Raw genomic sequence first — 262,357 nt, forward strand, 5'->3', positions numbered from 1 at the left:
ATGCCTTAATGCTGCGGCTTTGAGAACTTGTCTGACTAGAGGGTGTGAGCTTAGGTTTCCTTCTTCGGGGCTACTGAAAGTTGTTACTACCGATTTATGGAGTCGAATTGTGCTGGGAGAGAAATTGTCTTCTAAACTAAGATCTGTTAAAAATCTTGCCAGGTTACTTCCTGTAGGGACATTCGGGTTTACCCCGTGATTTAATGCCCACTTTTGCCACCTAAGCCATGCCGGTTTATATGTTTTAAGTGTGGATTCTCTCCAACCTGACTTTAAAAATTCTTTCTGTTTGTCCGACCAATCTGTTAATGACTGACTCCACCCCGGCACTTCCACACCTCCAAAATAAAATCCTCTACTTGTGGAGGGGGTTTCAAGGTTCTGGTGTCTATCAGCACTTCTGTCAGGTTCATTATGGTGAAAGGAGGGCTCGTCGCTCGACTTTTCAAGTCTGGTCTCCAGAATACTTTCTTCCATCTCGGGGCTACAATCAGGTATAGGCCCTTGGCCCGGTTGAGGTGTGCGAGAACTCTCGGCATGAGGCATGGAGGGGGGAACACCCAAGCTAGAGGGAAATCCCACTCTCGAGTCCAAGCGTTGACAAAACTTGCCTCTTTGTCGAATACATTTAGGGACACATAATCTTCTACAACGTGAGCTGTCTCCGATGCAAACAGGTCTATAGTTGGTCTCCCCCATTTTGCAAAAATCAATTTTGTTGCTGCTGGTAAAAGATGCCACTCCGGAGGTTCGCGTTTTCTGGAGAGTTGATCTGCCACCTCGTTGAACCTTCCTGGTAGGTAGTGGGCAGACAGTGAAATGCGATACGTGTCTGTCATCTGAAGGACTTGACGAGTCGCTTCGAGCAATGTCTTGGATCGTGTGCCGCCTTCGTTGCGAAGGTACGCGACCACCGATTTGTTGTCTGACTGGATCAGGAGACCCGAGTCTGACAGCTCTGGCCCGTGAGGAGTAAGTGCTGCCAGCACGGCGAGCGTTTCCTTGACATTGCTGTGGAGAGGTTGCTGTGTTTGGGACCAAGCTCCACTCAATCTGAGGTCGTCTAGCTGCGCACCCCATCCCCAGTCCGAGGCGTCGGTCGTGAGGGTGTGACGAATCACTGCTTGATGCATTGGTGACCACGTCTGCAGGGACCTGCTCCACCATCTCAGCTCCTCTATCGCTGTTCGAGGAATGGGATGGAGTCGTCTCGGTTTGAATGCAGGCAGCTTGCGACTGGCACACTGTAACATGCGAAGGTTAAGCCTGCCTCTATGAATGGCGAAACTAGCAAAATTGAGGGTACCCAAGAGGCTCTGGGCCTGCTCAAGTGACCACCTTCCTAGATTAATGTATTGTTTCAGTAAATTTGTTATTTTCTAGGCTAGTCCAAAAGGCAAACATGTCATTTGAAGCAGTTCTCCATTAAAAATCAGTCTCAAAAAACGGCGATGATTCTCATGAATTGGAAGATGAAAGTATGCTTGAGAAAGGTCCACTTTAACCATTCAGTCGCCTGGTTGATTCAACCTTATTAACATTAATAAGTCTGAATTTGCTAATAGCTAAGAAATTGTTCAAACGACGAAGGTTGAAGACCGGCCTAAATGACCCGTCTTGCTTCGGTATGAGAAACATCCGTGACAGAAAGGAAGGCGATATTGAAGCTGATTCCAATATCTTTTCCTTTTTCATTTTGTCTATTTGTCGTGTCATTTTGTCTGTTATTTGGGTTTTATAAGTTGAGCTTACCGTGTCTGCCACTATACTTAGAGGGGGTTTCTGCCGAAAGGGTAGCTTGTACCCTCGCAACATGGTTAGCAGTGTTGGTGGTGCTTCTAATTCTTCCCATTTGCTTATAAAGTGCTGCAATTGCCCCCCCTGAAACGCCTTCTCCGGATAGTCATAGCCTATCCTTGTTGCCAAAATTCCTTCTTGGTTTGGCTGGTCCCCTCTTGTCCGCACCTCTTGCATCTTGATAAGATCGCCCTCCGCGGGGGGCTTTGTTGTCTCGGAAGGGCTTGTTGTCCCGAAACGTCCTGCTTTCCCGAAAGGGCCTTGTACTGGACACCTACGCCAGTGACATCGACTGTAAATGCCGGTTTCCTCTCGGGGGTACCTTAGGTAAGGATTTTCAAAGAAACACAACTTGCGAATGTCGTCGGACAACTGACTGGCTGTGCCAGTTGTTTGCATATTTATTGAGTTCAAATCCAACACGTGTTAATGTACAGCAATTATATTACTTATCTCTAAACAGGATGCATGAGAGCATTAAGGAGTCGTTAAATGCATGATAACAGTAAATATCCATTTCCTTAATTATTTTAATAATTATTTGGTACATCCATCTGCTGTCCGGTACAGGCCTGCTCTCACGAAAAGGCTTCCTCACTGGCACTTTCTTGGGCATCTGCGAGCTGGTTGATGGCTGAGGGTCGAAGCTCGAATGTGGGAAGCATTTATCAAGTCCTCCCATCCGCTGAATCTGGGATTCTAGCTTCATTGGTTCAAAAAGATAACCCGCTGCTGGAGGAATATTTTTGACTGCCTCCCGTACGTAGCGGCTCTTTATCTCGTTAAGGATTGCGTCCCTACGATGCTGGATCGCATTTGCTCTCCTTCCACAGACCATCTGCAGGACATCTTTGGTCACTGTCTGATATTGCGCATCCGGGGCAAATAGCGACTCCACTTTCTTGAAGAGGGAACCTGCTGACAATTCCTTGCCTTCCTCTGCACTCCAGTTTACCAGTTCCTGAAGAGATTTCTTGAGGCACTCATTTTGCTGCAACAGGGCATGGCTTAGTGACCCGCAAAATTTGTCAAGTGACCCCGCGTATTGCTCTGCCTTATTCAAATGCAGAAACTCTCCATTAACCTCCAGCTGGTTGAACATGGGGTTGGCCAGGTATTTTCTTACGACCTCCCCATACCTTACTTCGTTCCATTCAGGCGAACCGAAGTGTTGTAAATCTTCGATTTTCTTTACGCGGTTTGCGTCAGCCTTAGGAACTGTAGGTTCCTTACACGTGGTTTCCGCCATCGATAGGTTTAATTCCTTGAATTCATGATTAGGATTTACTAATCCCATCCCTAGCGAAGATGGTGAATTTCTCTCCACGTGTATCTCTTGATCTTCCGATGATGCGTCCTCGTCGGAATCCAAGTTTCTCCTATCTTCGTATGTTTTAGCCGCCATAAAATCCTGAATAAACGAGCTAATGTGCTCCACTTGAGCCGTGGGTTTATCAATGCGATGTTTTTTCGTAGATTTGGTCGATTTCGGCAACTTTCGTTTCGGCTCATTTTGTTTTGGCAAAATGATCTTGTTAACTTCTTCTACCGTCATCTCTACCGAATCGGATGATGACATCTCGGAGCCACTCATTGTTAAATTGGACAAGAAACCAAAACACAAAACACAAGGTACACAAAACACAATGTAAATAAACAAACAACACAAAATGGCCGACGAACTTTTCCGTCGTGTTCACCACGTGTTTTATCTTTTTAAACAGTTAAAAATTATTTCTGTTTTAAAAATACTTCGAACAGCCTCGCTGTTATAATATAATGTATTATCTTGAAATAATTATACACTTAAAATAATTATATACGGGAAAAATCGTTATAAATTCGGAGCTACTTCGCAACGACAACGCCAGCGACGGAATTTAAAACGCTAATGAGAAAGAATGCCGTAAACAAAAGTCGCATAGGGGACGCTTTACTTTTGTGTAGCATCTGGTGACCACTTGTCCAACATAAGGTGCTGAAAAAGAGCGGGAAAGTGCCACGCGAAAGGGAATTTGAGAATGCTTCTCTCAATAAAGGTTTTAAATGACGGTTCAGGCTACATAATATAAGTTTTATTGATTTTTAGGAACTTTTTGGTCGCAGGTTGACAAAATATGTGCATACACTTAAAAATAAGTATACTGCTTCCGCATGCATGTGTCCTCTGATCTAGACCACACGCGCACATAATTTTTGCAATTGTATCCGCTTTTTCAAAAGCTAAAGGGGTGGAAAATACCTCTGAACATTGCACAGGAGGTGACGCTACATTTGACTTGCCTATACTCTACACTGCCAAACGAGGTGTTAGTAATCAGGCCAATCGGCCGGTTACAAAGACCGCTGAATCCCATGTAGAATGCACAACCTAAAACGATTACCGCGTAATTTTTCCAATTTAACTTACATTATTATTAGCGTGGTGATGCAGAACCTAGCAGTGTCACAATCAGCCTATGTTGGGAGATTATGTTATATTTTTCCGATGATACCTCATATTGGAGGTTGTTTTTTTAGCATTTAACGTTAAGATCAGCAATGATTGCACGTCCTCAAATGATTACTGTGTGTTTTTGAACCAATTTGACTACCCTATTTTATTATCTATTGGTGGCCTAATCATTGAATGTTGCCCACCATTTAAGGAATCAGATGGTTTCTGCCTTCACCGTATACGTCAAGACTCTAATGTTTTTTTAATAAAGGAAGCTGCTTTTATAAAAATGACTCTAGACCCCAAATGTCCAGGCATAAAGTCTTGGTAGGCAGTATGCTAGTGCGTACATGTTGTTAGTTACATAACTGGATTACATCACATCTTCGCCAATTGGTGTTGCTGCTAAAAATGTATTAAGATAAATTGAAAAAGTTACAATAACTATAAGAGAAATATTTAGATGACATTGTGACTTGATCAAGGCAGCTAAGTTGCAGTCGTCTGGCAGTCCTGCCGCGAAAAAGCGCAGCGACTGGACTAGCTACAAACGAGACTTGGCGTCCGCGCCCCTTAACAGGCTTCCTAAGAATGCCCTCGAGGAATGTATTGGGATTGAAGGGGAAAGAACCCCAAGACCCTTGGGATAAAAGTGAGCATCGGGTCACCAGAGGCAGGGCGGAAGGGCTCCGGTTCCCCACAGTCAACCCTCAGGCCCGCTGTTCATGGCCATTGGGTAGGCGGGGTTTTGCAGCAGCCGCTTTGGGAGTTATCTACTCAGTTGACACCGGGACTGGGTCTAGTCCTCCTCCTTGATAGAGTGAAGAACAATACAAAATACTAAGATAAGTTCAGTTCCAGCTCCTTGTGATAAAGTAATTTCAAATACAGCAAAACTGAATTGGTGGCCTGATCAGTCACCAGCGCATGTCGGGAAGTTGTGATTTATTTTTGTCAAGGTTTATTTAACTGCAGTCAATTCTCCAGAAGTAAGGCAGGGAAAACTCTGAGGTGACTTGCAGCGGACATTATTCTGCGGTGAATAATACCCTCATCAAGAACCTCAGACCTGTCCTTGCTTTACTACTGGAGAATTAGCCTCCCAGAAGCTATGCATATCTAACAGAAGCTTTTAGATTCTTTGATAGTACAGAACTGCTAAAACTGTTTAAATCGCTAGTGCGCTATACTGTTAAATTACGCCATCACCCTTGATTAACCACAAAATACCTGAAAAAGTACTTGAATCTGTTAAGGCTCCGTAGTAAGCGTTCGAATATGGTTTGAAAGAGAGATATTTAAATACGAATGTTAAAGGGAGCGCGATAATATTAAAAAAACGATAGTAATTAAGCGAAAATGGTGAAAATATTTAATAAAACACGACTCGTTAGAGATAGAACGAAAATTTCTCCTCAAATGCTTTAGTTGCATATAAAGATTCACTGTGAATTTTTTCATGACTAGAACATAATAGCAGAACAAAACGCGTGTTAAATAATTTTCGGAGCTTACTATGCGATTTTTTTCTGACGGAATTTCATATAATTAACGATTACGCAAAATCCCCGAATGTATGCGCGATGAATACTCCTGTGTGAAGCTAATAAAAAAAAATGCTTTTAGAAAACTATAAGTAGAAATTTTGCTTGGGAAAATTCGTTCATTAAAGTCCACGTTTGTTGCTCTCTTAAATTTATTATTATTTGAGCTGTAGAAAATACCTCGCAAAAGCTCCCCTCTCCATTAAGTGTACCTAAAGCCAGGGGAACTATATCGCCTCCCTGTTGAGCATTGTGAGGCGGGTTAAGAAGGGTGGCGTAGGAAGGGATTTGTTAATATGGGGTCTGAGCAGGCCCGGATTAATCAGATTGCCAAAGGACGAATGCCGTCATTTCGTTCCGTATTTGCACTGTTTTAAAACACAACAAACAGAGGAAATACCGAATCGTTCTTTACCAGCTGACATCAATAATTATTTTGAAATATTTTAGATTTTTTCCACCGGATTATTGCTATTTTGAGTTTTTATATATCAATAGTAAACATTATACAGCACATATTTATTATACTTAACTAAACTGCCTCAGAAACAATCTTTTGTATTTGTTAAGTGATAAATTGAAGATTCCCACTCGCTCGGTATAATCTTCTTCTTTCGTATGGTGGGGGGTCAGAGGGGGACATCTAGATCTGCGAGCCATTTTAGGGCCTCAGGCGTCGCCATGTGAACCTCATCAATCCCGCCGGGGAATTAATGGAGCGGGCATTCGTTGACCACATATTCGGTAGTCTGCACCGCACCACATTCACACATCGCCGACTCTTTAAGGCCCCATCTGTGCATCATGTGGGCACAGCGGCTATGGGAGCACCTTAACCTATTGATGGCGGACCAGGTTTTGCGAGGCAGTGAGAACCCAGGCTGTCTCTCGGTGGGGTCCTGTATGAGATGGGCATTTCCCACGTTGGCCGTTTGCCACTCAAGTTTCCACCTATCTTCTGGGGTGAGAGGTAGTCGGAGGAGCCTCTCTCCTTCCGCCCAGAAGGGCTTTCGGGTCTTCAAGCAGCATGCCGGGTGGGAGACGACATCTTCGTGCAAAGGTGTTGCGCTTTTTTGCAGCGCCCTCTTGTATCCCTCAGTGTTGCAATTTCTCGCCTGATGTTTGGCGGAGTTATTTTTGCAAGTACGGGGAGCCAAGGGAGAGGAGTAGATTTTAAAGTCCCTGATGGTTCACATTGTGGCATTAAGCTGAACGTCTACCATGTAAGTGTGGGCGCTTCTAGCCCACACTGGAGCACAGTATTCAGCCGTTGAGAAAACCAGGGCAATGGATGCTGTTCTGAGCGTGTTGGCGTCACATCCCCAGCTAGTTCCAGCTAGATTATTAACATAGTTAAGCCTTATCCTAGTTTTTTTTACCCACTGTTTCCATGTGTTGTCGGTAGTTCAAGCTCCTGTCCAAAGTAACTCCAAGATAGCGGGGGTGGGGGTCAAGGTAAATATTTTTTCCATCAAACTGAACACAGAGTTTGTCATTCGCTTGTGAATTGGTAAGATGGAAAGCTGTCGCAACTGTTTTCGACCCATTTGGCTTTAGTCGCGAATTGAGGAAATATTCTTCCTTAGCCTTTAGTTCAGAATTTAGGATATCTTCTGCTGCTTTAAGGGTTTTGGCTTGAGCTGTGACTTGATATTTCTGCCCACAGTGTGAGGGAGATCTCGAGTGTAGATGTTAAAAATCGATGGGGCTAGCACTGAGCCCTGGGCAAGGCCATTATTGAGGGGTATTTTTTTGCTTTTTCGCCCGCCTAGAAAAACCCTGAAGGTACGGCCAGTTAGCAGTTGCCATAAATGAACCACTCACGCAGTTGCTCAATGAGTCGTACTGTGTTGCCATCCTCTATGGTGTCGTAGAGTTTAACGAGGAGGCCTTTGTGAAGGCCTCCAAAAATAAAACAAATAACAATAATAGAATATATATGACTGTGATTAATTATCATGTGATGAAAAATCACGTGATGAAAAGTTTATCGAGTTTTGTCGAGTTATCCGTTCACCGATATTCTGGTATTATAAGAAACTAGGTACGGTGTATGTTTTCGACAAGCTTGAATAGCCATTAAATAGAATGCAATTTTTGACGCGTGTCTATTGATAAAAGTGATTACCGTGTAATGAAAATGTGCTATTCTGAGTTTGCATTGTTCTGAATCTGTGCTATGATGAGTTATATTATCATGTGAGGAATTATCACGTGATGAATAAATTTTCTCAGATAATTTATGTCATGAGTTCTCATGTTATGAATTATCATGGAACCCTTTATGAACCACAAGCCGTGCTGTAGATTTGGCGGGAACAAACATTTTAAAGTAAAGAAACCAAGACGTAAGAAGAATAATCCAGCCTCAATAGAAATTATGAGTAAATTTAAAAGTGAAGGCAGTAAATACACATTATTTATTTTCAAAGAACAATGTAAAAATCAAATTATAATTTGATATTTTATACTGGTTCAAAAATAATTTTCTGTGAGGCTTTTTAGAATAGCAAACAAAATCAACTCGGCCGACCTTTCAAAAATATAAAATTAATGAGTACCTACCTAAAGAGATTTTTTTTACCATTGTTTGTATAGAGGCAAGGTTTGTTTAAAACGTGTTTGGGTAATTCCGTCGTTTCTTCCAAATCTAATTTCCCTTCAATAAAATGGTATGAAAGTAAATGCTATTGTAGAAAGCAATCACTTTGTGGTTTGACATATTTAATAAAATAAAATACTTTTTTGTTTTAAAACCACGATATTTATTAATTTAAGAACCGACCGGTTTCGCTTTACTTAAGCATCATCAGGGTACAAATTAATACTAAACAAGAAGTACATAATGTGTGTATATATATAACAAAATATAGAGGGAGACAACATGATACAAATATAAGCAACACAAAGACGGTCATAAAATACATTAACATTAGTGCACAAGTAATGGAAAAACCGCTAGATAATTATGTAGACTAATGGGTTACATCAATAAATCGGGAGAAACAAAGCATCAACTGGCATGGTGGTAAGGAGGTAAGGAGAACTGGGATTTTTTTATGGGTTTATTGGAAACAGACCTAATATTGGACTACTTGATATGTCTAATTGATTATTAAGTATCTGACTTTTGGTTTTTACAGCTTTTTTAATTTCTAGTGCCTCTAAGTTGTTTAGTCTGTTACCATGCCCGTTTTTATGTAAGATGTTAGCACCGGTGCTATGACAGAATGTATGATCTTTATCGATCAAATGATTTGCGAATTCGGAAAACCCGTTATTATTGAGGCAACGAAGATGCTCCTTTATCCTAATATTAACATTACGTGATGTCTTACCGATATAGAAAGCCGAACAATTATTGCAATTTAATTTATAAATCCCCGAATGACTTAATTTATCGTCCTTATCTTTAGAATTAATTAGAAATTTACCTATATTGTTATTAGTATAAAAGGCCGGTTTGACTTCAGAAGGAAGGTTTTTTACACTTAAGGTAGAAAAGTGATTAATAAATAAAATTCGCCGCCATTGATAATTAATATTATTATCATTGATTTGAGGACAAGGACTAGCAAAGAGGAAGCGATTAATGGCTATTTGTTTTAGCTTTTTATTTAAGATTAAATCTATAAAATTTGATTCATAGCCATTATTTACTGCTATGTTTTTAATTAGTTTTAGTTCACTATCAAAATTACTATCGGACATTGGAATTGTGACTAAACGATGGACCATTGAATGGAATGCGGAGTGCTTATGTGAAATAGGGTGATTGGAGGTGCTGTGTATGACAACGTCAGTATAGGAGGGTTTACGAAAAATGTTAAAATTAATTCTGTTATTAACGATCGATAAGGTAAGGTCTAAAAAATTTAAGGTTGAATTTATGCCTATTTCTAATGTGAATTTAATCTTATTATGAAAAGAGTTTATAAGTTTGAGGAAGGAATTCAGTTGACGCTTAGTCCCTGTCCATATACACAAAACATCATCAACGTATCTTTTCCAGTACAAGACATTTTTAATAAGATGTGAGGTACTAGATAAAATTTTATTTTCTAAGTTATCCATGAATATATCAGCAATCAGAGGACTGGTAGGGCTCCCCATAGCTAGGCCGTCACGTTGCTGATATATAACATTATTAAATTGAAAATAATTTTGATTCAGGCATATATTAAACAAGGAAGTTAAATCTTTTATAAAATCTATAGAGAGATCGGAACTATTTAATAAATCAGAAATTAAACATTTACTCTCTTCTATGGGAACATTGGGGAACAAATTTACAACGTCAAAAGAAATTAGTGTAGAATTACTAGGGATAATCATATCTTTCAATTCTTCTACTAATGAAAAAGAGTTTTTAAGGGTATGTTTAGGGGAAAAAACATTGGTATTTTGAAACAAATTAGTAATAACGGATGATATTTTAAAATTTGGGGCGTTACAACATGAAACTACTGGCCTGACGGGGCAATTATTCTTGTGTATTTTAAGGAACCCATATAATTTAGGAGTTTTGGGATTTTTAGTTAAAAATTTAACTTTGTGATATGATTCATCTTTGAATATTTTAGTTTTACATGCTTGAAGTGTTTGTTTCACATTTTCTTGGAACTTATTGGTTGGGTCTTTCGCAAGTATTGCGAAATTGTCACTGTCAATGAAGTCCGCAAAAATACGAAAAAATTCTGTTACAAAAGTGCTGAAACTTTACAAAAAATAATACCTAAATTTAAACCTAACCCAAATCCTGAGTTGACTATAGTGAAGAATATTCGTGCCAAACTAACGGATGAAGATTTGATCCTCACGAAAGCGGACAAGGGGAATACAGTGATCATACTCCCTCGAAATGAATATAATTCTAAAGTGGCGGACTTCATTGACAGTGACAATTTCGCAATACTTGCGAAAGACCCAACCAATAAGTTCCAAGAAAATGTGAAACAAACACTTCAAGCATGTAAAACTAAAATATTCAAAGATGAATCATATCACAAAGTTAAATTTTTAACTAAAAATCCCAAAACTCCTAAATTATATGGGTTCCTTAAAATACACAAGAATAATTGCCCCGTCAGGCCAGTAGTTTCATGTTGTAACGCCCCAAATTTTAAAATATCATCCGTTATTACTAATTTGTTTCAAAATACCAATGTTTTTTCCCCTAAACATACCCTTAAAAACTCTTTTTCATTAGTAGAAGAATTGAAAGATATGATTATCCCTAGTAATTCTACACTAATTTCTTTTGACGTTGTAAATTTGTTCCCCAATGTTCCCATAGAAGAGAGTAAATGTTTAATTTCTGATTTATTAAATAGTTCCGATCTCTCTATAGATTTTATAAAAGATTTAACTTCCTTGTTTAATATATGCCTGAATCAAAATTATTTTCAATTTAATAATGTTATATATCAGCAACGTGACGGCCTAGCTATGGGGAGCCCTACCAGTCCTCTGATTGCTGATATATTCATGGATAACTTAGAAAATAAAATTTTATCTAGTACCTCACATCTTATTAAAAATGTCTTGTACTGGAAAAGATACGTTGATGATGTTTTGTGTATATGGACAGGGACTAAGCGTCAACTGAATTCCTTCCTCAAACTTATAAACTCTTTTCATAATAAGATTAAATTCACATTAGAAATAGGCATAAATTCAACCTTAAATTTTTTAGACCTTACCTTATCGATCGTTAATAACAGAATTAATTTTAACATTTTTCGTAAACCCTCCTATACTGACGTTGTCATACACAGCACCTCCAATCACCCTATTTCACATAAGCACTCCGCATTCCATTCAATGGTCCATCGTTTAGTCACAATTCCAATGTCCGATAGTAATTTTGATAGTGAACTAAAACTAATTAAAAACATAGCAGTAAATAATGGCTATGAATCAAATTTTATAGATTTAATCTTAAATAAAAAGCTAAAACAAATAGCCATTAATCGCTTCCTCTTTGCTAGTCCTTGTCCTCAAATCAATGATAATAATATTAATTATCAATGGCGGCGAATTTTATTTATTAATCACTTTTCTACCTTAAGTGTAAAAAACCTTCCTTCTGAAGTCAAACCGGCCTTTTATACTAATAACAATATAGGTAAATTTCTAATTAATTCTAAAGATAAGGACGATAAATTAAGTCATTCGGGGATTTATAAATTAAATTGCAATAATTGTTCGGCTTTCTATATCGGTAAGACATCACGTAATGTTAATATTAGGATAAAGGAGCATCTTCGTTGCCTCAATAATAACGGGTTTTCCGAATTCGCAAATCATTTGATCGATAAAGATCATACATTCTGTCATAGCACCGGTGCTAACATCTTACATAAAAACGGGCATGGTAACAGACTAAACAACTTAGAGGCACTAGAAATTAAAAAAGCTGTAAAAACCAAAAGTCAGATACTTAATAATCAATTAGACATATCAAGTAGTCCAATATTAGGTCTGTTTCCAATAAACCCATAAAAAAATCCCAGTTCTCCTTACCTCCTTACCACCATGCCAGTTGATGCTTTGTTTCTCCCGATTTATTGATATAACCCATTAGTCTACATAATTATCTAGCGGTTTTTCCATTACTTGTGCACTTATGTCGCCTGAGGAACAAGACATGATCAGAATGATGGGTTTCGGCGGATTTGACTCTACCAAAGGTAAGAAAGTGGAGAACAACGACGTCGGGGAGGTTCAAGTTGTCCTTAAAAGGAAATACCGTCAGTACATGAACAGAAAAGGAGGCTTCAACAGACCCCTTGATTTTGTTGCGTGATTCATCATGATATTAAGCTCTGTTATTTATTCATATCCCACTATGTTTGTTTTGTGGTGCAGTCAATTTTGATACTCAACCATATTGCTTCAAACCCGAATTGGTATGGAAAAAATTCCCCGTGTCCTCAACGCATAAATTATTATTACACCTGTCAAATTTCCACGAGTTAACACGATTGTATCACGCATCCTTTGTTATGATATTATATTTACAGGGTATTTAAGGAAACTTTTATCTGTGAGTTATCAATGTTATTTTTGTTGTTGCCAGATTATGTTGTATTGAACAGCTCTCCCCGCAGAAAATGAATATAATTCTACACAAGACAAAACATTCTGGTTATAAACTCCACTTGATTATTTTTATATTTATAATGTAATTCGAAAAACATTTTGACTTAAATTATTTTAAAATTCCAAATTTTATTCCAGTAAAGTTTCATGTCTTGTGTGGACTGTCAACTGAATATCATTAATACTGCCTTGCCTTAATTGAATTTTAAATCTGTGAATTAGAATAGTTTTATACAGTTTACATATAGTTCTAAGACAATACGTCATTTACAATTTCACCACAATGAAAATTATGGACGCTGATCACACAAATGAAACCTTCAATATTGAACTTACCCGAAGGCTTTTTCAATGGACAATGTGTTTGAATTTGTGTTTTTGCCAGCGTTTTCACTTGTTTCATTTTCAACAAAACGTTTAGCACTTAATTATTTTGGAATATGCAAGTTTGTTGTTATAATATAAAATTAAGATTAAGTGACTGTTTTATGATCATCTATCCGGCTTCCATGTGTCCATAATTTTCTTACAGATATCTCAGTGTTTCTAAAATTTGTTTGGTAAAAAGTATATTTCAAAATTTCCTGACTTGCTGTAATGTAAATCTGAATGTGTCTTGAACAATGTTATCCAAACAAGTATGGCTTTTTTCCATGACATTAAATACTCGCAAAATGAATTTACTCCAGATTTATAGTTTAAAATACCATTTAATATCACAACAATATTTGATTAACTCAAATTTAGCCTAGAATAATACATCAAATATTACAGTTTTTAAATGTATTATGATCATAAATATACAATGATGTACATAAGCATGGCTACATTGTTTATTACCATAAAAATAGTGAGAGACTCCATTCTATCTTTATTTCTCCATCTCAAGCTTCATAGTATCTGAAAATCTAAGTCTTTGAATTTTTTTGTAGCCATGTTTTTCTCCCAGAAGTATCATTTTCACAAACAATTCGAAAGCCTTTTTTGTTAATGAAATGTTTGTGAAAATGTTATCACTGAATATGTACATTTGCTAGTAGTTTTAAGCCCGTTAATACAGTGGTCGTGACGCGCTCTTTTGCCCGCACGGCTTTCGGATATGTTATTTATTAACAAACTAAGAAGCAGCGCTCAATATGACCCGTCGCATTTGTCTAAAAGTAATATTAAAATTGCATTTTTCATTTACCTGCACTCAGTGAAAGTTAAAATATTCATTGCATCTCAAATACACTGGCCTTTTATTTATTTTTAACATCTTTTTTGGTCTCATTTCAAATGTGACAGTTGATATGAAGCGCTGCTTGTCAAACCAATCGCACCTCATTATGAATCAGGATTTATTAGTTTAGTAATTATACAAGACATTTTATACTATACATTTCAAGATGTTACATATATTATGAAGAAATATATCTAATTTTTATACAGCCATAATGAATAATGACAATTTTTAGACGAACATTTGGAAACAAGAACTTTTAGTCTGAGAATGGGCATTTTCTTTGTTCGTCTAAATCTTGGTTGAACTGATTACCTCAAAGCAAATATTTATACACATATTTTAAACTGAAATAATGTTCAGTTTCCGGCGAATTATTATGGATGGCAACATTTCTAATAATCTGTACACCCACCTTTACCTGGGTTAGTTAAGAAATGTAAAACTTTCGTTCTTTCGTAATATCATTTTAATTATTTACTGTATCAATAACTCCCATATGTATATCATGATTTTTTTATTTGCATTTTGGAAGGCAAGAAAACATAAAACTATTAAGAATATGAATACATACTACTTACTATACATAATATTTCTGACTCAATTGTTTTGACCATTTAAATGTATCCAGTTACAAATTAATTTTATTCCCAATTTCAAATTTTATCTCATGATTATACGATATATATTTTTTTAATAAATCCCCAATATGTGATTTATATACTAAGCTGCAAAATGCAGCCAAAACAAATCACAAAAGTGATTCATACCATTTGTACATACCACAAGCTAATTTATTTAGGTAATTTAGTTATTTTATGACTTGCGGGAGTTTGAGGCCCTTTTCACCAAGATTACTTTGCACTATTAACAGTTTATTAATTCATTCTGATTGGATTCAAAACAATGATAGTGGATTAGTTAATGTCTAATTAGTATTGGTGAAAACAGTCCCTATAACGTATTTCTTTATAAGAAAAGAAAAACTCCTTTTAATCTTTATCTCTTTTTGTCATAGACACACTAAAACAATAACTTTATTAACAAACATAATAAGTAGGGGTACGTAAATTTCGTTTTTACGAAATAGATGCGATAAAAGCGAAATCTGCATTTTATTTGCGATAAAAGCGAAATTTGAAAATTAAATACTTTCGCACCTTTTTATACGTTACGTGCTTTCAAATGTTGATCAGACGCGCTAACAATTATTACAACTCTGTTCAAAACAGACAGAGACGGCTATTTTATCAAACGAAAATTCTATCGATCACAGCATGATGTTGAAGACAGCAGCTCAAAAGAGCTTGGATAAATTGTTGGTACACATGGGGCCGAATCAAACAAATGAGTGCTACAAGCACATGCACATTGGCAGATTATTTTGTCCATCGGAAGCAGCAAATGTGCCCTCTTCTGTCAATTCAAATTCCATAGTGGAAAGCTTTGCAAAAATTCCGTTTTTTTAAAGTGTACCCCAAGAAGAACTAATTGACGAGTACTCTCATTTTCACAGACAATTACTTCTATTTTTGTTGTTTGTTTTTGGGGTGTTATGCCGTGTTGCGCTAACTCCTTCTTTAGCCGACGTTTCGGACAGCGTTGCAGTGTCCATCATCAGGGCAGATCAGGATGATGGACACTGCAACGCTGTCCGAAACGTCGGCTAAAGAAGGAGTTAGCGCAACACGGCATAACACCCCAAAAACAAACAACAAAAATGCTTTTGGCCGTGAGAATCTAAAAACTTACCCAATTACTTCTATTGGTCGGTCAAGAAGCTCCTGTGGATGTAATGCAAGTTTTAGTTACATCAAAATCTTGCTACCCTGGATTTGCAATAGCAGCTATTCAATGTCTCAATTGCCCTGTCAATAGTGTTGATGCCGAGAGGTACTTTAGTATCTACAACATTGTCGTAACTGATCGCAGGCAAACAATAAAAGATGAAAATGTAGAAAGTACAACAATGCTAGTGTTTAAAATTGAATAATATAATTTATTATCTAGGACTCACACCTCTTAAGTAGGTAAAAATTGCATTATAAATGCAGACAAGATAATTAGTTATAGAAATCATTCATAGATGTCGGTAGATCCAAGCTCTCAAAACAGATTATAAAAGGGCTTGAATCTCATTATACTTCCTCTTTCTTCGCTAACTCTTAAATATTAAATACAAGCCCTCCTTGGTCTGTCTTGGGTAGTTTGGGTCTCCGGAATATTCACAATGTAATTGGGGATAGAGCAATAAAACACCAAGAGTCCTTTAAAGTTTCTTCTGCGTTATCAATTCAAGTTCCTTCCCTTCAAAACTCAACATATGATCCTACGAGTCGGAAGATTTAACGCGAGTGATTAAATCAATAAAAATGAACCAGCATTGAAGAAGGAACATCCAGCCAACATGCAGCTTCCAGCATCCAGCAAGCAGCAGAAGACATCAGCAATAAAAATGGGCGAGTGACCAATCCATATACCTTACCTACCTTACAATTAAAATCCTTAAAAAAAGAAGCAAAATTAATGACATCAATATTGTGCTTACTCATAAAAAAATTGTTGCAAGCCTGTATGATCAAGTCTAACAAAAAATAATTCGACATTGCAGTTATGTAGGTAATAAGATTATTGCGAAAAAACTACAGTAATATTATTAGTTCCGAGATTAAAATAATGTTTATTTGAATTACCCGCGAAGCCGGTAAGGCAGTTTTTTAAAGAAATACCCTATGGGCGAACTTATCAAACCGCTTAGTCATTGTCATTGTGCATAACTGTCAAATTGTAACGGGTTTGAAAGTCAATAACGATCGTTTTTTGGGAGGTTATCAGTGTTTTTTAAGTGTATTTATAGTGAATGTGATAATTGGATAACTCAGTGAACTGTAACAAGTAAACGCCTGATTGAATCAAAATGGATTTAAAATCGCTGATCGCTCAACGGGGAATTTGTAAAGGAAAAATAACTAGATTCAATGATTTTTTAGCCAAAGATTCTTCGACGCAAAGCGAACTAGAATTGCGTATAAAGCGTTTCGAACCTTTGCTAGATGACTTTGAAGGAATTCAGGATAAAATAGAAGCACTATCTCCCGAAGATGACCAAAATGACCGGGCGAGCTTTGAAAACGATTATTTTAATACATTGGCCAACGCGAAAGACAGATTATATAAAAAAGAATCATCAATCCGGACAAATAATAATATTAAGTTACCGATAATCGAATTGCCGAAATTTAAAGGGGATTATTGTGAGTGGATGGAGTTTCGAGACGCGTTTATATCTTTAGTGGACAGCAATACTAACTTAGATGCCATCCAGAAATTTTATTACTTGAAGAGTTGTCTCAGAGGAGAACCATTTAAGCTAATCACTGCATTACCTATGCATATGGACAATTATATTACAGCTTGGGAAATGCTCACAGACAGATACGAAAACTCAAAAATAATTATAAATAATCATGTAAACGCGTTGTTTAAATTACCGGACGTAAAGACAGAAAATCACGTCGCAATAAGAAGCTTATTGAACGAAGCGCAATTGCATTTAAAATCGCTAAATAATTTAAATATAGCTACTAAAAATTGGGATGTAATTTTAATTTATTTATTATCAAATAAACTAGACTCAAACACAAGAGCTCATTGGGAACAATACCAAACAAAAAATAATCTGCCTACCTACGAAGAATTTATTAAATGTTTGTATGCAAGGGCCCAAGTACTAGAAGCATCGGCGAATAATGATAAAAAATTTAATCCGGGAAAAGCGAATCCGCATAATTATAAAAAAGAAACTATGGTGTCACTATCCGCACAAAAATTAAAATGTTTACATTGCAACGATAATCATAAGATTTATTATTGCCGCAAATTTTTGGAATTAAAACCGAAAGAACGAATTGATAAAATACATAAATTAGGCGCTTGTTTAAAATGTTTAAACCTCGGTCATAAATTAAAGGATTGCAAATCTAAATTCATTTGCCGTAAATGCGATGGTGAAAATCACAATACACTACTTCATTTTAAGAAGGAAGAAGCTTCAAAACACGAAAGGGCATCAACATCTTCCACTACGGAAGCGCCTTTAGTATCAAATCATGCCGCGAAGGTAGAACCAAATTTCGTGTTATTGTCCACTGCCATCATCAACATAAAAAACAATGCTGGAAAGTCAATTCAAGCCAGAGTTTTACTAGATTCTGGGGCGCAATCGAACTTTATAAGTGAGAAATTTGCAAATAAATTAAAATTGAAAGCGAAAAGGGCAAATATTCCAGTCACCGGAATTCACAATAAGGTTTTAAATATAAGATCTAAAGTTGAATTAAATATAACTTCAAACTATTCCGAATACGAAAAGAAGATAGAATGCCTGATAATATCTGAAGTGACCAGTAATCTGCCGCAAATTTCCTTTCAGAAAAAAGACACTGGGATCCCCAGCGGTCTCAAATTAGCTGATCCAAACTTCAACATTACCAGCCCGATAGATATGCTGTTGGGAGCGGAGGTATTTTGGGAAGTCTTGCATGCCGATCGAATGAGAATTGGAGAAGCAGGACTCACACTACAAAGGACCGAATTAGGGTGGCTGGTATCCGGACCTATCGCCACTCCGAAACCAAAAAGGCCAGTAAATTACTGTCATTTATCTTTAAATTTATTACATAAGCAATTAGAAAGCTTTTGGAAAATAGAGGAACTAGCTCCTGTAAAACATAGAAGCCATGAAGAAAGAGCATGTGAGGAGAGCTTCTTACACACGCATCAAAGAGATGAGAAAGGACGTTTTGCGGTAAGATTACCGCTGCGACCTAATATTAATCAAATGGGTGAAACCCTAAAGGTGGCTGAAAAAAGATTCTATAATATGGAGAAGAAATTCCTTGCCAATAAAGACCTGATGCTAGATTATAAAAATTTCATGAAAGAGTATCAGGAATTGGGGCATATGACGCTGTGCGAAGCACCGCCAAAAGATAAAATTTGTTATTATTTGCCACACCATGCAGTGATAAAGGAGTCTAGCACGACAACCAAAACCAGGGTCGTGTTTGACGGATCAGCCAAGTCATCAACTGGTATATCATTAAACGACGCCCTCATGGTAGGACCAGTTTTGCAAAAGGAGTTATGTGCACAACTATTGTTTTTCAGAAAGCACCAGTATGCATTAACTGCCGACATCGAGAAGATGTATCGTCAAATATTGGTGCAGCCGGAGGATAGAGATTATCAGCACATAGTCTGGAGGGACTCTCCGGAAAAGGAAATCCAGCACTATCAACTCAATACTGTCACCTACGGTTTGGGACCATCATCCTTTCTGGCTACCAGATGCTTGGAGCAGTTAGGAACAGAAAATCAGGAAGCATACAAAAAGGTCAGTCGAATCCTAAAATACAACTTTTATATGGATGATCTAATAACTGGCAACGAAAATGAGGCGGACTGTCTCACTATTAAACATCAATTAAGCAGAATTTTGGCATCTGCTGGCATGAATTTACGAAAATGGAGATCAAATTTACCCTCTATAAGTTCGAAACCAGAGAGTAATGCAGATATGATTATTACTGATAACCCCAAGGAAAAGAAAATTTTAGGGTTGTCATGGAATAACCAGCAAGACCATTTTCAGTACATTGTAGAGCCCTTAGAAACGTGCGTTAAAAGCAAACGACAAATGTTATCATGTATCGCTTCTACTTTCGACCCCCTGGGGCTGATAGCACCTGTAACTTTAATCGCAAAATTGATAATGCAAGGTTTGTGGCAAACTAAGATTCAGTGGTACGAAGATGTTCCATCTGACCAGATGAATGCATGGAATTTGTGCCAGACAGAAGTGTATGACACACAAGACTGTAAATAGGGCCGGTGATCCCAATCCGTGGAGGCAGAAGGCGTCGTCCTTCAGTGGCGTCGGGGAGTAGAGCGGGGCGTCTCTGTAGCCGTTGTAGCTGGTCCGATGCTAGTACTCGTCCTTGCTGTAGAGTCCGGGTCTTTCGTAGGGGCAGAGAGGTCCGGGGTGAGGCGAGGGTCAGAAGAAGAAGAGAAGGCGAGTAGAGTCAGAAGTCGGAGCGAGGTAGAAGGCAGAGCAGAGAGAAGTGTAGAGCTGGTGGAGGTTGCTGGATATCTAACTTTTCAAGGGACTGTTGCCCGTTTTATAGGACCCCGGCGGCCTTCGCTGGCCGAGCGACGCTCACACGGGCCCGCTTTCTCTTTGATTCCTGGAATCGAAGCCCGTGTTTGTGACGCGCCCGCGGCCCGCCGCCGGGTTGGCTACCGCCTCTCGGCCGGCAATTTCGGGCTCGTGGTCGAACGCGACCACGGCCTCTCTTTGTTCAGACACGATCCTCAGAATCGCGCTTGGGGAACGTTCTGACGGCGAATCACCTCGCACGCCACGACGGCGCACGGCCCCTTGCTTCGGGCCGGGGCCGAACGTTCCCTCTCGTATGAGCACGACTCTAATAATCGTGCCCGAATTAAATGCTCTCATGATTGTACCAGCTCTAACAATACCTCTCTGCCCGTATACCTCTATCCCAGCTCCGACGTTTCATTTATTGATAACTAGGGTCCGGCAACGCGGTGGCTTTACCAGTGCTGTACTCAAGGGAAAAATAATTACCTACATATGAAACACTTATTTATAGACCGCTTTCCGGTTTTAGTATGCCAGGAGTCAAGTATGTTGTCAACAATAACACTCTATTGACTTAATAAAAATAATTACATATTGAAAAGTTTTCTCGGAGAAGCCTATTAGAAATAACTTTCACACCTCTTATTAATATAACTAACTAACTAACTAACCATCACGCCGTTTCCCCGCAGGGGTAGGCAGAGAGGACGGACCGCCAAACAACTCGGTCTTGGCACACACTCCTTGCCTCATTCACATTCATACATCGTCTATAGACTCTTATTAATATATCTTTATTTAATTCTTACCTGTTGTGAATTCGAACAGAATGTACATTGTACATGATGCAGGATCAATTCATTTTGACGTCAACATTATTTTTATAATACAGTATAAGAATCCGTTCCATATTTTCTGGTGATAAATTATACCTATTTTCAAAACTCCACTTATATATAAAAAAATGATCGTTCAACATCGGTCAGCGGAGAAAATTTATAGAGTTGTGTTGAACCGATGGTAACATTTAAATTTTCACTAATGCTCCGTAATTTATCGTAGCCAGGGTTTCTATATAATATGGCGTCGATTCTTTTTTCTGCCCACTCTTCATTGCTTCACGATAAAAGAGTCCTTATTTCATCTATAATTTCGAACGATTCGACTATAGAAGCATTTGGAATTGTTCCGAAATATTCCATTATAAAAATTAAGTCACCCTTAATACTCGCATCTTCAAACAATAATTTAGCTTTGGCTATTGCGACAGCGTCCTTTTCATTTAAAATTGAAACTACACTTTTTATTTTTTCGAAATGTTGATCATAGTAAACAGCAGCTTTGAGCCAAATTCCCCAACGCGTTAATATCGGCTATGGTGGTAGTGCAATATCTGGAAGATCCATGTCGAACATTTACAACACAAATATTTCGAAAAAAAAAGACGGAAATTAAAATTGTCTAGTTTTGTCCATGGAATATTACAAAGATATTAAAAACATAGCTAAATCAAAATAGAAATCTGTTTTAGACTTATCATTTGTCTTCATTATCAAATGATTTCGCTTGAAACGTGCTTAGTTACTGTATATTTTTTTAATTGTTTTAAAGAAATATCACACACGTCACAATAAATCACCCCACGATCAAATTGTATGGGGTTTTATCCACTTATTTATTAGATTAATTGAAGGTACTATAAACGCGGCCATGGTGATGATGATGAATACTAATTCGTAACTAATTTCTAAAAAATGAAATATTTCCTATCAGCTTGTCCTTTAAAAATATTTGTTTTAAAGTAAGACATACCAATACTATTGTCTCCTTTCTTCCTCATATTTTGTTCATTGAATAGAAAAAGACGAAATTATTATTACATATCGATTGCCTACGTGATATGATAAACAAAAGTATCAGATTTCATCTTTTCTGTGTCGAGCTTCAGTTAACAAGTCAAGTAAAGTCATTTTTACCACAAAGAGTACAGTACGCCATATAATATTATTTTAGTGTGATTGATATAAACCTTTCCACATAAACTCAAATTTTGTATACCGTAGTTGATCACAGTAGCTGATGGTGATGATGATGAATACTAATTCGTAACTAATTTCTAAAAAATGAAATATTTCCTATCAGCTTGTCCTTTAAAAATATTTGTTTTAAAGTAAGACATACCAATACTATTGTCTCCTTTCTTCCTCATATTTTGTTCATTGAATAGAAAAAGACGAAATTATTATTACATATCGATTGCCTACGTGATATGATAAACAAAAGTATCAGATTTCATCTTTTCTGTGTCGAGCTTCAGTTAACAAGTCAAGTAAAGTCATTTTTACCACAAAGAGTACAGTACGCCATATAATATTATTTTAGTGTGATTGATATAAACCTTTCCACATAAACTCAAATTTTGTATACCGTAGTTGATCACAGTAGCTGATGGTGATGATGATGAATACTAATTCGTAACTAATTTCTAAAAAATGAAATATTTCCTATCAGCTTGTCCTTTAAAAATATTTGTTTTAAAGTAAGACATACCAATACTATTGTCTCCTTTCTTCCTCATATTTTGTTCATTGAATAGAAAAAGACGAAATTATTATTATCGATTGCCTACGTGATATGATAAACAAAAGTATCAGATTTCATCTTTTCTGTGTCGAGCTTCAGTTAACAAGTCAAGTAAAGTCATTTTTACCACAAAAAGGACAAAGAGTACAGTACGCCATATAATATTATTTTAGTGTGATTGATATAAACCTTTCCACATAAACTCAAATTTTGTATACCGTAGTTGATCACAGTAGCTGATGGTGATGATGATGAATACTAATTCGTAACTAATTTCTAAAAAATGAAATATTTCCTATCAGCTTGTCCTTTAAAAATATTTGTTTTAAAGTAAGACATACCAATACTATTGTCTCCTTTCTTCCTCATATTTTGTTCATTGAATAGAAAAAGACGAAATTATTATTATCGATTGCCTACGTGATATGATAAACAAAAGTATCAGATTTCATCTTTTCTGTGTCGAGCTTCAGTTAACAAGTCAAGTAAAGTCATTTTTACCACAAAAAGGACAAAGAGTACAGTACGCCATATAATATTATTTTAGTGTGATTGATATAAACCTTTCCACATAAACTCAAATTTTGTATACCGTAGTTGATCACAGTAGCTGACCTACATAGTGATACTGGCTTATATAGTAATACCAACAACGAAACTAGATTGTCTTATTAATATTTTTTTAATTTAATTTTAACCTCGATTTCATATTTTCTATATATATATATATATAAATCAATGTATGTTTGGATGTCTGAACTTTGGCGATTTGTTGTTCACACACCTAAAAAGGTTTCTATGTACCTAAAAGTGAGTTCTGGCAACATAAAATTTGTTCATAAAATCCATTGTTTCCTATCCGATTGCAAAGAAACTTTGGTGAGTTATTGTGTGGATGCAAGAGAAGGATTCTATATAAAATGGTGAGCTCTGGTGTTTTGAAATTTGTATAAAATTCCCTCATTTCATATACTATTCATCTGATTGCGATGAAACTTTGGCGAGTTGTTGTGCAAGTTGTTGTACACACGCCTGGGAAGGTTTCTATGCATAAAAGTGAGCTCTGGCGTTATTAAGTGTGTATAAATTTTTTTACTATACCATTCTTCCTATAGCAATGAAACATTGGCCAGTTGTGTGGATGCTAGGAAAGGTTTCTGTAAATAATGGTGAGCTCTGCGTTATGAAATTTTAATAAAAATTCCCTTTTTTCTATATCATTCATCCTATTGTGAAGAAACTTTGTTAAATTTTAGTGTTGCGCGCGATTAGTGTCAAAACAAGCAGGGCGAGAAGGGGAGGGGTAACAAGGGAAAGGGAATAAAAATAATAACATGACATTTATTTTTTTATATTTTTATTTATTTTATAAAATACAGTATAATGTTTAAATTTACATAGTAAGAACATATTTCAATAAAAATTAACATGTTTACCTTTACAAGAGTCTAAAACTCGTGTGTAAAGGGAAAATAATAAAAACTTAACATACATATGTAAATAGAAGAAAAAAAGAATCATAAAAACATATAAAGTGAAGAGATTTTAGTTTTTTTTATATAATAATTTATAAAATAATTTAGTGAGATATCATCGTCATTCTAATTCGTTAAATTATTTATTGTAGTGAAGTTAATTTTATTTTTAAATTTATTAAAATCCGGTTCTAATCTCATCTCAGTCGTTAATTTATATAGCGCACTTTTGTGTTATTTCACTTCAAGTGGAACAGGGACGCGTGGGTAAGGACACGTAGGGATTATCACTCTTTCTTTGAATGGTATAGCAACGCATGCAGGGCAGGCGCTAGTATTTCATAAAAAAAATACAATCGATATCACAAAACATTCAGACTGAAAATCCAATATATATTTAGGCACAAAAATGTGGTTATTCCCCGTATGAAAATTAATTTCTTTAAAAAATAATGTGAAATTGAGAATTTGTTCAGACCAAACCTCTAGTATGTATACTATATGCAGCTGCAAAAGGACAGTATCGTCGACGGCAATCCATCACTGCGTAAATCATATTTGGCCACTTTTCAGGAGAGACATAAAACCACTTTTCTTAATATATTTACATCGAAATCGCGGCAAATCATTTTATTTTTCATGTTCAATTGTCTTTACAATTATTTATTTAAACACGTATACGTTTTTAACCGAAAATAAAATAATAAATGACTTAAGCGGTGATGTTCAGTAAAATACGGCAAAAGTTTAGACTTACGCGGAAATTTATTCTTGTTGGGAGTTGGGTATATAATATCATTATAGTTTTAAAACACGGGAACGTGGAAACAAATGTTATTTTTTTTATTTTTAATAATAATAATATTTTACAACAAAGTAAAATTATGTTACATGACATTATTTAGACAAATAAAATAGTAGATAGGTACCTTATCATAAAAATACACAAAATTATTAGTTACTCAATGACACCGACAATCATCAACGTAAAAATTTAGCTCATCAATTTTTTTATTTAAAAAAAATAAACTTACACTGTAGGTACCTCGTGTAATGTTAAAAATATAAAAAATAAAGTTATTGATATAGTAATGAATCATAATAGCTATGAAAATCTTGCGGTATTACAGATTTCAGTTCCTGTAAATGTTTCCACTTGGATTTGTCACGTCCGATGTCATCCTGATGAGCGTCTGATGAGCGTCTGATGAGCGTCTGATGAGCATGGACCCTTGTCAATCACCAGGGTTATTATGGGGCTAAGGCAAGAAGACATAATGTGTAAAAGCATTAAAGAACCTTGATCATGTTGTCACGTCTGAAGGTGTTTTGAGAGTCCGCCAGCGGTGAGCAGGTTGCGCCGGGTAGAGATTCGTCTGATGGAGTGCGCGAGGCCATCCTCAATTAAACAGCATCCATTGAACGTTTAACGGAACAATGATGATTCATCTTGGTGTCACCTCGACAGCATGCTTGGTAATCCAGTGTAGTCTCCAAGGAATTACGCTTCACAAATAAAACCATTTTTTAATCCAAATAACCGATTGTATATTTTCATCTCTTCAAGCCACAACACTCGAACAAGCACAGGCCGATCTCACACAGGAGTCGAAACGTTGGTTATGTGTTTTGTAAATTTAAACGGAAAGTCTCCAAAGGATAAGTTCAAGGTATCCGCGCGATCTTTTTCTCAAAACTTCAATCTCCATTTTTTCTCGCCTAACGCCACGCGCACCGCGGAATCGTCCTCCCGCGTATTGTTCCCAATCTCCCTACCCGCGTAATTTTTGCTCGCCCCTCAAACCGATCGCAGGGCAGCCACCCGAAAAACTCTCAACAAAACAATAATCAGGCACTACCGTGGCAATCCAAACTTGCACAATTCTTTGACGTTACAATTCCCCGCAACCCCCGGAAATTTTACGCCGCGAAGTGAAGTAAAATTACCAAAACAAAAAAAATCACGCAAATACCTTTCTTTCCCGGACATGTACATAAAAGACAAAGCTAGTAGAAATAAATAAGTTTTTACAGAAAACCATAAAACTAAACAAGTTATAAACCAAGAAAACGAAAAGAGAAAACCAATTCGCAGATTGGTGTTGCACAACCGATATTATTATCAATATTTACATGGGGATTGTACCTTCACTTTTATATCTCTAATATGAGATTCGCAAACACTTACTCACTTATCGAGAGACAATCTCTCTGAGACACCAGTGAGTATGGAGAACTCAAGCTCCCACTTTATTCTTTGAAGAAGAAAACAAAAACACATATATATTTTTAACAGAAAATAAATAAAGTAACTACATAAACTCTCTTTCTCTCCCTATGTTTATATAAAACAAATTTACCATTCTAAGATAAAAATTGAAACAATAGAACTTAACAAAATAAAAAAATCCACCAAATCTCTAAGAGATCTTCACTAAATCAATTACAAAATAGATGTAAAAAAAAATGTTCAGAGCAGGGTTTAAATAACTTAATGCCAAGAATTTTAGATGAGGTTTTACAATCAGAAGATAAACCTGTCTATCGTGGTTGAATCAGGGTTTACATATAAAAAATACCTAGCATATTCTCTTCGAATGAACATTGCTTGCTCAAGAAGTATGACTAAGGAAGTAACCTAGATGGCATTCTAACAAAAAATTTCACTTACCATGTAAGCAAAGAGTTGAAATTTATTGGTCAAACAAAATATAATTGGTGTTCAACTATGTGCTTTCGATAATTGACACAGGTTACGAGGTGTACGAGCACAATTCAAGAGATCGACACTTGTACTACAAAATTTACAGCATAACACTGGTACTAGCAATGAAATACTTATGCATATATTACTTATAACTAACCAAATTGTACTTATGACTAACGAAACTGTACAAAGACACACTCTTACGTAGCAGAGGTATAGAGATAATATCCAGACGGAATTATTTAATAGGTAAGTACGCCAAAGCAGTATGTACTTCCCTTTGTTTGAAACAACACAATTTGAGAATTTCCTTAAGAAACTAAGACTTAAAAATATATATATTAAACTAAATATATTTAACCACAAAACTAGTACATTGAACAACTAAAATAGAAATTACATAATCTTGTGTATGAAAAATTGCTCAATTCTTTCACACACAAAAAAATAAGAATCCTTCTTTCCAAGTCCCCTGAAGACTCTTTGGATACTAATAAAACTTCGATACTTGACAAAAGTATAAGAAAACTCCAATGAACTTGTGAAAGAAGGGTTCAGACCAAAGGATAATGACAACCAAAATTTATGTCCATTATGCTGACGGAACGTACCAATGTGTGTGTGTGCCCGTGTGCGTCGCACTACTAAGCTCACAACAGTAAGAAGACGAATCTTGTCATTTAAAATGAAAATTACTCAAAACGTAAATAAGAATAAATCTCAGTAAAGTTTAAGTGATAATAAAGAATTAAGACCTAAACTAAATTAATGGGCGCCACTGATCACTAGGATCAGAGAAACATCTTTTGGTTCCTATTCTAGTCCAACGAGGATAAAAAAAATGAAATCTATCATCAGTACACTAGAATGTTGCGTTTATTCCAAGCACAAGTCCTGAAGGTACCAAACTCCAGAACACGTGACCGGAACAAACACATAAAGAAGGGAATGAAGCAGCATGAAGGGTTGGTAGTCCTTTACACTATTTCATTGTCTTCCTATGATATACTAAACTAAACCTAATCTAAACGAACTATGTCCTTAACATGAAAATTTCCTACTACCTTGCCTTGCATGTCTGCAAGGGTATACACTAAATTAGAAACTTTGTTTTTGATAACGTTTCGCACAAACCTCGGAGCCAATTTGTGCGAAAAGAAATTGGGTCCACTCGATTGGACAAAATTTTTCCTCCACACCACATCTCCAACTTCATAATTTACCGACTTCCTACGTAAATTATAATGTTGAGCATTTTTCCTATAAGCCTGCAACAAGGCCTCCGAAACTTTATTGTAAATCGGAGCCAAGTCCTCTAATTTCTTAGCAAAACTATCTCTTGATTCCTCTAAATTCGAATCCGCACCGCTAGAGATCAAATTTTTATGAAAATTGCCATCAATTATTTGTTCACGCCCGTGCATTAAAAAAAAAGGTGTGTAACCTGTCGCGAAGTTAACCGTATTGTTAAGTGCTGACTGTATTTGTGGCAGAAACCTAGACCAATTACGTTGGTCGGACTCGGTCAAAATAGACAGTGTAGTACCTATCGTTTGGTTATAACGTTCTACGACGTTATTTTGTGGCGTGTAGTAAGCATTATAGAAAGGTGCCGGAACATTATAGTAAGAGAGTAATTTTTTAAATTCATTAGATATAAATTGTTTGCCATTGTCGCAAACAAATGTTTGTGGGACCCCATGAATGAGAAAAATGTACTGCTCTACATTTTTAACAATGCTTTTTGTTGTAGCGTTCCTAAGTGGGAAAATCCATGTGTATTTTGAAAACACGTCTACGACTGACAAAATATATGTGAATCCGGAATAACTTCTTGGCAGTGGACCGACAAGGTCAATGGACAACATTTTCATTGGTCTGTTGACTATTTTTGGATTAACAGAAATCCCCGCCGGTGCAGCTGTATTAATCTTATGAGCTTTGCATGTTTTGCACTGATTTACGAAGTTTTTCACATCCTTATACATTCCAGGCCAATAATAATGTAGATGAACCTTTTTGTAAGTCCTAAATATTCCCGGATGACATGAAAGGTCTGATTCGTGTTCTTTCCTCAAGATATCTATACGTTTCTCTGCAGGTACTACTAATTTCCACGCCGTATCTTCGCAAAGGGCGAAACGGGTCTTACAGTGTCTAAATAGTTCGTTACCCAGAATTCTGAAATTAATAAATCTTTGAGGTGCATTAAGACAATTAGAGAACAAGTTATTGTACCACGTATCAGTACTTGTGGGAACTGGAGCAGGCGCATCCCCTGTCGACAATAATGAGACTTCCATACGGGATAGTGCGTCAGGTACCGTATGTAATTTGCCTTTTCTATGTATGACATCAAAAGAAAATTGCGACAATCGCGTAGACCATCTAGCCAACCGACCGGTAGGGTTCGAAAGAGACACCAACCATTGCAAACTTGAGTGATCTGTAATCACAGTGAAATGAGTCCCCTCTATATATGGTCTGAAGTGATTAACCGAGTCCAAAACTGCAAGAAGCTCGCGCTCTGTGACACCATAATTTTTTTCATGAACATTTAAGCAACGCGAAAAGTAACACACCGGGTGTTCCTCACCGTTAAAGTTCTGCGTTAAAACTCCACCGATTCCGACTGCGCTGGCATCGCAATGTATAATGAAAGGTAACTTGAAGTCTGGACAATTCATTACGGGAGCTGTTGTAAGGGCTTCTTTTAATTTGTTGAATGCGTCCTCTGCTTCTTGAGACCATTTAAAATTACTTACTCCTTTTCTTGAGCCAGTAAGTTTAGTTAACGGTGCTGCTACAGTGGAAAAGTCTTTAATAAACCTGCGGTAATAACCGCACAATCCAATGAAAGCTTTAATTTGCTTTGAGTTTTTCGGGATTGGATATTGTTTGATACAATCAACTTTAACCGGATCTGTCCGTAGTCCTTCTGAATCTACCACGTAACCTAAGTATTTTAGTTCTTTCTTGCAAAACTCACTCTTTTTTAAATTTATTGTTAGACCAGCTTCTTTTAATCGTTCGAAAACCTTTCGTAGTAGTTTTAAGTGAGATTCAAAATCAACCGATATTAATATTAAGTCGTCTACATATCCAAACACATTTTCATCAAATTCAGGGCCAAATAGCTTATCAATTAGACGTTGTAATTCGCTGGGTGCATTTTTTAGGCCAAAGGGCATACGCGTAAACTCGTAAAGACCATAACCAGGTACAACAAATGCTGTGACAGGAGCCGAGGACTCATCTAGAGCAATCTGCCAAAAAGCTTTCGAGAGGTCCACAGACGAAATAAAACGCGCGCCACGAAGCTTGTCCAAAATGCGTGACACGTATGGTAGTGGATATGAATCTCGCCTCATAATTGCGTTGATTTTTCGACTGTCAAGACAGAATCTTGCGGAACCATCTTTTTTTGTTACTAGAAGCACTGGACTAGACCAAGCCGATCGTGAAGGGCGAACAACACCTAAAGCTAACATTTCCTTTAATTCAGCTTCTAATAAGCGTTGACGCGCTGGAGACAAAGGATAGTAACGTTGCTTTATCGGTGGTCCCGTGGTTTCTATATGATGTTGCACAAGATGGGTGAGTCCTAACCCACATTTTTCAAATGAAATTGTTTCAAATTTTTTGATGATTTCTTTTAACTTCCAATTATCTTTTGGAGAGAGAAAAGAAGCTGCAGTAATTTTTCTAATTTCATTAATGCCCCACGTTGGGCGCCAATGTCACGTCCGATGTCATCCTGATGAGCGTCTGATGAGCGTCTGATGAGCATGGACCCTTGTCAATCACCAGGGTTATTATGGGGCTAAGGCAAGAAGACATAATGTGTAAAAGCATTAAAGAACCTTGATCATGTTGTCACGTCTGAAGGTGTTTTGAGAGTCCGCCAGCGGTGAGCAGGTTGCGCCGGGTAGAGATTCGTCTGATGGAGTGCGCGAGGCCATCCTCAATTAAACAGCATCCATTGAACGTTTAACGGAACAATGATGATTCATCTTGGTGTCACCTCGACAGCATGCTTGGTAATCCAGTGTAGTCTCCAAGGAATTACGCTTCACAAATAAAACCATTTTTTAATCCAAATAACCGATTGTATATTTTCATCTCTTCAAGCCACAACACTCGAACAAGCACAGGCCGATCTCACACAGGAGTCGAAACGTTGGTTATGTGTTTTGTAAATTTAAACGGAAAGTCTCCAAAGGATAAGTTCAAGGTATCCGCGCGATCTTTTTCTCAAAATTTCAATCTCCATTTTTTCTCGCCTAACGCCACGCGCACCGCGGAATCGTCCTCCCGCGTATTGTTCCCAATCTCCCTACCCGCGTAATTTTTGCTCGCCCCTCAAACCGATCGCAGGGCAGCCACCCGAAAAACTCTCAACAAAACAATAATCAGGCACTACCGTGGCAATCCAAACTTGCACAATTCTTTGACGTTACAGATTCTTTTATTTTAATTCTATCTTTGTAAATTTTGGAATCTATATTATCTTTAACTTTTTCTTCATGTTCCTTATTTTTACGTACGATGTGTCTTTTCCAAACCTCATCGCTAATATTCCCAACGTCGTGACCACAACATGTGTCACACCGATCTTTTTTGGGCATAAAAATACTCATGTTTTCTTTTTTAAACACATTTTCCAAAGTTCTGCAACTCATGGGACTTCCTACATTTTCCTTACAATAATCTAAATAAATTTCATACAGTTGAGCCAAGCTTTTGATTATTGGTTCTAAGTACAGCTTTTTTGTAGATTTACGACAATAGTGCGATTCGAGTTTTGGAAGATCGTGAAAAAACTCCAGTAATAACATTTTTTTAGAATTTTCTCCTGTTGTTCGTCGCCTGTTCTGATTCGTCATGGATGACATTGGAATCATTGCAGATTCTGATTTTTCTGCCCAATACCTCACGGTCCATTCCTTAATCCCCAGGGTATTCAAAAACGACATTTTGCAAATTTGGGCTGTAATATTTTCAATGGGCAAAAAATACAACAACGTGCCTTGTCTACGAGAAGCACTTGTTTCCGATCTTCTTTGTTTGGGTTCTTTTTTCATTACATTAGATGCAACAAATTGTTTTCTCTGATCCCAATTTAGTTTTGACCAAAACATTTGGAAAATAGATTCTCTAGAACCTTGGTTAAGTTTGGGACAGTTTCGTAGTTTTGACCGAATGCACATTTTGGATTTGCAAGCTGGACCCATTTGACGAGCTTCTTTAGGCACATCGTGTACCGTGTTGAATTTCCCATCTTGCAGTAAAATTCTTCTGTAGCCTAAATAATCTTTCTCTTGCATCCTCAATTTCTTGTTTAATAATCTTGATGAATCTGCGTGTATGTCGCCATCACTCGGCCGATTTGATGGGGATGCTATTATTTCCGAAGGAGATAATATAGTACCTGGTGTAGGAGTACTGTAATCCACCACCTGCATTTCAATTGAAGTTGAATCAACTATAATCTTTTCATTATTTATTATAACAAAAGATGTTGAATTATTATTAATGCTATGAATATCTTGGCATATGTATTCAGGAGATACCATCGAGATCAACTCAGCACTGTCTTCTGTTGTTGGTGGCTGATTTTGGGAATAATCAAGAAAATTCCAAATTATTTATATCAATGTTTTCTATATTTTCATTTGTAGAACATTCACCAACTTTTTTTCCACTGCCCTGTTTGTCAGAAAATTTATTTATTCCGAGTTCTTTGCACATGGCATCAACAAATAACTCATCATCCCTAGAATCGAACATTTTGTTACTGAAATAAAAAAATAATTAATATATTTGTTTCGCTATATACTATTAGTAAAGAATAGTAAAGTATAATATATAATTATTAATAAAGTCACAAAAATTAAAAAGGACAAATCAAAAAAGAATGAATCAGCGCATATCTCACGTTTTCCGATACAATGAAACGAATCATTGCGAAATGTATCAACGCGTAAGTTCATAAGGATTAATAATAACGTCTACCGTGTGCACAAACCAATGTTTGCAATATATAATTACTTAGTCTCATAATACATACCTTTTGTAAGACATCCGATGAACAGAAAACACATAAATTTAAAAAAAAACAGATGTAATCAGCGAAATAACGTGTTGCGTCAATGACGGTTGGTCAACGACTGAGATAGGCGATGATTTTACCCAAACGGAAGGCAAATGAGATGCGCGGTGATACTATTTTCGTTGTAGGACTATTTCCTTACATTGAAAAAATCCTATAATAATCCCAACGATGTAGGTTTATGACCGCCGTCGAATGGCATTTCAGGATGACTTACGCGGTGATGTTACATACGCGGTGATGGATTGCCGTCGACGGTATGTTTAAAACGAATTTAACCCGTTGAATAACGATAATTTAATTGTTTTGCCTTTAATAATGAGCGGCCCTGGAATTCTTCAAAAAGCCACCGCGATTCCCGATCCTATTGATAACTTTTACATTTTCATACATAGTTACATTTACATACATTTTATACATTTAGGATTTATTTCATTCTATAATTCTATATTTATCTTATAATCCTAACGTGGGTGACTGCGGCCGAGCCCGGAGCAGTGCGTCCGTCACACTCCCCCCGTGGAGCTCGGCTACACCCATTTTAGCGGGAGGCGTGCTGCGACTTGGTGCGGCGTGGTCCCCGGCGGCCGGTCCCCCTGAGGTGGCGAGTTCGTTGGGGCGGCGTCTGGACAGGTCCTTTGTGTGTGCCCTTAGGGGCGGGATCAGAGGCCGGCAGGAGGACCGCGATCTTAACTGCTGGTCTGACGTAGGTCCCCGTGCTGGTTTTGACCTTCACGGTCCTGACCTGTCCGTCCGGGGCTGGAGTGGCCTCGAGGATCCGTCCTCGTGGCCAGCTGTTGCGGGGCAGTGCCGGGTCCGCAATCAGCACCAGGTCGTCCTTTTTTAGGGGCTGCACTGGCTGCTGTAGGCAGATACTCGCGGACCCAACGCCGCCAAAACATGTCCGCGAGCTGTTGGCCGATCCTCCACTGCTTCCTGAGGCAGACCTCTTCCTCGGCCGCCCCGTACATGGCCAGGTGGGGCCGCCTCCCCGTTGAGCCCATGAGGAAGTGATTGGGCGTCAGCGGTTCCTCGTCTCTGGGGTCGACCGATAGGTGGGTGAGCGGTCGGGAGTTTACGGTGTACTCCGCTTCAGCCAGCGCCGTTAGGAGGGTCTCCTCTCTTGGCGCTCTCGCCTTGAGCGTAGCTGAGAGCGCCCGCTTAACAGAGCGTACGAGCCGCTCCCAAGCTCCCCCCATGTGGGGACTGCGGGGCGGGATGAAGCTCCACTCCATCCCTTGCGTGGTCGCATAATTTTGGACCCTTGGGTCCCGACAGATGTCTTCCACGGCGTCCCTCAGTTCCTTGTCTGCGCCGTGGATGTTGGTTCCGTTGTCGGACATCAGGGTCGCTGGCTGACCTCGCCTTGCCGACATCCTTTGAATTGCCATTATGGCAGAGTCGGCACTCAGGGTGGTGGCCAACTCCAGATGCACCGCCCTCGTCGATAGGCATGTGAAGAGGGCGACGTATCGTTTTTCCTTCCGGCGCCCGATGGTTACCTCCAGGGGCCCGAAGTAGTCCATCCCACAGTTGGTGAAGGGCCGCACATGCCGTGCAAGCCGTGATGCTGGTAGGGGTGCCATCATCGGGGGAGACGGCTTGCCCCGCCGCATTTTACAAGCGGGGCACATGTGCTTAATGTGGCGGAGAACTGAGCGCAGCTTTAAGATGTGGAAGCTGGTGCGCAGTTCGGCCATCGTCGTCTCCACACTCGCATGATCGGCTCGGGTGTGGTATTGGTGCACAAGCAGCCGGGTGTAGCTGTCACCACCGTCTAGGATGATGGGTGACTCGGGTACCCCCTTCACTCCCTTGACTCTCGAGCCCATTCTGAGCACCCCGTTGTGGATGTGGGGTGCGAGGGAGATGAGGCGACTGCTGCTGGACACGGCCTGCCCCGAGTGGAGCTGGCGTAGCTCTGCTCCAAAGGCTGCTTCCTGGGAGTGCCTTATCCACCGCCATTCTGCGGCCCGGAGCTCCTGCAGGACTAGGGGGCCCTCGGCTGGCCTAGCGGGTCCCTGGCGGCATCGCCGGATGAACCGCAGCATCCATGCTGTGGCCCGGATCAATCGGTTCCAGGACGAGAACCGTAGGATGGAGGGGAGCCCGCCCTCCACGGCGAGAGTAAGGCCCACAAAATTTGGCCGCCTTTCCGAAATCTCGTCACTCGGCTGTTGGCTCTGCCGTTCCTGGGGCCACTGGTTACTCGGCGCCGTCAGGAAGGAAGGGCCGGTGAACCACCTTCCACTCTGGGTGAGGTCCGGTTCCTCCAGGTCCCGGGTTCCGATGTCGGCTGGGTTCAGCTTGGTTGGGACCCAGCGCCAGCTGGCGATGTCGCACAGCTCGTCAATCTCCCCCAACCTGTTTGCCACAAAGGTTGAGTAGCTGCGGGGGTCCGTACGGAGCCAGCACAGCACCGTGGTGGAGTCAGTCCAGTATGAGGTGGAGGTGATGGGAGCCTGGCATTCCTTTCGAAGAGTGTCAGCCAAGCGGGCAGCCATGAGCGCAGCCTGCAGCTTGAGGCGGGGAATGGAGAGCGGTTTCAGCGGTGCCACCTTGCACTTGCCGGACAAAAATGTGGCGGTGCTGCTTCCCTCTCCCGTAGTCTCCACTAGTACAGCAGGCTGCCTCAGACGCATCGCAGAAGGATGGACCTCCAGACATCCTGCAGGAGAATTTTTGACCGCACCGTGAGGCAGGCCACGAAGCCCACGGGGTCAAATACCCTCATGACCGTGCTCAGCAGCTGCCTCTTGGTTGGGTGCCGGATGAGCTCGGCCTTCTCCGTCTCCTTGAACTCATACATGAATGAATCGTTGACGGGATCCCACGACAGGCCGAGCACCTTCTCGGTTTCACAGGCGCCGCTGCTGATGGCTATGGCCGCCTTGGCCCTCTTCTCTGCCGGCACGCTTTGGATTGCAGCGGGTGCGTTGGAGGCCCAGCTTGCCAGGTGGAAGCCTCCCCGGGATAGGAGGGTGCTGACGCCTCGTACCAGCGCCGCAGCCTCGCTCACGGAATCGGCGGCGTCCAGATAGTCGTCCATGTAGAACTTAGAACGCACGGCTGCGGCGGCGGCGGGGAATTCTGCGGCGCCTTGGTCGGCCACCCTGTTGCGGACATATTGCGCGCTGCTGGGAGAGCAAGTGGCCCCAAACATCATTGAGGACAGCTTGTATGTGGTCGCTGCCTCTAGTGGACCGGCTCGCCATAAGAAGTATTGCGCTATTTGGTCCTCCGCTTTTATTTTGATGCGGAGGAACATCTCCTCTATGTCGGCGGCTATGGCGATCTTGCCCTCCCGGAACCCCAACAGGGATGACAGCAGGTCAGGCCCGGTTAACAGCCGGTCGTTCAAGGAGGTTCCCCGGCAGCGGCTGGCGGCGTCAAAAACAACTCGCAATTTCCCGGGGCTGTTCGGGTTGGTGACCGCGAAGTGGGGCAGGTACCATTTCCGCCGTGACGGTACGCTAGCCTCGGCGTCGGGTACCTTTACTGCGTACCCGCGCTCTATCAGGTGCGAAATTTTGGCCGCGTACGCTGCCGCCAGTTCGGGGTCGCTTTTCAAGCGCTTCTCGAGGGCGTTGAGGCGGTTTACGGCGCACTGCCGGTTGTCGGGCAGCCACACGTCGTCCTCTCTCCACAGCAGCCCGGTCTCCCATCGACCCGAGTCCAGCGGGCGCGTTGTTTGTTCCATGATGCGCTCGGCGCGGCGTATGTCGGCGGACACCCGGCTCACTGCGGTCACGCCCAGCGAGTCAACGGAAAAGTGCCTTCGTATGAGCTCGCTGATTTCGCCCATTTCAGCCGTCTCGCCGATCACGTTTAGCGTGGTACCGCTATCCACGTCCCGCCGGGTGCCCCCATGTTGAATCCAGCCGAGCGCCGTCCGTGACGTCATGCGGCCGCCATCCTCTTCTTGGACCTCCCGTGACACGATCAAATGAACATTGTCCTGGCCGATTAATAGCCGTGGTTTCACTTGCCGGCGGCCGGCCACTGTTTGTCGCGGGAGGTCTAGGTCGGACACTGTGTGAGCCACCATCGCGTATTCACAGCCGTCACCGCGCACTGACAACTTGACCCGCTGCGACTTGGCATCCGACGAACACATGCCGTTGGCGCCGTGAATGCGCAGGCCGCGGATCGGCCCCGCGGCCCCAACAATGTCTGCCACTTCGGCGTCAACGAGGGTCACCGTCGAGCCCTCGTCAAGCAGCGCGTGCACGGTCACTTGGCCCCCGGGGCCGCACAATGTCACAGGTAACACTTTAAGCAGCACCTTTCCCGATTGGTCCCAGGTGTTTGTCACTGTCTGCGCCTCGGGGCCGCGAGCGTAAGCGGCGTCGTGCAGTAGGCGATGGTGGGGAACCCGACACGTTCCCACCCCACAGCTGACACGGTATTTACACGCTTTAGTTTGATGCACGCCGTCTAAGCACTTAAAACATATCCGGGCCCCTTGTAACGGAGAAAACTACAAACCCCGGACTGAGATCGATTCTTCAAGATATCGATCGATGAGACATCTTTATTGCTACCCGTGAGCTGCGCAGTAGATTGCGCAGAGAGTAGGAGAATCATTAATTTCTCCAGCCAGTCAGATTTTGGGAGCGGAGCAGACCACTTGTGACTTGCGGAATCATCGGCGACCAGTACCACAACATGGCGGGTTGGAAGAAACTTTCACGTAAATCATCATTTAACTTTAGATAGTTTTACGGGTTATCTTTATCCTTTTAAATCTTTTTATTTCTAGAAGAAATAAATGGCGCCCTTTATATAATTAACCTCTTAACTTTTATGATGACTTTCATTTATAAAATTCAACATGCAGATGCTCTTCGAGTCCTGCACACGGCCCTGAGAATCCTTTAGTTTAAAAAAATAGAGTCTCCTCTGCTACTTCATTTATTTAATTAACCTAACATTGTACTAGCTTCCATTTTGAATAAACGATTATTTGTTAAACTCATCCTTCTTTAATTTACAGTTGATTGAATATGTTTTTATTTCAGAATACACACAATCCATATTTGATTAACATTTTTATTAGTGTTGCTTTGGGCATAACTAAATAACTAATCATACATCTCTCATTAAAATCGTTACAATGGCGCCTGCAACGTGTGTATATCGGTTGAATTTTTTTTGTAAATTTTTCATTTTGAATGTCATCTTTTTCACCCTAGTAGGTAGAATTTTTTTTTAGACACGTGTGGTCAATATCATTTTGGTCGTGTTTAAAGTTTTTTTTCAACGTTGTGGTTTGGTTCACCGATGATTTCGTAAGTTCACACTTTTTTTCTTCTTCTTAGTTTAAAATTTATTTTATTTTGGTTCCCGCTTTCAAGTCTGAACTCATCTTTTGTGTGCCTCTAGCTATATCTTGAGTATTTACTCATTATTTACCACGTTTTATACGTAGCTTTTTAAAATCCTAACGAGATAATGGTTATTGTGTGCTAATTTGTTTTATTTTGTCCTAACAGAGTATTTAGGTACATATTACATCGTTCACGAATGGCGCTAGAAATGATCATGATGCGGACAGTAGTTCTTCGCATCTCATTTAAAAAAAAAATACGGAGTAAGTTATTTATTTAACCTCTACTATAACTTTAACATCATGCGATTGTTAATTTTTCTTTGAATTTCAGTGAATGAAACTATATTATAGGTTCCTTAATTTCTGTAATTGTATTATTTCGAAATATTATAGCAACCTTATTGATCCGTAATTTCCTTTCAATAATAACCTTTTTTTTTCACCTTATAAAGTTAATATTACGTTTTAAGTCAGGTGGATGATTGTTACATAAAAGTGTTCAACTCTTAGTAAACCATTTACACATATTATTGTGTTCTTAAATTATAAAAATATAGTTACAAAGATTTATGATTTTTAAATTTTGAATTTTATTGTCACTTTCAATATACTTTAACATAATATATTTTTTCTAATTCCTGTATTTTAAAATTAAAATGTTGCATTTGTTTTTACTCAATAATGAAATACACAAAACATGCTTTTCAGAGTAAATGCTGTTTCAACATTGGATAAATGCTTCAGGACTAGGAGCGAGACGTCACACCTGCCTGATCTGCGTTTTCCTTTGCTGTCGGCAAATTGCTTTTTGAAGGTTTTCTTTTATAATTTATTTAGTTTTTTAACTTTTAATATACAAGATAGGACCATTAATATTCAATGCTCATATTTTGTTTATTATGGGAAAAGGGTTTTCAACAAACAGGGAATGTTTTAAATCTTTTTTCAACGAGCTCAGTTGGAACTAAATTTTTTATAGGTTAATTTTTATTTGTCGGCAATTGTTTTCAAGTAATTCTGAATTTCCATTCTTTCAATTCATACAAGGTTCTGTTTTTTAATTAATTATTAAACAAAACATAATTTTCACGTACGACCATACTTTTTTAGTTTTTGTATGCTTGTCCAGGAAAATAGTTTTTACAGGTTAATAGTCATTGTGTCAAGGCGTATAATACAATTTTTATGACCTTAATTAATTTAAAATATCAAATCTATAAGTTCTACAGGAATTTCCATTCTAAACATTCATTAAACAAGATATTTTACAGAAGGTTTTACCCCTTTTTACCTTTTTCTTTGTAATTTGGGTTTTGGATTTTTTTATACTCAATATTGTTTATACGATATACTTTGCAATCGTTTTAATCTTTACATTTAGCTTAAAGGTTATTGCCGTGTAATTTGTTCTTATTCAATAGATACTATATGAAAAGAATTTATTTCAATAACTTCCACATGACTATAATTATCATAAATTTCGTTTTAACGTTATCCGTAAATATCGTTTTAAATGTAGAAAATTACTACAAATTTGATCATTTTAAGAAACAATAATTTCTTTGATATTATTCTTATAATTGGCACAGAGTACCTTATTCTCAGGCACTATTGAGGACATTATCTTGTCACCTTTTTTCAAACGAATCATGCTAATACGCATGAGGTCACTTGCAACACATGGTTGTTGGGTGCAAAATTTTCATGTCATTGTTGCATGAAAAGTTTCTTTTTATCTTTAAATTCACTTTATGTTTTGGTGGACGACATTTCTATTTGCCGCCATGAATGGGAACTGTCCATCCTCCATTTGTGTTTGTTTTGTGATGTCATGTTAATGTCATGTACTGTCATGTTAATGTCATGTACTGTCATGTTTTGTCAATCTAGTGGAAACAGTTACAAGTTGTTACAACCGCTGAGAACTGTTATTATCCCACATATACACGAGTCTTGTGATAGGCTTTGTTTTGCATGCATTGTTGATATGCGATAGTACGATATTGTACTTTCAGGTTTGATTCCTGTCTTTTTTATCATTAGTCCATGGGGACCCTGTCACTGAAGAGTTTTGAGGTTACGGGGAGGCCATGTACTATTTGATATTGTTTTTGATACTATTTGATATTGTTTTTGATACTATTTGATAGTGTGAAATCTTGATAGAAGTTTATTTACGTTCATATGCGCGTACTAAATACGAACGTCACGTTGTATTTTTTTATATTGATTAGGTTTACCTTCTCTTTATGAGGATCTGAGGTACAAAACCATCAATACTAAATTAATCAGACTTTCTGAGTAATTTTCTGATTACCAAAAAGTAATTTTCTTTTTCGTATTAACTGTTAACCTTCGGAGATCTGTTTTTAACAAGTTGGCGAAATAAACGGTACTGAGTTTTTTGTATTAATTTTGCATCGCAAATTAATAATCTTGTACCTGAGTAAATTAATGTTTTTGTTGAATGTTATATGTTGTGCGTTCATTTAACTCCTTCTGCAAATATCCTTACAATTCTGATATTTGCATAATGAATTAGTTTGTTGTTTTATGGGGGGTTTTTTTTTTTCGCATTGAATTTTGTTTTGGATATCTACACAAATATCTTAAATTCTTAAAATAGTTTATTCTATTTGAACTTTTGTTTGGTTTTAAAACACAAGTACTAGTAATATTTTATTAAATTCTTCCGAATTTTTACAGAGTTGACATCTATCAGATGTTTTTAAAAGTTGTTATTTAATATCGATTTTATTTTTCAATTGGTTTGGTCTTAGATCTATTGATTGGGTTTGGGTCCTTGATATCAATATGCTTGCAGGATAATTCACTAGATGGTGTTAATTCTAACAAAACATTTTAATAAATAAACTTTCTTTTGAATTTCATTTTAAATAATTATTTTCTTAAAAATATTGTTTCTCCAGGTTTACATTCTGTTACTAGAATTTTTGTCATTTTGCTACATTATAGTAAAAGGGCTGCTGTGTTTTCCTTTTGAAAGGCTTTACCGTTTTCAACATTTTATGAAAAAAAAATTTCTGTATAATCTTGTTTTTTGTTGGTTAACCCGTTAGGTAGATAATTATTTAGGGAAAAGAAATTGACTCGCTCACCCTGAAGAAGCGGAACTGGCTGCTCAAAAATATCTGCTAACACCGATGCCTGATGAATGCTGCCATCGGCGTAAAAAAAGAATGCTGGATAAGATGACGTCCCCATCACAAAAAAAGGCCTCGGGAATGATTTCTCCAGTGGTTGAAGATGAGGAATCTGACGGAGCATCGGACTATTCCGACGTGTCTGAAAATGATAGTGAAATCCCAGTGTCCTCAGTACAGATACTGAACGACACTGAAGCAAGTCTAAGAGCACTCCAAGATGTCCTTGCTGAAAAGCAGTCAAGAGTCTCAAAGGATCAACAACTGCGGATAAGCGCATATGTATCCGCTGTATTCAGATCAGTTTCACAGCTGTTATTGGAACGAGAGGGTTTCAAAGCTGATCTGGCAACAGTTAATGCCAAATTAATAGTGGCAAAGGGAGAGATCGCGATTGAAAAAGCAGAAAACCAACACAGGTTAGAAAAAATATTGCAGTTGGAGTCAGATCTAGGACCAGTGATGCGTAGAGTAGCCGATGCCACGGAAGCAAGCCTATCGTTTGCCGATATTGTGAAAAATGGCCCACAGAAGATGATACCATCAATCAACCGCTCAGGACTTAACGTTGGGACCCCCAAACCTGCTGTATGCATCTTCCCAAAGCTGGATTCTACAAAAGATAGCGACGATACGAAACAGCTACTAAAAGATACATTACGACCATCAGAACTTGGAATCCGTGTGACGGGTATTAGGAGAATCAGAAACAAAGGCGTTGTAATCCATACTGCAACACAAGAAGATCAGGATAAAATACTGAAAACCCCATGTCTAGCAAACTCGGACACTCTAAGCGCTCGATTACCAACAAAACGGCTTCCAAGGGTGATTTTCTTCAATGTTCCTCGTGACCTAACGGACGAGTGCTTCCTAAAAAATGCCTTAGCAGGAGCCCAGGACAAAGCAGGCCTAGATTTCGCAGTAAAAAGTTGCAAGCTAAGTCACCTTGCTGGCGCTCGAACTGGATCAACTTGCCACCGGGTCTTCGAGGTTCCTGCCCACATTCGTCACGTGCTGGTGGAGCAGGGGAAAGTCTTTGTGGACTGGAATGTGTGCCGTGTTCGTGACTTCATTGGACTTACAGTGTGCTCCAAGTGCCAAATGATCGGACATTCCTTCAAGTTTTGCAAGGACCAGCAAAGATGTGGACACTGCGCAGGCGAAGGTCACGCCCGGATAAACTGCCCAAAAGCCGCCGCCGAGCCTGTCTGCGCCACCTGTACAAGATTTGGGAAGCCCGCTGCACATCCGACTGGAGACAAGGACTCCTGCCCGGCCTACAAGGCTGCCCTTGCCAAGGACTTTGCAACTATTGATTATGGCGTCTAATTACATTGAAGAAGATGACGAGGTAGATTACGAAAATACTCATAATTTCTGTGATTGGCTAAAGTTTCATAGCAACTACAATATGGAAAATATTAATATTGTTCAGTTGAATGTTAGATCGATTTATAAATACTGGGATACTTTGAATGTCTACTTAAATACTTGTTGGAAGCATATTCATGTGTTAATGTTATGTGAAACGGCTATAACACCGAATCTTGTCTGTCTGTATAATATTCCTGGATTTAATTGCTACAACTATTGCCGAACTAAAAAATCTGGAGGAGGTATATTGCTATATGTTCGAAATGAATTCACATTTCAACAGAAAACAATAGAAACAAATCATTTTGAATGTGTGCTTGGCTCTATGACACTTCCAAACAAGAGTATTTTAAACATCATAGCAATATACCGCCCCCCCAACTCTAGCCAACCACAATTTCTTAATGAAATATCTGCCATTCTGCATACTATAAGCCCCAAAGAAAATGTTTTACTTATAGGAGATATTAATCTAGACTTGTTAAATTGTCAAAACCCTATTATTATGGCATATGAAAATATAATGTCGGATAATTATTTAATCAAATGTATTTGTGACGTAACTAGAGAAGCAGTTTTAGCAGGAAAAGTTACTCGTACTTGTTTAGACCACATATTTGTCCGATTTAACAGTGGATGTAAACAAAGCGATTCTCTTTCCTCATGTGTATGTAATAATATTACTATAGCGGATCACTTTTTAACTGCAGTTAATATTAAATATAGTGGAAGGAAAGAAGCCCCAGAACACGGGGAAAGAATTTCGTTTTTATCGCAAAACAAAATCGACAAAAACATTCATAATTTTAAGTGGTACTCCTTGCTTGAGGAACAAGATTGCAATATACTATATAGTAAAATTAAAAACAACTTTAAGAATTTGTATGAACAGAGTAAAATCGTTATGAATTATAAACCCAAAAAAAGACCTCTGTCAATAAAACCTTGGATAACTTCTAATATCTTAGAAAACATTAAAAAAAAAGATTCATTGTACAGAAGGTGGAAGAATTTTCCTAGCAATCAATTCTTTGAATTGGAATATAAAACTTTCAGAAATAAGGTGACAAAAGAAATTATTAAATGTAAGTCTACCTTTTTTAACAATAAATTCAAAAATTATTTTGGAAATACAAAAAAAACTTGGGATGAAATAAATAAATTATTAGGACGCAAGTCCAAAAGTAGTTGTGACGAAATAATCTCGAAATATATGTTAAATACGAATAATGAAGAAACCGTAGCAGATAAGTTTGTTGAATATTTTACAAATAGTGTTAACTCTATGATACATAAATGTGATTATTTAGCATCGACCGTCAGGCCGAATGAAGTGCAACATAGTATGTACCTACCCAGAGCTACCTGCCAAGAAATCAATATTATTGTTAGCAAATTAAACAATTCAAAGTCACCAGGGATTGACAACATTCGAATGTTTGACATTAAGACACATATTAATATTTTAGGGCCTGTTATAACACACTTTATCAATTTAATTTTATCGCAAGCAGTAATACCAGATGAACTAAAAAGTAGCATCATTAGGCCAATTTACAAAGGGGGCAAACATACAGATATTCAAAATTATAGGCCAATAAGCATATTGCCAGCCCTAGAAAAAATACTTGAAAAATACATTTCCATAAAACTTAATAAATATCTAGAATCTTTCTCTTTGTTGGATCCCAACCAATATGGATTTCAAAAGAAAAAAAGTACGGAAATGCTGCTTCAGGAATTTTCAAATCACATAAATTATGAATTAAATCTAAAAAAACAAGTTTTGGTTTTATTCATAGATAACTCTAAGGCATTTGATACCATTGATACAAATAAACTATTAGAAACACTGGAGGCAATAGGAATTAGAGGAAAGCTGCTAGTTTTATTAAAAAATTTACTAACTGATCGACAAATAAGAGTAAAAATTCTTAAAAAATTTAGCAAAAGAAAATATATCTCAACAGGTGTTGCACAGGGGTCAATTCTAGGGCCAACCCTTTATATTATTTATGTCTCAATTATGAGAAAATTGTTTTCATTTGTTAAACATTTTGTATATGCAGACGATACGGCGCTCGTAATATCGCACGAAGATCTGGTTACTGCAATGAACCTTATGCAACATGATTTTATTGCCCTACTGAAATGGTCGCATGATGCAGGCCTCTTTATAAACGCCAAAAAAACTAAAATTATGCACATCAGATCTCCACACGCCAGATGTAATGTAATTCCTTCATTATATACACACACATTTGACTGCATACATAAAAATGTTGCACAGCCCTGTTCATGTGAAACCATTGATTTTGTCAAAAGTTATGTATATTTGGGTGTTACTATTGACTGCTACATGAAATGGGATGTACAAATTGCTAATGTTTGTAAACGTCTACGAGCTATTGTGGGTAGGATTTATAAAATAAAATATTTCGTGCCTATAAGTACTTTAAAGTTAATCTACTTATCTCTGGCTGAATCCACTATACGTTATGGAATTACTTCTTGGGGACATTCTTGTAAAACTAATATAAGCTATATACAAACATTACAAAACTCCATTATAAAATTGTTAATCCATAAATATGACAATCAACACAGAAGTAACATTAAATTAATATACAAGTCTCTGAATATTTTACCTGTCAGAGGATTATTGTTTTATAATATTGTAAGTCAACATGTTATATTGTCTGATTCATTGTATAGGGAAAGAGTTTGCCATAAACATAACACAAGATTCACTCAAAATGAAGGACTGGTAGTTCCGAAATGTACTAATAAATATGGTGAAAGAACTTTAAACTATATATTACCCAAAATGTTTAACTTATTACCAATGACAATTAAAAATAATAACATGTATACTGCCAATGTTAAATATAATCTAAGGAAATGGTTATTGGATAATAATGATCTATACTGATGCCCCTGAAATGGAATTCATATTCTTAGAAAATGGAAAAACAATTATTTTATAATACCTGACTACCTACCTCTATTTATGAAACTATTGATGTACTTGTTGATAATACTAATTTGTTCATACATTTATTTTTACTTGCTTATTTTATAAGGCTTTTATGTTTTATGTTGATAATACTAATTTGTTCATACATTTATTTTTACTTGCTTATTATATAAGGCTTTTATGCTGCTATTTAAACTTTTCTGCAATGTAACCAATTTATGTAATTATGTACCGTTCAAATTGTATCTTATGAGTGTATAAATGTTGTCTCTATGTCCCTGCTGACAAACTACACAAGTAGTTTAGCGGGTTTAAATATGAATAAATAAAAAAAAAAAAAAAGACAAGATTTTTATATTTTCACCCTCATCTTTGGAAGTCTTCATGGTTTGGGACTGCTGCTGCTGCTTACAGAAGAATTTCAAGCTAATATTCCCTGTTTTCATCGTAGATGCTCTACTAGTTTAACTGCTTCAATTTGGAGGATGGAAATCTCAACATTTGTAATTATACACATCTATTGAAGCAAAACTATGACGCCTGAGGGTTCCTCTACACCACCAACACCAGGAAGAAATCTAATGCAGTCATGTGCTTCGGAGCCAGGTGGTCCGTTCTTTTCTTTGGTGGAGGGGTAATGTAACGGAGAAAACTACAAACCCCGGACTGAGATCGATTCTTCAAGATATCGATCGATGAGACATCTTTATTGCTACCCGTGAGCTGCGCAGTAGATTGCGCAGAGAGTAGGAGAATCATTAATTTCTCCAGCCAGTCAGATTTTGGGAGCGGAGCAGACCACTTGTGACTTGCGGAATCATCGGCGACCAGTACCACAACATGGCGGGTTGGAAGAAACTTTCACGTAAATCATCATTTAACTTTAGATAGTTTTACGGGTTATCTTTATCCTTTTAAATCTTTTTATTTCTAGAAGAAATAAATGGCGCCCTTTATATAATTAACCTCTTAACTTTTATGATGACTTTCATTTATAAAATTCAACATGCAGATGCTCTTCGAGTCCTGCACACGGCCCTGAGAATCCTTTAGTTTAAAAAAATAGAGTCTCCTCTGCTACTTCATTTATTTAATTAACCTAACATTGTACTAGCTTCCATTTTGAATAAACGATTATTTGTTAAACTCATCCTTCTTTAATTTACAGTTGATTGAATATGTTTTTATTTCAGAATACACACAATCCATATTTGATTAACATTTTTATTAGTGTTGCTTTGGGCATAACTAAATAACTAATCATACATCTCTCATTAAAATCGTTACACCCTTTCACCAACTCCCATCGCGCACCCACTGTTTCACTCGCGAATTTGGGGCACCGGAATAACTTGTGCGTAGCGTCTTTGCACAGTGTGCACTTCACTTCACTGCGGGGTTACTTCACTCAGATTTCCCAGTGAAGCGACCACGTTCTGTACAGCCCCGGAAAACTCTACCAGAGCTTCGGTAGACGCATCCTCCGGCAGCCGAGTGAGCCGCCTTATTTTGTCAAACATGACAGTGGCGATGGAGTGCGCGCCCCCAAAGGGGTGCTCCAGGACGTCCATGATTTCCGGCACCTGCGCCGGGTCCAGGAGGAGAGGGCTGACGGCTTCGCGCGCCTTTCCCTTCAAGGCACGCTGCAGCCGCATCAAATTCTCGGCCGCCGTCATCCCGCAGGTAGCCGTCGACTGCAGGAACTGTGCCTTCCAGGCCTGCCACTCTATGGCGTCGCCAGCGTAAGGCGGCAGGTCCTTGGCGCTGGACTGCCGGGCGATGAGCGACGCCATCCGCTCATCCTCGGGGTGGGAGCGGGGTGTACCGCCGGCCTGGGACTGCCGGAGGGCGTCGGCAAACATGGCCGTCACCTGGGCGAGAGGGACACTCCCCTGGTTCACCCAGTCCCGCGTCTGCCTTGCTGCCTCGTCTGCGCGGTTGAACGCCCCGTATCCGTCCATGTGGGGCTGCGGTGGCGAGTCTGCACTCGGGGGAAATGCTGGGAACTGGGCGGGCCCGCGGGTCACACCGGGATAGCCATACTGCGGCTCCGGCCCACCTCGCAGCGTCGCGACGCCTGGGGAAGCGCCGTCCGTGAGTGGATGCGCCGCCTGGTTGTCCGTCCCGGTTTGAGCCCTCACTGCATGGCCAGTGGTTTGCGCCTCCGCTGAGTAGCCAGGACGCGGCGCAGTGGTGTGCGTCTCCGCTGAGTAGCCAGGACGCGGCGCAGCGGTGTGTGTCTCCGCTGAGTAGCCAGGGCGCGGCGCAGTGGTGTGTGTCTCCGCTGAGTAGCCAGGGCGCGGCGCAGTGGTGTGCGCCTCCGCTGAGTAGCCAGGACGCGGCGCAGTGGTGTGCGTCTCCGCTGAGTAGCCAGGACGCGGCGCAGCGGTGTGTGTCTCCGCTGAGTAGCCAGGACGCGGCGCAGCGGTGTGTGTCTCCGCTGAGTAGCCAGGGCGCGGCGCAGTGGTGTGTGTCTCCGCTGAGTAGCCAGGGCGCGGCGCAGTGGTGTGCGCCTCCGCTGAGTAGCCAGGACGCGGCGCAGTGGTGTGCGTCTCCGCTGAGTAGCCAGGACGCGGCGCAGCGGTGTGTGTCTCCGCTGAGTAGCCCAGGTTCCGCCCGAGGCCGCTAGATGGCGCCGCCGTCGGTGGGTACTCTGCCCGTGGAGCTGTGGCGCGCGTCCCCGCTGCGTGGTCATTCATGGCATTTTTATTTTATTTTTACGTTGACAAATAAATTTTCTATAATAATTTAACCCCTCCGACATTTCGCGAACTTGAAGCTAAGATGTCTTAACCGAAATGTCAATTTCACGAAAACGTTGTCTTATTACCGCCTCACAATCAAAGCTCTATAAATGAAACATTACTGAACGGAGCCGAATAGTAAAAACTGTTTTAGAAAGGTTACAAAATAGGCTTTCAAATTGTTGTATCATAAATAAATATTAACATTTGTAAATATTTAAATTTAGAATGGAAACATGAAAAATAGGTTAAAAATGACTCACGTCATGTTTTTAGGTGAAAATGGTACTAAAATCACAGATTATGTAAACAAAAATATTTATTCTATTGTATATATGTGTAATAAACACTTTTATCACCTCATTTTTTTATCATTTCATATAAAAATATTTTATAAAAATTTAATATGTGAAGCGCGCGGCGCTACCGGCAGACATTTTGCGCGGATAAAAATTTTGTGTCAATTATGCGACTGTCAGCAGATTCCTGTTTTGTATTTCCATAGACAACTTGGTAGTGATGTGTAGCTTGATCTATAATCGACCTTTTAGTTTTTGTTTGAGGGATGTAACTAAAATAATAACGGAGTAAGAACGATTTCTATGGAGAGACACGCGTTGAAGTGTAAACACGCTTATTGTACTTGACTGCTGTCGTATTTTTAACGCATATATCTGCTTACGTTGCTGAGGGGTTAAAATCTGCCATATTTGGTTTCCGCCAAATCGGCATGTTTGTTGTTGTTGTGAATATGCCGTTGGTGACAGTAGTCTCACCAGCCAGTAGCATCATCTACATCAGTGTTCCGCAAAGTGTGCTCCGCGGCACACTGGTGTGCCGTGGCCATTTGTAAGTGTGCCGCGAGTCCCGCGTCACTTCTCACAAAGTGCTCTGTAAATCGGTCTTTACTTTTCTGTGCGGCGCGGCGGCCGGAGGTGGCGTGGGTGGGATTCGATCGCTGCGAAGTGGCCGTGTGCTACGCCGCTACGCTACATTATCACGTGTGCTACACTACATAAGTGGAGTGCTATTGCTACATTATCACGTGATTGCGCACGAGCTATCGGGGTGCATGCGCGTGACAACATAACATTACGAATTACGACGGCGACGTTGCGCCCGCTTGTTTAGAAGTCATTCGTTAATGCTAGTGTTTGGTTGTGTCGTCGCGAACTTAATAGACTTTTTTAATTGCAAAAAAATATCCCATATTACGTGTATACACGGTGTCCGGAAACTCGTAGTACAAGCGGGAAACTGGAGAATCTACACCACATGGGGAACCCAAAAAAACATAAAGTTTTTTGATTTGAGCATTTTCAAAAAAAAAAAAACAAAAAAAAATATTTTTCGGCTATTTTAGGGTTAAAGTTTTTTCTGGTGTTTAGGGTTGAATAACAGATGTTTTAACCCTGCAGAGCAGAAATATTTTATGATTACACCGGGTTAAATGAAGGGTGATTTCAAAATAGTGCTTCAAATCCGAGTTTCTTCATTTGTTTTACTTTCAAATAGTTTTAATTAGTTGGGTACTTTGATCTTCAGTAATAATTTATAAGAATTTGATTAAAAAAAAAAAAAAAAAAAAAAAACAAATGAACTTCAAACTCGATTTACTCGATAACGAAAGCTCAAATAAAAAAAAAAATATACTACAAAATCGACTCTAAATGTGATGTAGATTCACCAGTTTCCCGCTTGTACTACGAGTTTCCGGACACCCTGTATAATGGAAAAAAAACTTTAGATATGCCGTAATTACTATAAAAGGAAACTTTTTGGCTTGGTGGCGGCGGAAAAAGATGCATTTTAATTATCAATTGCGTAAAATTAAAATTCACTTCTTGAACCGATTCGGTGACAGTTCGCGGTCATTCTGTCACTGTTATGTGATAAATATCAATCATAATTACACAAACCCGGCTAGACAAACCCTGCTTTGCCAAACAAACCATTCAAAACCTGGGATGTTTTTTTTAAATTATGATGACATGCAGCTTTCGTAGTTTAACCTCAAAGTTCGCCGTTATTCGTAATAAGCCTAGCCAATCCTATCCAAAATTTACCTTGTTTTTTTTTTCTTTGGTGTACCGTTAAAATTTCTTGATTAGTTTGGTGTACCGTGAACATAAAAAGTTTGCGGAACACTGATCTACATCATAATGACATTATAGACAGATTGAACCATTTAGAAATGTGCTGTTTTAGATCGATTATGAATGAAAATATTAAAATTAGACATTTTTAGTTTGTTGATTCTAATTCTAATCAGAATATTTTTAACGGTATCCATAGTTTATGAAATTAGCCTATTCTCGCAGCTATCTATTTGTCTCTTCACAAAGTTGTTAGGTCTTACACAAATCACAAAGTTTCCATTTGTGCACTCTCTTGAATTTGATAACTATTGATACAGATAGCTATTGCGATGGGCATAATCAAAACATCTGGAAAACTGATATGTTTTCAATCAAATGATGTTTAAAATTAAATAATTAATCCCTTAAGGCCGAGTGTAGTTTTTTATTAATTTAAAATAATGATTATATTATTAAGCAAATCGATTATGATAGTGTTTTCAACAAGTAAATTTTTTTTTATATATTTTTTAAATTAACATAGGCTTAGTAATTATTAAAATCAAATCGAAAATTTGACCTTTTTCAGACCGTAATATGTGCGTTTTAAAAAATACTATTAAAGGCTGAATATCGTCAAAAAATACCTGAAGGGGTTTTCTTTAAATGTACGAAAAAAAAAACTAAAAAATAAATAAAATAGGTTCGTAGTTTAATTTTTTCATAAACACTAATTGTACTTGTTTTTAAAATGCAGATTATAAAACTTTGGATACGTTTATTTAACAAAACTAAACGAAAAATTATTGGTATTATATTTTTCCATTTTTTAAAGTTAATTTAATATTTTTTATACTACAATTTAAGAAAGAACACTAAGATTTTTAATTTACTTTTAAAATAGGCCGTCTGCTGGCGCCTATTTGAAATTTTAAATACGGTAGAACATCGAACTAAAAGCTTCTTTTAAATATCCCAACAGATGGCGCTATCATGGTTCGCTATCGACTCTTCCCATGTCCGCCAATATTCAATGTATAAATCGGTTTCAGTTATTCAAGCCAAACGGCCACTGGCTTAGGTTATGCTATTCTGTACACTATGCTGGAGCGGTTGAGACTCTTGTGCGGTATATAAAAAATATGTTTTATTTTTTTGACATCCAGAAACACATCAGACCTGACAACAAACTGTCTATTGAAAGTGAGAAGTTTGAATGAATATCTTGTTGCATCTTGTATACAAACGTACCTACTGGGCGCAGGCGTGCGACAATTTTTTTACACCGATATCCTTAGTAAAAATGTATCATTTCATAACGCGCCAGTTCGCTCCATTGCAGAGGGCGGTCGGACATTTTTAGGTCGGGATATCAATTTACCGTCCACTGTAAAACAACTTACAAAAATGTCCACCCGCGCAAGGCGCTTTTTAGTTCTGAGTGCTGAGTAAATGAACTGAATGTTGCCAAATCTGGCGTTTTGCTTCACAAAGGACTGTTGAATACAAGCGAATTTTGGGCCCGATGGCGTTTCTGTGGGCCTTAGAAAACAATAATGTTATTTATAACGGTTTTTGTTGACCGAGGTAGAACGAACACAGGTACTCTGTTTTTTGACCAGATGTAGGCATATTTTTTACAATGCGTGCATCTGACGGCCGGCGTAGTCCGGGGTGAGGCTTTGGACTCCCATTCCGAAGGTCGCGGGTTCGAACCCGGTGTACGCAAATAAAGAAGTATTAGCATTTATATCTGAACCTAGATATTTATTCTGGACCACAGAATCAATAAAATTTTATTTTGTTAAAAGTATTTTGGTATTTAAAATTTTAAGTACTTAAAATATTATTTATTTATATTATTTCATTTAATTCATTGTTATCTATTGAATTTAATGTGTTAATTATTGTGCATAAAACTATGTAAAACCAAATGCCAAAATGTTTTTAATAGAGATATACATAATTAAGAAATTGGCACATACATCATCATACATGTCATAATATGGAAAATCAGGACTAAAGATATATGAAGAAATAATAATAATATAAGCGATTAGTCATAATAGACCCGATATAGTTTTACATGAAAAAATTAAAAAAATTAACTTATATCATTGATGTCGCTATACCAAATTTCTGTAATATTCAAAAATCTGTTAGCGAAAAAATAAGAAAATACACAGATTTAGGAAATGAAATAAAAAGAATTTGGCATTCTCAGACTATAAAAATATTACCATTCGTTATTTCGGCTACTGGCATTATACCTAGCTCTCTAATTAAAAATTTAGGCGTATTAGATCTTTCAAAAAAATTATATATAAAGATGCAAAAGTCGGTCATTTTGAATACATGTAGGATAACAAAAGATTTTTTAAATATTTATGTTGAGGGATCAGTAGGATTTATAGGCCCTGTTAGAAGTTCTACCGAGCCGAACCCTCTGATATGAAAATATCTGGAGTCGGTGAATTATTTTCCCATTTGATCTTTTGTGAGTTGAAGTGTTGTTCTTGTATTGTTTTGTATTTATTTTGCTTATATAATGCACTTGCATAGTTTTGATTGACTAGATGATCATTTGTGGAAAAGTGAGTGGAAGGGTTTAGTTTTTCCTATGGGGAAGATTTAACCCATTACAACATTACCAACAAGTCTAGTGTTGACGTATTTCTATATCTACATAAAATTATTAAAAATTACCTAACAAAACTACAAATACAATATTGGATTGAATCATCGGTAAAATATTGTATTTGTGTGCCTTTCTCGAAAGAATTAAGTCTCTAAACGAACAAAACTATTGATTCATATTCATATTGCGTATATGAGGGCGCAAACAAATAATTTGTCTTAATACTGTAAAGCAATACCTTGCAAAAGCGTATTTAAACAAAATTAATTAATTAACGCCATCTATGAACACGTAGAATACAACGAGCGTTGCGTTTAACCTTAAAGAGCTGACTGATTTCAAAACATCCATTATGAAATTCGTGGAAGACAAATTTGATTCATATGTACGCAAATATGAAGCTCTCATCTCACAAAATAACGAAATAATAAAATCTATCCAATTTATGTCAGATCAGCAAGATGACCTAAGAAAACGTATAAATGTTATCGAAAAAACTCAAGAAATAGCCAATGAGGAATTAATTACACAAAAAAATCATAATAATATGCTACTAAGTACTATCTCTAAACAAGATGAAAAAATCGATAAATTGGAGTATTTAAGCCAAATCTGTAATATCGAGATAAGAGGTGTTCCGGAGTCCGACATTGAAAATAATGCAGAAGTACTCAAAAAAATTTCTAAAATTATCAACTACGAAAATACCGGCGTGCATTCTGTATTTACAAAAATCTACAGGATGGGACCGAAGTTCTCCGACAAAAATCCAAGACCTATCGTAGCGACGTTCAACACCACAACATCGCGGGATGACTTCCTATCCAAATTCAAAACTTACAAAAAATCCACAACCACTATGACAAATGTGATGGACTCGCCCTGGGATAAATTTTTTTTATTGTTGATTTATTATGGTGGGAAAGAAATTTTCAGTTGGTCTCACGACATAGGAGATTACCAGATGTTGGACAACTGATTTTAAAACAAGTGTTTAGATTTATTAGGGTAGAGAAAAAAAAATAGGAACATGCACTGTATCGGCAGAGACCTCCGTGATGGTGGTTGATAATAGTAAGCCGAGCTAAAATGCTGGTGGGCCAACACGCCACTGGACTGGGGGTAGTCAAGTTTCATCCTTTGAACGAAGAATTAGACATTTTACTGGAGAAGTAACAATTTATTGGTTTTGAAACGATTTAAAATTAATGTGACAGGTTCTAGGGCCATAATTGATGTGTTCCTTTAGTGCATTTCTGTCTTTTGAAAACAAAAAGCATTCAGAATTCAAAAGAACATAAATTAGAAATCGCATATGGTGATTTGGGGGGTTGGTTTGAGAAGGGGGAGTCTGGATTTGAAAGCGCGGGGAGACGGTCAAGACAGTCAGCGTTGAAGGTCGGAAGAAGCAAGTCGATAGTCGTGGTTAAGGAGCGCGGGCGAATAGACAGTCAGCGTTGAAGATCGGAAGGAGGAAGTCGATAGTCGTGATTAAGGAGCGCGGGCGAATAGACAGTTAGCGTTGAAGGTCGGAAGAAGCAAGTCGATAGTCGGTGGTTAGAAAAAGCGGTTCAAGATAGTCAGTTTGAAAACGTTGGGAGGCGGGAAATAAAGTCAAGGGGGTCAGAGTTTCAAGGTCTGGGAGACGGTCAGGAATAATCAGGATCGGTCAGCGTTTTAAGATAGTCGAGTTAGTAAAAAACTAGGAAGCGCGTCAACAAGAATTAATCGTCGGGACGCGAACACGGCTAAAATCATTTAGTGTAGAAGGTGCGGTTTTCTAACAGCATGAGTTTTCTGCATGTGACTGTGTTTGTTTTTTTTATAATTATTTGGATTGTTGACACTAAGATGTATCGGTAAGTCTATTATAATCTAATTATTAACACTTATTTCCTTAATGTAAACCAAATAATCCAATTGTATTTTGAAGTAAGGGTATTCAACTTGAGCACTATAGGTACCCGTTAGCGAAGGAGGTCATAAATTACGAGACCTGGCCATTAAAAAAAAGGGACGAAGAACGGTTACCCTGAAACCGCTTTAGATCATCCAACAATAGACATTGTTTATGAGTTTAAAATGATTTAATAATTCTCTAGTAGTTATATTTAGCGCCAAAATTTAAAGAACACAAACCATTGTATTTATGCAGTGTTTTTATAGTAACGGATAGAACGGTTAATTAAATGCTTCAATGCCTGTTATTTGAAAATGAGTTGTCGTATCCTCCTTGGGAATTCAACTTATTCTTCACGGAATTCATAGAATATATTTAATTAAATATAACTTATTCGACCATCACTCTCACTTAGCCATGTACAGCGAGTGCACCATTACTTCAAATATTAGAGCCACGTGCGTATACCTACGTACCACTAATATCTACTTCCAAGTCCGTTTTACGAACTTTGTGAAGGCTGCGGTCTATTGTAGTTATTACAGGGGTTTCTCTGTTAGCATATAATTTTAATTCATTTTTGAATCGGAATAACGCAGCGGATCGAGGCTAGCCGCCGAGAGAATGCATCTGTCTGGCATTCCTATTCTGTCAAGTGAGATTTTAATTTTTCATGGGTTTGACGGGGACGAAGTATACGAATTTTCCGTAGGCTGTCCTATCTTACCAAAGCGACAAAAGCGAAGGGAACGAAATTTGTAATTTGGCTTGCCTAATAGGGACTCTTGTGTTAGCAAAGTCGATAACCCTGGATACCGAGAGAATACATCTATCTGGCTTCTTTCCTTTGGTTTTGACCAAGAGACGGGAAAACATTACAGTGATGCCGTTGGACCAGGAGGTGGGGTTTTAAAATGTTTTACATTCTGTTTGGTTCAAGACAATGAAAAAAAAATATATAAAAAAGCCAGGGCTAACAGTTCAGTATTTTAAATACAACACTGCGGAAGGTAGTGAATTTCTACAATAACAGTTGAGCTATACGTGAATTTATCAGTAGGGTAAAAATCAGTTTATTTAAATTCCAAATAAAAATATACGACCGAAATTTTATGATGTTATCCAACCTCCGATAGGACATAGTGAGTAAAGGTATTACATTGTGGAGGGAGAAAATAGTTCCTTCAGTAGTAGACCTAACACCAGCGCATTAGTTTATTTGCTTTAAATGCTAAATATCCGAAATAAAAATATTCGTGAATTATAAGCCGAGAATAAATTAGGTTATTTAAACTTCAAATAAAATTGTATCCGTAATAAAAATATCCGTGGATTTACCAGTAGGGAATAAATTAGATTATTTAAATTTTAAATAAAATTGTAAAACAAAATTTTGTATTGTCATCCAACCTCCGATAAGACATAGTTATTAAAGGTATTACATTGTGGAGGGAGAAACTAGTTTCTTCAAGTAGTAGACCTAACACCAGCGCATTAGTTTATTTATTTGCTTTAAATGCTAAATATCCGTAATAAAAATATCCGTGAATTTATCAGCAGGGAATAAATTAGATTATTTACGTTTTAAATAAAATTGTAAAAGCAAAATTTTGTATTGTCACCCAACCTCCGATAAGACATAGTTATTAAAGGTATTACATTGTGGAGGGAGAAAATAGTTTCTTCAAGTAGTAGACACAAACCCAGCTCATTCTAGAGGCTGATGTCCAACCTCCGATAAGGACTGAATTAACAGATAAAACTTTTTTTTATGTTTCCTTATTCATTGAAATTATTTATTAAATGCATTTAGTATTTTTTCGACCACTATGCTAGGCACATACCCGTGTTACTTTGGGGGTAGAAAACCAGGGACAACAAAGAAAAAAAATCTCTTATGATAACAGTTTTTTTCAAGTTCAACTTTGAAATGAGACGGAAGGGAGAGTGCAATTTAAACAAAACATTTTAAAGTCAATAATAGACGTACGGTGAGGAAGACCCTAGGGCCAAGACGGTTGTTAAATCATAACAAAGATGTATTGTACTACTAGACCGGAGCCTCTTCCCCGGGGACAAAAATAAATAATAGCTTATTACGACACTTATTACGAACTTGACCGTTATAAGTGGGTCAACGGACAGGATGCTGGTATTTGAATGTTTACAATGTTTTAAAATAAGTCAGTTTCAGAATCCCAATTACGGAAGTAGAATCGATTAAATAAAATAAAAAATATATAAAAATAAATTGAAAGTGAAAAAAAAATATAATAATAATAAGAAAAAAATATAAAATCCCAAAATAGAAATCTAACATAGTGTGTTCTTTGTGGATTTAAAGTGTCAACTAGTGTCAGTAACGGTTAAAGATGGAAGGGTCAGCACGTAAGACCAAAGGACGTGGGCGGCCTTCAGCGAGGGAGGAAGTCGCTGCCGCAGTGGAGACGGTTGGAGAGATGCCGATACCGGTGAATTTGAGCCAGGTGACGAGGATTATCCAGGACGCGCTAGGGCCGTTAGTAGAAAAGGTGCAAACTATTGAAAGACAAATAGAAACACGAGTGTTAAGATTCTAATAAAATTTGAGTATTGAATAAAGAGTTCGTGAAAAAAAAAATATGTATACGTTTAAACATATTTATACGTAGGGTTTCCCTGATACTTTTTCAGACTCCCCATCGATTCAACATTAATTACCTCGGTAGTGTCATCAACATTACTAAACCTTTCCCTGTCCCGATTTTCGACCAACGGTTAAACTTCATAATTGGAGAATTAGATAGTTTCGCTGTAATAATATCACACAAATATTAGCAAGCCGAAATGGGTTTTTTTTCCTGCGCTATCATGAGGACGGGGGCTCCAACATAAACTGGGCAGTTCAGCGCGGCGTACTGAAAGCTTCACCCTTTCGCGGTTTTATGCAATGAAAAAGGGAATGACAGACAGGGTGAGAAGACATGAGTGACTCTGGGATGAAAAGAGCGTAATTCGCTGTTGAAGGCGTCTAGCTGAAGGTAACCTGCGAGGTTCCTGCAAGGTTATGTGGAAGAGATGTTCGCGCGATATTCCGTAGGAATAAACCCGCTAAAGTTCTATCAAATACTCCAATGGCGTCGACCTGGAACCTGATGTAAGCCAACGCAATCTTGGCTTAATTACAACAGATTCTAAGAGGTGAAGTGTAGGTCTGACAGCACGTGGAAGGAGGGCTTCATCAGACGAAACTTACATGACACATTTTCGCGTAAGCATCGTGATATGGGATGAAATTACTTTCCCCATTTAGAGACAGTAAAGTAGGTTCACAGAAGTGAATACGCTGGAACAGTATCTGGAAGTGTTGGGAAGTCTCAATTCGTTTTCCTTCAGGCGTGGTGGGTTCTGGTAGGTCACGGTACCTTTAAGAAGTGGGTCGCCAGCTATTAGAGTATAGCCTAAGACACGCTGAGGTCAATATTTGAGTTCTGATCACCATTCACCGTTATTGTTTGGCTAATGTAAGACAGTGTAGTTTGAAAGAGATTCCATTTGTATAGTTTACCCCTTTTTCCTTCCCCTCCCCCTCCACACTTCTTTTTCCTATAATACGACATAGTTGTTCAACAAAACTCTTATCAAAATATTAGTAGCTACTACAATATTAGGTTCCTTGAGTTAGCTTTTCACGAAAACGGCGCTATATAAATTATTCAATAATAATAATTATTATTATCAGGCGTCCTGTAAGGAGGAATAGGAAATAAGGCACACGGTTTTACGAGAAATAATTTATCAATTAAATTGGTAAAGAGATTATCCACTCTAATTAGACGGAACTGAATTACCGCAAAACATATAGGTACACTAATAGATTGATCATATAGAAGGAGTCCTATTCACATGAATTAAAAAAATCTAAACAAATTACCCAACGCTTAAAAATGCGAAATAACTCTCAAGATCTCGGTTACTGTATGCTCAGTCATAAAACAATTAACAACGGCAGGAACACACAAAAAGTTAACAAAAGGGCTCCATAACGGACAAACCAGAGGTTTAACTGATAGCGTTTGGCCAAGGGGGAAAGATGAGAACGTCAAGTGAGACAGGGGCGGATTGGGAAATCTTTCGTAGAAAAAAAAAAATATATATAAAAAAAAAAAAAAAAAAAAGTAAAAGGTAAAAGGGATTAGGAGTTTTAACAATTTTAACAACAAGAACAGAGCAGTGGGGAGCAAGTGAAACCTAGGAAGGTTTGAAAAAAAATGTATTATTGGCGAGTTCAAACGTGTTCTGCTGCTAAGTTGATGGAACAATAATAGCTGACAATAGCTTATCTCCGTATCTACTCCCACTATTATTTTTCCAGAAGGGAGCTGTGATGGACTCGCCCTGGGATAAATTTTTTTTATTGTTGATTTATTATGGTGGGAAAGAAATTTTCAGTTGGTCTCACGACATAGGAGATTACCAGATGTTGGACAACTGATTTTAAAACAAGTGTTTAGATTTATTAGGGTAGAGAAAAAAAAATAGGAACATGCACTGTATCGGCAGAGACCTCCGTGATGGTGGTTGATAATAGTAAGCCGAGCTAAAATGCTGGTGGGCCAACACGCCACTGGACTGGGGGTAGTCAAGTTTCATCCTTTGAACGAAGAATTAGACATTTTACTGGAGAAGTAACAATTTATTGGTTTTGAAACGATTTAAAATTAATGTGACAGGTTCTAGGGCCATAATTGATGTGTTCCTTTAGTGCATTTCTGTCTTTTGAAAACAAAAAGCATTCAGAATTCAAAAGAACATAAATTAGAAATCGCATATGGTGATTTGGGGGGTTGGTTTGAGAAGGGGGAGTCTGGATTTGAAAGCGCGGGGAGACGGTCAAGACAGTCAGCGTTGAAGGTCGGAAGAAGCAAGTCGATAGTCGTGGTTAAGGAGCGCGGGCGAATAGACAGTCAGCGTTGAAGATCGGAAGGAGGAAGTCGATAGTCGTGATTAAGGAGCGCGGGCGAATAGACAGTTAGCGTTGAAGGTCGGAAGAAGCAAGTCGATAGTCGGTGGTTAGAAAAAGCGGTTCAAGATAGTCAGTTTGAAAACGTTGGGAGGCGGGAAATAAAGTCAAGGGGGTCAGAGTTTCAAGGTCTGGGAGACGGTCAGGAATAATCAGGATCGGTCAGCGTTTTAAGATAGTCGAGTTAGTAAAAAACTAGGAAGCGCGTCAACAAGAATTAATCGTCGGGACGCGAACACGGCTAAAATCATTTAGTGTAGAAGGTGCGGTTTTCTAACAGCATGAGTTTTCTGCATGTGACTGTGTTTGTTTTTTTTATAATTATTTGGATTGTTGACACTAAGATGTATCGGTAAGTCTATTATAATCTAATTATTAACACTTATTTCCTTAATGTAAACCAAATAATCCAATTGTATTTTGAAGTAAGGGTATTCAACTTGAGCACTATAGGTACCCGTTAGCGAAGGAGGTCATAAATTACGAGACCTGGCCATTAAAAAAAAGGGACGAAGAACGGTTACCCTGAAACCGCTTTAGATCATCCAACAATAGACATTGTTTATGAGTTTAAAATGATTTAATAATTCTCTAGTAGTTATATTTAGCGCCAAAATTTAAAGAACACAAACCATTGTATTTATGCAGTGTTTTTATAGTAACGGATAGAACGGTTAATTAAATGCTTCAATGCCTGTTATTTGAAAATGAGTTGTCGTATCCTCCTTGGGAATTCAACTTATTCTTCACGGAATTCATAGAATATATTTAATTAAATATAACTTATTCGACCATCACTCTCACTTAGCCATGTACAGCGAGTGCACCATTACTTCAAATATTAGAGCCACGTGCGTATACCTACGTACCACTAATATCTACTTCCAAGTCCGTTTTACGAACTTTGTGAAGGCTGCGGTCTATTGTAGTTATTACAGGGGTTTCTCTGTTAGCATATAATTTTAATTCATTTTTGAATCGGAATAACGCAGCGGATCGAGGCTAGCCGCCGAGAGAATGCATCTGTCTGGCATTCCTATTCTGTCAAGTGAGATTTTCATCTTTCATGAGTTTGGCGGGGACGAAGTATACGAATTTTCCGTAGGCTGTCCTATCTTACCAAAGCGACAAAAGCGAAGGGAACGAAATTTGTAATTGGCTTGCCTAATAGGGACTCTTGTGTTAGCAAAGTCGATAACCCTGGATACCGAGATAACGTCTATTTTTGTATAGCAGCGCCGGCTTTTTCCCCTGCTATTGGTGTGGTTGAGTTATTCCCGTAAAAGCACCGGTTTCTGTCGAAGGTGTTGGCGGACCAGCCTTAGATAGTCACCCGGAATAGGCCTCTGTTTCGAGTATTTTCAGCTGGTGAGAGGACGCTTTCACTGAGTTCAGATCGAAGGGAACGAAAATTGCTAATGGGCTTTCCTACTTGAGTTAGCTGGTAGACGAAGGAACAAAGCGGATAAGGGCTATGCTATTCTTGGCTGGCGTGTGAGGAGGATTTTCTCGCTGACAGAACGAAGGGATCGTGACGAATATGAAGTTGTTTCGGCGCTTTCTGACGTCCTTCCTGTCAAATTCAATAAGTACTTACCCCACTATAGGAGGAGAAGTCATCCAGAATTAGGTTGGAAATTGACTCCGACTGAAACCGTTTGAGCTGACGGAGATCGGATGATTTCAGATTCACGACCTGATGATTCCAGTATCCCTGATCCTTAGCGCCGGAAGTCGAGGATATCAATTTCTACCATTCTTTGATATTTGAAGCGAACGGAGGGTAACAAACGATAGAGCGAGTGACCATGACTTTGAAGTGGGGTAAAATCTCCCGTCTAGGAAACATTCGTTATGTCGGATGGACGCCCTCATCCAAATTAAATATTGACATGACTATTTTGAGTGTGGACGAAAGACTTGAAGTATGTTCTGTATTGTACATATGATAAATATGTGTCATTACCTCTACTGGAACGAGAAGCTGTATAGACTGGAGCCAGGAGCTATTTGGAGTAGCGTGACTGCAGAGGCGAAGTCGAACAAACTGAAGCTGAATTCATCATTATCCTTACGAGCGTAAACCAGAGGGGTGTTCACGGGACTCCCGAACTCCTGACGTTGCTGATGCAAACCACTTCAGTATATGTTTATGTTTGAGGTTAGTAGAGTGGACTCCTAATTTTCGGCATGCTGGCGAAGCTCAACTCATCATCGATTTGGGGGAGGTTGACGCGACCTAAACCTCGCGCTACCCACGTGGCCCAAATGGTTCCTGACACCAGGCTATCATGCCACCGGACCGGAGCAGCCCCTTGTACCTAACGGTATAAGATGAATCTTCATCATTCATCATCAACATCAACATCAACAGTTACCACCAAGGACCCACATTCCACCTTCATCACCCTCCGGCAGGAGGCAAAACATGTCATTATCTCATCTGTCGCTGAGCGATATTCAATTCATTTCTGGAGGTGTTGGGATTGGACCATCAACTTGGCTGCTCTCGAGCTGGTCACGTTGATGGGTGGGATTTGGACGGAGACCAATCGAAAGCAACACATGTTTTGTCTCTAGCTATTCCCGAAAATACCTACTCATAGAAATAACTCACAAAACTAACAATCCATAGTCAAATCATTAACTTAGAATCTTGTGCATCTTGAATTGAATTGTCTATAGTGAATTTTATGTACTTAATTTGTAATTAATTGTCTCATTATATTAGCACATTATCAACTGCAGCAACCGGAAACGTTTGGGCGAGCAAACAAGGTAGGAAAAGGTAGTTAAAATCAGGGTAGTCGGTCATTGTCTTATTTTCAAACCATACAGAATGTAACACGCCTCATCTAAAAAGAACCAAAGTTACCACAACCAATTAAAAGGATCCTTCAATGAATTAATCCCTGTCGAAACAAAAAAATTGACACAACGTGACATATTAATTCGTTAAGATTGAAGGGTTGATAAACCGCGGGAAGTTGTAAATCAAACGTATAACAAAAGATTAATCCGTTAACGAGAACGATGAGGGAGGGGGAAAACATTACACAAATAAAATAAATACAAGGGATCTAGGATTATCACAAGCCGCCAAACACATCTATGTATCCGATCAATTAACTCAAAAAGGAAAATTTTTGCTATCTCAAACAAAAAATTTTGCCAGAGACAATAATTACAAACACTCTTGGTCCACTGGAGGGCGCATTCTTTTGAGACAAACGGATACTTCCAAGATAATTTCTATAAATAATATTGCTGATCTGGACCGTGTTAAACGTCAATTACTGTGACTGACGATACAAGGTACTATGCTGCTATATCACTCCATTATACCAGACATTCATGATTGTATTATAAAATGCTTCTACCCGATATTCTATTATACTCAATGTGTATTCTTACTTTCCCTAATGGCTATTGGTATGTCTTCTAATATTATATCACATTGCTTTCAAACATATATATATCTCATCTATTGCGAAAATACATAAAGACATTCCAATAGCATTTAAAACTCATAAACAATCTTATTGCAAAATCATATGCATCTTTTCATTCGCATTGTGGTATGTTTCGCTTGTTAATTTAGTTGCATCCTCGATGATAAATTATTTTCCTCACCAAACTAGGTCCAACTAAAACAAAAATATTTACCTTACTATTATTCAGTATATTGTTTATATATATTTTAATATTGTTAATTCTGTAAACATAACTTTTTTCTCTGATTCTTCCATGAGCCATACCACGAATTTCGACAAACTAACACATTCTCAAAATAGTGTACTCTCCTTCTTCTTAGTATTATTATTATTTAAATCGATTGTTTTTTGTTTTTGTTTTATGAATCACATCACCACCAGGATACCCTACATGAGATATAATGTATTTTTCTTTAATCTATCAAGCTCATCCATTTTTAACACAATTAGTGAGTTTAAATTATGTAATCCCATTCTTACAGAAAAACTATATCTAACCAATATAAAACATATTTTCATCCAGCTTACTTATGTTGTAATTAGTATATATAACATCACTAGTGCTCTACTTATCACCAACAATTTTTTTTTTTTTTTTGTAACTTTTAACTAAAAGAAATTGAAGTATATTTACTTTAAATATTTCCATCAATATACTAACTATTCTAATTATTGCTCTCCTAGCTGTATCATAAAAACAACTAAAATATGTATTAAATATCTTATCTTACAGCTAAACCATTCTGAAACACACACAATTACTTATTCCAATCTCAAGTATTTTAATATCTTTTGAGAATCAAGTATATAATCTAATTATCACTACTTTCCTGGCAACTTGAGTCATAGCAATAATAATTATATGTGTACTCAATATAAATTCTTACACTCCGAACTAGATTCCTCTGCTTCTATCACAATAACCTTAAAAAATTTCTTATTTCATATTGTATTGCTCAATATTATCACCATACAAAAAAATAAGAAAACAATTTTTGTCATAAAAAATGAGTGATATAGTGAATAAACAACTACAGTCAAACTTGGTTATAACGAGCACGAGGGGACCGACTAAATTTGCTCCTTATAGCCATTACTCGTTATATCCAAAATAGGTTTATAAGAATTTATATACATAAACCTACATAGTATAAAGCTCTCACAAAACATACATATGCATTATAAATCAAACGCGTTAATTTTTTGTAAATATATGTAATATAGGTACTTACCCTAATATACAACGATTAAACTTACAACTACACTAATTATTATATGTAATAAATTGTACAAACACTTAACATTAAACAAAAGTTTTTATTTTACTCTAAATCGTACTAAAAAAATTCACTATCGAGGATTGTTTTAATGTTTTCACTTTAATGTTTCTTATTTTCCCCCTCAAAACACTTAACGCATTAAAAGTTTCATCATCTGGTTCACTGCTACCGAAAAAACTCACTAATTTATCCATCATATCACTAGCTTCCCCTATTGTAATTTGTTCCGGTTCTGTACTCATATTATCATCGTCGCTGCTTTCATCACCTTCATTGTCTTTATGCAACACAGACTCTACGATATCACTATCCGTTGGAAGTCCACATGTCGATAAACCCTCATCAACACGCACAAAGTCTGCGATATTGTCATTATTAAAATCATTAATATTATTCGTTCTTAGCCACTCTGATAATGGCATGTTGTCTTCTTCGTCGTATTCTTCATGCACATCATCAATTCTAGTTTTCAATGAAGATTTTATAAAGCAATTGGCAACTGTACTCAGTGATACATTAGTCCACGCATCATTTAAAAGAATGATCGCATCCAATATTGTTAAATTCTCATTCAACCCTTTCTCCCTCTGGCCAATAAGATGAAGTACCGCAAACCTCTGATAAAATTTTTTTAGACTGTTTATTACACCCATGTCCATTGGCTGTAATATGGATGTTGTATTCGGCGGCAGAAAAACAAGTTTTATATTGGATAAATTTTCTATTTTTGGATGCGCAGGACAGTTATCCACTACAAGAAGAATGCTTCTCTTCTTCTTAAAAAGCTCCCTGTTCCAGTCGGAAATATATTTGCGGAAAATCTCAGAAGTCATCCATGCTTTGTTATTAGCTGTGTACTCAACAGGCAATTTTTTGTTCTTAAAACATCGCGGTTTTAGTGATTTCCCAATAACAAACAGTTTTCGTTTATCCGTTCCGGTCATATTGGCGCACACAAGCACTGTCAAACGAACTTTTGACTTTTTCCCGCCAATGCATTTATCACCTTTAAATTTAAAGGTGTTAGTGGGTGTTAAGTTATAAAAAAATCCTGTCTCATCCGCATTATAAATGTCCTGGTCACGGAAACCCTTTCTCAACTCTGGCCAAACACTCTGAACCCACGCACTTGATATTACAGGATCCACAGATGCAGCTTCACCGTTAATTTTTGAATAAACAATGTTATGCCGATTTTTAAAACGATCAAGCCAACCGTTATTACATTTAAAATTGTCATTTCCGAATTGGTTCGCGAATTTTTCCGCTTGCGCCTTCAAAATCGGCCCATCAATAGCAAATCCAGCACTTCTTTGCACACTAAACCACTTTAGTAACGCTTCGTCAACGTCAGGAACCACGCACTTTCTAAATTTTTTAGTTTCTGTGATGTTATTCTCCAACGCAGATAAATAAACATCCTTATTTTTCCACAATGTTGAAACCGTTGAAGATGACAAAGAAAATTTTTTACACACTTCGACATTTTTTGCGCCGCGTTCCAATTCCCGAATAATATGGACTTTATCGCGAATTGAGAGACATTTCCTCTTGTTAGACATGGTTGTAATCGAAGGGTTTACTTCTGACTGACAAATCACTAAAGATATGATTTTAATAAACTGTGTACGTAGGTACCTACTCATCCTACATAACATTAAATTTATTGATTTTCGAACGAAATTGGGAAAACCGGACACAAATTTAAAATGAGTAGCAAAACGAAAGAAGTTGTAAAAAGGGAACCAAATTGGAAGCCCCAATATTCGTATGACTTAGGTTTTATATGACCCTTTTTACATAGTTCGCGATAGTACCTACCGAATAGAAATGTTTCGTAGAGCGGCAACTCAGGCTAAATGTCATAAAAGCTTGGGATAATCCGTCCCTAATGGTATTTTAAGGGAAGTCCGAGCCGCCGGGCGGCATCCTTTTGTCTTGTTTATGACTGGTTTCGAGAATCGGGTTTTTTTTTCAAACTCAATTATGTATTTACCTATTTAGAAATCGTGTTGACAAAAATATTTGGACGTTACATCAATTATGAAAGCTCGTTATAACAGCATACGATTGTATGAAAACAAGCACGAATTAAAATATCATTTTATAATTGCTCATTATAACCATGACCTCGCTATTTCCGTGATCGTTATAACCAAGTTTGACTGTATGTACAAGTAGGCATGTGTATATGTGTGTATGTATGTATGCATACATATATATATGTGTATGTATGTATGTATACATATATATTTGTATATCTTTGTATGAATATGTATGCATCTATAAATATGAATAAGTGTGTGTGTGGATGTATGCGTGTACACGCGTATTTACGCGCTCATACATGCATGTACACTTACACAACCAGAAAACAGAGTTATGTATTTGATCTTTTCCTGCATAATAGCATGTCTTAGACTTCTAAATTTTTTATTTTTTTGTTTTTCTTTTATTTTTATTTCTTCTTTATTCTTTTTATTTTCCTTTTTTTTGTCTTCTGCTTTCTACTTTAACATCTTCATATTTTCTATTTCCATTATAATTCATTCTAATATAATCTTTCATACTTTAAACATGTATAAATATTTAATTCATATGTTAACACTAGACCTCACATACTAACTATATACCATTGGTCGCCACGAGACAGGCAGTCGCCTAGTGTGGTGATTTAATGTATCACATGTAAGAAAATGTATTATTGTATTATCATGTATTCTATAAATAAATAAAAAAATAAATAAAAAACCCGGACAACAAAATCGGAAGCATAAAAAAAAGAAATATCAAGCTTTCTGTAAAAATATTAAAATACATACAATTAAATTAAATGTTACCTTGTATATATTCGTTTACATTCTCATTAAATAAATAATACAAAAAAATAGTGCCATCTGGTAACTGAAATTCATAACTTTTATAACGAAGATTTACATTACCGCCATCTTACTGTTTTCAGGCAAACGTTTTTAAAATAAATTCTAGTTAGAAAAAAATATTGTTTTGGAAATGAACAACAGAGTTCGTGTGTGTCGAAAATAGTTGATTTTGTTAGGTATACAATCACTCTTAAACACACAGGTGTTAGTGTCGTTTTTAATTTGCAAAAAATAAATAAATTGACGATGTTCTTAAGTTTAATAACTTCAAAATATTTGAATTTGTTTTCTTAAACTTCCATTTATTTGTTTCGACAATTTAGTTAGTTTGATTATCTTTAAAATTGAAATTTTTCTATTATATTTTTAGAGATCGTACCGCATCTTCTATAATGAAAATATTTTGCATGCGGCCGTGTTATTTAAACTAACACTCCACTGGCTTAAACCTAGATAATAGAAGAAAAGGAGATAATATGGGACTGTTGCCGAACTGTAACCGAACTGCACAAATTAAAGTTATGCCATTTGCAGTAGTATGGGTGAACAGTGTTGGCAGCAGTGTTCATGCTAATAATAGTTTGTGGCCCTTGTTTCTATTATCTATGGGTTTGAATTCAAAATCACAAGCATTATGCTGTTACAGAATGTCACCTCTGCTGATTTAATTTTAATGTACACAGCACTAACCAGAAAGGTTTATATAAATGGTGTCCGCAAACTAGTAAAAGCATCTGAAGATTCCGTATTCCATTTCTAGATTCTTCGTGGTACGGTTTACTGGTTTTAGAACACCTAGTATAACTAAATATATCTTCAAAATCGGTGTGGAATAACAAAATGCTCAATTCTGTACATCTATTTATTGAATTTCTGTTATCCTGCCCAGTACAATGTAGTTGTGGAAACGGATGATTTCAATTACCCTCTCTGTATTCTCTCTTTCGGTAAACAAAATTACATATCATTGTTTTATTTTTACGTTTTTCAGTGTTAATACAAAATTGAAAGTTATCAGAAATATTCTTTTATTTATGTATGCCTGTTCACCCTTCCTTAAATATCTGTGGTTCCCAATTTATAATTTGTTTTATACCCAAATGCACCCTGAAAAAATGTTGACGTCATGCAACCCCCATCCAAAACATAAACAAAATCTATCATGCTAAGTATAAAGTCAAAAAAATTTAATTTTAGATTATTTAATTTTTTCTATCTCTGAGATAATATTTTCACGTGCAGAGATGTGCAAAACAGTGTTGCCAATTCAGCTCCTTTAGAGCTAGATCTGGCTCTAAATCGACGTCGTCAGCTCCAAAAAAAGTAATTTACCTTCTTAGCTCGTTTTTCAGATTTTTCAGCTCTTATTCACGTGAAATAATATTTAAAAAAATATATATTTGCAGTAATATTCCAAAATAACGAGGACTTCCCAAAAAAAGAGATTCCCCGAACTCCTGCACAAGTAAACAGTTACTAAAAATAGCGCCGTTTACATGCACACTTCGGAGCGACCGAGTCCCGCGACCATAAATGAACCACTCACACACGACACTTCAGGCCGCCGCGCAAGTGTCACAGTGAACTGCGCTGTAAACCTATCGATCTTTACTTTTCTGCGAAAGCATCGCACCTCTGATGAACGGAATGGGCATTTCTGCAGACATCATTGCAAAAGCCGAAGTCCAATGGTTCAAGATCTCTCTAATACCCTGGAGAAGCACAGTCAAGTTTTGGGCTGAGGTTCTAAAGTATTGTGATGCCGCTGATGAAAATCCTTTCCACTAAATCAGCTCTTTCGCAGTTTCGGTACTTGCTCTGCCGTGGTCAAACGGAGAAGTGGAACGAGTTTTTAGCCAGTTAAATATAGTCAAAAATAAAACTACAAATAGACTTGGCAATGACATGGTTAATTCGATTTTAACAATTCGATCGGGGCTCAGGCGACATAACAAATGTTGCGAGGATTATGAACTTTTTTTATAGGACTAGTCGCTGCCTAACAAAAAAAAAATTATAAAAAAAAACAATAATAATATCTTGAAGACTTCGATATTATCAAAAATAATTGTGTTTTGAAAATTATAAAAACAAACAAGTGTATTGTTGAGTGTTTGATGGTTTTTAGAAAAGCATTTCAAATGCAAAATGCAAAATACCTATTTTCAAAATGCATTGAAAATGCAAAATGGTTTCTCAGGTCACACAATTAAAATAATTATAGAATTTTTAAACAATTTTGTCATTTAATAATGGACATCAATGTAGAACAAACATAATATTACATGATGGTAAATCCAAAACACCACGACTACAGATTATGAAACTACAAAAATATGCGCGGGACTAATGTTGCCAACGTAAAAACATAGAAACTGCTATCTAACATTTAATATTACAGCGTCATGGCCCCATGTTCAGTATTTGAATCAGTATTTTTTGTAATGGTATCGCTCAATTGCCAGGGCTCCTACCAGGGATCAACTTAATAAATATAAATTATCTCTCATAGCGAGGTTGAGGACCGACTGATATTTGGGGCTTATGAAAAAAAGATGAGTGGAGATAGTAGGAAGAATGTTGCAAAAAAGCATTTAAAATGGAAAATGCATTGAGAAAAGCATTTAAAATCACGTTCACGTGGTATCAAAATAGGAAATCACAAAAATATATTTCAATCAAAAATAGGCATTTGTTATTTAATCACCCAATAAAATTAATCACAGTTTATAAATTTGAAATCGCTCCCCTGAAAGGTTGTTGTTTTTGACTTGTACTCATGCTTAGCATGATAGAAATATATTTTCAGATTGTTAACAACTTCAAAAGAGCCCTTCCACACCACTGTTTAGGAACCGCTGAGGGGCATTCAATAAATTTAAAGCAAAGCCTATGAACAATGTGAAATGATTCACAAGTAAATTCTGTTTGAAGAAGTTCTCCAATTGTTAGAATTTTCCAAGTGAACAAGACCTAACCCACAGTGAAATGTATCCATTACACACAGTGGCGGTTCGTGGTTTTTTTAACAGGGGGTTCAGAAATTCAAGAGAAGATAAACATATCTAATTAAAATTTACTTACTGTTGTCCTTCGTCAAATAGTCGAATACGGCAGCAGTCACACAACTTAAATAAAGTTAGTGGGAGGGGTACCTACATATTATTGTTTTTAAATCACTTTACCTAGACACAATTATTAGATAATGAGAAAAGTTTTATAGGAATTAAATTGTTTAATGTTTTTATAGCACTCAATGTAGGTACGTTGCTAATTATTATTGTTTTTTAGAGAAGAATAATTTCGTAGAATACATAATAGATATTTTAAAACATCAAAAAAACAAATAAAGGTGGCACGAAATAAATTTAAAAATAGGTAGTAGATTTACAAATGCCATAAGCAAACGGTTGGAGAAATGCAGAAACAAGAAAACAAAAATATGTACAAAAATGACTACAAAGTTAAATACCATAATATAACATAAAAAAATAACACTTAACTTGCATCCCTATGGTTCAAAGGTTAAACGTCGGCCGCGAAGTTCTCGGGTTTCTTCGGTTACATTCGTCAATGTTCGGAGGTCACGTGATATCACAACGCGTGTTCGGCGCACACAATTTGTCTTATTTTTGCAAAGAAAGACCAAATTTTGTATATATCACCGTCATAGGGTCTGTACCGGCTAAGATTATTTTGTATGGAGAGTTTGGCGCGGATTTTAACTCGCACAAATTTGGAATAGGCATCGTATTTTTCGGTGGCGCGGGTTTTGAAGGCGAAATTTTAATAGCGTGCTATCTATAATGTGCTTATATTATTATAAAACAAGGATGTTTTATTTTCTCATATTTTTAATGGGGGTTCGCCGCACAAACGCACTTTAGAGAAAACCGCCACTGATTACACAACAAATTTCTTATAGTTCATTTCTGGATAGGTGTCTAATAATGAACTTTCTAATACCGGAGGACAGGTATTAGAAATTTATACCAAAACTAAACAACGTGTACAAGACTGTACATTTAGGCACCGGTCCCAAACAGTGTCTTCAACCGATGAGAATGTTGATTTATGATGATGATGATGTTTATTGACTATGGGCTGCCTCCCGCATCCAGAGCTCGGTAGGTAGTGGGGACTGGATGTGCTTTGCTTGCTTCTGGCACTTAGCGGTCACCTAACAGGACCGGCTGGTCTAGATGAGGTAAGCACCAGAAGGTTCCAAGCAGAGACGGGGCGAGGTGAGGCAGCTGATGGTCAGGAGTTACTTTGTAGGTAAGCAAAAGTCTTTGTTGATTGGTTAAAGTTGAAATGATTTATTTTATAAAAAAGTGTGGTGGTATTCGGTTGATGCGATAGCAACATTTGCATATCAGTCGAAAAGGAAAGGGGGAATCTGCCCCCGCTTGAGTGATAAGACAAGCTGACCAGAGTACTCGACAAAGGCAGTTGCTTGAAAATGGGTTTACAAGAATAATATATAGGTACTGTGTTTAGAAGTATGACTTGACAACTAGATTTTGAGATATAGCTACGTAAATCGCTGTCTGGCTTGTGTTTTACACAGCCAGGCCACGCTACTTACCGAACCGGCCGGGGGAGACATGCCGGCCCCCTGCATAGGCGCACTCAATTTTTCGCATTTACGATTATGGAGAATAGTGATAATTTAATATTTTTATAATTTATTAATACACGCGTAAAATCCCTAATCCCTATTTACAACATTACGGAAGCTGATCGATGAGATGAGATTGATGAATTTTTATAACATCAAACCTCTCATCAAAATGATTGAAATTATATTATCTTAAAGCCGGTTGTGATTTTTAGATTGGCATTGGCAGTACCTACCTATAGAACCTCACATAGATCAGCTTCCACAATGTTTTTGTAATATAAGGCTTTACGCGTATTATGCAAATAGTCGCATATTTTTGTCATTATGTTGAATTGAAAGAGATTTTTTTTAAGAGCGTTAAAAACGGTAGTTGTACGTAAAAGTTTACCCACTTACGTAGTATAGGCGGAAGGAAGAAGTAAATACGGGCGCAGTGACATTACAAGCCAAAACCGCGCCAAATAACGCGTTTCGGTCGTAATTTGAAATGTGAATATTCAAAAAGTTGTTGAAAGACTATTCCTCTAGTAAAATTTTTTTGTTTGTGTATTCCAGTTTGTAATTTTGGTAAAAATAAAAAAAATTTGATTGTACCCTATTTACACAATAGATTTCTATGTAGTTATCATAAATAAGTAGTTATGTACCTATTGTCAGAGTGGTTTATTTATGATATTGTCTATCGAGTCCATAGAGAATAGGTACATAGAAATGTATCCTGGAATATTATTGTCATTGGAAAAAATAAAACATTAATTATATATATGCGCCGACTAAAGCTGGAAACGTATGTTATATGTTGTAGATCAGTTACCGAATAAATTAGTTGCGCTATCGTTAATTTATTTTTATATTTGTTTTTAAATTATAACCTAATATTGTTTGAAATTTATGTTCTCCGTGCCAAGTTGAAAATCCTACTGTGCGATTGGTTAAAATATATCGCAGGTTTGAATGGGCCAATCAGACGCCTAGAATTTGTGAGCGCGCAGCACATATTCTATCAATGATGGCGGGTTGGTATTTTTTCAAGCCCGCCGCCCGGACCCGAAACAGAAATGAGTAGTTATATGAGACGCTGTGAACGTATACTCGACCTTAAATTGAAGGAATTTTACGCTCGCCATTTTGTACAAATTGTCAGTTATTCTGTTAGATAACTGTTGAAATGCAAACTTATCCGAAAATTTGAGCTATCGCCAGTGTCTGTCGTAAAAGCGTACAAATAGAATATTGTCGAGTGCAATTTTTTAGGTTTTGTGTATGATAGGTTACGCAAATTTATGTGCGTCGTATTCGGGATAATTTGCTGTATAAATGTGTCATGTAATTTCTCAGTGACAAACCATGATACAAAACTTACGAGTGATAATATTAACGTATTCAGGAAGACAATATTTACATTTTTGTAATATTTTGACAGCACACACCTAGTATGGCAGAAAAAGCTAGTGCAGGCCTAAGAGCCTCTAAAAAGAATGAGCTTGCGAAGCCCTTGCATATCCAGAGGCTGGAAGCCGCCCTGGATATCGGGCCCTTCATGTCCTACATGAATAAGGTTCTTGGGAAGGATAACTCCAGTGACAGCGATACCGGCTCTGAGAGCCACCTGACAGAAGAAGAGATGTGTCAAGGTGATAAAATTATCCACGGAGTGGTCACTACTAAAGAAGGTATGTTTTATTCTTATTGAAGCTTTTCAAAATAATATGATATAATATTGTTTACATTATCAAAACCTATTTGGAATCGAACTGTTAGCACTGATAAGAGATTACTGGTCCTATTACCAACAGAATGCAAACAATATTATATTATTCTAAAATTATCTAGTAATTTTTGTGTAAAATTAAGTGCGGTGTAACCTAATGTAACAATTAGTCAATTATTTTATTTTAAAAAATAGTTATGGGGTAGCGTGAGATTATAATATGTTTTCATTTTTGATATTCACTACCGGCAACTTAAAAAAAGGGTAAAGGTTACGAATTCCGCTTCACTCTTAATACGCAATATTTTACTTTCAAATAAATGGATTTAGCTTTATTAATTCAAAACATGATTTATTATGTCGGGGGAGACGGAAAAATAAGCACTTTTAATTTTAATTTCGTTTATTAAGTCACTTACGCGATATGTCACACGAGATTTCAAAGAAACAAAATAATGTGACATTTGCCGGAAATACCACAACTAGTTATTTACCTAGCCAGTGCGCGGGTTAGGTACAGTACCTACCTACTAACTAATTCAGTTAAAGAAAATAAAATCTTGAAAATATTAAATTAATATATATATATAACCTAACCTAATCTAACTGTGATTTTCTATAGCAAAAAATGCCCCTTTAATAACGCCTGCTCGCGTCCCCTTTAGAGTTACATCCCAGTTTTCAAATAGTATGTGGGCTACGCTAGGTTTGTATAGACTGGTTTGTGATTTAATTCTAATACCTATTTTCCATGTTCTAACCTAACCTAACCTAAACGGAATACGTTTAATCACATTTTATTCTATTTGTTTGTTATTCGGGTTATTTTATTTAATTATCTGTTGATTATTTGTTATAAATAATACATTGACTTACATATTAATATGGATTAATTATACACGATGATATTATTTATTTAATATGGCAATACTATTTTTTTTGGTTGGCAGCAATATCTATGAAATATTTTGTAGGTATGAATTACGATATTATGAATATAATCCAACTCTTGATATGAACATAGTCGCTTTCGGCGGCGCCGCATACTAATTGACATATCGCGTAAGTGACTTAATAAACGAAATTAAAATTAAAAGTGCGTACATTACCGTCTCCCCCGACATAATAAATCATGTTTTGAATTAATAAAGCTAAATCCATTTATTTGAAAGTGAAATATTGCGTATTAAGAGTGAAGCGGAATAGGAGAAAATTAATGGTACTTTATTTCCCTAAATACCATAAAATCGAGGCAAATGCGGTGACAAAAAGTGTGACTTGTGTGCAGATTTGACTGTATTTCTTGTATTGTACCTGTCATACTAAGATGAAGTATCTTCTATGAAACATTAGCTTTTGTGTTTTTTTTAAACATTTTCTTAACCCAAAAGCTCGGTCCAGACATGTTCTTTTGTCCGTACCGTACCTCCGTTTCGTACCAGCGTCGCGATCAAGAACGCTAGTTTGGACGCCCGTTCGGTACGGTACGGTGGTACGGCATCTCGATACGGATAGAGGTACGCTCCGATCCATCGCGAGTCGGTTTTTCGGCCCGTTCAAAGGCGATACGGTACGGGTCTGCGCCAGTCTGGACGTGTTCGCGGCGTCTTACATCTTTCTCTGTTTTTGAACAATTCTAACTCCCACCAACGTCGCCTTTTTTGTTTTTTTTTCGTTATATTATTGTGAATAACAATGAAGGACGCGCAAGCAATCGTCAAATTCTCAAACACTTCCGCAGTCGACGACATGGTGGGAGGAAATGGACACGCGATGATCGCAGCGACGTTACGGAGATACGGGCTCTTGATCGCGACGCGGATACGAAACGGAGGTACGGTACGGACAAAAGATGATGCGTCCAGAGTTTTTGGATCGCGACGCTGGTACGAAACGGAGGTACGGTACGGACAAAAGAACATGTCTGGACCCAGCTTTAGAAAACGGGTAATATTTTGTAAATATCTCAAAGCCAAATAATTGACAGGCTTCTACAATATCAACGTTTTACTTAGGAATTTTCATTGACAGTATTGAATATGTTAAAAACTTCTAAAACCTAGCTGTACACACTGCTCATTTGCAGTGCACCCGAAGGTAGTCATGATTTCACTGAACTGCTATTGTTGTTCCTGAGGGTTAATTGAAGGAATAATAACTGTGGCTACTTTGCAGATACTGCACAGAACTGTTTGACTACCTCTCCCTTTCGGCCATCATCGACGGCAAGATTTTCTGTGTGCACGGAGGCCTGAGCCCCTCCATCCAGACCCTGGACCAGATCCGCACCATTGACAGGAAGCAGGAGGTGCCACACGACGGGCCCATGTGCGACCTGCTCTGGAGTGACCCTGAAGGTACTTGTAACATCTCACCAGTTTCAGCAGCCTGTTTTACTCTGTCAAAGTGTACACAGGATAGTTGCACACACAAAATAACTTAGACACAGACCTGCCCACAAGGGCGAGGGGAACAAACCAAGTTCGTAGAGCGGGGATGTGGCGTGCGTGTGTCCCTTTCAGTGATTTGTCAATTAATGAATCTGACAGTCTGTAGGTAACTTACATTGTAGTATCACTATTTCTTAGGCTTGCACCATAAGTCAAATTTGATTTAAATATAATTTTAAACACATTATTTGATTTAAGTCGACTTGGCGTCTTGCACCACAAAATTTAAGTCGTTAAATGCGTTTAAAGAACTGTCAAAGTTAAATACCCAAAAGCGGCTGTTTAACTGAGTTAAACGTGTTTAGCCCTACTCGTAAAGCAGTACTGTCAAAAAAAATAGGTTATCTCGTCGATTTCTGATTGTGTTTAAAATCTATCTCATTTTAATTTGTATTCACAATGAACATTTGGGATTTGTATTCTGACGATCATGAAGAAATTACTTTACGTTATTGGTGCAAGCCGCCCTAAAAGAAAGTCTGCTAAGGAATAAGGAATAAGTATTCCTTTTTCTATGGCGCAGGAATTCCTTGCTGAGTAATAACTGTAACTGCGTATCCCAAATGGAGAGAAAAAAGTTCAGCTTGTTTTCCAAAATCGTATATTTTGTTATTGTTTAGTATTGAAACAGTTTTTAGAATTACCTACCATTTTTTTCTTACTATCCATCTCCTTCCCTAAAAACAGTTCTACCCACATTGGACATTATGAACATTTATGTTGCACTAATTGTCGCAAATACCAGTCGAATTCGTGTCGTTCAACAAGAAGGTGCCACCTTAGTTTTTGTCGTCGTCGTTCACATACAAATACCAAAATAAATTCGTTGTTCGTTCGTCTCGTTGTGGAGGAAAATTCACCAGTGCAAGTTCATCGAGAGCCAGTATTTTTGCCCGGATTCATGGGAGTTCAAGTAGGCTGTTTTCCTTCTTCCACTTATTCCCGTGATATTCAGAACCAATTGAATGAGCTTATAATTATCGTTTTTTACAATTCACTCAAAGTGTAATAGAACACGCTTCATTGTTTGGTCCTCTCCCCGGATATCGATCTGGTTGGATATTGAACATCGGTTCAATTAGCCATTCAATTGTTTTTTTGAATATCACAACCTTGTCATCCATTCTCCTGTCTAAAATCTGTTTCAATAATTTAGAATCAACATTAAATAATAGAAGCATAAATTTAGTACCTCGAATATTGTCAATATTGTTTGCAAATTCGGTGGGTAATCTTAAATTTGTTACCTTCAAATTTGAAGTAGGTAGGTGCAATTATTTTTGAACATTGTCGTGTCGGTAAAACAGATTGTTTCGATAATCAGAAAGTGGCTGGTTTTTAAGTTGGTACTACTGAGTAGTCAGCTGTCAATTGGACGGCCATATTGGAATACATTGTTTACAAATTATCTAGCTGTCAAATAGTCTGTTGTTGTTTTTCGGAATTTTGTTTACTAAAATACTTTTCTTAAATCTGCAAATATGGCATCGAATGCAATTAAATATAAATTGGCAATTTTAGATCTAGAAAGTATTCGCGCGTCGGCGATTAAGGCTTTAAAAACATCGGATTTATCAGATAAGAAGATTTTTAAAGCACGTTTTTCGGATTTAACAACAGTTAGAGATAATATCGTACAGTGTCATATGCTTTTGGAATCTTCGAAAAAGGAGGAATCTGAAATTGCAACTTTGCAAACAAAATATTCTGAATTTCAAGATATTTATTACGAAATACAGTCACATCACAGTGAATTGTTTCCGGAAAACTTCGAAAATGATTTCTTCATATGAAGCGGTTACTTTGTGATGTGACATTATAATTTAAAATTAAACAGTAACTTTGTAAACATCACTTGTTTACAAAGTTACTGTTTAATTTTAAATTCGAAAATGATTTTGAAAATAAAAATGTTACTAAGAATTCAAATATTTCACTACCGAAAATTAAATTGATATTTTTTTCTGGAATTTCAACAGAATGGGTAAATTACATAAATACTTTTGATTTTTTTTTTTTTTTATTTATTCACATTTAAACCCGCTAAACTACTTATGTAGTTTGTCAGCAGGGACATAGAGACAACATTTATACACTCATAAGATACAATTTGAACGGTTCATAATTACATAAATTGGTTACATTGCAGAAAAGTTTAAATAGCAGCATAAAAGCCTTATATAATAAGCAAGTAAAAAATAAATGTATGAACAAATTAGTATTATCAATATAAAACATAAAAGCCTTATAAAATAAGCAAGTAAAAATAAATGTATGAACAAATTAGTATTATCAACAAGTACATCAATAGTTTCATAAATAGAGGTAGGTAGTCAGGTATTACAAAATAATTGTTTTTCCATTTTCTAAGAATATGAATTCCATTTCAGGGGCATCAGTATAGATCATTATTATCCAATAACCATTTCCTTAGATTATATTTAACATTAGCAGTATACATGTTATTATTTTTAATTGTCATTGGTAATAAGTTAAACATTTTGGGTACTATATAATTTAAAGTTCTTTCACCATATTTATTAGTACATTTCGGAACTACCAGTCCTTCATTTTGAGTGAATCTTGTGTTATGTTTATGGCAAACTCTTTCCCTATACAATGAATCAGACAATATAACATGTTGACTTACAATATTATAAAACAATAATCCTCTGACAGGTAAAATATTCAGAGACTTGTATATTAATTTAATGTTACTTCTGTGTTGATTGTCATATTTATGGATTAACAATTTTATAATGGAGTTTTGTAATGTTTGTATATAGCTTATATTAGTTTTACAAGAATGTCCCCAAGAAGTAATTCCATAACGTATAGTGGATTCAGCCAGAGATAAGTAGATTAACTTTAAAGTACTTATAGGCACGAAATATTTTATTTTATAAATCCTACCCACAATAGCTCGTAGACGTTTACAAACATTAGCAATTTGTACATCCCATTTCATGTAGCAGTCAATAGTAACACCCAAATATACATAACTTTTGACAAAATCAATGGTTTCACATGAACAGGGCTGTGCAACATTTTTATGTATGCAGTCAAATGTGTGTGTATATAATGAAGGAATTACATTACATCTGGCGTGTGGAGATCTGATGTGCATAATTTTAGTTTTTTTGGCGTTTATAAAGAGGCCTGCATCATGCGACCATTTCAGTAGGGCAATAAAATCATGTTGCATAAGGTTCATTGCAGTAACCAGATCTTCGTCCAGCGATATTACGAGCGCCGTATCGTCTGCATATACAAAATGTTTAACAAATGAAAACAATTTTCTCATAATTGAGACATAAATAATATAAAGGGTTGGCCCTAGAATTGACCCCTGTGCAACACCTGTTGAGATATATTTTCTTTTGCTAAATTTTTTAAGAATTTTTACTCTTATTTGTCGATCAGTTAGTAAATTTTTTAATAAAACTAGCAGCTTTCCTCTAATTCCTATTGCCTCCAGTGTTTCTAATAGTTTATTTGTATCAATGGTATCAAATGCCTTAGAGTTATCTATGAATAAAACCAAAACTTGTTTTTTTAGATTTAATTCATAATTTATGTGATTTGAAAATTCCTGAAGCAGCATTTCCGTACTTTTTTTCTTTTGAAATCCATATTGGTTGGGATCCAACAAAGAGAAAGATTCTAGATATTTATTAAGTTTTATGGAAATGTATTTTTCAAGTATTTTTTCTAGGGCTGGCAATATGCTTATTGGCCTATAATTTTGAATATCTGTATGTTTGCCCCCTTTGTAAATTGGCCTAATGATGCTACTTTTTAGTTCATCTGGTATTACTGCTTGCGATAAAATTAAATTGATAAAGTGTGTTATAACAGGCCCTAAAATATTAATATGTGTCTTAATGTCAAACATTCGAATGTTGTCAATCCCTGGTGACTTTGAATTGTTTAATTTGCTAACAATAATATTGATTTCTTGGCAGGTAGCTCTGGGTAGGTACATACTATGTTGCACTTCATTCGGCCTGACGGTCGATGCTAAATAATCACATTTATGTATCATAGAGCTAACACTATTTGTAAAATATTCAACAAACTTATCTGCTACGGTTTCTTCATTATTCGTATTTAACATATATTTCGAGATTATTTCGTCACAACTACTTTTGGACTTGCGTCCTAATAATTTATTTATTTCATCCCAAGTTTTTTTTGTATTTCCAAAATAATTTTTGAATTTATTGTTAAAAAAGGTAGACTTACATTTAATAATTTCTTTTGTCACCTTATTTCTGAAAGTTTTATATTCCAATTCAAAGAATTGATTGCTAGGAAAATTCTTCCACCTTCTGTACAATGAATCTTTTTTTTTATGTTTTCTAAGATATTAGAAGTTATCCAAGGTTTTATTGACAGAGGTCTTTTTTTGGGTTTATAATTCATAACGATTTTACTCTGTTCATACAAATTCTTAAAGTTGTTTTTAATTTTACTATATAGTATATTGCAATCTTGTTCTTCAAGCAAGGAGTGCCACTTAAAATTATGAATGTTTTTGTCGATTTTGTTTTGCGATAAAAACGAAATTCTTTCTCCGTGTTCTGGGGCTTCTTTCCTTGCACTATATTTAATATTAACTGCAGTTAAAAAGTGATCCGCTATAGTAATATTATTACATACACATGAGGAAAGAGAATCGCTTTGTTTACATCCACTGTTAAATCGGACAAATATGTGGTCTAAACAAGTACGAGTAACTTTTCCTGCTAAAACTGCTTCTCTAGTTACGTCACAAATACATTTGATTAAATAATTATCCGACATTATATTTTCATATGCCATAATAATAGGGTTTTGACAATTTAACAAGTCTAGATTAATATCTCCTATAAGTAAAACATTTTCTTTGGGGCTTATAGTATGCAGAATGGCAGATATTTCATTAAGAAATTGTGGTTGGCTAGAGTTGGGGGGGCGGTATATTGCTATGATGTTTAAAATACTCTTGTTTGGAAGTGTCATAGAGCCATTCATTAATACATTCAAATAATGCGTTAAATCCTGTACAAAAAATGCATTATTTAATTAGTAGTTTATCTGGAGAAGCATTTATTTGTGTTAAACATCTTCCGATTTCGGAAGAAAATTATATTGTTGCCTACAATTTGTTAAAGGCAAGATTCGAAAACATTCGGTTAATAGCAGATACCCATATAGAGTTAATCTTATCATCTCAAATTGTCAAAGCCAATGATAACTTGAGGAAATTTATTTCAATATTGAAGGAAAACGTAGCGGCTTTAATGGCATTACATTTTCCAGTACATGAATGGAGTTTCCTATTATTACATATTGTTTTACGTAAATTACCAAAAGAATTACGTATTGAATTTGAGATTCAAAATAAATTGGAAAAAATACCTACATTTGACCAATTATTAAATTTTTTGGAACAACAATGTCTAGCTAAAGAGACCGCTTTAGGCATTTTTCCGGAAAATCTGTCGCAAAAGGAAAGCTTCAATAAAAACCTCTCGAAATCATATAACACTAAAAATCGTTCGAATAATAATAATAATATTAATTCTTTTGTATCAAATGTCGAAAATAAATGCCTTGTTTGTAAATCGTCACATTATCTGATAGTATTAAGAGAGTGGTATATTTATGGTATTAATACTTCAGCGTCTGGACGGTGTAGGCCCTCTGATTGGTCAAATTTAAATTGTCTGTTTCGGTTAAATTCCGCCAACTTGAAAATGACACGATTTCATACTAAAATAGGATCGCCTCATAATAATACGAGATTTCTTCAAAAGCATCGTTTCTCCTCATATAATTTTTGGATAATATCAAAGAAAATATGTTTTAGAAAGTTCATAATCCATTGGATTAATTACATTACAGTGAAAATTATCCACAGTTACGTAATTATGTTTGACGTTTATAAAAAAATCACGCGATCCTTCAATGGCCGATACGCACGGCTTTAGATTAGATCGTCGACAGAGCGCACCTCTGGCGGTCTAAAATCGAACCAAATGAATGGCGCGAATATTTAAATATGCAGCTCACAATATTTGAGTACTTACGATTAACAAGCAGATTTCTTCTGGAAGTTTATCACTTTGTAATGGCATTTTTCATTATTATTTATATTTTTTTTGTTTATTAATTATATCTGATTTTATATTGACATGTTTTCTAATTTCAAAATTATTTATTTGCGATGCTTTATATCCTGAGTGAAGTATTTTAAGACCTGAATTTTTTATCGAAAGTGTGATCATTATTCAAAAGATGATTTGCAAACTCAGATTCACTATTTCCATTTAGAGCCGTGCGATATTCTTTAGTTCTGACTTCAAAATTTCTATTGGTTCTACCTTTGTAAAAGAAATTACAATCATCCCAGTTGAGTTTTTAAACTCCTGATTTTTTTTGTTCAACTGTCATTCTTATTAAGAATATATTTCTTCATTGTTATTAGTGTAAAACGCCAGTTGAATAGTATCAGGATTGTTTTTATATATAATTTTAGAAGTATTGTTATCCACAAACAGAATTCTACGCCATTGTTTATTTCTATCTTTAGAAAGACCGTTTGAAGAGAATATGTTTAATTTTTTTATTTAGTATTTCAACTATCAATTTATTAGAATAACCGTTATTAAATGCTATTTGTCTTATGGAATATTGTTTTAAGGTTGTATGCTATTTGTTTTTTTCAGGTCTTAACCCGGAGGCTGCCGTGCGCATCTATGTTTGATTCAAGATTCCGGGCCCTCGCTGCCGCGCGCAATCATTCGTGATTTTAATTTTATCTTGCGATATCTCGGAACTTTCTGTATAGATGGCGCAAAACTCAGGCTTAAAAAATAATTTGAACCTTTATCTAGCGACATCTCTACACAGATGTGACAAATGATTTTGTTTATATTATGAAAGACCTCGTCAAACTGGAGACTACAATATTTCCCCTCTCAGTGTTTGAATTCCCCGCGCGCGCGTAGTTGTGTTAGTGTATCACGTGGTTCCTTCTTATCTCGACGGTTCGCGAATACTTAGAATCTGCAACGAATCGTGGTTCTAACGTTATTATTTTAACAAATTGTTTTTATTAAGTGGTCATATTTTTAGTGCAAATAAGTTTTGCGGTAATCAACATGTTTTGTTTTTTTAAATGAAATAAGTTGTTATATCCGCCTTTCGAGTGAAAAAGTAATAATATACATTTTATTTTAATTATCTGTGTTTAGAAACTAATTATTGTGTTAATTTGTCGTTTTTCCTAATATTTTTTTTTGTGTAACCCTCCATCATGGCTCGACGCGACTTGTCTGATGACCAAATAAGAGAATATTGTCTCGATTTTATATCTGTTAAATTCTTTTACTGTACACAACACAATAAAAAATTCAGGTATGAGCTTCCCCGATTATCAGTTATGTGTGATAAGACAAGTAATCGCAAAACACCACAAAAAACTCAACTCTACTCAACTCCTCATTCGTCTCATCATGACACACCATTACGTCTGCTTTCAAAAGAGGTTGTAAACATCAAAACAATCCAAGCCATACAGAGCCTGCCATGTTTGTGCGAATACAAAACTTAAACAAAGCCGCAGAAAAATGGCTCGATATGTGTTCCCAGTGTAATGTGGCATTGTGTATTCATTCTTGTTTTAAAGTCTACCATTCGAATAAAAACTATTAACATAAATAATACGATAAGAAACTGTAAATAAAAGTTTAATAAATAATGAAGTTTAAAACAATAATATTATCACAATTGTATCGTGAGAAATTTAATGGTGAGCCGTTGCAGAGGTCCCGCTTCGGAGACGTGAATACTGATATTACTATAGTATGTCTGTATGTGTTGGTGAGATTACTGATTTGATAATGGCGGCGGGTCGAAGTTTGTTGATGTTTCATAGATAGTTTTTATTCGTCAAATAATGCATCAATTCATAAAGATATCTTGCTTAGACTTTTATAAAGTGTAACGTAAACAAGTTTTTTTTGTTTTGGTAATAATTTAGTATCTCTAAGTGCTGAGGATAATAAATAATGAGGCGATGTAAAATATTCTAAAAATCCTTGGCGTGGGAGTATCTACCTTGTCTTTACTTTCGGGCAGGAAAAGGGTTAAAATACTTCACTATAAATAATATATAAATTTTGGAAACGAGGAAACATGTTAATATAAAAGCAGATATAATTAACAAGAATTTTTTTATAATCTCTCTTTTAAATATTTTCCCACTCAACTGGTCTTTCCCGTCTAACGATATTGTAATTCCTAATTATTATAAACCCAGCCTACTCTTACCCCTCCCCCCTCCCTCCTTCCACTTCTTCTTTCCCAATTGCAATCTATATTTAATTTTTGACTTCGGTGTATACACAATAAAATGTAAACATTATATTTATTTATTTATTGGACAATTTGCATAGCGCCGCTTTTGTGAGATATCACCTCAGGGGCGCTATATTGTAATAATCTACCTTTATATATAGATTTTTACTCTCCTGATGATGTTGTATATATAATCTAACTTTAAACTTTATTAGATACAGTAACAGTTGTAGGTAAAGAATTACCACCAGTTGGAGTAAAATTAACACCTTTTAATTAAACCGACTTCTAATCTCATCGCACAATTACCCTCCTTTTATTCATAAACACGGGTACAATAATCAATATGTAATAATCTATTATTTAAGTCAACTTTGTTATAACTATCTTTAATTGTGACAAACTAAACGATATTGATTCAACTTATAGACATTGACGGTTGTAACACATATTTAAGCACTGCAAGTCTCCTATGAGCTAATTATATTAGGTACCTAAGATAACAGTTAATATCAGTTGTAGACATGTAGTCAATAGGGTATTTTCACAAACTAGGTTTACCGTTAAAAATATGTGGAAGATTTAAAGTTTAATTTTCTGATTATGATTATCGCACTAAAAACGTCCAATTTTAATATTTTCATTCATAATTAATGATTTTAAAAGCAGCCTAAAATTGGGCAAATCCGAACGGACCATGATTGGTTGACCGAATCATGACGTCACGCCCGCCGACTGTCAACATCATTCATTTCTATGAACGCCGAGTCGCTGTCAGAAGGCAAAACATTATTTGTAGTTTTTACCGGATATATTGATTTATTCAAGACGCTTGTGTTATTTTCTTATAGTAATTTAATAATATTGTGTAGTTATAATGACTGACAGCGGTTTTTTACGTGCTCAGTCGGACAATTTGCCTAAAATAGACGCTATAATGATGGCATCTTTTATAGCTGGGAATAGTGATTTTTTAAGTGCTGAATTCAGAGGTTTTAAAGCGACAAGGTAAGAATAACATATTGTATACACACTAATCCTATATGTATTTCAATATTTCAAAAACATGCTAACAAATAGTGTTTATTTTGGCCCCTTTTCATGAAATTGAAACAAGACAGCAAGCCTCCTAACCTCCGTGACAGAAGATGCTCTGTAGAACATTGAACATTACAACCGCATACAAAGGTTGTAGATTAATAAATTTGTTCTCATTGTAATGTTAAATGTCAAATCTGCAAAAAAACATTCCCTCCTGCCTGCTGATAATGCTATGGTTTGGTAGATTAATGTTTTGATAAACAATATTATGTATATTACAAATCAGCACGGGAAAATTATGGAGACAGTGCAGTGGGATATGTCCAAGTGAAACGAATTGACAATATTTGCACTGTGAAAGCTCGAGTCACTCCGGAGCACAAAATCAGAACAAAGGCTTACACAGTAACACTGATTTGCAATGAAGTACTGGAGGTTGTAGATTCATGCAAGTGTGAAGATTGTCCTGCATCCCAAGGTTAGTTCCTAATTTGTGTATTCTATTCTACTCTCATTTTTATATCTACTAGTCTCCTTCAATGGAAGCAATCTTCCCGATATTATTTCCATTGATATGCTCGGTGTAACTCGGTGTGACCAGCCCAGGTACTGGGGCGCCATCGAAGACAGAGTCAAGTTAGCCTCTCAGAAGCTGTGCGTACGGTACAGGACCCATAGATACTGCAGATAGTACACAACTGCTGACCCTGTTATATTGCAATCTTTAGAGCACATGTGTTAGGTGGGAATGCTATCCTTGTTCTACTGTTATTTTAATGAAAGATAGTCCGATGGACCTAGTGTTACTGATCCCTTCGGCATTGGTTCATAGTCGAGAAACATGCCAAACAGGCGCCCCACATTTTTACACGGTTAACATTTGTCACAAGAGAAGGGGTCGTTTCTAAAACTCATTCTTAAGTTCAACAGCTCGGCTGAAGAATGATTTGCCGGTTTCTATGTTTCTTCCCTCCGACAACATGGATCCAAGTATGCAGTTAATGTTTAAAAATGTCTGATCCTCAATCTGCAATGGCGCCAAATAAGCATACATTCAAAATAAAAGTAACTTAATTTTTGCATCTTCTCATTGTTCCAGGTGGCTGTAAGCACGCACTTGCCTTCTTATCATGGCTCCACAGACGCAGTGAGGAACCTCCAAAAACTTCAATCCAATGTTATTGGAAACGCTCCAAGATGGCGGGAATAGGTACAAGCCTGAAGTTTATAAAAGCAAAAGACATGGGGACCATGGGACATATGGATTTGCCAGAGGATGATGGGAGTTTCGCAAGAGAGCTGATAGATGCTAGCATTCACATAAATACACAGTTAACTAAGTTTTATGCAAACCCAACACCTCTTGAAAATCTGTCAATCCACATCATGGAATGTAATTTTTTTGGAAATAATATGGGCTCCACACCCGGGGACTTTATTGAATATTGTAAACAGGCAATGACTGTTGAGGCCTGTCAGAAGGCAGCCTATAAAACCATCGGCCAGTCTGACAATATACTATGGCATAACTTACGTTACGGTAGGGTGACGGCATCAAAGTTTTATGAAGCGGCTCACTGCTGCACACTAGACGGGTCACTAGTTGAAAGTATTCTCGGTGCTAAAGTCTTTGAGACTAAAGCTATTCAGCGTGGTAGAATCCTCGAAGAACAAGTCTTAAAAGTAATTGAGGCTACTAATAAAATTAAATTAAAAAAGTGTGGTCTCATTTTGAGTAAGGAGTATCCAATTTTTGGTGCTTCTCCAGATGCTTTGGGAGAAGATTTCATTGTTGAAGTGAAATGCCCAGCGAAGGAGTCGACAATGAAAAACTACCTAACCGATTCCATGGAACCTACTCCCAAAGTCATGGCACAGATGCAACTACAAATGCATTTTGCCCGGAAGCCAGCTGCACTTTATTGTGTTGCTAACTATGACTTTGAGACTTCTAAGAAAGTCATACAGTGTAATGTGATGTATGATGAAGCATTATGCAAAGAACTTATTATTAAATGTACCCAATTTTGGTCCAATGCTATATTTAAAAAACTTAAATATAAATGGGTAGATGTGTGACATGTACATATAAAGTGTTTTTATTACCTTCCTTGGATTCCTTCTCATTACTGATATAACCTTTCAATTGAATATAGTGGAACATTTTTCAACGTATAGTATGTGGATATACTATATGTATAGTAATAATCTAAGTACTTTTATTTAGGTGAGTAAAAGAAAAACTATATTTCAGTAGAAAACATTATTTTAATACTTAATACAGTAACGTAGGTTGTATTATTTATTACACAATGTTGATACATAATAAATTAAAAGTAATTATTTACTAAAAAATATAATGTATATACATATTATGCGTTCAAACACCACAATCATCATTTATTCCTATCATACTATGACACAAATATAATTATAATGGTTCCATGGCAACATGGAAAAGTGAAATTTCAGAAACCCTTTGAAGTCTTTAAAAGTGATGAAAAATAAAAATAAATAAACCATAATCCTAACTTAACCTATATAAGCTAGTTTTTTTTTAATTTTTAATAACTTTTAGAAGGGAGTCTAAAATGCCACTTGTCTGAGTTATCTGGTCAACATTTATAATACACATACTTTCTACACTTTAATTAACACATCTTGTAGATTAATTAGAGCGCAAACTATTCTTACGATCTGATCCATGATGGGGATATGATTGTGGTGTGTAGAAGCGTGCATTTTGCACATATCGAATTCCCGTATCCTGCTGATGACACGTTCTACGTGGATTCTTAATGCAGCTATCCTCTTTGCTTGCTTTACTTCTTCCGCAGTACAGAGCACATTAGTAAATACGCTAGGGGGACGTATTAGCTCGCACTGTCGAATTTGAAGAAGATTACTTATATTCTTAAATCCCCTGTCAGCCATTATGGACATGCCCGGCCGCAGAGCATCCAGGTATCCGCAATCCTCGACTATGGTAGCGTCTGAAGCGCGTCCACCATAACCACAAGAAATGTAATTCACCAATCCGTCCGGAGTACAAGACACGAGGTACTTAAGCGTGTTACAACTCTTGTATTCTGACCAGGTTAGTGATTGGATTATTGGGTTTGTTAATTTGAATTTCCAAACAGTCAATAATAGATTGTACCTTGGAATATCTTGATCTAAAACTTATGGGTAAATTATACCTAATTGTGCTTGCAGATGGCCATATAATAAGGCTTTTTAAAAATCTGTCCATTAACAAGACCGTTTTCATAAAAATCCGGCTTACAGATGGTATAGAAATTCCAAACTGCAGAGACAGTATGGCAAATGAGTCATCCAAGCGGATTTTCTTTAAACTTACTAAAATATTTGTTACCGGTGTGGGTATTTTGTTTGCCAAAATGGATATCAGATGGTACATGTTTTTTGGGATTCCTAGGCATAACCTAGGACTCCGTTCAAGGGCCATCAGGCTTGACTTGCGCATCTGAGCATTGAAAATTTGACTCTCAAAGTCGTCACCTGCAAAGTCTGGTGAAGTTGGACGATACGTAATATCCTCCAGTATGATATCTGAATCCGATGAGCCTGTTTCCTGAGGTTCCAGTGGTTTATTTATGGGTTCAACATGTGTCGCACCAGCTCGTGTAGGTCGTATCCTCTCCGCCGTCAAACTGACATCAAACTTCATTGGTGAGCAAGCTATATCGGTTTGTCGCCTTGATGTGGATGTTGCTTTACTACGAACATGACATTTGACGTTAGCTTGAACAGCCTTGTCCTGTGTTGCAAGTGACCAAGTTTGGGTAGCAACATGAAGAGGTCCTGCTTCAGCTACAGCTTGCTCTTCTGGCAGTGCCGAGGTGGAAGGCTGTGGCTCTGGCTCTTCTGGTTGGTTGTTGGTTGCTTGTAGAGCGCTTTTGATAACTTCCATGTGCAAACGCTTCAATCCCGTCTGCCGAGAAGTGGCTATTTTTTTTTTTTGGCACTCGAATTCATGTGGAATAACATTCTTTTTCAAGTGCATGATACCACCCATTAATCTGCATCTCATATAATTTTCAATGTCTTCTTCAAGCTAAAATATAAATAAATTAACATTAAATGTATGTATGTACATTATAAATGCCATTAAGTACCTATATAAACCTCAATGACTACAGCAGAGATGTTCAGTAGTTTGCAAAACAATCGTAAGATTTGAAAAAAAACATGCTTATGCTCGCAAAATTAGAATATCGTTGTTATACTGAATTTATCTTAAATTATGATAAATAAATATAGAATATTTTCAACCCATAGGAACTTACATTAAAATGGTGTTCGCAACAATGAAGATGACTTTTCAAAGAAATGCTTGGATTTCTTCTTTGATCCCGTTTCATTGCATTACACCATTTTTTCCTCATTTTCTCGTTCTTGGGAAAGCTTAAAAACACCTTATTTGGCGTTTTTACTGTAGTATTTCCACACATAGGAACCAAACAATACTTGTATCGCAAGTGAGAAGACATCGGAAAAAATATAACGATATAAATCAAACAAACTGGAAGACAACAAACAACACCAACTGTGACTTACGAATCATTTACAAACTGACAGATATCACCTATGGCGGGAATCAGTGTTACCATGTCCCAAAAACAAAAAACCATGTTTTACCAAATTTTGAAGAAAAAAAAAACATGTCTTTTTTAAAGTTTTTTTTATTGAGAATTTAAATACGAAAAAAACAGTAACGGATTTTCAATAATAGGACAATAACAAAAGTTTATATTTAATTTTTTGCTGTTGTCAAGAAAAATTTTTAGAACTTTATTAAATAATAATGAAAATTAAATAACTTTTTCAGGTCCATGAGACGAGGGAGAAAAAATTCTCCCAGAACTCCAATAATTTTTTTCCTACATTTTACAGTACCTAGTTAGCAGTGGCGTGCAGTGATTTTTTTGTGAGCTAGAGTGCTAAGATTGAAAAATACGACATTAATGATGTTGTTGTAGCTGAAAATGATTTTTTTGTTTTCGAAATATCAATTTATTGTGTGAAGATTTTTTAGCCATGGTAGTATAATTAAAAATTGCCTACCTTTGTTAAAAAATCGTCATACAAAAAAAAATTTCAGCTATAATAACATCATTAATGTCGTATTTTTCAATCTTAGCAATCTGCTCACTGAAAATTCACTGCACTCCACTGCCAGTTAGTTTTGGTACCTACATAAAGTCATGATATATAATATTTCTTTTAATATGTATTCATATTATTTATTGACAAAGACAATAAGTAGATAAATATACATTGTTATCATGTGAACCCATAGGTACCTATTGAAGTTTGAACTACATTCCTAAAGTTTGGGATTTTCCCCACGCGACCCATGCTGAAAATTCGTATCTCATTCGAAAGTACAGGTTTTTGGTGTATTGTTCGACATTGTTTTATTGAAAGAACCATGGAGTTAGAAATTACCCAAAATACCATGAAAACATGGTAAAAACCATGCACATGGTAACACTGGCGGGAATCGACAAAGCTGACCTTATAGAGCTATTCGGAGCGAAAACGTCGCTTTGGCGGCTTTTTAAAAATAGCACATTTTAAAGTGTTATAAAAATTTTATTCATCGTCGTAAAAATAAAATAAAAATTACATTACTTTCGTAATTATTTACTTAATTTTTTTAGACAATAAAAAAAACTGTAAAAAGACCCTATTGTAACTTACGGACCATTTACTAACTAAAACCTATCACTTATGACCAGAATCGACGGCGCTGACGTCACAGAGCTATTCGGCGCGAAATGATCGTTTCGGCGGCATTTTAAAAATAGCACATTTTAAAGTGTTATAAAAAATTTATTCATCGTCGTAAAAATAAAATAAAAATTCCATTATTATCGTAATTTTTTACTTATTTTTTTTAGACAATAAAAAAAAACTGTGAAAAGACCCTATAATAGTGTTTCATTTGAAATAATCCATCACAAATACGTAAAATTTAATTTATTCAAACAACTGTCATTCTTATTATGCGTAAATTTAGCATGTTATTATTAATTAACTCCTTTCTGTTCCGTGTTTTAACAATATATATACTCACCCTCTCTCTGTGAACGTCCTAATATCTATCTATTAAATGTAACTGTTGTTAATATCACTTAAAATGGGCGAAGCCCAACGAAGAGCCGCCCGCAGGGCCTAGCAGAAAAAAACCTGCGGAGCGGGTTTTTAACTGCTAGTCTGAATTAATGTGACAAATTCTTACGCCTGTCACCAAAAGACAGGTTTTCATTCGCCAAGGAGCACAAGCTCTGTCTCAACTGTTTACAAAATAAACATAATGCAAAAAATTGTCAGTCTCGTTTCTCTTGTAAGGAGTGTCAAGCTAGACATCATACCCTTTTGCATTTTCCAAAGAAAATGTTTGAAAATTCTGAAAATCAGGAAAATTCTGAAAATCAAGAAAATTCGGAACCACTTGCTTTAACAACGTTATACAATAAAAATAGTAAATCGGTACTGTTGTCTGTTGGTGTTATCAGTATAATGTTATCTATGGCCATTTCCTAATATATTGTCTGTGCTACACAAACCCTAGCTGCAGGGGCATTTAACTAAGCTTTGGCCATGAAACTCATTTGAAACCGCCACGCCCACCTCAAAATTCTTATAGAAAACGAATAATATGGCTAAAAGCTCAGATCTCAATGGTGAGAACAGAAGGATTGGTTTGATCTCTCGCTCTCTACCATAATGACTCGTGTAACAGAAAGAGATGACGGAATTATGCCGTTTGACAGTTTTCAAATCATTCAAACAAAATGACAGTGGTTTATTTATACACGCGGGTTGTCATTTGCTGCCGAAATACTATCATTTCCGTCGAAAATATTGCGTGTTAAAGTTGTTCGTGATAAAAATACAATATAAGCCAGTATAGTGTTAGCGAGTTATAAACATATTATATTCAACCTACCTACGTAAGTTCAAGTTTAAAGTGAATTAACAGTTTTAGGTTATTCGTTCGGTTTTTTGAACAATGCTTGATACTTGACATATGTCTTCCTCCACAACGTATAAATGTTATTTATTATATCGATAAACTTATTCATGTTATTGATTAGTGTTATCCTGTATTATCTTATTGTTTTGGTGAAATTAAAGATTTTTAAACATATGTAACCATGAGTTCATGAGGCTGAAAAATGTCGGAATTTTTCGTCGTACTGTCGGACAATCATGTTTTGGAAATTTTCTTCAGTGTTTTTGCAAATTTCTTGTCATTTTGGGTGTCTTCTTCTCAGATTAACAAGTTTCATCTTAAGGAAATGCACTGTAAAAGTTTATTTTCTTAGTCAGATGAACCTTGCCCTTGGAAAACATTTCGACATTTTTCTGCTTCAAGGACATTTTTATTTTTATAATAGTTTTTTTGGGCTAGTGAGTGAATAGAGTAGGTTGAGAGCAATTATGTTGTCTATGGTCGCATCTTTTTTTAAATGGCCTTGAGTTTCCTCTACCTTGTCTACTGCTCTGCTCCGCACGGTAGGTACTGCTTGTATATCTGTGGTTAAGTACTGTATAATTCTGTTGGATACAAAAAGCCGGAAGATATCGATCTAGAGAGTGGTATATTTATGCCTAGCTGTCACCACTTGTCAACAGATCGCCAGCTGGGCTGGTTTAATAAATAACATATCAAATACAAACGTGTTATAATATTCGTTCACCACAATACAACATGGTGTCAGGTGTGTCTTAATAAATATATTGTGAGTGAAGTCAAGTCAAGTCACATCAAGAGTCAATAATTTGTATCCAAAACAAATTGTCAAAAGAAATAAAATGTCGAGTCATATTGTGCCTATGGTGATTGTTCCAAATATGGCGGGTGAGTGGAAGAAATTTAAGCAATCATTCCTTATTTATATGATGGCTAATAATTTTAATGAAGAAAAGGAAATTCAAAAAGTGGCCAGGCTTCTACACACGATTGGCCCGAAAGGGGTAGAAATTTTTAACTCATTTGGCCTCACAATTGAGAAAAGTACGCTCGACGGTATTTTACTCCTTTACGATAAACACTTCATACCCACAATAAATGTGACAGTGGAACGATTTAAATTCTTCACGAGGAAACAAGGCGACAGTGAAACAGTCGAAGATTTTATTGCTTCGCTACAAAATCTAAGTCAAACTTGTGATTTCGGCAATCTACAAACATCCTTAATAAAGGACATATTCATATGTAACCTAAATCGAAATCTTTACTACTTGAAAGAAAGACTTTTACAAGAAACGTCGTTAAACTTGGAAAAAGCGATTAATTTGTCAAGAGCGATTGTTGTATCGAAGGAAAACACAAGAAGTCTTGAGGGGAATATTATACAACAAGTTCTACGAAGCCCTTCTTCATCTTCACTATCAGCCAGAAGCCATTCCAGAAGTCAATCCGGAAGTCCGAGCAATCATTCCAGAAGTCCATCGGGAAGTCCGAGCAGTCTATCCAGAGGTCAATCCGGAAGTCAGGGCGGAGTCTGTACCAAATGTGGACAAATTCACCGCACAAACTGCCCGGCATCATTAGCTAAATGCTTTAATTGTCTCAAGATTGGGCATTATTCGAAATTTTGTTTTAATAGGAAATTGAAAGGTAGGAAAATTAATGTTAATACATTGTCACAAAGTAAAATACCCAACCACGACTATACAATTGATACATTAAATTGTAACAATATTAATTCAACATTGAATTCATGGCACATTAATTTAAGAATAAATAATGTTATAATTTCATGTCTTATAGATACCGGTGCCAATGTAAATGTTATGTCTTTTACAAATTTTAATAAACTTGGTTTATCAGAAAAAATTATCACAGAAACAGCATTTAAAATAAATTCATTCGGTGGTACTAACATTCCTACAAAAGGAATTTGTAAGTTAAATTGTTTTTATAATAATGATAAAAATATGTCCATTCCCTTTGTCATCACTGAGTTGAAATCATGTCAAACTATATTAGGGCTAGCTACTTGCAATGCAATGGGAATAATAAAACGTGTGTATTCTAACACGAATAATTCTGAAAATATTCCCAACAATGATTTGTCAATGTATAATTCGAACAATTTAATAAAGAAATTTAACGATGTTTTTCAGGGTCTCGGATGCTTACCTCACGAATGTCATCTAACAGTTCGATCTGATGTTCATCCTAAAATCGATGCACCAAGAAAGATTCCATTCAAGCTGCACGATAAATTAAAAGAAGAATTAGATAGAATGGAGGAAATGAAGGTCATTGTCAAGGTTACAAAACCAACACCGTGGGTGAGTTCCATAGTTGTCGTAGAAAAAAAAAATTCACAGTTACGCATTTGTCTAGATCCACGAAATTTAAATAGGGCTATTTGCAGAACGCATTATCCAACACCTTCAATGGACGAAATTAGGTTTAAAATTAAAGGAGCGAAGTTTTTTTCAAATCTAGACGCATTTTCAGGTTTTTGGATGATACGCTTAGATAGTGAAAGTTCAGATTTATGCACTTTCCAAACACCTTTCGGCAGGTATCAATTTTTAAGACTTCCGTATGGAATTAATTCAGCTCCCGAATTCTTCTCTAGAATAATGACGGAAATATTTGCTGATCTAGAAGGGGTGATAGTTTTCGTTGACGATATTTTAGTATGGGGAGAGAATCTTGAATCTCATGAAAGGAGATTAGAAAATGTTTTTAAAAGAGCCAGAGAAGTAAATTTAAAATTCAATCTAAATAAATGTCACTTTGGCTTACAGGAAGTTACTTTTCTAGGTCATATCTTTAGCAGTCAAGGGATCAGGCCAGATGAGTCAAAGATTAGAGCTATTCGAGAATTACCTACTCCCACTTGTAAGAAAGACTTACAACGGTTTTTAGGTATGATTAATTACTTGGGATCTTTTATCAAAGATTTGTCAAAAGAAACAGAACTTTTAAGGACTTTGCTAAAGAAAGACGTCAGCTGGCAATGGGATGCCAATCACGATCAGTCCTTTGTCAATTTAAAGAAAATTATAAGTTCATCTCCAGTACTTATTAATTTTGACATTAAAAAACCGTTAAAATTATCAGTAGATTCTTCGCAGAGCGCAGTGGGCGCAGTTATTTTGCAGGAAAGTAGACCGATTGCTTATGCGTCAAAAACACTAACGTCCAGTCAGCAAAATTATGCACAGATAGAGAAGGAATTATATGCAATTTTATTTGGTTGTCAAAAATTCCATCAGTATATTTATGGCCACGTAGTAAATGTTGAAACAGATCATAAACCACTAGTCACACTTTTTAAGAAATCACTTTCTGAAGTTCCCGCAAGGTTACAACGAATGATGATGTCTCTACAATGCTACCATTTAGACGTCAGATATGTACCTGGTAAATTTATGTATATTGCCGATACATTATCTAGAGCGCCGTTACCTGATACAGAAATAACAGATGCGGAAAAAGAAATTGACATACATATCAATTTACTGATGTCAAGTCTGGCAGTTTCAGAAGAAAAACTGAAATTAATCACTGAGGCGACGAAACAAGATCAGTCTTTATTAACTTTAATGAAATATTATAAAACCGGTTGGCCGTCAAATAAAAATGTAATTGAACCCTGCGTTAAACCATACTGGAATTTTCAAGCAGAAATTCATGTTGTCAATGATCTGGTATTTAAGGGACCTAGTTTAATTATACCGTCAATTTTACGTCCTGAAATTTTAAAAGATGTACATAAAGGTCACTTAGGTATGTCAAAAGCAAAAAGTCTAGTCAGAAATATGATTTTTTGGCCGAATATTAACTCTGATATTAAAAACATTGTCGATCAATGTCAGATTTGTACTAAATTTAAACCTAATAACCCGTCACAGCCTCTTTTGCCCCATGGTATCACTAATTTTCCCTGGGAAAAGGTAGGTGTAGATTTAATGCATTTCAACAACTCAAATTATCTCATTGTTACTGATTATTATTCAAAATACATCGAAAATTCAATGTTACACAATTATAACGCGGAAACTGTAGTCACACACTTAAAATCTATATTTTCACGTCATGGGATACCGTTAACGCTTGTTAGTGATAATGGACCACCATTTCAATCAGCCATTTTTAAAAACTTTTTATATGAGTGGGATATTGAACATATCACCACTAGTCCAAACTATCCTCAGTCAAATGGTCAAGCTGAGAGTTCAGTAAAAATAGTAAAGAATATTTTAAGAAAATGCCTTGAATCCAAAACTGATCCGTATCTTGCTATGTTACATTACAGAAATAGTCCAAAAAATAATTTTCCATCCCCTGCAAGCCTCTTAATGTCACGTCAACTTAGATGTAATTTACCCGTAACATCCAGTCAACTTAGACCAAAAGTCGTGCGATTTAAAGAATATGAAGATAAATTTAAGGGTCGTCAAAACAAAATGAAAAAATATTTTGACAAAAAGGTTCGGAACTTGTCTGAGTTGAAGATAGGCGATAAAGTAGTTTTTAAAAAAGATGTGTCAAGTTCATGGTCACCAGCTACTGTAGTAGAAATTGTTAAAGGATGCCCAAGGTCATATATTGTTGAAACTCCCGATGGTTCAAGATATCGCAGGAATAGGAAACACTTAAATTTAGACAGATCACGTCAGGAATCATCATCACCGCTGAATGGAAATAGTTCATCGGAGAAAGGTGTACGTTTTGACAATGATTTTCATTCCATTCCGTTCTATCCAGGTCCTACAACTTCTGATGAGCTGACAAACAATGAGGCAAGCATTCGAACTCGTTCGGGCAGAATTGTTAATAAACCTGATAGATATAATCCATCTGATTATAATTAAATTTGGTAATTGTATTTCACTTACAGTTTATTACTATGTCATGAATTATGTTTATTTGAAAAGAAAAATTTATATTTGTAATGTTCATCTTGTCTTGACTTGTTTTTCTTTATTAGGAAAAGAGGGATGTTGGTGTTATCAGTATAATGTTATCTATGGCCATTTCCTAATATATTGTCTGTGCTACACAAACCCTAGCTGTCACCACTTGTCAACAGATCGCCAGCTGGGCTGGTTTAATAAATAACATATCAAATACAAACGTGTTATAATATTCGTTCACCACAATACAGCCTACGTGGAAATATTAGGAAAAAATGGCGTTTTTCAAAAAGCAAGGATTCTTTTGGACTCGGCGAGTCAGGCTAATTTCATTTCGGAGGAGTGTGTTAAAAATTGGGGGTGATCCTTTTTGAATAAAAACTGATTTTCTTAACACAACTTTACATTTATTTCAAACTATTGAAACAGGTATAATATTTTATAAAGAACTGTGCGAATAACACTGCTACGATCGCTCTGACTTATGAGCTTGTTTATTATCGAGTTATTGTTGAGAAAGTAACGAAAAAACACATAATGCGAGCCTTTTTAAAGACTTCAAAACCACCACATGTAAATAAAACACTTGTCATCGTGATGTCTAGCAGTAAAAATGAAACCTGCTATACCGACCAAATTGACACTATTTTCTAAGCAAGGACTCACACCATTTTGGTTAAACATAGTAACTTCACATTTCTAGACTACAGATGTCGGTAGCCTGCAAAATTGAACATATTGCCAGGGGGCGGGATTCAAAAATTGCACTAAATTTTTGAATGATAATCTATTTAAAAATAAACTATAAAACAAACAGAATAAACTAAAAATCCTTAATCTAAATATACCACAAAAATACTAACAAAATAATTCAAAATAGCAGAAATTAACAAAATAAAACCCCCTTTTTTTTATGCCCTACTGGTAAACTTATAAATTTAACTGTATAAATGCTGTTGAATTACTCTATTAATAAACTAAAAATAACTAGAAAATTATTAATCCTATTAAATAACCAAAAAAATTCAAAAAATTACTAAATTACACACGTCTGCATACTAATTTTTACTATTTAAATAGTTCAATAACACAAATAATATAGTTCACATTGAACACAACACAATTATTGTTCCTTTTTTTTTTTCTTTCTTCTCAGGTCTTCTGCTTGATCCATCCAAGGTGGAGTCGAGAAGATAAGCATCATAGTGTAATGTACATAATCAATCCTTGGTAAGGTCCGGGACGTCAATTACAGGTTTAGTGTCTGAATCCAGGGGCATCAGACATATCTTTGTGATGGGCCTCACAAAGACTCCTTGAGGTGTTTTTAGGGTAACAACTCGTATTACTCCATCCGCTCCAGGGTGTGTATGCAGAATTCGGGCCATTTTCCATAAAGGTGGAGGTAAATGATCTTCCTTTAAAATCACCAGATCGTCTTTTTGCAGTGCCCGTTGAGTGCTGGTCTGCCATTTAGTCCTCTTTTGTAGTTCCATCAGGTAATCTTGCTTCCATCTAGACCAAAAAGATTGAATTAGCGAACTGATCCTCTGATATTGAGTTAGTCTGTTGTCCGGTATCGCCCGGACGTCTCTCTCAGGAATGATACAGGATTCAGTGCCTATAAGGAAATGGTTTGGGGTAAGAGGTTGGTAATCATGGATGTCGTCGGATAAGGAAGTTAATGGACGGGAGTTCAAACAGGCCTCAATCTGACAAATTAAGGTATACAAGAGTTCAAATGTTAATGAAGAATTGTTAGTGATTCTATACAAATGGAATTTTGCTGATTTTACTGCTGCTTCCCACAAACCTCCCTGATTAGGGGCTCGAGGGGTTATGAACTTCCACTCAATACCTCTGTTCACTAAATAATTTTGAATATTGTCGTTGTTTTCCCTCAAGCTGGTGTACAGCTCTTTGAGTCTGCTGCTAGCTCCTTTAAAATTACTAGCATTGTCGGAAAAGATCTTTTCAGGTTGTCCCCTACGGGATATAAACCTTTTTAAACTGTTCAAAAAAGCATTGCTAGATAAATCCGAAACTAATTCCAAGTGAACAGCCTTGGTTGAGAAGCAAATAAAGATACATAAATACGATTTTACGAGGGAAGCCTTCCTCAGCGTCCCACTTTTAATCAGAATTGGTCCGGCGTAATCTATTCCGGTGATAGCGAAAGGACGACTCGGCGTAATTCTTTCGGGTGGCAAATTTCCCATGATTTGATGACCGGTTCGGGGACGACATCTAAAACATACAACACATTTATGTAATATCTTTTTAATAGTATTTTTACCAAAGATGGGCCAAAATTTTAATCGTATTTCAGCTACTCGGTTTGCAACGAAAGTAGCCCATCTCGTAGGTTGACCTTTCAGCCAGCACAACGTTATCATGGAGTCACACCAATAATGTGTGTCGATCTCCACTATATTTAACGCTTGTTTTACGTTTTTAATTAATTTAGCCAGTAGCACAGCACTACAAAGCTCCAACTTGGGCAGGGAAATACACTTCAATGGCGCCACTCTTGATTTGGACGTTATTAAATGTGAATGCCGCTTACCGACATGGTCCACTGACACCATGTAAACGCAGGCTCCGTAAGCTTTCTCAGATGAGTCGCAAAAACCGTGTAGTTGTAGATATGTAGATTGCCTGCAAATAATTTTTCTTGGTATTTTCAACACATTTAGTTGAATTAATTCTTGAAGGTAGGACCTCCAGGGTGCTAATATTTCATTAGGCAATGGATCATCCCACGCTGCTTTAGACTGCCATAACTTCTGCATTATCAATTTGGCTACAATTATAATCGGTCCTAGAAGACCTAATGGATCGAAGGTTGATGCGATGCAAGATAATATCTGTCTTTTACTCTCGGTTCGACTCGATGGTTTCATTATTACATAAGAAAAATAATCAGATTCATTATTCCATATTAATCCTAATATTTTCTCAGTCTTTGGATTGTCAGTAATAATTTTTTCAGAATTGCCTGATTCGGCAATCTTAGCTTGGCCCGACTCGGCTGACAACTCCAAGACATTGGACCTCCATTTCCTCAAGGTCATCCCTGCAGACAAAAAGATGTTGATTAATTGCTCTTTTAACTCTCTACAGGATTCCATGTCATCTCCTCCGGTTAACAAGTCATCCATATAGAAGTCATTTTCTATGACCTGACTAGCTCTAGGAAAATTTATATTGTTATCCATACCAATTTGCCGTAGACTTCTAGTGGCTAAGAAAGAGGAAGGCCCCAGACCATATGTGACTGTCTTCAGACGGTAATGCTTGAGCACCTCCTGCGGCGACTCGCGCCACACTATCTTCTGCAGGTCACGGTCCGCTTCACACACGTTAATCTGGCGGTACATCTTCTCGATGTCAGCCGTCAGTACTACTTGATGTTTCCTGAAATGCAGTAGTTGGGTGTATAAGTCCTTTTGTATAACAGGTCCTGTCATCAAGGCGTCATTGAGAGAAACTCCATTTGAAGTTTTGGCGGAGCCGTCAAAAACGACCCTCACTTTAGTAGTAGTGCTTGATTCTTTTATTACAGCGTGATGAGGTAAAAAATAGGATTCACGATCCCCCTTTGACTGGTCACACACCTCCATATGACCTAATTCCTCATATTCACGCATGAATTGTATATATTGTGTCTTCAATTCGGGATTTGACACAAATTTTCTTTCTAAATTTTTAAATCTTTTTTCAGCAGTGAGCAATGAACTTCCCAGCTGATTAATGCATGCTCGACGCGGTAAACTTACTACGTATCTACCGTCGTCTTGTCTAGTATGAGTACTAGCAAAACTGGCTTCACAAGCCTTTTCTTCATGATTTAGAATCTTAGTGGGATTAATCTCCTCCAATTTCCAAAATTTTTCTATTTGATGACTTATTTTATTTATAGATAAATTACAACAATCTGATACAGGCCTTTGCTTTGGGTACATGTGGATTGGTCCTGATATGATCCATCCCAGTTGCGTACGTTGAAGTGTTGGTCCCGATTCGAGTTTCAATCTATCGTTGGTTAGGATTTCCCAAAAGCTCTCCGCGCCCAACAGGATGTCGATGGGTGCAGCTATATTGAAGTTCGGGTCAGCTAGCTCCAATCCTCGTGGTAACTTGAAGTCTTTTTTCGCCATTGTCACTTGTGGTAAATTTGTTGTAATCTCCTGTAAAATCAGACATGATATTTCACTTTTATAATCAGTATGAAGCGAATTCATCTCCACTGAAATTCTCTTTTTTATGTGAGTGATGTTATTATGGATCCCAGAAACGGGTTTGTTTATCAATTCACATGGTAAATTTAATTTATTAGCAAATTCTGCTCTCATAAAATTTGACTGGGCCCCTGAATCAATCAGAATGCGGGCTTTAAAAATTTTATTGTTACTACCCACAACTCCTATGTTGGCAGTTGACAATAATATTATTTTTTCTGCTTTATCCGATGCAGAAAAATTCGATACTGAAACCTCGTTATCAGCATCCATATTGGAGGCCTCCCGCAGAGGTACCTCATTGTGTAGCAAGGTGTTGTGATTATCTTTGCCACAACGCCTGCAAGAAAAGGTTGCCTTGCAACTCTGTGCCTGGTGACCCACCTTTAAACATTTAAAACAAGCTTGGATTGATTTCGTAGCATCAATCCTCTCATGTAATTTTAATTTTAGAAATTTTTTACAATAATAAATATGGTGACCTTTCTCGTTACAATAAATGCAGTTGTTAGCCTTTACTGCTAAAAATACTGATGAATCTTTTTTGCAATTATTGTTGCCTAGTTGTGTTTTTGCGGTCGGGCTCTCGGAGCAGCCTGACGCGTTTTGGTCGGTCTCGTCTTTCTTCGACAATTACAAGGGAAATTTCATAAAAAAAAGTGTCAATAAATGTTCCTTACTGTATTTAAGTTGCTTAAGTGTACTAAAAACTAATTTTACTGTGACCAGTGTGGACGTATAACGACTTTAAGAAAAGGTGACAAATAATATTGTTAATCCTAAGATGTGTGAATTCCTGTGCCTATAATACGAGATCAGTGCTTTGAACATTCACCAGATGTGATCATCCCTTCGGCCCTTGCCCCTTGCCCCTCGTCCACCCGCACCAATACTGCAAACCCCGCTGTCCGACGCATACAGTGCTTATACAGTGCCGTTATAAAATGTGGGCCATGTGTGTGGGCCATATGACATTGCTTAGGCCACAGAATCATCGTTTCTCGGAATCTACCCTGAACCCGCACAAGAAAAGAGTCATTTGGCGACTCATGCAACCCCTACCGCAACCTCCGCTCCCCACCGCTCGTGCCCTTCCGCGCGTGGAATAATGACATCGGAAATGAAGGATGAAATCGGACTCAACCCGCGCTCTTTGGTTTGCTGTCTACATGGAGTGTTTTAAAACAATTATATAGTGATAAAATAACTATTTTTAGTGGTAGTTTATTTGTTAAGTTAAATGTTATATTAAGCGTATAAATATGTATTATTTGTTTTATGTGTGTAACGATATGATAAGTTGTATAAGTAAGATGTTTAAGTAGTACTTGGAAGGGAATGGCCGACAAAGATGTCGATGAGGTTCGCTATCCATCACATCGCCAACCCTTCGGTGGCGCAAAGAGGAGGACGGAACGTGATCAATGTCGAATTGGTACATGGAACATTAGAGGAGGAATAGAAAGAAAGATGAACGAACTGTGTGATACTATGGTGAGCAAATGTTTGGACGTACTTTGTATAACAGAGAGTATGAAAAAAGGTAGCGGTACAATGCAGCATAATGATAGGCTCGTCATTTGGTCTGGGAGACCAGATACGGAGAGGGCTTGTCAAGGTGTTGCAGCGCTACTGTCTCCCAGAATGATTGAATGTATGTTGCAGTATGAATGTGTAAGTCCGAGAATAATGTGGATCAGATTTAAAATCGGTTTGACAAGGGTGTTTCTTGTTATTTGCTACGCCCCTGTTAATTCTGAAAGCGATGAAGTGAAAGATGATTTTTGGACTGGTGTGAATGTTGTAATGAGACTAAAAAATATGAACGAAAGGATTATAATGGCAGGCGATTTGAATGGGTGGGTGGGAATTAGACGTGACGGATTTGATTCGGTCTTAGGTATGTTTGGGGATAAAAGAACGAATGACAACGGGAACAGAATGCTTGAAGTATGTTTAGAGTGGAACCTGTTTGTGTCGAATACTTTCTTCGATCATAAAGGTACCCACCAATATACGTGGGAAAGAGGAAATGAGAGGTCAATTATTGATTTTGTAGTAATTGACTCTAGGTTGAGAGCTGTTACCGAGGACACAAGAGTTTTCAGAGGGGCTGAGGTCGAAACTGACCACTTTCTTGTAGTGTCGAGAGTAAACCTCTTTCGCGGTTGGCGCTCTAAAGTGAAAACGGTACCAACTCCGACAAGAGTCAAAATAGAAAAACTGCAAAACGATAATGTGAGAAGTAAGTATGTGAATTGTGCAGAGATAAGATTGAATGCGAAGGAAATGGATGGTCTAAGCATAGACGAAACATGGAACCACATAAAAGTGTGTCTTTGTGAATCTGCTAGGGAGGTTTGTGGAATAAGTACGCAAGGTAGGAAGAAAGGTGATGCATGGTGGGATGATGAGATTAAAGCACTGGTCTCAGAAAAGAAGAAAGCATGGTTGTGTCTGATTGCGGCTGGCAGTGCTTCCAGCGAAGAGAAGTATCGAGCGAAAGAAGTATATAAGGAATGTAAGAAAAAAGTAAGAGTTGGAGTGAAAGAACGAAAGAAACGCCTGGAAGAGGAAGAAGGAATGAAAATGACAAACCATTTCCAAGAAAACATTAAGTTGTTTTGGAAAGAAGTCAAAAGGTCCCGGAGTGGCCCAGAAAACGGAAGCATGAAAGTGATAAAATCAAAAGATGGAAAAATGTTGACGAATGAGGAAAAAATAAAAGAGAGATGGATGAATTATTTCGAGGAAGTCTTCGAAAGCGAAGTGAGTGACAGTGATTCCAGCGGCGAATCAGATATGAATGACGATGGAGTGAATGTTACCGAAATTAGCATGGATGAGATAGAAAGCTCGATTAAATGTATGAAGAATGGTAAGGCTGTTGGGTTTGACAATATTGCTGCTGAATATTTTAAAGGAGGTAGCCGTGTAATTCTCACATGGTTGTGCAATCTTTTTAACCAATGTTTAAAGGAAGGTTACACGCCTTTAGATTGGAGAAGGGCTGTGATCATGCCATTATACAAAGGTAAAGGGTCACGTATGGAATGTGGGAATCATAGGGCTATTAGCCTGCTTAGTTCAGTTGGCAAGCTGTATGGTAGAATTTTGATTGAAAGAGTAAGAAAGGAAACAAAGGATAAAATATGGGATGTGCAAGGTGCTTTTATGAGTGGAAGGGGGTGCATGGACCAGATCTTCTCATTGCGTATGCTCACTGAGAAGTTTCTGGCAAAAAACCAGAAACTTTTCTGTGCCTTTGTAGATTTACAAAAAGCATACGACCGAGTCGACAGGAAAAAGCTATGGAAGGTGTTGTCCAAGTATGGAGTGAATACGAATCTGACTCAGGCAATTGCGTCTCTGTATGAGGGAAGCGTTGCATGTGTTAGGGTAAACGGTGGTTTTACGGGGTGGTTTGATATCACAAAAGGTGTTAAACAAGGCTGCGTAATGTCGCCGTGGTTATTCAATCTATACATGGATAATTGTATGCAAGAATTGAAAGAGGTGGGATTGGGCGCGAATTTGAATAATTTGAAAGTATGTTGCCTGTTGTATGCTGATGATGCGGTGCTGATTGCTAATAGTATAGATGATCTACAGTCTCTCGTGTCTAAGATGAACGAAGTATGCATGAAGAATGAGTTAATGATGAATGTAAGTAAGTCTAAAGTAATGGTGTTTGAAAGAGAGAGTACGAAAACAGTGTGCAATATAATTGTGAATGGGGAATACTTGGAGCAGGTGGATGAGTTTGTGTATTTAGGAAGTATGTTTACGAGAGATGGGAAGGCTGACAGAGATATCGAAAGAAGGGTAAATGCAGGTAATTCCGTTAATGGAGGACTAAACGCCGTAGGCGCTAACAAAAAATTGTCCAAAAAAGCGAAGTTAGCAGTCCACAACGGAGTGCTGGTACCTACCTTGATGTATGGAAGTGAGGCATGGAACTGGCAAAGAAAGGATGAAAGTAGATTAAATGCTGTTGAAATGAAATCCCTGAGGCGTATGTGTGGTAAAACCATGTTTGATCGTGTGAGGAATGTGGAGATCCGCAAAGAGTGCAAGGCTGATGTAAGCGTAATGAGTAAGATTAAGAAAGGGACGCTTAGATGGTTTGGGCATGTAGAGCGAATGAGCGAAGATAGGAGTGTAAGGAGGATATATGATGCAAATGTGAATGGTAGCAGAAGTCGGGGACGCCCGAGGAAGACATGGCACGATCAAGTGAATCAGATACTCGAGTCGGGCCATGTCAAGAGTCAGAATAATAGAAGAGTATGTATGAGACGATGTATGAATGTGAATGAGGCAAGGAGTGTGTGCCAAGACCGAGTTGTTTGGCGGTCCGTCCTCTCTGCCTACCCCTGCGGGGAAACGGCGTGATGGTTAGTTAGTTAGTTAGTTAGTTAGTTGTGTTTTATGTAAGCTAGAAAATTTTTTCTCAGAAGCGTTCATCAGTTCCAATACTTGGGCTCTAGCAGATAAACATTTTAAGAATTCCTTTAACGTCGGTAATTCGTCTTGTAATATATATTGTTCCCAATTTTTTCGGGTAGCTGCGTCTAATTTATTTGATATTATATAAATAACCAATGGATCCCATTGATCTACCTTGACCCCGATATTTTGTAATGCCTTTAAACTAACGTTTGTTTCATCAATTAGATACCTCAATGCTACAGGCTCTTCTTGTTTCATGTCTTTTAATGAAAATAGAGCTTGGATGTGTTTATGAACGGTAGTTCTTAAATTTGCATAACGTTCATTTAATAATTCCCAAGCGGAAATGTAATTTAATTCAGAAATTTCTAGATTAGCAATTATCTTTAATGCGTTTCCCTTTAAAGTTGATTGCAAATAAAAGAATTTTTGTACGTTGCTTAAATTACTATTGCTATGGACTAAAGTCTTGAAGGTTTCGACGAAATTAACCCAATTTTTCTGATCGCCATGAAATTCCCGTAATTGGAGGTTGGGTAGTTTAATTTCCACCTTACTTTGATCGACGGATTCGATCGCACCTTTGGCCGTTGCCAAAACTGAGAAATATTGGTTTTCGAAAGCTTCTCGTTGACTATAATTTTCAATTTCGTCTGAATCCGGTAACATTTCAATTTTCTGTTGAACTGCTTCGAATTCATCTAACAATGATTTCACCCGCTCATATCTTAATTTAATTTCATTTACCGACAATGCATTTAAGGAATCCGCGAATCGGGTTAGTTTTCCTTTGATTACGCCGCGTTTGTTTATTAATGACTTCATATTTTCCATTTTTAATTATATTTTGTTAATATCGGTTGACAATTATTTTATTTTAGCAAACACCCGTTTGAAAGAATACCACGACAATCTTGACAATACTATTTGAGAACACTATTCAATAATATTATATTCTTATTTTCAAGTGGGTAGTGATTTTATTTATAATATTGACTCTATTTAAGATTAATCTCGTTTAAATTACATGAGACCTGAATAAACATAAAATGGATGATAGGAAGGAAAGCACTGAATACTTATCTCAGATTTGCGATGTGGTCCACTTTCCTTAATGATTTCCAGTTTCAATCAATTTTGTATCCTTTTGGCTGCTGGTTCTTTGTTTTTTTTTTATACAATCTCCTGATCGTAATCCGGTTGAAGGATCAAATGTTAAAAATTGGGGGTGATCCTTTTTGAATAAAAACTGGTTTTCTTAACACAACTTTACATTTATTTCAAACTATTGAAACAGGTATAATATTTATAAAGAAACTGTGCGAATAACACTGCTACGATCGCTCTGACTTATGAGCTTGTTTATTATCGAATTATTGTTGAGAAAGTAACGAAAAAACACATAATGCGAGCCTTTTTAAAGACTTCAAAACCACCACATGTAAATAAAACACTTGTCATCGTGATGTCTAGCAGTAAAAATGAAACCTGCTATACCGACCAAATTGACACTATTTTCTAAGCAAGGACTCACACCATTTTGGTTAAACATAGTAACTTCACATTTCTAGACTACAGATGTCGGTAGCCTGCAAAATTGAACAGAGTGTGCAAAACGCCTTGGCTTTTCTCGTTCAAGTAAACATTCATTTTCTATCATCGGTATTGGTGGCACTCGCACAATTGGATCAAATGGATTGGTAAAAACAAATTTTCGTCCTGTCGCCTCGAAGGAGTCTGGTATTACAACAGATTTCCTTATTATCAATAACATTTCATCATACTTGCCGTCGTCTCATATCGTTGAACATGACTGGCAACATATTAGAGGACTTAAATTAGGAGACCCAAGCTTCTATTTGCCATCAGCAATTGACATTTTACTCGGAAGTAATATTTTTGCATCATTATTAGGCCCAGGTAAATTGGTCGGCAAAGAAAATGAACCTATTGCCATCGAAACAACATTAGGATGGGTTTTAATGGGAAATGTCGGATCGTCAAATGATTCGATAAATTCATTTTTTACTTCAATGGATGACTCAATTGAGGATAAACTTAAATGTTTTTGGGAGATCGAAAATGTCCCCTCTTTGAAAGAAATTCGATCCCCTGATGAAATTCGTTGTGAAAAGTTGTATATTGAAAATACCTACCGTAACAAAGACGGGAGGTATGTAGTAGCTTTACCATTTAAGGAAAGCCCAGAAAAATTGGGAAAGTCATATGACACCGCATTGTCGCGCTTCATGCATTTAGAAAGGAAGCTGGATGCAAATCCTGATCTCAAATCCCAATATATTTCTTTTATGAGAGAGTATTTAACTTTGGAACACATGATTGAAATACCATCTAAGTCACCAGTTGGAAACTATTTCATACCACATCACGGCGTAATCAAGGAGACAAGTTCTACAACTCGTTTGAGAGTCGTTTTTGATGCAAGTACCAAAACATCATCGGGTATTTCATTGAATGATATACTTTTGGTGGGTCCAAAATTACAAAAGGACATAGTCGAATTGATGTGTAATTTTCGTACACACAAAGTCGTTTTTACAGCTGACATACGTCAAATGTATCGACAAATCCTCATGGATTCAAACTCGTGTAACTATCAACATATATTATGGCGGGAGTCGCGCAATCATCCCGTAAAAGAATTTGAATTACAAACGGTCACATATGGGACAGCAAGTGCCCCTTTCTTAGCTATTCGAACATTGCATCAATTGTTCATGATATCTATTCCACGGCTTGAACTGCTTGGAGCAGTTTTGTTGTCAAAGCTGTTAACCTATTGTAAAGAAGTATATAAAGATTGACTTCAAATAGAAAACATTATAGCTTTCACCGATTCCACTATTGTTTTGGCGTGGTTAAAAACACCTACGTTTCGTTTGCAAACTTTCGTTGCAAATCGTATTGAAACCATCATTCAAAGTCTACCTTATGAACATTGGTTTCACATTTCGTCGCAAGAAAATCCTGCAGATTTGGGGTCACGAGGAGTTTTTCCAAGTGAAATTGCCGAATCTTCCTTATGGTGGTATGGTCCACGCTTTATATCGTCACCCGTAGAGGAGTGGTCCTTCGTTAAACCTCAAGATATTCCGGTAGAACAAATACCAGAGTATAAATCGAAGAATCTAATTTCATTATCAACTAATGTGTCAACTCGTGACCAAGAGTTTCTATTGAAATTTTCATCACTATCGAAATTATTACGAGTTATAGCTTGGTGTCGTCGATTTATTAATAGATTAAGTTTGAAATCAAAGATAAGTTGCAACACACTCTCGTTGAAAGAAATTAATTTATCTTTGACCTGTTGCATTAAATTCGTTCAAAATATTTATTTTAAACAAGATATACATAATATAATCTCGCATAATGTGTGTTCACCGCAACTGCAAAGGCTTGCTCCCTTTATCGATGAATTTGGAATATTAAGGGTGGGCGGACGTCTTCGCTTTGCACAAGTAGTGTCGGAAACCTCTAGACATCCTATTATTTTACCAAAGCAATGTCATTTAACAACTGTAATAATAGATTATTACCATTGTTTGTACCTTCATCCTGGTCCGCGTGCATTGCAATCTATACTATCATTAAAACAAAATGTTAATTTCGGCTCGTAACGTAATTCGACATCGTTTGAGCAAATGTATCTCGTGTTTTAAAAACAACCCGCGTGGTATTTACCCTTGATGGGTAACTTGCCCGCTTCCCGTTTTCGAGAAGGTCGTCCATTTTTAAATGTAGGAAACGATTATGGAGGTCCGTTTGTAGTGCGCGAAAGTAGGCGTCGCGGCGCTAAAACCTATAAAGCCTATTTATGTCTTTTCGTTTGTTTATCGACCAAAGCCGTTCATTTGGAATTAGTGTCAGATCTATCCACTGAAGCATTTATTGCAGCATTAGATCGATTCATTTCTCGTCGTGGACTTTGCCAAAACATTTATAGCGATTGTGGTACCAACTTTGTCGGTGCCAATAGATATCATATAGGTCTTTCTAAATTTTTAAGATTACCTGAAAACAATAACACACTTATAGACGCTACTGCCACTCGTTCAATTATCTGGCACTTTAATCCTCCCTCCGCCCCACACTTTAACGGAGTATCGGAGGCTGGAATTAAATCAACTAAACATCATTTGAAAAGGGTGGTGGGAAATCAAGTACTCACTTTTGAAGAGCTAGCCACTGTTTTGACTCGTATCGAGGCAATCTTAATTTCTCGTCCTATCGGCGCGATGTCAACGGATCCGTCTGAAATGGACGCCCTGACTCCAGCGCATTTTTTTATTGGAGCCCCTCTACTTTCTGTTGTTGAAGAAGATTTTGTGGACGTACCAATGAACCGTCTATCGCGCTGGCAATTATTGAAACAAATGTCTCAACATTTTTGGAATCGTTGGCGAAAAGAATATTTACACACTCTTCAACAACGGAAAAAGTGGTCGTCATCATCACCCAATCTGAAAGTCGACGATCTAGTAATGATTGACGACTCACATTCTGCGCCCATGCGTTGGCCCGTTGGGCGAGTTATTGAATTATTTCCTGGCGCTGATAAAATTGTTCGAGTCGTTTCAGTTCGTACGCCACAGGGTGTTTTTAAACGTCCCGTAGTGAAACTATATCGATTACCTATCGAATAAATTTTGTGCTATTTAGTCTCTAAGTTTTTTGATTTGAGCATTTTCACAAAAAAAAAAAAAAAACAAAAAAAAATATTTTTCGGCTATTTCAGGGTTAAAATTTTTTCGTCATTCGATCTGAGACGCCGACGCAACGGATAGGAATTATTATTAGCATAGGTAGGTACTCACAATATAATCTTCAGTAATAATTTATAAGAATTTGATACAAAAAAAAATCAACTTCTCACTCGATTTACTCGAAAACGAAAGCTCAAATCAAAAAAAATTATACTACAAAATCGACTCCAAATGTGATGTAGATTCACCAGTTTCCCGCTTGTACTACGAGTTTCCGGACACCCTGTATATATTTTGTTGATCTTCTTTTTTTCGTGTCGATTGTTGAGAAAATTTGTACATTTCCTCAAGGCGGGCGGAATGTTTAGTATTGAAACAGTTTTTAGAATTACCTACCATTTTTTTCTTACTGTTTCTGCTATCGTGGTACGAGAACACGCCGTCAGATGGAATGCAGGAAAACACTTTTTCTTCTTGACATATAAATTTATTAATTCACAATATAATTGCAGAGGATCTTATTTTCCTCTGCTAAAACTTAAACTGAAAGAAATAAAGGTCTAGTTTCCTTTATTCTTCAGTTTTCCCTAGGTTTACATAAACCTAGTAATTATCTCACGACTGACTGCCTAGGTACGCATGTACCTACCAGTTATAGCAACACTCTAATACTGTGTCCTGCGTAGGTACGTCTGTACCTACCAGTTATAGCAACACTCTAATACTGTCTTTTTTTCTGGGAGGTATCTGTATTTAAGCTAAATTCTGAAGGACATTTTACCAAAATAAAGATGTTCCACCCGCTCGTTGGCAAACAACATTCTTAACATAAAATAAAATGCACTAAACTATTCTTAATGATACAAACGTGACTTAAACAATACAAATATTTTAAAGGGATTATTTTAAGGGACATGAAACTTTATTTGGGGTTTTTATTACTATGGGACAGGGGTGGGAAAGGTATTGGCAAATATTTTTAGGCATAATGGTTTAACTAGGGTCATCATAAAATAGAAAGCGAACAGCTCTATTTGAAAACTGCCGCTGCTTGCAGTAAAATGTCACTAATTCTTAAATCATAAATGATACACAAACAAGACAATATCTTTATAAAAATACCAGGCCAATGAATTGTTTTATTGTAGGGTCGAATCTGCAAATGTGGGAAACTACACTAAACTTGAAAATATGAACTGTGGGAACTGGCTTGATGCTGCTGTTCCCGATGCGGCTCGAAGGACCATATGTTTCTGTTATCGTGGTACGAGAACACGCCGTCAGATGGAATGCAGGAAAACACTTTTTCTTCTTGACATATAAATTTATTAATTCACAATATAATTGCAGAGGATCTTATTTTCCTCTGCTAAAACTTAAACTGAAAGAAATAAAGGTCTAGTTTCCTTTATTCTTCAGTTTTCCCTAGGTTTACATAAACCTAGTAATTATCTCACGACTGACTGCCTAGGTACGCATGTACCTACCAGTTATAGCAACACTCTAATACTGTGTCCTGCGTAGGTACGTCTGTACCTACCAGTTATAGCAACACTCTAATACTGTCTTTTTTTCTGGGAGGTATCTGTATTTAAGCTAAATTCTGAAGGACATTTTACCAAAATAAAGATGTTCCACCCGCTCGTTGGCAAACAACATTCTTAACATAAAATAAAATGCACTAAACTATTATTAATGATACAAACGTGACTTAAACAATACAAATATTTTAAAGGGATTATTTTAAGGGACATGAAACTTTATTTGGGGTTTTTATTACTATGGGACAGGGGTGGGAAAGGTATTGGCAAATATTTTTAGGCATAATGGTTTAACTAGGGTCATCATAAAATAGAAAGCGAACAGCTCTATTTGAAAACTGCCGCTGCTTGCAGTAAAATGTCACTAATTCTTAAATCATAAATGATACACAAACAAGACAATATCTTTATAAAAATACCAGGCCAATGAATTGTTTTATTGTAGGGTCGAATCTGCAAATGTGGGAAACTACACTAAACTTGAAAATACGAACTGTGGGAACTGGCTTGAAGGTTAAATTTTACTGAGCAATATGTAATAGTCGCATTCTGGAAGATACACTTACTATCCATCTCCTTCCCTAAAAACAGTTCTACCCACATTGGACATTATGAACATTTATGTTGCACTAATTGTCGCAAATACCAGTCGAATTCGTGTCGTTCAACAAGAAGGTGCCACCTTAGTTTTTGTCGTCGTCGTTCACATACAAATACCAAAATAAATTCGTTGTTCGTTCGTCTCGTTGTGGAGGAAAATTCACCAGTGCAAGTTCATCGAGAGCCAGTATTTTTGCCCGGATTCATGGGAGTTCAAGTAGGCTGTTTTCCTTCTTCCACTTATTCCCGTGATATTCAGAACCAATTGAATGAGCTTATAATTATCGTTTTTTACAATTCACTCAAAGTGTAATAGAACACGCTTCAGTTATGGTGTTTTAGTTTGACACTTGGATCGTCTTAAACCATATAGAAAGAACTAAGTAAAAAAAATTACTTCTTCAAATTTTTCAAATTCACTTTGTGGCACCATTTTATTAATAAAATAATTAAAACACTTTGTTTTTACCACGATAATCTTTATTTTTTATATAAAGTCAACATGTTTCAAGAACGATGTTCTCTTCATCAGGACAATTAATGTACTAAAAACTAAATTGTCAAGTATATAGAGACAGGTGTGGGTAGAAAAGGAAGTAGTGTGGGGTTAGGGGAGGGGTGAGAGGTGGAAAGGGGAGGTGAATTTTATTTAAAAAAATTACATTCGAGAAAACTAGAGTTTTGTTTATGGTTTTGTTGTGTAAAGACAACAATCACTATGAAACTAAATTTTGACCTACGTTTAAGATATAGGTTTAGCTTGAGCTTTTAAGATTTATTTAATTACTCCAGCACATTTCACAGACCAATTAAAAAATATTTTTTAAAGTTAGTACACTCTGGCTGGTTGGTTATATTATGTGTCAATTTGTTCCATTGAATTAGTAAAGTGAACTAAATGCATTCTTTGAAGAAATTTCGCCTGAGAAAGTTCTATGCCATCAACTGTTTTAACCTAACTAAGAATGACAAGTTTGCCCCGGAATCGCTTATTAATTTAGCTTAGAGTCCACTTCATATAAGTCAACTGCAGTGGCGGCTCAAGCACATTTTTGGTGGTGGGGACCGTCATTTTTTATGTGTAGATACTGACATTTCATTGCCAGAAAATGGGAGTACGAGATCCAATATAAATATATACACGAATAGGTTTTTTACTGCAACAAAAACACTAGCACATAACCAAGATTTTTAAAAAAACCACTCTGGATTAAAATTTAACTTTTTACGAGTTTTAACAACATGAAACTCGATTACAATGTCTCTAGGTTGGTGAGCACCTAGGCGTTTCACTTCTACTTTTTCGTCAAATGTTAACGTACTGAATTTATTTTTCAGTAAAAAGTCGACTTCATTCATTTTTTCGAATAATTTCTAACAAAAATTATTATTAGATAAGAAGATAAGTCACGCACCTAACCAGAAACACCAAATATTCATAAATATTACGTTTAATAAAAAATAACACAAGTTAATCGTAGATACTTCAGTTTAAAGCGTTTTTACCACGAGAACGGCGCTATAGAAATAAGAAATGATCCGATCAATCGATTATATCAATACTATTATTTTACTTAAACGTCACAAACGATTATAACACGACTAACGCATATTCTGACCCGTGCATAACTGACCTACTTCAATAATTAGAACTAAAACAAACCATCACAAGGGGATTTTCAAGTCTGTCCCCTGAGATTTCGTTAGAAGATTCAAATACGCATGCGCAAATTCATAACATTTCATACAAGAGTATTCTGTCCAAGTAGAATAATCACTTTAGTGGGAATAAATCCCTGGGGTTGTCCCCCAACTGCGCAGAACGTTCTGCGCATAACTGGACGCTAGCTAGTTCGGGCTCGTCGGTCCCGTTGGTATTTAGTATGCTGCAAGGAACGGAGGAGGCCAGTCGCACGTTCGTCGGAAGAAACTTTTCAAATTTCGAGCTTAAAAATTACCCTAATGAATTTTTAGTTGAAATTTCTGCAACTGTTAATTACTTTCATGTAAAGAATGCATTCATTATTTTTTGCGAACTGAAAGAATTGTCATTTTTTTCTTGGTAGATTTCTGGAATATCTGTAGTGGGGACTGTCCCCACGGTCCCCTTGTGAAGAACCGCCACTGGCTTAAAGCACATGTTTGCTCACCAGTTCCACTTTCAAGTCTCTCCCACCTATCTTCACACTCTGAGGAGTCTCTTTCACAACGTTTCCTGTCATAGCTACTCTTTGCCCGGGTCTTGCAAACCCTAGTAAGTACATCAGTTTTATTTCTACAGGACAACAAGGGTGATCGACAATGTCAGATCAAATTCTTCTACAATCTCCTTCATCAACTCCAAGCGTCACTTAACGATCATCTCTGACACGACTACTCCCGGTCAGTGTAGATCTCACCCAGCACAAAACCGTCGCCGAATCTGTAATGATCTCCAGAGTTTGAAGATTTCACTTGAGAGTCAGATTTAATCCCTTAAGGAAGGAAAAGTACCAGCATTTACAAGACTTAAAACAGACATTAGAAAAGGATTACCACTCCTTTAACGATAACCTTCCGCATCATTAAAATCATTAAAATGCATCTAAATAGACTGCCTCGACATACACATACATTGTTGTGTTTTATTTTGTAAATGTAAAATTCCTATCTCCCAAATTTTCCGCTAGGTTGTTCATAAAACTGTTCGCAGAAAAGTATGTATCTTTTGTAAAATGCGTATCTCCATTCTCGGTTTTTACGTAAACTTCCTAACTCCGATTTGAAATAGAAAGCCTTAACTTACAAAAGTTTAATGATTGAAAATAAATTTCCAAATATATTATATGTTCGAAACATAAATAAAAAGAATAAGCCGTCTTTCATTTTTTTTCACTACGAGGTATTTTGTGCCTCCTGTAAAATTTTACATTTGGGAGTTACGCATTCTACGAATTAATGCGACGACATGCATATTTTTGTTTATGAATTAAAAATCCACTTACTTCTGTGTACTTGGAACTAGCGGGGATGTTAAATCCAGGAAAATCCAGTATTTTCTTTACATCGTATTTATCTTTCGACCCTTCAGTTCCTATTTCACCATCTTCATCTTCCGGATCTGCAACGGCTTTTCCCTGGGTTAATTAAAAACAATGGTTTGAAAAGAGGCTTATAAGTTGGGCATAGCACAAATGTAATTTTTATTGTGTGAAGACGGTCAACAGTGTAAATTAACAAATTCCCCAGAAACAGTCACAAATGATAAGTTTGAAAGCAGAGCTTGGTTTTTAAACCCCAACCCTAGATAAATTAGCCTGTGACAGGTGGTGTGCATTTGAAAATAGCCATTTTATTAATCAAATTTTGCTGATTGCTGTGATCACCTGAATGAATGAACAATGAACAAGTTCCTTACCAAATTCATGGAAAAAAATTATTTTAATTTGAAATTTGTTACATTATATACATATATTTTTTTTTTTATCAGTCTGTGGCGTGCCTAATAGGTTTAAAATCATGGATAATAATAACGAGGGAGATAGGCCATGAACCATTATTAATATGAAATCACACGCACAAAATTGTGCAAACATTGTTCACTCATGCTATTGTAAATCGCATTAAGGTAAAGCGGCGCCCCACCTTCGTTTCTACCTGCACACCAAAAGCATGACTTTTATGGGCTCCACCACTTTTACAGTCTCTGGAGCCCCAAGGCGCGCCGAAGGGCCCCCGAGATCCTGCCCGCCACCCTTGGCTCCCTACAGGTCCTCCGTGTGGTACCTCCTACAAGTTACAGTCCGTGCAGTTTGGTCATTCGGTGACAGTGACATGCCATATCTCCCTATGTTTAAAACTGACCTCTGAATCGAACATGGCAATGCCGGAATGTGTGATCTTGGCATTGTGCAGCCAGCCCGGGGGGTACCCCAGCTGCCTCATGCGGTAGATATGCTGAGGCAGCTGGTGCCTCTGGAGCCCCAAGGCGCGCCGAAGGGCCCCCGAGATCCTGCCCGCCACAAAGTCTATCTCCTTGGTTCCCGACAGGTCCTCCGTGTGGTACCTCCTACAAGTTACAAACAAACCGGTTAGCAAGCTGAATTTATTTAACAGCAATTTTTAGTGTTTATTTTTTTCAATGAGGTTGTTTCCTAAGTGAAATTTCATGTTATTTACAAATGTATCATATTAATTAGAGCATGCGGAGGACAAAACTTTTTGAATATTTTTAATATAACCAATATGTAGTACTTGAGATGTAAACCGTCAAAACGATGATATTTACAGCCAGCCAAAAAGAATGTGAAATCCCGGTACATGCGCGGCAGTAGGTACTGTCATTCGAATTATTAATTGCACTGCGTGTGACAATTGCAAACATTTTACCAATGTTTATCATTTTAACTTCATTCTTCTTTTTGTAGATATAGGAAAACTAATTTTACTGTTGTTATTAACTCTTTAGTATACATGGAATACATTTTCTTCAAAGTAAAAAATTAGGAGACCACCATAATATCACAAACTCCGCTGCCTATCTGTTGTCGAGCGGTTAAGCTCCTCGACTATGAATCTACGATGTTGTGGGTTCAAATGACGGCATAAGCAAATTGATATACCTACATAATTTTTTAAAGAAAGACAAATATTCCAGGTGTATGAATAACCTGACAATATTTGAAAATCTTCTAGTACCATCACACAATTCTGAAATTTTGCATGTGTCGTGATGGATTTAATTCATGTATAGTATTCACATTCGGTGACTCTTTTTAGAAGGGATGCTGGACAGTAAGTATATTCCCACTATCAAATATACAAATCTATAGAATAGCCCACAAACAAGATGCAATTACTGACTAACACAGTACAACAAATTAGCTTTATAAATCCTTTATGCTCTGCAATTTCAATTACAGATTTAAAATTAAATTCATTAAATAGGTTATCGAGGAATATTCAAAGGGCGCCTTTAAAATTCCTACGGCAACGGCACAAATAAAGCATAAAAGTACATTATTTATCACAATAAGGCTGCAGCTCTTTCTTACACACTTAATAATAGTGAGACAAACAATGTAAGTATATCTGCTTCCTTCAAAGGTAAAATGCAATCATTATCATACATCTCTCTTATATTAAAGAATTGAAACACCGTTGCCATTGCTGTTGCCGTGCCGTTACTGTGAGACTTTTAAAAGCTCCCATTGTTTCAATAATCATCAATTATTCAAACCAACTGTCAAAATGTGCAACACAAACATATTCCTAATTGCACTAAAAATAATCCACTCGATTCATAACATGTACGCTATTCGGTGAATTATATTATACCAAATACCCTAGAATCAGTGGCGGCTCGTGACTTTTGGGTGTACTAGAGTATTAATATTATAAAAAATGGCATTCCTGATGTTGTTATAGCTGAAAACGATTTTTTTTTATTTTTTCAAAAAACGATTTTTTTTATGAAGATTTTCAGGAAATTTCAGTATAGCCGTGCGCCGCACGGAATTCCTGAAAATTTTCATACAAAAATAAATTTAAAATCGTTTTCAGCTGCAACACTATCAATTAAGCCATTTTTGTAATATTATAACTCTAGTAACCCAAAAGTCACGAGCCGCCACTGCCTAGAATACAACCCCAGTAAAATATTGGCAGTAATTACTTGGCAACTCTGGCCACTAGAGGCCACTAATTTAAAACGAAGCTGCACAATTTGCACTGCTAGAAGGCACTAGTGTAGCATATTGCAATCAGAATGTTTGGGAAATGTCAGAAGTTGGAGGTATTATAACTATTCTGCAGTATTTCTGTATTAAAGTAGTTTTTTATATGTTGGATGTTGTTGACATCCATATAAAGCATTTAATTACGGACAAAAAGTCCACTACCCATCGGCATACCCGCCACCAAGATTGGGCGGCTGCATTTCTTTCGCAGCGGGACATCGAGGCGCTAAAACTCACCTTGGGTAGATTATAATAAAATCACAATTTTTATGAAATCTATATAAAAGTAGGAAAAGTGTTTCGTTTGAAGTGCAAATAGAATCAGTAATCATTCAGTAAGAAGCAGTAATCAATGCACAGTAAGAATCCATTTTTTCAGGGTGAAATGCCTAAAACCAAAAAAAAAAAAATGAATCCATCTGAAGTATGCACAGATGTAACAAATAAAAAGAATCAGTAAGCATTCAGTAAGAAGCAGTAATCAATGCACAGTAGAAATCCATCTGAAGTATGCACAGATGTAACAAATAAAAATTAGTATGCTGATGGGTTAGCAATATAATATTATGTCATTAAATTGCAGTAGTGCTATTTACAGCTAGAAAAAATAAGTCAAAAGCTTTTAATTCGGAATAAATTAATAATAGCCAAGTTCTTCCCATCTCCTTTCTTTCCCCACTACCTTCAGCCTTACAACATACCGCAACTGGGGATACCATAGTCACACTGGTTCCAGACAATCGGGACTCTTGTGCGGTACTAACACTTAAAAAAAAAAACTTGAAAATAAATAATACTTATTATTCATATTTTTTTTCTCTAGAGCGCAAAGGGATGCGAAGCATCAAAAGCATGTGTGAAGGGACCGCACCTGATTTCATTCTAAAAGGTGCGTAGATTCACTGTGTGTCCAAAAATACAACAAAAGCCATTTTATATTTATTATATTTAAAATGGCTTTTGCAGTGTTTTATATTTGAACAGCCGTATTTGTGGCATGTACCAGAGTGGCATTTTATACTAGTAGTAGTTTAGAATCGTTTGAAATAGCTTTAACCATGTTTGGTAACCATATCTGAATAGCCAGGTACTTCACAACCTTCGTCTACCCCGTCCCTTCCCCAATCATTTCAACCTAACGTCTTAATTGAAAACATCGTGAATAGATAAACAAGGTCAATGACCTCACCATATTACATGATGTTACTAGTGTGCAAAAGTGTGTGACGGGGATCGCTAAAACAGAGAGCTTCAGCATATGACAATTGTTTAGGATCGCTGGCCACGCTTATTTTTTTAAATAACTCTTTGATTCAACATAATTACTATAAAAGCCAACTATTTACATCCGGGGGAATGGAAATTACAGCATTAAAGTTCAATTTTTTTTGCATAAAAATTTCATTTGTTTTGACAGTTCGGCCATGTTTTTTTTTTCTTGTTTCACATTTATATATATATATTGAGCGTGGCCAGCCATTCTAAAAGTTTACCCATCATTTTTATGATAAATATCCGAGTTGACTCGTTCAATTGACTCACCCTGGCCTAGTCATGGCTTTCCGCTTTTCGTTAATCCTATTGAAGTTTCTCGGGAGAGTGCAATCTCGAAGCGTGTGTTTCCCGTCACAGTTAAAGCATTCCTGGGCTCGCAAAGACATTCGTTTCGCCGGTTTCTTTTCCGGAGGGTCTTTACTATCCAGAATTTCAAAGTTCTAAAACAATATAAAAAATTAATATTCATTATTCAAAAAGAGCAGACATAAATTTTAATTTGACATCGCCGTGGTCTGCTTTTTTCTATTCAAATATGTTCTTAATGATCATCTTGTAGTCAGTGGTCATGAAACTGTTTTTATTTTAAAATTTTATAATAATTACCTTGCTATAAGCTGGCACGTCCATGTCAGCATAGATTGGTACGTTTGAAGGATTGGTGTCCATAACAAATAGATTTGAATCATCCAGGGTATCATCTTTAACAGTTGAATCGACTGTCCAAAAGTTTAATTCCTCGTCCGAGTCATCATCCCTTTCCATATTAGTAGTAAATAGGTCTAATAACGCTTCTTTTAGCAAGGGTTTAAACTTTTTGGCGGTAAGTTTATTCCGAAAGCGTATGGTAAATAGTGGGGTTTCATCTTCATCAGTGTTTTCAGGCGAAAGTAAGGAGATTTCAGGTGAAAGTAAGGCGATTTCAGGCGAAAGTACAGGATTCACAGAGCGAGCATTGCTGTTCTCACATCCTGCGAAAGATGTGGCTGAAGGACTGTCACAAACTTCTGCATCGTCATTATAAACGGGTAAAGAGAAAGGTTCACTAGATTGACTCGGCTCACTGTCGATCATCGGTGTAATATCAAAAGTAGAATCTCCAGTTGCAGCATCAACATTTGGCGAAGCTTCGTCACTCGAGGAACTTGATTCGATTTCACCATTTTCCAACTCAAAAATCATGTCGTTAACCCCTTTTCTTCTAGATTTCGGCATTTTAGATTAATTGGAGGACAATAAATTATAAATCTTAACTATCTAATAACAACTAGTCATAAGCCACAACATAGATACACCACTCACAGCCACAACCTCGTAAAAACGCAAGTGGACGCAAGGAACGCAAGCAGGTTGAAAATTAACATTACCATAAATAAACCACTCTCAACATTACTGAGAGAACCATAAATAAACCACTCACAAAGTGACGTTTCTCCGGCGATGCCAACGTGAAAGGATAAGAACTATTTTTATTTTTATTGTCTATGGTTCTTAGTTCTTACTAGCCATGTGACTACTCACGGACTGGTTGGTAGAAAATGTATGATACGTTTATTACGAACTTTAGCCATGGACCTAATAACGCTTTTGTAAATTCATGTAATGATAATTACATGAACTTAAACTTCACTTGACGCCATCTTGATTGACAAAATCGGTTCGAGTTAAATCGAAACGTCTGAACGACATCTTGTTCAATTTTTGTCGTTCAATAAAATTCGTTCAGCTAAAAACGCTCTGTCAGAACAGGGCATACCGGCTAAGCCATAAATAAACCAATCAGGCTAAGCTACTGCAATTAGCTTGTCAGCGGGAACATGCAACAAATAATAATAATATTAATGTTGCTAGTAAAAAATTAATCATTGCCGGTATACATAAATATTATATATATGTGAAAAGGTGGTATATATATACCGGTCGGTGGCTGAGTTGACATCGCGCTTGGGTCCCACCCAGGCGTAGTGTGTTCAATTCCTCGGCTGGCTAAGTCCTCCATCACAACACAAGCAACATTTTCCGCTTACTGTGGTGGAAGTAGGAGATTTTCAAATGTTGTCAGGTTATTCGTAACCCGGGAATGTTTGTCTTTCTTTAAGAAAAAAAACACATATATAGTATAAAAAATAGAGATAATAGTACTAGGTCTTTCAGCGAGTCAAGTTTTTAACATAATATTTTTTCATTTCTGTAGGTGACAGTAGGTGGTGAAGTCCAACGTTCTTTGTCCATATTTTTTTAAATGCTTAGGTACGATTAGTCTTTCATTTGACGTAAAACGAGTATTGTCAATGTGATTCAGTCTAATTTATGTATATAGGGCTTTTCATATGCTGAAATAAATTTTTATACCACAGAATTACTATTACTGAGAAATTTTTAGATTCTGATAAAAGTATGGAAAATTACACCTTTGTTCGAAAAAACTTTTATTAGCTGATAAATTAACTAATGAATGTTCAACTGATTGTACATGATTAATTCCATATTATGCTGTCTCAGTAGAGGTAAAGTCACAAGGAGGAAATCCATAATTGGTTTTATTTTGGCTTTATAATACTTATGTACAAACTGATTAAATGTAACTGTCGATTTCCCGAAAATGAATAAATAAATAATCATTCGATTCTTTTGATGTTTCGATTAAAATATTTCGATCATGCGCATCACTAGTTTTTACCTTTCCCATGAAGATAGTTGATTATGATAGTTGATTTATGCCCATGAATTCCATGGATATTTTCTTTTTTGACGTTTCTCGCATATTTGTATTATTTTTTTAGTATTTACTAAACATTTATTATAGGTTATTTAAAAAGTGGTTTTATTCAATGCTTCGATATTATTATTATTTTTTAAACTATTATCACGTGTCTTCCTGTTTTTAAAATGACAGATGTAACAAAAAAAATTAAATTAATAATTCCATCTATTAAAACAAAACACTTATTTGGAGTGGAACCCGCGGTTCTTTTTGTCATCAAGTCATGTTGTCAACATTTTAAATCTTCCTGTAGTATCCCTCCAAAATTAGTATTTTTGATACAAAGTTCCCTTGATAGAATGCATGAGCGATTGAATATGGGACATTGGAAAAATGTGCCTTTGAATGATCGTCGTAGCATAACTGTCTTATGTTTCTTTAAGGTATATCCAATTCTTTCCAAAGCAACTGCTAATATTTTGTAGCTTGCCTGCTTTATAACCTTTTTATCCATTTCAGGTACTTGCCTTTCTAGAAAACAATGACAGCTCCTTGGATAATGTTATCGACGGAGCATTTCAAATAATTGATAATGGACTACTATTTGGGGCGCCATTAGCACAAGTGCAAGGGGACTTACTTCATCAATGTGCTAATTTGCTATCTTTGTGGAAATTACAGTAAGGTTTATTCATATTGAGTAGGCTATATTACTATATTGTAGAGATTTCAATTTTCCCGAGGACAATGCACACTTGCATAACTAAAGAATAGGTACCTATTTTTAATAGTAATTAAATATTTTTCTAGGAAAAACGGTTCAGATAATATAGCCGATTGTTCGTCATCCAAGGTAAATGAGAAGCACACAGATGTTCTCAATAAACATAGCACCCACACTCTGGCGTCAGTCTGCTGCGCTTCAGAAGCTGACTGGGAAGATATGACTTCCATTTCTTCAAATTCCAAAGATGGGAACGGCTCGCATCAGTTTAATTTTGGCATCACCTTAAAGAAAGATATTTGTCCGTCAATGGAAACATTTAACTGGCGATATTTTGCTAGCAAAACACCCATAGTTTTACTTGATTGTATAACTCATTGGCCAGCCATGAAGTTGTGGCCGGATATGAACTATATATTAAATAAAGCTGGCCACAGAACAGTCCCCGTTGAACTCGGTACCAAGTACACTGACAAAGATTGGACGCAAAAACTGATGACTGTTAAGGATTTTATCCAAACACAAATTCTCAGCAAGCAACCGACCATCGGTTACTTGGCTCAGCATCAACTCTTCAATCAAATATCTGAATTAGCCGCTGATATTAAAGAGCCTGAATATTGCTGCTTGCGCGAAGATGACTCTTTAGCAGAGGAAGAGACTGATGTAAATGCTTGGTTTGGTCCTTGTGGAACAATATCGCCACTACATTTTGACCCCAAACACAATTTGTTGGCCCAGGTAATATGAAATAAATAATCATGCTGTCAAATCAATATATCCCAGTGAAATTCATCATAATCATTGGTCGGTGTTTGTTTGTTTTATCCACAGGTAGTGGGAAAGAAGTTGATTATCTTATTTAGTCCCGAGGACAGCCCCTACTTGTATTGCCACCCTGATAACTTGCTCCGGAACACGGCCCAGGTTGACCCCACGCAGCCAGACTTGGAACTGTTTCCTGAATTTAAGAATGCCACTCCGTATTCGTGCATTTTAAAGCCTGGGGAAATGTTATACATTCCTCCTAATTGGTGGCACTATGTGAAATCTCTGTCTATAAGTTTTTCAGTTAGTTTTTGGTGGAAATAAAGCATTGTAATTGTTCCTAACTAACCATCAAAACGTTACTCAAACATCAGATTGATTAATCTAGGATTTGGGTTTCTTAAAATAAAATACTTTATTTACTCACTTGTATTTTTATTATGAAAAATAATGTAAAGGTGTGAAACACGTTTTATTGATTTTTCAGTTATTTGTGGAAAGGCAAGCTTAACAGACCAATAAAACTTTTATTATACTGGAATAATGTATTGACAAAGTGGTATTATAGCTTGTTGAGTGGTGGTAACCACGGTACATCATTGTTTAAGGCATTGCATCTCGGTAGCTGCAGATTAATAATTAATATTAACTTAGGATTTAGTCGAATCAAAATGCAAATACATATTCTAATGTTTTTACAACACAGTTACAGTCAGCATCTTACAGTTACAGACATTCAACAAATACAGTCACTAGTCAACCAAACAATCACACACAAGTAACATTATAAGAATCACCATTACAATTCAAAACATTCAATACTTTGTACAATTTCCATTACATAATAAATAGTATATCAATATTTATACTATCCATATATCCAGGACCACACCGGGTGGGAATAGTGACCATAATAGCATAGATATTTTTATATTAGTCTACATTATATATTAAGGAAAGAAATGTGAGTTGTGTCCTACAATAAGTAAAGCTTTCATAAAAATAAATACTATTCGTGTTAATAAAATGAATAATTCATTTTGCCGAAACCACGGAAGACGACATATGTAAAATTTAAAGAAAAGGGTTCTGGATGGACCACCTGCACACCGATGAGTTAATTTTAAATAAAGGTAATGACCTAACCCTTTCATACAAGATAGTTTACTACATACAGAGTTCATTGTTCAATTGGCATTTTCTGGTCATTCTAGATTCTCTTCCCATTGGGATTGGAGAATAACGTGTCTTCTGTGAACATTTAATTTCGAAAGTCACATAGTAAAGTGATCATGCGCAATATGGAAAGGGGTGTTTAATTGCCAATGATAAAAGAAATTGCAAGCTAACAACCAGTGCCTGAGAAATATTCACAAATCAAAGGAACAAAGATTATAATAGACTAATTTAATTATTCATGTTTTTGTATCAATTTTATTAAATTTTTACAAGTAAAAATCAAGTTATTTTGGAAAAACATATAAAATTAGGTTACGGCATTACATTATTTTCAGATTATATAGTGGTTAAAAGTTTTTTTTTAAAGAAAGACAAACATCCCAGGTTATGAATAACCTGAAAATATTTAAAAGCCTCCTACTAACACAACAGTAACTGGAAAATGTTGCTTGTGTTGTGATGGAGGACTTAGCCAGTTGAGGAATTGAACACACGACGCCTGGGTGGGACCCAAACGCGATGTCAACTCAGCCACCGACCTGCAGATATTCACAGGTAAAACGGGATAATGCAAGTATTAATTTTCTTATTCAATAATTAATTCCTTATGATCCAATGTTAAAAGTTTAGTTAACTAAGAGACAAATTCGAAAGATGATTGTATTGATAAATCAAGTATATAACTATAAAAGATTGTTAATATACTTTATCACAAGTGATACATAAAAATCTTTAGAAATTATAAATCTTTATAACAGATAACAAAATAATAATTATAAAACTATAAAGGTAAATATTTTGTAAAACTGGCGTTATCATTTGAAGTGTGATAACTTGATATTATCAATGAGTATTTTTAAAAGTAGATAATCATACATACATATTTACAAAATATCAACTGATAATGAAAATTATAATACTGTTTTGTGAATAAAATAATATTAAATGTTTCTCCTCTCTATATACATGGTGTCCGGAAACTCAATAGTACAAGCGGGGAAACCAGTGAATGTACATCACATTTGGAGTCGATTTTGTGGTAACTTTTTTGATGCGAGTTTTCATTTTTGAGAAAATGTACTCCAAGTACGAATTTTTAGGTCAAATTTGAAACAAATATGTCGCTAGAGGGTTAATATCAGCTGTTTAACTTATTTTAAAATGCGTTGAATCGTAGAACCGACTCCAAAAATTGTTTTAACCCACCGAAAAAAAATGGAAACTTAAAAATTCAACATGTTCAGATTGAAAAAAATTATGTTTATTTAGTTCTCTATGTAATGTAGATTCATCAGTTTCCCGCTTGTACTACAAATTTTCGGATACCATGTAAAGAAGAGTGTCTGTTGTTTTTATGCAAATCTACAGTTTTATCCCAAGATTGGTGGAATTTTGCACGCTTGACCTTCAAAACAAGAAAAAGATAACTGTCTACATGAAATTTCGAAAAACCATCCCATCCCCTTTAGCAGGATAAAGCCCGGGCAACGCCGGGGATTGAGAATACATATTAGAAGTTAGAAGGTCAAGCACTCTGATAAATCTAAAAAGGCCAGTGTACTATTGATATTTGCAATTTGCCAATGAGAATACCTTAATAAAAATGAGAAGTAACAAACACGGCAGGGTCCTATAGTAATACTACCACGGATCTGCAACATTGCTGCAAAGGCACGTTACTAATAGATATTCTCCATATTACTAATAAAGAAACCTTGAGTCATAGGAAAACCAAATGAAGACCCTCAAACTTGAGCCCGCTATTTGTGGCATGTGAGTTCACCTGAGCAGGCTCAAATGAGGGGCTGATTTAAAACCCCCAATCCCCAATTGTGCACTCACACTATTTGTAAGCAATACATTTTCGTTTACAATGAGAGCATGAATATAATATGCATATGGCGCCGGAGGTGTGCATCACACTATACGATTAGCAGGGTGTAGGCTAAAGACAAAAGACACTGCCGTATTTCTTTATGTACCCGGTATATTGCATCACCAGTAAAGTAGATAAAATCAAAAGTGTTTTTATATGCAAATAGCATTTTGAGAATGATAATGTAAGAATGGTCAATGGATAATACCAAATGCTGTAACAATTGAGCTGCCTTAGATAGAGCAGCTGAGGGCGACATTTAAGAAGTCTTCGAAGCCAATACTGATGATGCCCTGCTGCTGGGAGTCGCGGGAGCGGAAGGCCTCAGTGAAGCGCTGGATCTGCACGCACAGCACAATGAACTGGTCCACCGACACCTCCTTCTTGTTCACCACATCGCTCTTGTTCACCAGCACCTTGATGAAGTCCGGTGAGAAGCGGAATCCCATCTGGCTCAGGGCTGAACAAACAAAATATCCAATCAGCCTAATGCTTTCAGTTACCCTTCCTCCTCTTTTCAGTGCTTCAAGCCGATATATCTCAGTTGGTGTAAGTCATTGCAATTCTATTTTAAACATTAGTCTGGATCCTAGATTTCAAGTTTAAACATTAGTCTGGTTTACAGTACAGAGTTGTATAGAGCGTGAATGAAGACCATTGTGCTAAAACTTCTCTGAAATATGAGCAGCGCTCATCGGAACTCTTCAGTAAGGCGGAAACACCCCAAGCCCCAATACATTTATTTATGCCGAATAGAGATGGTGCCACTTTCAGTGGGCTCGAGGATAATTCCAGCAGGTAGAAGCTTCAAAATTGCTAGTATGCTTTACCAGGTGTCTGGTGATGAAGACAGACAGATTTTTAGCACACAACTCATTTTAGTGACGATCAACCACTACTGATCTGGATATCGCTAATCCGAGACAAATCTAGTTAAAAATTGAATATTTTTGGTATGAGAATTTTGAAACACCACAAAAACAAAATTGTGACAGTAATAATAGCTGCATGAAATGGCTAAATTACAACTATAAAATTTGGATAATATCATACCTTGCAAAATTTTGGATCATATCATACCTTGCGATAACTCAGGTTCCTCTATGTGGCCTGATTGGTCTCGATCATAGGTGTGGAATACTCCCAGCCACTGGTTGATATAGGCATACAGCTTGGAGAACTCTTCCACGTTGATGGTGCCGGAGCGGTCTCCATCAAACATCCCTATAAAGCGATTACAGGTGAATTACCAGTATTTAGCCTAGTCTGCCAAGTACAATGTTAATGGGATTTTCAGTAAGTGTTTGGATGCCAGAATAGTTACCTATCATGAGACGGCAGGCGGTATCCGAGAAGTGCTTCCCTTGGGCGTTGACCAAAGCTCCCTGCAGCTCCTGGGCGGAGATGTGTCCGGAGCGATCTCTGTCCACGGCAGAGAACCACTGCATGATCTCCGGAGCCACACCTCCCATATTATATCCTGGCTGCTTCACAAGCCGTACAAAACAATTAGGAACTACATCATTTATTATTATTATTAAATGTACAATATTTACACATTATGTATAAGCTCTTTATACAAAAACTTATGAGCTAAATCAGTCTTAAACAGCCCACAGACCGGCAAGTGTCACTTATGCAATAGGAAGGTCATGGGGCACAATTAGAAAACACTCGCGATTGCAAATAAGGTCCTATCACTATGAATAGGGAAATGTTCTGTTGGAATCTTCTCTGTGAGAATCGTTCCCCTGCCCCGATGTGGTGAAATTCACTATACAATCGGGATCACCCTGGTAATAGTACAGGGCTCCTCCGTGTCCGTCCATGGCGGATAGCAGACGGTGACCCTCGTCTGGGGGCACTCTAACCGCTTCCGAATACACGGGAACTCCGTTAATCTCCACAATACTAGGATACTCGTCCCCGGGGAGAGCTTCTAGACTGCTTCTTTTAGCGGAGTCTCCAGTTCCGCTGTCTTTGCAAGAAGATCTTTCTGATATATTGTCGGTAAATATGTGGGTTCCAGGACGGTCTGCTTCCATGGATAAAGGGCCCAGCTGTAATGAGTCCGTAGTGAATTGAGGAATCGGGGTATTCATACGCTTTCTTGTGTAATAAATAACAACAACCCAGACTATGGAAGTTCCAACCGCACAGCAAACAACCGTTATAATTATTATGCCTTTCATGTCTTCTTCATTCACCACGGATGTTACTGGAGGTAAAACTCTTAGTTTTGTGGAGTCCTTCATCGTTCCCAGGGAATTGGTTATTTCACATTCGTATAATCCTTCATCACTTGGTACAGCCCCGACTATAATCAAAAGCTGATCTTCAGCAGTGAAGAAATGTCGTTCAGTTCTAGCAATAGCCGAGCCGTCTTTCAACCAGGTGAGTAAAGGTTTGGGTGATCCAGAGATCATGCACTCCAAGACTACAGACTTGCCGGCAGATACTTCTTTATTGACCATAGCGTTGACAAAGGACGGGGCTTCCAGTACAGTTAAAGTGGCGTTCGAAATGATAGCTCCTGCGGGATTCTGTGCCGTGCAGCTGTACACGCCCATATCTGATATGTTAGAGTTGATGATGAAGAATGCATAGTCTTTAGGCATAACATGCATTCTCCTCTCTCTGGCAGCCGGGAAGTTATTCCCTCCGTCCTTTTGCCAGGCAATCTGCGGGGCGGGCTCCCCGCTGGCCGCACACTCCAACTTGGCAGTCTCTCCCGCTTTCACTGTGATATTGCTGGGTCTTTTTATAAACTTGGGAAGTATAACAATGGTTATTCGAGCCTTGTGCGAATACGTCGTGTCAAAACTATTGGATACAACGCATTGGTATTTACCAGAATCAGAATTAGTGATATTTGGAATAAACAATTCTGAATGGGCCTTCAGAGTGTTTTCATCAGAAACCAACTCCTCCCTAACAATTGGGTTGGTAATATTTACATTGTTTCGCTTCCACAAGAATACCATACGAACGTTGCTAGTGGACACAGCCTTGCAGTGTAGGTGGGAAGTGCCTCCCTTGATAGCCAGCTGCGTTTTAGGATGTTCCAAGATCTTAGGCTTGGGAGAATCATTGCAGGTGAAGTTCTCTCGGTTCAAGTGAAGGAGGGGCTTATTCCTCAGCCATGTGGGATATGCACAGACTGCTTTGACTGAGTTAGGCAGTGGGAGACGTCGCACCCAAAGAGTTAACCATTGCAGATTACAATCACACAACAAGCTGCTCGTATTCATGTGTAGATCCTTGAGGTTCTGCAAAGGATCGAAGGCGTGATCTTGTAATGACGTTATGTTGTTTTCATTCAGGTCTAACGAGGTGAGCATGGTCAGACCAAGAAAGGCTTTATTACTGATGGACTTGATGTGGTTGTTAGCCAGTGAGAACTTGTGTAGATTGACTAATCGCTGAAAAGGTCCATTCATATCCTCAACGGTCCACGATATCTGATTATGGGATAACTCTAATACTTCCAGGTTTGGAGTATGACTGAAGGCATTTTCTGCAATAGTGGAAATTTTATTATTGTCTAATTTCAAGCGTCTCAGGCTGGAGAGGTGTTGGAGAGAATGACCCTTGATGCCTTCTAGGTGGTTTTTGGACAGATCAAGTTCCTCTAGCAACCCGTTGAACTCCCAGCAGCCTTGCTCCATGTCCACCAGCATGTTTGAGGAGAGAGAGAAGTAGGTCATGGTGGCCAGCCCATACATCCAACCCTTGGCAATGACAGAGATAGAATTGCGATCCAACTGTAGAGATTTTATGGATTTCAGGCCAAAAAACACAGCATCACTCAAGTGGCCTATCTTATTACCTCGGATCCTCAGTGTGTCCAAGTTTTCTAAGCCCTGGAAAATTAGTTGCTCCATTTTTTGAAACTGATTTTCGTTGAGTTCCAAAACATTGAGCCCTTTCTGATTTTGAAATAAATGTTTGGGTAAAGAGGAAAGGCGATTCTTGTTGATTTTCAGCTTGAGGAGGTTTGTTAAATTATCGAAAGCGCCACTTTGAATGATCTCGATTCGGTTATTGGTCAAGTGAAGCGTCCGAAGGGAACTGTTCTTGGGGAAGACGAATGGAGTGAGCTTCTCGATATTATTATTGTTCAGGTTCAAGTCCTCCAAGGCGGGTAATGCCGCAAGGGAGACCGTGCTAACACTTCGAATCTCATTATGAGACAAGCTCAGTTTGCGCAAAGTCTTCAGAATACCTACATTTGGTATTGACGTAAACGAATTCTTACTGAGTTTAAGATCTGATAGGTTTTCAAGGTGAGACAAATTGCAGATAAAATCATCTTTAAGTTTATTCGAGCCGAGGTCTAAGGTTTCCACCCAGGAAGGTAATTGATCGAAGAGCCCAGAGATGTTTCCTTGGGAACACGACACGAGAGTAGATAAACACGAACATTCTTGCGGACAATCATTTAATCCAAACACAAGATTAATGTTCCAGAGCGGTAGCGTCAAAAACCACAATAGACAATGGTAACCCATTTTAACACTTGTTAGCACGTATGTTCACTGTACTTCGTAGAAGTAACTGTGCAATCATTTTCACAGCCCATTATTAATTTTCTGCCATCCTTTTTTCAAATATCTTGGAATACGAAGTATCAATGCTGAATTACGCTATGAAACCAATATTTTATTTTCAGGTGCAAAACAACCCACAGAATCAGCGGACGGCCATTTTATTTTGACAATAGCTGGGTTCCGAAATACCAACCTGCCAACATGAAATGCACAATGAAAAATGTAAACTGTCTTATGTCTGACTGAAGTAGGAACTACAAGTAGGTTTACAAGTTTAGTTGTTTGTTTACCTAAAGGTAAAATCCGAGATAGTCTAGTAATCACAAAATCACGAATGATAAATGATAAAAATATAATTTATCCCAAAAAACGTTGAATGTTATCATAACATGTATTTAAAAAAAATAAAAGGTACGACACACCAATAAAAAAAATATAATATTTACCGACAAAACAATAGGTACACAAAAAACTCTAGATAAATATTTACTTCAGGAAAGTCATAAATAATAATATCTTCGCCAAACGCATCACCAAAATATTTATTTATTATTTATTTAACGCCCAGAGGGCTTTTACATGGTTGGTAGTATAATTTTAATTTGACAGATACTTTGAAACATAAAAAATAATAATAAAATTACATTTGATAAAAGCCATGCAACAAGTCATACAAACACAAGAAACAAAAACAGAAAATTACAGCTATTTGTAGGTTTACATGATGTGTTTAGGAGTATTGTTTATTTATTTATTTATTTATTTAATACATGTTACATTATTATGAAATTTACATAGAGTAGATATAATGAATCACCATACTAGGCGGCTGCCTGTTTCATGGTGACCAATTGACGGGGTATTTCACCATCCTGCTCATAAACTGTCAGAAGCACTATGCATAGGATAAAGTATTATTTCGATTTCACCAACGCTCAAAAACGCCTATATGTAAGATAAAGTCCCTCTTCACTATAGGGTACTTGAAGCAGCTAATAGTGGTTATATGTCGGATATATTAGCCGAGTTTTCTACCTATTGCCTTTCAGTACGTTTTGACTTGACACTTGATACTTTTGACAGCTGTGAAGTTTACATTATTTTACTTAAATGTGGATTTAATTGAGGATTTTGCCAGAATTGAAGATGCAGAAGCATATGACGGGTCGCGGGCGTCAGTAATGCGAATACCAAGAGTGAACAGTAAGTGACAATATAAGCTTATGAAAAAAATTTGGAAGTCTTCAATGATGTAGATTTCATTTCGCGCTTTCGACTGATGAAACATGCTGTTATGTAATCCATAACCGAATCATCGACAAAATGTCTCGGAGAACCACCACCAGGTATGTTATTTTAATACAAATACATAACGAAATAGCTGTACTCAAATAATAACAGTGTATGTACACAGTGACGTTAGTTACTGTGTGTAATGTTATTTTGTGTGCCAAAATAATATATTATTATATCCTGCTACAAGCATTGTACATAGATACACCATAATATAATTGTTTTCAGGATTAACGCTGCACCAAAAAGAAGTGCTAAGAGGCTATTGTACACCTCCGTCCAGTGTACGTTCACTTCCCTTAGGACCTGGCTCCCAAAAGAGGTTTATTTATAATTTGGATCAGTTCCTAAAGGCTATCCTGCAAACATGTTGCAAATCGCAATGTCACCAAGTAAGAATCTTTGCTACTTCAATAACATACTACAGTAGTACATACTATAGTGATAAATAGTCATTAGAATCAATGAAGACTATTAAAATGATGAAAGCGCAAGCCAACTTCATTCACAAGACTCATCGGGCAAGTGACAAGCACAGTGTTGTCGCCTGATGGCATTGCCATTGCACTGAAATAATAATGTTGATTACTGAAATTACTTTCTCTTATTTCAGGTGAAAAAATGCTGAAGTACGCCTAAACAGAAATGGTGTGTTCTGCATGAACACGCAAGTAACTGCTATGTTATATACATAGTTATATGTTATATACTATACTGCACATCTTCGGATCTACCGGATCTGCCCTGATGATGGACACTGCAACGCTGTCCGAAACGTCGGCTAAAGAAGGAGTTAGCGCAACACGGCATAACACCCCAAAAACAAACAACAAAAATGCTTTTGGCCGTGAGAATCTAAAAAACTTACCTAACTGCTATGCCAATTTAATTATTAGATACAACTGCTTCCAGGAGAGGTAGCTTGGATCCAGTCACGAGATCATTGAATAATGTTTATTGTTTAATAATCTATTATAATTTAAGTTCTATATTTGTAAATAATTATGTATTAAAAATATATATTTGTTAAAAGGGAATGGAATTAAAAAAACATTAATTTATTATTGCAATTTTTAATTGTGCTTTTCAGTTTCAATTGCCTCTTATCATCTCCCTCCTATTTCCTCAATTGTCTTCAAGTATCAGGACCCTCTGGAGTCTGGGGGATTCTGTTTAACGAGACGGCGGCTTATTTGAGGCAGTGGCCGCCTCACAGCAGACACCGGCTGCGGCTGCTTGATCATCGAGGCGTGCGAAGCAGGGGGATGGTCCAACTATCCCACGACATAAGGTCTGAGGCGGGGGCTTCTGGATCGGAGACTGCGTATCCAAAAATAGCCCTGGAAGTGGACGGTTATCGAGGAATGCATCGTCTTCATCTTCTTCTATGGAGAACACCTCCATGAGTACCTCTTCTGCAATGGCATTCGGGTTATCTGGAAGTATAAGAGAGAATAGTGCGTTTTTAGTAATTTACTATAAACGCTCCCGAAAGAATTCAAATAATTCTATGAAAAAACATTTAGCGTTTGATAAATATTTGTCGAGGTTTGCAAATTTTCATATTAAATTAAAAAAAGTTAAGGGACAATAACTTTTATAACATCTTTGTCTAATTAAATACATTTTTGTTTCGTGTAAAGTAGTAATTACAGTTTTCATGATGAAAAAACCATTTGTAAGTGACTTTATCAATGTTTGAGTTCAAAAATTTTATATTTTTAAGTGCATAAGTCGATTTGTACTGCACAAAACTGAGAGTCTTTAATCCACATTCAAGAACAGTATTTTATTTTGAAATATATTAAAAAATAGCGAATTTATATGGAATCTGAATTCTGACAGTTCGAGATGCACGTTGCAAGGCTTTAGGGATTTACAGGAAGAACAATAATTCAAAAGAATTAGTGCGTGACATTGTGTGACTTTGAACATCCTCATTTGTAATATTATAATACCTGATGCCGTTATCTCCTAAGGACATCACCGCGTCGCTATATTCAAGTAGTTTGTTTACACTGTCACTCGTCTTTCGTAAAATTAATGCTTCGATCTCGTTTATTCATCCTGAAAAATAAGACAAATCTTTTAATTCGACTCAAATCTCTAGTAAGATCGCATAATAATTAACAATACCAAAAACTATTGTACTTACCAAGAATGAATTGGGCAGAAATGTCGTCTGCATAAATAAACCACGTCTGTTTACCGTTTTGACGTTTGCAATTCCATAGAAACAATCGCATTTTAAAGACAGGCGTTGCATTAGACATTATAAAAGCGCTGTTGCCAGAGAGATTCGTCTAATAGCTGCGTGGGACCTTGTTTTCTGTGGTGAAACGCACCTAGGTTTATGAGCAACTTTATCGTATGCATAATTTTATGTGACATATAGTTATGATAAACTTTATAAGGGTTTGGTGAAAAAGCCCGTGAGTGTAATTAATTTGTATGAAATATGAAATCTAGTGTAAACATATGAAATTAGTAACTATAGATGAAGCTAAAATTTTGGAAAAATTGTAATAAAAAGTAGAAGATAGAAATTAGAAAGGAGAAAGAAGTAAATTAGCATTAGATTGTAAAAATGTACATAATTATGTATATAATTTTTAATATGTGTGCATGCAAGCACACATGTGTATATAGCAGCAGACATACCTATATACATATAACAGCACATGTATACATACACCCATATGACGCATCCTCACGCATATAAACAATATATACACCTCTATCTGAGTACTTGGAATAGGCTACTAACACTATAACAATCACACATCAAAAAATCCCCGAGCGCTTTCCTGAAACTGTCGTATTTGGCTATTGATTTTATTTCTAACGTTAAATTATTGAATATTTTTGGAGCAAGAAAGTTAAATTGTCTTTGTGCCATTGAGGTTTTTATTGGGGGAATAGTATAATTCGATTTGTTGGAATATCTTGTATTATGGGTCGATTCAAAAATATTTTTTTTCGTATGTTTGAATTTATAGTAGGAGGATATGTTTTTGACGTATAAGGATTTTATGTTGAGTACTTTGAAGTCGTTAAATAAGTCCTTCGTGGGGTGAATATAGTGTACTTTGTAAATAGTCCGCATTATCAATTTTTGAGCTTTAATTAATGGATCTAATATCGTGTTAGAGCATCCTCCCCAGACTATTATACCGTAAGATATAATTGATTGGCATAAAGAAAAGTATACCGTTTTTAGTGTATTTTTATTAAGAATATTTCGTAATGACCTGAAGATATATGCCAGTTTCCGTGTACGGTTTGTAACATTTATTACGTGATCTTCCCATCGTAGTTTATTGTCAATTATTACACCCAAATATTTAATGGAATCTACTCGTTCTAGTGGATTGCACAGACAACTAGAGTTATCTCTACAAGAATGTATTTTTAGTGTATGATTGATTGAAGGCTGACTCGGAATATTAAGACTAAACGTTATATATTTCGTTTTAGTTATGTTTAAGGTGAGTAGATTATCATCCAACCACTGTTTAATAATTTGCAATGTTAGATCCGCTCTGTGAAATGTTTCTTCCCATGTCTTACTTTTTAGTACTAGGGCAGTGTCATCGGCGAAAGTGATTATATTGCCATCAATAATAGATAGTTTACATAAGTCATTGATATAAATGAGAAAAAGTGTGGGACCGAGTACACTGCCCTGTGGCACACCAAAGTTAATGCTAGTTGAATGGGATGGTTCATGCGATGGTAGCTTAACACATTGCTTTCTGTCTGTGAGGTACGATTTGAACCAATCAAATGCCTTATTCTTTATTCCGATTTTTTTGAGCTTGGCTAGAAGGATTGGATGAGATACTGTATCAAATGCCTTAGCTAAATCCAGAAATATTGCCAGACATTTATCACCTTTGTCTAAGGCTTGTGTTATATGTGATGTTAGTTCTAAAATAGCTGAATCTGTATTGAGTCCTTCTCTAAAGCCATACTGGTTTGACGAGAGTATGTTATATTTTGTAAGATGGTCGATAAGTCTTTTTTTTACTATTTTTTCAATAATTTTTGATAGTGATGATAATATAGAAATTGGTCTGTAGTTTGTTATGTCAGTAGGATTTCCGGACTTAAAAATTGGTTGGACTAGGGCAAGTTTGAGTTTGTTTGGGAATTCACCTTTAGTGAGACTGAGGTTTATGATATGTACTAATGGATGGATTATAAAGGGTTCAACTGTTTTTAGTATAGTTGAGGAAATTTTGTCATGATTGCACGAATGAGAGGGCTTTAACTGTCTAATGGTTTGAGAAATTTCATCGTAGTTGGTCGGGTTTAAGGTGAGTATATTATCTGTTTCACTGGCACATTGATTGATAATGTCGGCAAGGGCATTTTCATCGGTTGATGTCTTATTTAAAATCTTTGATGCTAGATTTTTACCGATATTGCAAAAGTATTCATTTATGTGATTGGTCACAGTGTCTGGATGGTCATTTAGGGAGGTGTCTTGGCCGTTGATGTTTAATTTATTGATTGGTTGTACTGGGTGATCAGTGTTAGATATTTCTTTGACGATATTCCAAATTTGTTTGTTATTATTACCGACTCTGGACAGTTTTTCTTTGTAGTAGTTTTCTTTTGTGGTTTTAATGATATTATTACATATATTTCTGTACTTTTTATAAAATATTTGGGCTTGAATGTCTGGATTATTGAGTAAGTTTTTGTGAAGCTTGTCCCGTTTTTTAATACAAAAAATTAGGCCATCTGTTATCCATGGTTTCAGTTTTTTATTTTTTGAATTATTCACAAGGGATTCTTCAGTGACATCCTCAATATGTTGCAAGAGAGTTTCAGAGAAGGTATTAAAAGCAATGTCTACGTCTGTGGAGTTTAGAGTGGAGAGCCAATTTTCTAAAATAATTTTAGAAGTTAGTTTCTCGAGATTAATGTGTTTCTTTTTTATATTACTACGTGACGTTCCGGTAGTGGGTTTATTATGCATAAGACCAATTGCTATTGAGAAATGGTCCGTTATGGTTGATTGATATATAATTCCCTTTGCATTTTTTTTTGTTCGTAGAAATATGTGATCAATACATGAGTTACTAGTATCAGTTACTCTAGTAGGGGCATTAATATAAGAAATAAGCCCGTGTTGAGTCATGAGATTTTTATAGTCGAGAGTTTGTGATGCTTTTGGTTTAAGTAAATCTATGTTAATGTCACCAATCACCATTAGCTCTTCATTTGGTGTACAGTTAAATAAGGCCAAGTCTAAGGATTTAAGGAAGGATGAAATATTTTGGTGTTTAGGTGACCTGTATAGTGCAAGAATTGTGGTTTGGATGGTTTTTATTTTAAGGCAGTTGGCATTATCAATGATTAATTCAGAGATAATCGGGTCCAGCTCAGATTTTACATAGACAATTACTCCATCTGACTGTGTCTTATTATTTTGTGTATTGAAAACTGTAAATCCTGTAATGTTTTTGTGAGTGTAATTTGATTTGATCCAACATTCAGTTAAAATTATTATGTCAAAAATATTATTCAAATCGGCAAGTGTTACAAGAAGGTCATTATAGTTCTTATCAACGCTTCGAATGTTTGTTGAGAATATTTTTAATCGTTTATAGGATTTTAGAATATTTATGCACTTTGAGGCATCATTGGTTTCAGGAGAAATCACGTTACCGTGGTTTTCTATTTGTAGATTAATATCAATCATTTCGTTTGACTAGTACCAGCTAATTGTATCACGAGCATGTATGAAGAGTATGGGTAAGTGTGATGAATAGATAAGAACAAGGTTAGTGAACAAAGATGTAATTAAAACAGAGTTAGAGCATTTCCAGTAACTTTCTTTCCAAGATTTAAATAGTATTGAGGTAAATGTATTAAGTGTTGTCAAGAAACAACCGCAAATTATAATACTGGTGAGAAATATTCGTGTTAATAAAAGTGGTATTATTTGTTTATATGGTGAGAATGTCGAAAGATAGGGCAAAACATTAGAATTTGTGACAGTAGTTATGTCAAAACTAGAGGAATCTGTTAAGGAAGGTATGAACACATTATTTTGGGTAAATACATTATTGATGATGGTGTAAATCATATAAAAACATGTGAGTAGGACAATACGTATGGAATGATCTACTGTTTTCTTATAGAATATTAAAGAGTCTTTAGTTTTTATCAAAATTAATAAACTATGGTAAGAGTAATTACAAGATAGATTAGCAATTTTTGCAATAGTTATGCTGTTACAAGAAAGTACGAATATGTTAATTTGAATGGTTAATAAATGGAAAATAGTTGTATGGATCATACAAAAACATGTTAGGAAAAAAATATTTACAGAATGATCTATTTTTTTCTTGAATAATGTTAAAAAATAATGTGTTTGGATGATAAGAAGTAAAATATGGTGAAAATGTTTAACAACAATATTAGCAGTGATTACAAAAATTATGTTCATACAAGAGAAATCTACTAAAGAAGGTAAGAATACATTATTTAGAGTATTTAAATTGTTAAGAGTGATACGAGACAAAGAGAAACTTGCAAGGAAAATAATATTTACGGAATGAACAAATTTTTCCTTAAAGGGTACTGAAAAAACTCGAGTTTCAAACAAAGGAGATAAAATATAGTAAGAATAGTAAGTAGCAAGATTAGCAATTATTACAATAATCGTTCTGTTATAAGATAAAAATACTAAAGACAGTAAAAAGGCATTATTTTGGGTATATACTTTGTTACTAGAGATCCGGCACATATAAAAACTTACGAAAAAAAAGATATCAGCCGAATGATTATTATTATTATGTAGCACAGTAAAGAATGAAATACCTTTTATCAACCGTCACAGTGATTGACGTTTTTGTCGATCGAGATCAAGGACATTTTTTATTGTGATGATTTTGGAGGTGTCCGTTTTTCTCAGCAGAATACGCCCCGAAGCCGTCCAGGAGTTGAAATAAATGTTTTAAATGATCCACAAAACTTGCCAAGTTGGTGTTGAATATGTCAACTTTATAAAAATTATGAGACAATCGTTTTAAAAAGTCATCGAATAAGGAATTGATTCTGTTAAAAATCATTCGAAACCACAGCCGTCACGTCATTGGTCATAATTCATCGATATCAAATCAATTCCCAAATCCGAGATACGCACAAAAATATCTCCGATTCGGATTGCTTGACAAATGAGATATTCTTCCCCTCGGCTGCATTGTGTTACGTGCTACCTAATGCGATTTGATATGCATTTGGGATTACGCAATGTAATTTAATGGTAATGTTAGGTATAAGTTAGATATCTGTTTCATTATGATATTATCTTGCAACCGAAGAAGCTATTAGTATATTATGCACAATTCATTATTTTTTAGGTTGGGACTTAAAAAATGGCATTTTGACTTAAAATAAATTAATTTTTATGGCGCCGTTTTTGTGAAAAACCTAAAAAACTATACCTAGAGAACAACTGCTCCCGCTGAACTCCTAGCGATTAAATCGATTAATTAACTCGATTCTTTTGATGTTTCTATTAAGTATATAATCTAAATATTTCGATCCTGCCCATCACTAACATAGACAGAAAAAGACGGCCATACAATTATCTATGGACGGGCTTTACAAATTACAAACCAGGGGCATTTAACTAAGCTTTGGCCTTGAAACTCATTTGAAACCGCCACGCCCACCTCAAAATTCTTATAGAAAACGAATAATATGGCTAAAAGCTCAGATCTCATTGGTGAGAGCAGAAGGATTGGTTTGATCTCTCGCTCTCTACCGTAATGACTCGTGTAACAGAAAGAGATGACGGAATTTTGCCGTTTGACAGTTTTCAAATCATTCAAACAAAATGACAGTGGTTTATTTATACACGCGGGTTGTCATTTGCTGCCGAAATACTATCATTTCCGTCGAAAATATTGCGTGTTAAAGTTGTTCGTGTTAAAAATACAATATAAGCCAGTATAGTGTTAGCGAGTTACAAACATATATTCAACCTACCTACGTAAGTTCAAGTTTTAAGTGAATTGACAGTTTTAGGTTATTCGTTCGGTTTTTTAAACAATGCTTCATACTTTGCATATTGTCTTCCTCCACAACGTATAAATGTTATTTATTATATCGATAAACTTATTCATGTTATTGATTAGTGTTATCCTGTATTATCTTATTGTTTTGGTGAAATTAAAGATTTTTAAACATATGTAACCATGAGTTCATGAGGCTGAAAAATGTCGGAATTCTTCGTCGTACTGTCGGATAATCATGTTTTGGATATTTTCTTCAGTGTTTTTGCAAATTTCTTGTCATTTTGGGTTTCTTCTTCTCAGATTAACAAGTTTCATCTTAAGGAAATGCACTGTAAAAGTTATTTTCTTAGTCAGATGAACCTTGCCCTCGGAAAACATTTCGACATTTTTCTGCTTCAAGGACATTTTTATTTTTATAATAGTTTTTTTGGGCTAGTGAATGAATAGAGTAGGCTGAGAGCAATTATGCTGTCTATGGTCGCATCTTTTTTAATGGCCTTGAGTTTCCTCTACCTTGTCTACTGCTCTGCTCCGCACGGTAGGTACTGCTTGTATATCTGTGGTTAAGTACTGTATAATTCTGTTGTATACAAAAAGCCCGAAGATATCGATCTAGAGAGTGGTATATTTATGTTACAAACTAAACATCTGAAAGGAAGCATTTCTTTCCTTCACTTTGGTCTGCCGCAGAGTGGTTAATTTATGGTCTGCCGGTTCGGTCGAGAGTTCTTGTGTTTTTGTTTTTGCGATATTGAGAATCAGTGTTAAATTAACGCGCATCTGGCTGTTATAATAATAATAATAATAATAATAATTGGATAATTTGTATAGCGCCGTTTTTGTGAAAAATCACCTCAAGGGCGCTGTACAATTTATTTCCTAGGATCTACATTTGTTATTTAGACCAACTGTGCCAGCACGAGGTTCGTCATAACAAACCTTGGCAGCACCGCTGTGACGCTCGACGAAGACAGAAGATGGAGACTCTGCTGCAAGAGTCCTAGGTAGCGAAGGAACTGTACCAGCTGCTGCAGGGAGAGAGACTACCCCGTCCACCAACTGTGCCAGCACGAGGCTCGTCATCCGTTCAGGCATGTGTCCGCCGCTAATATAGCGCTGACATGTGTCTGCTGCCAATAAAGAGCGCCGACACAATATCCTCACGTAGATAACAGACCTTGGCAGCACCGCTGTGCAAAATCACCTCATCCTAGTTTACCTTAGTCTCTCCAGTCACCTCCCAGCCTTTCATGCCACCTAGTGCATCCTCTCGACCCTTTCAGACTCCTTCCTGGCTCCAATACATTCTTTCTATTGTCGTGATCCGACGATTTCACACCTCTGTCTCAGACCCTTAGGGCACGCTTATCGCAGGCTATCATAAGCAAAATCTTGAACCAAAGTCAAAGTGAAGTTTATGAGTGTCATCTGTAACAAAATACATAAACAAAAACAGAAAATAAAAACAAAGACAAAAACTTTAAACAAAATATGGCTTATCTGTCCTCCATGCAGACATCCTCGGTTGAAAAGGTCCCGTAAATCCCAACACCACTTGACACTTGAGTCAGGTATAAAATCTTCGACTGCATTGAGAAATCTTCGTTCTAGCTTCACTTTTAAAAATTAATCGGTTTAAAATGCTATAATAATTGCAAATTCCGGCTAAACGGTAGAAGTTACGCACATTTCGTGAAATAAGAAGGTAAGCACTATATAAAACACGGATGCTGAAACTTGCGTCTGAGGGTAATTATTAGCGCTAGATAATATTAATTATTGACAAGCCGGTTTACAAGAAGATGGCAGATGATGGCTGGAATAGCGACGACGATGGTTACAGCAACGCTGCTCCGCTTCCAGCAGCTTCTAACAGTACATACAGAAATGACCGCTATGGTGACAACAGACGGCAGCAATCGTATGGAAACCAACAGTTTATTAAGAAGCAAACATTTGTCAAGTCTGATTGGCGCGGAAGGACAGACAATGGCGATTCCGAACGTGCAGAAAAGATGGAAGTGAATTCCAGTCTAGTGGGTCGAATAATCGGCCGGGGAGGAAGCAAAATAAAGGAGCTAGAAGCAGAAAGCCAAGTTAAGATTAAAATAGAGAAGTCATTCGATAATCCTGATGTTACCACCTTAACCCTGATCGGCAGCCCAGAAGGCCAAGCAAAAGCTAGAGAACTTATCGAAAAATTGGTAGGAGACAGGCCACAACAACAGGCTGCTTTTGTTAACTGTGCGGATTCCGAGAAGTACACCCCACATTACCTGAGAAAAGATAACTACCAAGAACCTGAAGAAGCCCCTATTGATTGGAATAAACTGTACTTGGATAGTGTCAAATCGCAGGAGGCACATTGGGCAACGCTGCCTCTTATTCTCAAAGATTTCTACCAAGAAGATCCTGAGATTGCTGGAATGTCGAGCTCTGATGTAGCTAAATGGCGTGAAGTTAACTACAATATTACAGTTGAACGCATTGTTGATGAAGATTCACAATCTGCTATCTTACCAAAAATTCCTAACCCTGTTCATGAATTCGCTCAGGCTTTTGCAGGATATCCCGAGATCATGGAAGAAATTCGTAAACAAAACTTTCTAAAACCCACTCCTATTCAAGGACAAGCCTGGCCCGTTCTCTTGAGTGGTGAAGACCTCATAGGTATTGCTCAGACTGGTACAGGTAAAACCTTGGCCTTCCTGTTACCTGCTCTTATTCACATTGATAACCAGCCCACACCGGTAGAGGAGCGCGAGGGACCTAATGTCCTGGTCCTCGCCCCTACCCGCGAATTGGCTATTCAGATTGAGAGGGAGGTCAACAAGTACCAGTACAAAGGCTACAAAGCTGTCTGTATCTATGGGGGCGCCAGCAGGCGTGACCAGATTGATGTTGTAGCCAGAGGAGTGCAGATAGTCATTGCCACTCCAGGAAGACTAAATGATTTGGTGAAAGCCGGACATTTGAACGTAGAGGCTATTACGTACTTGGTTTTGGATGAAGCAGATAGAATGCTGGATATGGGTTTTGGACCACAGATTAAAGTCTCTCTGCTGAAAATCCGACCTACCAGGCAGACCGTGATGACTTCTGCCACATGGCCTGAGGGTGTGCAGCGGCTGGGAAGGAGCTACATGAAGAACCCGGTGCAGGTGGTGGTGGGGACCCTCGACCTGGCAGCCGTGCACACCGTTACCCAGGAGATAGTATTTGTGAATGATGACATGGCCGAGAAGTTTGGCATATTGGTAGACTTCTTTAAGGGTCAATCCGCACCAAATCATCCAGGCCATGTCACCCACCATCTCAGATTTTGATGAAACTTTAAATTTTTAATCCTTCCATATAGATAAGAAAATATACCAAATTTTACCTTCCTACCTCAACTCGTTTTTTTTTTATGGGCAGTTGAAGTTTGGGCAAAATAAGCGTTTTTACATATTCCAAGCAATCCGGAAGAGCTTGTACCTTCAATGAAAAAAAATTGTATCTTTGTCATTTATAGTGCAAATGCAATGAAAATTTTCAATATTATCAAGAAAACTATGCTGATTGCAGAAAAAAATAAATAAACCCTTTACATTTATCTACTTGACTTTAAAAAATTACCAAAAGTAATTTTTTAAGTAATTTTTGGGACGGAAAAGGTACTTTACAAAAAAGCAATACCTCGGGAAGGTACAGTGTTAATGAAGTAATTTTTTTTTTTATTCATATCTACAAATAGCATAGAATCACATACAAAAATAAAATTCATGGCATTTTACTTGCTTCAATAAATAAAATCCATTTTAAACTTTTTTCAAACTTTTTGTAATTTTTTTTTATTCTTATCTACAATAAACATAGTACAACCTAAAAAAATAAAACTCCTGGTATTTTGTGTGCTTCACAGTGTAGAAACGTTTTTAAAATAAGAAATCTTTATCATACAGAATTGTTCTAGGTTTTTTTAAATCTAGATACAAAAATAAATAAAATCCATTTTAAACTTTTTTCAAACTTTTTGTGATTTTTTTTATATCTATTTTTAGTTTGTAATTGGGCAAGTTATAGTTTAGGTATATAGCTAGTAATATAGGTTGAATGAATGGACTAATATCAAAGAAACAGTCCTAGAGACAAGTCACTACATGGAAATGATGTATCTGCAACAAGAACAAGACAGAACATGAAAATTACTATCTGCCTCATCACTAAGTTTGCAGGATACTACATGCTTTGTTTCCTCTGACATGCTTAGTTCTGAGTCAGCTTCAAAGCAGTGATCATCTATATAAATACAGTAGTTGTTTCATGTTATGGTGTACGTTGTTAAAATGTCTCTAATCGAAACAAGTTTAGTTAAATGTAGTGTGGGACAACATAATGGTACTGAATGTCACAAAAAAAGTTATACTAAGTCAGAGAAATTAACGAGTGTGGATTTGTTAAGTGAATTTGAAAAAAGCTTATTCAACAAAGAAGTTTTGTATCTACAGACTTGGTTTTCAACATTTGTGAGCACCACAGAATATTTAACTTAAATAAATATGAAACATTTCAAAAAGCTTGTTTTGACCCGTTCCAAAGCCACAAAAGGAAAATTACAAAAACTTTAAGAACAGTATCCTTGGAATTTTCAGAGAACATTAATACCATTCTAAAAGTAACTAATAAAGCAATCCCTGGACAAAAAATTTGTAATGCATGCAGAGCAAAAATTAGTAAGAGCCAAAACCTTAACAATGAAATTGAAGAGCTTAACACTTTTCAAGAAGACATAAGTGAAGTTGAAAATGTTTTAAACAAAGAAATTTTTTTACAAGAAATCAACACTTCTTTAACTGACATTGGAGAATCTCCATTTAAACTACATGCAATACCATCCCACAGTAAGTCTAGTTACGCTAAACGGAAGTTAGATTCTGCTTGTTCAACCTTAAAGAAAAAAGTAAGTAAAGTTTTAGAAAAAGAATTTTCCCCAGTAAAATGTGATGCAAAAATACCAAGATGTATTCAAGAAAAAGCTAATGACATGGACAGGCTTGTTGAGTTGGTTAAAAAAAAATTGGAAACACAAGTTACACGCCGTGAGAGAATTCAGCTTCTAACTCTCGCTCCAACTTCGTGGAGTAGAAAAAAGGTTGCTGAAGAATTCAGTGTTGGTGAATACTCAGTTCGTAAAGCACGAGAGCTACTAAATGAAAATGGTATCATTGCTTTACCTGATCCAAAAAAAGGAAAACCATTAGACCAAGGAACAGTTACTTTGGTTAAAAATTTCTACCAAAACGATGAATTTTCTCGTGTTATGCCAGGGAAAAAAGATAAAGTTAGCATAACCAAAAATGTTTATGAACAAAAAAGACTATTGCTTTGTAACCTGAATGAACTTTATGCTACCTTCAAGTTTGAATACCCTGCTTCAAAAATTGGGATTTCGAAATTTTGTTGGTTGCGTCCCAAATGGTGTGTGCCAGTAGGTTCTCCAGGCTCTCATTCTGTCTGCGTTTGTGCAATTCATCAAAATGTAGTGTTGCTTCTTAATGCTTGTGACAGTGAAGAAACGTACAATGATTTAATGGACTACTTAGTGTGCTCAAAGAACAATAGAGACTGTATGCTTCGACATTGCGATAAGTGTTCAACATCTAGTGAAAATCTTAAGAAACATTTGTTAGAAAAATTTGAAGAATGGGACCAAGAAGATGAAATTACATACAGTGCATGGGTAACTACTGATAGAACACAGCAGGTTTCAGTTACAGTTCCCTTTCATGAATATGTAGAACATCTTGTGAAGAGTCTTGTAAAACTTCTTCCTCATTCTTTTATAACAAAGTCTCAATCAAAATATCTCAAAGAGTCCCTAAAAGCACAGCTTCAGATAAATGAAGCTGTTGTGTTATTAGACTTCAGTGAAAACTTCTCCTATGTTATCCAGAATGAAGTCCAGGGTTACCACTGGACGCAAGACAGTTGTTCACTCCACCCAGTGGTAATTTACACTTGTGAAGAGCCTGGCAAAGATCTCACAGTGTCAAGCTTGTGTGTAATTTCAGATGACTTGGAACATGATGTAAGTTTCGTTTACGAAACTCAAAAAATTGTTGCTCAATTTTTAAATCAAAAATTTCCCCAAATTCAAAGTGTTCATTATTTTACTGATGGTTGCGCAGCGCAATATAAAAACTGCAAAAACTTTTTAAATCTGTGTCACCATCAAAAAGACTTCAACTTGAAAGCATGTTGGTCGTTTTTTGCTACGAGTCATGGGAAATCTCCCTGTGATGGAATAGGTGGAACAGTAAAACGTCTTCTAACTAGAGAAAGTTTGCAACTTGGCCCTGGCAACACTATCACAACTGTAGACAAAACTTTTAAGTTTTGTCAGTCGAGAGTAAAAAATATATATTTTTACTTGCTGAGAAAAGAAAGCTTATTCACTTGCAGGCAACAATTACAGCAGCGTTTTTCACAAGCTAAAACAATACCAGGCACTCGAGGTTTCCACTGCTTTGTTCCTCTGTCTGAAAATGAAGTTGGCACAAAAAGGATAAGTTCAGATTCAGATTATGCTTTGATTTTTAACTTCAGTGGGGAACGAAATCGCTCTGAGCAACTAAGTATGGTACAAATTTGTACAAACTCTTATGTAGCTTGCGTATATGACAACCATTGGTTTTTTGGACTTGTGGTTTCCAAAGATGAAGACGAGTGTGATGTATCAATCAAGTTTATGCATCCTTTTGGCCCAGCTCCATCCTTTTACTGGCCACATCAAAAAGAAGATATTTGTTTTGTTCCACTACAAAATATTTTTAACATCGTTGACCCCCCCACAACAAAAGGTTCAGGAAGAGCTTACTACTTTCTTGAAAAAGACGTTCATCATGCTGATCAAAAGTTCAACCATCTTATGGGTCAGATCAAGAATAAAAGTAAAAAATGAATAATTTTTCCAAGAAAACTTCTTCTAACTGCTTTTCACTTTGTGATGGCATTATTTATTTTTTATTAAAACACAAATAACATTGTTTACATCACTTTATTTCGATACAAAATCTCAACATGTTTCATGAACCAAGTTCACTTCATCAGGAGCACAAGTATACTAAAGTTATAATTAAAATTAGGTCTAGAAAGAAGAGGTAGAAGGGGCAGGGAGGGGTAAGAGTGGGGGAGGGTTATTCAAAGTAGGAATTAAAATGTCATTAGACGGGAAAGACCGGGTAATTGGGAAAATATTTAAAATGGGGTTTATAAAAATTTTTTGTTTATTAATAATATCTGCTTTCATATTCACGTGTTTTCTTATTTCTAGGATTTCAAAATTATTGATTTGAGATACCTTGTAACCAGAATGTAGTATTTTAAAACCTGAATTAATATCGAAAGTATGGTCGTTATTTAATAAATGATCCGCAAATTCTGATTCACAGTTTCCCTTTAAAGCCCTAAGATGTTCTTTAATTCTGATCTCAAAGTTTCTATTAGTTTTTCCTATATAAAAGGAATTACAATCATTACAGTTGAGTTTATAAACACCTGATTTTTTAGTTTGACTATCAATATCTTTATTATTAAGAATATATTTTTTAATTTGTTATTCGTATAAAACGCCGGTTGAATAGTGAAGGGGATGTTTTTATTTATAATTTTGGAAGTATCATTATCTACAAATAGAATTCTACGCCATTGTTTGTTTGTATCTTTATAAATAGGATAAATATAAAGTTTAAAGAATTTATGTTTAATTTTTTTATTTAGTATTTCATCTATTTATTATAATTTATGTTTAATTTTTTTATTTAGTATTTCATCTATTTATTATAATTTATTATACTTACAAACTAAACCATGTACCTCTACAACGAGTAGAAACAATAAGAGATCTTGGAGTAATACTAGATTCTAGAATGTTATTTAGGGATCATATTGAAAATATTCTAAAAAAAGCTTATAAGCAATTGGGTTTCATTATTCGAATTACAAAGCCTTTTACGGTAGCACACACCCTAATTCTATTATATATGTCATATGTACGGTCACAACTAGAATTCGCCTCAGTAATTTGGAATCCTCAATATCAAACATATATTGATCGCATTGAAAATATTCAGAACAAATTTATGAAACACCTATCGTATCGTTTTAGTGACCATCGATTTGTCCCTGTCACTTTAAATAAACGTAGAAAAATCTCTGATGCATTATTCTTACACAAAATCGTAAACTGCCTAGTTGATTCATCATATCTTTTAGAAAGGATTGCATTTCGTTGCCCCAAGCAAAACACCAGATCGAATGATTTATTTAGAATACCACATTGTAAATCCAAATACGCGCAAAACTCTGTAATAGTACGTATCTGTGAAACTCACAATGCCTCTAGAGATGTTGACATTTTCAACCATAACTTAATATCATATAAAATTCAGCTTAATAAATTAATAAATTAAAATACTTTTATTTTACTCAATTTTTTTTGTTGTGAAAAGTACATTATTATCACCCGTAGTGAATAGTATAACTATGCGAAAAGTTGTATTTTTTCTTTTTGTTTTTATATTTATGTATTTCTTTATTATGTTTATTTTTTGCCATTTAATATGTTGTGTAGGTAAAAAATACTAAATCTACATTTAATTTAATGGAACTTAATTGGTCTAGAACATATGAATGTTTATTGTTATAATTTTTACTGTACGACTGTTTGCTTCCTAAATAAAAAGAAATAAAAAAAAAAAAAAAATCTATCAATTTATTAGGATAGCCGTTATTAGATGCTATTTGTTTTATGACATTTAATTCTGAGATATAATTAGGATCCGACAAAGGAATCGAAATTAATCTATTAAGCATAGAATGGAAAGCTGCGACTTTTTGAGAAAAGGGATGATTTGATGAATTATGAATGACAATATCAGTGTACGTATCTTTACGGAAAATATTAAAATCTATTTTATTACCTATTATTGTTAAATTTAAATCTAAGAAATTTAAACTCTTATCTATACCTATTTCTAATGTAAATTGAATATTTTTGTGTATTTTATTTAAAAAGTTTAAGAATATGTTCAATTGTCTTTCTGTTCCTAACCAAATGCAAAAAATGTCGTCCACATATCTCTTCCAACAATATAAATTTTTAAGTAACAAGGCACCGCTATTAAAAATCTTATTTTCTAAATTATTAATAAAAATATCTGCAATCAAAGGACTCGTACTGTTCCCCATGGCCAAGCCATCCTTTTGTTTAAAAATTGTATTGTTAAATTGAAAATAATTTTGTTTAAAAATAACTTCGAAAAATAAAATGAGGTCATGGATAAGGTCTTTCTGTAAGTTAGATGAATTTAACAAATTATTGATGATGGTTTTACTTTCTTCTATTGGAATACTAGGGAATAAATTTACTACGTCAAAAGAAACCAACATAGCATGATTAGGAATTTCCAAATCCTTTAGATAATTAACTAATTCTAACGAATTTTTAACTGTGTATGTTGGTTGAAATATATTAGCATTATTAATTACAGTATTGATAGCTGACGCTAATTTAAAAGTTGGGGCATTACAATTAGAGACTACTGGCCTAATAGGTTTGTTCAGTTTATGTATTTTTAATAGACTGTAAAGTTTAGGAATTTTTGGGTTAATTAAAATCAAATTTTTGTTATTTTTCATATTTTATTTTCTTTGATTGCAGATATTTTTATTAATAATTTAGAAAATAAGATTTTTAATAGCGGTGCCTTGTTACTTAAAAATTTATATTGTTGGAAGAGATATGTGGACGACATTTTTTGCATTTGGTTAGGAACAGAAAGACAATTGAACATATTCTTAAACTTTTTAAATAAAATACACAAAAATATTCAATTTACATTAGAAATAGGTATAGATAAGAGTTTAAATTTCTTAGATTTAAATTTAACAATAATAGGTAATAAAATAGATTTTAATATTTTCCGTAAAGATACGTACACTGATATTGTCATTCATAATTCATCAAATCATCCCTTTTCTCAAAAAGTCGCAGCTTTCCATTCTATGCTTAATAGATTAATTTCGATTCCTTTGTCGGATCCTAATTATATCTCAGAATTAAATGTCATAAAACAAATAGCATCTAATAACGGCTATCCTAATAAATTGATAGATGAAATACTAAATAAAAAAATTAAACATAAATTCTTTAAACTTTATATTTATCCTATTTATAAAGATACAAACAAACAATGGCGTAGAATTCTATTTGTAGATAATGATACTTCCAAAATTATAAATAAAAACATCCCCTTCACTATTCAACCGGCGTTTTATACGAATAACAAATTAAAAAAATATATTCTTAATAATAAAGATATTGATAGTCAAACTAAAAAATCAGGTGTTTATAAACTCAACTGTAATGATTGTAATTCCTTTTATATAGGAAAAACTAATAGAAACTTTGAGATCAGAATTAAAGAACATCTTAGGGCTTTAAAGGGAAACTGTGAATCAGAATTTGCGGATCATTTATTAAATAACGACCATACTTTCGATATTAATTCAGGTTTTAAAATACTACATTCTGGTTACAAGGTATCTCAAATCAATAATTTTGAAATCCTAGAAATAAGAAAACACGTGAATATGAAAGCAGATATTATTAATAAACAAAAAATTTTTATAAACCCCATTTTAAATATTTTCCCAATTACGCGGTCTTTCCCGTCTAATGACATTTTAATTCCTACTTTGAATAACCCTCCCCCACTCTTACCCCTCCCTGCCCCTTCAACCTCTTCTTTCTAGACCTAATTTTAATTATAACTTTTGTATACTTGTGCTCCTGATGAAGTGAACTTGGTTCATGAAACATGTTGAGATTTTGTATCGAAATAAAGTGATGTAAACAATGTTATTTGTGTTTTAATAAAAAATAAAAAATGAACTTGAACATTTATTTGTAAACAATATTATTGTAATGTACTTTCATTTAACCTAATCCTACATTGCCTGTTTTATTTTTATTGTATTTGTTTTTTAAAGAGTTAACTTTGTATTGAAAAGAGTTAAAAAGTTGATCTTGTTATAAAATATTGCTATGGTGTATGCATTCAGGGTAAGGAACAAGGTACATTATTTTGTTGGTGCCTTAAGCTTACATTGCAAGCTTACCAGCATGTTGTAAAGGACCGAATAAGTTTGACTTTTTTTATTTGCAAATACAGTATCTAGATTTTAAAAAACTTGGAACAATTCTGTATGATTAAGATTTCTCATTTTAAAAACGTTTCTACACTGTGAAGCACACAAAATACCAGGAGTTTTATTTTTTTAGGTTGTACTATGTTTATTGTAGATAAGAATAAAAAAAAAATTACAAAAAGTTTGAAAAAAGTTTAAAATGGATTTTATTTATTGAAGCAAGTGAAATGCCATGAATTTTATTTTTGTATGTGATTCTATGCTATTTGTAGATATGAATAAAAAAAAAAATTACTTCATTAACACTGTACCTTCCCGAGATATTGGTTTTGTAAAGTACCTTTTCCGTCCCAAAAATTACTTAAAAAATTACTTTTGGTAATTTTTTAAAGTCAAGTAGATAAATGTAAAGGGTTTATTTATTTTTTTCTGCAATCAGCATAGTTTTCTTGATAATATTGAAATTTTTCATTGCATTTGCACTATAAATGACAAAGATACAATTTTTTTTCATTGAAGGTACAAGCTCTTCCGGAGTGCTCGGAATATGTAAAAACGCTTATTTTGCCCAAACTTCAACTGCCCATAAAAAAAAACGAGTTGAGGTAGGAAGGTAAAATTTGGTATATTTTCTTATCTATATGGAAGGATTAAAAATTTAAAGTTTCATCAAAATCTGAGATGGTGGGTGACAAATCAAAAATTTTCTGGATGATTTGGTGCGGATTGACCCTTAAACAAATGGCCCCTGACGATAAAGTGATAGTATTTTGTGGCCGCAGAGCCACGGCTATACAGATCTCTGCCGATATAGCTCTAATGGGTTTCTATTACCAAAGCATATACGGAGGCTTGGAACAATCTGAGCGAGAACAAGCATTGGAAGACATGAGAGCTGGTACTGTCAATATTCTGATAGCTACAGATATTGCCAGTCGAGGATTGGATATAGACAATATTACCCACATAATAAACTTCGATTTTCCCCACAATCTCGAGGAGTTTGTGCACCGAGAAGGAAGGACCGGGCGTGCTGGTCGAACAGGGACAGCCATCACCTACATAAGCCGCTACGATTGGGCCAAGGCCGAGGGACTGATCGATATCCTAAGGGAAGCCGGCCAGGAAGTGCCAGACCAGCTCGTCAGCATGGCCGAGAGGTACAAGAGGAAGATGCTGGAGAACCCGGAGCAGAGAGGTCTAGGCGGTAGGGAAGGCGGTGGGAGGGGTGGCGGTGGAAGGGGGGGAGGAGGTAATCGCAGGGAAACCAAGTATTATTAATATGTCCTCAACTAATTTTTCTGCAGTAAACAAAAGCATGTTCCTCCATCTGAGCTTTGTATTCAAATTACAAAACCATTTTCAACTTAAGTGTTCTAAGAGAGTTTTATAGAAATCATGGCAGCAACTTTTGGCGACCATTTTGAATAAAAATATGATAAAATTGCCGAATTCCATCTCACGTTAATATGCAAGGAATTTTAAAAATAGCACTTGGTTTCTACTTAATTACTACAAGAAACAACTATCTATGTCGCGGGGATAGTAAAAGACGGATTAAAGTTCCATTTTTCTCAAAGTTATGTTTGAAGGTTATGAAATATGCATAAATTATTAAAATAACTAACAACCTACAAGCCTTTTTGGGTATGTTTTACATCTCCCCCGACTTAAATAGTAGTTATTAAATTGAAATCAAGTGTTATTTTTTAAGAAATTGCACGCGTGAGGCGGAATTCGGCAACTTTACCAAAAATATAAATATATTTTTTGGTCTTAGTCGCATCGTTTGGTAGGAAGGATGTCCATGTTATGAAAGATAATCCACATGATCCATGTGGATTACGTCTTGGCTGTACCGTGTGAGAGGAAGGATGTCCACGTCATAAAAGATGATCCACGTGGATTACGTTTTAGCTGTATCATGTGATAAGTAGGATGTCCACGTCATGAAGGATGATCCACGAGGTTTACATTTTAACTGTATCGTATGATCGGAAGGAGTCCATGTCATGAAAGATAATCAGCATGATCCGTGTGGATTATGTCTCGTCTGTATCATGTGAAGAGAAGGATGTCTGTCATGAAAGATAATCCATGCGGTTTACTGTATTTTTTACCCATATTTTTGTTTTATATAATTCATAGCAAAGGTTGTTATATATTTTTAACATTCCTGTGATAATTATTGTGTGATCAAGTTTTATATTTTTAGTTGTAAAAATCTAAAGTGGTTTAAATAAATTGATTTAGGTATGGGCTAAATAAATAATTTTGCCTTCATTGAATCATTTCATTTAGATTGGGCTTAGCCTTTTTCTACAAATGAGAATAATACATACAATTTTGTTTATTGCATGACCTTTGTATGTTCAGTTGAGTAATAATTACTGAGGAATAAATTATTATTAACATTAATTCGTAATAATATAGCTTATATTATGTATTCCTATGTTTCCCATAATAATGAAACAGCTACTCACAAATTTGTTGGTACGTAATGTTATGTATGCTAAAATGTTAATTTATCTTGGTTGCCCATATTGACTCTAAGGATAGAAATCTCTACATAATCTATGATTGAAAACCCTTTTAATGTTTATCACTTTGTTTATAAATATTTATGAACTTGAACTTCATAATATATAATACAGTTACTGTTTTTGTGAAAATGTTACCAAAAATATGAAAGTATTTTTTTAATAATAAATAAAATTAACTCGAAATCAGCTTTATTTTCTTTTTGCAGTTATTGTGGTTGTGTTGAAGATAAGATTTATTGGGCTGTAAGTACAATAATTATAATAAGATTTGTATAGCGCCGTTTTGTGAAAAATCACCTCAAGGGCGCTGCACAAATATACAGAGTGTTAAGGAACATACTCGACTTACTTTAACCAGTGATTCCTGACATTATTTGGAGCAAAAAATGTACATGAAATTTCGGTCTACAGTGACTTTTGATGTTTTTTCTTTCTACAAAAACAATGACAATCAGTAGGAATTAGACACCTAGGAGCTGGGCGTTTACTAGACGTGACCAGTGTCAAAATGTGGAAGAATCTTTTTTAAAGTGTTTTTGAAAAAAAATCTAAATTTAAAAAAAAAGTCACTGGACACCAAAATTTCATTTATATTTTTTACTCCAAATAATGTCAGGAATCACTGGTTAAAGTAAGTCAAGTACCTCCCTTAACACCCTGTATAATATATTTCTATAACGATGTATCTTATTACTAACTATACACTACGCAAACTATTGTCAACTTATATGGCTAACAGAGTGCACCCACCGGTTCGTCGATTGCTAATACAAAACTATATGTATAATGCATTTGAGCAATGAACGTGATGCTGCTTCTAACTACATAATTCTATAGATTATCGTAAGTTAACATAGTAAATTATTAAAATGTATTTTAAATTATCTAAAGGTATGTAGTCTTAAATCATAGAAATGTGATGAAAAATCATAACACCCACGCACCATACTTATTTAGGAGCTTTCACGAAAACAAAACAATTGAATGACTTACTCAATCACCAAAGTCACTAGATGTTACAATCAGATTAGGACAAATATTGTTTTTGGGAATTTTTACCAGCTAGTTGCAAGTATTATGTAAGCAAGATATTATTTCAAAAAAATTATGCATACAACCATATACAGGGTGTCCGGGGGTAAAGTACACTGAGTGATTCTACATGATTTTAGAAGTAGAAAAGATAAATAACTTTTTTCAAAATTCAAACATTTTTAGGTAAAAAAGTTTAATTGTTTGTATGGGAAAAGAAACTTTTTGAATTAGAAAGGGTTATTTATCTTTTTTACTTCTACCGTAATGTAGAATCACCTCCCAAAGTTAGTGCACTTTACCCCCGGACTCCCTGTATAAAAATAGCAGCACCAATATGTAAAAATATATTATATATTATGCTTGTGATCTATACAACATAAGTTAAAAACAATAGGACAGTTTGCCACATATTCCTTCCATATAATTCCTGGATAATAATTCATATAATTGGTTATTCGATATGGCACATTCAACAATGAGAATCAACATTTGGACAAATATTTTTTTTCTCATCTATATAAATAAAAATGTAAATGTTTGTTTGTTCAAAATCTTAAATCTCCGAAAGTTATTCATCGATTGTTTTGAAATTTTGACACAATGTTGCATTCGAATACGCATGTGTTTTTATATATCTACATTATACACGGTGTCCGGAAACTCGTAGTACAAGCGGGAAACTGGAGAATCTACACCACATGGGGAACCCAAAAAAACATAAAGTTTTTTGATTTGAGCATTTTCAAAAAAAAAAAAAAACCAAAAAAAAATATTTTTCGGCTATTTTAGGGTTAAAGTTTTTTCTGGTGTTTAGGGTTGAATAACAGATGTTTTAACCCTGCAGAGCAGAAATATTTTATGATTACACCGGATTAAATGAAGGGTGATTTCAAAATAATGCTTCAAATCCGAGTTTCTTCATTTGTTTTACTTTCAAATAGTTTTAATTAGTTGGGTACTTTGATCTTCAGTAATAATTTATAAGAATTTGATTAAAAAAAAAAAAAATAATAATAAATAAATCAACTTCAAACTCGATTTACTCGATAACGAAAGCTCAAATAAAAAAAAAATATACTACAAAATCGACTCCAAATGTGATGTAGATTCACCAGTTTCCCGCTTGTACTACGAGTTTCCGGACACCCTGTATAGATGTCACCTATGACAAGTAAAAACATACTGTTGGCGAAAAACAGCTCCATCTGTTGGAAACACAAGCTTTTTTTTTAAAACAGCATCATCTGTTGGACGTAAAAGCAACACGCGATATTGTTTATCTATCTGCACAGACAGACTGAGCCACAGCAATGTGTGGCGGGGTACAGCTAATTTTATTATAAAAGCGTGTTAAACTTCTGATGAATAGATTCTGGGATTGTGAATTCAAGGTGTGTATGCTTCATTTCTGACCAAGGAAAAGTTGTTGGTAAATATACAGAAATTATTAAAATTTGATTAATATGGATTATTTCCACGAGTTTGTGGAAAATATGTTATGGTGTTTATATAGGCAGCTGCCGAGGCATAAATGTGGCCCTGCCTCGAAGACATTGCGAAGATGCTGCCAACCTTTAGAATATCTATTTTTTCAACTGCTAATACTTGCAAGAACTCCATCGTATTAATAAAATATTCTTTTTTTTTCTGACTGGACCGGTTTCGGACAATCATGTCCATCTTTGCTTAACCTATGGTATTTTTTAAACAAAGATGTACCAATCTCAAGATGTACGTGACTCTCTAAAACCGGCCCAGTCGGAAAGAAATAAAAGTGGAATAAGGTTTAAAAAAAAATGGTTTTATTATATTTTATTAATACTGACAATCTACAACAAATTTGAAGAAACCTCAAGAAAAGATAGGCTTACAATTTATTTTCAATGCCCAGTGACATTTTGTATCCCAATCACGGAAGCTATTAATATGCGAGTAAAACTATCGAAAGACCAACTCTATTCAAGGACAAGCCCGGCCCCATTGACTTAAGGGGCAAAGATCTCACCGGTATTGCTCAAGTTAGAACAAATTTTTACTCAACACCTTTGCCTTCTTGGACAGTAGGGCACATAAACTTGCTTTTAAGTTATTTCCTTCAGAAAATAATAAAATAAAAATAACTAGCAAACCATCACACATTTTCATTGCATGGCAAGAGGATAACGGGACTCAAACCACTTTTGGTACATTCACCAAAGGTCTTCTCATAGACGTACCGACAGTTGACATGGGCAATTTCAGGCATTTGAGCATCTCGATTGAACTATGTATTCCTAGTAATCATTCTTTCGTCAATATTCATAACATGGAACTGTGATAAAAACAGTTCGAACAATAGTTTCAAATTTAGAATGACATGACTTATCTGGTGTTGACTCATTAAGTCATTAGGCTGTGTACGATTATTCATAGAAAATTTAATGATAACATTCCTAGAAAACATTTATTATATGTTATAGTTCGAAAGTCAATGCAATTAAAATAATAGTTCCAGAGATTAGAACGATAACGATAGAAGTTCTCAATATCATTAGCAGAGAAAGTCGATGAAAACAAATTATTTGACAGTTGTTGCCAGTGACAGCTTCCTTCACGACACGTTTTCCGTAAAATTAACTTATTTTATAATATGAAAAAGAAATAGTAATTTTTAAATGCTCGCATGATTTTCTATTAAAGCATATTTTTAGATGAATAAGCTTTAGTCATAAAATTAAATATTAAGCAGATACTTACGTTGGACATTCTCGATTTTCTTCGTTAACGTGTAAAATGTATATGTATAATATGGATAAACACTTCCACACAATTTTAATTTCAATAAAAGGTTAAAAGAATTGATGTAAACTAGACTGAGATTGGACCATAATAAACAATAATAAAGTTTATAAGGAATAAAATCACAAGTTTTGTGTTATCAATTTATTTGCGCAAAACCACAGAACGTCAGTCATTCCGATCGTAGTGTCAATTTTTAACGAGTGACTAGAAAATCATTCGCCGAGTAGGCTCCTAACAAATTTCGCATTAATTTATATTCTAGCCTTATATTAAAAAAATAATATTGTCTTGTTTTTGTTTGTTGTTTATTGTTTGTTATGACGTTTCCTCTCCACAGATTTGTTTGTGCCGGCATATTTGTGTGCGTTATTTTAAGCACAAATATATTTTTTTCTGTCGTACACGGACAGATCATTTTGGCATTAAATAAAAGTACAGATATTACAATGGCTAAACATTTCGAAAACCATATGGAAGAATTTGGTACCGCAATATCCAAGGCATATTTAAATAGAGATTTGAACGATGTAATGTTTGTGTTTATTTGAACGAATATAATATTAAAAAAATATTAGTCTGTTGATAATAATTATTATGTTACAGATCTCCGCAGATTTTAGAAACGTAATACAGTCATACATCAATAATAAAACTGGGGATCTTCTGAAAGAAAAGCGGGAAATATTTTCTAGTGGATGTGTTTACACCGGCTCAGCTGGCATCGCTCTTCTCTTATACCAGCGAGCCAAATACAGCCAAGATCCATCTAGGGATGATGCATTGCGGGTAAACTGACTGTGGCTTAAAGCAGATGGGTCCAATATCGGTTAAAGTGACAAGTAGTAATGGAGTATTAATTGCAGGAGGCCTTAAGCTACGTGGAGGGAGGAAAAGGGAAGAGTGATAAGGCCCCGAGCTTCCTGTGTGGGGCCGCGGGCCCCTTAGCGCTGGGTACCGTCCTGACTTATCACCTGGGGCTGCCACACACAGATTACCTACGCAGGTGGGACAGGGGGTGGCTCGGAAGATATTTCAATTTTATTTTCTTTTTATGTGTAGGCATTCAATTTGTAGTATTTAAATTGGAAGATTTATTGAAATTTTTGATCGTGTGCCTTAATCATTCCTTGCCGGCACTGTACTGATTTGAAACCTCTATAATTATTTCAACATCTCTGTAAATATACTAAGCACAAAGTTCATATTTTAAGCATTCCTCAGCAATACATTTATGTATTGGATAAAATGAATTAACCCTTCAGGCCTCTGGAAAATTGACTGTTATATTTCTTAAAGTTGTGTCAGAAAGTCGGAGCAATTGTCAGTTGTAGCTGGCAGTTTATCGACTTATGAACGCATCATGCATGGACAATGTTTTCTTCTTGTTTTAAGCGCTAATACATAATATTTTACTTATGTCCGTGTGTCCATATTATGTAACACAAATAAAATGATTTACTGTAATAAATCTAAAACTTCAGTGGCTGAGTTGACATCACGTTTGGGTCCCACACAGGCGTGGTGTGTTCAATTCCTCGGCTGGCTATGTCCTCCATCACAACACGAGCAACATTTTCCGCTTACTGTGGTGGTAATAGGAGTTTTTCAAATATTGTCAGGTTATTCGTAACCCAGGAATGAAAAAAATTATTAATTTTTATCAAACATAAAAATGACTAAATCCTAAATGTGTACCAAGTACAAAGCACCGGAGCTTAAGGGATTATCTAGCACCGTAAGGAAAGGGTTAATATTCATTTTGCCTTTTCCAATAACAATCAGCAATTAGTTAACTACAGTTTTAACTGGACATCCTCCATCCATCATCGCTCAGCAGTCAATCATTAAGTAATGCAAAACTGTGAAAGTTAGTATAAAAGGAGCATAAAGAGCATTCGCGGTTTGTTTATTACCTACCAATACCGCTTTCCTTAAATTAGAATAAAGTTGCCATCGTTGACGTACCCGGCTAGAAGAAATGTATTATTTGGGTTCATCTACATACTCTTCATCAGGTTGGAGGCCCTCATGCAGCTGGCCGTGAATCCCTCCACACCGGATGAGTTGCTGTACGGCCGCTCAGGATATCTATTTGCTCTGCTCTTCGTCAACCGGGAGACAGGCCAGCAGATCATCTCACCCAAGAACATTACCACGGTATTGTTTAATTCATATTTCGTTTCATTAATTGAATAATTTTTTAATTAATTAATATAATAAACGATGCCATGTACCGATAACTTCGCAAACAATTTTAATTCAACCAAGCCCACCAATCCGATGACAACAAATAATGCCTTCCAACAGATAAAACATATCTGAAGACAAGCCCTATTTATCACACATCAAAAACTACGAATGATTGGAAAGAAATTACCTATAAAAAATGAAAAAAACTCGCATATTTTAATAGAAGAAAAAAACGAGAGCTCCGGATTAAAAGTTCTTCCAAAACAGAGGTATATAATTGCCTCCCGATTCGATCTGGAATCAACTCCCGATGAAATAAATGGCTTATTGATCTCCCACAATATACACTTTTAAAATTGGAAAAAACAGCGAAATTATTAACGAGAAAATTTGGCCACCATCATAGTCTGAAACTTTATTTTTTAAAAACCAATCTCCACGCTGAACAGAAAAGATAAAACTTCTAAAAATGGATCCACATACAAATAAAAATTATCTACGGATCGTATCTCAGAACTGTAGGTCGATTCGATGGACCAAACACTTTATAAAAGATTTATGCAATACTAATGACATAATCTGCTCCAGGAAACATGGGTTCTACCAACAGAAACAAACGTAGCTCTGAAAAAATGTCAACAAAGATAAGTTATTGGTGAATAGTATTGCCACCTCAAATAATAAATAAAGATTTCTATAAATTCTGGCAAAAAATCTCTTCAGAACTGAAAACTAAAATGAAAACTCCTCCTCTGTCAATGGAGTAAGAGGAAAGGAAAATATCGCTAATGAATTTTGTAACTTCCTCTCTATGGCAGGTGAAGAAGCAGAAGAAAAATCTCTAAATGTAAATTTTAGTTAAACCGAAGGTAATATTACCACTATCCTCATATGGTAGAAAGAGCTGTAAGAGAAATGGCATCAGGACATGACTCAATAGTTTTTGAGCACATTAAGTATGCTGGACAAGCGATTCATCATAGGTACATTATTAAGAGGGTAATTATTCCCATAATTAAATCAACAAAACTTGATCCATCCGTGATCAATAACTACCGACCAATTTCACTCTCGACCGCCGTCGTGAGATTATTTGAAAATATTTTATCGACGGTCGTAACAGACCATCTAGAGACAGAGGATAACCAGTTTGGATTTAAATCTGCACTGTCAACATCTATGGCAATATATTACTTAAAATAAACCATCAGCTATTATAAACTAAGGAAAACGCCAATCTATACCTACTTTCTAGATCTAAGTAAAGCCTCTGATCATTTTTGTCACAATAAACTCTGGGAAAAACTTAGAAAAATCGCAGTTTCTGAAGATATACATAAACTTGGCACATGCATCAAAAAAATGTGGTGAAATGGTCTGGCGAGTTTTCCAACCCATTTTATTTGAAAAGTGGTGTAAGGCAAGAAGGAAGCACGTCTCCACCGCTCTTCAATATATACACTGATGAACTAATTCAAAGACTTAATAACTAAAAAGTAGGTTGCCATGTTCAAGGAGTATGTGTAAATAATATTAATTACGCAGATGATATGGTTCTTGTAGCACCGTCACTTAGCGCATTAAAGAAACTCGATTACACTGCATCCCAATGGCATATGCTAAAAGTCGCTTACAATAATGCTTATCGCCATATATTCCGCCTAACGAGATACTGCAGCGCTACGGAAATGTTCCTAGAGGGACGGGTGCACTCTTTCATAGCGCTTCTCCGCCACCACATGGGAAGCTAATGGCACAGACTACGCCAATCATATAACACAATCATCACTGCCATGGTTGCCTGGATGGAGTCCCCCCTGATGGACCTCTGGAGATGGTCAAATATCCTCCATAAACGGCTGCTTGTATACATTTTTGTGTTTAACAATTTTCACTTCTTTTCTGCATTTTTTTCTTTGGCTACCTTTTTTTGTCTCCACTGTTTTTATTTTAGGTACCTATCCATATATTTTTATTTTTCTTATTATTTGTCTGATTTATTATTTTTTTTTATTTCAAAATATCGAATGTAACTTTACTATTGTTATTATTATTAATTAACAAAAAGCCAATCACCTAATCACCTTTCAGACAAAACATAATATATCCTTATTCCCTAACTTAGCAGTATAGTATGTACATAATTAATTAGTGTGATCTATTTACTAATAATTTCTCAAATTTTTCTTCTTTTTATAATTCTCTAACTTCTCCATCCTCTTCTTTCAACCCAAACTAGCTATACATCATTTTTCTTTTTTATATTATAGTAATGTATAGATTCTAAGTCCGCAAACTGTAAAATTCACCCGCCACAGGGTCATTCCTAGCATGGAGTGTGAAATATCACAAAAAACCACATGTAATCATGTATCAATAAAATAAAATTGTTCATTTGCCACCCTGAAAAAAGTCCAGTCAAGTCAATATAAATTGTCAATGTTTACATCAATGACGCCCAGTCTAATTGACGGTGAATGATGAGAATTTTGATTTTACGGTAAACGGAACATACCTTATAATCTATGCGTTCATAGATGGCGCTAATTTAATTATTTTATGAAAAAAAAACACTTTTTGCAAATTATGCTTCAAAATATTAAGATGAAATATTTGTTTGCGCATGTCCATACGGAATATGAATAAATAATTTTGTATGCAGAAAACTCAGTTTGTTCAAGAAAGGCGTACAAATACAATAATAGATTGAATCATCAATAAAATATTGTTTTTGTATGCCTTTCTTGGTAGAATTGACTTGATTACAAAACATTGACTTTTCTCTACTTTCTATAATTATAATATGCATGTATTTATATATAAACCTTCCCGAAGAAATTCTCTAAAAGATAATGAAAACCCTATCAAAATCCGTTGCTTAGTTTAGAAGAACTAAGCGCACTAACAGTCATACGCGGAAAGCGACCTTGTTTTATACTATTTAGAGAGGAATAGTGTAAATACTTATCAATACATGAAATATCTCCCTCCCCAAATAAAACAGTAAATAGATATAAATTAACAGTTAAAAAAATTGGGAAACTACCATAGTTAATAACGTAGAATAGTTAATGACTTAAGATTAAACACGATCTTCGTTATAATCTACATGTTCATAGATGGCGTTAATTTAATTATTTTATTAAAATATGCTTTTTGCAAGTTGTGCTTGATGATTTTTTTTGCACCTGTACATACGCAATATATGAATAAATAGTTTTGTTCGAATAAAAACTCAACTCATTCGAGAAAGGCATACAAATACAATGTAGTATCGGTGATTCAATCGAATATTTTATTTGTATGCCTCTGTTGAAAGAATTGAGTTTTTATAGCAAATCAATTTTTCATATTCATATTGCGTATGTACAGACGCAAATAAAAAAATTGTCCTAATATTGTAAACCATAACTTGCAAAAAGCGTATTTTGATAAAATAATTAAATTAACGCCATCCATGCACACGTTGATTATAACGAACATCGCGTTTAACCTTAACTTTTTTTAATATAAATTCAATAATTGATAGCTCTGAACTATTTTACTTGATTTCTTTCCATATACCTTGCAAACCAACATCAGGGCAATACGTACCTACCATATTATTGTGACCACTCCGCATCACAATTGTATAGTCCCATTGCCGAATACAGAATTTACTTGATTTCTTTCCATATACCTTGCAAACCAACATCAGGGCAATACGTACCTACCATATTATTGTGACCACTCCGCATCACAATTGTATAGTCCCATTGCCGAATACAGAATTTACTTGATTTCTTTCCATATACCTTGCAAACCAACATCAGGGCAATACGTACCTACCATATTATTGTGACCACTCCGCATCACAATTGTATAGTCCCATCGCCGAATACAGAATTTACTTGATTTCTTTCCATATACCTTGCAAACCAACATCAGGGCAATACGTACCTACCATATTATTGTGACCACTCTGCATCACAATTGTATAGTCCCATCGCCGAATACAGAATTTGAGCAATGATTATAAAGATGTTGTTGACATATTCAACTTATCAATCACAAAATATAAGTAGCTTTTAGTAGAATTACATAATTTTAACAATAGATCTATATCAATAGTCCCAAATCTATATTTTTATATACATCTCAATCTCTGACATATTCTCAATAATTATGTATTGGAATAACTTAAAGGGCGCTTTATTGTTTTGCTAAGGTGGTACAGTTAATTCTGGAATCTGGTCGGACCCGTGCTTTGAGAGAGGGCGTAGCAAAGGACTGCCCTCTTCTGTACCGCTGGCACGACTCAGCCTACCTCGGGGCTGCCCACGGCACGGCAGGCATTCTTCACCTGCTGCTGCAGGCCGGGGACCCCTCCCCCCCAGAGCTGATGGGCACCCTGGACTGGCTATTGGCCCAGCGGTTCCCCGGGGGCAATCTGCAGTCGTCACTGGGTTCGAATGGAGACCGCTTGGTGCAGTGGTGCCACGGGGCGCCAGGACTTGTGCAGCCATTGCTTCTCGCGCACCAGGTATTACTCAGCACCCACTTTTTGATGTCTTTTTAAAATCATTCTATCGTTTATTTATTTTTTACATTTACTCTACTCAGGAGGCCCTTAGAAAAATAATTTCCCTCAGGAGAACCCTCGTGGAGGGTGTTTTTTTGAAAGGAAAGGAAGTTCTGGGAAGGAAAATGGTATGAGGGGTGGATAGGAATCTAAGGGTCAGTGTGAACAGGAGTGAAGGATGAATCCATCCCTCGCACTGCGGTGCAAGGCACATGGATGGAGAGAGTCCAGCTGGTGAGGTCAAAGAGCCTCCCTCAACCAGCCTCTACTGATCCGGCCTACCATGCTGTTTGTGGGCGGAAACATCCACCACCAAGACCTTGACAAACCTCACCTCATGCACCCGGGTACCCCTGCCAAGTCACTAAAGATAGCGAACCACTTGGGGTGACCTATGGCAGAGGTGTTGGTTATCCAAAGAATGGTTACCGTAGCGGTGGTACCTAAATTGTCCTAATTTACTCTTGCCGAAACGACAGGGCTTAAGTGATGTGTTTCTACATAAACTTAATTATTATTTAAAATAAAACAATACCTTAGTAGACACCACTTTTATTTTTTATAGTTAATGCTGGCCAGGTTTCGCTACAACCGTAGCTTCGTCAGGGCTGTATAATATGTATGTAGTAAGTAGGTATTACAGCTTGGGGATTATCCTGTAAAACAAATATCAATCATGTTCAACCTTCAAACTTAACTTTGATTGATAAAAAATGGAACTTTAATGCATCTTTTACCACTCCCACCACGACGGTAATCGGCTGCGAAAATTAGATTTATGCGGAAATGTGTGGTATTATTACGATTTGACTTTAAATGACTGAATTTAAAGGGCCGACCGCGGTGGTAATCAGTTGCGAAAATTCGATTTACACGGGAATAATTCGTATTGTTACGAATTTACTCCAATGATACTACCCGAATTTGAAGGGGCGGCCGAGGAACTCGGACAAACATTCCCGGGTTACGACTAACCCAGACAATATTTGAAAATCTCCTACTACCATCACAATAAGCGAAAAATGCTGCTTGTGTTGTGATGGAGGACTTAGCCAGCCGAGGAATTGAACACACTACGTCTGGGTGGGACCCAAACACGATACCAAGTCAGCCACTGACCGGTCAGTTTGTATTCAATAACAAGCAATTTATAACTGCATTATATATTTTTATAGTTTCAGTATTATGTTATCTCTTTAGGCTTTACCTTTAATGCATGTATATAGTTTTTATTGTTGTTAGATGTCTACCCAATTTAGACAAAGTGATAATTGACATAGAATTAATCACATTAACTAGCAATTTTATATAATATCTTCAAAGACTTGGATAAAGTAATAAAACAAGTGAAAATTATAGTAAATTTAAATTAGGTTGGGTTATTATAGCTTAGGTTAGGTTAGGTTGAGTTATGATAGGTTAGGTTATTATAGGTTAGGATAGGATAGGTTATGATAGGTTAGGTTAGGTTAGGATAGGGGGTTAACAAGTCAGTTGGACCGTATTTATTACTTTGGCTAACTTTGACCCAAGATTATGAATAATATCCGGATAAAGTGATTCTACTCTGTTTTGCAATGGTATACCTTTTTTTCTTTGATTTTCACTTGATTGTCACTTTCAATAATTATTATTTAATGAGCAGGCATCATTCTGCTGACGCACTTGTATCTGATTTCACAATAAGTTTAACGATAATTGAGTTATTTTAAATTTTAGAATCAAATTGAGCTTTAATTTTGTTTATATTAGTAGATCGATGACATGTTGTGGAAGTTTATTCCATGCATAAAACAAAGTGCTCATACATAATAATTGTGGACTGGTGCTGAACATTGTGGATGTTGAAAAGTTCTATGTGTGCATTGTGCAGGTGTACGGAGAGGAGCGCCACTTGCAGGGAGCGTTGCAATGCGGCCGTGTGGTATGGGAGCGTGGGCTGTGCACCAAAGGCTACAGCATCTGCCACGGCGTGGCAGGCAATGCCTACACGTTCTTACACTTGTATCAGGCCACTAGGGTAGGTAGTACTAGTTCCGCTTATGTTGTGACGCATGTTCGCTTGTTAAAATGGGAGGTTGCGGGTTCAATACAAAAATATTATGGCTGTATAGACAGGTTGGTTTTTAAAAATGAAAATATCATAATATGAAGAGACAATGGCCTCTAAATTCTATTTATATGAAATCGATATTCGTAGTGGTTCTGGTGAAATGCTCCATTAATTATTTGACTGCATATACTACAACTGATACCATCTTCACATCGCGCTTTTAGCATTGCAATATCGCACCATAGTCTTAACTGCCCAGAGCCAGTGGGTCTACGGCAATGGGGGAATGTTGTGAGACCGAAGAGGGGGAAGGAGATGGGGAAGAGGATGTTTGGGAAGTACCTGGAACATATCTGGTCACTAAACATAGTTTAAGCCATTTCAAATTCTGAAAAAATAATTTTAAAAAGCCATGTTTGGTGACCAGATCTGAATAGCCAGGTACTTCCCCACCTCCCTCTTCCCATTCACACTACCTTCAGCCTCACAAAAAACTCCAATTGGGGATGCCATTGGTCTTAGGCGGTTGTGAGCAGTTGGAACAATAATGTTTAAAAAATCTAATTCTGTTGGTATCTGTTTTATAGGACCCGCAGTGGTTGTACCGCGCCGCTCGGTTTGCAGAGTGGTGCATGGATGAGCGGGAAGGCACGGAGCAGCACGCCCCCGACCGCCCGGCCTCGCTGTTCGAGGGCCTGGCGGGGCGTCTTTACTTTCTCAACGACATGCTGCACCATCAGACGGCCAAGTTTCCCGCTTACAGCGTCTAGAATGGCAGTCTGCAAACTCTTTACTTGCTTCTGATTAGTGTCTAGATCGACAACCACTTTGAAAATAAATAAATAAAAACACAACTTATCTGGTAAAATAAAAAAACATACATATCGTCCCTTAGCTAACAACACCGCATAAGTCATTTTTACCAACTTTACAGGAGACGAAAAAAACTGTTTATTTTAAAAAATCGGTGGATTTTTTCTGTTATTACTTAAAAAATACCCTAGTTAGAGGTTAAGAAATAATTATTTATACTTACTTTGACAATTTACTTTATTTTAACTTTTATTTTATGACTTGAGCTGTGTTGACTGATATTTTATTAGATTTAGGCGGTGTTGCTTGCGGAAATGTTAGGGAATAAGGTATTAAAAGATGATTTACAAAGAAAAGTTTTTATCAAGAAATATTTCAAAAATAATTAACAATCGTTATAAATAGGTGTTTATAACCTAAATCTTAAGAATAACATTGTTGAGATCAATTTCTCAATTGCAAATTATTTGGTGACACACGAACGTTTACAGCGTACCTAAGTGCAATTATTATTACTATTTTTTATTCTAACAGGAAAATATTTAAAACATAGTCTTTAATAAACTCCAACTAAACAAGATATAATAGTAATAAAATTATAAAAATAAAAAATATATACTCGAAATCTCCAGTCTTTAGCGATTGCTGTGCGGAAGGTCATCATAAAAAGAGTGGCAACTAGATGGTAATACACTTTTTAGGTCTTGCAAATCTTTATACTTCTGATTTGTAATTGGTATTCTAGCTGCATACAATTTCTGCAGGTGATTTATTTTTTTAATGCTGTTAATTGGCGTGGGACGATGTGGTAACGGCTGAAGCTCGTCATCAAAACCATTTTTATACCAAATTGTGCCATTTGGTCTGTATTCTAGCATACGTACATCTGTGACGGCTGGGTCACCTGCTTTTTTACCAGGCCGTATAGATTTATAAATTAATTCTTTCGAAAAGTCGGTAAAAAAGGTATAGTCCAAATAACGAGCTTCGTAAGGCATAGGATCACTCCTAGCGGTTTTAGTAATACCCATGTATTGTTGTGGAAGGTAAATTTCTTTACCTTTTAATTTACACTCTATTGCACTGTGTACGGAATCACATTCCATGTGGGTATGGCCTTTTACCAGGTACTTTTGAGTAATTACAATATTTTTTTCAATCGCTAAACGTAATAAAGCATTGCTTAAGGTAACATAGCGATTTTGAGCACAACAGCCATAGGAATATAAAATCACAGGCAATAATTTCTGGCTCATAACTTTCTCTAGATAGTCTACTAAGCATGAAGCAAAAACAAAGGCTTCAAGTGTGCTATTTGACTCATCGAACCAATAACACATTACTTCTTTAGTTGTTAAATTGTATAATGTAAAATTATGGATGCATAATTTAGTTTTATAATAAATTGCATTAGCTTGAAGATACGGAGCCAATTTTACCGATTCAACATCCTGTGTGAATACATGACAAGCTCCGGACTGTGCAATATCTTTGTCAGTATCTTTCTCTCTCCTGGCTCGATCTTTCTTCAAAAAATTTTGTGCGTATTCTTCATCCGTAATGTTTCCAGTTTTATGACTGCAACAATCGTTACATTGATCTTTCTTCGGGTAGAATAGGCTCAGATTGAGTTTCAAAAATAATTTGTCAAATAATTTACGACCAAGGCATTCTCTACCCTCTAACTCACAATTCTCTTGATATGTGTGGTAGAGCTGTGTCATGTTCGAGAAAATTGGTTCTAAGTATTCTCGTGATGTTTTAGCACGACAGTAATGCGATGGCATCTTTGGAAGATCTGCTAAAAACTTTTCAACATATTTGTGGTCTTCAATTTTCTCTGGATTTCTGCGGTTACTGGTTGAAGTAGACAAATCTGGAGGCATGGTACAGTCTGTTTTTGTCAGCCAATATCTTATAAACGAATCTTTAATGGCAAGAGTGGCCAAGAACATTTTTTTACAGACTTGGTGACGTACATTATCAATCGTGAAAACGTAAGTTCGACTATCAGTTCTTTTGGATGATTTCTGGATTTTTTGTAATTTTCTTTGGTACTTTATTAACATGAGAAGTTATAAATGATCTTTGCTGCTCCCAGTTCATGTTCTTCCAGAAATTTTCAAATAAATATTGCCGCTTTTGTTCGTTATGTTGTCACATGATCTGAGTTTAGATTTCTTGCAAAACATCATCATCACCTGAACTCCATGAATCAATTTCTTCTCCATCCATAGTGTATTTCAATTATTGAGCTTCCTCAAAGAAATAAAATACATTTTGAAACACCGCCCAAGTTAAAAAAGCTGGTTAGTAAACACCGCTTAAGTAAATGAAGATATTCAATAATGATTTCTTTCTATATGAATATTATGTGATAATCAATAAACATTACTGTATTATATAGCTAACCTCTTAATCTTCTATTAAAACATCTTGCAAAGACCTTTCAGCGATAAAACTCACATAAAAAATATAATAATCACGGAGCGCGAAGTACTTTTACGAGAAATGTATGACAGACTAACGACTTGTGCGGTGTTGAGAGGCTAACCGACTTGCGCGCTGTTACTACTTTTCGAATTAAGGCTTCTAATTGACTGAAATCTATATCATGTGACCAATGGTTAGACGCGCAATGAGCAGCTCTATCTATCGGCATTATAATGTGAAAACCGCCAATTTTCGACTTGAGCGGTGTTGTAAGCTAAGGGACGATATTATCTACTTACTTCAAAAACACTGACTTCTAGACACTTCTTATTCATAACATAAAGAATGTAAAAAATAATATCTGTTAATTATATTCATCTTTCTAGTTTAACCTACCTATTATGTTTACGAAGTTTTTGTTGCAAATAAACAAAAAACAGTATAATAATTTACAGTTGTATGTTTTTTATGGTTTGGCTTTTTAGAAATAAAATATAATTATACATCAACTTTAGTGTGTTATCACTAATCAGTTATGTAATCGACCAGCTAGGTCTTTTACACAGACTGTATGATAGGGCAGTGTTCCGCAAAGTGTGCTCATTTGTAAGTGTGCCGCGAGTCCCGCGTCACTTCTCACAAAGTGCTCTGTAAATCGGTCTTTACTTTTCTGTGCGGCGCGGCGGCCGGAGGTGGCGTGGGTGGGACTCGATCGCTGCGAAGTGGCCGTGTGCTACGCCGCTACGCTACATTATCACGTGTGCTACACTACATAAGTGGGGTGCTATTGCTACATTATCACGTGATTGCGCACGAGCTATCGGGGTGCATGCGCGTGACAACATAACATTACGAATTACGACGGCGACGTTGCGCCCGCTTGTTTAGTAGTCATTCGTTAATGCTAGTGTTTGGTTGTGTCGTCGCGAACTTAATTGACTTTTTTAATTGCAAAAAAATATCCCATATTACGTGTATATAATGGATAAATTCGTTAAACGTACCGCAAGTTTGTCAAGTGAAACTAATGATTCCCAAGAAGAAGCAGAGTCAACAAAGGAAAAACCTAAGCTTTTTGATCGGAAATACGATGAGAGCTATGTGCGTTATGGCTATATATATTGCGGTGACGAATCGTGCCCAATCCCAAAATGTCTTGTTTGTAGAGAAACTTTGGCTAATAATTCGATGGTGCCCAGTAAACTTTCACGACATTTAACAACTAAACACCCATCGGTGGCTCACAAAGATAAAGCCTTCTTTCAACGTATGAAAGACCAGTCTAAGAAACAGGTAACTCTCATGAGTTCGTCTTTCAATACATCAAGCAAAGCGCAAAAAGCAAGCTACGTGATCGCTAATATGCTGGTTAAATCGAAGAAACCTCACTCTCTCGTCGAAACTTTAATTTTACCTGTCTGCAAAGAAATTGTCAAAATTATGATTAGCCAAGAAGCCGCTAAGGAAATCGAAAAAATACCTGCGTCAGCAGATACGATCTCACGTCGCATTAATGAAATATCCACCGACATTCAATCAACGTTAATTGAAAAATTAAGGCTAAGTGGAGTTTTCGCGCTACAAGTCGACGAGTCTACTGATATCAGTGGTCACGCGCATCTCATCACAAATGTGAGGTACACGGATGGATATGAAATAAAAGAGGAGTTTTTATTTTGTCTGCCACTACCTGGTTATACCACCGGAGAAGAAATATTCAGAGTAACAAACCAGTACTTCAGTGAACATAATTTGGAATGGCGCAACTGCTTAAGCATTTGCACAGACGGAGCAGCAGCTATGACAGGAAAAATTAGGGGATTTATAACCAGGGCTTCTGAAAAAAATCCTAATATTAAAAATTTACATTGCTTTTTACACAGAGAGGCGCACTGATGACGAAGTCTCTGCCTGATGAATTGTTGTCTGTCTTACAAGAAGTCGTCAAAATTGTCAATTACATCAAGTAGCGACCGCTGAACTCTGGTCTGTTTAATGCATTGTGTCAGGAAATGGGAGCAGATCATCAGTCACTTCTGTTTCATACAGAAGTACGATGGCTTTCTCGCGGAAAAGTGCTTTCTCTGATTTACGAGCTGAAAAATGAGACCCAGACATTTCTAGAAACCCAGGGTTCAGACTTTGCTTCTCTATTTAAAAAAGAAGAATGGATAGCAAAACTTGCATATCTGGCGGACATATTCGCTCAATTAAATGAGCTGAACAAAAAAAATGCAAGGAAGAAATTGTAACATTTTAACGTCTTCGGACAAGATTGAAAGCTTTCGCGCTAAGTTGGTGCTATGGATCAGCCACGCTACCAATGATAGTAACGAAATGTTTCCAAATGTCATGGCTGCCGATTCAGAAAAAAAAGTGCAGGCTTTGATAGTGAAACACTTGGAGCTGTTAGCAGAAAAAATGAACTCATATTTTCCTAAGTGTGACATGCAACCTATGGACTGGGTAAGAAATCCATTTTCGGAAAGCATTTCCCTTGGACATTTACCAATAAACGAGCAGGAAGAATTCATGGATTAATTGGCTTAAAACTGATCGGACACTAAAATTAAATTTTTCTGAAACAGAGTTAGCACATTTTTGGTTCCACGTAAAAAATGAGTATCCACTGCTGTCAAAGCGAGCTATTGCAATTCTATTACCATTTGCCACGACCTATTTATGCGAATTGGGGTTTTCAACTCTCACAACGATAAAGTCAAAGAAAAGAGAATGCCTGAGGACGATCGACGAAGAGATGCGAGCAGCGTTATCAACGATTGTTCCAAATTTTGATCGTCTGTGTTCAGTTAAACAGGCTCACATTTCGCATTAAACATCTTTTCATGTTATATTGATTTTAATAATAAATATTAATAAAATATTGTTTTTGGTAAATTTTGGTTCGGAGTGGCCACGCTTATTACGAATAATTTTTAGAAAAAAACTTTAGATATGCCGTAATTACTATAAAAGGAAACTTTTTGGCTTGGTGGTGGCGGAAAAAGATGCATTTTAATTATCAATTGCGTAAAATTAAAATTCACTTCTCGAACCGATTCGGTGACAGTTCGCGGTCATTCTGTCACTGTTATGTGATAAATATCAATCATAATTACACAAACCCGGCTAGACCAACCCTGCTTTGCCAAACAAACCATTCAAAACCTGGGATGTTTTTTTAAATTATGATGACATGCAGCTTTCGTAGTTTAACCTCAAAGTTCGCTGTTATTCGTAATAAGCCTAGCCAATCCTATCCAAAATTTACCTTGTTTTTTTTTCTTTGGTGTACCGTTAAAATTTCTTGATTAGTTAGGTGTACCGTGAACATAAAAAGTTTGCGGAACACTGTGATAGGGGGCTGGTCAGTCCTTAGCTAGCCGCTAGGTCCGGGTACAAATCTGCTTTACCCTTGCTCGGGTCGGTAAAGGAATCTACTTTTATCCTTGCTCAGTTTGGGGCCGGAATCTGCTTTATCCTCGGTGCGGGAGGAGGCAGGCAGAGGCAGGAATCCAGGGGAAAGCCAAGTCAAAGAAGATCCAAGTTGAGATCCAGAGAGAAGCAGTCAGGAAGAGCTGGAGTAGAGTAGCTGGTGGTGGTCCAAGGCAGAGAGAGAGAGAGAGCTGAAGGCTGGCGCGCCATATTTATTGCGCAATCCCCCTCTCCCGACTTTGGGGAGGGCGGGGTCGACGCGCTGCCTTCATTCGCGGGTTGTTGATGGTCCGCGGGCTGTGACGTCCGCTAAGATTTAATTAGCTACTCTTTATGCTCTTTTAATCGATCCTAACCACTCCTCTCTAGCATTTTTATTTATCAATCAGTTGTACATACATTCATTCAGTGTGGGGGTCCCCGGCCCAACATATTCAGGGGAAATCTTATTTAATTTTCCTAATTCTAAATTAATACTAATTTTTATTAACTAATTATGCTAAGGAGAGTCTGGCCGTTTTATCAATGTCTTTTATTTCGTAATATCAACGGCCGAACTCTCTCAAACTTAGTCTAAACATTTCAATAAATCGTCAATTCAAAATATTGCCCCGTACAGCGTTGCTTACGGGCGCATTGATTGGCCGGGCGCGTTGATTGGCCGGGCGCTTGCGGTGAGGGGAAGCGACGCGGGGGCGAGCGGGACTCGAGGTATCGAAGCCCCACGTAAGTTCTAAAACCACGCTCCCGCTCGGTGCTTCGACCATTATGAAATGGCGGCCGCCGGGAGCGGTACACACCGTCCGGTACAAGCTATTTCATATTTGGAGCTAGCTTCGTTCTATAATTTGGAATTGTTGCATTGAATGACCCGTGAGTGTGTATGACTTCTCTGTCAGCATTGTTGAGCATAGAATGTGATTCTCTCTCGTCACAATGTGAGTGTGTATGACTTCTCTGTCAGCATTGTTGAGCATTGAATGTGATTCTCTCTCGTCACAATGTGAAAGCATAGAAAAAGTAGCCAATAAAAAGAAATTGTGTTAATGTGGTAAAAGTTTTATTATGTACATGAATAATACTGTTAAGACATTTTTTGTAAGGCATCATCCCTCTGCTTCCTATGTTATTCTTAAACTCTGTTATTATGAGAGCAGTTACGAAAAGTAATGCACATCTATTTCCTCACTTCAGAATGTTAAGAAATCTGATTCATAGCCCTATGGGTCAGACGCATAGTTTGATACTCGAAAAAAAAACAACGAGTACAGACAGCATAACAAAAAAATCTGTATGCGGTATATCGAATAATTGAATTGATTCACTAGAATGAATGAATCTGCACATGTGAAACATATTATTTATATTTCTTGGAGACTCTCCAACATTTAAGATTTGTATTGCAAAAATAATTTATAATATGTATGAATGTTTCTATACTAATGCAGCATTCTTATTGAATATCACAATAATCAATTAAACTTAACTTAAACCCCTCAGGCTAATTTGCTCGCTTTTGGGAACATCTCATATAGGTCTCATAGATATAGTTGTGTCTCCCTTACTCTTGTGGTAAGAAATATGATCTAAATGGTGTTGGAAAGAGAAAACACCACGCTTTATATTCAAATCTAGAAGTTGACCACAGAAAAATTAAAATATGCACCTCTATGAAACCTCTAAGTCACCAACCGCAATTTGAGAAAAAATTGTGAATTTTTTATTAATTATTTTTATATGAAATGACAATCAGTGAAGTGACATTAACAAGTTTGCAATACATTTGTTTTGTCATTAAAGGTAATTTTGGTTAGAATTTTTTTTTTCACTTTTTTTATGTTTGTATTAAAAATTTTAATATTAATAAATTATATTAGTAACAAAAATTGAAAGCATGTTTCATCACCTTTCAAAAACAGTTTTCAGTTTTCGAATCCATTAGATTTTTTTGCAAAGCGTAAATACTCTTATGGGTTGTTTCAGAGAATTTGAACAATTCATCAAATTTCAAAGTTGATTTTCTTGTTCTATGAAGGTTCAAGAGATATTTCAGTTTTGGAAATAACTGGCCAGTAATGATATAATAACAGAACTTGGATAGAACCTTCACAGAACTTGAAAATCAACATCTAAATTTGATGACTTGTTCAAATTTTCTGAAACAACCCATCCTTAACTTTCTGACAGAATAAGCCTGAGGGGTTTTAACATTTTATTACCTACAATTTCTTCAAAAATGAAAATATTCATGCTGCGATGTCGGGCATTATATGTATAGTGTAGCTTGTGTATGATAGCTAGTTATACACGATGTAAGTAAATTTCTGAGACTAGCTAGTTGATTAAATAATAAAACCACTGCAGTTAATATTAAACACCCTGCTCTTGCTGTGGGAAATCAAATCATTTTAGTGTATCCGTGGAGATCTTAGACAATAGTGTAACGCCTGCTCATTCATACATGACCAGCAGTAGGGCGCAATTATCAGCCTAGCAGAATTTAAGGCGAGGAAGGGTTTCCGGTTGCAATGGCAACACTTCTTCCGCCTATCCATCGAGGAAGTAAACATATGCCGAACTGCTAGTTACGTCAACTTCTGTTTGAATCATCAATAAACACTTGTATACAGATTTACACACTATTATTTGAGATTCTCCTGGATAATAAGATACCGAGTGTCACAATATTTTATAAAATATAACTATGAGAATTCTTGAATCAATGTAATGTTTGCTTCGAAAGTTTTTAAACATAATGTTAAGCCATTTCTTCCTCGTCATCGCTTTCGTATCTCGGATCATCTTCCGCGGTTATCAGTTCAATGATGGCTCTGAAAACACACAAGTTATTATTACAAAAAGCAAAGTCGCTTTGTCTCTCCCATTCGTCTCTTCAACATCTTCATATTAGTACTGTATAATTTAAACAATCTGTTGTAAATCAAATCGTTCGGTTTTGACATTCTCCTACATCCCGCACTGTAGTATGGACTCCATTCAGGCTTCAGATTCTTGAATCTAACATACCACTCCTGTCATTAAATAGCGTAACTGGCGCTTGGGCTTTTTTTACTTGCGACGTAGGATTTTTGGATGCGGAAAAATGTGCTTTGTGTGTGCCAAATTACAAATGTAGCAATCAGTGCCGACTGTTGGCACCTGTATTAATTAATACATTTATTATATTATAAAATAATTATTATATTATGTTGACTTTCTTTCACACAATTGCGCAGTCAAAAAAATAAGGAAGTTTTATATATATCCAGTAATAGGCTTGCAATACACATAAATGAAGCGGTTATTTGGATATTTGATATGGTTACAGTAAAAAAAACCAACATCGGATAAAGCAGCAATCAACTGCTTAACCATTGTTATCGAAAACTTATCATGTCCGTTGTAAATTTTTTTAATATCAATTAATTCGCTGTTTTTCTCACTGCCTCTCTTGATTAAAAATTCTGTGCACGATAGTCCTGGGTCGATTGTGAACTACCCAATCATTTTAACCCGATCACAATCCATTGCTTTTTCAAAAAAGATTCAATAATTTGATCAATGAGCTGCCAGCTCAATCAGCACCCACGATGGGCGTGGCGAGCGACAATAGATGTATAAATAAATTTTGTATGTTTCATTCTCGCGACAGAGAAATACAGATGGTAGATACTTGAAATCTGAAACAGGCTGTCATCGCAGTTCCAGTTCTGGAGAGAGATATGGAACCGCTTCTTTTTCCAGTTTCTATTAGAACCGTTTCCCGACGGGAAGGTAATCCGAATGTTAAAAAATTTGAACATATTCATTAAATTCCAAATTTGTTATTTTATACAGAAAAAACTCTTTTTCGTCTCGAGTCACCTAGTTTACACAATTTATACATCTATAGTCTACCGTTAGTGAATCATACGTATTCAGAATATCCAGCATTTTTCAATGAAATTCATATTTACGTAAAAACTGCAAAAACACTCAAACCCCGAAACCGCTTGATACCGTGTCGCCGACACAATTAAAAATCTTTACATCATAATTACTCTATCAAATGATATGCTATATGTGATTAATCAAGAGAATTACATAGTGATATAGCAGCAGAACCTGAAACACATCTGAAAATAACCATCCACCACCTCACTCGGAGCCACCAGTCAACAAAATGACCACCGCTAAGGAACCGACTTAGTATTTACGTTGATCCCCCTCCACTACTCACCAGAGGGAATTGCATGATGGCCGCCGCCTCCAACCAATCACAGCACAGCATATTCCATTGAGATTTTAATCAAACAATGATTACAAATTCAAAAGTGACTATTTGTGATAACATCAGACTCAATTTACGGGAAAATGATCGAAAATATAACCACGGAATAAATATCAACATCAAGAAATGATTATATGCTAACATAATAACATGAAAAATCACATCTAAATATATTTGTTACTCTTTGGGAAATGTTCAAACCAAAGATATCTAACTTCAAACCCAATATGAAAATCTGTATATTTTATTATAAAATAAATAAACGAGACTTGGGGTGATGGTTTTGGTAAATTGAACTGACTTGGTTAAAGGTATCACATTAAAATGTTACTTTCCTCTCAGCAAACTAACTACGGAGAGGAAAAATACCTAACCAATTTACTCCTCACTAAAGAGGAAAATCTCCTCCGAGAGGGCCCGATTTGAATTTGTTCTATAAATAGAGAACCGAATCCCATACAAAGTCAGTTCAACAACTACCTCTGAAAGGGAATCCTCTCTACTGAAGAACCATCACCAAGTCTCCAAGAAATATTTTCAAGTGTTTTACTCAGTACTAAATTTAGTTTTTGCCAGTAATAAATTCTTTTCGTCAGCTCAGATTTGGAAATAAATTCCTTTCTGAGCTTGACTCCAAACTTGACTTCAAGCTTTCACCACACTCGCCGAGACTGAAACGTTGACAAGTGTACCCAGCCTCATATGCATATACAGTTAGCCATGAGTCGTTCATGAACGAGCCGCACAATTGAGCTAGCTCTTTTTGATGAACCATATTATAACTCAAATTGAGTTAACGGTTACTCTTTTTTATCAGGAGATATTTTAGAAAAATAATGCCATTAAAATTATCCAAGTATTAATTGTTATTACATACTCGGAGACGTGAATGGCTTCTGACAGTCCGACATCTGGACTTGGGTGCCTATATCTACTAACTACCTAGCATCTTATTTTTCTCTTGATATGAGGCGGCGTACCATTACCAAAAGTCGTACAATCATTCATACGCTCATGCTGGGAGTTGAGAGCCGTATCGGGCGAGAACAATATGCTCTTAACAATATGAGTGGACTCTTTGAGCCGTACGAAACTATTGAGCTGGTACGGTCGCTCAATAAAATGAGTCGTGACCCATAGCTACCACCGATTTCAAACATTTAACAAGACGGCCGCGCATCAATCTATCTCCAATCACTTCTCCGGTGGGTGGTGTAAAATGATAGATGGACCCAGCACTAGTGCACACGCCACTGCTGCATTACTAACTTGAGGAGGTTTCCTTCTGGCTTGTCCCACTGTATGGGATGTGGGTTTTCCAGGTGCAGTTGCAGCAAACGCTGAAGGGCCCCCCGCATGCGCCTCAGCAGCTCCGCAGTCCCCCGCTTCATCCTCCAGGAGTGGTCCCCGCTCTGCACCACTCTCATGCCCAGTTCTCCATCTATATAGTATCATATTGAGGCACAGGTATTAGAGAATCAAAGCATGGTGAAGAATAAAAGTAATAAATATGCATGTTATTGTGAATGTTAATGACCTAATTTATCCCTAATAAGAAGCTTTTTTCTCGTCCATTCAAAAACCTTTAAAAAAAGTTTTACAGTGTGTAGTTAGTATTGCAGATTAAACCACCCCGCTTGTAATAAATAAAGGTGCATGTGTCTGGTATACAAAATTTAAAACAATGTTAATAATAATATTATGCACTAACTGTAACCGCGAAGCATTGCTCTGGTTCAGTCTGTCTGTGCAGATAGAGAAACAATAGCGCATGTTGCTTTTACGTCCAACTGATGGCGCTGTTTTAAAAAATACATGTTTTTGCCTATCACGAGTTATATAATAACCGGCTCGGCGTAAAACCAAATAAAATGTAGCTATATAAAAACACATACGTATACGAATTGTTGTTTGAAATTGTTAAAAATTTGTCTAAAATTTAAAAAACTTGTCAAAAATTTCATATTCTCCACCGATTGGAGAACTTTGGCAGATTTAAGATTATGGACAAACGAACATTTACGTATGGATATATATATTTATATAGATTGGAGAAACACGGCTGGGGTAAAGGTTTTTACATGATATGATTAAGAAAATCCTGCTATTAGAAAATAATATTTAATCCAAAAATTACATGTTTCAGCATTTAAAACTCTGATAATTTTATTTAATGACTTAACAGTTATACAATGATACTAAGGATGTTAATTTTCATCCACTGTTACTTTGTAGGAATTTAAAGTGAATCGTAAAATAAACAACCTAATAATTGTATTTGTAAAAAGCATTGACTTTGTGGCTCGTCATAATTTACAATAAAAACACACAAATCAGTTTTTTATAATAAATCTAATAATCACCTGTAATTAGAAAGGTTTCTGCAAAGAATAAAAGCGGAATGGCGTGCGCCGGAGAGGTATCGTGGAGGAAGAGGTCTGTAGAGCGCTGCTTTAGACGGTAGACCAATTTCTGTGCCGGGCGTTTGGCGTACTTGTTAACAGAGCTGGGATGCAGCACGACCCGTCCGTCCTCAAGTGTACCCAGCTTGGTGTGTTTGCCCTTGTATATGGCCACATTGGGATAAAGTCCAGCTACAACGAGAGCCTTGAGCAGAGCCGTCTTGTGCTGGTGGTGGTTGGCTTGCGGACAGTCGGGGTCAGGCGAGGCGAGAAACTTGGCCTTGTAGAGAAGCTGTGCAAACTGCTGGCGCATGTCTCCCAGCAGGCGCAAGGTGTTGGAGGAAAGGAAGTTTTGTTGACAGAATCTATCGGCAGCGTGGCTCGGCAGCTCTGCCCAGCGGCGCTGCGCCTCTGCAGCGGCCAACTGGTCGGAGCCCGAGTCGCCTGCCAGCCGGCGTCGTGCTTCTTCCACCTCTTTTTCTTTTCCTAACGAGAACAATCACTTACTATTAGTATCATTCATTACATGCAATTTCGGGGGCGGATTTTGGGTACCGCCGCCCCGGGAGCCATTGATTGAATAACCATCACCTCTTTGGTTATTTACCAGAGGCGCCAGTGTTCATTGGGTGAGGTGTTCAGGATGTACCTGCCCACCAACTGCGTGGCATGCCAGATCGGGAGAGGCTGGTTTGGGGAAACCCTTTGTCCTCTCCAACTGGTCTCTCGATCTTTCGCCTTGGGAGGGATATATTCATTTGTCTGCCACTCCTGGACACTGATCCCTAGATTCCTACCCACCCCTCATACCTTTTTTCTTCCCAGAACTTTCTCTCCTTCCTTTCCCTAAAAAGAACCCCCAGAGAGCACCCCCAAAGATGACATAGGCTCTGAGGGAAATTATTTTCCTCGGGATTTACTGTAAAAAAATATATATATGTTCATGTGTGCTCCCTATTAAAAATGTGGAGATCCAAAAAAGGATGCAATGCTGATGTGAGTTGACATTGGAATATAATGCTTCAACATTTTATTCTTGATATCTGGGCTGTTCAAATCAGAATATTCCTGTCCTGGTGCACTGGATCCTACAAGAATAATTTTTCTAAGGCTATTAAGTAAGAGCCTCTTGTGTTAACGCAGACCCCTTTCTAAGGCTATTAAGTAAGAACCTCTTGTGTGAACGTACCAATGGCTAGAACGAAGGGATCTTTGAAAGCAACTACAGCTGCCATGGAGGAGACGGGAGACATTGCGGAAAACATGGCGGCCAACAGCAGCATTCGAGCCGCGCCGGGAGCCACAGGCAGGCGCGCCACGTGCACGCCCAGCGGAGTCAGGCGCTCCATCACATCGAGGATGCCCATGCGCTTGAGCAGTGTCACAGCAGTATCCACGGCCGCTGGGTGAGGGGAGTCAAGCAGCGAGGCCAAGAATTCGGGTGCGGGGCGCAGGCGCAGGAGTAGGGCAGCCAGCAGGGGCTCATGCACGGGGGCACGAAGTAATTCTGGTGCGGGGCGCTCGGAGAGAATCTCCGCACGCCACTTGGAATACAGTCGGTAGCACTCGCCTGCGCTCACTCGACCGGCCCGGCCTCGTCTGTAATATTAAAAATCAGAAGTCAAATAAATGAGCATCGATATTTCTTTGCATTCAAATATGGACTTCTTCTTGACATTTTTATTTAATTTTTAGGAAAGAAACAAGCATCGACAACTGTCAGTGATGATTATTGTTATTGAGTTACATATTTATGTAGATAATGTTTTTTGACTTTAGGCCCTCAAAAAGACTTAAGGAACCTACATAGCCTTTAAAGATACTGCAGCGGTAGCTACACGAAGGTTCTGGAACATTGATATATATGCAAACATTGATATATGTAAGACGGAGAATGTACAATGCTAGAATAATAGCAAACCTGCCGATTTATCTACTCGCGATCGCCGGATTATTCTCGAATGCATTTGCTCTATATAAGGCCGCGCCGTCGAGGTACCTAAGTCAGTCAATCCTATTCATCTTTGTCAATCTTCGGCCCGGGGAATTCACCGTCGACTACATCCACCAACTGCTCAATGAGACCTCACAACCTCTTTAATTCGTCTCACCTTACCTATTCCCCAAAATACCATTTCAGACTTTCATTAGGATATATGTCAACTTTTCTCTGTTAGGCAACCTTTGAAAATCAGATCTGACAGCTGACTACATTATTAGGACACAGAAAGTTACCTTTGTTGTGCGTTAGCCTTCGACACCCATTCGGCCTGTAAGGTTTTGACATCTGACTCTACATCATAATCTCCTATTTTCATCCGGCCGCAGTCAATTACATACACCACATCATCGATTGTGATAGATGTTTCCGCAATGTTGGTGGATACGATGATTTTTCGTACTCTTAAAAAAAAGAGTAAAAAAAGGCTTGTTGAATATTTAATTACAGGTCTTTATTTATTTCCTCATCGTTTTTTGATGGCATAGTTAGAGCGTTCGCATGGGGGGAGGGGGAGGATAAATATATTATTTCGTGTTTTTTCTGAAATAATAAATATATTATGTCGTGTTTTTTCTGAAATAATAATAAATATATTACATGGTGTTTTTTAGTGCAGTTGAGTGGTTTCTGTTTCAGTGTTTGGTGTGAGTATATTTTCTGTTTCTGATCTTCCTACGTTTTGTATCCGGCTTTTTATTTGAGATTTAAATGTTATGATATTGTTGTGAGTTTCGAATGAGAGTTGGATTTTGTTGTATAGTTTAGTACCATAGAATAGGAAGCATTTTTGCCCAAATGTTGTATTACTTACCACCGCTGATTATTTACATCACATTGATAAAAGAGATGGTGCAACTAATATTGTTGTATTTTCCAGGAATGTAAACTACGAATACTATTCTCTTTTTCCTGCGCAAAACTGAGGCCGTTGGGGGGGGGGGGGGGTTGAACCACCTAAACCCCCAACTTATATAAGCCCTTGGTTTATTGTTTACCTCAAAGTGCTACATTATGACATAAAAACTATTTTATAGAGGGAAATACTTTTGGTGGTTTCACAAAATGTGCACTTAAAAGAATCACATAATAGAGAATGCTAGTGAAAAATATTTACAATAAAAACACATGTAAAAAGTATATGTAAGTGTAAAAAACATTAATTTTGTAGCTCGTCAAAATTTACAATAAAAACACATAAATTCGTTACAGACCACTTTAATTTTATTTAGACTCTACTAGTTTCGGAAGAATCCTTCCTTCATCAGGAGAATATTAAAATTAAAAATTTAAACTCCTGATGAAGGAAGGGTTCTTCCGAAACCAGTAGAGTGTAAATAAAATTAAAGAGGTAAATAACAAATTTATGTGTTTTTATTATAAATTATGACGAGCCACAAAATTAATGCTTTTTACAAATATAGGTCAACAAACCGATTCTGAATAATAAGTTTTATTACATATAATTAATCATACATAGAATTAATAATCGTTATTTAAAAATGACTACAATACTATGTCTTCAAAGCGCCCTGCTTGGTTGGCATCACTGCATCAGCTGCTTCTAGAGTCATGCCGCAGATCTACGCGGGCTTTAAAATCTCTGTATGTATGTTTTGTTATCAGAAATTAGTGAATCTAATTGATTCACAGTTTATGAATGTATACCAACATGAATTACTGGTTTCAGATGAAAGAATCTTTCAGATTTGAATATTACAAACGGAAAAATGTAATTACAAGTATAAATTTTTTTTTTTTTTTTCATATATACGACATAACGTTGCCATCAACAAAAGAAAGAATAGTGAAAGTACAAAAACTCAAACAAAAGTATTAAGTAACAAGCATAAAATGTAAAAGTTGAACAACTCAAAGAAAGGTATAAAGTAACAAGTATAAAATCTAAAAGTACAACAACTCAAAGAAAAGTATAAAGTAACAAGTATAAAATGTAAAAGTACAACAACTGAAAGAAAAGTATAAAATGTAATAGTACAACAACTAGAAGAAAAGTATAAAATGTAAATGTACAACAACTCACAGAAAAGTATAAAATGTAAAAGTACAAAAACTCAAAGGAAAGTATAAAGTAACAAGTATAAAATGTTAAAATAATACAATATCTAAAAGTATAAAATGTACAAAATTTTTTATTTATTTAAAAAGTGAGTACTGTTAAGTATGAGCAGTATATTATGTATATTCAGAGAAAGAGGAATTTTTTTACAATTGTTGTCGCTTTCCTATTGTTTTTTTTTGTAAACTGTAGAAATACCACTTTATATGAAACTGAAAACATATTTAATTACACAGACGTATTACAAAGGTTATTGTCACATTTTTACGTTTCATATAAAAATAATTAATAAAAAATTCACACACTTTGGAAAATATTTCGCAAACATGTAAAGTTTTACGATCGAAGACTTTTCTAAATTATAAGTATCTGCATGTGTATGGTATGTTTTTAGATGTAAATACATAGCTTGGTGTTATTTATTTCTAACACTGCTAAATCATATATCTCACCATAATACAAAAGGAAATATAACAACTATAAAGAGACCGCACGCGTGTTGTGCTTGTCTTGCGCCCTTTTGGACCGCGTGGCTTTCGCCGTGCCGAACAAATAGAATGGAGATGTTCTCAGTTTGATGGAAGTTATAACACACCATAGGACAGTATTTTCCGCGGGTCAGGTCTGACCATGCGAGTTGAGGTGATACTCAGAACCTGTAGTCATGTGAATCCGCTGTAATTAATTACCCTCGTGTGTGCCTGTCATAATCAACCTAACGTAACGTTTGCAAACCAGAGAGAGAGATTATAATGTATCTGTTAGTTAGATATCATGTACCGTGCCTTGTACGATTATAACTGTGTGTCCCGCCTATGTATGCCATGTCCTAGTTGTACTATTAAAACCATTTCCATCACCCACTGTTACATTTGACGACAGAGGATATCCAGCGGCCTATCTCACCAAAGGTGTCTCAGAGAAGTAAGTCTTAAACGGCCCGACCCTGTGGTTTCTGGAGTGCTCACTCACCTACCGACCTTGAGCTAGTCAAAGGAGTAAAGTTGTGTTCCACTCGTTGGGGCCCTAAACGCAACAATATATACAGGTATTTAAGTTAGAAGGTCATTTCTGATTTAAAAAAAATGTACTGCAGTTTCTCATTATTATAACCTAATGAATGAATGATTCAAGAAAAACAAAATAGGAAAACAGACCTTCAGGAGGCTTTTGGAAGATGACATTCTGGTCCTTGGAGTTAAGGAGGGAGTGCAGCGGCAGAACCAGGTGTCTAGGAAGTAGGCTGGCCTGCTCCTCCAGTAGGCGGCAGAGGCGGGTGATATTAGCCAAGCCCGGGAGGAACACCAGAATAGCCCCGGGGGGCCGCATGTGACACAGGTTAATTATCAGCGCCGCCACCAAACCCTCACACAGTTCCTCACTCTCCGGCTTCAGTAGACTGGCGAGAGTTTCCTCAGAGTAGTTGCCTTCATCGTGCAGCTTCTGTATGAATGGGCAGATCCATTCCTCGTGTGCTCGTGTTCGCTCTTCCTTTTCACATGCTCTCCGCATATTCATTCGGCGCTTCATCCACGGACCCTTCCCGCCCTCGCGCCCTGCCGTACGCAACGGGGGCCAGTCCTCGAACTTTGTCATTTCCAAAACATCCTCCAAATAGAACTCTTTAACAGGGAACATGAAGCCAGGAATGTGCAGCAGAGGACATCCACCAAAGTATTGACTGAAACGTTCCGCTTCCATTGTTGCGCTCATGAGGATCAACTTCAAATCTTTTCGCTGGGAAAGTATCTGGAATTAACACACAATATAAATTAATTATGTAACAAAGTTATTATTGCACCAAACCATTTTTTTTTAATGCGTCAAACAATTTCTTCTCTTCTGTTAAATGACTGGTGGTGTAATCTGGGTAAACATTAACTGCAGTCCAAAACTGTAATACCCTAAGATTAGTAATTGCAAAACTGTAATACCCATTCACAGATTCTCTTTTCTTAGAAGGTTGCCCCAGAACATTGACTTTTCCTGTGTACAGCAGGATAGATGGCGACTCGGATAAAAAGGGAGCCGGATAGACACAAACCTGTTTAACAACTCCAAGCAGGATGTCGACGGTGGTGTCCCTCTCGTGCACTTCGTCCAGCAGCAGGTGGGAGACAGACAGCAGCGCCGGGTCCCCCTCGAGGCTGCACGCTGCAACCAACACTCTTTTGCATTTAAAAAACATATTTAAAATCGTAAACAATCAAAATATTATGCATTTAAATCTAGTTGTTTAGATTTGGTGGCCTTGTGTAGTAGGGGGCGGAGCCTTTGACCTCACCCTTTCCTTAAATCTGATTGTTTAGATCAGGGGTCTCCAAACTTTTCAGCCGGAGGGCCACATTGACTACTCCAGTGAGTTCAGAGGGCCGTTTCAGGGATGAAAATATAGCTTTAGATAACGTAGCTTTGAAGATAATTTTTGATACACGTTTCTCAGACCTTGATATCATTGCGAATCAAATAAAGATTTTTAAAAAAATCCTCTCGATATATTCGCGCGATACTTGTGGACGCAATGTATTGGTGCCAAGTACCTCGCCAGCGAGCATATTTATTTATTCGCACGAAAAAATTCGCGGAGTTTTCGCCCCTTCTGAGCAAGGTCTTAGCCATTAGCTGTCGCGGGTCCTTGATGACACTGGTCATAAGATGTCGCGGGCCGGATGGAAGACACTGGCGGGCCGGATACGGCCCGCGGGCCGTAGTTTGGAGACCCCTGGTTTAGATACATGTTTGTGGCCTTGTGTAGTAGGGGGCGGAGCCTTTGACCTCACCCTTTCCTTAAATCTGATTGTTTAGATACATGTTTGTGGCCTTGTGTAGTAGGGGGCGGAGCCTTTGACCTCACCCTTTCCTTAAATCTGATAGATACATGTTTGTGGCCTTGTGTAGTAGGGGGCGGAGCCTTTGACCTCACCCTTTCCTTAAATCTGATAGATACATGTTTGTGGCCTTGTGTAGTAGGGGGCGGAGCCTTTGACCTCACCCTTCCCTTAAATCTGATTGTTTAGATACATGTTTGTGGCCTTGTGTAGTAGGGGGCGGAGCCTTTGACCTCACCCTTCCCTTAAATCTGATTGTTTAGATACATGTTTGTGGCCTTGTGTAGTAGGGGGCGGAGCCTTTGACCTCACCCTTCCCTTAAATCTGATTGTTTAGATACATGTTTGTGGCCTTGTGTAGTAGGGGGCGGAGCCTTTGACCTCACCCTTCCCTTAAATCTGATTGTTTAGATACATGTTTGTGGCCTTGTGTAGTAGGGGGCGGAGCCTTTGACCTCACCCTTCCCTTAAATCTGATTGTTTAGATACATGTTTGTGGCCTTGTGTAGTAGGGGGCGGAGCCTTTGACCTCACCCTTTCTTTAAATCTGATTGTTTAGATACATGTTGGTGACCTTGTGTCATAGGGGACGAAGCCTTTGGCCTTCTTCCCTTCGGCCATTTACAAAGTTGCCTGCCTCAGAAGTTCACTGACCACCCCTGCATTAAAATAGTATATTGTTATAATAATACATAGATACAAATTGTTATTGTTAAAAACTGAAAAAAAAATTTGTGCATCCAAAAATAAATGTTCCAAATATGAGATCATTAAAATTATATTAAAACAGAAAATGATATAATAATGGGTTAGGTTAAGTGTGATGTTTATTCTGTTTTGACATAGAGCTGTTAAAATCAATGGCAAGGTTTTGCAACTCTTCTCCACTGTTTGTAGAAAAATGAACCTGTTTAGACATGTTCACCTGTCCAGGCGGATGGTATAGCCCACGCTGAGGCCTAGCTCCTCACCCCGCTCGTGTGCCATACGAGCTGCCACGCTGGTGGCGGCAAGGCGACGCGGCTGCGTCAGCAATACCCTCACGCTGGCCCCGCGGCCCCCGGCGCACGCCTCCTCCAGGATCATCTGACCCACCTGCCAAAGACACAGTCCGCATAGTCAATAAAAATAAAGGGATATATGTCATGGACAAGTGCCGGGTGTCGCCAAGCTACAACCAAACTGCACAGACTATCAAAGTTAGGCATTTGGTGTGTAGGAAACAAAGGCAGGGTACTCTTTGGGTTGATGTTGGCAACACTAATGTGTGCACAGTTTCACACTAATAATGGTTTCTTGTATCACTCATATCTGATCTCACGATAGGTTTGAACCATAATTGAGCTGTTTTAAATAAGTTAATCCTTTCTTCTCTCCAAATAAGAATTCAATCGAGCTTTAAATTGGTTTATAATAGTAGCGTCGATGACACGTTGTGGAAGTTTGTTCCATGCATCAACTACTCGAAGGGAAGTGTTTCTTAGGATTGGATAGAAAAGGTGTTTTGCAAAATTTTCACAGATATTTATATTTTTGTTGGTGGTGAAGATTTCTTGGATGCCACGGCAACTATAATGTCTAGATAAAATTTTGAAAAGTCTCAATCTCTATTAGTTCTATGTATATACATCGCAAAATATGGACTCCATATTTGGAAAGCAAATGTGCAACCAGGAGAGGACGCACCTTTTTTGTATATTTTTAACATCATGTTCGGTGTCAAGTCAAGAAAGGCTTTTCTGATTAAATATGTTATTGAATTTGCTCTTTTAACAATCCCAGCGATACTCGGTTCCCATTTCAAGTCTTGCGATATGGTAACTCCTAGGTCTAGTTGAAAAGTCACTAGTTTTAGAGGTGTTCCATTAAGTTTGTATGCAAGCTTAGGGTTAGTTTCTCCAATATGTAGTGGGTATAGTGCATTTTTCAACATTGAGTTTTAGAAGCCAATCGTTTGCCCATCGATATATTTCATTTAAGTCATTTATGTGTGGGCTGGTAAAGAATTTAGGAAATTTAAAAGATAAAAACAAAAAAAGCTGTAGTCTGATTTTATCTTTGTATGCAGATCTGTGATGTACAAAATAAACAGAACTCTGGACCCAGAACTGATCCTTGAGGGTTACCACTGGTCACATTTCGCCCTGTTGACAGTTGGTTGCCAATTCGAACTTGTAATTTTCTCTCGGTGAGGAAGAATGTGATTCATTTGAGAAGTCTATTGGTTGGAATAGTATCAAAGGTTTTCTCAAAGTCATGTCAGTAAAAATCCGTCTGTCCCACTTGTTTGCCCAGTAATCCATGCTAAGAAGAAGATTGGTAATAGTGGATCTTTTCGTTGCAAATCCGTGTTGTTTGTTTAAGATTATGTCAAGTTTGATCAAGCACAAGCTTATCTCGTTCACTATTATTCTTTACATAGTTTTGCGATTTTTTTTATAGAGCGGAGACGGTTTTCATGTAGTTCCCGTGAGCACTTAGGCCATAGGCCCATTGTGCTATCACGCATTTTACCTTATTCCAAACAAAACAGTAATCCGTTCCCATTAATGAAGTTCACCAAGGTTGTCATTGGATATGTGGCTATGACTTCTGGTTCTACAATGTGTCTTCCCAGGTATCTGAGCCTTGTTCCCAACAGAGCGGGACATTGGCACCAAAGGTGAATTGGAGTCTCTTCATCCTCTTCACATTTCCTGCATCTGTTGGTGTTTTCCACTCCCAACCACTGCATGTGCCTCCTGAGATGGCAGTGTCCTGTTAGTAGTCCTACCAGTTCTCTCAGTGAGTTTCTATCCATTTGAGTAGTTGTCTGGTTCGCCTTGGGTCTGATCCGTTTATGAGTACTTCGGATAGCCTCATTCCGGGTGCCTTTTCCCATTCCTCCCAGTGCCGGGATTTGACCCACCTTTCAATATGTATTTTAGTGTGGCAAGCTGCTACTTCTACGGCCGGCTTGGATCCCGCAAGTGGTGCTTACGCCCCTTTCCTTGCTAGTCCATCAGCCCGCTCATTGCCCTCAATTCCTTTATGTCTTGGTACCCAGATCAGGGTTATTTTATTGATGATAGCAAGTTCTTCAAGAATGGTTTTGCATTCCATCACCAGTCTGGAGTTGCATCGGTTACTTTTCAGTGCCATTAGGGCTGCCTGGCTAACAGAGTACATACCTATGTTCTCCTGTGCACAAGCTAAGACGGCCTCCATCTCAGCTTGAAATATAGTGAAATGTGTTCCTAGTGGTATACTATGTTCCCTCTTGGAACACTGTAAACAGACCCTGGCCCCTATTCCCTCATCCATCTTGGACCCATCTGTAAACTTTAGCTTCTCCTTTTTCCATTTCCTCCTTGCAGTCCCACTGACTTTCTTCCTGATATGTAGTTTTTGAACGTCCTCTGACAGACAGTTCACCTGTGAATAATACTAGTCAAACTTACAGGTCTGTATTTTGCTGGTTTGTGTTTTGTCAAAATGTTTTTATAGATGGGTGTAATTATAGCTCTTTTCCAATATCTATGGAGTTTCCCTTTTGAAAAAGAATGTTGCATAACCATATATTATATCATATGTTATGGATGGCTGAGAGTAGCTGCACACTTTTTGAGAACAATAGCAGGAATATTATCGGGCCAGAAGCAATGTGGTGGTTATCAATTTGTGAAACATGATCTGTATCATACGTGTCCAAAACCATGCCAGTATTTTCAATAAAATTCATATTTACGTAAAATTGAAAGCACACTCTGACTCCGAAATCTTCAGATACCGTGTCGCCGATACACGCCCGAAATATGCCAAACAGAAAGACTCCAAAATCTTCAGATTTTACCGTATTGCCGACACATAAAATATCTTTAATTCAGTTAAATTTATCAAATAATATGCCACATGTCATTTATAAAGTGAATTACAATCTGATATAGTAACAGAACCTGAAACAAATCGAAAGAAACATCTATCTCTTCACCCGGAGCCACCAGACGAAGAAATGACCACCGCCAAAGAACTACCGCAGTATTTACGTTACGTTATTTACCACTGTTCACCGGATGGAATTAGGAATTTAAATGGCCGAAAGCTACAGCCAATCACAGCAAAGTGGAAATAAATCGCATAATTACGAGTTCTAAATAACCATTTCTGATAACGTCGGACGAGATTACGGGAAACTGGTCATACTTATTGACGAAGAAATAAATATCAACACAAAAAAATGACTATACGCTAAAATAATAACATGAAAACTTACACCTAACTGTATTTTCCGCACTTTGAAAAAATGTTCAATCCAAAAATGTCAAGCACCAAAGCCAATATGTAAAACTGTATATTTTATTGTAAAATAAATAAACGAGATTTAGGGTGATGGTTTAGGTAAGTTGAACTGGCATATTTAGAGGTATGGCCCCACAACGTTGCCTTTCCCTCGGCAAGCTAACAGCCGAGAGGAAAAATACATAACTAAATTCACTACCATTAAAGAGGAGGTTCCCAACAGGGAAGACCCAACTCGAGTTTGTCCTATAAAAGTAGGGCCAGATTCGATGTCAAGTCAGTTCAACAACTACCTCTGAAAAGGAATCAACTCTTCCGAAAACAAAATCAAGTCTCCAAGTGAAATATTTAAAAAGTGTTTTATTCAGTAGTAAAATCAGTTCCCTTCCAGTTTAAATTCAGTTTTTTCCTAAGTAGTAGATTCAAGTGTCAAGTCAGATTTAGAAATCAATTCTTCTCTGTACTTTGACTAAGCTTCACTCCACTTTGTCGCCACATTCCCCGAGGCTGATTTCGTGACAAGCTGTGTCCAGCCCCCCTATCGCTACAGTATCTGTATGATCACATAACTGTCTCGTACAATGATCCAATAAAAACATATGACAGAAACTCACTGAGGGAGCTAGTAACGATAATAATATAACCTCCCAGCCTGGAAAATGACACATATAATAAAAAATATAAGGAAGAAGTTCATCTTCAAACCTGGGTAGTTTTGCCGCAGCCAGTATCGCCACTGACAACAACCACTTGATTTTCTCGGATAGTTTTCAGAATATCGTCACGCTTCAAATAAGCTGGTAGTTTTTTTCTGAATTCCAACATCTTTGCATAATCTCTATTACTTTTCTTATTCAAGTGTTCTGTGTGGAGGTCTTCATTCAGTTGTTGGGGAAATGCAGTGTTCAAGTTGGCCACCAGACACTGGGTGAGCTTGGCGGAAAAGGGAACAGTTGTGATGTCGAGGTATTCATCTCGGAACACATTCTCAGTTGCGTCCGCTACCTTTTCTTCGCCCTCCACCGCGTCGAGCCATCGCTGGATGGTTGACTGGCTTTTCGCAGGCAGCTCCAGGAGTGGCTGTGAACAAGTGTAAAAGCTATTTGTTTCATTTTTTAGTATAATGGCCACCATTAAGTAATATGTTATTTAAAAAATAATAATATTGGAATAAGAAGTAACAGCTGATAATAATGCAATATCAGTGATGAGCAACCTTTTAATCGGAAGGCCAAGTTATCCATTTACAATTTATTCACGGGCTGCAAGGGGTAGGGTACATAAAGCTTGACGTGGTTAACGTTTGCATATTACCTATTTATTTTCTAAAACTGTAATTTTTTAATAATGCAAAAAAAACACCGCAAATGAAAAAAATTTGTTAAATAATAAATTCTATCGATTTTATCATTATATTCATATTAAAAACATATAAAATTTACTAGAAATTTTTACAAAACAGAACAGAAACCGTTTAATATTTTTTACCACAATTTTTTAAATTTTATTTTGCCATAGGGATGTACGAAAAGTCTCGCGGGCCATACAAAATGGGCATGTGGGCCGCCGTCTACAAAGGTCGTTTTGTCAAAAACCTCCCAAAATATGCTGCAATAGTATTTCTATCTCACCGCATGTAATGTCTGAAAATCCCTTGAAATTAAATTAAATACGTACAGCAGCTTCTCATTTGGACGCCAGATGGCACCAGAACTCGCTATTACCGTAAAAGTAAAGAATTTAACAAACTACCCGATTATTAATTTATTTTTAATATTCGTACTGTAATAGCGATTTCCAGTGCCACCTAGCGTCCAAATGAGAAGATATCTCCTTTCTTTCTCTTTGCTATACAGGCAAAGGAGGTAAACACTATCATGTCTAACGTATGCTTAGTATCATACAAAATTTATTTTCAAGGGATTTTCTGACATGACCGCGGTGAGATAGAGATATAGAACTACGACCTAAGATTATTAAGGTATTAGAGGGAGATGTGATAAAATGTCAGTCCTAAGTATTTTGTGTTATAAATGACAGCCATGTTGAACTTGAAATTATGTTTATCCATTGTTGACGTAATTTGCGTGGAATAATTTAAAATGTCAAATTATGTGGATATCATATGGAAAGAAATCGCAAACAATTCATTGAATCACGACAAACGTATTCAAATAAAGTGACAATAAGTTTATGTTACAAGAGAGAAAAATAAAGTGGTTATAAACAAGTTATCACTTTTATCAGTACATTTGCGGGTGCAATAAAATGAATGTATAGGTACTTTAGCTTTTTTTGTTTACTTTTATGTCTACTGATAAACAACTGACTGAGTTTGGAGTTAATAGAAATTAAAATTAAAACTTTTAATACGAAAAGATCTTTAAAAGAAAAAACAAACATTAATTAGTTACATGTGCAGATAAATAATCTTAAATTAAACAATATTGTACTACCGGCTTTAGAATAGGTGGGTACTGGTAAATTAATTACATTCATTGGCGTTTTTATAATTTTCATTACGCATTAGCAATGTGTATTAACACTTCATATTAATTTTTTTTTATTGAACTTCCATTTCTGGACCCGCCTCTGTCGGGCCGTGTGTTGCTCATCACTGTGCAATATGATAGCCTTTTTGTACCTAGATAAAGACAAATTTATCTTCTACCTCTATCAGGTAAGTAATAAAAATAAACAGCCGTGTTTTTTAGGGTAGGTATTTTTGGAATAAAATTAATTTTGGTAAATCAGTGCTGTCCACGATACCATCCATGTGCTAGAATCCACATTATAAGCTGACACTATACCGAATATCCTAATATTATGGTTAAGCTAAGGTATTCTAAATTATTATCAAGCTCCTCACAGAAAACAGGAGTCTCTCGGAGCTAAATAATGTAATCATATCAGTAGTAGCATTGGTCACAATATCACAGTAAATATTACCATTTTAAAAGAATTGTTCATTCTTCTACCGAGATCTCTGAAGTATAATCCGATTTCCCTTCCTCGTAGATGCCATGGGCGCCCCCCTCGCTTGAAGCCCCGTCCAAAGCCTATGCGGCCTCCTCTTTCCCCAGGTCCCCCCTCTCTCCAACCGCGGCCTAATGCCCTGTTACTTCTTCCTGACTCTCCCCAGTTGCGGAAACCAGGGTAACCATCTCCTCGTCGACGATCATGTACACCAAAATCATTGAAAGACATATTTACGCAATTATGTCTTTAAACAATATTATAAATGAACTGGAAACTTGAGAGGGAAATTTAAAGAAGAAGAAAAAACAATTTATAAACGCAGCACACAACACGCACTGTTTAGTGCACTGGTTTCGATACTTTCAAAGCACAATAACACTTCCGTCATAAACAAACCGCTCAAATTCTGTCACCTTCTGTCATTGCATTGTCACTTCGTCACATAAATAAACCACTGTATGTAAACCATAAATCAACTAGATAACCACTCTCCCATAAATAAACCAATCACCACTCTCCTTTGCTCTCCTTCGTTGCCTTCGTCACTTTTTGAAATGTCCGGCAATACCATAGACATACCACTCACCATAAATAAACCACTCCACTCACGGTAAAACGCAAAACTTTTTCATGTTATGTGCATGTTATGTTATGATATGTTTATGTTATGTTCATAGTATGTTTGTGTTATGTTTATCTTTATGTTTTATAATCACATTTGTTTACTCCCATATGCTGTGTTTGTTTATAAGATTGCCAATTTCATATTCTATTTTTAATAAACGCTACTAATTTTAGAAAAATCTTTGGTTTAATAACTAAAAGCGCCCACTTATATTGTACACAATTTCCTATTTTTATAATTTTGTGATAATCTACTGTTACCAGCTCTGTACCGTTTATGTTAAGTATGTTATGTTTATGTTATGTTATGCTTATGTTATGTTATATTACATTTATGTTATGTTATGTTGTTTAATCAATGTTGTTTTGTCAATCATGTCAATTTTATCCTGTAATTTGTTGTATTTATTAATAAGAAAAATGTTGTAATGTATGGCCAAGATCACTCTTAATGGGTGAAAGCCAAAATAAAGAATAAAAAAAAAATAGATCTAGTTTATTTTTTATTTTTTTTTATGGCTTCCCACCCCAAAGGCGCTTAGGTAATGGCTTCGCACCCCAAAGGTAGACATGAACCCAAAAGGCCCATTTGGGTTCCCAAAGGAACAGGACGGAGCCATTCGAGAACAATTTGAAGCCGTGGGGTGAGGGAGTAGATGTACGAAAATTGTTAAAACCTGCTTAAATATTTTAATGACATATCCTATTCCCTGTCTCATCAAATACCCTGAAAAGATACAAGCTGTTATGATTTCATTGACGATACAAAAATAAAATTAAAATAATTCAATGCATACCACTTTACGTACAAATCATTTAAAAAGCTTGTCATATAAAATGGCTGCCAGGCAATTTCCCATAAACCCAAAAAGCCCTGGACGGAGCTATTCGAGAACAACTTGAAGCCGCGGGGTAAGGAGAAAGATGTATGAAAAATGACAACACCTACTTAATTTTTTTTAAATCATAAGTTGTTATAACTGCATAAACAACACACAATTATAATTATAATTTAAGTTTAATATGCACCACTTTTCATTCAAATCATTCCAAAATTGGTCATATCAGACAACAAACAACAAAGATAAGAAACAATATATCAAATTCGATTGAAAATAAGCTGGGTGTACCGCAAGGATCTGTATTGGGTCCGATATTGTTTATACTCTACATAAATGATATGGTAAAAATATTAAAACATTGCAAAATAAGACTGTTTGCAGACGACGCACTAATTTATATTGCAGAAGATAATTATGAGAAAGCAATCAAAAAGATAAATAGTGACTTAGAAACATTGTCAAAATGGCTCAAACTAAATAAATTAAAACTAAATGTAAATAAGACAAAATACATGCATATAGGCAGAACAAATACGCATGAGGAACCAAAGGTTTCTATAAATGGAGAAATCATAAAAAAAGTGGAAGAAATTAAATATCTAGGTGTTATTATAGACTCAAAATTGAACTTCTCAAAAAATGCAGACTATACAATTAAAAAAATTGCAAAAAAATATCATTTCTTGGTAGAATCAGAAACAAAGTAAATAAAGAAACATGCCAGATAATATACAATACAATTATATCACCACACTTTAATTACTGTTCAAGTATTCTTTTTCTCTGCAATAAAGAGAAAATGAAAAAAATGCAAATACTGCAAAATAAAGCAATGCGAATAATACTTAAGCGCAACATATACACACGGATAAGAGACATGTTAAAGGAGCTGAATATTTTGACGGTGAAGCAAACTGTGTATTTGAATGTACTTATTTTTATACATAAAATAAAATTAGGGATGATGTCTAAGGAACTGAAAAGAAAAATAAATTACAATAACGAGATACACGGACACGGGACGAGAAATTCTAAGCAAATTAGATTGCCAACAAGAAAAAAAACAAGCACCCAAAAATCTGGAGATAACCTCCCATTGTGGCTAATGTAGGTACACAAAAAAACATAAATTATTAATAAGATTGAAACAGCCATGTACCTATTGGGCATATAAGATAAAATATTCAGCTAACTACAAGAAACAACTATTTACATCGGTATATATGGTAAAAGATGCATTAAAATTCTATTTTATTCAACATCAAAATTTTCCTTATAAAACTATCCCTTTGCAGCGTTGGACGTTTGCGAAAGTTTCCTTCCAATCTAAATTACGCACAAATTACTTAAATAACCCAAATTAAGAACCTAATAATCTAATTTGTTTACGTAAATAGTTTTTTCTTGTAGTAATTGTTGAAACGAAGTGTAATTTCCATAATCTGTGCCTAAAAGTGCATCGGTTAGGTATATATTTATCAATTCGGTTGAGGTATTGTTTAATTCGAAATAAAACAAATTACTTGCCTTTTAAAACTAGTAAATTCGATTTTATTAACTTCGAAAAATATGTCGTTGGGCGATATAAAGCTCTAAACGGTCCCAAACCAGAGGTAGTTCGACCTATTTTGATAAACCCGACATTCAAGCCTTTGGAGCTATAATGTTTCTAGCTTTCGGAGATAGAGGGTACCAAAGTTAACAAGAACTGTCAAAATACAAGGAGCGACGGCAGACGTCGGTCTAAAGCGAAACGTTGAGCTGTCACTTTGAGTTGTCGATTAAATTCGGGTTTACGACTTGCTAAAGAGTACCAAAATCAGTGAAAACGGGTTTGTCAGTCGTAAACCCGCGGAACGGACGCTTGTGAGAGATACAGAGTCAGCCCCCAGGCCGTTCAACTCTATAACAAAATCCCGAAGGAAATTGCCGTGATAGAAAATATTAATAAGTTCAAAAATGAATTAAGAAAATATGTCTATCTCAATTATTAATGTTTCCTTTTTTGTGACTTTATTGAAATATTTAAAGAAAGATTATGTTTGCCAAACAATGTACATGTTTATACGTTTATAAAACTATTAGCACACACGAAGATGTGAGCTAACTTAAGATTAATAAATAAATAAATATAAGATGACTGCCAGGCAATTTCTCCTTATCATAGATTGGCTTCAATGCCATTCATAGAAAATGCTCTATTCAGGTCATTTTAGATCCATACAATTTCCCCTCATCCTAGAACAATTTGAAGCCGTAGGGTGAGGAGAAAGATGTATAAAAAATGTCAAAACCTACCTAATTAAAAAAAAATCATAAGCCTTTATAACTGCATTAACAACACACAAGTACAATTATAATCGTTTAATATACATCACTTTTGATTCAAATCATTCAAAAATTTGTCGTATAAGATGGCTGCCAGGCAATTTCCTATCGTCCTAGATTGGCTTCAATGCCATTCATACAAATTGCTCTGTCCAGGCCTTTTTAGATTCATACAATTTCCACTCATCCTTGATTGGCTTCAATGCCATTCATACAAAATGCTCTGCTCAGGTCATTTTAGATCCATAGAATTTCCCCTCATCCTAGATTAAATGACCTGTCAATAAAAATATTTTTAAATTAAATAAAATAAAAATATTTTCAAAGTTAACACAATAAATCTGACAAATATTAATTAAAATGCATTATTTTGCTTCTCCGTAGTAGAAACAGTTGTTCATCTCGTAAGGTGAGCCCAGTATCCTCCACAGCTGGACTCTCCTGTCCCATTGCCTTTGACCGCAGTCGGAAGAATATACCCTTCATTTGCTTTGTCCAGTTTCTTTATTCTCGAGCTCCCTACTAGCTTGTTGGTTCAATTGGGAGAAATTTCTACAGAAGCACTTTTCCACCTCTGACCAAGCCCGATGGCCGACTGTCTAACTCTAAAGCTGAGTTATTAGGCAAAAGTTTTTCCTCCTTCATATAATCCGGGCCTCTTCGACACCCGCATTAATAAATCCCTCCCTACAGCCTCTATCTTAACCCGCCTCACAATGCTGCCCAACCGGGTGGTGACATAGCTTCCCTACCTTTACGCCGTACAGTTAGGGATGCTCTTCTGAAATGTCACATTAAGAAATAAGTGTTTTTTTTTTAAATAATTTATCATATAATCCGCTCCTACGCTCCTCTTGAAATTTATTCTTACAAATAGGTTTTTTATTAATGAAATAATTAAAAACATTTTTTTGTATAATTATATCAGCGTATGTTACCTAACCTAACCTGATATAATTATACACAACTCATCTAACCATCCATTTTCACGCCTTTTTTCTATACTTTATAATTAGTTTTAGCACAATTTATGTCCTGATGAAGAGAACATCGTTCTCGAAACATGTTGATTTAAAAAAAATCAAAAAGTGTTTTTAATTACTTAATTAATAAAATGGTGCCATAAAGTGAATTTGCAACATTTGAAGAAAAGGTTTTTTATTCTTCAAAACAAGGTAAAACTTTTTTTCCTGAAACATTTCATGTTATTTTTATTTTTGGAATATGGCATCACCATGGATAAAACCATAGAATTAGAAAAATACACGTGGCTAGCGTGGTTTATGTGAGTGTTTTTATTTATGGGCATTGGGCATTTATGGGTTTATTTATGGGCATTTATGGGTATATCTATGCATATCTATGGGCGCGTTGTTTGTTCGCTGATTGTTCGAAGATGTAAATAATAATATTATTATTAATTATTGATGTCGTTAGTCGGTATGAAGTGCCGTAACTGCCGTATTTATTCAGTTTTTCTCGAATAATGAAAGCGAGCTCCGCAATAATGGAAGCTGATTCCACAACCAGTGTTGCCAACTCGAATTTTAAAGTAGAGCTAGGCGAAACCCAAAAAAGAGCCAAAAAGGAGCTAAAATTTTAAAAGTGACATAAAGCATGGGGGGGGGGGGGTTGTTAGAGAATTTCAGAGAAGAAAAATTCGGGGGCGGACTGCAGAATTTTTGACAAAAAAAAACTTTCCTTTTGTCCTTCTTGTTGGCTGCTTTTGAACAACTCATAACAAACACTCGACAATACACTTGTTGGTTTTTATAATTTTCAAAAAACAATTATTTTTGATAATATCGAAGTCTTCAGGATATTTTTATTGTTTTTTTTTATAATTTTTTTTTTGTTAGGCAGCGACTAGTCCTCTAAAAAATCTAAGCAGTCATCCGGTTCCAGATCCTGTACCATCGCACTGCTAGGACCGGCTACATCAGGATTCTTTTCATATACAGCCATTGTTCCAATTTTTTTTTGAACTTCTGGGGGAAGTTCGTAATCCTCGCAACATTTGTTGTGTCGCCTGAGCCCCGATCGAATTGTTAAAATCGAATTAACCATGTCATTGCCAAGTCTATTTGTAGTTTTATTTTTGACTATATTTAACTGGCTAAAAACTCGTTCCACTTCTCCGTTTGACCACGGCAGAGCAAGTACCGAAACTGCGAAAGAGCTGATTTCGTGGAAAGGATTTTCATCAGCGGCATCACGATACTTTAGAACCTCAGCCCAAAACTTGACTGTGCTTGATGTGCTTCTCCAGGGTATTAGAGAGATCTTGAACCATTGGACTTCGGCTTTTGCAATGATGTCTGCAGAAATGCCCATTCCGTTCATCAGAGGTGCGATGCTTACTTTCAGCTGTTTTAAAGTGTTCGAAACTGACAACTGATCTATTTTCCGTAAAACTTCATAATTTTCCGGTAGTCTTTGCTTAAGTTGCTTAATCAGTGAAACAACGAACTGAGTGCACCTGCTTCTTAATTCTCTCTCGTTTTCTTCAGAGAACCTTCCTGTTTCTTTTATTCCTCTCACTTTATTTTCTACCAAGTAACCTAAGTAGGGGTGAGGATCCAAATATTCGTGAAAGTTTTCCGTTTCAAAGATATTGATCTTACGTGTAGGGATCAATATTCTTTTTCCCAGGGATTCTATGCCAAACATTAGATCCGTCAACAATTTGCACGGATCAATATTATTAGATTGGAATATTTTTACCAGTACCTGCATTTCTTCCAATATCGAATGCACATACAAGAGATAATATTATTGCAAATATAATTTTTTTAAATATTATTTCACGTGAATAAGAGCTGAAAAATCTGAAAAACGAGCTAAGAAGCTAAATGACTTTTTTTGGAGCTGACGACGTCGATTTAGAGCCAGATCTAGCTCTAAAGGAGCTGAATTGGCAACACTGTCCACAACCATTGAAAGTAGGGTTACCATCTCTAAAATTTGGCAACCAGGACAAGAGGCGTGAAAACCCCGGATTTTAGAGCCCATAACCCGGACATGTCAACAGGTTTTTTTAAACACAGTCAGTGTAATAAAAACAGTTTAAAATGTCATAAATCACCTTTTTATTTATTTGCAGACCTTAAAATTGATATTTGTCATCTTTTACCTTCATTTTAAATGTACCTTACAAAACAGAATCTTATTACAGTTTGTTACACATTGTTTTCATAATCAGTTAAAAATTTTTCATTCTTAAAATAAAACAAAAATTATTAATATACTCTGTTATGAAAGCTAAACCTTATTAAAATATTAAACTTAACAAAATTCAATTAAAGTTTTAAACAAAAATCTTAAAAATACTGAGACCATTTTAGTATTCAGTCTTACAATTTTTGAGGTAACTCTTTTAACTGAATAATAATTATCTTCTTTAAATTTGTATCAGCAGCCATTTACACAACAAAATACCTCTTAACATAATATGAACTAAATTCAGTCTTCTTAAATCTTAAGCAACAAAACTGACCCTTTTTAAAGTTTCGACTTACTGGAATGTAAGTTACATTATTAATTTTTTAAAACATAAAATATCAAAAACTATTCTGATTTATATCACCTTAAATTTTAATCAACAACCATATTACCTTAACACGGGCATTAGCCTAGTATGGTTGTAAAAAAAAACATAACAATTGTAATTTCAAGAAATCTATGAAATAATAAAAAATAAAAATTCTATGTTTCTTTTACGTAATAAAAACAATCATAACTTTAACTACAAAAATGAATAGAAATTATAGCACTTGTAAGTACATTATTTGATTATCTAGCTATTAAAGATTTTTCCTCAGCCTCTTGCCTTTTTACTTTTCAGTTTTTTTGTATTTATCACTCTTTCCGATAGCTTTTAGAATATCTTCTCTTTTTAAAAGGAATTTGTAAAAATCAATGCAGCTGTATTCTTGAAAATTGAATTTAATTTTAATTACTGACGAGATTGTTTCTACGTTTAGTAAATTTCTTTCTTTTGTCCATTGTTGTGAAATTAATGAGAATATTCTCTCCACGTTGGCATTATGAGCCGGAATTCAAAAAAAATACTGTGCAATTTTCAGCAATTCCGAATATGAATTCCCATTTGGTGTTTTAAAAAATTGTACCCAAAGTTGTTTTGACTTTAAAAGCTTATCTTGTTCAGTTAGGTTTTGACTAAAAGCCTTTAAATTCACCCACTCTTCAAATAATTTTTACGTCGTCAATATCTATGTTTTTGTCTTTTAAATAAAGAACAGTGTCTTCAATAAGAGTTCATTCTGTATTGTTATTAATTTTTGGCAAAAACATCCAGTCAAATTTCTCAAATTGTTTTAACGGTTGCATCCAAAGATATTAGAAGAACGAGATGTGCTATGCGCAGTTCGTACTGAGTGAAATTGTTTTGCCGAGTGTCGCCGGTTTTGTTCACCAATACTACTGCACACCTTCGCTTACGCTAAGGTATCCGCACTAATACATAGAACAGATTTCTGTGCGTACACGTCCCGATACCATTCAAAGTACCCTAATTAGGTAGTACTCCGGCTACGGTCCGGCGGCCAACATAGCATATCTCGTTCTTCTAATATCTTTGGTTGCATCCATTCTTCAATGTTCGTTTTGATTTCCTTGTAGAAGTCATGCGAGCATTTTATAAACTCCACGTTTCCTGTTTTCATCTTTATTTATAATATTCTAAACATTCAACGGCACGAAACTTTCCTTAATTCGGTCATCTAAGCTTTTTGTTATGGATGCAAGTATGCTTCTGGTTTCAAGGACTGAATTATCACTTTTCTCTAATTTCTGTAATTTGAGTGAACGGTGTGCATAATTGAGTGTATGAGAAATAAGTATGCCTCCGAGAGAGGATTTTCAAAAAACTGTTTAATTAAAACAGGTGGCCTTTCTATGCTTTCAAAATAATATTTTAATGGACGGTAGAGCTTCAGGAGTCGCTCGACAGCTGGAAACAGGCTTAGCCAACACGTCTTGGAATGATACAGAAGCTGTTTATATTCGACCTCAGCTGTTTCACAGAATTCTTTAAAAGCTTCGGTTCGTACTGTATAAGCGGCAAAAAAATTATAAATTTTTAAGATGATGGATTCTACGTCTACTGGCAGTAAATAATAATAATAATAATAATTGGATAATTTGTATAGCGCCGTTTTTGTGAAAAATCACCTCAAGGGCGCTACATCCGTGGTGCACAGCGTTGTTAATGTCATGGGCAGAGCATCCCACACCAACCATGTTTGGGTTTAGATTTTCTTTCAGCTTGTGGAAAACATTCTTGGTTCCATTTCGTTCCATTCCACCGAAGTTTGTATTGCAATTATCTCCAACAAAAGCAATACATTTAGTCAAGAGGTCATGCTGGCGAAGCTGTGTTATTATCAGTTCAGTGGTTGTGTCAGATGTCTCGTTCTTCGTGATTTCTATTTCGAGCACCTTTGTAGTGATTCCGTTTTTTTACATCAAAATATTGAATAATCAACGGGAATAATTTTGTGCTTCCGTGATTACTAGCATCAGTAGCCACGCTGATGAATGGTACATCTTGTAAATCACTCTTCAGTTCTTCAACAGACAAAGGGCTTAGCACTCCGGTGTCGGTTCGTCGCGGCGTACAGGCAAAGTCCGTATGTGGCGGGCGGCCCAAGACTTTACACTTTACATTTTTAAACCCGGACTACAAATGAAACCCCGCCCGGACGCTCCCCGGACGCCTTCTAAACTAGGACAAATCCGGGGAAACCCGGACGGATGGCAACCCTAATTGAAAGTGACTGCTACGAATTTTACGATGCTTCGGAAGTTGAACGAGAGTCGTCCTTGATGGATGAGCTTTTAAAGTTTGTTGTTTTTAAGTTTTCATTTACTTGTTCCCTTTTGTGTTTTACTTCATATTCATAAAGACCTTAGGCTGCCTTTACACTTGTAAGTTTTTTCCTGTAAGTTGCTCACGTAAGCGACTTACGACAAATTTACCAATGTAAACGACACCATAAAGGCCCGTTCGCATTGGTCGAGTAGTTTAGTCAAGTAGCGAGTAATTTAGTAACTGGACACGTGCGAACACCATAAATTTAGTAGAGTAGTTTAGTCAGCGATTTAGTCAAGTTGTTACAACTCTACTTAAGGGAAGTTAATAATTAATATTATTCATGTAAAAGAAAAGGAGGAACGAGTAAAAAGAGAAATTACTTAGTTACAAAACACTCTAAAATTTATTTAATAAAATGTATAAAGAAGGGTTAGTTTTAATCTAGGCTTAATGATAGTTCTTAAAATTAATTCTTAAAACTAATTGTCCTTTTTCTTAATCCTAAATTATCTTCATTCACTGTCTAAAAAGTTGGGTCACGTTACGAAATAATTATGCAAAAATTGTGCAGACACTTCCCTTTACGATGATTCTGGAATCACGGATCTCCACGTTCGCACTTATCACCGACAACACAAGCGGCAACTTGGGTTGGATCCGAAGGGCGGAAGTTGTTCAACCTGGGCCAAGGCTCCGAAGGGCGGAGTCGGCAGGCAGCGAATTCTGAGTGGGCAGCTTCTGGGTAGGAAAATCCTCGGCACCGCTCCAAGGGGGAGAGCAGGAAGTTTCTCGGCGGAGGCGAGACGGTAACTTCTGCTAGGGCAGCTCCCTGGTCGGAAGAGCCTCGGTGCCGCTCCAAAGGGGGAGAGCAGGAAGTTTCTCGGCGGAGGCGAGACGGTAACTTCTGCTAGGGCAGTTCCCTGGTCGGCAGCTGCCTCGGCGCCGCTCCAAGAGGGAGAGCAGGTTGATGACTCCCAAGATGATGACTGTCGAGTGCGGAAATGTGAAGTGTCGAGAACTAGGCGAGATCGTGACCGCCAAGAGGGCAGCCTCCTGGGCGGAGGCGCCTCGGCGACCGCCCCAAGGGGGGGCGAGATGATGACTCTCGAAAGGCGAGATTGTGACTGTCGAGAGGGCAGCCTCCTGGGCGGAGGCCCCTCGGCGACCGCCTCAAGGGGGGCGAGATGATGACTGTCTGACTGGGTACTCTTGACTCGGGACTGTTGGTTGCGGAATCTGTCTTCAGCTGTTGAGGCGAGATCGTGACCGCCGAGAGGGCAGCCTCCTGGGCGGAGGCGCCTCGGCGGCCGCCCCAAGGGGAGGCGAGATGATCACTCTCTGACTGGGTACTGGATACTGTTTTTGGTTGCGGAATGTGTTGAGCTGCGCAATCCGGCGACCGTAGCGCACCTGTCGTGGGGTGCTGGAACTAAAGTGGTTCCGCTTTACACCACTTCGGTGCGTTGTCTTGAGTCCATGGCGCTGGCATCGACATTCTCACCGTAGTCGTTATTATTATTTTAAAAGATGCTAAAATGACATTTGTACAAAGCTTTCAAACAATTACAATATGGCCTAGCCTTGGGCGAAGGTTTTTTTTGCCGGGTCGCTGGTTTAACAATACACCCATTTCGGATTACGACTTGATGAGGGTCTAGAGCTAAATCTGCCGACTAATGGGTGTATTGCTTGAGTTGGCTTTCTAAATTTTTATTGCTATTTCCGGCCAGGCTCTTTACTAAATACTTAATGTCTAATAATTCGAACTGCCGCCTCCATCTGCGTGTAAAATCACAGAGACAAATGCTGGAGCACGTGTTCGCTTTGGTCTTTCTGTGAATTCAAGTCATGTATATACCTAGGGACATATCAAAGTCAATCCATTCTGTTCTATTTTTTCGGGCGAGTAGCGTCCCTCATCATGTGTCTATGGCAGATTTATAGAGTTTATCGATGGTCTATTGTCACTGGCTGCATTAGTCAGTGATCAGTATAGCGAGTATAGCATTAGCAGGGGCATTTAACTAAGCTTTGGCCATGAAACTCATTTGAAACCGCCACGCCCACCTCAAAATTCTTATAGAAAACGAATAATATGGCTAAAAGCTCAGATCTCATTGGTGAGAACAGAAGGATTGGTTTGATCTCTCGCTCTCTACCATAATGACTCGTGTAACAGAAAGAGATGACGGAATTATGCCGTTTGACAGTTTTCAAATCATTCAAACAAAATGACAGTGGTTTATTTATACACGCGGGTTGTCATTTGCTGCCGAAATACTATCATTTCCGTCGAAAATATTGCGTGTTAAAGTTGTTCGTGATAAAAATACAATATAAGCCAGTATAGTGTTAGCGAGTTATAAACATATTATATTCAACCTACCTACGTAAGTTCAAGTTTAAAGTGAATTAACAGTTTTAGGTTATTCGTTCGGTTTTTTGAACTATGCTTGATACTTGACATATTATGTCTTCCTCCACAACGTATAAATGTTATTTATTATATCGATAAACTTATTCATGTTATTGATTAGTGTTATCCTGTATTATCTTATTGTTTTGGTGAAATTAAAGATTTTTAAACATATGTAACCATGAGTTCATGAGGCTGAAAAATGTCGGAATTTTTCGTCGTACTGTCGGACAATCATGTTTTGGAAATTTTCTTCAGTGTTTTTGCAAATTTCTTGTCATTTTGGGTGTCTTCTTCTCAGATTAACAAGTTTCATCTTAAGGAAATGCACTGTAAAAGTTTATTTTCTTAGTCAGATGAACCTTGCCCTTGGAAAAAATTTCGACATTTTTCTGCTTCAAGGACATTTTTATTTTTATAATAGTTTTTTTGGGCTAGTGAGTGAATAGAGTAGGCTGAGAGCAATTATGTTGTCTATGGTCGCATCTTTTTTTAAATGGCCTTGAGTTTCCTCTACCTTGTCTACTGCTCTGCTCCGCACGGTAGGCAGTGTTGCCAATTCAGCTCCTTTAGAGCTAGATCTGGCTCTAAATCGACGTCGTCAGCTCCAAAAAAAGTCATTTAGCTTCTTAGCTCGTTTTTCAGATTTTTCAGCTCTTATTCACGTGAAATAATATTAAAAAATATATATATTTGCAATAATATTCCAAAATAACGAGGACTTCCCAAAAAAAGAGATTCATCCTGTCTGTTGAAAGGGCCGTAAAGAAGGTTTTAGAACAATGGGTTGAGTTAAAATTACATTTTAGCTTAACTAGAAATAGTGAAAAATGTTTTACGGCTGAGACTCTACATAATCAATACCAAAATACCGCCGACGAAGCTTATCTCTTGTATGTGCATTCGATATTGGAAGAAATGCAGGTACTGGTAAAAATATTCCAATCTAATAATATTGATCCGTGCAAATTGTTGACGGATCTAATTTTTGGCATAGAATCCCTGGGAAAAAGAATATTGATCCCTACACGTGAGATCAACATCTTTGAAACGGAAAACTTTCACGAATATTTGGATCCTCACCCCTACGTAGGTTACTTGGTAGAAAATAAAGTGAAAGGAATAAAAGAAACAGGAAAGTTCTCTGAAGAAAACGAGAGAGAATTCAGAAGCAGGTGCACTCAGTTCGTTGTTTCACTGATTAAGCAACTTAAGCAAAGACTACCGGAAAATTATGAAGTTTTACGGAAAATAGATCAGTTGTCAGTTTCAAACACTTTAAAACAGCTGAAAGAAATCATCGCACCTCTGATGAACGGAATGGGCATTTCTGCAGACATCATTGCAAAAGCCGAAGTCCAATGGTTCAAGATCTCTCTAATACCCTGGAGAAGCACATCAAGCACAGTCAAGTTTTGGGCTGAGGTTCTAAAGTATCGTGATGCCGCTGATGAAAATCCTTTCCACGAAATCAACTCTTTCGCAGTTTCGGTACTTGCTCTGCCGTGGTCAAACGGAGAAGTGGAACGAGTTCTTATCCAGTTAAATATAGTCAAAAATAAAACTAGAAATAGACTTGGCATGACATGGTTAATTCGATTTTAACAATTCGATCGGGGCTCAGGCGACACAACAAATGTTGCGAGGATTATGAACTTCCCCCAGAAGTTCAAAAAAAAATTGAAACAATGGCTGTATATGAAAAAAATCCTGATGAAGCCGGTCCTAGCAGTGCGATGGTACAGGAACTGGAACCGGATGACTGCTTAGATTTTTTAGAGGACTAGTCGCTGCCTAACAAAAAAAAATTATAAAAAAAACAATTAAATTATCCTGAAGACTTGGATATTATCAAAAATAATTGTGTTTTGAAAATTATAAAACTTTTAGTATTCTTCTCTCTCTCTTTTCATTTCATTCTCTCTTTTTTTCTCTGCCTCTAGACCGCGGTTATTATACATATAGTCAAAATATCTAAAAGTCGCAGCACGAGAGCATTTTATCACTTTTCCTCGTATTAAAAAAAACACAAAAGGAAAAAAAAATTGTTTAAGCGGGGATCGAACCTCGGTTCTTCATGACGAGAGTCGGGCGCTCTGCCTCAAGACCGCGAAGCTGAGTTCAGAGGGTGACCTAAACTAGGTATATAATATTAGCTAGGCTCCTATAGCGAAATGATCCCGGTTTTTCGTGTCGGTCATGAGTCGGTTTTACTCCGGTCCTCGAAATTGCATGACGCGCGTAAAGAAGTTTCACTTCAAAAACAAACAAGTGTATTGTTGAGTGTTTGTTATGAGTTGTTCAAAAGCAGCCAACCGCGCCCTTGAGGTGATTTTTCACAAAAACGGCGCTCTACAAATTATCCAATTATTATTATTATTATTAAGAAGGACAAAAGGTAAGTTTTTTTTTTGTCAAAAATTCTGCAGTCCGCCCCCGAATTTTTCTTCTCTGAAATTCTCTAACAACCCCCCCCCCCCATGCTTTATGTCACTTTCAAAATTTTAGCTCCTTTTTGGCTCTTTTTTGGGTTTCGCCTAGCTCTACTTTAAAATTCGAGTTGGCAACACTGACGGTAGGTACTGCTTGTATATCTGTGGTTAAGTACTGTATAATTCTGTTGGATACAAAAAACCGGAAGATATCGATCTAGAGAGTGGTATATTTATGAGCATTAGTAGCCGTCAAAACACGCCAAAATGTCTTGTCGTTGGAGCGAAAACGCTACTGTCAAATTCGTGACGTTGTATTTACAACACGAATGCTTGTGGAATATAAAGTCGCCCCGATATAAGATCAAACAAATCAGGGAATCAGCATACGCTGAATTAGAAAAAGGGATGAATATTCCTGGATTTGGTGATAGGGAGATAAGAGCGAAAATTAAAAGCATCAGGTTAGTGAAGTTTTTTTTATTTATATGGTATTTATTGTTATTAAGTTTAATTTGTAGAACTCCATTTTATTTTTTTATTTTTTTTATATATACAATAATATTATTATTGGGTTTATAAAAACAGTTTATTTTTAAACAAGTTCTGCTGTGTAATTATTATTACGCGTGACAGCTGTTTCGCCCTCTAAAGGCATTATCAAACTGTGGGTAGCCCACTTACAGACGATACATTTATATTATTTCTAGGTAGGTATTTTAATTTCAATTACTGATTTCTTAATTGATTTCTGTGTAAAAATGTTAGAAATTATTGATGGTTATTACCCTAGTAAAGTTTCCCCAATTAGTGTAATGTTTAAATTTGACTGAATGTCTTAATGTTAGTTATTCCCAAACGATGACTCATAGGGTTATTTTAATAGTATAATTAAGTACTTCAATGTGCACTAGGTTTGAAGATATCTAGTAGGGGTGAACGAATTATATTGGTTTGTTCATTAATTAGAATAGCTTTCGGATTATTAGAATTTTTGTTAATTTCTAACTGCTCTAAAAGATTCAGTTTACGGCCTTTATTTTGTACGTGCAACGGAGTTGGTTTATTATTATCATTAAGTGAGTGATTTTCATCTAGGAGATGTTTGGCAAATTGAGATTGTATTTTATTATTATTTTTAAAAGATCTTATATGTTCTTTGAACCTAGTGTTAAAGGACCGGCCCGTTTGTCCAACATAAACAGCGTTGCATTCGTCACACTGGAGTTTATAAATGCCACTATTTTGTAATTTGAGTACCTTACTTTTTGAGTTTTTAAGAGATGATCCTAAGTTGTTATTTGTGCGGAAGGCAATATCTAAGCCACATTTTTTGAGGACTTTGGCAATTTTATTAGATGTCTGTCCGATGAATTCTAAACACCCGAATTTATTATTCGTCTTATTATTAGTCGCTGGGTAAATTAATTTAAGGTTATTTTTGTGTTTATTATTATTAATTATTTTTTCGATGTCTCTACCCTTGAAGCCGTTATTTTTAGCAATAGTTAGGATTGTATTTTTTTCCTTCTCGTATGCTTTCTTGTCGAGTGGGATGTTAGTAAGCCTATGCACCATTGAGTGGTAGGCAGATAATTTATGTGACCATGGATGTAAAGATTTATAATTAATGGTCGTATCTGTAAACGTAGGCTTACGGAAAATTTCGAACGTATGTTTATTATTTTCTCTACCGATTGTTAGGTCTAAAAAATTAATTTTCTTATTACACTCTCTTTCAACCGTAAAGCAGATTTTACGGTTGATGGAGTTAGCAAATGTGACAAAAAGATCTAATTGTCTGTTGGTGCCTTTCCAACAGACCAAAATGTCGTCAACATAACGAACATAGTAAATGATGTGTTTGCTAAAGATTGAATTTAAAATTTGTTTTTCAATGTAATCCATGAATATTTCTGCAAGAAGTGGACTGAGGGGGGATCCCATTGGTAATCCGTCGTTTTGTTGATAGAATTTATTGTTAAACTCAAAGTAGTTGGTTTCCACACAAATTTTAAATAGATCGAATAAGTCTTTTTTAGTAACTGGGTTTATATTAGATTCGTCTAAAATATCTTCAATGATTTTAAGGCATTCTTGAATAGGTATATTGCTAAAGAGGCTTACTACGTCTAAAGATATGAACTGGCAATTGTGCGGTAGATTTATGTTTTTTATTTTGTTTACAAGTTCGAGAGAATTTTTAACGCTATGTTTTGGGGAGAATTTTGGCCAAAAAACTTAACTTTCTTTTCAAACAACATACTAAATTCTCCCCAAAACATAGCGTTAAAAATTCTCTCGAACTTGTAAACAAAATAAAAAACATAAATCTACCGCACAATTGCCAGTTCATATCTTTAGACGTAGTAAGCCTCTTTAGCAATATACCTATTCAAGAATGCCTTAAAATCATTGAAGATATTTTAGACGAATCTAATATAAACCCAGTTACTAAAAAAGACTTATTCGATCTATTTAAAATTTGTGTGGAAACCAACTACTTTGAGTTTAACAATAAATTCTATCAACAAAACGACGGATTACCAATGGGATCCCCCCTCAGTCCACTTCTTGCAGAAATATTCATGGATTACATTGAAAAACAAATTTTAAATTCAATCTTTAGCAAACACATCATTTACTATGTTCGTTATGTTGACGACATTTTGGTCTGTTGGAAAGGCACCAACAGACAATTAGATCTTTTTGTCACATTTGCTAACTCCATCAACCGTAAAATCTGCTTTACGGTTGAAAGAGAGTGTAATAAGAAAATTAATTTTTTAGACCTAACAATCGGTAGAGAAAATAATAAACATACGTTCGAAATTTTCCGTAAGCCTACGTTTACAGATACGACCATTAATTATAAATCTTTACATCCATGGTCACATAAATTATCTGCCTACCACTCAATGGTGCATAGGCTTACTAACATCCCACTCGACAAGAAAGCATACGAGAAGGAAAAAAATACAATCCTAACTATTGCTAAAAATAACGGCTTCAAGGGTAGAGACATCGAAAAAATAATTAATAATAATAAACACAAAAATAACCTTAAATTAATTTACCCAGCGACTAATAATAAGACGAATAATAAATTCGGGTGTTTAGAATTCATCGGACAGACATCTAATAAAATTGCCAAAGTCCTCAAAAAATGTGGCTTAGATATTGCCTTCCGCACAAATAACAACTTAGGATCATCTCTTAAAAACTCAAAAAGTAAGGTACTCAAATTACAAAATAGTGGCATTTATAAACTCCAGTGTGACGAATGCAACGCTGTTTATGTTGGACAAACGGGCCGGTCCTTTAACACTAGGTTCAAAGAACATATAAGATCTTTTAAAAATAATAATAAAATACAATCTCAATTTGCCAAACATCTCCTAGATGAAAATCACTCACTTAATGATAATAATAAACCAACTCCGTTGCACGTACAAAATAAAGGCCGTAAACTGAATCTTTTAGAGCAGTTAGAAATTAACAAAAATTCTAATAATCCGAAAGCTATTCTAATTAATGAACAAACCAATATAATTCGTTCACCCCTACTAGATATCTTCAAACCTAGTGCACATTGAAGTACTTAATTATACTATTAAAATAACCCTATGAGTCATCGTTTGGGAATAACTAACATTAAGGGGGAAGTATCATAAATAGCGCTAAACATCACTTTGTATTTACCTAGTAAAAGGAATACCACTAATAATTTATCTAAAAATTCTATAGGGGTAGTTAGAAAAATGTCTTATGTTACCAGTGAATGAACTTTTTTTATCGTAAACTTTTTTATTCTATATGAAATACACATTGCAACTTTACGTAAAACTTCAAAAATGCCTTCGCTGGAAGCAGAATAGCTCCTATCAGAGAGATTTTTTTTAAAAATCCATCGGTCATCTCAAAGTAAATATGATACAGGTCATTTTAAATAAATAAAAAACACTTTAAGATATATGGATTTTTGTTGTGATTCAATTAAACTTCCCGAATATTTCAATTATTTTCCGTCATACAAAATCCTATGGATGAAATCATTGTCCATGGCTTGACCGAACACCGCTAGTCACTGTCAGTCTCGAGGTGAATTCGGAAGTGAGAGCACGCTTGTTTTGTTTATTCTCCAGTCCTCGGCCAACTTTCAAATTTCTAATAGGAATCCAGAGGAGATTGGTGCTATAGCCAAGGGGTAAGTGGAAATTAAATATTATTTATTTTGTAATATATAATTTGAAACTTGTTTTACGGTCTCAACTTTTTTTTACCTTTTTCAGGTACCAATACGTAAATAATAAAGGGGCACAAAAATGGGAAATAATAAAGGGACTCGCGCGTACAGCGCCGAAAGACACCGCTCCACTGGAGGAAAAGAAGAATAAGGTTTGTCAAAATACATCATTCCGATGGACACGTTTTCTACAAATTTTTACCGACTTCTATCGAAGTCGGTAAAACGGAGTAGGTGGTGGCTTGAACTCGGATCTAATTTCAAAATGCATTATTTCGGCATCAATCAATTTCTCCAGTTCTCTACCGATTTAGTTCAAAATCGGGATTAGGGAGTTTGGATGTGCACTGAACTCGGATCTAATGTCAAAATGCATAATTTCAGCATCCATCTTGGATTTCTGCAGTTCTCTGCCGATTTAGTTCAAAATCGGGATTAGGGAGTTTGGATGTGCATTGAACTCGGATCTAACGTCAAAAAACATAATGTTGGCATCCATTTTGAATTTATCGAATTTTCTACTGATTTGGTTCAAAATCGGGATTAAGGAGTTTGGATGTGCATTGAACTCGGATCTAACGTCATAACTTCAGCATCCAGCTTGAATTTCTTGAGTTTTCTGCCGATTTGGTGCAAAATCTGGATTACGGAGTTTGGAGATGGACTTTGCGAGACTAGTGTGAAGGTGCTTTCAACGATTCTACCGATTCCTTTCAAACTGTCGCTAAGATTGGGAACAATGTCTATCAGATCCATTGATAAATGCACTGAATTTCGTTGATGGCTAATTCCGGGTAGTAGTATTATAAATAAATTATTAAAATATATATATATATATATAAATATTATTATATGAGAGAGAGAGAAAATAAATATAAAATAATATATTACCGGTAACATGCATAGTAAGAATTATAGTGTATTTTATAAAATGTACAAAAAACTTTTTTAATAGCCTTAACCACAAAGAAAGCCAAAGTTTTGGCACTTTTCGAGGATATTATGCTAAAAACATGAAAAAAGTATTTTTAACCAAGACATTTAGATAATTTTATATCAAATTTTATCAACTTCTTTATATCTATCTTAGACTGTGTTTTTTTCTTAGTTTATGTACTTCATTCTACTTTTTTGTATATCTAAGTTAAAATTGTAAAATATATTCTTTCCCGAGTACGAAAAAAACATTGAAATAAATTTTCAAATTACATTCATGATTTACAAATAAACTTTTTTCCATTTCTATCGCACTAAATATATAATCAAAAAATATTTGTCGTAACTTAATTTTACGTTTTCCCTTTTTTCACACCCATTGCTTTCTGGTAATATTATATTAAAAAAACCAGTTCTTGTCATTACACAAACCATACAATCAAATTTATGAACCAAAAATCTTTTCCAAGTCAAAACACGATTAGATTCTATGTGACTTTGAGTAAAAAACTGAGACGTCAAAAAAGGTCCAGGGCGTAAAAGATGTGACTGTATATCCATTATTTTGCTAGTATGATTTTTATTCTGTCAAGTTGTATCCATTATTTAGTAAATAAATATAAATTTTATAAAGCACGTGTATTTTTATTTCGTATTTTATCAAAACCGTGTCAATCATCCCCCTATCTACTCAAAAGACGCAGGTGTTCTAGCGGCCGACCGATTCATTTACAAGTAGCAATAATACCTAACTGTACTGAAGTCGAGATTTGATACCGTCCCCTTAAGACATTCAGTCAAATTTAAACATTACACTAATTGGGGAAACTTTACTAGGGTAATAACCATCAATAATTTCTAACATTTTTACACAGAAATCAATTAAGAAATCAGTAATTGAAATTAAAATACCTACCTAGAAATAATATAAATGTATCGTCTGTAAGTGGGCTACCCACAGTTTGATAATGCCTTTAGAGGGCGAAACAGCTGTCACGCGTAATAATAATTACACAGCAGAACTTGTTTAAAAATAAACTGTTTTTATAAACCCAATAATAATATTATTGTATATATAAAAAAAAAAAAAAAAAAAAAAAAAAAATTTATATGGTATATTACAAGTGCCTGTATTATTATAAATTTATGTTAAAGTAGTAGCAGAGTCATTAATCATTAATAATTTCTTTTCAGATCTACCTACTCACAGGAGTTAAAAAAAACAAAGGAGTCAAAACCCTCCGGTGCCGGAACTGACGCAGTATATTCACCATCAGTCAAATGGTTCAATCTATTAGATGGATCCCTCAGAAACATTAATACAATGTTAACAGAAAGTGAAAGCAACTTGGCAAGTACATTTCAATTCTATTCTATCGTTTATACATCAGTTTTTAATGTACCATTCTTGTCTGCCAAGGTACCGATCCATCGTTCACAAAGTAATCTGCATATCTTTCTCGAAGATCTGTAGACCTTCGGGATGAACGATTGGACAGACAACTTGGTAGTGGTTCCAATCCTTGAGGCTCTGGCTCCACCCTCCAATTACCAGGGATAACAGTTCCTGAATCAAAATTGTCTTTGTCTACTGTATATTCCAACTGCTTGTTCTGTAATTTTGTCTCTCTGAGCCAATTATGTAAAGCGCAACACGCCTTTACAATGCAAACAACCTTCTCAGGACTGTAGGGCATCGGTTTCTCAAACACTCTGAATCTGGCAGCTAGTATACCGAAAGCATTTTCAACTATTCTTCTGGCCCGAGACAATCGATAATTAAAAATTTTTTGCTTTGATGTTAATCGATTTCCTGGGAAAGGTTTTAAAAGGTATTCTTTCAAGGGAAATGCATTATCTCCAACTAGTACATGCCCTTCTGGCAGAATACCGTTTTCTAATGCTTGATACAAACTACAGTTTCGAAATACGCCTCCATCAGAAACCCGCCCATTACATCCAATGTCTATATAACTGAAGCAATATTTATGATCTACAACTGCCATTAAGACAATGCTGTTTGTCTCTTTATAATTGTAGTATAAACTTCCTGATTCAGGAGGTGCTTTAATGACGACATGTTTGCCGTTGATTGCTCCACAGCATCCAGGAAAGTTCCATTCTTTTCGAAATCCGTTCTCAATGATATTCCAGTCTGTGGTGGCGGGAACCTGAAAAAAGATTTATAATAATGTATACATTCGATATAAACAACATTCTACTTTATTTTCAGGAAGACATTATACACACGGATACAGATACTGAGGAAAGCAGAATTACTATGAATTCTTTTCGTGAACCCGTATCTAAACCCCCTACAAAAAAAAAGCGGCTTTCCCAACTTTCGAGTATGGTGAGTCAACTAAAGGAGATAACTGAGGTTGCCAACTCTACAGAAGAAGACGAGTTTGAGGTCTTCGGCAGACACGTCGGCTTACAACTGAAATCTTTGCCCTTGCTATTGGCACTTGAAACCCAGGAATATATTCAACTGTACATGAACAGAATTCGACGCCAACACCTTCAAAATTCAACTGAGCAAAATAGATTCACCAGGATAGTCACACCAGTATCAAATGATTCGCAAGACTCTCCATGTAGTAATACTTCGTATTATGATGATGTAATTTATTTAGATGAGCCCCCAGAAGACACATATGAAATTGAAACACATGAAAACCATGACATCGAATAACTTTAATGTAAATTTTAATATTTAAACCATGTGAAAATTAATAAATGTTTCTCAAATTATATTTATAATTTATTTAGAACCGTTTTAGATACAGCTATAATTATAGCGGGATGGCCTATTTTAGTGGCTATTTCAGTGGTCGTTCCATTGGGAATTTATGGCGAATGATATGCTGAAATAAGCCATCTACTATATTTGTAGCTGTGTGAAACAGCTCTTAATCTTACCTTGATAAATTCCTTTAATGATTCATAGATAGCTTCACAAACTTCTATAATGAATTCCGAAACAGTTGATTTTCCAAGTCGAAAGAGATGTGTGATTGTCCTTAAACTACATCCTGTAGCAAAAAAGTAGAGAACTGCCTGTAATTTGGTTTTTGCGGGAATTGCACTTCTGAAAAGGGTATCCGTGCGTTGAATTTGTGACTGCACTTTCATTAGAAGGAAATTAAAACAGCTTTCAGTCATTCTCAAAGTCGCGAAGTATTCTTTCGGATCTTCAAATGCCATTTCCTTCAGAAGAGAATTTGTAGCTCCTAATGCATCTCTTCTATTAATCCATTTTCGTATCCATAGTTTTTTCACTTTCGTCTCACTAATTTCTTCCTCCACCTCTTCTAAAATATCCATTACAATCAGCTTAATTAGCCTATTTACTTTGTTGCGTTGCAGCCCGTTCATCTTACAATTTGACACTTCACTCGTGAAATCTACTCGACCAATGCGAACGCTTTTTGGTCAGTCAAATGGCGAGTAGCGAGCTACTTGACTAAACTACTCGACCAATGCGAACGAGCCTTAAGTCACTTACCGTAATTTATACCAAGTTACGGAAGTTTTTTTTACGTAAGTTTTTGACAGGTCTAATCGCTCACGCGGGAATTTACGACTCTCTCACAGCTTATCAAAACAGATTGATAAGTTGAGTCGCTTACCGTAAGTTTTGACGTCACTGTCGGGATGGTAAAACAGAAATCTGCAACACTGACAGGTCTTTCTGCCGTTGCTCCTCGGGACTCATGTTTATGTTTATTTGTCGCCATGAACAGCTTTATGAAATAATACACTGCAATAATCTATGGAGACTAACATAACATTATTTATCATTAACACAATGTCATGTTTAAAAAATGCCCGTGTAAATGTGTGATAATGATTCTAGTATTCGACTTCACGAACTGATGGATTAGCAAGGGATCAGCTATCAAACTTCACAACAAATTAATATCTCCAATGAATGCATACAAAAATGCAATACAGGAATATATAGAAAACATTATCTGACGACAAAAATCGAAGAGTCACCATTATTTTTCTAACTAACTAACTAACCATCACGCCGTTTCCCCGCAGGGGTAGGCTGAGAGGACGGACCGCCAAACAACTCGGTCTTGGCACACGCTTCTTGCCTCATTCACATTCATACATCGTCTAATACATACTCTTCTATTATTCTGACTCTTGACATGGCCCGACTCAAGAATATGATTCACTTGGTCGTGCCATGTCTTCCTCGGGCGTCCCCGACTTCTGCTACCATTCACATTTGCATCGTATATTCTCCTTACACTCCTTTCTTTGCTCATTCGCTCTACATGCCCAAACCATCTAAGCGTCCCTTTCTTCATCTTACTCATTACGCTTACATCAGCCTTGTACTCTTTGCGGATCTCCGCATTTCTCACACGATCGTACATGGTGTTCACACATACGCCTCAGGAATCTAATTAATTTTTCAGTTGGTGAAATAGCATTCCGAAAACGAGTATCATTATTTTTAATTAGCGGTCCAACCATTTCCAATATGTATAAAGGGACGTGGACACGGTCAAGCGGCTTGATCGCAAGCACGTAGTTTATTGTCTATGGCACTTTGTGTCAAGCATTTTGACCGTGTACCGAAGCTGGCTTGCAAGCATTGCGCAATTCTACGTGCTTGCGGCGAGGCTTGATGCGAATTTATATTTTTGTGGGAATAGACAAACGACAATAGACAAATAAATATCACGTATCATAAACAATGATATAAATTGAATAAAATTGTTATAAAATAGGTACTTAGTTATTGTTTTTGTGTTCAATTTGTAGAAATCCATCTAATTTAAAATTTTTGGAAGTATTTTAGTATTTTTTAATAATTATGACAGCGGTTTTCAAGGTCATTAATAATCAAACTGTAGAATAAATAATTTTCTGAATTTTCAATGGAGAAAACATATTTTTTGTATGAATACCGCACAAGATATTCATACAAAAAATAGCTGTAGCCTGTAATACACTTTGCAAATGCTCATGGGTAAAGCGGTACCTTAACTTATACCATTCTTGACACCAAATTCGTTTCTTTTTATTATTTTATTCAAACATAAAGCTAACGTAAGAGCCAAGAACGCTTTGTCTTTGACAGATTCCATTTTGCCGCGAGTCACGAAATGACAGGAAGGCATAAAAGTACATATACATAGACCACCACGAAATCACAGGAAGGCGTGGCCATGCTTGACGGAGAGGCTTGATGCGGGCTGTCAAGCCGCTAAGCATAGACAATAATAGACAACAATAGACAACAATAGACAAAAAACTACGTGCTTGCGATCAAGCCGCTTGACCGTGTCCAAGTCCCATTAGAAGTCAGTTGCTCTAATTTGGATAAAATTAAAGAATTTTCGTTCTGCCGTTAAACGAACGAAATTAGTACCATCAGTACTTTTTCTTTGAAGCCAACTCCTAATCCAACACACTCTGCGGGCCCTTACGTTTTTGTTTGACAAAATTGTGCATATTTTCGCAGCGGCAATCCGTTGTGTGCGGAAATGGCTACTATATGGGGATCCATGATCTAACCGTAAATAAACAAATCCCTTATCAAATATTACTAACTGACAGCTGTCAAAGTCGGCGGCAACCAATACCTCCTAGAGTTGTTCTAGGAGGTATTGCGGCAACGCGTTGTTGTCAGGAAGCCATCTTACCAAAAATAGAATTATTGGTGTAGCGGTCTCTGTGAGAAGTTCGTAAGTTAAACTTCCAAACAACTTCCGTGAGCATTATTTACGATAAGTTGGATGCATATGTAATCGCTCCTGTGAGTAACTTATCAAAAATTTACGAAAGTCGTAAATTTTACTTACAAGTGTAAACCTAGCCTTAGAAAGATGTATTACGTAAGCATTGATGTGATCATAGATATACCACTCACGATGATGTTAGGGAAATTTTCTTAGATCTAGAGGAGAAAAATATTTTTTATGGAAAAAGCACAAAAATCTAGGGAAATTTTAATATTTTAGGGTTATTTTATATATTCTGTGAAAATTTCGAAATATTAAAATTTTTTTCCGGAAATTTTTGTTCGAAATGTATACACGAAAATATTGTGGGGAATTATTCCTCTCGAAAATCCCCAGCTACCCCCTCCACCATGGACTTGAAAAATATTGTACTGAATAATTCTTCAATAAAATATTGTGGGTATTATTCTTCTCTGAAATTCTCTAGCAAACCCCACCCCTCCATGGAAAAAATATTGTGGGAATTCAATACTTAGCAAATGGAGAATACCCCATACAAATCCATTCTGAAATTTAGGGAAATAAAAATTACCATCACTGTACATAAGACACGCTCACGCTGGGACCACATACGCAACGTATTCGATGAAATGTTCCTGCGACGCGACGCTTATTTGGTGTACGTCGTACGTATTGCCATGCCGCGGAAAAAAAAGGTTGACGAGAGTCAAAAAATATCTTGTCTTAATGCGTTGGTTACGTTGTGTATGTGGGCACTGTGTGTCTTACATTTATTCCATACAATAACAACTTATTTTAACAGTATGTGTGCGGTATATTTGAGAAATAATGATACGACCAGGGGGGTATAACTCCGCTTAAAAACGTCAACACGAATTATAGACATGGTAGATAGTTGATTTCAGGGGGGTATAACTCCGAGAAAAAAGTGGGTCAGAAAAAAAAGACACGGTAATCTCTATGGGTGACTTGTGACGTATATTTTCCACAAACCAATACGAACTTCATGCATGTTTATAGGCCGCTGTCACGAACTTCATGCATGTTTATAGGCCGCTGTCATTGGCCGATTTTAGGCTAGCCAATGGGTTGGCTCCGAATGAGAATTATATTGTCTATGGTTACGCCTTTTTTATAGTTTCTATCCTAGTCGATGGTGATTATGTGTAGTAGTGACGTATATTTTTCAGTTACTGACTTTTATCTATGGCAAACATTAGGACCCATGGGCTCAGTCAATATTTATGGGTTCATTTATGCTTGATTTATGCCAACACCCACAAGCACAGCAAGGAGCTCTTCCTGCAATCCAAGTAAGAAGAAACACTCGGCTGATGGACACTACCCACCAACACAAATGTCACAGTGTATTATCAAATATTAGTTACTGCAAAATACTTGTCATTTTATTTATGCCATTTTAGGCTTTTACACGGTAATTATTAACCAAACTGCCGCGCTTTCAGGCACAAATTATGAAAATTAAACTTCTTTTCAACAATTGCAACAAATAGGTTATTAGGTTTTTAATTTGGGTTAATTAACACTGGAAAGACCGTAGCCTTCATTTATCTTATTTACTTTTTAAATATAATGATTTATTTTGAAGTTTGAATAAAAATGGATTATTATTGTGTCTTACTATATTTCCCAATGTAAATAGTTGTTTCTTGTAGTAATTAAGTTGAAATGAAGTGTAATTTCCATAACATGTGCCTATTTTGAGTGCTGCGGTTAGGTAAATATTATACTCATTTAAGAATATGCGAGTATAGGCATGGTTTTACACGTGGAAACAATATCAGTTTTATAAACCTAACCTAAAATCACACATATTAAGTGCGGTAAGTAAACATTTATAACAAGATAGATTGGTAGCAACGTGGAAATAATTTATAAGTATCATTCAAAGGCCAGGTCTACTGTGACAAAATCAAATGTAGGTTAGTTTTTGAAAAATCTTCTCTACTTATAAAGTTTGATAGTTTCTGTGTGACAAATGATGTCTATTGTCTGTTTTATAGAACCTTGTGTAATGTTTATAGATAGGTTAGCTTCATAAAATTTGGCTTTACAAAGAAAGTGTACATTAGTGATTGGCACTTTGGCAGTTGTTCATACACAATAATATAACTGCAACAAAAATATTAGTTTGTGAAAATGCTACTCTGTTATGTCAGTTGTATTATCCAGCTCCATAACCAACTGCCATAAAAATAGAGGGAAAAGTCAAGACTTCTCAGCCGGGGCATTTCTCTCAGCTTTGGCCTTGAAACTCATTTGAAACCGCCACGCCCACCTCAAAATTCTTATAGAAAACGAATAATATGGCTAAAATCTCAGATCTCATTGGTGAGAGCAGAAGGATTGGTTTGATCTCTCGCTCTCTACCATAATGACTCGTGTAACAGAAAGAGATGACGGAATTTTGCCGTGAATGGTTTATTTATACACGCGGGTTGTCATTTGCTGCCGAAATACTATCATTTCCGTCGTTTTAAAGTTGTTCGTGATAAAAATACAATATAAGCCAGTATAGTGTTAGCGAGTTACAAACATATATTCAACCTACCTACGTAAGTTCAAGTTTAAAGTGAATTGACAGTTTTTAGGTTATTAAGTAACATACTTGGCATATGTCTTCCTCCACAACGTATAAATGTTATTTATTATATCGACCAACTTATTCATGTTATTGATTAGTGTTATCCTGTATTATCTTATTGTTTTGGTGAAATTAAAGATTTTTAAACATATGTAACCAGGAGTTCATGAGGCTAAAAAATGTCGGAATTCTTCGTCGTACTGTCGGACAATCATGTTTTGGAAATTTTCTTCAGTGTTGTTGCAAATTTCTTGTCATTTTGGGTTTCTTCTTCTCAGATTAACAAGTTTCATCTTAAGGAAATGCACTGTAAAAGTTTATTTTCTTAGTCAGATGAACCTTGCCCTTGGAAAACATTTCGACATTTTTCTGCTTCAAGGACATTTTTATTTTTAAAATATTTTTTTGGGCTAGTGAATGAATGGAGTAGGCCGAGAGCAATTATATTGTCTATGGTTGCATCTTACTTTTAGATGACCTTGAGTTTTTTCTATCTTGTCTACTGCTCTTTTCCGCACGGTAGGTACTGCTTGTATATCTGTGGTTAAGTACTGTATAATTCTGTTGTATACAAAAAGCCCGAAGATATCGATCTAGAGAGTGGTATATTTATGCTTCTCAGTTTATAAAGTGATCATTTTGCATTAGTGTTATTTTAAGTTTGGAATGTGAATTATCTATAAACATGACTTATTTCTCTTTAAATAAGTGTGATTGTCACTGGGATAGGTATAATTGGGAAAGTCAGAACTGGTAATACACATTCATTGAAATATTATGGTAAATATACGGAAAAATGCTTTGCTTACAGCGTGGAAACAGAGTTGTTACATCAAATTGAGTTCTTAAGTTTCAACTTAAAACAACAAGAAGCATTTTGTGAAGTAAATTAACAATTACATCAATCGATGTGCTCTGTGTTATTGTGGAGTGAATCAAATATTAAAAGAACTAGTCTTTAAAAGCGAGGAAGCGGAGTTAAATAGGGAATTGTGTTATTATGAAATTACTCATAGGTGGACCGCATTCGTCCTAAAAAAATTTGCGACACGCCATTCCTAATAGTTCATATATGTATAGATGGTAAATGGTGATTACAAATGCATAAGATTAAGCTAAGTTGATAGCTTCGAAGAAATAAGATTATGGATTTGTTTATTAATTTGCGGTTATTGTTCCAGTTGTCAGTTCGTTGTGAAAGCTGATGGAAACTATGTGGCTCACTTGGTTGACCCTGACATTCCCGTGAACTGGGATTTGGTGGAACAGATTGTGAGTATTTTTTGTGTAGTCTTCAAATATAATTCATAGCTTTGTCTGCATAATGCCGTAAGAAGTTGGATCGTGGATGTTGTTGGGATTGGGTTGATTTTCATATTAATGTCCATTGCAATAGCTCTGCAGCTATTTAAAATTTATCTTTTAATTTTCAAACTTGGCTAAAAATGTTTAATAGTTTATGCATAAATGTATCCACTTAATGTGGAAATTTTGAAAATATGTCTTATGTAACAAAAGTCTAAATATGTAATACTTTTCAGTGTTGCAATGGGACCCAATTATTTTCCCCCTACATTGCAAACTGTTTTTAAAGTATTTACTTAGAGTGCACCCAAAATACAGATGTATTTTTGTACAACAGCATCCAATCAGCACTTTCAAAATGAAATGTGTCTAGTATTACAACCCTGGTCAAATTAAAGCAAGAACCAATTGACATTTGTGGAATTCTTTGCTTACGTAGGTAATTACTAGACAGGTGACCGGGTATCAAAATGACAATTCAACACACCTACAAAAAGTCATAAAAAGTGATGAAACAAAAACTAGGTTACTATTAAACATAGTTTTTGTTTCATCGCTTTTTATGACTATATGTATCACTTTTTAAAGGTGTGTTGAATTTTCATTTTGATGAAATATCATGGAACCTACTAGGCATACTGTTGAAAGCTCCATTGTAACCTTTCTGTCTTACACACTGGAGCTCTCGCAACTCTCTTTAACGCGTCATCTTTGAGAAAGAGGGAGAGGCTAAAACGGAGCTCTCAGTCTTCAACGCAGCTTCGTTGTAACCTCTCTTTATGTGTTAAAAGAGGGAATCTTACAAATCAAAGCAGCTGCCCAGGATCAGTAAACCTGGAAAAATTTGATGAGGTCTATGTTAAAAGCAGGACTCCAGAGAGCTCTTGAAGAAATAGAAAAAGGGAAAGGTTACAATGAAGCTCTCAGCCACTTTACCATATCAGCCTCCTTCTCCCACTAACCCGTGTGTCTGTTTACAGAATGTGCGTGTGTCGGAGCCTTTGCTGTGTCCCATCTGCCTGGGCGAGGCGGTGGCTGGGCGCATGACCCGCTGCGGCCACGCCTACTGCTGGCCCTGTCTGTTGCACTACTTTGCCCTGTCTGAGGATTCCCAGAGGCCCTGCCCCATCTGCTTCCAGCCCATCGATAAGAGACATCTGAGGAGGTAATTTACTGCCTGCGCAGGGTTAGATATCTTATCTGATCTTCCATTTGGGAAGCGGGTTTGGGTACCGCCACCCCGGGAACCATTTATTGGATAACCGACACCTCTGCCATAGGTCACCCCAAGTGGTTCGCTATGCTTGGTGATTTAGCCGGGGTTTATCAGGTGAAATGTGTTCAGGATGCGCCTGCCCACAGGCTGCGTGGTATACCGGATCGGGAGGGTTGGTTTGGGAAACCCTTTGACCTCTCCAACTGGTCTCTCTTGACCTGTCGCCTTGCGCCATAGCGAGAAGGATAGATCATACGTCCGTCACTCAAAGCTGACAAAGGCCCTAAGGGAAATTATCTTCCTCAGGGCCTCCCATGTGGGGTTAGGGGCCGTTCAAGTATTATGTAAGCACTATAGGGGGGCAGGGGGTCTTTGCTTTGCTTATTTTTGATGACATGGGGGGGGGTGGGGGGGTCGAGATAGTGATTACGTCAGCACTGCTCAGCAGTAGTTATTTTTTTTTTTACACATTGGCAACCCACACATTGTGTATGTTTGAAAACCGAATACATATTCGGGGATTCCCACAAATAATTAATACGTTTAGGTACTCGCTTAGTTTGTTTAAATGAATATTATGTGCATTAAAGTCCTCTATCCTAAGTCTATTTTATAAGTGCTGCTTATGAATCAATAAAAAAACAGAATACATTAACAGAAAAATGCATATAGGTACCCATTTTTACGTAAGCATGGGAGGGGGGGGGGGGGTAAGAGCTTTGCTTACTTTTGGTGACAAGGGGGTAAATAATTATATAATAATAATAATAATAACATAACATTTATATAGCGCAGTTTTGTGTTGTTTCACTACAAGTGCGCTTAACTATAATAAACTTAAAATAAAATTTCCTATTGTGTTCCTTTAAAAAAAAATTAATTACATAATATGAAATAAAGAATAAACGGTTTACACAAAAGCAGAGAATAAAATTTAACAATAACAGTGCTATTTTAGTAGAGGATAACAATAAAAGACAGTGACAGTGCACGAAAAATAAGAACTTTAAAATTAAAATATTATATAAAACAGGAAAACATTAAAATATTATATAATAGGTGGACATTAAACATAAAAGTACAATAAGGAGGAAACCGAAACCAAACAATTACCGGAAAACTTCAAAACCTGGCTTTTTATAGTATATTAAAAAAGAAGCTTAGATTCATGAGAATATAAATGATTTTAAATTATTAAATATGATTTTTTGAATAATTTTGTTTTTAAAACCCGTTTAAATTCAGCCAAATTTTGTATATTGGTAAGGGCTGGGGGAAGTTTATTCCAAATGAGTGGGCCAGCTACACGAAAAGAGCGATCATAGTAAACAGCTCGATTTGACCGAGAAAGTTCGATTAAACGATTGGTAACATCTAGATCTGCTGACCTCAGAGTAAGCTGTCTATCGCTTAGGTTTTGTCGGACACATAATTCCGATATATAGGCTGGCGCCATTCCCTGCAATGCTTTGAAGGTCATTAGGCAGATCTTGAACTCTATTCTTTCAGGGCATCGAAGCCAATGAAGACGATCCCTTAGAAGCGGGGTTATACGACAATGCTTAGATTCACCAAAAATCATTCTCGCCGCAGCATTGAAAACAGACTGGATTCTGTTGAATTGTTTTTTAGGTAGGCCAGCATATGCACTATTACAATAGTCCATACGTGAGACAACGAACGAATTAATGAGTGATTTTGCTCCATCAAAGGGAAGGCATCTCCTAATTGATTTTATCTGCCTTAGATGGAAAAAGCCAGCACTTACAGTTTTTGAAATTTGCGATTCAAGAGAAAGACAATTGTCTAAAGTGAAACCTAGAAATTTTATTTCCGTAGAAGGGATTATATTTGTATTCTGAATACGGATTGGACTGGAGTCGATGAGGGCTTGTCTTCCAGGAGAAGCTATCCAAATAAATTCCGTCTTTGTCGGATTAAGTTTGAGTTTATTAACAGACATCCAACTTGAAACCGTGTCAATGAAACTAACCACCTCGTTTTTAAGGATGTCTTTTTCATCCGGGGAGCAAAACTTGAAAATCAAACGATCATCCGCGTAGCCTTGTGATTCAAAGCCAGCTGAGTGAATGAGTCGTTCGAGACGATTAGTATATAGAATGAAGAGAATGGGACCCAGTACAGAACCCTGGGGAACTCCAAATTCGATGGGAGTTTCAGGTGATGTATATTTATTGAAAGTTACTGAAGCTACTCGTCCAGACAGGTACGATGACATCCATTGGAGTACATCACCTCGAACGCCAAATTCGGTTTCAAGCACATTTAATAAAATACTATGATCTACAGTGTCAAATGCCGCACTCATATCAAGAACAGATACCAAACCCAACTTACCTGCTTCCATCCCGATGATCAAATCTGAAATTACCCGCAAAAGGACAGTTTCCGTTGAATGAAACTGTCGATAAGCAGATTGATTTTTGGCAAATAGACCGGCCGAGTTCAAGTACCCCACCAATTGTTTGGCAACGATTTTCTCAAGCAGTTTTGACAGAAATGGTAGGTTAGATATTGGCCTGTAATTATCCGTATTGTCTGTATCAAGATTTTGTTTTTTTAGAATCGGAGTTATAATTGATTTTTTGAGTGTTCCCGGTACAAGTGAATTTACTAGTGACTTCTGGATAATTGCGGTAATTATAGGCGTTATATCCGGAAGACATTTCTTTAAGAGCCAGGTAGGTATGGGGTCTTGTGTGCATTGTTTATTAGGACAAGACATCACAGCACGCGTGACATCTTCTTCCGTTACAGCTGCGAAAGTAGTGAAGTCACCAGAGAGCGGACTTGGTGCTGCGACAGGAGGCGATCCTACTACACTGAGGGCCCGAATGTTTTCAACCTTATTTCTGAAGTGTGTTGCGAGGCTGTTTGCTTCAAGGGAGGAATCAACCTTGATGTTGCTCTCTCCAGACAGAGTCTTTATGTTTTGCCAGAGCTTTCGAGGGTCCTTTTCTGACTCAATTTGGTCACACCAAAAGTTTGATTTTTTCTTCGTCACTTCTTCCTTATACACTCTTTGCTTTGCAATCCAAAGCTGCCGATTGCTGAGAGTTGGGTTCCGTCTGTAAGCCCTCTCCAATTTACGCATTTCCCTTTTCCTTTGAAGACATTCTGCATCGAACCATTTACTGCAATTTCTAATGCGGCAGATCTTTTCTGTGAAAGGAGCATTTTTATCAATTAATGCCAGTAGCGTAGAATTATAGAGAGTAACTAACTCTTCTACCTGCATTTCGCAATACTTTTCCTTATCACAGAGAGGCGAGGTTTTTAATTCGATGCAAAATGTCTCGAAGTCGAATTCTCTCCAATTTCTGGAGATAATAGATTTAAACTCCAGTTTTGGAGGATCGAAGGCAAACACGGATGTGACGAGACGATGATCCGATAGTCCAATGTCCGTAACATCTACGATTTTCGGAGGAAAACCGACCCGGGAAATTATTGCGTCAAGTGTGCCTCCTGCATCATGAGTAGGTGAGTTAACCCACTGGTCGCAGCCGAAGTCACGTAGAATTTTATTAAATTTTTTAGTCATGGGATTGGCTTTCTTTTCCAAGTGAATATTTATATCTCCCAGAATAACAACGTCGCAATTGTAATTGGAGGTACACTCCAGGAGAGATCTAAATTCATTGAAAAAAATTGCAGTCGGTGTGCATGACCCGGGACGATAGATGGAAATTATCACAAGGGATGCACCATTAGCTGAAGCCTTGCAGCCGACAAACTCAAAAGTGGTATACACCTGACGTATTCCTATACTGTCTAAGCGAATACCATTTTGCGCTACAATTGCAACCCCCCCGTGATTTGTAAAATTAACGTTGCTTGTGTCCGTTTTGATCGGTCTTGCAGCTTCATACACCGAGAAACCGCTTGACCGAAGTGTTTTGATGGAGTATGAGTCTGCATTCTCATGCCAAGTCTCCGATAGCGCCAAAATATGAATATCTTTGCCCCTTATCAGATCCACAATATCTTCGTGTTTATTAGCAATGGATCTCGCATTCCAAGCCGCGACATTCAGAGACTTAGGTGGACGCAAATTTCTGGTTTGAGCTAACCGCAGATTTTTCACTAATTTTACCTTCCTTCCGGCTCTACACCCTCGTTTCCTTCCCTTACGTTGGGGAAGAAGTACACTATTGTACTTTTCATTATCACCACTATTAAAACTATTATGATTGTTTATTACCGGTAAGGGTCGTAAGGCATACAGTTCGTCCAAAGTATATCTTATCATGATTTATGACCTTACTACCCATTTCGAAATGTTCCCACAAAAAATAAAACGTAACCTTACACCGGTCATCGCTCCACCCCGGCAGAAAAACATGTGGCATCCATCTGTGAACCCACACTGCACTTTTAGATACAGCTATGTCTGTTAAAAGTTTTTGAATAAAACTCTTACTTCAATATTTTAAATTGTCATATCTATTAGAATTTACACTAAACAACTATTTTAACATAAAAAACACAACAATTTTAATATTTCACTTATAAGGACGAACTTTCAGAACACTAGTATAAGAACTACCCCGTCAGGAGAATTAAAGTCCGGGAGCTTATATAGACACGTGTCTGCAGCTTCTAAGCGCGAACACTACTTTGTAATAAATCTGCTTACGTAATACTTGAACGGCCCCTTCAAAAAAAAAAATATACATATAAATATACAGTCGAACTTGGTTATAACGATCACGGCAACAGCGAGTTCACGGCTATAATGAGCAAATAAAAAACAATATTTTAGTTCAGGCTTATCTTCATATAATTGTTGACTGTTATAACGAGGTTGATTCACTGATATTCCGTGCAAATAATTTTGTCAACACAATTTCTGGATACTTAGGTCCTGAGGGAAATTATTTTCGTCAGGGCCTTCTGTGTGAGGTTAATGTAAAAAAATCTTATTTATGAAGTTATCTATTTAGGAGGCCAAAAGGGGAAATTTTCTGTATTAGTGACCACATTTGGATATCTAGGTACTTACCAACATATCTCCTCCCCACCTACTTCCTCTCCCCATTTTCTTCAGCCTCACAACATATCATAATCACACTGGCTCTGGGCATTTGGGACTCTTGTGTGAATGACAAAAAATGACAAGACAACATATTGTCATTCCTGTCACGTGACAGATGGCCAACTATTGAAGAACTTTTAAATTATCACCAGATTGTAGTGAGGGGACCAGCATTATGAATACTTGCGACAAGTTGATTTTGACTATCACTGACTTCACATTATTTTCTTCAGTGTCCAGGGTGTTTGGCAGGAGACCATTCCTATTGGTGGCGAGATGACCATGAGGCTGATGAGGCGCGCCCAGGGGAGCACCCTGGTGGAGCCGGCACCCCCCCTGGAGCCCCACGGGCCCCTTGAGTACGATGGGGCCCTGGAGACCCTACTGTCCGTGTCGGAGAACAAACGTTCCACCTTGTTCTCCAAGCTCCTCACGGCAAACCCCCAAGAGGTATTATCATAAATATACCACTCTCTAGATCGATATCTTCCGGCTTTTTGTATCCAACAGAATTATACAGTACTTAACCACAGATATACAAGCAGTACCTACCGTGCGGAGCAGAGCAGTAGACAAGGTAGAGGAAACTCAAGGCCATTTAAAAAAAGATGCGACCATAGACAACATAATTGCTCTCAGCCTACTCTATTCACTCACTAGCCCAAAAAAACTATTATAAAAATAAAAATGTCCTTGAAGCAGAAAAATGTCGAAATGATTGTTACAACTCTACTTAAGGGAAGTTAATAATTAATATTATTCAGGTAAAAGATAAGGAGGAACGAGTACAAAAAAAAAGAAGTTACTTAAGTTCGAACATGATTAAAATTTATTTAAAAAAAATGTATAAAGAAGGGTTAGTCTTAATCTAGTTTAATGATAGTTTTAAATTGTAATTCTTAAAATTAATTGTCCTTTTTCTTAATCCTAAATTATTGTTCATTCAATGTCTTAAAAGTTGGGTCACGTTACGAGATAAATATGCAAAAATTGTTCAGGCACTTCCCTTTACGATGATTCTGGAACCGCGTACTACACGTTCGCACTTATCACTGATACACAAAAAGCGGCAACTTGGGCTGGTTCCGAAGGGCGGAATCAGTTCAGCTTGGGCCACGGCTCCGAAGGGCGGAGTCGGCAGGCAGCGACTTCTGAGAGGGCAGCTTCCTGGGCGGAAGTCTGGCGACCACTCTGGCTTCTTGGGCGGAAGTTCGCGGGGTTACGGGAGAAGCCTCGGTGACCGCTCCAAGGGGGAGGGCAAGAGGTTTCTCGGCGGACGCGAGATGGTGACTCCTGAGAGGCGAGAGCGTGACTGGCAGAGCTGAATCAGTTGTATCCACCCGCGCGATCCGGCGACTGTGGCACGCCTGTGGTGCCGTGCTGGAACTATCGTGGTTCCGCTTTACACCACTTCGGTGCGTCTTCTCGAGTCCGTGGCGCTGGCATCGCCATTCTCACCGCTAGATTGCGCTGTCTGGCTGATTCCGATTAACTAACGGTTCAAAATCTTAATTTATATTTAAGTATCTTAACATTATGCATGCATACACATAATTAATATCTGGTTGCAATTAAATTTCTAATCTAAGTTGACAATTACTCTTACATCTAGATTTATACTTAATGTTCAATATTTTAAAATTACGTTTTTAAATATGACCTTCAAACAATTACAATTTAGCCCAGCCTTGGGCGAAGGTTTGTTTTATTGCCGGGTCGCTGGCTTAACGTTCCCATTTCAGAATTACTACTTAATGAGGGTCTAGAGATAAATCTGCCGACTAATGGGTGTATTGCTTGAGTTGGCTTTCTAAATTTTTATTGCGATTTCCGGCCGGGCTCTTTACTAAATACTTAAGGTCTAATAATATCCGACTGCCGCCTCCATCTGCGTGTAAAATCACAGAGACAGATGCAGGCGCACGTGGTTGCTTTGGCCTTTCTGTGAATTCAAGTCATGTATATACCTAGGGACATATCAATCGCCCCCGGTTTGTTTGACTTGAATTCACAGGGAGATTATAATTAACTTATTAGCTATCATTAACTTTACTATTCCTACGCTATTAACCTAACAACCTAAATTTAACATTACTATTACGATATTGATATTGGTATAAGTTATATAAGAACTAGGTATCGCTTGGCGTCTGTCCTTCTGGCCTGGGTGCTGGACGCAGTTGGTCCGCGTGTACTTTACATGGTTTCCCTCTGCGTTCGATCCAGTAGATATTGCCTCGGCCTGTAGGTATTAGAATTTTATGAGGTCCACTCCACGTGGGGGCAAAACCCGCGTGGAATCCCGCTGCCAGGTCTGATTGAGGGTGTTCCCTCATAAAGACCTTTTGACCCGTCTCGTAATTAGATCTCTCTTCAACCGGCGGGGCATAGCCCTCACTGTACTTTCGTTGGGAGTCCCTGATTGCTTGGTCTTGTTCTGCGCGCTGGCGTGCGGTACTTGCCGGGTTCGTAAATTCATCAGACGTGTGCACCATCCACTCGCCGGGTCGGGGGAGGTCGTAACCTAGAAGAGCTTGGCTAGGTGTTATCCCTGTGGCGGCGTTCTGGCGGCCACGCAGGGCCCCGAGGAGCGTGGGTATATGGGTATCCCATTGCGCGTGAGCCTGTCCTTGAAGGTAGATTCGTAATCCTTTTATTTCTTGATTGCGCCGTTCCGTAACGTTTGCTCGGGCGTGGTATATGGCTGTAGTCCAATGTAGGCATTGCCAACGCTCGATGGCTTGGCTCCACAAGGCGTTTCTGAACTGGGGACCGTTGTCGGTGAGCAAGGCTCGAGGGTAACCGAATCGGTTGAAAACCTCTGTCTCTAACAGCGTTACTAACTGCGGGGCTTTACTCGAACGAATCGGGAAGGCTTCAACCCATCTAGTGAAGAGATCCGTAACCACTAAGATGAATCGTTTCCCTCTGGCGGTCGTGGGATATGGTCCCATCAAGTCGATGGCCACGAGTTCGAACGGATTTGAAGCTTGGGTACTGCCAAAAGGAGCTGCGGGGCGTATTGGCCGGGCTCGTGTAGTTAAGCACACCATGCATGCTTGAACATGTTTTTCTACATCAGTGCGCATGTTAGGCCAGAAATAGTGGGCTTGAGCCACCCTAAGGGTCTCCTTTGCTCCCGGGTGTCCGGCCACAGAACTATCATGGTAGGCGGTGATAACTTTGCTAATCATACTGGTTGGTACTACCAACTGGGGCTCGTTGTGGTTCCTTCTTCTCCAGAGGTAATCGCCCATTTGCTCGTAACTTCGCATGTAGTGACGATCTTGTGCACTGGGAGCATGTCGTGCGCTAATTTGGCGTAGCCGCCTAAGTTTCTGTTGAGTTTCTGGGTCCGTTCTCTGCCGTTCTCTGATTTCTTCTGTTAATGCTAAGTTGATCGGCGTGTCATTGCTCTCCTGGTCCTGGCCTTCCACCTCCTGGAGTGGGGAGTCGCTCTCCTGAGCGACTTCCACGTGCATCACCTGAGCACCTGATTCTTCAGTGCCGCTGTCGCGCGTGGGGTACATCATTCGGTCCAATTCCTCTATGTCGGGATTTATGTACGTATCGCTGGGCTGGCGTCGTGGAATTAGATGAGTACTCAGCCGTTCGCCACGGCCAAGGTGCAAACATCCCCTGTAGAAGTCCACCACGGCTCTCTGAGCGGTAAGCCAAGCGTTTCCTAAGATTAGGGCTTCCCGTAATCCGTCTATAACCAAGAAATTATCTACGAGCTCCCTTTCCTGTATGGTCCAGTGCAGCGTTGTCTTCGCTAAAATAGCCATTGACGCGGATGCGTGGGCCAAGTTTATTGTGTTAAGCGAGGATTTCTCGCAATTATCGACTGAAACTAGTTCGGCCCTAACGAGGTTATGGGAGGCTGCCGAATCGATGAGTGCTTCGAAATCTCGCCCTTGAATCTTAACTCGAATACGAGGCATGAGGGTAACACTTTCGGCTGTGGCTGTGTTGCACGTTGGATATGTGGAATGAATTTCCATCTCGGGCATATTTGATACTATGACCGCTTGGTTAGGTATATCCGGGCTGTACGTACTTATTAGCGGCGGCACGTGGTTAAACTCATGTTGCGTAATATTCGTCAGAAGTGCGTGTTGGGTGTTTTCTTGCAATATATCGGGTGCTCCGTCTAACGTAGTAGAGACTGAGTACATATCCTGGCCACTTGGCCCGGCCAGTGGCTCTTGAGGTGTGAAATTAATTTGCGCAATAGTAGTGGCATTATCCGGTGTAATGGGCGCGCGCGCGTGAGGTGGGGGTTCCCTGACTGGAACGTAGGCAAAGGAACATTGAGGGGACTCTTGAGTGTTTTGTGGTCCAGTTCGCCCTTCTCGTGGGGTACGCTGGTAAAATTCTGGGGGCCCTAGGCGCGACGTTGTCCGACCTGTTCGGCGCCCGGGCTCTGCCAGTTTCCCGCCCTGCGGGGCAGACGTTCTGGGCAATCGCTATTCCAATGTCTCCCTGGACAATATTGACACCAGGGGTCTCGCGGTTCTCTTCTCTCGCGGTCGTTACCGCGTCTATCTCCCCTCTCCTGAGGTTGGGGTGGAGGCGTACGGAATAGTGGCTCCTTTGGAAAATCTATGAGGTTAACACGCGAGGTAAGAGTCTCCATCGTGTAAGCCCCGAAGATAAGGCCCGCCTCCAGCAGTTCCCTGTAGCGGGGCGTCATCAGCCCTATTAGCTCTGGGCACAACTCGTCCATGCCCGCTTGTCCAAAAACGCGTTCGTAAACGGCTCGCTTCCGTCGTAAGAAGCATACGCCACTCTCGTTGCTCCGTTGTTGATCCCCATACAACGTGACAATAAGCGATGTTCTGGCTCCATCTACGCCGTAGCGCCTGCGTAGCTGGGCTGTAAAATCTTCCCAACTCCACCGTCCGCGTGAATGTGGCAGCCACCATTTTTGCGCTTCCCCTTGCAACCTGTTAACTGCCTTCTCGACCTTCGTTGCAGGTGAGCAGCTTGTACAATTAAAATACTCCTCGCACGCGGAAATAAATACTTCCGGATCTTCTTCCGCTAGACCTCCAAATCGGTCTTCAAGAAGTCTCGGTTGGCACGTGGTCTGACCCTTGTTCTCCATTCTTGGGGGAGGCTGTGGGAGAGTTTCTACCGCTCCTGCCGCCTGACTAACTTCTGCTGTGGCCGCTCGCGTAGTCCGGGTGCTAGCTGACGCCATTGTTCAAAATATTCTAAATTGTCTAAAATTAAAATCTATTCCTAAATTTTAAAAATATATATACCTAATTTAATTTTCAAAAATCTATACCGAAATTAATAAAAAAAATCAATACCTAAATTAATTAAAACTACACCTAAATTAATAAAAAAAGCAATACCTAAATTAAAACAAATCTGTACCTAAACTATTACTAAGATTTTTGGGCGCCAAATACTCTTTTGATATGGGAAGTATTAAACCCGGATGTACATATTATAGAGACGAAAAAAATACTGTAGAACATAAATCAAAATTGCCACTTAAAATTAAACAAAATTATAAATAACCTGAAAATCTTATCCTAGATTCTAACGAGGCTGTGGGCGAATAAATTATTTTACAAATTATGAAAATCGTTCCTCCTTTTGAATTAATTGCTCTAATCTCAGGGTCGGGAATCGGAAGTATGCACTTATACTTCTACCAGCCAAAAAGCCGGTAAGCCCCACGTTCAGGGCCGCCAATTGTTACAACTCTACTTAAGGGAAGTTAATAATTAATATTATTCAGGTAAAAGATAAGGAGGAACGAGTACAAAAAAAAAGAAGTTACTTAAGTTCGAACACGATTAAAATTTATTTAAAAAAAATGTATAAAGAAGGGTTAGTCTTAATCTAGTTTAATGATAGTTTTAAATTGTAATTCTTAAAATTAATTGTCCTTTTTCTTAATCCTAAATTATTGTTCATTCAATGTCTTAAAAGTTGGGTCACGTTACGAGATAAATATGCAAAAATTGTTCAGGCACTTCCCTTTACGATGATTCTGGAACCGCGTACTACACGTTCGCACTTATCACTGATACACAAAAAGCGGCAACTTGGGCTGGTTCCGAAGGGCGGAATCAGTTCAGCTTGGGCCACGGCTCCGAAGGGCGGAGTCGGCAGGCAGCGACTTCTGAGAGGGCAGCTTCCTGGGCGGAAGTCTGGCGACCACTCTGGCTTCTTGGGCGGAAGTTCGCGGGGTTACGGGAGAAGCCTCGGTGACCGCTCCAAGGGGGAGGGCAAGAGGTTTCTCGGCGGACGCGAGATGGTGACTCCTGAGAGGCGAGAGCGTGACTGGCAGAGCTGAATCAGTTGTATCCACCCGCGCGATCCGGCGACTGTGGCACGCCTGTGGTGCCGTGCTGGAACTATCGTGGTTCCGCTTTACACCACTTCGGTGCGTCTTCTCGAGTCCGTGGCGCTGGCATCGCCATTCTCACCGCTAGATTGCGCTGTCTGGCTGATTCCGATTAACTAACGGTTCAAAATCTTAATTTATATTTAAGTATCTTAACATTATGCATGCATACACATAATTAATATCTGGTTGCAATTAAATTTCTAATCTAAGTTGACAATTACTCTTACATCTAGATTTATACTTAATGTTCAATATTTTAAAATTACGTTTTTAAATATGACCTTCAAACAATTACAATTTAGCCCAGCCTTGGGCGAAGGTTTGTTTTATTGCCGGGTCGCTGGCTTAACGTTCCCATTTCAGAATTACTACTTAATGAGGGTCTAGAGATAAATCTGCCGACTAATGGGTGTATTGCTTGAGTTGGCTTTCTAAATTTTTATTGCGATTTCCGGCCGGGCTCTTTACTAAATACTTAAGGTCTAATAATATCCGACTGCCGCCTCCATCTGCGTGTAAAATCACAGAGACAGATGCAGGCGCACGTGGTTGCTTTGGCCTTTCTGTGAATTCAAGTCATGTATATACCTAGGGACATATCATGTTTTCCAAGGGCAAGGTTCATCTGACTAAGAAAATAAACTTTTACAGTGCATTTCCTTAAGATGAAACTTGTTAATCTGAGAAGAAGACACCCAAAATGACAAGAAATTTGCAAAAACACTGAAGAAAATTTCCAAAACATGATTGTCCGACAGTACGACGAAAAATTCCGACATTTTTCAGCCTCATGAACTCATGGTTACATATGTTTAAAAATCTTTAATTTCACCAAAACAATAAGATAATACAAGATAACACTAATCAATAACATGAATAAGTTTATCGATATAATAAATAACATTTATACGTTGTGGAGGAAGACATATGTCAAGTATCAAGCATTGTTCAAAAAACCGAACGAATAACCTAAAACTGTTAATTCACTTTAAACTTGAACTTACGTAGGTAGGTTGAATATAATATGTTTATAACTCGCTAACACTATACTGGCTTATATTGTATTTTTATCACGAACAACTTTAACACGCAATATTTTCGACGGAAATGATAGTATTTCGGCAGCAAATGACAACCCGCGTGTATAAATAAACCACTGTCATTTTGTTTGAATGATTTGAAAACTGTCAAACGGCATAATTCCGTCATCTCTTTCTGTTACACGAGTCATTATGGTAGAGAGCGAGAGATCAAACCAATCCTTCTGTTCTCACCAATGAGATCTGAGCTTTTAGCCATATTATTCGTTTTCTATAAGAATTTTGAGGTGGGCGTGGCGGTTTCAAATGAGTTTCAAGGCCATAGCTTAGTTAAATGCCCCTGAATGAACCACTCACTAGATCAATATCTTCGGGCATAAATATACCACTCTCTAGATCGATATCTTCGGGCTTTTTGTATACAACAGAATTATACAGTACTTAACCACAGATATACAAGCAGTACCTACCGTGCGGAAAAGAGCAGTAGACAAGATAGAAAAAACTCAAGGTCATCTAAAAGTAAGATGCAACCATAGACAATATAATTGCTCTCGGCCTACTCCATTCATTCACTAGCCCAAAAAAATATTTTAAAAATAAAAATGTCCTTGAAGCAGAAAAATGTCGAAATGTTTTCCAAGGGCAGTGTTCATCTGACTAAGAAAATAAACTTTTACAGTGCATTTCCTTAAGATGAAACTTGTTAATCTGAGAAGAAGAAACCCAAAATGACAAGAAATTTGCAACAACACTGAAGAAAATTTCCAAAACATGATTGTCCGACAGTACGACGAAGAATTCCGACATTTTTTAGCCTCATGAACTCATGGTTACATATGTTTAAAAATCTTTAATTTCACCAAAACAATAAGATAATACAGGATAACACTAATCAATAACATGAATTAGTTGGTCGATATAATAAATAACATTTATACGTTGTGGAGGAAGACATATGCCAAGTATGTTACGTAATAACCTAAAAACTGTCAATTCACTTTAAACTTGAACTTACGTAGGTAGGTTGAATATATGTTTGTAACTCGCTAACACTATACTGGCTTATATTGTATTTTTATCACGAACAACTTTAAAACGACGGAAATGATAGTATTTCGGCAGCAAATGACAACCCGCGTGTATAAATAAACCATTCACGGCAAAATTCCGTCATCTCGAAAACGGAAGCATGAAAGTGATAAAATCAAAAGATGGAAAAATGTTGACGAATGAGGAAAAAATAAAAGAGAGATGGATGAATTATTTTGAGGAAGTCTTCGAAAGCGAAGTGAGTGACAGTGATTCCAGTGGCGAATCAGATATGAATGACGATGGAGTGAATGTAACCGAAATTAGCATGGATGAGATAGAAAGTTCGATTAAATGTATGAAGAATGGTAAGGCTGTCGGGTTTGACAATATTGCTGCTGAATATTTTAAAGGAGGTAGCCGTATAATTCTCACATGGTTGTGCAATCTTTTTAACCAATGTTTAAAGGAAGGTTATACGCCTTTAGATTGGAGAAGGGCTGTGATCATGCCATTATACAAAGGTAAAGGGTCACGTATGGAATGTGGGAATCATAGGGCTATTAGCCTGCTAAGTTCAGTTGGCAAGCTGTATGGTAGAATTTTGATTGAAAGAGTAAGAAAGGAAACAAAAGATAAAATATGGGATGTGCAAGGTGCTTTTATGAGTGGTAGGGGGTGCATGGACCAGATCTTCTCATTGCGTATGCTCACTGAAAAGTTTCTGGCAAAAAACCAGAAACTTTTCTGTGCCTTTGTAGATCTACAAAAAGCATACGACCGAGTCGACAGGAAAAAGCTATGGAAGGTGTTGTCCAAGTATGGAGTGAATACAAATCTGACTCAGGCAATTGCGTCTCTGTATGAGGGAAGCGTTGCATGTGTTAGGGTGAACGGTGATTTTACGGGGTGGTTTGATATCACAAAAGGTGTTAAACAAGGCTGCGTAATGTCACCGTGGTTATTCAATCTATACATGGATAATTGTATGCAAGAATTGAAAGAGGTGGGATTGGGTGCGAATTTGAATAATTTGAAAGTATGTTGCCTGTTGTATGCTGATGATGCAATGTTGATTGCTAATAGTATAGAAGATCTACAGTCTCTCGTGTCTAGGATGAACGAAGTATGCATGAAGAATGAGTTAATGATGAATGTAAGTAAGTCTAAAGTAATGGTGTTTGAAAGAGAGAGTACGAAAACAGTGTGCAATATAATTGTGAATGAGGAATACTTGGAGCAGGTGGATGAGTTTGTGTATTTAGGAAGTATGTTTACGAGAGATGGGAAGGCTGACAGAGATATTGAAAGAAGGGTAAATGCAGGTAATTCCGTTAATGGGGGACTGAACGCCGTTGGCGCTAACAAAAAATTGTCCAAAGAAGCGAAGTTAGCAGTCCACAACGGAGTGCTGGTACCTACCTTGATGTATGGAAGTGAGGCATGGAACTGGCAAAAAAAGGATGAAAGTAGATTGAATGCTGTTGAAATGAGATCCCTGAGGCGTATGTGTGGTAAAACCATGTTTGATCGTGTGAGGAATGTGGAGATCCGCAAAGAGTGCAAGGCTGATGTAAGCGTAATGAGTAAGATTAAGAAAGGGACGCTTAGATGGTTTGGGCATGTAGAGCGAATGAGCGAAGATAGGAGTGTAAGGAGGATATATGATGCAAATGTGAATGGTAGCAGAAGTCGGGGACGCCCGAGGAAGACATGGCACGATCAAGTGAATCAGATACTAGAGTCGGGCCATGTCAAGAGTCAGAATAATAGAAGAGTATGTATGAGACAATGTATGAATGTGAATGAGGCAAGGAGTGTGTGCCAAGACCGAGTTGTTTGGCGGTCCGTCCTCTCTGCCTACCCCTGCGGGGAAACGGCGTGATGGTTAGTTGGTTAGTTAGTTCTTTCTGTTACACGAGTCATTATGGTAGAGAGCGAGAGATCAAACCAATCCTTCTGCTCTCACCAATGAGATCTGAGATTTTAGCCATATTATTCGTTTTCTATAAGAATTTTGAGGTGGGCGTGGCGGTTTCAAATGAGTTTCAAGGCCAAAGCTGAGAGAAATGCCCCTGGGTATTATTATGCTTTCTAATGTTATAATCTTTTTTACATTTTCAACAAATTACAAATTTCAATCAATTTAGAAGAAAAAAATTTGAATCAAGAAAATACATCTCCAATCATTAGAGATCTCGCAATGCATTCATCAAAGGCTGTCAAAAAGAATGCCACACGTGGTAATTTTTATACAAACATTGGTAAATAAATGATGGTTATAGTAGGTACATATGTATTTTTTTAATGAGTACCTTGATTTTTACAGGTAATGGACATAATAAACCGTGAGCGAGCGGAATTATCCAACCAACTATCAGTAGAATCTGACAATCCTGAATACTGTTTCATTCAGGACGCTCTGAACCAGTTACAGAACAGAGAGAGCAACCTTCTCTCTGCCCAATGTTACCTTGAGCCAGAAAGTTCCAATGACCCACCTAAAGCGGGTCATCAGTTTGATCCTAATAGTGACAATGCTTCGGGTGGCCTTTCCTTCATTGATATGATGGAAGAAATGGTGATTAGCAAGTCTTTGGATACGCCTGAACCCGTTGCTGACAATACTCTGGGTTTGAACCCCGAAGCTCCTGCATTCTGCTTTTCTCCTGGAGGAAGCAAGGTTGAAATCGGAACTTCACTTGATGAAACCTCTGCTCCCGATGAAATTTCTGTTGCTGATGAAGCCTCGGCTGTTGCTGGTACAAATAAAACAAGTGATAACGCTGGATTATCTGACGTGCTCCCGCTCCTGCCAAAACACAAACAGAAAGCGATCGGAACCAAATCTAAATACTTCTACTTCTATCAAGGTAATTTCCTAATTAAACTTGTGAAAACGGATTCAGTTTATGGTCACGAGTTTCAAAGCGAATTGTTATGTTAACCACTCGGAACATTAGAACGTCAAAAGACGTAAATATGATAATAGCGGTCAAGACATTAGTACGTCTTTTCACGTAAGCGCGCGAGATTTTACAAAAATCGATTTATTTCCATCACTAGTATACGGATTGCCATGATTTAAAAAACAGAGTATCGATAATGAATAACGCTACGCGTCTGCATTCAAAAATATCTATGGAATCTTGAGGTGCATTATCTGAGTCGATTGAATCTGTCAGCTTGTTCGTTCGTAATTTATTGCGTTTTTAAATAATTTATTAAAAATATTTTAGTTTGGACGGTTAATATTTTGAGGTGACCAATAGTTTTTAATTATATTTCTTCAATATATAAAGTGTTATTTCTTTATGATACTCAGAAAAAAGTACATTTTTCACAGCTTTGAAATAATGGTCAGCGATTTTTACATATTTTTGACGTTTTCAGAAAATGTATATTTAGAAACGCAAATATTTACGTATAACAAAACAATACGATAGTGAATTTCATAATCTTTCCAAAACATTTTTTAGAATGAGGCTACGTTTCCCAAGACGTGAGTTATGATGCTTTTAGCAAAAGTCGTGAATAACACAAAAATTTCCGCGTTTTGACAGTTCTCAAAGGAACACATAGCATACAAATGCCTTTGTCTGAGAGGTTAACATTATTAATATGGGACTTTTCACTATCAACGAATCCCACCACGCCACTCTTTCAATACAACAATTTGTTTATATTAAATTCAAAATAACAATTTAATGTTTTTCATACTAATCTACTCGATTACGACATGTCATCTGATTGTACTTGTATTTATTTATTTTTTTATAATATAATATTGATTACATTTTATGATTTTGACTGTCCAACTAGGAAGGATTCCCATGTATGCATACATTATTGATGCTACAACCTAAGAGAGTCTCGGTTGCCCCAGGGAAAAGTCTCCACTCCTGTGGGGTATTAGGGTTATTAAATAGACGCATCTTCACGGTGGTTCACTTTCTTCCTCTGATTGTAAACTGTCATATTATGTATTATTCTTTTTTCTAATAATGAATTTTTTTGATGTCAGCATCTGACGGGCAAGCAGTATTCCTGGAAGGTCTCGAGGTTCGCATCCTGGAGGCGTCCTGGGGCTGCCTGAGCGCGGGCCCCCGCGAACTGAAGGCTACCGTGCTGCGCCGGGTGTCCGGCTCCGTGGGCGAGGAGTCACGCCGCCGCCTGCCCTTCCTGCGCCACCTGCCCACTCACTGCCCCTACGACATGGTGCAAATGGACCTGCAGCCGCCGTACGTGCACATGGATGCTCTGTTCTCATTCCGAGGTCAGTCAAATTATAGCCTGCCGCAAGCAGTCCGTATTGACAGCTTCGCGAAGTTACTGCATGGCGATCTGCAGTTTTCATAGACCAAATATTTCAGACAACTATTCATTTTTGCTTTAGGTTAATGCAGTGTTTAGTTGGTGTGTGACCCAATTAGAAAACTGGTACATAATTTATTTATTTTTTACTGTAATTTACTGGAATTTTTGATATTTAAATGCAGTTTCATTCAATTTGTCTTAGAAAAGGTAATTATGTTAATGGTTCTCATATCAAAAAAGTATAACATTAATTGCATATTTAGAAGCTCTATAGCTCACAATGGAAATGATTTTGCGAGTTGAAAGTAGTTGTGTTGATCTAGAAATTCCTAATTGAAGAAGTGTATATATCACTATGCCAGAGCTCAACACTTGAAAAAAGTGTTTCAAACTCAGTTTGCAATGACAGTGCACAAAGTGTCAGTGATTCGTCTTCGGAAATTCCGAAATTGAACGATTGCGCAAAGGGTCCGCCCACCGCACCCGAAGGTGCGTCCACCGCCGAAACCCCGCGCCCCCCTCGGCCCAACAACGAACTCCCGCCTAGCAATGCACGCGTTACGCTGCCGCTGCCCGTGCCTCTCCTGCCCCTCGCACCTCTCGTGTCCCCCACGCCCGGCCCGTCCGGCATGCGAGACCTACTACTATCCACTATTGTTGATGAAAATCAACGAGTTGTAAATGTACCCGCCGCACCTGCCATAAATAAACCGTCTGGCAGAGTCACCCGCTCGCAAGTTAAGGGATCGAATTCGACCGAACTCCATATTGGCACAAAGAGTAAGGAGAAAAGGGCAAGGATTCCTACCTGCCAAAAGGACAGCCAGCAACCTGAAACAGTTACATCTTTGGCAGGAACATCTGTTGGAACTTCTGATGGCCACGAACCAACTAAGGAGACGCAGCCCTCGAGCATGCAGACCTCGGCAGGGCCATCATGCTCGACGGAATCTCCGGCTAATTGTGACCAACCCTGGACTGTTGTTGGTCGCAAGAAACGGCCTGCTACTATAAGAGGAAATCTAAAGGATGAAAGCACCCATTCGTACTTCCACCTGTACCCGTTACATCCTGATACTTCGAGTAGTGATTTATCTGCATATTTACAATCTATTGTGAGTACCGCCTCATTTAAAGTGAATAAAATAAAATCTAAAGGAGAATACGCCTCATTTAAGATAGGCATTCCTATGTCCATTAAAAGTGAGGTACTCAAACCGGAAAATTGGCCCAAATATTCGTATTTGAAAGAATGGGAAAATAAAGTGAATACCCCGCGGCTTCCTGGTTTCAAACCCAGTTGACATACAAATAATTTACATTTTTTTTACCAAAACGTTCGAGGAATGAAAAGTAAATGCGCTTCATTTTTTTCTAATGTTTTGGCAAACAATTATGACATAATTGGACTCACTGAGACGTGGCTAAACTCAAGTGTGTTCAACCCAGAGCTCTTTGATGACAGTTTCATAGTATTTAGAAAAGACAGAGATTGTGGTAGTGGCCGTAGGCAGGGAGGAGGCTGTCTATTAGCCGCGAAGAGCGAGAATGGCCTTATTAAGGCAGAGCACTTACCTGCTCTGGAAACTGTCAACGAGGACTTATGGGTTAAAATTACATTTAATTCGTGTGTAACTTATGTATGTATTGTGTACTTTCCACCTGCGTCAAACTTTGACACATATCAGTTGTTTTTCAACAAAATACATCAAAATGTAGATGTTATTGGTGGAAAAAATGTAATTGTGCTAGGAGATTTCAACCTACACTCATCAAGAGGTAGCAAGGATATTGAAAACGACCTGAATTTTTTATGCGCCGTTTTCGGTCTCTCCCAATTCAATAACATTCTAAATATAAATTCAAGAGTGTTAGATTTAATTTATTGCAATACAGCCATACATGTTATTCATAGCACTTCTCCTCTTTTAACCGAAGATCAACATCATCCCGCATTAGAATTTATTTTTTCATGCAAAAACAACATCAAGGCTACAACAATTCCTAAAAATGACAAGCGTGCTTTTTGTGGATGGAATTTTGAACGAGGTGATGTTGATAAGTTATATAATATGATAAGCCAATTAGATTGGCAAGAACTTTATAATTATTGCACTATAAATGAGGCTGTACACCATTTTTATGCTAGTATTTATAGTATTTTTGATGCCTGTTTTCCCAGAAAACCTCCCAGTAGAGGTGGTCGTCGATATCCGAAATGGTTCTGTCGAGATACCATCGCGAGCATTAAAGTGAAACATGCTCTCCATAAAAAGTGGAAGGCTTCTGGCTGTCGATGTGACTATGATCTGTTCAGTGCGCATAGAGCCGTGGTCAGGCGCAACATTCAAACTGCTTTCCAATCATATATAAATTCCATTGAACACGATATCAAACATGATCCAAAGATGTTCTGGGACTACGTCAAATCACTACGTAAAGATGGTGGTATTCAAGACACCATGATGCATCGTGATCGGGAAGTTCGAGGAGTGGATGTAGCTAACGCATTTGCAACACACTTCCAATCCGTGTATAGTAATGAGTCTCCATTTCTAAATATCAATACCGCTGCAAAGTTGAATGTAAAGGGAGCCCAAAATATCGATATTGGTCAAATTGATGAATCGGATATAGAATCTTCAATTCGGAAACTGAAAAATACACATTCACTTGGTCCAGATTTTCTTCCGGTATTCTTCTTAAAAGGTTGTGCCGAGTTTTTAAAACTGCCACTAAGCTTCTTATTTAACCTTTCCCTAGAAACTGGTGTATTTCCTGATTTGTGGAAAATATCAAAAATTTGTCCGATTTATAAAAGCGGCATAAAGATTTCTGTGGAAAATTACAGACCGGTAGCAATACTATCTGCACCGGCTAAATTGTTCGAATCGATTCTTCATAAATTCGCACTACCACAAGTTGAACCGTTTCTAATTTCTGAACAACATGGATTTAGAAAAGGTCGATCGACAGAAACCAACCTATTGGTGTTTACGGATTACGTATCTAAATCATTAGACAAAGGCCATCAAGTAGATTGTTCATACAATGATTTTTCAAAGGCCTTCGATACTGTAAATCACGACGTTTTACTCAATAAACTGGCTACAATAGGATTCTCCATAAGACTACTTACTTTTTTTGCTAGCTATCTTGCAGACAGGAAACAGTTTGTGTCTCATGGACTATTCCAATCCAACCATTTCTTTGTACGATCGGGGGTACCCCAAGGCAGTAATTTAGGCCCACTCCTCTTTTCCATATTTATAAACGATATTTCAGAAGTAATTCTGCATTCTAGGTTTCTTCTCTTTGCTGATGACTTGAAACTTTTCTTAGAAATACTAAATTTAGAAGACTGCAATCAACTTCAGTCAGACATTAATAGAATTGTTGAATGGAGTAAAATAAATCGGATTGAGTTTAATGTTTCTAAATGTTTAATTTTGTCATTCACTAGGGCGAGTCATACCTGGTATTACCGGTATAAAATGGACGCCCGAAGTTTAAAACGTGTCTCGACAATGAAGGATCTTGGAATCATGTTTGATAGTAGACTGACATTTCATGCTCATATTGAGGCGGCATGTAGCACTTCACTTAGAATTCTGGGCTTTGTTCTACGCACTGCAAGGAATTTCAGAGATAACCGGGTGCTTATAGTTTTATTTAATTCCTTAGTAAGGAGTAGACTTGAAAGTGGGTCGGTGATTTGGAGTCCACACCAGGTAAAGTATTCTCTCATGTTGGAGAGAGTTCAGAAGAAATTCTTGAGATTTCTCTACATGAGGGAGTATGGCTACTACCCGTGGCTCTATCCCACTGACTTTCTTTTGGGTATGCTCGGAATGAACTATCTACGGGTCAGGAGAGATGTGCGCATTGCTACACATTTCTTTAGACTGATTCGTGGATGGTTTGAAAACTCGGTCATCATGGAGAAAATTCATTTCTATGTTCCCGATGGTTATCTACGTCACCGACAACATAGACTATTTTATCTCCCAGCCTGCAGAACTAACTTGCCAATGGTCATGCCTGTGGGGAGAGCAATCTTGCTGTTGAACAGAATCAATTCGGATATCGACATGTTTGCCATCGATGAAGCTTCCTTTAAAAGGCAAGCTTTATTATCACTGGTATAGTTGATATACACACTGTAAATATTAATCTTTTAATTCTTATTATAAAAATTATTTTAAAAACGCTTTAAAATTAACAATTTTGTAATGTTTTTGAAATTAATAAACAAATTGAATTGAATTGAATTGAATTGAATTGAACATTCGAGAGTTTTTTGTGCAGTCAGATTTTTGCTGTATTTACTGATGGATAATTTTCTCCCAAGAACAGTTTTTAAATATTGGTTAAGATAGTTTGTAGTCGATTCTGTATTGGCGGAAATTTGAAATAACACGGTCAACAAATCCTAACGTAATGTAATATCCGTTCTTGTTAGAATCCTAGGTTTTTCACACCCCCATGCCCCCGCAACACAACAACTGTGTTTTATTTTATTTACATGACCTGTGATTCTGAGTGATTTTAATGCAATAGAACCAATCTCCCCCTCTCCTATACATTACATAATATAAAATATATTATTATGAACTGTATTTTTTACACAGTAGTTTTGTGGAACATTTAATTCCTTTGGAAAACTATAAATTATATGCGTGTTTAGATATCTGTAGCAAATCTTTATGTTAAAATTGTTATGGTTCAGGTGACCTAGAAGAGCGTAAGCGACAGATGGCCCGCAAGGTACGCGAAGAGCGGCGCCGCGAGCGCGTCATTTCTCTGCAGGAGCAGGCGCTGCTGGGACGGGGACCTGGCCTGCGCCTCTCCATACACTCGGAACAGCACTTCCCGGCCTACCAGCCCGAGGACCACCACCAATTCCCACAGCCTTCCCAGCAGTCTCTGGACGAGGACGACTGCCCCACCACCTCCTCTTCTGTCAGCGATCACTCCAGCAGCCTGAGCTTTGCAAAGGTACACATTCTTCTTCAAACGCACCTAACTTATATTGTGGCACCATTTTTATTATTTAGTCACAACCATGGAGGAAAGAAGGGAGAGGTGATGCACTAGGGCAACTGGGCACAACACATCAAACAAACAAACACTCATTGGGCATGGTTTACCAGGTCGGTAGGATTTCATCACTTGGCGTAAACAAACTGTTCCTTTTTAAACTGGTGTGTTTGTTACGTATAAACGATGAAATGCAGTGTGAAATTTTGTAAAAATCATACAGGAAGAAAGTTGAAAGCTAGGGACGCCATTACTTTTCACGTAAAAGTATTTTCATTGTTGATTTTTATAATAAATGATGTTGCGAGGACTGCGCAGGAGGAGTTGCGTACCGAAAAGTTGTGCAAATTTGATGATTTCAGAGTTTTGCTGCTTCATTCACTAACTAACTATCCATTATGCCATTTCCCTAAGAGAGGTTAGACCTCCACACACTACTTGCTTCTTTCACATTCACACATGGTCTCATACGGACTCTTCATTCCCAGATGGCCTCCGCCTCCGGAACCTGGAAGACACGCCCCGCCCCCTCTGCGCAGCCCTCCGTCCCCGCCAGCCGGGTCCGCTACGACTCTGAGTGCAGCGAGGGCGAGGCCCTGGCAGCTCCGGCCTACCACGTCAGCCTCAGCGAGGCCATAGAGGCCGCCCTGCTCATCGCCCCGCAGTGCCACCGCCCGGGCCCCCCAAACCAGGGCAAGAACAAGAAGAAGCAGAAGGCCAAGGTGCTGTTCAGCACGGGCATTCAGCATCACACTTAATCTGATTGATTGGGAATTGAATATGCACTTACTTTTGTGTAAAATTGAACCTAACCTCACTTTTAATGCCGTGAAGTTCGTGGTTACACAATTCGTATATTAATGGTTTGAAGCCGCAACATTTTATCTCCACTTTTTTTTAAAAACCTTCCTTTGAACCACAATTGGTATGTGTAAAAATCTGGCATCTATGGCTCACATATTATTTCATTATTTCAACACAGATATCTTGGCTAAAGCAATTGAGCCTTTTCTGCAAGTACGCTTCAGGAGATGCATTTATTTGCCATTATCTGCTTATTTGTGTTGTCGGCTGAGTGCTAACAGTAGATTTGTGGTAAATAAACTTGTTGGATAGTTTGGTGTTCATTTTATCTATCTGCATCCTTACTTTTGTCTAAATCATTAACAATGGTAAATCGATTAAATTATAACATTTCCTTCCATAGATACAGTAACCTGTAAAGTGGAAATAAGAACATTTACAGCTTGGCTATTGTAGGAATTTATTCAAATGGTAGGTAACTATTAAAAAATTTCCTTACATACTATGGCAACACTTTGGAATTTGTTCTTCACATTCAAATATATTCACATTCGAATTTGACAGTTCGTTTTAAACAAACATCAATATCCAAAGGGAAAGAAGCATAACTCGATTTTTTAATTCATAAATTTGATTTGTAAATTAGATTTTGTTTTATTTTGATTTAACATCTAATAAATAGCTATTTCGATAAATAAATTTCAGAAGTAAAAAAAAAATATACTTTCCACATAATTCCTTTCAAAGCTATTACATAATAAAAAAGTTTAAGGCGAAGTTATGCAAAATTATGTGTTTTTGGATTGAAAATTTGATTGCTTAGAAATATATTACATGCTTACAGGTTCACTGCCAACTCCGCCTTTTGGCAGAGTTTGAATGTTTTGAGAAACTCTGCACTCGCCAATTGGCGTGCGCGCCAATATAACTTTCAATGCTCAGTGAAATCTGGCAACTGTCTCGACATGTTGTTTTTATGCTGATTGTTGAAAAATTGTAGTCCGCTTGCGGTTTTTGACTACCTACACCTACTTTAAAGTTATAGGGTGTTGAACATGAGTGACAGAGCTTTCAAAGTTTACACATCGGAGTTTTCCAAGCCTTCACTGTCCAAGGCTGGCAGTGAACCTGTTAATTAAATACTGCGAGTAAAACACATCTTTGTCACACAGACATTAAGTCTTTATAAGCCCAGAAAGTATCTGACCTACAAAAACTGCTTTAAAATTCAAAATCTACTACTTGTGAACCCTTTTTCTGTTATGGTTTTATTGTATAATGTGATAAATTAAGTGCTTTAGAAAATGATCGCACAACATTAAAATATTTGTGCCTGAACTTTGCAAATTTTGGTGATGTTTGTTTTTCCATAAATTAAAACGGGCAGTTGGTGTTAAGCGGAAATTTAAACCTTGTTGCCATACACGTAAGAAGTTCTTTTGTTAGCAGCTGAAATGTCAGACGACATGGTGCATCGCCTTAAACATAAAAATGTCTTGAAATATGATACAGAATCATCTCCTTTGGGAAAGTAACACTAACTTCTGAACACCGTTTGGTTAGAGTAAAAAATATGCACTTCATTGTACTTTTTTACCTTACAATCATTTTCCTATGAGCCATCTTGATGTTGCTATTTAAAACCTTTTAAACCATCGATCGCAGCATCCTCAATTTTTGTCAACCATTAAAAGATTAACTCTAGTTTAAGTACTCGGCCGACGATGCGCTGATTTATTAAAGTGCTATAATTCTTACTATGTATTTTGTTTCAGTAACTTATAGCCATATTCCTTCTACGGCATTTCTGTCTGTTTGTTGGTGAAGCATCTAAACTGAACCATTGATTCAACACCGAAACATATTTTTGCTTAATTTTTCATTTTTTTAATATTATGTAAGTCGATTGATTTAGTTCCTATTTTGACAAGGAATGGGAGTTATAAGTTATAACATTATTGAAAGCAGTCTACAAAATTTTAAAATTGTTTAGACAAAGTTGTTTAATTTCTTTTATTCTTAAATTTTTATCTTCCTGCTGGCCAAATACAATATGTAAGGCACATACAGCAAATTTTTTTTTAACTTTTTGGTATAATGTTTTTTTTTTCATACTATAGTTGTTCAGGATCTTGACTTCACTCTCCTGACAGAGCAATCCGGCGTGGTGAGTCACCAGATTCCAAGGAAGTATGACTGGAGTAACTCTTCAATAATAACTCCAGCTCTCGAATAATGGTCTTTATTTTAACAATAAAAAAGACCCGTAGGCAGCTCATGTAAGGTGAGCCCAATATTGCTATCTCTCTCCGCGGTTTTATAAACCACATGTAAGTGAAAACCTGGCAGCTCTGCCGTTTTGCCAAAACGACCGCCCAAGACGGATGGTAACAAGAGAAGAAAAATTAAATCCGTGGCAATACGAAATTGCCCCGGCAATCGCTAACACAAAATAAATGTTGCCACATCATTAGGGTGACAAGCACCAATATTAATATTTCAGTACCTGAAATCTTAACATATTCCCGCCCCAAAACGAGTATTAAGGAATAGTCGTTTTTCATAAAATAATGTAGGAAGAGATTGCAACATTGGTACTCACACTGGTTCACATACAAAAATAAACAATATTCAATACATGGATATCAAAATAATAACAAAAAACTTATAACAACGTATATAACCCTATGTCAGACTTGACATTAAAAAATAAAAGTCTAATAACGTAGAAACTTCTGGTGCGCTGCACCCACTTATGAGAAAATATCTTATCACTTGGCACTGTTGAGCCTGACGGCATTTTGATTCACACATAACATCACTTTTAGTGTTGTAATTTGTTCTTAATCCAGGTTGGAGGAAGGATCCTCCATGGGAAGTAGACAGAGCTGTGTCACGGCTCTTTTGGTGACACCTCTGGCCGTCCTCAAGGAGACGACGCGGACGCGTCCGTCTTGACCAGAGTGGATCTCCGTCACTCGCGCCATCCTCCAGTACTGCGGAGGTAGTTGGTTGTCTTTGATGATGACCATGTCACCAGCAGTGGCGGCCGGTGGTCAAAATATGTGGCGGTTCACCGGATTACAACATTAAGTCAGAAAATAAATTAAATAAAGGTACATACCTATTTATAAAGAAGTTCTATTCTCCGCTCCTTTTGTTTAGCGAAGACCTCTATGACTCTCGTGTTGAAATCAGGCATAGACTGAATAAACCTTTTTTCAATGCTTAACACTGATAGAGCGTTCAGTCTGTCCTGGCTAAACGTGTTTCTTAAAAAGGATTTTATTCTTTTTAACGTTGAGAAACATCTTTCGCTTTCAACTGAAGTCATTGGAATGGTGCACACAAGTTTTAGTAACTTCACAGTCTCGGAAAAGTCTTCTAATAAACAAGTACTATAAAAAAGTTGTAAAATTGATAAAGCTCCGTCAGCTTTTGAAAAATCGTCGCGGGCGTAAATTGCACAGTGTTCACCTTTTAACTGAATTTTATTTAGGAAGTCATATGTTTTAAGAGTCACATTGAAATCATGTTCTGGGAAATTTGACCTGTACACGGTGAATTTTTCGCAATCGAGTAATGTTGCTGCAGAAAGATGTTTACTGAATTCAAAGCGTTGTTTCATTTCGGACAGAATTGTATCGCAGACCTCTTTACAAATAATTGATTTGGCGGTTTTTAGTCGTTTAGTAGGTGGCTCAGGAAAATTGTCTGTAGAATTGCGTACATTTTGAACAGATTTTTCAAACTCATTGAGGTTATTTCGGATTATAACGGGATCTAAGTTTTTTAACTGCAATTGTCGGAATAAAATATCACAATGCGGCATAATTTTTTGGAAAAAATTCAACCAATAAATAAATGTTTCATCTTTGAGGTAGCGTAAGAGCATATCAGCTTGATTGATGGTATTGCTGTCATTGTCGGATTCCAAAATCGCCTCCATGCACTCAATTAGGGATTCGCAATTAGTACCAACGGTTTTAATTGTCCTTATATTAAAATTCCACCTCGTCTGAGAAACTGAGGGAATTTTGCGTTTCACTATTTCATTTAAAATATCTGTTCGTTTCGACGACCGCGAAAAAAACTTGGGGAATGTGTGCAAATTCGAAAAAAACATTTTCACTTCTTTACTTTGGGACACACTTTTTTCTACAATTAAATTTAGTTGATGGGCGTAGCAGTGGATGTAATGCGCATACGGAAACACATTTTGAATTTTGGCCTTAACCCCGCCAATTTTCCCACTCATTACAGAAGCACCGTCGTAGCACTGAGCAATGAATTGCTTCGGAGATATATTTAAAATGCCAAGTTCTTGAAACAGCGAATCTGATAATCCAACGGCACAGTGGGATTTTGGTGTTAAATACTTCCAAAACCGTTCGCAGATTTCGCCATTCCGTTCGTAACGAATGATCATTACCATTTGCATAACTGTGGATACATCAGTCGTTTCATCCGCTTGAATCGCTACAAATTCACACTTTGAAATTTGTGATTTTACTTCGCTGTGATACACTTCCAAAATTGCATCTAATATTTCATTTTGTATTGTCTTTGAAGTACCCTTGAATATAGAGTCTGATTCCATATGCTGCTTCATTGCCATATCAAGTTCGACCACAAAATCAATTAAACCACGATACACTCCGGGATTAACCGAGTCTCTTTTTTCGTCATGTCCACGCATAGCTAATTCAAATGCACCACAAAATTTTACGCAATCAATAAGTTTGGACAGGATGTATCGATTTTTATTAACTAGCTCATTATGGTGTTTAACTTGGGCACGGTAGCCTGAATCCAATTGCATTCTGATGTCAACTTTTCCTAAAACCTTTAAGCTTAAAACTTTTTGCAAATGTAAATGACAAGAATTATGTTTTTTGATTTTTTCAGAAAGGTGAGTTAAATCAGTAACACCGCTAATTGTCCAAACTGAATCAACATCGTAAATTAAACACGGAAAACAAAATAAACTATTCAATTGATCACATCCACAGAGCCAAGAAGCTTTGTTATACATTGTTTTGTTAAATGATCGAGTAAACTTCTTCGATCCAGATTTGCATTCTTGTTTTATTATCAGTTCAGGTTTAGGTGGACCGGCATTTTTTATTATCACTTTGTTTTCAAAACTCGACCTATTGTTCTTAATATATACCACATTCAAACTCATTCTTAATTTATGCGTTGAACAAACACAAAAGTAAACATGTATTGGTATAACCTGCAATTGATATGCCTTATTAATAAAATTGATATACAAGATCGATATAACCTGCAACTTCAAAACTTTCGCAGAGTAAGAAAAGTTTTAAATTCAACAGACAGTGTCCGGCAAAGGCGACGGCTGACTGAACTGATAATAAGTAATCTGACCATCATTCATATCTTAATGACAAATTTTATCTTAAATGCTTGTATCGAAGAAGCGAAACATTCGCTGAAAATAGCAGATGGTTAATTGAAACCACGATATCGACAATAACATCAAACATACGCGTTTTAGTTTAACTTTCTACTGAATAAACCGTTCCTTCTGATGTGGTGGTAAAACCCCGAACGCCGTTCATGATATGGTATTATTTGCAAAGAATAGTATGAACTGGTATGTACCCACGCTTTCGACTGTTCCACAGAATATGCGACAAAGCAGTTAAATTTTGGATCGCAATCGAAAACGAACTGCTACGAACATAGGCACAAGTCGGTCTGCAAGTTGCGCGCTAAGTAGGTACCTTTTGAATGAGATATTATAACCGAACCGAGTTTCGTATTGTCATGTCGGAAATATTGTTGGTTGTTCGGCGCTCGGGAGCACATATTAGCTGGCCGCCACTGGTCACCAGGCTGTAAACTGCGTTGACGTCCTTCTTGCCATTTGACTCGGTTCTGCAATTCTGCTAGGTATTCCCGGCTCCATCTGTGCCAAAAAGATTGAACAACGGTAGACATCTTTTGGTAAATATTAAGCCTGTTTGTAGGCAGATGATGGATATCAAGCTCAGGCAATGCTAACAGGTTGTCGCCAATAAGGAAGTGTGAAGGAGTGAGTGCGTTTAAATCATTTGGATCTGATGATAATGGAGTCAGAGGACGGGAATTTAAACAAGCCTCAATCTGTATTAGTATGGTATTCATGCCTTCGTATGTCAAAACAGTTGACCGCATTGCCTTTTTTAAATGTAACTTAGTCATTTTAACTGCACTTTCCCAAAGTCCACCGTGATGCGGTGAGCGGGGAGGCAAGAAACTCCAGCTAATATTCTGCTGGGCTAAAAAATTATGGATTTCCTTATCAGATGCCTTCAAAAAATCAAATAGTTCAGTAAGTTCCCTATAACTTCCTGTAAAGGTAGTTCCATTATCACTACAGAGTCGTGAGGGTTTACCCCTCCTAGCTATAAATCTTTTCAATGCATTCATAAATGCCATTGAAGTTAAATTAGTCACTAATTCTAGGTGAATTGCCTTCGTTGAAAAACAAATAAATAAACATATGTAAGATTTTACACTCTTAGCATTTCTGGTTAAACCAGACTTAATTAAAATTGGACCTGCATAATCTATGCCGGTTACATAAAATGGTCTTTGGATTCGGAATCGGTCAGCAGGAAGGTCGCCCATGAGCTGGCGACACTCGCGCGGACGGACTCGGAAACATACAATACATTTATGCAGTGCTCGCTTTACTGCGTTTTTACCAAATATTGGCCAAAACCGTAAACGCAGTAATGCGAGCAGAGCATTACATCCTAAATGCAAATTCTCATAATGCAGATGGGTTATTATTAAGTCAGTCAACTTATGATTTTGTGGTAACAAAATTGGATGTTTTTGAGAGACCGAGGTAATATCAGATTGTGATAGTCGACCTCCAACACACAATAACCCATCCTGCATAAAAGGATTTAGTGCCTTTACCTTGCTCCGCCTAGATACAAATCTTCCATTACTTAAAGAAGCTATTTCATCACGAAATGCGAATCGCTGAGCGTTCAAAATCATTACATGCATGGCATGTTCCAGTTCGATTACAGAAAGCTCGTCGACCCGCATCGGTTTTCGTTTAGAACAGTTATGTATGAAACGTAACATATAAGCAACTACGCGCCTCAGTCGTCTTAATGAAGAATAATTATTAAATATTTCCCAATCGACAGGACTACTAGTAACCAAAACTATCCTCGCCGTTTCTGGCAACTCCGTGGGAGTATCAAATGTAGAACGTGGCCACTTATCCTCGTCGGACGTGAGCCATGGTGGTCCTGACCACCATAATGAAGATGATTTCAACTGCTGAGATGTTATTCCTCTGGAAATTATGTCAGCTGGGTTTTCAGTTGAACAAATGTGACGCCATATAGCGCCATCACCTTCACGTTGTATTTCTGATACGCGGTTAGCAACAAAAGTAGTCCAACGATACGGTTCTCCTGCAATCCAAGCCAATGTTATTGACGAATCACACCACAAAGTGGTGTCAACTGTTACTTGGAGAGCTGCCGTCACCCGCTTCATTAATTTAACTAATAATTGTGCTCCACATAACTCAAGACGTGGTAACGATAAATTTTTTAGTGGGGCTACACGAGATTTAGCGCATATTAACTGTGATTGGTGAATGCCGTGTTCATCGGTAGATCTTAAATACAGACAAGCGCCATATGCTACTTGAGATGCATCGCAAAACCCGTGTAAGCTAAAAGATTTTTTATTGAAGCAGAAAATTTTCCTCGGTACACGAATATGATTTGCTTTACTGAGACTCAGCGTGTAAGTCTGCCAGGCCAATAAAAGGTCATTGGGTAGCTCGTCATCCCAGGATGTTTTTAGCTTCCACAATCTTTGCATAATTATCTTACCGACAATGATTACTGGGCCTACCAGTCCTAAAGGGTCAAAAACCTTTGAAATTAATGATAAAACTTGACGTTTTGTTACTTCTAACTTTGAGTCTATGTTTTCTACCTGATAAGTAAACTCATCAAGTTTGGTGTCCCATATTAATCCTAGAATTTTAGCTTCATTGGATTCATTTGGCAATAATTCCAAATTATCTTTAGAATCATTAATTGAGGGTGCATTAGACCTCCATTTTCTAATCTCCATGCCTGCTGTAGCAAGCGCATTAATGATTTGGGATTTAAGCACGTGACAAGTATCAATGGAATCACTACCAGAAAGAAAATCATCTACATAAAAATTTTCCTTAAGGGATTTACTAGCTAATGGATGAGTAAATGAAACGTCATTACCTAGCTGGTGTAGACAACGTATTGCTAAATAAGGCGAAGGAGCCAAACCATATGTCACCGTGTTTAGCGTATAATGTTTCAAGCAATCCTCCGCATCCCTTTTCCATAATATACGTTGGTAATTTCTGTGTTCCGGGTTGATATTAATTTGGCGGTACATCTTTGCAATATCTGCGGTGACTGCATATTGATGTTTTCTGAAAAATACCAAGTGACAAAATATATCATTTTGAATGGTGGGCCCAATCATTAGAGCGCGATTCAAAGAAATCCCTCGAGCGGGTTTAGCCGACCCGTCAAAAACAACACGAATTTTAGTAGTTGTGCTTGCTTCTTTAAATACAGCGTGATGTGGTAAATAATAAGTAATTTCATCACGTTTTGGAGGTTCACATTCAGTCATGTGACCTAACGCAAGATACTCATCAATAAATTCCGAGTATTGTTCCTTTAAACTAGGTTGTCTTAAGAATTTCCTTCCCATTGACGCTAATCTACCTTTAGCAATACTAAATGAATCTCCTAATTGAGATAGGTTAGATTTAAACGGTAAGTTGACTACAAATCTACCGTTTGCATCGCGTTTATGCGTGCCTTCGAAAATCCTTTCACATTCACTATCTTCCAGAGAGTGATGCTTACTATTTTCGGTTTCTTCAACCTTCCAAAACCTTTCTATTTGGTTCTGCAAAGAATTTAATGAAATATGACAAACTTTAACTGGCCTCGTATTATGACGACTCTGTACAGCTCCTGATATTATCCAGCCTAGCTCCGTTCGATGCAATGTAGGTTTACCCTTTCCTAACTGTATCTGATCCGTACGAAGCACCTGCCAGAAAACCTCTGCTCCGATCAGCATATCAATAGAAGCTGGCTGGTAAAACTGCGGATCAGCTAACCGGACACCGTCTGGAATGTTCAACATTTTTGGGTTAATCACGGTCTGTGGAAGATTGCAAGAAATCTCATCTAATACCAAACAAGATATTTCATCCTCGTATTGAGAACATAATGATTTAAATTTAATGTCAACTGTTTCCTTTACATGAATTAAATTATAATGCAAACCTGAAACAGGTATGTTCAATTTTGTACAATGCAAATTTAATCTCTTACAAGTATCCTTTGTAATAAAATTAGACATTGAACCTGAATCCAAAAGTGCGCGTATTTTGTGTGTTCCACCGTACGCGTCTTCTATTTTTACTATTACGGTAGATAGTAAAATTTCTCGCCCGTTCATGTCGCTATGACACGCTAAATTCACTGGTGCCTCCGACTGACCCTTGCCAGTTGAAGTACCCGCTTGTACATTATCAGTATTGATATGTAACAGAGTGTGATGTTTTCGATCACAAACACTGCATTTTTCCTTCCACCTGCACACCTTTGAAGGGTGCCCCGGTTTTAGGCAGTTATAACATAAATTGCTCTCTGAAACGAACTTTCTTCGTGCCGCTGGTGCTTTGTTAACAAATATTTTACAAGAATAAATGAAATGGCTGTCATTACACAGCATACAATTAACGTTGCTTGACGCTAACGTAACCTTGTTCGTAGAATTCCTTTCCTTAAAATTAAAAAACTTTGGTTTTGTTGCAACTGGTTCCGCTTTCTGTTGCATTCCACCATTATCACCTTGGATAGTTTCCAGGATCTGCGACCTTTGTGAAATAAAATTGCTAAACTGCTCGAACGTAGGATAAACTTTATCGCACTCCATGGATTCCCACAGGCTACGTGTGTGATTATCTAACTTTGAGGTTAGAATATGTATAATTAATGTGTCCCAATGTTCTGTTGGAAGCTTTAAATTATGTAAAGCTCTCAAATGAATGTTTGCTTGATCAATTAAATTTCGCAATTCATGATGATTCTGTCGTTTTAACGGTGTAACATTAAATAAGAAATTCAAATGTCTATTTGCAATAAGTCTGACATTTTCGTATCTTGAAATAAGCATCGTCCAGGCTGAACTATAATTATCCCCGGTTATTTCTAGAGAACTAATCAAATCAAGTGCGTCTCCGGACACATAACTAATAAGGTAATGAAATTTCTGAACATGATTTAATTTACTGTTATCATGAATTAGGGCAATGAACGAGTTTTTAAAAGTCAACCATTTATGATTATCTCCTGAAAAAATTGGTATTGATATTGGTGGTAAATTCACAGATGTAATCGGGACATTTTCAATCTTCTTAAATTTTGATAATATTTCCTGTCCTAATGCAATTAAATTAAAATATGTACCTTCAAAATTATCCCTCGCGTCATGATCTTCTGATTTATTCAATAAATCAATCTCCAGCTGAATTTTGGAGAATTCCATCAGAGAAGGTTTGATGGCATCTAATCTCGACGACAATACGCTGGGCCTAATATCATTTTCGTTGCTTAAATAGGTTTCAAATCTCGTTAATGAACCTTTCAACACCCCGCGCTGTTTAACCAACTTGTCGAGTTCCATTTTTTAGAAACGAATACCACAATAACCTGATTTAAAACTTAATACACAACTCGAAACGGCAGCTTGACGTTTGACGTGAAAAAAATAATACTATGGATTATAAAGAAACCGATCAAAATACTATGGCATGCAAGGACGAACCTAGCAAACGCGTGGCTAGATATGTAAGAAGGCAGACGCAAAGTTATTCGGCAGAATACAACAATAAAAATTATTATCACCAACAAATTTATGCTATTTTGAAAGCATCTGATTATGAACACCCGAATATAATTCGATATAATCAATACGAAATAATGTGGCATCTACACAGATTTTTAGCTTTTTTAAATGGAATTTGAAAGGACAATGAAAGGAAGGCTACAACCTGATTTGCTGTGCATGCGAGCGTCGTGATGAGGCTCGCTTGATCAATCCAATGATGGTGATGAGGACGCCGACTGGACCACTCCCGATGATGATGAGGCCCGACTGGACCACTCCAAATAATGATCTTCCGTCTCAAAATGGATCAATCCAAATAATAATCATCCGGCTCGAATGATCAATGTTCAGGATCTTGACTTCACTCTCCTGACAGAGCAATCCGGCGTGGTGAGTCACCAGATTCCAAGGAAGTATGACTGGAGTAAGTCTTCAATAATAACTCCAGCTCTCGAATAATGGTCTTTATTTTAACAATAAAAAAGACCCGTAGGCAGCTCATGTAAGGTGAGCCCAATATTGCTATCTCTCTCCGCGGTTTTATAAACCACATGTAAGTGAAAACCTGGCAGCTCTGCCGTTTTGCCAAAACGACCGCCAAAGACGGATGGTAACAAGAGAAGAAAAATTAAATCCGTGGCAATACGAAATTGCCCCGGCAATCGCTAACACAAAATAAATGTTGCCACATCATTAGGGTGACAAGCACCAATATTAATATTTCAGTACCTGAAATCTTAACAATAGTAGTGTTTTATATGTAACAATAATTATTCATACAATTATTACAAATTACATTTATTATAATTATTATTAACAATTATTACAAATTACATTTATTATAATTATTATTAACAATAATTTCATATTGTTAAGGTATTACTTGTGTTACCTCTGTAGAGATAATTTCTTTTTGTGTTAAGATAAAGTTTTTTTTTGTTAAATACAGTTTGGCTTTGAAAGATTGTTGTAATAACAGATGATGTTAAATAAATAAATGGTTTTGCTTATTTTATTTACATTTACTTATTATCAATCCAGACTTTTCAGTAATTAGGATTCAAATACAGCGGTGGATTTGTGGCCCGTTGTTTTGAGGCAAGGAGCTCCCCTGGGTGGACAGTTTTAGAGTTTGTACCCACGTTCCACCTGCCCCAAGGTGTCTTGAGCCTATTTGAGAGGTTTTTTTAACCTGTTATATAATCTTGAGGAATTTACTGCATTTGGGTTGCGAGCGGCCGTGCCCAGAATGCGGATGCCACAACAGTTGTCTGGCAAATACGCATCAATGAAAAAGTGCCGCATTCAGGGGCACCTAGCATTGAAATGTCACGCATTTAAAGAGTTCATGAATACAGATTAAAGCTGAAATGAAAGAATACATACACAAAATTCGAATACGATGCTTTTGCCTCGGTTATTTAGTAGCTTGGAGTGGGTTGTAGTCCATTTGACCAATGGGATGGATATAGTTGGCGACTAGCATTTTAACTGTGGGAGTAAGGGGTACTTGTGTCTATCCAAGACTGCGCACTATTATCCGGGAAATACTATCAGGTATTGCC

At 36.9% G+C, this 262,357-nt stretch overlaps 10 protein-coding genes, 2 long non-coding RNA genes and 2 pseudogenes across 17 annotated transcripts in view; 6 read left to right on the top strand and 8 right to left on the bottom strand.

The window, feature by feature from the left end:
• The window catches only part of LOC149408874 (uncharacterized), a 3,407-nt gene extending 16 nt beyond the window's left edge, over positions 1-3,391 (bottom strand). Inside the window, exons 1-3 of the mRNA XM_089650349.1 lie at positions 2,380-3,391; positions 1,753-2,039; positions 1-1,244 (exon numbers count right to left, since the gene is read on the bottom strand). The exon at positions 1-1,244 is cut by the window's left edge and continues 16 nt beyond it. Of these exons, the coding sequence (XP_089506475.1) occupies positions 306-1,244; positions 1,753-2,039; positions 2,380-3,391 (2,238 nt within the window). The 3' untranslated portion in view covers positions 1-305. The remainder of the gene's footprint in view (positions 1,245-1,752; positions 2,040-2,379) is intronic.
• Positions 3,392-33,833: 30,442 nt separating this feature from the next.
• Positions 33,834-72,658, bottom strand: LOC149408875 (uncharacterized). The gene is made up of 4 exons (XM_089650350.1): positions 72,601-72,658; positions 47,398-48,134; positions 35,837-37,588; positions 33,834-35,771 (listed from the first exon to the last, which is right to left on the bottom strand). The coding sequence occupies exons 1-4, from the start codon at positions 72,656-72,658 to the stop codon at positions 33,834-33,836; spliced, it is 4,485 nt and encodes a 1,494-aa protein (XP_089506476.1).
• A 1,413-nt stretch (positions 72,659-74,071) lies between these two features.
• LOC149408876 (uncharacterized) lies at positions 74,072-88,263 on the top strand. Its single transcript, XM_089650351.1, has 3 exons — positions 74,072-74,309; positions 76,534-76,704; positions 87,284-88,263. Exons 1-3 carry the CDS (start codon positions 74,072-74,074, stop codon positions 88,261-88,263), a joined length of 1,389 nt encoding a protein of 462 aa, XP_089506477.1.
• A 507-nt stretch (positions 88,264-88,770) lies between these two features.
• Positions 88,771-90,373, bottom strand: LOC149408877 (uncharacterized; annotated as a pseudogene).
• Positions 90,374-98,536: 8,163 nt separating this feature from the next.
• LOC149408878 (zinc finger CCHC domain-containing protein 8 homolog) lies at positions 98,537-122,031 on the bottom strand. Of its 3 annotated transcripts, XM_089650339.1 has the most exons (6): positions 121,263-122,031; positions 120,924-121,096; positions 117,508-117,712; positions 116,649-116,780; positions 101,324-102,293; positions 99,453-99,618 (listed from the first exon to the last, which is right to left on the bottom strand). In XM_089650339.1, exons 1-6 carry the CDS (start codon positions 121,869-121,871, stop codon positions 99,599-99,601), a joined length of 2,109 nt encoding a protein of 702 aa, XP_089506465.1. In that variant the 5' UTR covers positions 121,872-122,031; the 3' UTR covers positions 99,453-99,598. The 3 variants fall into 3 exon arrangements, with proteins under 3 accessions (XP_089506464.1, XP_089506466.1, XP_089506465.1); XM_089650338.1 differs by having other exon boundaries at positions 98,537-102,293; XM_089650340.1 differs by lacking the exon at positions 101,324-102,293 and having other exon boundaries at positions 99,432-99,618.
• Positions 122,032-123,358: 1,327 nt separating this feature from the next.
• Positions 123,359-125,269, top strand: LOC149408879 (lysine-specific demethylase 8-like). Its single transcript, XM_089650343.1, has 4 exons — positions 123,359-123,803; positions 123,880-124,040; positions 124,171-124,825; positions 124,919-125,269. Exons 1-4 carry the CDS (start codon positions 123,546-123,548, stop codon positions 125,174-125,176), a joined length of 1,332 nt encoding a protein of 443 aa, XP_089506469.1. The 5' UTR covers positions 123,359-123,545; the 3' UTR covers positions 125,177-125,269.
• LOC149408880 (peflin-like) lies at positions 125,270-159,508 on the bottom strand. 2 transcript variants are annotated; one of them, XM_089650345.1, is made up of 4 exons: positions 159,297-159,508; positions 129,232-129,391; positions 128,988-129,131; positions 125,270-128,367 (listed from the first exon to the last, which is right to left on the bottom strand). In XM_089650345.1, exons 1-4 carry the CDS (start codon positions 159,303-159,305, stop codon positions 128,141-128,143), a joined length of 540 nt encoding a protein of 179 aa, XP_089506471.1. In that variant the 5' UTR covers positions 159,306-159,508; the 3' UTR covers positions 125,270-128,140. The 2 variants fall into 2 exon arrangements, with proteins under 2 accessions (XP_089506471.1, XP_089506470.1); XM_089650344.1 differs by having other exon boundaries at positions 129,232-129,394.
• LOC149408881 (leucine-rich repeats and immunoglobulin-like domains protein 3) lies at positions 129,396-132,815 on the bottom strand. The gene has a single exon (XM_089650342.1). It carries the CDS (start codon positions 132,416-132,418, stop codon positions 129,608-129,610), a length of 2,811 nt encoding a protein of 936 aa, XP_089506468.1. The 5' UTR covers positions 132,419-132,815; the 3' UTR covers positions 129,396-129,607.
• On the top strand, positions 133,319-134,777 carry LOC149408882 (uncharacterized). The gene is made up of 3 exons (XR_016305354.1): positions 133,319-133,803; positions 133,979-134,142; positions 134,364-134,777. It is a non-coding gene; the product is annotated as an uncharacterized LOC149408882 (long non-coding RNA).
• LOC149408883 (uncharacterized) lies at positions 134,871-135,823 on the bottom strand. The gene is made up of 2 exons (XR_016305353.1): positions 135,709-135,823; positions 134,871-135,186 (listed from the first exon to the last, which is right to left on the bottom strand). It is a non-coding gene; the product is annotated as an uncharacterized LOC149408883 (long non-coding RNA).
• LOC149408884 (putative ATP-dependent RNA helicase DDX43) lies at positions 143,544-155,202 on the top strand. Its single transcript, XM_089650354.1, has 2 exons — positions 143,544-145,054; positions 153,714-155,202. The coding sequence occupies exons 1-2, from the start codon at positions 143,592-143,594 to the stop codon at positions 154,261-154,263; spliced, it is 2,013 nt and encodes a 670-aa protein (XP_089506480.1). The 5' UTR covers positions 143,544-143,591; the 3' UTR covers positions 154,264-155,202.
• Positions 159,509-159,599: 91 nt separating the features above from the next.
• On the top strand, positions 159,600-171,841 carry LOC149408885 (glutathione S-transferase LANCL1-like). 2 transcript variants are annotated; one of them, XM_089650346.1, is made up of 7 exons: positions 159,600-159,868; positions 159,945-160,127; positions 160,205-160,344; positions 161,357-161,498; positions 165,739-166,053; positions 167,966-168,112; positions 168,733-171,841. In XM_089650346.1, exons 1-7 carry the CDS (start codon positions 159,659-159,661, stop codon positions 168,913-168,915), a joined length of 1,320 nt encoding a protein of 439 aa, XP_089506472.1. In that variant the 5' UTR covers positions 159,600-159,658; the 3' UTR covers positions 168,916-171,841. The 2 variants fall into 2 exon arrangements, with proteins under 2 accessions (XP_089506472.1, XP_089506473.1); XM_089650347.1 differs by having other exon boundaries at positions 159,603-159,868; positions 167,966-168,116; positions 168,733-168,917.
• A 3,886-nt stretch (positions 171,842-175,727) lies between these two features.
• LOC149408886 (ATP-dependent DNA/RNA helicase DHX36-like) lies at positions 175,728-196,100 on the bottom strand (annotated as a pseudogene). The gene is made up of 10 exons (XR_016305355.1): positions 195,633-196,100; positions 193,389-193,763; positions 189,248-189,500; positions 187,622-187,743; positions 186,731-187,326; positions 183,734-183,901; positions 182,688-183,097; positions 181,460-181,984; positions 180,366-180,537; positions 175,728-177,657 (listed from the first exon to the last, which is right to left on the bottom strand). The product of XR_016305355.1 is annotated as an ATP-dependent DNA/RNA helicase DHX36-like (transcript).
• A 26,157-nt stretch (positions 196,101-222,257) lies between these two features.
• Positions 222,258-249,796, top strand: LOC149408887 (E3 ubiquitin-protein ligase RNF10-like). The gene is made up of 8 exons (XM_089650352.1): positions 222,258-222,364; positions 224,838-224,928; positions 225,942-226,126; positions 231,470-231,686; positions 242,011-242,554; positions 243,706-243,957; positions 248,728-248,996; positions 249,527-249,796. Exons 1-8 carry the CDS (start codon positions 222,258-222,260, stop codon positions 249,794-249,796), a joined length of 1,935 nt encoding a protein of 644 aa, XP_089506478.1.
• Positions 249,797-262,357: the final 12,561 nt, after the last annotated feature.

This window comes from Hesperophylax consimilis, unplaced genomic scaffold (assembly GCF_061612785.1).
Source record: "Hesperophylax consimilis isolate HC1 unplaced genomic scaffold, BYU_Hcon_1.0 scaffold_46, whole genome shotgun sequence".
In the NCBI taxonomy this organism is placed as follows: Eukaryota; Metazoa; Arthropoda; class Insecta; order Trichoptera; family Limnephilidae; genus Hesperophylax; species Hesperophylax consimilis.

Bases quoted from the DNA above. Each gene is read 5' to 3' on its own strand.
- LOC149408885 (XM_089650346.1), top strand. From the start codon at position 159,659: ATGACGTTTCCTCTCCACAGATTTGTTTGTGCCGGCATATTTGTGTGC. The intron at 166,054-167,965 runs GTATTACTCAGC...TGCATTGTGCAG, and splicing joins CATTGCTTCTCGCGCACCAG to GTGTACGGAGAGGAGCGCCA. The intron at 168,113-168,732 runs GTAGGTAGTACT...TCTGTTTTATAG, and splicing joins ACTTGTATCAGGCCACTAGG to GACCCGCAGTGGTTGTACCG.
- LOC149408881 (XM_089650342.1), bottom strand. From the start codon at position 132,418: ATGGGTTACCATTGTCTATTGTGGTTTTTGACGCTACCGCTCTGGAAC.
- LOC149408884 (XM_089650354.1), top strand. From the start codon at position 143,592: ATGGCAGATGATGGCTGGAATAGCGACGACGATGGTTACAGCAACGCT. The intron at 145,055-153,713 runs CTTTAAGGGTCA...GTGCGGATTGAC, and splicing joins TTTGGCATATTGGTAGACTT to CCTTAAACAAATGGCCCCTG.
- LOC149408879 (XM_089650343.1), top strand. From the start codon at position 123,546: ATGACAGATGTAACAAAAAAAATTAAATTAATAATTCCATCTATTAAA. The intron at 124,041-124,170 runs GTAAGGTTTATT...ATATTTTTCTAG, and splicing joins CTATCTTTGTGGAAATTACA to GAAAAACGGTTCAGATAATA. The intron at 124,826-124,918 runs GTAATATGAAAT...TTTTATCCACAG, and splicing joins AACACAATTTGTTGGCCCAG to GTAGTGGGAAAGAAGTTGAT.
- LOC149408887 (XM_089650352.1), top strand. From the start codon at position 222,258: ATGGCAAACATTAGGACCCATGGGCTCAGTCAATATTTATGGGTTCAT. The intron at 243,958-248,727 runs GTCAGTCAAATT...GTTATGGTTCAG, and splicing joins TGCTCTGTTCTCATTCCGAG to GTGACCTAGAAGAGCGTAAG. The intron at 248,997-249,526 runs GTACACATTCTT...CTTCATTCCCAG, and splicing joins GCAGCCTGAGCTTTGCAAAG to ATGGCCTCCGCCTCCGGAAC.
- LOC149408880 (XM_089650344.1), bottom strand. The intron at 129,132-129,231 runs GTAACTATTCTG...ATCGCTTTATAG, and splicing joins CGCCTGCCGTCTCATGATAG to GGATGTTTGATGGAGACCGC. The intron at 128,368-128,987 runs GTATGATATGAT...TTGTTTGTTCAG, and splicing joins GGAACCTGAGTTATCGCAAG to CCCTGAGCCAGATGGGATTC.
- LOC149408876 (XM_089650351.1), top strand. From the start codon at position 74,072: ATGGCAGAAAAAGCTAGTGCAGGCCTAAGAGCCTCTAAAAAGAATGAG. The intron at 74,310-76,533 runs GTATGTTTTATT...GATACTGCACAG, and splicing joins AGTGGTCACTACTAAAGAAG to AACTGTTTGACTACCTCTCC. The intron at 76,705-87,283 runs GTACTTGTAACA...TCATTGTTCCAG, and splicing joins GCTCTGGAGTGACCCTGAAG to GTGGCTGTAAGCACGCACTT.
- LOC149408875 (XM_089650350.1), bottom strand. From the start codon at position 72,658: ATGCGAAAAATTGAGTGCGCCTATGCAGGGGGCCGGCATGTCTCCCCC. The intron at 48,135-72,600 runs GTAAGTAGCGTG...CTGGCCATGCAG, and splicing joins TGTCTCCCCCGGCCGGTTCG to TGAGGGCTCAAACCGGGACG. The intron at 35,772-35,836 runs GTGCGGTCAAAA...CGTCTGAGGCAG, and splicing joins GCTTCGTGGCCTGCCTCACG to CCTGCTGTACTAGTGGAGAC.
- LOC149408878 (XM_089650338.1), bottom strand. From the start codon at position 121,871: ATGCCGAAATCTAGAAGAAAAGGGGTTAACGACATGATTTTTGAGTTG. The intron at 116,781-117,507 runs GTCAGTTTTAAA...TAATTAACCCAG, and splicing joins TTGCCATGTTCGATTCAGAG to GGAAAAGCCGTTGCAGATCC. The intron at 102,294-116,648 runs GTAAGTGGATTT...CTGATTTTACAG, and splicing joins CTAGTTCCAAGTACACAGAA to GAGATTACAACAAATTTACC.